Source organism: Balearica regulorum, chromosome 1 (assembly GCF_011004875.1).
Source record: "Balearica regulorum gibbericeps isolate bBalReg1 chromosome 1, bBalReg1.pri, whole genome shotgun sequence".
Classification (NCBI taxonomy): domain Eukaryota; kingdom Metazoa; phylum Chordata; class Aves; order Gruiformes; family Gruidae; genus Balearica; species Balearica regulorum.
Window position 1 is genome coordinate 118,619,864 of NC_046184.1, and position 288,358 is coordinate 118,908,221.

Consider the following 288,358-nt stretch of genomic DNA (forward strand, 5'->3'; position numbering starts at 1 on the left):
CATTTTCCTGGTGTTATGCTCACCCCTCCACTGCTCCTCTGGGTACTGCAGTTGGCTGTGTTACTGCTGTAGCAGTGGGGTTAGAGAGCTGTCGGTGTGCAGAGTCCTTCTCCGGGAGGAAAGTGATGTTCATGCCGATGGTTTCTTCTTCCTCATTCTAGGATCCACTTGGGATGATTTTTATGTTTACTAACATGCTATTTCACCTTTGCTCTGTCTTTGTTGGTCTGCAGCACCCTGTTACACCTGAGTTTACCATCTATAGGGCCTTTTACATATATATGTTAGATATTGTTTCTTTGTTACTCCTAAAATTGTATTTTTCCACATCCAGGTCTGACATGTCTTTGACTATTGGTGAGTTGTTTATAGCCAATGCCAAACTTGTGCCCCATCTCTTGTCATCTTGTGCCTGTACTCCTTTATGTTGCATCCTGTGCCTCTACTTCTGAAGGCTATTTTCTTTACAGGACGTCATCATTTTGGAGTCGTAAATACCTCGTTCTGTATAAGTAGCAGAAACAAGCAGTTTATTCCACCTAAATCTATGGCCTGTACCACACAAAGGTAAAAAAAAGTAGAGCAAATTAGCCATAGACACCCAGTTAATTAGAGAAATTGCTGTCACGGTTTTAAACTAAGTAAAAGAAAGCTGCAGGCAGTCAAGCTGCAGTTCAGGCTGAGCAAGACCGAGAAGCCTGAAGTCCTGGAGCTTTGCAGACTTTGGTACTGAGCCTGTGGCCTGTGACTCGCCAATGGCAATGCTGTAGCATGGTCTGCATGGCCACAGTTCAGGGAGAGTCAGCTTTGCTCGGGGCCTCTTCGAAGTGCTCAGCACCATCCAAGCTCAAAGCTGGGAAAGAAAACATTGCCCAAAGGTACACGGTCATCTTCTTTCTCTCTCATGTAGCAATAGGGAGACACAGGGTATGTTATTCACTGACGTGTCGAGATGGTGGTTTCTTTCAACACAAAGAAAATAAAGGGGTTTTGAAGCTTACTGGAACAGCATGCTGAAACCACGGGAAGAAGGGCTTCAGTAGCCTCTCTCTTGTTAAACCCTGCTAGCTTTTGGCTTACAAGGATCACTGAGAGCAACGTTGAGGATTGTGCTGAGTAGCCTCAAGCTCTTTAGACCCTAGCAGAGAGATGAAGTCGCTGATCTCACATCTTTACTATAAAATCTGTTTCTTGCATGTCATGAGATTCCAGCTATATCTTTTATTTCCCTTTCCTACCATCAGGATCTGAGTATCACAGCTACCTACCCACAGACTTTTCTTAAATTCCCACATGCACCTCTGACATATTCAAGTTATTTTGTTTTCTACAGCTTGGGAAGCCCAGATATGGATAAACATATAAGGAGTATTGAAGTCCACATGTTTAGCAAAGCATTAGTCATATGTTTCTATGGAATCAGTTTAAGTGGAGAGGGTCACAAGCTTCTGTGCCTTTTCGAACAAGGCGATACGTTAAGTGCATGTGAAGTACCTGCTCAAATTTGATGCTGAATCAGGATCTCAATTCGTTGAAAATCTACAGCTCAGCCTTGAGCCTTTCTTTCTACAGGGAACCCCTTTGGCTGGAGTGAGATGAGTCATTGCTCCCGGAGTGCTATTGTGCTTATTGCCATCAAATAATATAAAAATCACCAGTCATGAGGGCACAGTTTGCTTCTGGTTAAACCAGTAAGAGTTGTAAATGATCATTCCTATCCAGAGAGTTACACTAAAATAGAACAGGCATCTGGTTCAAATTCAGCTTCTTTGGGGAAAAAAATAAAGGAGAGAGAGGGCTGGGGGCTGAACCTGTGGACTACAAGGGCCAGAGGAGGATCCCTGAGTAGGAAATATGGCTGAAGAGGCACTGTCAGAAGAGTAGCTAGCCTTCACACACTTCTCCAGTCCCAGAAATTAGGGATACCCTTCAGAAAAAAACCTCTTGAAAATCTGCTGCTTAACTGTCAATAAGGAATTGACAGTTACTAAAAGGGGGGCTGCAGAATCAGTGGCTTCTGAGTACTGAAGCACTTCTGAGTGGATTCAGGAGTCAAGGTTATTTGACATTTATCATATAAGGGCATATTATGGTACAGAAAGTGTATTTGACAGAATTAGATTAAGATGCAATGGATTTGGATAGTATTAAAATGTATTAGTATGGAAGATGGGTTAAGTTTGAAAGGCAAAAAGAGACTGTATATATACCTATATATGCAGTTATAAATACAGAAACTTTCATCCTTAGAATGGATGATAGAAGAGTAGCAGAAGTCTGTCTTGCAAAGTTTATTTTTAACCTGGCAATGATGCTTTTCACTTCACGAATTATTGCACTGTCTGTGGTTTTCTTATGTTGTAAAAGCATGGTCCCGTTTCTTCCCAGATTAAATGTTGTATCAGGAGTGGCTGAAAAAAGTGTTGTGTACCTATGCAGTAAATTATCGGAAGTCTGTTAACTTCTTTGTTCAGGCATGGCATAAGGGCAGCCCTTACAGGGCTCTTCACACTCCTCTTTGGCAATTGCACACTGAGAAAGGGGAAATAGCTTTCAAGCACAAACTGAATTTAAGAATACTTTAAAAACTCCAGTGCAATCAAGTTAAGGAAAGTTTTCTGAGCGTGCACAACTATTACTTAGGGAAGAACGCTCCTGAAGCAGTATAGCAGATTGCAGGAAGCTTTAAACGTCTGTAAAATGTAGACTCTAAGTGGAACTGAAAAGAACTCAAACCTGTGAAAATGCCCAGTCAAACCACCCAGAGGACTTTATCTAGGCTCCCTCTGGTGTTGCCTTAGGCAAGAAAACAGAACCCCCAGGCAACTTTATCCAGCCATCACTAAAAAGTCTTGTTTCATTAGTTACGGTCTAGTGTCATTACCACAGCCTGGGGAAAGCATCCCCTGGGGAAAGGCATTGGACTCTTTTAAGGTTTGCTGGCCTGTGCGTTCTCTCTGACTCTCCAACAACTGCTGCTGTTGCTAAATAGCCTTAGCTTCATTAAATGTATCTGAAATGTTTATTTCATCTGGGTCTGCACAGGGCACCTGAGGTTTCTTCCTATTGTCTTGGCATACAGTATGTGTATAGTAGCCATATCCTGGGATATGACAGGTTGGAAGAAGCTGAAGCGCAGCTCCTATCCAACGCTCCCTCTTTGGAGGCAGGCAACTATTATTGCGAACAGAGCGAAAAGTCATCTTTGCTCCCCAGAGCCCTTCCTTCCCGCTTTTCACAGTCCACAGCCTTACTGGCCTCTCCGTCTTTTCAGTGAGCCGAGTTCACTGCTTTCCTTTTTAGCTTCAAGGTGGGGGTCTCAGTCGGCTGCCTCCTCTCTGCCAGCTTCCTCTCTCTTCAGTATGCCATTGGCTTCACTCTCTCTTAGTTTCTATTACCATGCATAAAAGAAAAGGACCATGGGCTGCATTTGTCCCTCTCACATACTCATAGTGGCCAACACTATCATTGGGATTACAGCTCCACATTAATTGTCCAGCTAAAGAGGACCCACCAGCCTTGAATTCCTTGTGAGTTACCTCCTGGAAAATGGTCCACAATTTAAAATGTCCTAAGGGGTTTCTGCATCCCAGGCTTTGAAAGCCCATCATTGATCAGGACTGGACAATCCCTAAAGCATAGAGCCTGGGAGGTAAATAAAGCGTGGGAGGTTTATAATCAAAAAGCACAACATTCTCTTTACTTTCCATATGCTAAGGAGGAAAAAAAGGAAAAAAATGTTTCTTTCTGCCTTGTTTTAAATGTCCCAGTGTGTGAACACATCAGTTACTCTAGGCAGAAGTTAAAAGAGGGGTTGAAAATACAAAACCTATAATGGATGTCTAGACTCAGAATCACTCCCAACACCTTAATATTACTGCCCATGTATGGGAACAAGATGGGTATGTCCACATTCATTCAGCAGCACATTCCTCCACATTTTCTCTTATTTGTTTTACTCCACACAAATGAAGCTCTTTAGCCACTTTACAGACATATAATTAGACAGTTCCCTTCCCTTTAAAATATTTTATGTCGAAGTGTCTCAGAAGGCGTAGGACTGAGGCATGACTTTTATAGAAAGAAAAAAAAAAAAGATTGACCACAAGGAGCAAATTAAAGTAATAGCTAAAAAATGAACTGCTAATTCAACCACATCTTCAATGGAAAATTCATATTACAATGCAAACACCAGCATATTTCTTTCTCCTTTGTGAGTTTAACTTGGAACGCCACCACAGCTTTAAAACTGGATGAAAAGCAAAGAGTTTTGGAGTGAGAATTTCTAGCATCTGTTTTACTATGGCAGCACTACAAGGAAAAAAGGCCCTTGTGTTAAAAGATAGCTAAGGATGTTTGGCTCAGTTTTCTGACCTTGATCTTCATGTTGACACTGAGAAAATCTGATCACTAGACTGTAATTTATTTTTTCTTAGTTCAAACTATACTTTTACACTTTCTAATTATTTCTGGTATTATTTGAGAGACATTTCCAGGAGACTGGTATGACAGTCAGGTCTTGCCTTTTTTGCAAAAGGTTACAGGATGTATAGTTTCAAAACTGTCAAATTAAATAAAAATTACACTGCAGTTTTAATTGGCAATTGCATTCCCCAACTCCCTTGTCTGATGCTAACTTATTCTGAGATAAAGGCCTGATTCAGCACCTTCTGCCACAGCAGCGCTCGCTCACCACTGAATTGAATGGCCATTCATTTGGTCCCTATGATAATGGGCAGATCCTGATGGCTCGATTCATGCAGGCATGTCAGTGAATGAGCCGCTGAACAGGATTTGTCCCCACGCATTTATAAGAAGTTGGTTAGATCCTCAGTTAACCTCTGGACCTCTAATTGCTGAAGAAGGATGTAGGAACTGTGAGGGCAATTACTTAAGGGTAGGAATCCATCCTATGATTACTTAACAACTGACTCAGTGTTCATTTTCAGGATTTTGTTCACCAGGAATGGTTAAAAAGTAGCCAGAATACAGTTCTTACATAATTAATAGGAATCTTACTGATGTGTTAAACATTGTGGAAGACAATGTTCTTGAACCAAAGATTTAATACTGCAGTGGTTTCCAGTGCATCATGGACAGCTTCTGTGCTTGCAGATTGCAGGTTTTCTGACAAATAAGTGCTGAATCTTGGCCCTTGTGATATCAGAAGTGATTTATCATGTGCTCTCAGTCATAAGTTTTACCATTGGCATAATGTCTTCCAAAAAATGAGCATAATTTTTGCTCTTTGGAAAACATAGTGTAGTTTTATCAGTAAAAATAGTACAAGATTTCAGTTGTCTGCTGAAGCCTCCTTTGGATTCTTGTGTTCGCCTTCTAGGGTGTCACAGTAGCATTGAGTTTTAGCTTTCACAAGAAGCAGAAGGAAGGGACTTTATAAAAGCCACTGCAGATAATGGATGTGTTGGAGTGTATTTATTTACACTATAGCTGTAGTCTCATTAAATGCAGTTTTAGCTGAAAACAGGTTCCCAGTGACAGCAACAAGGGGAATACAAGCAAATAAAAAGTTTTATTTGATAAATGAGTGGACTGAGTAATTGGTTTTATAGCCAAGTAATCTATGGAAAAAGCAATGACGGTTGTTCAAATATAAATAGGAAAGAATTAGTTTCTTTGCATGTAAAACCCATATTGATTAACTGAGCCTCGCTAACCACTCACAAGTCAGACCGTCACAAAGTCAGTCTCAGGAAATAATTTTTCTGGCAATCCATTTCCCTTCCCTAGTACAAGTGCGTTAACAAGAGAAGTTATTTTTGAAGTGACTGGGATGCAAACACTGGTTCAGTAATCCATAATCTCAACTGGGCTTGTAATTCTGATCAGTTTAGAGCAACTCATTGGACACACAGCTCTGCTTCTGCACATGGCTAGCATTTTCCTGCTGTAACCAACTAAGGCCTGAATTCCTGCCTAGACTAAGGGTGAACTAGGCAATTTCTTAACCTGTGCTGCCACAAGGTCAATGTTCAGGTCAGTGTTTAGTTCAGAACACTTATGACACCCTGACAGAATCAGAGCTCCTCACTAGATGTGCCTGTGATGCTTTATTTTAGTATATGGCAGTTTTCTTTTCAACAGCCAGCATGTGCAGGAAGAACGCACACGTTCAGTGCTGAGCCTGCTTCTGCGTGCTCTGGGATTACTCCTGAGGAGAGCCTTCTGTGACTGAGGAGAGCAATTCAGGTATCCCACTTCTTTGGGGAGAGTATAAGTAAGTCAGCTGATAGCTGTATAAACCACAGGCACCATCTCCAACCACTGCAAAAGTCTGGCCTAGTTCCCCACAAAAAAAGTATGTGACTGTGCTCAGAAGAGGTCTGCAAAAGGGTACTTCTGAGTGCCTGTGTTCCCAAAGGTTAAATTTTGGATGCCCCCATAAGCACATTGTTGCATGCTGTCCAGTAAACCGGGGGTAAAACAAAAGGACAGAGTAGGAAGCCCTGATCTCCAACTGGGCTGCAGCAATTTCTGAGGCTACTCAGGTGTGACTGCAATACGGGATTTGGATGGCACCAGACTTCCAGATTTTAGGTGATTTGCCCAAGAGGAATCCAAAAGATCAGTGCTTCCTAGTCTCTCCTGTTGTTTTACCCTTGGTTTACCAGAGCACTTGCAAGAGTGTGCTTATGGGGGCTTTTCTGAACCCTCTAACATCAGTAAGAAACATGATCTCAGAGTTCTGGCTATACACAGAAAACCAGGTACCTATCTGCAAATTAAAACTAGCCTAATGACCCGCTTCATGTATGTAGCTCCCTATTACAACTGTTTTCCAAGATGAACAATGCAAAGCTAAATCTTGCCCCATCTTATATTGTGAGAAGTAAGTGTGAGAGACTTTCCTTTTCCCATCTTTGCCCATTACAGAATCACAGAATCGCAGAATCACAGAATGGTAGAGGTTGGAAGGGACCTCTGGAGATCATCTAGTCCAACCCCCCTGCTACAGCAGGATCACCTAGAGCAGGTTGCACAGGATTCACATCATTTGAATCTCTCCAGAGAAGGAGACTCCACAACCTCTCTGGGCAGCCTGTCCCAGTGCTCGGTCACCCTCACAGTGAAGAAGTTTTTTCCTCATGTTGAGATGGAACCTCCTGTGTTCCAGTTTGTGCCTATTGCCCCTTGTCTTGTCACTGGGCAGCACTGAAAAGAGTCTGGCCCCATCGTCTTGACACCCGCCCTTTAGATATTTATAAGCATTGATGAGATCCCCTCTCAGTCTTCTCCAGGCTAAACAGCCCCAGCTCTCTCAGCCTTTCCTCATACGAGAGATGCTCCAGTCCCCTAATCATCTTTGTAGCCCCATTCAGTTAGTTTTCACAGAAATCAGGCAAAACAATGACTGAGTCATGAGTCCTATGCACAAGATCTAACAAAATGACCACAAGGATCAGTCATTGGGGCTGCCTGTGGTGTGAGAATCTGCCACCAGCCCCTCCCCATGCCCCACCACTACTCCAACCTGGACCCCCAGAAATAGTGATTGCTAGGGTGCCTGTGGCTTCTTGCTTGGATCTGCCTGGGGGAGACATTGCAAGTGCCAAGGGAGGCAGAAGGAGATGAAAACCTATATGAACATGTAGTGCATGAAATTCCACAGTTGCCGTGCTTTGACTTTGACCTTAGCTCTTTGTTCCGCTCATATCTCCCTAACCATGTCTGAAGACGGCTTTGCTGCCAAACCATTTTTGTTGTAATTTATTTGTTTTATATTACTGAGATGAAAATCAGCATACATCAATGTAGACACTGATACGCTTTCATATACATATTCTGTTTAATGTAACTTGAGGCACAAAATCTTGAAATTTTAACAAATTCCAAATTCTGCTGGTCCTGGCAGGCTATAAACTCCCTTGTCTGTCTTTCCTAAGAGAAGACTGGTTCAACAGATCTAAGAAGTTGCAAAGATTATCCTGTGGTTAACTCTGACACCTGAAAATCACAGGCATTTCTCATTTGAGTTTTCAGTATTATTGTACTATGCACATTGTTGTGTTTCCATAGAACTGTAAACACTGACAAATAGTTTCCAACAAACAGATCAATTTTTATCTCAGAGGCTGTAAGGTCAGCTTTGACTGTTGCGCTGTACTAAAACAAAGGTAAGTGTTCGTCTCAGTTCTGCTAACTAGATAGCAAAATACATCACTATTTGTTGGGGAGCAAGCAAGCTCTGAGAAAGACAGCGTGCTGGAATGGCTTTATTCCGCATCTCTGCATGGAAGTGTATTCCTGAATGCCTGTGTGTATGCAGGTCTGTGTTGAGAGTGCATGGTTTGCTCTGATGTATTAAAGTTATGTATGTTGGATACAGAGAAAAATTGCATAGAAATGTAAATGACAGTGGAGAAATGCAAGCTAGAAAAGCTGTGTATGTTCTATAGGAGTAAAAGCAGGGCTCAGGGTTTTTTTTCTCCTTACTGTCATTTCTGTGGTAAATTGTTAGTCCATTTAATTTACACTACTCACAAGAAATGCCAATGGGCTATTTCCCTAATCTAGATGGATCAAAAATACTGATACAATGTACTTGGAATTTTAATATTAAGGATAAAAACACTAAAACTTTACAAAGAATCAGCATTGTACACAACCCATGCTTTATGTATTAATTTATCTGCTTAGAACAGAGGCAGCATCTGTTTTCAGTGAGATGCTGCTTTTTTTTTTTTTTTTTTTTCCTTAGCTCAGCAGCTGGGATAAATGAAATAGTAGTCAAAGACCAAATTAACAGTTTGAGGGCCACAAGTCTGCTGGAATGAGGGGAAGGGAGGACAGTTGAGGAGGACAGTGACAGGAGGAATTGTAACCTCCAGATGCACCGATAATAACTCCCAGGTACACGATCTCGTAACATGGTATGTATCATGCTCCACAGTAGACCACTCTATCTCAGGCAAGTTTCTTGCAGTGCTGCTAATTCTTCTGTTGTCCCTTTTCTCCCACAGCACTGCAGAAAGGAGACGAGTGAAGGAGAGGTTCCTCTGAACCCACCACACATCACCGATGCTGGCAGCTCCCAGCAAGACATGGGCCACAGTGTTGCGATAGGAATAAACCTGCCTCGCTCTGCTCTGTAACTGGAGAGCCAAGCATTTTGGCCTCAAGTCACGTTCTTAAGCTTCTCCCTGGATTCCAGCTTCCAAAATACCAAAGTATAAATTCTCTTCTTTCTTTGCTCTCCAGCTCTCTGGCTCAGCACCTCAACCTTCTCCAGCAGCTGAGAGCGAGGAAGCTGCAGGAGCAGTCAGGAACGGGTCCGACTAGAAGTAACCACAGAGCCTCAGTAACCAGCGGGGCAGAAGAGAGGTGAGATGAGCTTCTCAATCCTCAGCAGCTGACTGCCGACACACTCAGGAGATGCTGTTGAGAAGAGGAGCCCCTGTCTGCTGATGAAGGCAAGGAGGAGGGACCCGGAATAAATGGACTGGTGTGGAAAGGTATTTGTGGGGGCATGGCTGAGTGGAGATAGTGAGGGGCTGACATGACTGACAATCAGGAATAGTGTAATGAGTTTAAATTGTCTTTATTCTCATGAAGAAAATTAATTGGGTTTTTAATCATCCCAGTTGAAATATTCAAGCTTTTACCACACCAGATTGTCCTGACTAGAATCAGGGCTTTATCATATCTTGAATAACCAAGTCTCTCTGTTTAAGTACCCTTTCTAGATCTGCATTTTCTGTTAGAGGGTCTGAACATTTCTTACACTTAGGTGTCTCCATACTGCCAGAGAGATGTAAAATGAACTGAGTGGAATTGAGAATAATACCCAGAATATTCTTCATTTCCTTCTCTCAATGGCTGTGCGGCACTGTAGAGCACTTGTTGCTGGTTTTCACCTTAGGGAGGGTTATTTGCTTTAACAGTGGCATACTGAAGTGGAGTTAAAGTGTAAAGTTCCCCCCCTACTCTGAGTTGCCCTACACTTTGCAATACTTAATACAGCACCCACAGTATGAGCCTGTCCCTGAAAAGTGCAGCCTGATCCTCAGCGAGAGGATCACCCTGCAAGGAGCTAGAACATTTTGGATGAGAAGCCCTGCACAAATGCAAGATGATAGTGCTGATAGTATTAACTACCTTGTAATTATGCATTGCAGGGGTTGGAGATGACTGAACGATCTCAGAGACAGTATTTGCAGTAAAAGCTTTGCACAAAGAGGTCACTTTTAGAGATAAAATGGCAGTTAATTCAAAACAGAATTTCAGATGTAGGTTTGCCTTTTTCCCTTTTTTGAAGGAAATGAGAGGTGACACAATTGGATAAGATACACATTTTAGTCTTTTTCAGAAACCAGAATATTATTTACTGAAAAGATTGTAATAGTTCCAAGCTGATAAATGCAGTACATCATTGTTTTTGGCATGCATATCAATTCTTAAAACAAATACTATTTACCAGAAATTTTGTAGAAGCTCCTTTGGACTCTTGACAGTCTATTAGGTAAATATGGGATTTGTAGCACTATAGGAAAATGTACATTTTTACAGAAGCTTTTCAAAGTTGGCAACACCATCCAGCCCAGCCCTCTTTATTCAATAACAAAGGTCTTGAGATCCATTTTTTAGGACTCAGTTGCCAAAGTCCACAATACTTGGCCTACTCTTAACAAGAGTGAAGAGTAAGGGAGTGAGGGAGATAAAGATGTACTTTGATTGGCAAATGTGTCAGGAGCAGAGATGTAAAAATGAGAAAGAGTCTGAAGTGAAGCAGTTCCAGAAACCCAGGAGGAGTAAAGGACCCCTTCCTTCTCCAACACCATGGTATCTGTGATCACAAGAGATGAAGGTGGTCTGATCTGCCAAGGAAAGTGTGAAAAGCTCACTTCTAGAAAGTACCTTTGCTCCTGTGTGCACACATGCACACAAAACACATGTGCCATCTAGTATGAATGTATGCAAATTCAGGTTCTATTTACACAGAGGGACTTATCTCAATGCAGATATATAGACTACAATTAATTTAATTGTCTTTCATTTCAGAAACTGCTGGCAACAGGTACAGTGGGTCTTTTGAGGTGGACCACTTCTCTCAGCCCTCTCTTCCTAGCAGCCAGCTAGTTTAATTTTTGCTAGAGCTCTGTGAAATGTTTTACTTGCTGTGGAACTACAAATCAGGAAGGATTCACCTGCTTTGGAGTGTGCGCCCAAAACCAGAACTGGCAGGACATCTTGTAATGTGTTGCATCCAAATGCTGTCTTGCCAATGCTGGAATTAAATTGTCTCAGTTTTGATAGCTCCAGATTCCTGGAGGTTCAACTTATTGGAAATCCAGAGCCCTTTCCATGGCCTAGGCCTGATGGCCAAGCTCCAGAAAAAATCAGTGTGGTTCACTGCGTTCTTCTGGACAGAATGGGTGCCTTTTTGGCCAACCTATTTTGTCCAGCAGGAAGGAGAGTCATGTCAGAGCCCACTGTGTGGCCAGGACCAGCTGTTGCCCTCTTGCTGTCCAAAGTGAGCCCGTCTCCATCATCCAGGTGGGAACTCAGGGCTGTCCTCTGAGACAGACTCACCTGTGTAGCTCTGTGAGCTGCCTGCCTGGAGTCTGTGTTCCCCCCACACCTGGCTCAGTAGCATCTTAGCCATGTTATTCAGTGGAAACCTTATGGCTTTGGTCAAGGTAGAGTGCTTTCCTGCTTCTGTTCACTTATGGAAAGCACCTCAAACCTCCTGTGTCCAAGTACAGGACTGTGTTAAAAGATAGCTCTTGGAGGAAGTCCTCTAAGGAGTTTTTTGGTGACTTTTCAGGCCACTGACTTGCAAGGATGAAGAAATCTCACTACAAATCAGCTGGGATATATTCAAGGAAGTGATAAAAAACAAAGTGAAGGAAGTTATTGGAAAGTACACATAGTTAATGACAGTCTAGACGAGCAATAAAACAAGGCAATATGGGGAAAATGTAAACAAGCCAAGGCTGAAAGGAAACAAAAGAAGTAAAAGTATCTTGCAGAAAATTGAGCAAATCACTCTGTGGCTGGACAAGCAGGGAAAGATCTGAGGGAAGATCAAGAAAGCAAGGCACAAGACCAGTGTGCTAAAGGTTAATTCCTGTGGAAGTGCAGTTGGGCCAATAATACCAACAATTAGGGGGGGAAAAGAGTGGTGAACCACATGCCACAAAGGTGAAGTAAATATGGAGGAAATATTTTGAATTCTGCCTTAGCCAGCTTTAGAAGCTTGCAGTCCACCCTGCAATGCAAACACAGTAGACGTGCTTGAATGGGCTCAGTTCCTTCATCAGAAAAATCTGCTCCAAGAAAGAGTTAAAAGCACATGTCCTCCAAGAGGAGATGAATACATAGCTGGCCTTTTAGGGGCTGGAGGAACAAATTCTGCCAAAGCAGAAAAAAAAATAAATCTGAAAAGTTATACTGGAGCAAGTGGAGGTTCAAGGTAGCTGAATAAAGAAAATAGCTGAATGAACCCTGAGGAAAAGAGTTCCTTTCATTCCAAGCAATCCAGAGGTATAAGTTCATTGTCCTGATGAAATCAATTGTCAACAAGCTGGAGTTAGCTGCAGAATAGGGGGAAGAGACAGTGTGACTTCAAATTAGAGTATGTTGCGGTGGTCAAGCTATCAGTACTCCATCAGTAGCTGGAAAAGTATGAAGAGTGGAGGCACTCCACTGTCACTCCACTGTCACTGTTTCTGCTGGATTCATCACAGTGTTCAGCTGAGATATATTGTGGGAAGTAGAAGAAACACAGGGAGCTCCACCTAAATGAACTGATAAAAGCTATACTTGAACACCTATACAACAGTGCCATAAGGATTTATGGGGGTTAAGTAATTGCTTCATATAAAAATCTAGTGAATGACAAAACAGTATGAACTCACCATCACTTTTTTTTATTTTAATCAGGTATTACAAATACTGGATGTGTTAGAGAACAAAGCCTCTGATAGTCTGATGTTAAGGTCCATACACAGGTGCAATTGCATATCTGACAGATATTAGATAGCATCCAAAACTGGAGGAATTATTTGACAATCATCATGTAGATTAATTAGTTGCACCTAAGAAAAGGAAGTTATTAAACAAGGAGATTATTTTCTGCACCTTGTAAACTTCATCTTTGCTAGGTATTCTGTTGTATTTGAGACTAAAAGTATTGCATTAAAGTGTTATATTTAATGTAAAATACAAATGTATCAAAACAGTGCACAACAGTATGTTTTTGTGGACTGAACAATGTAGTCAAGGAATGTAGTCAAGCACTCAAAGACTGAATTTTGAACAATAGCAGATGTAAAATGCAGTCATTTGAAGACAAATGAGGAAACTGGAAGGAGGGTAGGAGGTGAAATCAAGGCACGGAAATGACCGAACCTGAAAAGATTATGATGGTGGGAGTTCTGCAGAAATCAAACAGATAACAGAATGCCAGAGATAGTCATGCAAATGCAGCCAAGGTCAGTTCAACAAGAAACAGACTGAACAGGTTGGTCTGAATGGGTTCAGTGAAGTGGGCTGGTGCCTTGTGCAGGGACGTAGCCAAACTGGACTCAGTGGAGCACCAAGTCCCTGGGCAGGGACCAGCAGCAATGCTGCTCTGTTCCTGGTGTCTGCTGAAAGCCTGGGAGATGCAGAGAAAGAATGCATTTAAAGAGATCATTCCTGGTTGCCTGCAAAAGTTTTGATGCATAAATTAAGGCTTTAGTGTAACTTGTCTTTGATCTCCTGTACAGCATTTGTGATGTTTTACCAAAGCCATTCTATCTGTTTCTAGAAAGCCTACCTCAGATTTTCATGCAGGTTGTAGTTTAAAATCTATGACTGAAATCCCTGTAAGACAAATCATGGGAGATGAACTTAGAGCTGAATATTAATCAACTGTTCAGCAGTATTAAAGATCATATTGCAACCAAATTTTCTCTGCCTGCCACTTGGGACCAAATGAATCTGTAATTTGGAGGGTGCGCATCCTCGTAGACTAGACCTACTGAAACATTTGCACTCCCAGAGACCTTTGGACAGCTCTAGTCTTTATTGTGGCCTGTACGGAGACTGGCTTTTCCTGTCTGTACAGTATCTTTCAGACATATTTTCCGTGAATGATAAAATCAGGAGAATGTATGGGGGTACATAAGGCCACCTGGGTGGTATGTCTTAATAGTAGACATGGGTTTTTGTTTTGGGGCTGTTTTTAGCTTTAAGTGCTGCTCATCATCTCTGTCCTAATGCATAGTCTGTGGTCTTTAGGGCTATGAAAGAGCATTTGCAGGCATGGGTACCTGTAGTTCAGCATATTTTAAGGCTCCTTCAAGTGTCCTGCTTTTGAAACATGCAGAGCATCTAATGCTCTTGGCACTGACTTACCCAGCCTTTTAGGAAACCAGCTAACTTATGGCAATGGGTGGGAATGTGTACCCTTTTACTGCTTCATGAACTGCTTGAGAAAAGCAAGTATCCCATCTAAGAGACATTCAAGGGACAAAACAGACCCAGTCTCCTGTCACGTGGCTTGTCATGTTGCCGTGTCTCAAAGACCATGTTTAACACCACTTGTCAATAGTTGTCTCTGAAACCCAAGAGTTCCTGATGTGAGTATGGTAGTGTCAGCAATTGTCATTAAAGGAGACTCTTGCTCAGTTCGATATCTCCCAGTTAAATCTCTTTTCTCTTTACCTGCTGCCATTTGCAAGCCTAAACAGTCCTTGCAAATGTTAAAATCAGGAGAGCTCTGATTTGTTTTTCATGCTTTTAATTTTCTGCTTTACATGACGGATGGTAGGATTTATTATACCTCAGAGGAACAAAGCAGTTGCTATACAATCTGCTGCAGGCAAGCTGTCCTGGCAACAGCCAAAAAGTAATAGCCATGGTCCCTGAAAAGATTTTGCTCAGACTTTCTGAAAGAATTCACCTTTGGGGCAGGGAGCAAGCATGGAAAAATGCAGCCCCAAAGGTCAGCATTTTGCAATACTTATGGCATATGAAAATAGGAGGTTGCGATGGAAACTATGATGCAATCACAGTGACAATGGGTGCGGCCAGCACCCCTGCACCGTCTTCTTCTCACGAAACAATCATTTTCTTCCCCTGTAATATCATGGATTATATTTTACTTCCTCTTAAAGTTGAGTTCAGTAGATAAATGGTGACAACTCTGATTTCTACAAAATTTGATCTTAAAGTTGAGTCTTTTTAGCACTGTCTGGACAAATATTTGCACTTTGCTTTTGGAAGCCCACTTTCTTAATTGCTTTGTAGTAGGGATGCCATGATCTATTCTGGCGATAGTAAGCCTGGGGATAGTCTTTGTAGATACACTCTGTACTGCAAACTCTGTACCCTTCCCTTTATTACCCTCTTTTTGTGCACTTTCAGTAGTGTCATACGCTCTGTCAACCCTCAAGAGTTGTCTGTAGGCTCACTTCATAATCCTCTTTGATAAAGTTGGGCAAAAGTACACACTTCAGTTCCTTTCATTCAAACCAGAAGTTATTTTCCAGGAAGACACATTTTAAATGCACAAAGGTACTTGTTTAATTTGTTCTGCCTTTTTAGTACTGCTTCCTGAGAGCCCATCTAGTCGGGGCATCTGAAACTGGCAATAGTAATGCCACATTTTTGTCCCAAATAGTCACAGGCTTGTACAGCTCAAAGAAATTCAGTAAAGAAAGTCCAGAACAGGTGTTTTCACAGGGCTTTTATTGCTGCTCATGACAATAACTTTCCAGCTAAAATAATCCGTTCTTTCTCAATTTACTCCAAAGCAAAGCTCCATTAAAATATCACTGAGTTTTAAAGGTAAGGAAAAAAACTAACCTACCTGCTGAGGACTGCTAAGGAATTTGTTTGAGAAGTAGAGATTGTGGCCCCATGGTGGAGAATTCAGAGTGGACTCTCCAGATCCAGTGACCCTAATAAACTGAAATCTGACTGGAAGAGATTTCCCTTCCCCTTGCTGTCCAAAGTGTGCTATTGAAAATATGTGACAGGATATAGCTAGGAGGTATTGAACATGCAAGTTTCTCTTTGACTGAGGAATGTTCTTTGTGCCACGGAAAACACATCAGCGGCAGGAGGGATCCAATGGCTGAGAAGCTGGGGCTTTCCAGCGTTTCCCAGAAGGATTTCTGGTCATCAGGGCAGCTCTAACTAGAGAAATTCACACTTGAGGAGAAGCCACAGGAACACCAGGGGGACTGACCATCATGGGTCAGCTGGAGGAAAACACTAGATCAGAGAAAGCTGCCTCCCTTTCTTGTGGTGAGTGGTTCTTGCAATTGACTTCTTTCAGCCCTGCTTCTCCTAGCACCCCCTGGAGCAGCTTTTCTGGACCATAACCCTGGGCCATTTCTTAGGCCAGATATCCTGCTTGTTGCTGAGAGCAATTTTCAGGATTGGGTCCTGCAGAGCATAGTTCTCCATGACTGTAGATTCGATCCTATTGCAACAAAACCAATGTTGTGTTAGAGCTATGACCTGAGTGACCTGGAGAGCTGTCTGCTCTTGCTCTCATAAGAATGAGCATGGAAATGCTACAGGAAGCATCTCTTCCTCCTGGGGTGCTACCAGCAATGTGAGCAGATCATTCCCATGGAGAGATTTATGCATCCTTCTGGCTCACGATGTGACAAACCGAGCATGCATCCACCACAGAATTTCAGAAAGCAAAGACACATGGCCCAGTCCCAGGAATCTGAGGTCAATTTTGGCTGCTTTGGATGTTTTGACCAGATTGGCAGGGGAGGGGAAATTAAAATCCCTGTTGGATCTGAAGCCCATTGTCATTTTCACTCTGGTGAAAAGTCAGCTTGGATTTGAATTCCTGCTTGTGAATCTGCCCTGGCTCTGGGCTAGAACCAAAACTGAAGGATGCTTGTTTCCACAGCCAGGGAGAAGGCAGCCAAACATACCTGGGAAAGAGCAGCTTTTCTCAGGGGGCTGCTCTTGCTTCAGAACTTTCTGCTACCTAGTAATCCTTTTGACATCTTGGGCGGTAACATGTCAGAACTTCTGTGAAAAAGCCACATCTCTGGGTGGGAGGTTAAATTTGGAAGCTGAGGTTTGCCATCCAAGTCCTTCCATCCCTAGCAGGACAACAGCCTTGCTGATGCTCTGAAACTCTGAGCCAGTTGGATGAACAACCACCACCTTCCTTAATGTGAACAGATAAGACACATCTCAGCAGCTGCAGTCTTCTTGAATCCGAATTACTTGGGATGAAGTTGAAGCTTTTGAAACCATTAACTGCTGTGGTAACAGGGTTTCCACAAAGGTCACTGCTTGCTTCATTGAGAACAGAACTGGGTCCTCCTCAGCCAGATCCTTCCATGTGAAGCTCGTCAAGTGGAATAAAATCCCATTCCAATTATATGCTTTTCATGTGTGCAGATCTCCCTTAGGATCAACAGTGTCAGCCACAACCTTTCATAATGCAAAGAACATATGGTGGAGGGCTTGTATGCAAACCACCACTTTAAACTATAGCAGGCTAGGTAATATGCTGTGAATTCTTTGGTGCGGTCACTGTTGCAATGTCAATAAAGAGGCGACAAAAGAAAGAAGATGGAAAAATGTGTATCAACCGTCCTAAAAGCACACATAGGCAGTGAGCATGGTTTCTGATTTCTCTGGAGCGTGAAGATTCATGTGCCCTTTAGCATTCACGTGCTTGGAGAATTGTATTTCCTACAGCACCTTCAGGTCCAATGTTTTACCTAATCTCATGGGAATGTGTGTAATGAATTTTAGCCTTTTCAATTCTTTTTTTTATCAAGAACTTCATCAATAAGAAGCAGAGGAATGGTTTTATTTACAGTTTAGATGAATACTGTAATACACAGGGGGAAAATACAAAAAATAGAGGAGTATTTTAAAACAGTTAAAGAAAACATACAGTAAAGAAAGTGCAAAGTCACAGGAGAGTTTCTCTGTGTTTAACAAGAACCAGTTTTGGATTAAATACTTTGACTCTCTCATATCCAAGTGTTCTGGTTTGGAAAGTATACATTTCTATTTCCATATGAGAAAATCAGTGAAACTTTAGCTGCAGGGGATCTTCTAGTAAGCTTATGAATAGGAAAATAAATTTTAGGTTAGTTTCTTGCTTTTAAAATCAAATTCTTTCATGTGGACAGCAATATGGGGGTTTTTACCATTTTTAACAAATGCAGTTTTAATCCTGGAGGTGTCTTGTACTGAATGACTGGGTATAATTCAAATAATGCTTGATGAAATGGTATTTGGGCTTAGTTCTGCATTGTGTGTTATAGTTTGTTATTATTAAAATGAAGTTGATAGTTTCTGTTGCATTGATTTTATAGTACTTGCTTTCAAATCAAGACACATTTTGAAGTAATGAGTCCATGGACAACTTAGGCAGCATTCCTCCCAGCTTTTCATTAACACTTCTACTAACTGAAGGCCTTGCCATTATTGATGCAATTTTTCAAAAGCCTACAATAAAAATAGAAAAAATAGCTTGCACAGGTTAAGGTGGAAAGCCAGCTGATACATGCAGAAAACATTAAGTTCTATCAGTTTAGTACTGAAATACAAAAGCAGTGTTTGGGCTGCAGGACTGAAATGGCTGCAGAATGCAGAGCGCCATGAATCATGGCAGAATAGCTCTGGCCTCCAGCCAGCAGAAGTGAATGCTTTACCAAATTGTTTTGACTTGGAGGGTGCACTAAAAATAAATGCGCTATTACAAGAGATAAATTTTTGCGCTTTTCCTTCCCATCTTTATAGGATTTGTCGTGAAATGCTTCTACGGTTTGGCTGTACTATTATCCCGATGTTACAGAGGGAGCCTGAGTCCTGAAAGACCGTGCGTGCAACAGTGTTTAGGCACCAGTGCGATTTCTCTGGGAGCTTTGGTCCTCGGCACTTTTGAGGATCTGGGCAAGGGCAGTCAAGGCTCAGCTTTACACAGATATTTAGGTACATAAAAGTACAAATAGGTGTGTGGCAGATCTCAGGTGACATGTCTGCTCAGGACACCTTGAAATTATTTTGTGCAAGGTCCATTTCTAGTCTTGTGTCTAGTTTTATATAACAATCCCAATTTCTTTATATCCTGTGTGTGATCTTTAACTCATGAATTTGGGGATCACAGGAACAGAGAAAAAGAGATAAGGCTCCAAGTGTCACTGTGGCTTTTCCCCATTCCCACTGTGCACATCCTCATGAGCTGAGGGTCACTCTCCACATGGTAAGCCCAAAGCACTTTTTCAGTAAAAGAAGAACTGACTTTTGGTCAAGAATGAGTTGGAGGTGTGGATCTGATGTGTAGGACTAACTTTCCTGCCAGGAATTCTGGTTTTATTGTCTCTTTTCCCAACCTAACTCTATCCAGAGCCAACATAAGAACTGAAAATGTCCTGAGAAAGCCTCTTATCATCATAGGATTTCCTGCTCAGTTTTATTGATTGAAGAACTTTGGATAAGTATTTCAACTTATTTAGCCCAAACTTTTTAACTCTTACCTGTTGTTGCTGTAAGGAAACAGGTTTATGAGCTTCTTTACTGAGGCAAAGCTGAAGAAACAATACTTCAGCTTACGCATTTTGGAGAGCATGAACTAACAAATTAGCTTCTCCTTTTATCCCACCTCAGTAGCAGTGTGGGAACAGTCCAGGAGCATGTGGTCACCTGCCAGGAATTGATACTCATTTAAGATAGTTTGCTTGTAATAAAGGAGAAGTAAGAGCTGAGCACAGACAGCTATTGGCAGGCAGCTGACTTGTGGTAATCCATGTCCTGCTCTTCCTCTGCTGGCCACGCACTCCTCTCGCTCATCTTGTAGGAACTCCCATACTCGGGTGACCTCCAGATGAGGCACCTTGTATCACTAGACTGGCAGAAAAGTAACCCTGGAGAAAGGAACAGATGTATGGCACTTTCTGTCTGATTTAGCAAGCTGATGGGATCCATCGAGGGGGTTGGACAAGCACCAGAGATGGTGCAAAGGTGGGGAAGGGACAGCACAGTTAAAGCAAAGAGAAAATGGGTGATGAGAAATTGGAAGACGTCTTTGCATGGCCATCAGCAGTGTAGTCAACTCAGTCATCTTCTGGAGCCTTGCCTTACCTTCCTGGGAGAGAGGCTGTGTAGTCATCATTTCCTGCTAAGAGCCCTGATCACCTGTGCGCTCTCTGCTAAATGGATGAATGGAAAACTGTGTTCAAAGAAAGGTATTTACATTTTCAAGTCGAGCATGCAAAGCTGGGAAATGCCCATGCAACTTAAATTCTACTCTCTGCTTTGCCGGTCTGTCTTTGGAATGGGACGGGGATCCACAAGGTATTAGCAAAACAGCACAGGAATTAAAAACAGAACTGTAGTGTGTTTGCACAAAGTATGAAATGCATCACTCAGAGCATATCCTCGTATTATGCTCTCCCAATGACCCCTCACACTACAGCTGATTTCATGGGCACTGTGTTGCCATGGATACTGATTTGGGGGTTGTGTGGGACTAGCACATCAGAATATTCATATTCAGTTACGATTTGGGCAGTTTCCCAAACTTTGCCAGAAGAAAAAAGAGGAAAGGTGTAATTGGGAATTTTTAATAATGTATAATTCAGTTACAGCTAAATGTAATTTAACTGGGTAGTGAAAAAGAATTTCTAGTATAGGTGTTTCATCCCATAACATTGCAGAGGGCTCTGCAAACAGAAGAGCTTATCTGAAAGCAGAAAAAGACATTCACAAGCATTTTTTTCATATATATATATGTATATATATATAATGAAAACTGATAGGAGCTGTTGCCATCTCCCTCATAGTAAATATAGAGAAAGAGATACCAGTGCAACAGGTTCATGGATTTGGGGAACAATCCAAGTCCTGTGAAATTCTTTAGTCTCTGGCAAAGTGAAAAAAAATCACATCTAACTGTTGTCCTCTTAAATGTAAAACAGCTGCTGCCTACTGGCACTGCCTGAATGCCGACATACTTGACTGCTTGACGGCAGAATTCCAGCCTCTAGTTTCCTATGGTTGCATATCACGACATTATTAATGTCTGTTAATGGCATTTAAATGTCTGTTTACCGATGCTGCTGAGGAAAGGAGAGAATTTGCTTTTGTAAATGTATGTGTTGGTTTTGCGTGGCAAGGTTTTGGTAGCGGGGGGGCTACAGGGGTGGCTTCTGTGAGAAGCTGCTAGAAGCTTCCCCTGTGTCTGACAGAGCCAATGCCAGCCGGCTCCTAGACGGACCCGCCGCTGGCCAAGGCCAAGCCAATCAGCGCCTCTGTGATAACATATTTAAGAAAGACGAAAACAGTTAGAGAGAGCTTTTGCAGCCAGAGAGAGGAGTGAGAAGATGTAAGAACATCTGCAGACACCCAGGTCAGTGCAGAAGGAGGGGCAGGAGGTGCTCCAGGCGCCGGAGCAAGATCCCCCTGCAGCCCATGGTGAAGACCATGGTGAAGCAGGCTGTTCCCCTGCAGCCCATGGAGGAAGAATGAGGGGGTGTAGAGATTCCACCTGCAGCCCGTGGAGGACTCCACGCCGGAGCAGGTGGAGACACCTGAAGGAGGCTGTGGCCCCGTGGGAAGCCTGCGCTGGAGCAAGCTCCTGGCAGGACCTGTGGATCCGTGGAGAGAGGAGCCCACGCCAGAGCAGGTTTGCTGACAGGACTTGTGACCCCGTGGGGGACCCACGCTGGAGCAGTTTGCTCCTGAAGGTCTGCACCCCGTGGAGGAGACTCACGTTGGAGAAGGCCGTGAAGGACTGTCTCCCGTGAGAGGGACTCCATGCTGGAGCAGGGGAATGATGAGAGGAGTCCTCCCCCTGAGGATGAAGAAGCGGCAGAAACACCGTGTGATGAACTGACCGTAACCCCCACTCCCCGTCCCCCTGTGCCGCTGGGGGTGGGCGGAGGTTGAAGCCAGGAGTGAAGTTGAGCCCGGGAAGATGGGAGGGGTGGGGGGAGGTGTTTTTAAGATTTGGTTTTATTTCTCATTCCTCTACTCTGTTTTGCTTGGTAATAAATAAGATGAATTCCCTCTCTAAGTTCGGTCTGTTTTGCTCGTGATGATAATTAGAGAATGATCTCTCCCTGTCCTTATCTCGACCCGTAAGTTTTTTTTTCATTGTACCTTTTCTCCCCTGTCTAATGAAAGAGGGGAGTGATAGAGCGGCTCTGGTGGGCACCTGGCCCTCAGCCAGGGTCAACCCACCACAATGTATTCTCTGTGAATTTGATGTGGGCAGAATTTTGTCAGTAAACCACTACCTCGGGGATTGATCTCTTCTTTCTCCCAAGCAAAAGGGAATGAATTTAACCTGGTGTCAGTTGGACCATGGGATGTCCCTGCAGGTGATGCTGAGCTACAGGTGTATTGGACTAGCTTGCTGAGGTGGGTAGTTCCTGGAAGCAGTATCCCTGGGAATATGGACACAGAAGAATGATATCCAAGGGCTACCGCATTAGCCTTTCTAGTGCTGCAGTGACTTCCCTTTCACTGCTGCTGTTTGCATTCAGTTCTGGGAATCCCATCAAACACCAGAGTGGTACCAACAGCAGTGTACAAACTTTACAGATGGCAAACATCCGCTCCTCTTCCTCCCTGTGTTCAAGGTACCAGACTTTCCCCAATTCGAATCAGCACTATCTGTGCTTTCAGCATCCAGGAAAAAGCAGCAGAAAGGCACTGAAGCAAACCCAGAATAAGTCATCAAAGGAAAAGAGTGTTGTGGCTGAACAGATTGGAAACTTTGGTGGTCAGGGATTTCAGCTGCGTCCGTGGCTGCTACAGCTCAGTGTGTTACAGCCATAGTACGAATTTACTTCAGATGAGTTTCAGCCTCCCTTTTGCCAACAGGAAAGGGGTAATCAATAATGTTGACTTTTTATTCTTCTTACTCTTTTCTTAGCATTATACAACCACTTGTAACCTTATTTATTTAGGTAATAAGGCCTTTAAGGGACTTTGATCAGCCTGGCTAAAGTTTCTTCAAAGATTAACTGACGTTCTAAAAGTACATCAGTTTCCTCTTAAGCAGGTATTTGCTTACCACGTAACTGGGTGTCGAGTGCTATGTAGTTATACAGTTTGCTGGGCTCAGCTGTAGATTTCCTTAAGACATACTGCTGACATCACTGAGTCTCCTCTCGGACTATTTTTTTTTTCTCTCTCTCTTTCCCCCTCCCTCCCTCTCCTCCCTCCCTCTCTCCAGTTTCTTTATTCAGGTAATTCCAACTCAGACTTATTCCAACTTGTTTTTGACTGACAGTGAGGGAAGGGAGACTCTCTGAGGGTTGTTGGGTTATTTTGTTGGTTGTTTTTTTTTTTTTTTTGTTTTCTTTAAACCATGCACACATGCTTTATTGACAAGACATCCAACCTTTTATAAAAAACATTGTTTGACTTGTCATGACGATAACATCTAGTAAGGAATCTGAACATTGCTCTTTTACAGGTAAGAGGTATTTGTCAAAAATGCATACATGCTTAACAGTGCTTTGGAAACTGTGCGGAACTGAAAGCTAATGAGTAGGTTCTTTTCCTATTTTTCTCTTAGTTTAGTAATTTAAGGATTTAGAAACTGTCTGTAAAAGAAAAATGTTTAAAGATTATGCCTTCTTGTGAACTTTGAGATACAGGCAGTTTAGTGATGATAAAGCAAAAACTGTCATGGTTTGGTCTTTCCACTGATGCAAGCTACTGAATGTGAGGTTTGTAATGTATGTGGCTGATATTTTTATATGTTGGGGAGGGGGGCAGATACTGAACCTATCTTTGTAAATGTTTGCCTGCCAGAGATTTTTTCTTATAGAAATACACAGTGCTTTTTAGGGTCTTAGAAGGATATCTTTCAGTCAGCTCTTGTTCTTTTTTAATGCAGAAATCGGTTTTCATTGACATAGTGGGAAAACATGCCTAGAACTTTATCCAGTCCCTGTTACCTCTCTGTATAAGAAAAGATTATGTAAGTTTTCTGTGGTAGGTGTAAAGAATGTAAACATGTCTGAGTTGGAGAACATTTTGCATTTTCTTCCAACTTTTGCATGAGTCTTCATATTACTTGTTTACAACAGGTTTGGCTTATGCTCCGTAATCACAGTCTGAGCCTGTGGTGCAAATTCCCCTCTACTTCAGCGTAGCTGGGTTTTGCCTCCCTTTTTATTTTCTTATAGGGATCATGCTGTAAAGAGATTTACAGATAAGTTCCTTTTTTTCTCCATGACGTGCTGGTCATAAAAAGGAACAAAGCTGGCTTTCCTTTGTGAACCAGGAATATCTACATTACTTTTTAACTAACCTTGTTTCCTCACTTGCCTTTGGCGGTATTGTATTTAGAGGCATTTCTAGGGTCCTTCTGATCACAGCGTGTGCGTACCTATCTGCCAAGCTTATTGTCTGTGTTCTCCTGTGATATTATTACCTGTGATTTCTTCTTTAAAAATTATGGGGGGAAAGGGCCAACTTGATATTAGAGAAATGTCTTCTTTATTTCCGTGGTTGTAAAATGTCACTATGCTCTCTGCACTCTCTAATAATCGGCTTATAGGAGGGGGGAAACAAGCCTGGAATGTAACACAGTGCGGGTTGTACGGTACAAACTGGCATCGCTTTTGTAAGCAGAGTGTAGACGAGACCAAAAACTTCCCCAAGAATTTCATCCCAGTAAATGAGGCATGGCCTAGAGACAAAAACAGCAGCAGATGACTTGGGCTTCACTCTTCCAACATACATACAATACTTCAGTCCTGTTACTTTTTATAGAATTTCAAATGAAAACAAATAGTTCTTTTTTATCCTGGTTTCTCATGCAATGAAACAAACAAGCCATCAGCTCGCAGCCCTGACTGGATCTGAAATTTTTGTTTGTCCAGATTTCATTAAAGCAGTCTGGAATATTATTCCTTCCTCCTGTCCTGTTTCTCTCTCCCAGGACACACAGTTCACATGGACAGGCTGTATTCTTTGGGAACAGGTAGAGACCAAAGCTGTGAAGTACCATGCAGTACTCTTGCAAGGGGCCAAGAGAAACAGAAACTTAACTGTTCTGCATGCTGAACCTCATAATATTTTGAAATAAATTTTGATTCACTTTACTTCCAGGACAAACAAAGCAGATTATGGGATGACTTTTTTTTTTTTTTTTTTTTTTTTTTTTTAAATGGAGGGAAAAGTCTTTACCTTATTGGCTATACTGTGTATATGAAAATTAGAAACAAATATTGGTTGGAGTATCAAACAGTTAAAATCAACCTTTTCAGTCCAAACGAATTCACTGAATGTTAAATATTTGAAAGCTACCTTCCTGCTCAGCTGTCCTTAACCCCTTGGGATGAAAACATTCATGACTTACTTGAATGAGTTAGTACATGCTTGAGGATCATTTTAGCACTCAATGTGTTTGTATCATTAATATGGTAAATAGCTTGGTGTTCAGCGTGTGCACGCTCTCAGAGTAAACAGAGCACAGCTGAAAAAAGTAGCTCCCTTGTATGAATGTGCATGAATTGAAATGCCTGCTCATTCTATATCTATCTATCCTGAATGGTGTGAAATACACATAAAAAACAGCCAAACCCAGTGGATACATTACTAATTGAGCTAAAGGAAGGAAGAAAAATGGCAAGTAAAAACCATAGCATCTTTCCCTCCTCCTAAGCGTATGAAATTGTCTTTGTATGACTTGCACACTCTGAGGTTGACAGCAAGTTAGAGGTCATGGTCAGGCAGAACAGGAGCAAGCAACAACATGAATACTGTAAGTATTATCCTTTACTGGACAAAATAAATGCTTGGACATAAAGAGGGTAGGCGTATGTTTTGGGATAACACATCTGCAGTAATTTTTACCCACTGGGGAGAAAGCTGTTTGGCAAATTTCATCTTCCAGCAGAGCCCTGTGCAAACCTTGGGCTACCTTTGGTGAAAGGTTGAAACTGGACTGCTGGGACATAGGTTAGACCCAGCATGTATCTCAGGCAAGTACCACGGTGTTGTGCAGATTCCCCATGTCTGCAGGACACCTTCGGGGATACTGCGAAGCCTTGCAAGCCTTTAGTCACCAAGGCTGAGAGTCCCCTTGGCCTCCTTGCTGAGGAGGTCTGGCTCACTTTGAAAGTGTCGGTGGTGAGCATTTGATCATTTTGATCTAGGCATTTCGTTACTTGCAAAGTCTCTTCCTTCCCTGCGCTGTCTGCTGAGGTACAAGAGGCAGCTGTGTTTCTGTTGCCTCCCAGGAGGGCTTCTTGATTCAGAAATGTCTTTCTTCCACTTGTTTCAAAGTAGCCCCTGCAATTTGACCTGCAGGGCATACTGCATTTTAGCTGGCTTTTAAGGTGGAGGGGAGGTCTAAAGCTTGGGAACTGCAGCTTGGTACCTTTTAAACCCACACTTGACTCCTTTCTGGTTTGTTTTTCTCATGGAGATAGTCAGCTACATTTACCCATGCTTAGAGAGTGTAGGTAAGCCACCTTCTGTTTGTAAATCAAAAGTGATAAAGTAAAATAAGTTTTGACTGGAACAATAGTATGGCCTGATTAGATTAATTTAATCTCCATTGCTTTAACTGAGGTGATTCACTCTTGGTTAGATCATAGCTTGCAGGATACTTCTCCAGTTTTACATTACGAATTTTTCCTTATCTGCGGTTAGCGCTTTTGCGTTGAGGCTATATGATAAAAATGTTTATCTGTTGAATAAATTACTGTAATCTGTAATGAAGGAACACATCTAACAGTACACCTACATAGATGACTTACAAGGTATGTTCTTAGCATGAATGAAGAGAAAAAGGAAAAATATATTATGATCAAAATTCCCTTTTTCCTCACTGGAATTACATAGCCTGACAAAAAACATATAATAAAATAGATGTTAACAACATTTTGACCAGTAAGTAAATTCTTCTTGATTAAATGATTTTTATTTCAGTCAACATTTTCCAAGGAATATGTCAACAAAAAAATGTTTCTGAATTTTTCTGACCTTGTCTGTAAAGATCCCCCTAAGTGCCCCTCTGTTTTCTGCTCAGCGATGATCCCACTCAAAGCTGCCTACCCTTACTTGTGGAAACTTCCATGCCAGCTCTCCTCTTTTGAACCCCCTTCAGCATCTCATCCAAGCAAAAAGGCTTCAGTTTCCTGCTGCCTTATCCAGAAATAATGTTTCCTGAAAGTTTCCTTCCTCAAACACTTCAACACCAAACCTATCAACAGTCCCCTCTTTCCACAATAAACAGCCAAACCACAATTCTGTATACTGCAGCAATGGATAAAAGGACCAAGGGAAGACAAGCAAAAATGTGCTTTCTGTGACTTTCACAGCGTTTGAGCAAGGCTGGGCTACTTTGACACACCAAAGGAATATCAGAATATGGGAGGAGGTGTTTGAGTGATACAGAGCACTTACTATCCTGATTCATTTTCTTAGGCAAATGAAAAAACATTCTTGCAACAATGCAAAAGCTTAGGATGAAAAAAAAAAAAAAGAAAAACTTTTAAGGCAACATTTTATTTTATTACCATATTGAGTTTCATTAACTGGCATACTTGGTGGCCTCTGTGGTACATGGTAGTTGGTCTCTTGACTGTTGCCAGCTTGCTGGTTTTAGATCACAGCTCCTCTTTCCCTAAGATTAGGCAGAAAGTCAATTGTTACAAGAGACTCCGTTTATGAGTTATAAATTAACATAGTGAACGTCAGCTCGTGGGTGCTGGCCTTCAAGATGTCCGTTACCTGTTGTGAAATGTGCTACGTAAAAGGTGCTGAAAGCTCTTGTCAAGGCACAAAAAAAGAGTCAAAGACTGAAATGGCCTGCAGTGTAAAATGCTTCCACAAGACTAGAGGTCAAAGAACACAATTCAGGCAAGTGTGGGAAAGCTAACAATGCCATTTTTATCTAGGTATAATGGACAAACAAAAGGCTTCAGGTCTGGTTCTCGTTTGCACTGTGGCCATTTTACACTGCTATGGGAAATGTAGAGGCCAGAAGGGGTTCTTAGCTGGTACCATCACACCATAAGCTCCAAGTTGAGGTCTGTCTGGTTTCATTTGAGAGAACAGATTTCAACAAGCAAAATTCAGAAAATTGTGCTGTACATCAGTTAGTTTTGCAGAGGTCTGAAGTTCTGTCACACCGCCAGCAATCCCAGTAATAGATCTTATTTTTCCTCATACACTTATTCTAATTGAGCTAATTATTCCAACACACTTAAGGCTACAAGCCTCACTCCCTGTCCTCAGACAACATTACTGGTGCTTCAGCCCAAGTCTTGAGGAGTGCCAGGTCCTTGAAGTTCACTTCTACTCTGTTCTATTGTTGAAGTTTAAAAAAACCAAACCAAAACAAAACTAAAACAAAACCCAAACAAACAAACAAAAGCCCCCCAAAATGACAAAAAAACCCACCCAAAAACTGTGCACTGAACCCTAAATAGATATTTTTGGAACAAAAATGTCTAAAATTTAGTGTTGATTTCTTTTTCTGTCAGCACAAAATGACCAAAGCTGTGACTTAATCATGACCCAGAATAATATTTATTGGTGGTAAATCTCCTTCCCCTATGTAAAGTTTCAGGTGATAGAGAACATAAAATCTTATTTTAAGACCTTTTCTCAGTGTTTATGTGCTGAAATCAAAGAAAACATTTCAGTGGAGCAATCCCAGTGGTATATCCTCCTACTGCACCTTGGTGTGGGGTTCTGCCTTTGCAGATGCATTGCTGGTTTGTAAGCACTGAAAATGTAGAGGGGGCACCATGCCTTTAAATACTGTATTACTTCTTTAGATCTTATAAATAATGATTACATAATCAAGGAAAAGCTTTTGTTCCTGATTGCTTTATATGATCTTAAGAAACTTGTTAACCACCCAAGCTGTCCCATAAAGACTGACAGTGTCGCAGAAGTCAATAACCTTTGTGTTCTCACTAGAAACTTTGATTTAAGCGTGTTGCTGATAATACATACTATATGAGCTCAAACATTAACACTGAAATCCACAAAAAAGCTGGGAGAAGGACCAGATCCTCATTCCACAGCCTCAGAAGAAAACAATGGTCAAAGTTTCAGAATTTGCTGAGTTCCTAAAACTCCAGGTGCTATGAACAGAAATTAGTCCTGATCTTCAGCTTTGCTCAGTTTAAGACAATGCATGCCACTGATAGGCTCTGGTTTAGTCACCTTCTCTTTTTCAGTGGATTACTAGTTCCATCTCGCTGAAAGGGAGGTTAGGCATGGTGAAAAGCAGGAGTAGATTTGAGCCACACTGTGAAAGAGGAATTCTTTGAAAGATGCAGTGGTGAAAAAAATGTAGGAAGTAGGTTGTTCGCAGGCAGCCCCAGACATCATTTTTTGGAGGTGCATAGGTAAAACCATCATGGATGAGGAAGCCCTTCACAGTGCAAGCATGATGAATTCATACTCTGGTAATGAATGTGGTCGCAGTGTATATGTTGATGACATCATAGACAAGCAAGCTGACCTGAATGTCATAGGCCAGAACCTGTAAAACAGAACAGACATATCCTGTATTTTGTTTTAGATTCCTAGACAGTTTGCTTTTATGTAAGAACCTTGTTCATCTGTTTCAGTGCATAACTTATGTTCTTTTACAATACCTTAACTATATGTATGATGGAAACAGTACCTTATGTTGTGTAATCTTACATTGGATTCCACACTGCACAGCATCTTCTATGGGATTTAACCTAAAAGGATTTGTCAGTATGAGTCAGACTGACATGTATGAATTTAGGATATTTCAACTTAAAATACACGCATGTACTATATAATTTGCATGGGTAAGCCTTATGATTCTGGGAGGAGTGATGGTACCTTCACATGCACTGGAACAGTTGATTTCCATGCAGGCAATAAACTTGCCACTTCTCAGAAGCACTGGCCTTGCTATAGAGGTGCAAGTATAAGGTAAATCTCAGCTGTCTAAAAGTTAAAGATCTGGTCTCAGCTCATCAAGTGCTGCAAGGAGATGGGCACCTCCAGGTGTTAGAGGAAGAAGAGGCAGACTCACTGTGTGGAGGTGTCCAGCTCTCTCCATTGCCTCTGGTGCCTCAAAGGACTAGCTCAGACTAGACAGACACCTTTTAGAGAACTAAAGTGAAAAGAGAGGAATTTCAACCTACAAAATCCAATACTTGGCCTTGCAGTGCATGTACCTTTTAGAAATGGCTCCATTTGGTAGGTGCTTGGCAGCCAAGTACAAACTACTGTCTCACAGTGAGGTTTCCAGATGTCTGGTATTCCCAGGCAAATTTTAAGAAAAACATATCTCCAAATTTCTTTCAGACAAAATTCATTGTTAGATAAAGAAGCATCATTCAAGGTATCCCAGGTGTGTAGTAGGCAGAGCCATTCTGGAAAAGGAGCGCCTCCAAGAAAACAAATCACTTGTTATCAATGCTGATGCTGAACATAGCTTATAATCAGAACACGTTATTTCTCAACATGCTGTAGGTCCTCAACAAGCTTTGCAGTCAGATGAACAAAGCAGAGGAAATCTTTAGATCTGCTGTAAATGATTTCAGATCTAACAGCAAGTGAGGCATGATTACCCATGGCGGGGGGGGGGTGGGGGGTGGGTGGTGGAACTAGATGATCTTTAATCCAATCTTCCAACCCAAACCATTCTATGATTCTATGATGCAACACAAAGGAGGAACTTGCTAGGTGAACATAACAACTAGCAGATGTTTGTTGAAGCTGTAATGTGTCTCAAAACAGGTGTATTTTCAGGATTTGGTTGGAAGCTGGTGAAGGGGGAGTTTTATGTATGGTAAATGGGAAGTGACTGTGAAATGACATTAGGGAAGTCTAAAACACAAAGGGAGCAAAAATCACAAGGAATAGGTGCTGATGAGAAAGAGGAATGAGATAGCAACAAAGAGTAAAAGAAAGCAGAAGTATGGGGGTCAGGGCAGTAGCTGTGGAATGGTTAGGGTAGGGGTATGTAGTAATGAAAGAGGTATTTACATTAATGAAGGGGAAAATTACTGCCAAAATAGTAGAAAGGCAATAAGATTTTTACCCTAGAAGTTTGAGTGGTTTGACCATGGGACACATGAGAAGGACTATGAACAAGAGACACATTGGGGAATGGATTAATAATAAACTGAAATTCTAGACTTGAAGAAAAGGTGGATTTTGGAGATGCCGTGGCATCAGGCTGTCTACAGACAGGAAGTCTGAACCATACAGCAAGTGGAGCAGAGGAAGTGCTTTCAGAAAGGACATGTCCTTTGGGGAAAGATTTGGTTTGATAGTGTGTCACCAGAGCAGTGAATGAAGGGGGTTTCTGCACTGCCATTAAGATGTCATCTGCCTGGTGGAGTCACAGTCTCTGGGACTTTCCAGCAATGGCACTATCTTAACCCCATTTGAAATAATGATGTTGCAACTTGATATATTCATAGTTCTGCTTAGCTACTTTTTGCAAGAACTTATCTTTAGCAATTATCTACAAAATATGAATTCTTTTCAATAGCACTAAAATAACATATAAACAGCACTCAAATAACATATAAATGCCTACTAGGTCTAGTTATACATTTCCCATCAAGTGTGTTTTTCAATGAAAATGGAGGTTTTATTAAATTAAATATTACAGGAAAAGTACAGAGGGTTAGAGATCAAAAAGTTTGAGTTTTCCACTGAAAGAATGATCTCTTGTGGGAGATGTAGTTGATTTTCTCATACCCCAGTTATTCTTTATGCCTGGACTCCTCAGCCAGACTCTATTTCCATTGATGTATCAAGTCTTATAACAAGGCGACAGAAAGTAATTGGGGAATGGTGGTATTTTTTGTTCTCATAAATCAGGCTGCTTGGAAAACATCAAAGTGACTTTTGAAATTCATGGCATCTGGAAAACTTACAAAAAACAAGGTAGAAGTTGCTGAATATTGTAGAATTTTAAAAATAAGTTTGCGGTATTCTGAATGTAGTCGGAAACTATTTTCAGCATAACATGAACAATGTTCTATTCAGTCTAATTACTTCAGTGATCAAAGCTAGACCTTCCCAAGTTCCCAACTATAAAAGATTGCGGAGCTTTTGAGATGACATGGGATCATAAAGGAACAGTCATAAAGATAAGGTATGTGTAAATAAACAAGCAAAATAACCTCCTTTGAGTATAAGGAAATGTAGTAACTTTGAAAAACAGTGCGAGCTTTTTTTCTTGTTTGGGTACATGATCGCTGCTTTTTTCGGCATGTTGCAGTGTAGCACCGCAGAGCTTTTATGGAGGTTCCCGAGAAACTATAGGACAAAGAAAAATGACTAGTGAATCACACAGTTATGTCCCCAGATCCCAACAACGGGGACAGGCGTTGCTTCTGCTGAAGCACAAGCTTCACTTGTCACCGAACCAGCCAGGAAACTCATGTGGTCTTTACAGTTACAGAAGGCTGGGATTTTTCAGCCAAAAGTCTTATGAGCTGAAAAGGCAGATTTAGGTCAGATGCAAGATATAATGAATTCATGTGAACAAGATAGAGAAGCTTAGTCTCAAAAAGCCTGAAAACAATTCTGAAAAGTAAAAAATTTCATTTTGACTTTGTGGAAGCAAGATGTTGCCATCTGTCACTTCAAGCAATGTTTTGTTCCTCACCTGATTTAAATTAGACTATACAAATGTCAAAGCAAAAGGAAAGGTTTAGTTTTGGTTTGAACAAACAGTGTCTTCAGTCCAGAATTGCTTTTTTTTTATTTTGCCAGAAAAGCTGAAACTTTTTTTTTTTTTGCATTTCTTGTTTGTTTTGATATTTTTGGTTTGGCGAGAAAATAAAAAAACATTGATGTGCACCAGTACATTCATGCTATTTCCTCCCTTTCAGAAGCCACAGTCTCTGCAGCAGACTGAGGGGTCTGTGTCATGGAAATTGGCAGGGATCAAGTAATTTGGGAAAGCAATAAGGAAAACAAATATTCTTTTCCCTCTGATTCTTTGGGACTTTATGTGGAAGAGATACAACCCCGGGCTGTGTAACCTCTCGGTCAAGAAACTCAGGAAACAGCTTTTTCTTTAAACAATCTATTTTTTTATTCCAATTTTTGCAATATAAGAGTGACAGTGAGGTTCTGTACAATGACAACATTTTGTTGATGGAAAGGATAAATAATTAACCTAGAATATTTTAATTTCCATCCTCTCACAATGAAGGGATACAGAACAGCCCACGTATTTAAATCCATGGGCTAATTTCAGCTTAACTTGGCAGGTGAACAGAAGCTTCAGAAACTACATTCCAACAAGCTTCATGAAACTAGGTGGCTCTGTAAGTCACAGAGACTATTCATGCCTTCACTGAGAAGAGGAAATCAAGGGGGACCAGCCTTAACCAGACATCAGAGAATCCCCACGGAGGCGAGTGCAATGGCAAAGGCTTTGCACGGAGCTCGCATGCCGTTACAGCCTGGGGGTTCACCCTGGAGGTGTAATGGCAGGAGGGACCAGGGCTTCGCTGGCTCCTGCCCCGTGGCCCGGTGGCTCCTGCCGCCCCATGAGCTCCAGCGGCAGCCCTTGTAGGAGGGAAGGTGTGGGCAGGGGTGGAAAGGTGGGAGTCCTGCAGCCTCTCCTCTGCCAGAAGAGAAGCCCTTTGCTCTTAGTCTGCCACCTTTCACCAAGATGCTCACGGCCCGAAATACCCTTTTAAAGGGAGCATAGAATGACACAGCTGGAAACCGTCATTTCCGTATGAAACTCCCTAATGTTTCTCACCATTAAGCTTTGATTTATATTTTTTTCCCTCATGAAATATCAATACATTCAAGAGTGTTAGTAAAGTACTTCATATAAACAGAATGGAAACATACCAGCCAGCAGCTTATGCTATTTTACTTTATAATTACTAATTTTTAAATTTTCTTAGCACTCCACAAATACAGCTCAGAGTCCCAAGTAAGCAGTGGAGCTCAGACACCACGCACCTCCACCCATGGGCAGAAACAGCGTTCCCATGGACGACACTGGGAATCTCTCCTGTTTCTGCTCTGAAATAACAGGTATAACGAAATTCCTCTGGAGGCCTTTCCTCCCTCTCCTCTACACACTCTCCTTCTCCTCCCCCCAAAATGTGCAGAAGTGGAAAAAAGGGCATTTTTCCATTCATTGCACGGAGAGTATGAAAGCTTGGCACACAAGTGAGCTATGCACTGGAATTTGGGTGGGTCTAGGAAAAAAGCACAGACTTCAGTGGAAAACATATATGGGTGTGTGTGTATGTGAGAAAAAACCTTTTAAACCTTAAATTAACCACATCCATGGATTGATCGGGGCGGGGGGGGGGGGGGGGGGGGGGGAGGGAAGAGAAAGCTGCCCTGAAGTAAAACTCCTGGGCAGTACTGAAAATAAGCAACCCTACACCAATATGAAAGTGTCATTGATATTTTTAATTTGGCCCTGACCCCTTCAAAGAGGCAGGTGAAAGCCCCCAGTTTGTACACCAGCACAGCATTTTAATGGTTTATAGGACCCCTGTGACCATTTCTGTCCCCCCGGGAGCTGTGGCCACCCTCCGCAAGCTTGGCTGGGGGCAGCAGCAGGGCCAGGACAGGGATTGGGGATGGGTGTGGGGCCAGGGTGCGTGAGCCCCGGAGCAACACCAGTGCCTCCTGGGGACTGCGTTGTGACCATTGGGGCAGTGCTTTGGCAAAGCTCAAGGGGAGACTTAACTGGGCGAGGACTTTGCTCCAAGGTTGTGGTTACTGGTCATTGTGGACGCATCTGTGACTTGCTGTTTGAGAAAAATTGTTTGTATCAGGGAAATTATTAAGGGAAATAATGGCACCAAAGGAAACATATGTAAAAGAAGATGCATTCACAACTGATGCTAGATACACCAAAATCTTCCACGTCAATACTCTACATTTGCAACTGCTTGTGCTTTACAGATAAGGCAACACATCATGTATGAAAACACACATATCATGAAATACTATTTTAAATAGTAAAAATGAACCTATGATTTCTATGTAAGTGCATATATATGTTTGCCTGTGAAATATCATGTGTCCTGATTTTATTGGACACTATTGAATTTTCTTTCTAGCATTTAAAAGTTTTAATGTTTTGTTTTTGTTAAGTAGTTACCAAATATTTGAGATCAAGTAGAACTTGCTCTGTTTATCAGACCTCGACAACCAGGGGAAATGGGTGCTTGGTGCAATTTGAAATCTTTGTAGTGCGGAGTAAATGGAGTAGGAATAACATTTTTGAAGCTGTTGCATGTCTCAAAGAGAATACTGGCCACGATTACTCTGTAATTCACAATAAAGTAATTAATAATCAAAAAATAGATAAATAATCTATGTATGTCTCTGCTGTGCCCATAGCATCATCTGAGCTTTGCCTAAGAGAGAAAGACATCCAATTTAAAAATCATTGGATTTGGGTGAGGGAAGTGGATACTTTGTCTCACAGGCTGCATTTTGCTAGCATGAAAGAAGAGTCACTTTTTGAAAACATTTTCACAGTATGAACTTGTTCACACAGGTAGGGCAATCCTTCATAACCAAATAACTTCCTGAGAAAATCGGCTTGTAACAAGTTTTAAGATGAAACCATGACAAACCCATCCTTCTTTCTTGGAAATGTGCTTTGTAGTATTGCAAAAATCACAAGGCCAAACTCAGCGGTATGTCGTGGCCATGCAGAGAAGCCATAAATCTGGCTTAATTAGCAAGTTACTCTTCATTTATTGTTACTCTGCCTAGATAAAACAGCACGAAGCAGCTACACCACACAGGAAAGAGAGACTGAGAAACCGTCACAGAGGAAAAGCTTTACTACTATAACAGGGGCCATCTTCCCGCTGGGTCAGGGTGTGCTATTTGCCCAGTTAGATTTGATTCTGTCCACATTAGGCACAAGATGAACAAAAGGTTACCAATATACAGATGTTTAAATAAAATTCTTTTTTCCCTTGCCAGTTACTTGCCTTTTGCAGCCCTACCACGATTTTCAATGTTGTTGAGTTTTTTACATATTTATAAGACGCAGGAGTTTTTTTGGTGGAAAATTCTTTTCATAGACTGGTATTTCAGTTTTGAGATTTAGTGACTATAGAGATGGAAAATTATGAACATACTTATTTCGGCAGTGTTTGCAAATGTGTACGTACAATGGGATGTTTGTGGGGTGCTAAGGTCCTTCCTCCATCAGCGTAATGTCTCGTGGCATGGGCTAAACGAGTGCTGTGGTTTACGGGAAATGCAGCTTTCGTATGGAGAGAGCACATTAGAAAATCTGCCACAGCAGAAGCCCGACACCCTGCAGGGAGCCTCACCTCACGGCCACACCTACACTCAGCTATGAGAGCCCCGGCGTGCAATGACTAATTAAAAAACAAAACCCAACTTGACTGGGATACAGTGCATGCATAGTGCGATGAATTGGCACTGCAAATGGTAATTAAAAAGAGAGCTGCTGAGCCACTGGATGTACTCGTACTGTACGGTTGGCATGCAGGTACGAGCTGATGCCCCTGCTCATCGGAGTGAGACAAGGCTGGTGCTGGGACCTGCTGCCCAGTGTTGGGTTTGAGGCTCAGGGTATCTGTAGCCCAAAAATAGGAGAGAGGCACAAACCACTCTAAATGATCTGAAATAAGCCACTGCTGCCTGATAAATATCTTTCATGTACCGGCCGTGGTAGCTGAGAAACAGGGAGAAGCAACGGCCCTGGGGAAGGCAGACTGCAGCCGTTTTAGCCAGCTTTCATAAACTATCAGCAAAGTGCTAACTTTTCTCCCTGCCTCTTGCATAACCGTGACTAGGCACATCATTACTATTCATTTTCAGCCACCTGCTGACAATTTAAATTAAAAATCTAAAGTAAGCTTCTGGGGTTTGTTTTGTTTGCTTGTTTGTTTTCAAATGAAACCAGATTTTTATTATACCAAGAAATTAATTTGGAGAAAAAAACAAACAAACAAGAAAAGAAAAGAAACCAGACAAGCTTTCTGTCCCACTAACCCTTCCTCAGGTCTGAAGCAAAAGCAGCAAATTTCAAACCAGCTGCAGACTGGCAAATCAGTTGCTCTGAGTTTAACTTTATTGCTATTGCTATTATTCAGTGGTGGAGTAGGCATCTGCCAGCTTGTGAAGTGATAGGTGAGTACTGGGGAGGTTAAAAAAAAGGTACTGTCCTTTACCTGCTGTGAAAGAAGGGAAAACAAAACCTACAGTGAGCAGGGAATGACAGTCCCAGCAAATGTAGGCAGCAGCCCGGTCCAGTACGTTTTTGCTCTGCATTGATGTGGTAGGGGACTCTTTTCCCTACAAACTTTGTTGGACTTAACAACCTGAGCAGAGTAGATGGGTTCAGACTCACTATTTTCTATATTGTTATAAAAGCCGCTACCATGTGACTAAAATACTACAAGGAAACACAGTCATCCCTCGGTTGTGTACAGAAACATGAAACTGTCTTGGCACATGAGCCCGTGCGGTCAGATTATAGCCAGGTGATTTATACCAGGCAGTATATAAATAAGCATAAAGAGAGGTAAAATACACCTCTGGCCAAACAACTCAAACACCTTGAGCCCCATCCCTGAAATAAGACAAAAGAGCAGCACAGCCTCTCTGGGTGTCTTTGCCCGGCGGCTGCTCCCCTGGGAGCCACGCTCCGGCGAGGTGCCCTGTCCTTGCGCCGGGATGGGGAAGGCAGCGGGAGCTGTGTGAAAACATGCTCTCACAGCAGCCAGAGCAGCTGGCTGGCAAAGGGCACGTTCCAAAAAAAGGAATTAAGTACTTAAGTAGGACTTAGGTAGGCCTTAGTTGACTAAGTGAAAAACTATTTTGCAGAAAATCCCTGCCCAGCTTCTGGTTTGTACTGGAAGTGCTCAATGTGTACAGGTGTCTTGATTTCTGACCCTCATTTTGATGGGTGCCCAACAGCTCTGCGTTTGGGCATGCCACAAAGCACCCTATAAGACACCAAATGGATTAGTTTATCTCGTGTCTAAGCAAGAAGAGTCAGAAATGAGGCATTCCTTGGCTTGTCTTCAACAATATACCCCTTCCTCTACTTCTCCACCTCCCTCCTGCATAGCAGAGCTCACTGAACTGTATGGCTGCTGCCACTTGTGTTCCCAAATCTGACCATCGAAGGAGGTGGAGGTGACAATCCTCCCCGTGTCTGAAGTGATTTGTTCCCACATTTCTACCCTTGCAGGGAAGTTCACGGATAAGAAACTGGGGAGATGGGGAGGGGAGACTCTGCACTTCCTAATGAAGCTGCATCAGTGCATGAATGAGGATTTATAAGGCCAGAAAGCAAGAAGGCATTGACATGACTCCTTGGCCAAGCTGTTAGGGTGCTCAGGTGGCTGTGGAGACTGTGAGCTTCAGTCTCTGCACCAAGAATTGCTTATGTGTTTAGAGTCTGGCTTCCTCAAAGAAAAAACACCAAAACTCTCTTAACATGGATGCAGAAACATCCCCAAATGTATTTTCTTGGCTTTGATTTTGGAAATGGCTTTTTTTTTTTCTGACTGACACATTAAGTAAACAAATGAATAAAAAAGTACATTCTTTTGTGACCAGTCTCGAGGAAAACCTCAGCCCAGAGAGTTGAAGCCTTGCAAAATTTGATGCCATTGAAAACAGAGTCATATAATGGAGAGGTCAGGAATAGGTGCTGTGAACCTACGGCAAGATACTCACAGAACATAAACCAGTGTGCAGTCTTGTGAGAAGCAACTCTGCTGCCACAGCTACATGCTTCTTTGGTGGTGGTGTCAGCACAACTAGTTTGGATCTTTTGATTCACAGAGAGTGCGAAAGAGGAGAGGAATGGTATAGTGAGCAAAATGAGGAAAACCAGGATAATGAGAGATACCCTCATGGAAAAGAGAAATACCTCAGGGAGAAGGAAGGACAGGATGTAGCTACTGAAAGCCCCCAAAGGCATCCTAGAAGGGAAGAATGAAGAAATAGTGGCAGTGACTGCAAAACAGAACAGCAGTAGGTGTTAAGCGCTCTGAAGGTCTAGTCCTGGCCTTTGCATTGACTGCCAGCATCGATTGGGATAGGACACCACTCCCGTCCTCCTAAGGACCTCCCCTCAGTTCCTGCTCTCTGGTGTTGCTGAGATGTTTGCCTGTGCCAGAGGCCTACTGTGAGGGGTCACTAATCTTCCTCCAGCAGGTCAAAGATGTAAAAGAAAGTGGAAGTGGAGGGTATGAGCTTGATAAGCATAATGCACCAATAATCTCCCTTTCAGCCTTGCAGAGTATTTCTGGCACCCAGCTCCCCAGAAACAGAAAGGACAGGCTCTTCAGAGTCTGTTTAGACTTGCCCATGTAGAAAGAGACAGGTAAGGTTTGAACAGCAAGAACGAGGAAAGGGTTAGTGGGTAGGAAAAGCATCACAGCAGAGGCAGGTTTTAAATGCTTAACTGTGCTAATGAAGTGTTTGAAACTGAAAAGAGTTTGAAGCAGCAATACGCCTGCAAGGGAGACTTTCAAAAGTATGGAATGTTGCACTGCTGAAGAAAAGCCATTTGTAAAAATAAAAGAGCAGAATAGGTTTCTGGGGAACCTTTCTCTCTTTTCCAGCAGCATTGTATAAACCATATTACCGAACACAAGAAGGAGAGTTTTGGAAACTGATCAGTTTACTTACTTCTTTCTGAAAGAAGACTTTGGTGTACGTGAAGTTTCCCGGACTGAAGGCTCTGCATGGCCAAGTCCCCTGTTCATCCGCAGAGCCCAGGGCAGAGGCTGGAGGGCAGGTTTTTGGAAGGACGGACGACTCGCAGTGTGTTAGCTGTTCAGATGCTAGCGGTATGTGCTTTTTTTCCACTTGGAGTCCTGATCCAGACACCTGTGAAATCACTGGGAGCTTCTCCATTAACCTCAATAATCTTTGAGTCATCTTTTGCCTTCTCTCTGCCTGCTTGGTTGTTTTCCTATTTGCTTGAATCAGTGTAGTTTCCAAGGCTCGTCTATGTAAATCAATAATTACTGCAAAACCTTACATTCCTGCCCTTGGAAAGAACAAGATTCCTGTACAAATCTCCCTCAGAAACACTGAACCATGAGACTTCTCCAGCTTTAATTCATCTTCCATGGCCAGATGTCAGGCAGGCAGCCTAGTAGAGACAAAGACAGATCTGGGTTTTTACTTTCTTCATACTGGTCTGTAAATGGTTGTTGCCCTGGCCCTGCCGTGAGTCATGAAAATGATACCGCTAGTTCCCTCACCGCACCGCTCACCCCCACCTCCGGGGCAGTCAGTTCTGCCGTCCCCGGGCACGGCCCTGCCTGCAGGCTTGTCCCTGCCTCTGCTTTCACCCGCTCCTGGGTGCCCAAGCTTGGGGAGAGTCACCATCCACAGGGCTCCCTGCACTGATGGCTGGCTCTACGGAGGGCTGGGGAGCTAAAGGCACAGCTGTGGGAGCTGATTTTGACTTGAGGGTGTATTTACAGTTCTCTTGGCTCAGTCCTTTTTGTGAAAGAAAATTAAAAGGTATTAATTTAGTTTTTAAAGGCAGCATCTTTCACAATATGACTGACTGCCAGCCTGCCTATCACCACTCAATGCTGATCGGTCCTTGCGTTGAAGGACTCTTTTATGAAGTCCAGGGTAGCAGCGTCCAGCTGTATGACTGCATGCTGCAGCTGGTGGCAGAGGTGAAGCATGCTGTTGCAATCACTGCTTCCTTCCCTCTACCTCTGCTCTCTCCTTTTGTATTCCATAACTCAGCTACAGAGGAGGATTTTGCTGGTTGACAATTGCGCAGCATAACCTGGTGCAAAGCCCAAAGGGAGGAGGGTGTTCATGCTAGGCAGAGCACTAAGAATTCAGGAGGGACCACATCAGACCTAGGAAAGATCTAAAGATTATGTAGTTCTTTTCAATGTTTTCTTTCCTCACCCTTGCTCTTTTTTAATGCCAAGCCCGCTAATGGTTTATGCTGGTTGAAAAAACAGTTCAAGTTTTGCCCCATATCAGACTGGCAGTGAAGTGTGCATGAGGGTTTACTCAAGTGGCAAAGATATCTGATTTGAAAAAAAGCAAACAGTTGAGGCCATTGGTACAAGTCATGCTCCTGTACACTTTTAATCAGATGTGTCTGCCAAAAGAGATCTTGCACAAGCAAGTCTGGCTTCATGCAATGGGAAAATTTTTGTGTGTATGCAAGCTGGCTTCGACTTCTTGATAATGTGGTCTCTGGAAGCAGTGTTAATGTGCTTGTTATATCCCTGGCTGCTGGAATTACCTTAATATCAAGGTATTCATGGTTGGTGGTTTGGTATGTAGCTCTACGTTTTATTGACTTTGTCTGCACTAAACTTCCTTACCAGCATGTGCTCTGATGGGGAGTCTCCTTTGGCTATTCCAAAGGGCTGGTGAGGAAAGGAGGTAATTCATAGGACATTAGAGCACTAGACAAGTCTGAGATGATTTCATTTTCTTCCTTCTTGAAGTGTCTGTTTCCTTAACTGTACTTCAGTTCACTTTTATTTGCAGCTACAGTTTCAGTAGGGGTTTTTTTACAGTAATGAAAAATACTTTATCAGTGTAAAATCAGTTAGCTAACAGACAGTAGATGTTATTTTAATTTTAAAATGTATACTACTGTTGTTTTTCAGGCTTATTTGCTTATATTAACTTACTGTGGTAGATGTGCTTTCTGATTTAGAGGGAAAGGAGTAGAAACCAAACAAACCAAAATCTTTTGGCTGAGGTATTGGGGATGGTTGTCAGGGCGTAGAGTATCTGAGGTGCCTATATATGGTGTGGCATGGGAAGCAGTAATGTGATGCAGGTGTTATAACATGGGGTTTATACATACGGACACCCACAAATCATTTACTGTGGGATATGGTACTGGTCACTTCACTCAGGAAGCAGGGGGGAAGTGGAGGGTAGGGTTCCTCTGAAGCCCAAGTTTGTTCCACTGTTGGTTTCATCAGTTTCTTCCCCCAGATGACTGCTGCTGGCTGCTGCCAGTGATAAGGGAGAGCAGCAGAGGCAGCGCTGCTCCGAGGTGGCATGACAGATCCTCTCTTCCCGTATCAGTGTGGCAGAGAAGAAGGGAAGTATTTCTGCAGGGAAAGGAAACCAAGATGAATTTCCCTGGAGAGGAAAGAGCACTAGAGGAATCCAGGATCACACAGGAAAAAGTGATGTAAGAGAAAAAGAATAGGAAGCAAATCAACACAAAAAATACCCTACCACCAAAAAAAGCACCAGAAATTGGCTGGGATCCATTTCAGGAAATCACTGTAAAGCTGAGTAACTTTGTCACATACAGAAATACAAATCAAGTGAGGACACAAAAGATGACAGGGGAGCTCTGATACAGCCTCTTTCATCTATGGTGGACTTCAAAACGAACAGCTCTGCTATGCTGACCTCACACGTGGAGATCAACTTTACACATGGGGACAGTAAAGAGGCACAGTGAGAAACAGCTTTGGTTGTGATTTGAGACACAGTCTGGAGCATGCTAGACATCGCCTAGGGCTGCAGCAAAGCAGCCTGAAATAAGCCTGAAATGGCAAATTTTGCTGTCCCTCTGTTGATGTAATCCAGGGAAGACATTGCGCCTTGCAACTGCCTTCCTACCTCCCATCTTGTTGGGAGAACTCTTCTGCTATGGCATTTCAGCACGTCTGTGATGTTAGGTGTCCTTCACCAGGTCTGGAAATGTGGCAGGCTGCAGCGTCAGGATTTTCTCCATTCAGGGGACAATGAATGGTCCCATTTCTCTGGACAGGAACCAATGTATTTCAGGGCAGAGCAAAGGCAGGGGCAAGAACTTCTACCAGACCTTTGTGTGGGTTTAAACTGTGGACCTGTCTGGTGCTGCAGATGAACGGTGCAGCATATGCACCGTCTAGCATATGAAGGAAGTATCAGAGCCACAGTGCGTGTTGGGCAGAGCTCCTCTGCACAGCATGCCTGGTGCACCCCAGACATGTCAGATTTATTACACATATGCTGACCACTTGTGCAGAAGCCAGTGTTTCTTGGGCATGGTAGAGCCATGGTGAGTGTTGTATGCCGAGCATACACGTGCCCCTTGCCTTGGGCCAGCCCCGACCGTGATCAGGCAAGTCTGTGCTTTGCTGAGACCAGGAGCCCTGTCCCTGCCCCACCAGCTCAAGCCCACCAGCTGGAGCACCGAGGAGGGAAGGTGGAGCCTTGGCCGTCTCCATCCTCGTGGCCTGCAGAGGAGGAGGAGCTGGCAGCCCTGGGGAGCTGCTCCCAGGAGCAGGCGTCCAGGTAGGCTGAGCAGGGGGATGGGATGGGGACATGTCCCCGGCGCTGGATTGGAGAGGTCAGCTATCTCCTGGCCTAGCAATTTGTGGCAGGGAAATTTGTTCTGACAACATAATGTTTGTGCCTGGAAGTAATGGCTAAGGGGAAGTGTGCTTGAGAGGAAGAAGTGTACTTATTTCGGGACAGATTTTTGCACACGTTTTATATCCATGGCTTATCCAGGGTGAGGCTCTGTGTGGGGAACAGATCCTCTTCACTAAGTGGTATGCATTTTCCTAAAAGGTTTCCCGTTAGAAGTTGCATGGATTTACTGCGCACTGACAGCAGTGCTTGATTTTGAGTTTGCCTAAAGAGCAGTTGCATGTATGCTCCTTCCCACCCCTACCCCTCCCACCCCCCCATTTCCTCCCGTTGTTCTTTTTCAGATCACTTGAAGGTTTTTTCCTGTTTATTATCCGGACATGCTGCACACTGTGTGTTGATTTGACTGTCACATAAGGAATCTCCTACTGGGATCATTGATGCATTCCTTTCTTTTATATATATATATCTCACTATGGCTCCTAGGCTATGGAAGAGAAATGTTGGTGATGATTAAACCAAAATTGGAACGAGCTACAGGTGTTAATGGGAGTTGAGTTTAATTACCCTTTCCCAGAAAACCTGCAACAGTGTGATGGGTATAGTCATAAACAAAAATTCTCCTTAATTGACATAACAGGAAAGGTACTTTAGTGAGCAATTATGCTGATGTCCTGGACTGGCACATGTGTGTACCACAAATATATCTTGTACTTCCTGCAAAATTCTTTTAAGTAGTTATAAGGAAGACATTCTTTCTTTTTTTTTTTTTTTTTTTTTTCCAGTGGTTCATGAAAACGAATCACTTAAGGCTCTTTTTGAGGAAAACAACGGAACAAAACAATGCTTTTTTGTACGACCTGCCAAAGCACAAAGGATGCATGGGATGTTTTTTTTCTTTGTTGTTTTTGTCAGCAGGAAGTTTTGTTGTTGGAAACGACTATAACATGCACTGTCCTTGCTCTACGTAATCACTGTCTGGTCCTGCAAGCCGGGTCTTATTACTTGCCTCGTCAAACTGACACAAGCACCATTCTGCTTCGCTCTGTGGGCTTTGTTCAGTGTCCGCACACTTACTCTCCATCCGGACTGATGCACAGTAAACAAACTTCAGGAGTCGGGTGGTCCAATGATTGCTGGGTTTGCGCAGGTCAGGGCCCACAGCTAGAATGTTGACTTTGTGAATTGCCTCCTTTTTTTAACTTAGATGGCTTAAAAACGGAGTGCTGTGCAGTGTAAACAGCTTCGAAGTGTTTTCAGGTGTAAATATTCCTTTCCAAAACTCTACTTTGATGTGTTCAGGTCTGCTTTGTTTCCCTCTAGGTTAGTTGTAGTTTTGTAACAAAGAGCCAGATCCGACTGAGTAAATCACTTGTGGAAGTTAATTGTTCACAGTGAAAGCTGGTCTGGCTCATTTTGCCTCCGTCGCAGGAAGAGACAGAGGTGGTGTGCTGGATCTGCGTTCTAAACCAAGCATTGACGCGACTTTAATTTTGATCAGATGTCTCTCTTCAGGGCATTAAAGAAAACCTGCTCAGTAATCAAAAAGAGCCTCTTCTCTAGAGAAACGTAAGAAAAAAAATTAATGCATTTTACAGAAATAAAGTACTAATATAAAACTTCAGCTTGGTCAAATTTCTTTTGCAGGCTATCATAAAAGAAACCTACTTCTCCATATTTGGCAGTCACCAGAATCAAAGAATGATTTGTTTTTTCCTGGAAAAAAGATTATCAAATTATTTGTAATGTTAGATATTGTATGATGGTAACTTTATATTCCAACTGTTTTAATTCACTGCTGCTGTGTTTAGATTTTGTTTGTGCCTTCTGTCCATCAACATTTTCAAATGCTTTTCAGAATCAGTTATGTGCTTTGATTTCATCAAGTAACAGTCTTCGCTTATTCTCTCCTTAGGACTGAAGCAGTGAGCATGGAAACAACAAAGATTAATATGTCCCGTGTCCCACTGGTTAACGGAGGCATTGACACTGCTATGCTCAAGGCACACAAACCCCGTGTGATGTCCAAAAGTGGTCACAGCAACGTGCGGATAGACAAGGTCGATGGCATTTACCTACTCTACCTTCAAGATTTGTGGACTACAGTTATAGACATGAAGTGGAGGTACAAACTCACCTTATTTGCTGCTACTTTTGTTATGACCTGGTTCCTCTTTGGAGTTATCTACTATGCCATTGCATTCCTTCATGGTGATTTAGAAATAAACAAGTTCACACCAAAGCGCGAGCCGTGTGTCAAGAATGTAGACTCTCTGACTGGGGCATTCCTTTTCTCCCTGGAGTCACAGACAACCATTGGCTATGGATTTCGTTTCATTACAGAGGAGTGTCCTCATGCCATTTTCTTACTTGTGGCCCAACTGGTCATCACCACTTTGATTGAAATCTTCATCACAGGTACCTTTCTGGCCAAAATTGCAAGACCTAAAAAAAGGGCAGAGACTATTAAATTCAGCCACTGCGCTGTCATTACTAAACACAATGGAGAACTTTGCCTGGTGATCAGAGTAGCAAATATGAGGAAAAGCCTTCTGATACAGTGTCAGCTGTCTGGGAAGCTTCTTCAGACGTATGAAACCAAAGAAGGGGAGCGGATCCTGCTGAATCAAGCCAGTGTCAAGTTCAATGTTGACTCCTCTTCAGAGAGTCCATTTCTCATTTTGCCTTTAACCTTCTACCATATTTTGGATGAAAGCAGCCCTTTGAGAGATCTCACACCTCAAAATCTCAAGGAGAAGGACTTTGAGCTTGTGGTGCTCCTGAATGCCACGGTGGAGTCCACCAGTGCTGTCTGCCAAAGCAGGACTTCCTACATCCCTGAGGAGATCCACTGGGGCTATGAGTTTGTGCCTGTGGTTTCTCTCTCTCCAAATGGAAAGTATGTTGCGGATTTCAGTCAGTTTGAGAAGATTCGGAGAAGCACTGATTCTACTTTTTATAGTACAGACTCTGAAAAACAAAAACTAGAGGAGAAATACAGGCAGGAGGATCAAAGAGAGAGGGAACTGAGAACGATGTTGTTACAGCAGAGCAATGTTTGATTGAATGGACAAACTATTCTGATTAATTCTTTTTGCAAACTGAAAAAAACCATATTCTCTGTGCTGTATGTCTGCTATGAAAGCAGCAGCGAACTCCTTTTCAGCAAATAGCTTTGGTGTATAGTAAACCTATCCCTTTGTTTGGCTGAGTTGTTAATCAACTATTTTGTAATTAGGCAGGTTTTCTTTGTTCATGATCGTGACTTAGCAAAGTTGGATTTGTATGAAGTCTCTGCCTTATACCACCACTACAAGCAGACACACCACTTTCCGTTTGGAAAGTGAAACTGGATGCACCGTGCTGATTCCTTCAAATATTTATTTGACATGGTTTTGCTGTGAACATGTATTCACAGAGACAGCACACCGTACTGCTAGAAGAAAATATAATCCTTTAAAATATGTATATTTAAAATGTATATTCTCGTACCAGGTATTGCCTTCATGAGGATTCCTGGCACTGAAAGTAAGTTGATTGGAGAGACAAATGGTTGGATGTGGGAAGAGCCTGCAGGGAAGTGATAAACTCCTTCTTAAATCTTGAAGGAGGGTGACAGAGTAGTCGTGCTGAGTGGTGAGGAAGGGAGCTTGCTCTCTGTGTCTGCTACTCAGAGCTTGTTGTGTTATTATTTTGTGATCATTTACTTTTTTAACCTTGTTAATGCCTGGTTTGTACATAATAGAAAAAAGAGGAGATGAGGGCAAGACACCCGGAATCATAACAGTAATCAACTAAGGTTAAAGCTGGCTTTGAGACATCTGCTTTTTATCCAATGTAAATAGTTTGTAATAGCAGCATAACAATACATTTCTACAGGTTGCTTGCTTTGCTATGGACCATATTTAATTCTGGTTAAAAGAAAGCTGTATAATGTCTGTAGACAATATTTACTTTTTCTGGCAACCATAAAGGACGAGCATTCCTTTGATCCATTTCATTTTTGGTCTATTAAAACCATTCCATTAATAAAGGAATTTAATTTGAGCAGCTCCTGATCTCTTTGTGGCACAGGGAAAGGGTGTGGTACCTCAGAGATGTTGAAAGAGACGAGTGCTTGGCGTAGGCAGTTGTATCCAGCACACAACCCAGAGACTCAGCAGATCACTACAGCGGTCAGGTTATGGGTAGCAAACCAGGTAGCAGTGGTGTCCACGTAGGGTGCCTATTATACGTAGGTCAGTTTTTTAATGGGACTTGGAAATTATTTCTGACTCATATCACTTTGGCAGCTTTCTGAGTTCTAGAGATGTTGCTCCTCTAAAGCTTTGGCAAGGAAAAGCTGTATTAAGTATGAGTTTTGGGTATGTGGGCCAGGTCTTGGCCTGAGAGCCACCAAGGCTTGCAGTGATGAAAGGACTTTTGGCATCATTACACTTACCGTTACTGTGCTAAGCTTCCCGGCACTGTGTGGCCCTGTGGAATGCAGTCCTGCAGTCTGCCATGCAATATTCTATACAATAAATTAATCTAGCTTAGTGCCTAAAGAGGCACTCAGCAAGTTGAGCACAGAGATGCCCATGGCACCAAGAATGAATGTCAAGAAGAAGGGAGCGCATACTGTGGGGGATGGTGGTAGTAAGGGGGGGCATGAGAGACTTAAACCTGCTCGTTTATGTAAATGGTTAGCTCTCCTGTGTGAGAACTTAGAGATCCAAGTACTTGTGTGAAGAGAGAGACTTAACTTAATCCAAGAAGGTTCCCTACCCAGTACAATGCGAGCAAAGTTTCTTAAACCACTGTAATTACAGGGCCCGCCTAGCATTTTTAGAAAGAATTTCCAGGTCGTATTATGCTGTGTTGTCACACAGGTTTGTGTTTGCAACCACATATAGAGGATGTTAATGTTTAAATTATTGATTGTTAATTTTCAATTTTCCTTCACTTTGTCTCATCGCTTGTTTTGTTGCAAGGAAACATGTGTGCTCCATGAATTTTTCCAGTCACTTTGTAGACCAGAGGTTCATGTTCTACAACTCAAAGAACACTGCTTTGGGGTGAAAGTACACAGGTGTCTTAACCTGTCTTCTGCCAAGCCTTAGGCTCCATGTTTTGATAATCAAACATACATTCCAATTCCTTCTTATCTGGGTAAGTGCTCAGATCATTCCTAAAGTTATTCTCAGCCATGTATTGACTGTAAAACAACTACACCAACAGCAAGTTAGTTGGTCCTTCTCCAGAAATACCTGATAATGAACTAATTCCCTTCTTCACATCCCCTTCCCGTCCCTGGAAATAGAGACATGTCAATTTGTATCTTACATCAATTTCAATAAACTTGTTTGTTACTGCCCTTTCTTGCTTGTACCTTAAGAAATCCTAGTGCATTGAGCCCTGTAGGGTGCGCACGTGCCAAGACCCAATGGCCCTACATATTTCTTGAGTTTTAGACCTAGGAAGTCCTGTGGGTACCCAGCCGCAGCAATGTACTTGTGTGGAGGCTTTTGTGGCAGCCATTTAGGAGTCTAGAGATGGGGCTGCTCCAGGCTTTGACAGCTGCTGAGCAGTAATTTTTTGGAATCTTCACTTTGGGAGTTAAGGAAACAGGTAGAGACTTAAGTCCCTGGGTACACCAATCCCAAGGCTCAGTCACTGTGTTCACTAGGTGATTCCAGTCATTAGGTTATCCTGAAGAAAAAAAACATCATAAGCAAAAACCTTGGAAAGAAAAAATCATTACAGAAATTATTTTCTCTGAACTTTTGGAAAGGAAAGGAAAGGAAAGGAAAGGAAAGGAAAGGAAAGGAAAGGAAAGGAAAGGAAAGGAAAGGAAAGGAAAGGAAAGGAAAGGAAAGGAAAGGAAAGGAGAACACTAGAAATCTTTGGCAAAGTCAAAGCAAACAATCTTAATCAGGTAGTGAGAGACTGTACAGTAGTATTACAGACATACTTGAGTATAATATACAATGCACTGCTATTCATTCATTCATTCCAGCTTCAGAATGCAGTCTTACTTGGCATTAAGCTGTACTTTTCCTTCCTGCTTTCATGCAAGCATAACTTCCATTGGTCTATATGCAAGTTAGGAAGAACAGAAGTGGCCTTGGAGCAGCATGCTTAGCTGCAGAGTACTAAACTGCAGTGGAAAAATGTCATGACATGTGGATCTGATATGAATCATCAGCAAACCACAACCTCTCACTGCTTGTGGTAAGCTCTTCTGGTTGTGTAAACACAGCTATGGTGATTTACCTTGGCTGAGGACTGACAGAATGGAGAACCAGAAAGCAAAACTTCCACGGCCATCCCAAAGCTGCTTTACTCATGAGTAAGGACTGTCCTGCCCACATGTTGATTGAGGGTGTGAGAGCCTTCTTGTCTGCCGACTGCTTGTCCAAGGGTGTCGGGGCAGAGCATCCACAGCTCCAGCAGGTCAGGTCCCTGCACAGCCAGCAGCAGCACCATCTCACTCCTCTCCCTGCCCCACAAATGGAAGATATTGCTTTGGGAACCACTGAGTTGGATGATTATATAGTCTATAAAATGTATTAATTTTATGAATAAATTTAAATGAAATCTGAGTATAAAATTTCAAGGACTAAAGAAAGCGGTGGAACCCCATGTCCCTGTGTGCACTAAGTGCATGAATATGTCCATCAAGAAAATCCTTCATTCCGGTCACTAGATAATTCAGAAGAAAATAGTCATGGTAAATTAAAATTTATTTTTTACATTTACTGAGGAATATGACATATTTATCTTTCTTTTATTTGTGAGTTACCAGTGAGCATAACATTTTTAGAGTCATTTTAATTATTTGGACTTGTACAGCACACAGGTGAATGGGAACTTATTTCATCTCATGGACTGTTTCTGAAATATTTGCTTTGGTTTTGGCTTCAATACTTCATTGTTCTTTTTTTTTTTTTTTCCTCTCCCTTTTTGATTTTTTTCTGTGGAGGTAGGTGATTGAAGAAGCATAACTTCACTTGTGTTGCTTCCTTGCAATGACTTAGGAAGAGAAGAAATGCACCCCCAGAGACTGCAGGCTGACTGTGCCAGAGTCAGATCCACCATCCTTCACAAATGTTTCACTTTGTCTTCCAAAATGATGACAATGTTTGTGGAAAGCCAAGAATTTGACAGGGGAGCATAGTGGTCTCCAGAAAAATGGGGTTCTCTAATTTTCTGAATAGAAGTTGGAGGGAAAATAGCCCTTAGGTCTAAAAGATACCGGGGGAGGGGATGCAGAATGGAAAATCAGAGAGAAGAAAATCACAGTCTCGCACACTTATGTGTGTGACTGAACATTTGCCACTTCCATAGGATGCCAGGTTAAAAAACCCCACAACTGTCTCAGATTTGCTGAGATGACTCAAAGGTCTAGGAACAGTGAATGCAAATTCTGTGTTTGAACAAATGTTCCTGATGACTTCTGAATGTGTTTGCTCAGTGTTAGTCTGATGACAGCCTGATCGTGAAAGAAAGCGGGTAAGACTCTGTGATGACTGTATCAATTCCATGATGGAGAGAAGCTTAAAAAAGCATAGTGTATGCTCTAGCTCTTGCTTATTCATTGCTGATATACTGTTTGGCTGCAAAGCAGTCATGTCCTGGTCACCCTCATGTTGTTGGGATTACATGAATAAAGGAATGTTACCCTGACTTGCCTGCTCAGCTTTCAGCAGATACTCTCTGCAAATATTAGATTACCAGAACAGAGCCCTTTTAATGCAATAGGTACTGGTTGAACATCCTGTACCTAAATGGCTTGAAAGAGCTTTTGGAGCATTTCCAGGACGTCGTATATTCCCTCAGCAGAGACTGTTCAGAGCTGCCCCGTCCTGTGTTAGCACATAGTACACACAGCAAAACAACATAATTCCACAAGTAGCACAATATACATATGCTTTTTGCATCTCCTCTTAACAATAAACTCCACAATGGTCACTGTGCACCTCACCATATCGTATGACTGTTAAATTAATTCCTTCTTTACTGTCCCCCGTAAATGTTTATGCAGACAAAATATGACATGATGACTGACATTAGTGATACTGAGAGGAGGAAAGTGTTTAAGGACATAGGATTTATGACTCTGATAGACACGTTGCCATGAATCTTTCACAGTGGACAAGGAATGTACTGCTCTACCTGCCTGCTCCTCTCCTTCGCTCGAGATCAGCATCCTCAAGACCAACAGCAGAATGGAGCATTGCCTGCCACTACTGAGGCTCCAGCAGAGATTCAAATGCATGGCAGGCTCTGATGAAACCAAAACCAGTCCGTGGAGGTAAGCTGGTGCTAATGTCCTGCGCCATGGAGGTGCAAGACGTGTGTGCTGTTCTGCTGGCTTTCATGTAGAGTAAAAGTGTCCAACGGGGGCAGCAATATAAAGCTGTCTTCGGCCACCCTTACTCTCTCTTGGGAACACACCAGCCTCAAACTAAAACGCAGTGAGCTTGAGTCGCTGTATATTAAAAAGGGCTGAGGTGTCTGAGGAAAAGGCTTAACAGAGGTCAGATGGCTCCAGTACTCATTAATGGCTTTTGGAGTACAAATTGTTCACCTCCCATAGACCTGTTTCAATATCTTTTCCCTTCTACTGCTCATATTAAGCATCGAATTATCTAATGTTGGTAAGGATCATAATTTATTTGTCTTTCCTTTGCAATAAAGATATATACTTGAATCATAAGCAGAGTAAGATTTCACTTAACAACTGTGGTTAAAGAACAATTTTCAAGTTAGGGAATTGTTATTCATTCTTTACCCCATGAAGTTGGTAAAATGGTCTGTGAAATGTACCCTTCACTGTGCTCCAAAATAAGAAATATCTCAAAATAAATATGAAAGTCCAAGATCTGGAATGAATTAGGTGATTCATGCTAAATGGCCAATCTTGCTAGTTATCGGAAAAAAGCAGTTTGTTATTTTTAGAAAAAAGTATCATAAATGCTACCCTGCTGGTAGACAGATCGGAAAGAACAGTATACACCATAGTAACCTATGAAAGATACTGGTTGTAAGTCAGGATAGTTTTTCATTGTAAAGCTGCAGATGTATAGCTGCTTTCCTGCGAGAAACAAAGGTTTAGGCAATGTTCTTTTGCCAAAGTGTGTCCAACTGATACTCGTGTGACAGAATCACTCACTTCAGTCTCAGTGCAGTACCATCAGGTGTCTGCGGAAGGTCAGAATGGAGGTTAAATGTAATTCCCAATGAAATCCTTATGTTTCTTCCTCCGTCCATGTCTCCTCTGGTCTCTTCCATGAATTCATTTTGAGAGGATCTGCTCTGTACACCAAGTGCCCTGAAATAGCAGTGAATGACAAATGGCATCCCTACAAGTTCTGTTTGAACATGAAGCATCTCTAAAAGCTGCAGGCTTAGGTGCATATTATGACAGTTTATGGCTGGAAAAAATAGGGAAAACTCTTACCAAAAGACAGGTAAGAGAAAGGAGGACCAGATAAATACCCTCTCTAAGTGTGTAGCACTTCAGAACTGAGACTTGCTTTCCTCTTAGATGCACCTAAGTATGAGGCAAGTTGGGGCTTTTTTTTCCTAGAAAATTGCCCTAGAACCATATTTTGACTTATACCTGGGTGAATATGATAGCTGATCTTTTTCCTTCAACCAAAGTGCTTGAAAGCTAGAACAGACATTCAAAACTTATGTTTTGAAAACCAGAAATGATTGAGTCTTGCAGCTGATATGTTGAAAAAAGTTTACTCAGCTGTGAAACATCTATTAATGAAACACTGATCACTTTATCCTGGCAACTTTATTTATACTAACCTCACAAACCTGAGCAAATCTTTCATTCTGAGAGGAAATAAGCAAGCTGAATTTATTCCCTAATAGGTTTCTGCCATTCCCCAGTTCTACAGAAAAACGAGAGCTTGTCTGCACATGGAGTTATTCCAGCACAATCATCGAACAACTCCAAGTAACTCGGTCTGGAGGGATAGTACACATGGACGCTGTGAGACTGGAATGCGGATATCTTTCCCTGCATCTTTCATGACTGACTTTCATGACGGATTCCATTAGAAATAAAAAAGAAATAATCGCATTGCCACATGACTTACTCTATTTTACCACTCTCTCACTTTAAATTTACAGCTTCTCTTATTCCAGATGCATTTATTCTCATGTGCAGACAAGCCCCAGACTGCAAGGAATGGCTCCAGTTTCGCTCATGGAAGTGGTCCTTCCCAGGAATTCTTTCTGGGTGTTAATGTCACTGAAATACAGAGGCGAAATTCTTGGCTCCATGGTTTTCCTTTCTGCAGCAGCCTGGCGTTGCAAAGAGGCCGTAAAGCTGATCCAAGAAGCCAGCTGAACCTTTTCTCTGGCACAGAGAGAAGCATCGTCAAGACCAGGCTATTTCCACTGGAAAAACGAGCCTCATTTTGTTCAAGAAACGAATGTGCTGTAATGAAATTTTACAACCCCCATTATAAGCCCATAATCGAGATTGTGACAAAACATGAAAAAGGTTTAAACTTCCAGTAGTTTCATGCTAACCCAGAAGAATTGTAGACGGCTCTAATTCTGTTTTGTGATGATCAGTTGGTGTCAGATACAGGTTTGTTTAAACATTATATTTTACAACCATAAATTTGGCTTTTTAGCTGGAATTTGAACTTAGACTTCATTGCTAATCCATGGTCATTGATTGAACTGGTATTTCACAAGTTTGTGGACTTTCATATTCCGAAAGTGTCTATTTTAAACCTGCAAAGATATCACCATCCCATTATGAAGTATCCATCTCATACCTGAATACAGCTGCTAAATAATGGTAACTCTGCTCATTTTTTCTTTTGCTCCTCTTTAGAACAGGAGGTTCTTAGTGCTTTATTAAGGCAGCCAATATAATTTACTGTCATTCCTCTTTATAGCTGTGAAGCTGTGGTACAGAATAGCAAAACAGCAAGGGCAACCCAGTAAGTCAAAGCTGGAGGTGTCAATACCAGGTGTCAAAGCTGGAGACCTGAGTTTAAGTACAGTGAGGGTGCAATTAGGTCACATTATGCATGTAAACATTGTTAATACATTTCCTGGTACCTCAGAAGTGGTGTGTGTAAGATTTTCTCTCTCATCTTCCTATCATCCCAGAGATAGTTCAAACTCACACTGATGTTTGTCCATCGAGATAAACACTATTGTTACTGGCACAATTTTTCTTCCCCTCCTCAGTTGTCTTGGTCAGCCCTTGCTGCCATTCCTGCCTGTTAGGATAGTGTCCCTGGTTGTTTTTCCATATGTCTGCTCAGTCCCCCTCTCTCCTTGGCCTCCTTTCCTCACAAACATTTGTTGTGCTGAGATGGACAAGTAAAAATCCATTTACTCCCTCAGCCTTTCAATAGGAAAGATGGACTGCCACTGCTGAGACCCGTGGCTTGATCTCCAGGCCCAGGAGGGACAGCACACAAGCCTGACTGAAAGCCACCCAGCTGATGCATCCCGAATGTGTGCAGAGACACCATGTGAGGCATTCCACCAAGTCATTGGAAGCAAAGATTATGAAGAGCTTTGTGTTTCGTTGGACTTTCTCCGCATTTCTTTAGTTATGTGATGACTGGAGTCATTGCTCTTCTCTACCCAAGTTGGACAGTATTTGACAAGAGCAAGCTCTGCAACTTAAATGCATGATCTTGCTCTCCATCATCCTTCTTCTACCTAGCTTCTGCCAGAGAACTTTCTTGGGAAAATTATGTTCGCAGCTAGGTTTAGAGAACAGACAGCTGGTGCAGAGCAAGAATATGTCAGCTTATAACCACATCTTTTCTGATGAAGCTTCACCTAAAATAGCTTCAATTTTCAGGCAGTTACAGAGCAATTTGAGGGGGTGATGGAATAACACGCTAGAAGGAATTAAACTGCAAGCAAACTGAGGGCCTGGGCACTAAGTGGAAGTATTCTAAATGTGAAGAGACCAGCTCCAAATGTAGGCTTGGGTTACAGAAACAGAGTATTTGCTGCTAGGGATGCATTTCCAGTCCCACTCCCAGGTCAGTACGTGTCACGACACAGAACATGTATGTACATGGTGATCTGCAGTATAACTAATTCAGTTGCTGGCAAAACACATCGTACACCAGACATGATCCAAAGTCGGTTGAAGTCAAGGGCCCTTTCCATTGAGTTCAAAGGACTCTGGATCTGCACTGCAGGGATGGTGAGCCAAGCTCACCACTGGAACAAATGATGACAACTCCATGGAAGCCAATGTAACTCCCTCTGCTTGTGCCAACAGTGAATCTGGCCTATAAACTTTGTTCTGCAGCAATCAGAGACTGCATAATTCATTCAGTGGTTCAGAAGGTAATTAAATTTTCATGGCCATCAGCATATTGGCCATGTTATGTACCCAATTACATTTTGACTATATGAAATAGTTCTTTTCCACAATCATTTACTTAAATGTTCCCTCTTTGTTGATGTTGAAGCAGTCAGTTTTCTCACTCTCCTTATCTAAAATGCTGCTTAATCTTTGAAGCCTTCTTTTTCACACAGTGGCAATGTAATAAAATTGATTGTATGATTATGAGTCTGGTTTTCATTTACTGGAGTGTTGATAGAAGAGAAATGAAGTCACATGACTTGAAAAAGAGCAGAGCGGAAATAACTCTGGACATTACTAGCTCTAGTAAATGTAGCAGTAATTCTGAGCTGGCTCCATACTGGCCATTTTCAGTTCAGGCATTTGAATTCAGAGGAGACCCTCAAAGCATTGCATTTTGTCTTCTCTTTACTAGAAGGTCTTGGTGATAAATCCCTTGCTCAGTGATTCATGTAAGAAAGTCACATAGACTGTAATGGCAACATTTATGATTGCAAGACCACACAGACAAAAATAATTAATAGGAGAGCATTGTGGAGGAGGGCCTAGTATTTCTTCCCCTTTCTGTTGTTTTACTTAAGTCCATAGACGAATTGCTTGTTTTATTGGATTTGCTCATATTAGCAACCTGACAAATGACCATCATCTGTGGATTGTGGCAAATGAAATGCTCCACAGATTTCCATCTCTTTTTGGCCAGCTGAATGAATAGCCTTAATCCAGATAACAGATGGCAAGTGGGATATAGCTTTTTATGAACATATAAAACATATATGAAAAAAATATACATTACATGTTGGCAAGAGGAGGCAGTGAATGTAATCAGGGCCCCAAGAGCACTTACAAGCCTCATGTTGATATCAGTCTGGGCAGGAGGAATTTTGTGGTAGTGCAGAAGAATGTCACTTACAGGGAAGCAAAGGAATAATGCACCATTTCATTCTTGTTTGTTCATTTATCCTTATAAGCACCACCAATGATCACTGAGGAGGAAAAACCTTATTAAAAATGTTTATTGCACATGCCTCCTTCTTCAGACGACAGCCCCATAAATAGTTAATCTGGCATTTGGCACATCTAAGGGATCTGTGTTGGAGGAAGGAACAAGTTGGGTGGAAATCTCTGATAATGCCAATAAAAGAGTAGCCCAATTATTTTTCGTAAACATGATCATCAGTAATCTGGTAACAATTTAACAGCCGTATAAGGAGCTATGCTAGAGTGATTAGGTTTAATTAATACAGAGTCGTTTATCAGAAAGAAATGATTCAGCCTGGTGATTTCTCATTCATGTCTTCATGAAGGGGAAGGTGCACGCTCCAGTGTGGCTTTGCATCATTTCCTCTGCTTCCCATTGTTTGTGCAGGAGTGAGGCCTTGATCGTGTCCTGGGTATTATACTGCCTGGAACCAAGTTTGCTGGAATGTCAGAATGATAAATGATTTTCTTTCAAAAATGAAAATGCTTTTAGCCTATTAAGAGTCTTCAAAATGGCATTTGCAGTAACATCAGTCTATCCTGTAAAGGTATTAGATCTGGGAGGTTCATAATTCAGGATAAAATCTGCCTCACATTTCACCTCTGTGGTAAACCGTGCTGTTAACATTTCTGTCACCCGTGAGGTAGGCAACTACATGGACATCCTACAATGAGGTAGGTTTTGTGTGACTGTCACTTCTTCAGGAGTGGAAAGCATGGGACCAAATGGGTGGGGATGGTTCAGACATTGCACTGAACGTCAAATGCAATGTAAAGCGTGCTACTGAAGGTGGTCGCTTGGTGTCCCTGAATATAGGTTGAGATGAGACTAGTGACATAATCCTGCCTGCAATCTTCTGCTGGCCGATGTCATGTGGGTCACACATTTTGGCCTGTGTGACCTGGTGGCTAGGTGCACATGTGAGCTTTTGCTACTGGCCCCTCCATTTCACAACCCAGTGATGGCATTTAACAGCCAGCTCAAGCCTTTGCCTCTTCAACCACAATCAGTTCTCCACTAGTGTTATTATTTTGCTCCAAGGGCAAGCATTACATCACACTGGCTTTGACAACAGCAGTAATCAGTTTTTGGGCTGAATGCAGCTCTCACAAGCCTTTCTAACAGCAGTTTGATGAGACCAGTGAAGTATCATCTGCTTAAGAAAAGCCCCCCGAGCACAGAGCCGCGCTGGGAAATATTTTTCGTGCCTGTGACAAGTCGGTTGGAATTTCTAATCTGCAGCTTCCCCACAGCTGCAGGCACCCCTCCAAAATGGGTCTGTCTTGAGGTATTTATAACGTGTCTGTCACCAGGGTAGCCAAGCACCACATGGAAATGCAGCACCCAGGTTTGCAGCTGATGCAGCTCATCATCGTTTTGTCTCTCTCTCAGGTTCCCCACCCTGGCATGCTTCCTATGGTGTTCGCTCCAAAACAGCTTGTTACAAATATTTGCTTCTCCAAAAGCTCCTTCATGGGAACGGTGGGCAAGTCTGGTACCTGCTGCCCTGCTGTGCAGCATCCTCTTCACAGAGAAAAGGCTTTTAGACAGGGCTTTCATTTTTCTGTTAAAGAGTTTGGGCTAGCATGCAACAGACTTCGGATGCTACAGTGAACAGCCACATTTAGCTGAAAAGTATTTCAGTATAGCTCTTCAGACTCTTTCTGAATTAACTTTAAGTGTCTAAATTACTGAGCTTGCCAGGTGAATACTTTGCAAGGATCACAAGCCAATGTAGAGCATTGCACTTGGTCCTACAAAGCCATGAACTATTTTCCCCTCTAATCTCCTTTCTGACCAATTCTGAAGGTACTTCAACCTGAACTAACTATCTAATAGCCCGATCAGCCATTTCCTTTTCATTTTGTCTGCAGTTCTCATCCCTTCCTTGTGTTCTGCCCAATATTTACTTGTAGGAGGGTAATCTTATCTGAAAGTTGAAGTTTCTGCTCTTCAAAGTAAATATGCAGCTTGGACTGCTAGTAAATTATCTGTAAAGTAGCTGATAAAGAAAAATCACTCCCAAGCAGTTCTGGTCTGATCCAGATCTGAAGCCAAGGTAAAGACCTGGGACTCCAGAAGGCAGCCAAGGAATTCAAACATTTGTGCTGTCTAACTGGAATATATGTCTGAAACAGTTGCTAGGCAAACTCACCCAGTGCTCCCAAACCAACTCCACCACTGGGTTTTGTACAAGTTTGTATGTCTGAAGTTTGACAGTTTTGCAAAATATGTTTGGGAAAAAACACCCTAAGTGGCATTTAGCTTACAAACAGCTGAGAATTCATGGGGTAACAGGCATTCCTGGGCAGTGAGGCAGCCCAGTGCCCACCCAGTCACTAGCCCACCTAGTAGGGCTGAAGTAAGGGGGCTTGCTGAGCTTCAGTAGCTAGGTAAGACTTCTTGTGTAAGCCCTCTGAACTGACAGAGTTTTTACCCACTTTGAATGGTTTGCTCCACTTCGGTGGATGTTCAGAGGGCAAATTTTCCTAGAGGCGGACACTCCAAAGGATGGGAATCTCAAACAGAAATTGCTAATGCTCCCTTTCTTTTTTCCTCCCTAAGGTTTCAAACCTGGAGAAAACAGGTCTGCAGTGGGGTAGCAGCAGCCCCCCTAGTGCTCCCTGCTAGCTCTGCCTCTTGCACATTTGCTGAACCTTGTAGTTACAGAAGCTTACAGACACAGAGCCAGATCCTGCCATTGATTTCCCATGTTTTCCCTAGAGAGCAGCCTCATTGACTTCCAAGGTATTACCCACAAAGCAAACAACTGCTTCCACTCATCTGGCCCTCAACAGCCATGTTACGTGCTTGCTTTGCCCACATGCTGCTCCTCAGAGACTATCACAAACCATGGAAAATTCCAAAATTTGCCTTTGGAATTCCTGCGTGTTTTGAACAGGGGAAGGGGCTGGGTCTGCATCCAGATTAAGTTTAGATTTGGTTTGTGGCTCGAAGCTGACCCAGGACTAGAGTTCATATTCATAATTGAGGAGTGGAAAACTCATGGATTCATCTGATGAGGATTCTTACCAAAACAGTTGCTATCATCGGATTTGGGGCACACATGAAGCAGAGCAGGACACAGAGTATCCCCTCAGGATGGTGCGATTTCCATGGTATGATCAGAAGACCTTGCAGTCAAGCCCTAAAACCAGACTATGTGAGCCTTATGATTTTCTAATTCTTATGCTGAACAGCATCCACTGAAGCAGGTTTGCTTGTGGGGATCAAACCCCTGGATGTTAGAAAGATATTGTGACTTCTAGCCTCCATGTGATACCTACACTATGCTTAGGACTGGGCTTTCTCCTAATCCAGCTCAGAGGCAGTGCACTTCCACTGCTATGGCTTATGGAGGTGAGCATGCTTGCTGCACTGGCCAGGGCACTGGGACTGGGCTAAGGGACTTGTGCCAGCTGGCAGATTTGTACTGTAAATATGCATTGCTGCTTGCTCTTTGAACTTGAATCTGCAGTAGCAGGGCTTAATAGAGGATGCTTATCAGAGTTTTTTATTCACTTCTGGGAGATCTCCTTCCCCAACATCTTACAACACTATGTCTGACAACAAACTGAAAAAGAGCATGGGGTCTTCAAAACTACTGAGAGTGGCATCTCTCTTAGCTTACAGAAGAAACACACTTTTTGGCAGGAACAACACAACCTGTACACAGACCAGCAGAGTGAGGTGAAATGTGCATCAGGTCCTCCTAGCTGATGTGCTCCAGCATCGCTAGAAACAAATCTGTTTGTTTGCTCTTTTATCAGTGCAGCACACAACACCAGTTTTCCATTCATTCCATTGCTGATCCAAAAGGGAAAGAAGCCAAACCTTTCACTTTTCCACTGTTGTTAAAGCACAAGCTTTTTATTTGGAGACTCTGAGAACATAATTGTTTAAAGTCTTAAATGAGATTCCTGTGCTGCCAAAGATATCCATTCAGAAACCACGAATCAGGCCACTAGAGATCTTAAGACTGGCATAAACATCATGAGACCTTAAAAAACAAGAAAATATGGATTCTTTCTTTCTTTCTTTCTTTCTTTCTTTCTTTCTTTCTTTCTTTCTTTCTTTCTTTCTTTCTTTCTCTTTCTTTTTTCTTTCTCTCTTTCTCTCTCTCTTTCTTTCTCTCTTTCTCTCTTTCTTTCTCTCTTTCTCTCTTTCTTTCTCTTCTTTCTTTCCTTCTTTCTTTCTCTCCTTCTCTCTTTCTCTCCTTCTCTCCTTCTGTCCCTCTCCTACTTCTCTCTCACTCTCCACCTCTCTCTCTTCCTCCAGGATTAATATTTAAAGCTTTTCTCTGGCCCATCAGAAGTAGAGAAACTTGTTTGTCAGTGGAAGCTGAGACTCAACTGTAATGACTTGATTCTAGGACATGAAGTTTTCAGAAAAAGTCAAATATTGGAAGACTTCTAGTGCCATTACAAGAACCTGCCAAACGAGCTCCACATAACCAAAAGAACTAGCAAAGTTTCCACTGCCATAGAAGCTCAGCTGCAGGCCATTTATTTTACTTCTTTTTGGTTCATATCTGGTGACAACAATTCTGTGGCTACTTTTATTACTATTTATTGTCTGTATTAGAGTAACACCATCAAACTCAGGATACTTATGCATGCTATGAGAAACAGCCATCAACCTCAGAAGCTACAGTCTTAAAGGACAAGATGAACAAAGGGAGGAAGAAATGAGAGATCATCTCTCCCTGTCCCCTGCACAGACAGACGTTGCACGGCACGGCGAGATGGAGTGACTTTCCCACGCTAGCTCAGGAAGTCCGTAGCAGAGCTCAAAACTGAACATAGACACTGATTTCCAGGCAACTGCCTTATTTGCAAAGCCTTCCTTTCAACCAAAAGCCAAAGAAATGAGAGCAGTAACACTCAGACAGCAACCTGAGGCGACCCACCACCAGGTGAGCTGTCATCGGGCTCTGCTCTGCCTCCCCTCCAGCCACCACTGCCTGTGCAGGGGAGGCACCCAGGGTGGTTGGGCAAGGGCGGGGGGGGCCCTGCTCTGATGTCCCCAGGCACCGAAGGGCATGTTTCTGCAACACAGACCCTGGCAGGTGAGCTGTGACCTGAGGGTGACTTCAGGACTTGTCCTGACACACAGCACGGGGAGGCACCACCGTTGCCGATGTGCAGTGTGAACTCCAGTGCTCGGTCACCCCCATCCTCCCAAGGGCTCCCTGCTCCATCTGAGGTGATGGCCAGCTGCTGGCTCTCAGGTGGCTTGTTTTGGTCCAAGAGGAAAGAAAAACATGAACAGCTTCGCTTACTGTAGCATGATGGGAACAAAGGAACAAAGTGCACTATTCTTGAAAGTCAACACATTATGGAGAAATATTTCAGAGCTGGCAGGAATATTACTTAGATTAAAAAAAAAAAAATTTGGTTTGCTGGTAAACTTCCTGTATTTTAAGGAATCCATCTGACCTTATCAGAACACAGGCTGGGGGTGCTGAATTACCTTCCACATACCTGGAAAAATTATCTAATGTAAATAAATTTTATGAGTCCCAACTATATTTTATTAGGTAATAAACTTAATGACTTTATGAAGGTTATTAAGAGAAACTGTATCAGGGTCCAGGAAAAGGTATTGTATGTTTTAATTTAAAGGAGGTTATATCAAAAGATAATAAGCAGTGCTGTTGGGTTCGGAGATCTTCTCTCCAGTGCATTGAAAATTATATATCAGTGGAGCATGGGATCAAAAGGAGATTACAGAACTAAAGCCCCTTTCTGATAGGAGGTAAGAGGATGGGTAAGCACAAGCAAGCCACAGGTTTGCTTTTGCAAAGGAAGAGGATGGGGTGGGCTTCCCCAGGAGCAGGGAAGGGTCAAGCCTCAGGAATGGGCTAGAATCAGGTTTTCTGATTTTTCTTTTCTCTGAAGTGAATTTCATTTAAGTAGAAGTCATTGGCTCTGCAGGTTGTGCCTGCTACTGAAGAGCACTGTCACTGCCCTGATGGGACTGAAGTCAGACATTAAGAAGCCCAGCTGGCTGGAGTGATGAGGGCAATGCAGAAAGTGCCTTGAACTGCAGCTGGCAGTGCCTGGGGATCTGGGGAGGACCTGGAGGATGCCTCCTCCAGCACAGGGAGTGCTGGGGGTCAGGGCGTGGGACAGGGGTTCAGAGACCATGTGGATCTCTCTGGGGAAGAGAGGTTGTTGCTTTGCTAACTCTGGCAGCAACGGGGCTGTACTGAAAAGTATTCCTCTCCTGGGCACATCTCATGGGCCCAAGCATGCTCCCTGTCACCCTGCGCCCTGACATGGACCTGCCCCTGCCATGGCAGCTCCGGGGGCTCTGCTGCTCCCTGCCAACACGGCGGCTATGGCTGGGCCTCAGCAGCTGCAGCTTTGCCTGCTGCCCCTCTCCTCACCACCATCCCAGTCACAAGCTGCTGCCATCACCGGTCACACGGATCTGTGTCTTGAAAGAAGAGAGAAGGTTTGCTGTTTACTTTGGAAAGCATTTACACCCCCTTCTGTTATTGCAGGTCATGCACAAAGGGCAATCTTTGTCAGTTTTTCTCTGATCCCTACTCAGATATTTTTCCAGGGCTGATACCAATCTTGCTGGCTGCAAATGCAGGTACTCTTTCCTTCCTACTCTTCTCTCTCCTTTCCCTTGGTTACCCAAGTAAAATAAATTATTTACAACAGATTTTGCCTTTGCAGCATTGTTCACTTCAGTAAGAGAGCTCTGATTTAAAGGCCAAATCATGCCGCTCTATAGACATACTCCCTGGACTTCAACAAGAGCTACAATAATGTAATCTGTTTTTACTGTGTAAATGGGCAGATATTTTAAAAGCCAGTTTTGATTCTCCTAGAAAGGCTCTGCAGGAATGTGCATAAGCCAGCTGATGGAGGGTAACACATCTTGCAAGCACACATGAAGAAAAAGGTCTCTGATTCAGGGCACCCTGAGCCTTCTCTGAAATGCACACAGCTCACAGGTGAGCTGCCCACTGACCATGCCAGGCACTGGTTCAGCCCCATACAGAGGTGTAAACACACAGGATGCTTTTGTGGGCCTTTTTTTTCCTGTGCTGAAACTGACACTGCTCAGCTGGGCTGGGCTGGCAGGAGTCACGTCAAGGACCTGGTGTAGATCACACACCATCCCAGGCTGAGCTCTGTGGGCACCATCTCTGTGTTGTTTCACGGGATTCAAAGACTGGGATGGCCCAGGGAAAAAAATGAAAAACAAGTGCATCTGCAGCAATTTGATGATGTGTCCTAGACCTCCAGTATCACAGAGGTTTGTCAATCTAGTTCCCCATTCAACAGGAGGGTATTTATACCCCACACACTCACCCTTTCCCTTTCTGTCCTCACAGAGCACTAACACTTCCCAGAGGAGCATTGGGGCAACAAAAGATGCCAGATTGCTGTCTGTCTTTTCTTTAACATTTACATTTTATTTAACAGATATTTGAGGTGTCCCAATGACAGATAAGCATTGTTGTTCTTCAGACCAGATGGGCAGGTATAACCAGGGAAAAGCACAATTTCTGACCCAATGCCAAAGTGGAAGGTGAAGGCGGTGCTGTTTGGCCAAGGGCAGTGGTTGGAAGAGTTTGCAGCTCTGCTGCAGCCATTTGGGGCTCAATCTGCAGAACTGCAGCAGATTCATTTAGCCCGCAGCTTTGGGGAGCTCCTGGGTCCTCCATGTGTGTTGTTAAGTAATGCACAAAGGTACAAATAAACAACACTTATGTTCAACTCCCATCGTCTAGGAACTGCCACTCTTTTCTGACATGGCCGTTTGCACTCCCTTGGCTTCCTCACTTATCATGTAGACCACAGCAAAACCATAAATCCATCAGCCCATGGGAACACTAACTGCAAGAGAAAGTTGTGGCAGTTCTGCTTTGCAGTGCTGGCTGCCACAGACATACCAGGGGTCTGAGCCCTGCATTTCTGAAAAACTGCCTCAAGCTTTGAGGTGGAGAATGATTTTGTCGCTGCCAATAACTTCCCCCCATGAATTTAATATTCTTCTGTTCAGGAGAAAAGGTTGCTTTGAAAGCTGGTCCTGGACCATGAAATCATCTGCCCACAGAAACTGTGGGCTATCTCAGCCCTTGTCACCCTGTAATACACACACACAGAAGAATGAGGATACAGAAAATAAAAAGTGCATCTTAAACCCCCTGAAAACACTAAATCAAAACACAACATTGCACAAGTAAGTTTTCCTCTGGGAAAGGAAAATCAAACCACATGCACCATATACTAATGATGTGATTTAATATACTCCTGGAATCATGTACAGCTCCTGGGAAGATAAAAGCAGAATAATGAAACAAAACAAAACAAAACAACAAAGAACACTGTTCACTGTTCACTAAATTCACAGAGCCATTTCCATGAAGCTCAAGTAGAGGATGGGTGAGATGCACAGAGAGGCATTTCTGGTGTTTCTTTTTTTTCTCCAAAGTGCAATCAAACCTTCAGTCAACAGGAAAAGCTAAATAAGAGGGCCACGGAGGGCATGGATGAGAAGCAAGTCTCACGCATACACACACATGCATACACACATACCGAAAAAATGTGTGGTCTTTGAAGCAGAGGTTAAAATAAAAAATCCCACAGGGCTTGTGACCCCCCGAGGCTCAGTGTAGTGTGGGCACTGGCGGGACGGGGGGCTCGGGGACGATAGCTTCCTGCTCCACCAAGGCAACAGGATGAGAGTCCCAGCACGGCCCTGTGCATGCCCCACGCTTGGATAATGTCACTGCTGCAGCCGCTGAGCCCTCCCATTTCCTTTGGTGAATAAACACCTCTGCTTCCTCTTGATTCTCCCAACAGACATTTGGCGACCAAGCTTCTCGATTTCCTCATGACAGATGAAGAAAAGTCTAGGTTTTTCCCAGTTGCGCAAATCCCCCATGATTATAACCTTGGCATTCATCAAGAAATTATTTCCTCTTTCATCAGTGAAACATTTGCACAAGCCTCCCCTGGCTCCTGAGCTGGCAGGAAAGACACTGTTGGATTTACCTTGGCTCAAGAGAGGGCACAGCATGCTATGGGCCAGCGCAGCCTCATCAGTGACTAAATGTAAGAGGAGGACATTTCTTGGCATTTACCTCATTCACACATTTGATGGCTCAAGAGCAATTCGTTGCAGCCCACCTTCACTCATCTCTGCTCCCTTCTTCAAAAGGGTTGGACAGCAGAGACATTGCCAGGGCCTTTGCCATACCAAACCTAGAGTGCTATGCCAGTAAAGCTGCTTGCATAGTGAAGGACAAGTGTGATTATTTTTTTTTCAGAAGGTAGGCAAGGTACTGGTGGTACTCTGCTAGTAGAAAACATTATAACTCTTCAGCACTTCTCTTCCCTTCAGCTTAGCAGATTGTGCAGTCCTTGTGCAAGGAAATACTTCAGCGTCTCATTTCCCTCTCTTTCTGGGCAGTGACAGGCATGTCAGCTCCCTAGCTGTTGCTCTGTTTTCAGCATGCTCACCTTTGGTACAGGACTCAGCCTTCAGGGTTGTGACTCCACTATGACAAGGGCGTTACTGGGTTAGGCACCTGCAGTTTTCTTTTTGGCCCCTCATCATGCTGCAGAGTGAGAGAAGGACTCCACTTTATGAATAGCAAGGACAGGATGCTGTGCAGTTTTTAGCCTTTTGTGTATTGAATCCATGCTCTGCACAATGGCATGTTTCAGAGCTAACAGTCCCTCAGGAGGAAAACACACCGGAGGAAGCATTTCCTGCTGCGGGTGGTTGACAGCTGGTGTTGAAAAAGGGCTTCTCGAGTGATGGAGAGGAGGCTATTTTGGGGAAGTTTTGGTAACATTATTTTACTCTTCTTGTCAACAGCATCGATGGTTACCATAACACAAGTACAGTGACAGTTCAAAGGGAAAAGATGATGGTAGTTAAGGGCCTCAGGTCAGTATGTGTGTCCCACCATGCAAACAAACACAGGTATGTCAGCTCAACTCTTGTCATCCTCAGATAGGGCTGGCTGTCCCTCACCTGACAACCATGTTTTCTGAGCCAGGATGAAGATGATGAGCACAGAGATGCTACAAATCATGTATATCATACCATGTATGGACTATGTCTCTGAAGAGCTGTGATAGCTGGGGGGGGTTGCAGTGACAATGCAGAAGAAAGAGGATGAAGTCAAGCTATTTCAGTGGTTCAGTCAGGTCTTAACACAGCAAGGATTTCATGGGCCATATTTTCTGCAATGAGACAAGTGGGAATGTAAGGGTCAAGATCAGGACAATTCTGGTCAAGTTCTGAAAAGACAGGACAGTTTCAGCAGGTAGTGGGGGGTCTGAGAGGAAGAAACAAAGGAGGGGTCAAAGAAACTCATCTGCTGAGCTCTGAGGCCAGAAGAACTGCAACAGCCAGGGTCACGGGGGCCAGTCAGCTGGGAAATTCAATAGATGTAAAAAGAAATGCTAATTTCCCCTAACTGGTAGCAAAATGTTTTATTACACTGAGTAAGCCAAAAGGGAATGCATCTAGTGCAATTATATATTTCTAGCCAGTCACTGCCCCCACAAAACCCGTGGCATAGCTTAGCTTGGTAGTAACCTAGTTTGGGAGAAGAAATTGGAAATAAAGGTGATATAAATATGAAAAGAAATCAGTTTAGACAATCATACAGTTTCCACGAATAGAACTGAATGAAACCATTTTAAACAAAAGGGATTCAATCACAAAAAAATATATTTTAATTGACCAAATATTTTAGTGAATTCCCATAAAATTCATTGAACTACTTCAACCAGAAAGGCCTGAGAAGACAATGGTTAACCAACAAAATATTTAACTTCAAGGCTATGTAGCTTTCCAAAATATATCTCTGTATAAATATATCTTTAAGATTAAGGCAGGTGGGGAAGTGTTTATCTCTGAAGTAATTTATTTGCAGTTTGGGGCAGCTTTACTGGAGATGCAAAAAGAGGTTGCAGAGCTCCTGCTCACACTGCCTGGCATGTCACGCACCACATATTACAGGACAGCTGCACAATCTTCTTTGGTCTGTCCATCCCCTGAGATCGTGACTGTCATCACTTCTCATAGCTTCAGCTGACACAATGAACTTGACAACACAGATGAGCTTGTCCTTTGTGTTGCTGCTTGGTCTCATCCATGACTACTCCAGCATGTCCTTCATGTTAGATTACCATTCCTCATGTATATTATTTCCCCATAGCACTAGTGCTGAAGGCTGGTTGTCCTTTCTCCTTTTCTTTGTAACACTTCCTTTGTTATAAAAGGGCTACACAGCCTTGGGGAAAAAAAAAAAAAAAAAAGGCAGCAAGCCGAATGTTTACTTAATTGTTGGTCAAGAGTTGGCTCGTGTGGAAATGTTGGCTGGAGGCAATGCTGTAAAGCATAGTCCCTTCTATAAGAGTGCCAGAAAACCAAGGGGCAGGTGGCAGTTCTTGAACAATAGTCAATTACACTTTTTAGGCAAATATTTGCTCACGTGTCCAGACAATAATGTCTTGTGGAAATGTGTTTGCACAATGTCCTTGACAAAGGCTCGTCTATTAACTTGGACACAATTGGGTATAGCCCTGGAACAGTGTTTAACACATGAACTTCTCAGTTGAAGCAACAACAAAACATCATGCATCCAACTCTGAAAAGAACAATCACCTCAAATTACCTTTATATGGGGGGAAAAAAAAAAGGCCTCTTGAAGATGATTTACTTTTAATCTATAAAAGCATCCAATGTGAATGCATGTGCTGGGATCTGTGATTCAGTTCCTACAATTTCAGTGTGCTTCCAGTATAGCCTTGGCCAGGTGACTCAAGAATGGAGCTTCAAAAGCCCCCGTGGGATGCCTATGTTGTGCCGTGTCACCGCAAGTGAGCTTTGCCTGTGCCCAGAGCTGCTGGGGGCCCAGCAGCTGTCTCAACGCGACGCTGTCTCCAAGCTCACATGCTGAGACCCCAGTGAGTAGCTGGCTTTGCTTGGCACCACGATGATCATGCACACACGCTTGCCCCATGCTGAGGCAGGGGATGAGTGCCTGAGAGCTACTGAGGATCATCCTTGTTCCTCCTCAACTTGGACATGGGTGGAAACTCTGAAGGAGGAGGGTCCTCGCAGCTCGGCAGCATCTTCTGGGGAACCAGTGCCACTGATTCCAGCCCTCTCCTGGGGATGGCAGGGACAGCAGAGCCTCATTTTCAGTCCAGAAAGGGAGTTTTGAGTGAAATACAGTGTATGGCAGTGTACCACTATATTGCTAGTGCTCATAAAACTAAGCAAATAATAGTTTAGCCCAATAGTGCCCAAACTTGGAGTGGGGACTGCTGAGGAGGGGTTGTGGACTAGAGCTAGACAAAGTCCAGCTGAATTTATCAGGGAGTGTAGTGATAGGACAAGTGGTAATGGGTTTAAATTAAAAGAGAGTAGATTCAGATTAGATGTTAGAAAGAAATTCTTTACTGTGAGGGTGGTGAGGCACTGGAACAGGTTGCCCAGAGAAGCTGTGGATGCCTCCTCCCTGGAAGTGTTCAAGGCCAGGTTGGATGGGGCTTTGGGCAACCTGGTCTAGTGGAGGGTGTCCCTGCCCATGGCAGTGGGGTTGGAACTAGATGATCTTTGAGGTCCCTTCCAACCCAAACCATTCTATGATTCTATGATTCTATGAATTTTCTATATTTCTCTCTGGTTTTGGGGTCACACAAAATACATGGTCTGTAATGGAGGTGACAGCCAGAAGCATTTAATTTAGTCCTTTGGGTTGTAAATAATCATTCACAAGCTGCTCCTCTTCCCCTCCTGTGAATTCCTTAATGCGTACCAGTATTTTCTGAATGTTTTGGCTGCAAACGTTCCAGCCTCCGCTTTGCACACCACATGTTCACCTCATCTTAATGGTGATTCAGTATCCACGAGGTGTATGAGTCACCTCAGGGATGTGGGATTGTGTCTTATTCCCTGACTGATGGGTGGGCACTTATACAGAGGAGAACATAATATTTGCTGCAGACAGTAAACAAATAAAGGAACTGAAGAGCAACAAACACAGTAGTGGCTGAACATTTGGCAGAAACACACGTTTGTGCTAAAACTGATGAAAGCGACAGAATTCTTGTAGTTCTGCCTGGATATTAATGCAAAATTAAGAACCTGTTCCCCTAATGTCAAGTTCATTACAGGAGTAGCTGGATGAAATTGTGTGGCTTCTGCTGATGAAGGAGGTGAGGCAACTGATAAGCAACTGTCCCTGTTGGCCTCAAAAGTGAAATCAGGAGTCACAGCAAACTAAACTTGCCTTGTCTGTTCATAAAAAAAATTCCTGAGCCAATTATTTTGGTTTTGCCCCTATTGATGAATGATAAAAAATCTGAAATTCCTGCTGCAGCGTTCCTGATGGCGAAATCATGCCCACAACCATTTTATTGTGATCATTATCTTATACCTCTTTCCCTCCCTAAGCTTGTTATTTTCCTGTATCATTTCAATGCCTATTTTTCCATAGACTTTAAAAGCTAATGCTTTGAAATCCTCTTTCACATGCTAAAAGAAACTTTATTCTTCTGGGAAGCTAAGTTCAGGTTTACATTGTGAGGACCACAGAAAGAGGCATTTCAGGAAAATCAGTTATCATGGATTGTGCTGAAAGCCTTACTCAGTTATTACAACACATCGTGTTTTCTTCCTTTTCAGTTCTGCATGAGTTATTAAGCAATGCCTCAACTGGAGGCACCTTTTGCTCTCATGGTGTCCCAGTTTTGACCACTAATGCATATAACTGAAGAAGGGTCTAGTAAACAGGTAAGTATCAAGCACCAGGACAGGTTTAAATTGCACTCAGATTTTCTTAGGGTAGAGGGAAAAGTGACCAAAAATGCTGAAGTGGCTCAGTACCACAGAGTTCAGCACAGGTCAGTAGGATTTCACGTGCCTGATCCACAGCATCACAAAGGAAATCCTCCCAGAAGTCATTCTGACCCCCAGTATTCTGCTGGCACGTGTGCTGATGAAAAGAAAACCATCTATTCAGAAGAGGAAAAAATCACTCCTTGAACAACCATATTCAATGGCTTCTGAAGAAATAACTAAAATATATCCTCTGTTAATTACTGCTCTCCAGAAGAAGTATTTAAAAGCATGATTACAAAAATAAGGGCATATACAAAGGCAAAAAATATTCATTCCCCGGGGCCAAAAGCTGCTTTCAGTTACACCCAAGAAACCACATTAAAGCCTCCTGCCTGCGAGGTGCCAAGCCATCCTCAAAGCACCGAATCCCATTTGCTGCCATTGACATCAGTGAGTGTGGCAGGCGCCCACGGCTCCCTGTGGCAGCTCAGCACTTGCCAGATGAAGCACCGATGCCCTGGTACGGCAACGCACACGCGCCGCCTTCTGCACCCATGGCCGGCCCTCCCAGTGTCGGTACGAGCTGGACTCGTGCTTATGGGCTGCAGGGAGGTAATCCCTGCAGCAGAGCTAGACTCAATCCAGTGCCTATTTTGGCAGCAGAGGTTAGCTTCTATCCTCTTGGGGATGATTAATTTTGATAATTAGCTTTGCTTTTTCTGTAATTTCTGGGCAATGATGCTGTTAATGAAGGCGAGTGAGGGAGAAGCGAAACTGGAGTCAAAGCGGGCTGGCACAGCTGCAAACAGCTGAGCACCTCTCTGCATTCTGACCCAAAACCACACGGCTTCTTCAGACCCTGGCGCCTCTTGAGCAGAGGCTGACAAACATGCAAGGTCCTGCCAAACCCCAGGACAGGCCTGAAATGTGCTCCAAAACAGGGTGTCCGGCAAAGAGGGGATTGCTTTAACTCACCGCACCATCTAGTGTCAGGACATTTTAATACACTCAATTCCCCCATTCCCACGCATTTTGTTCTGAAGCATCCTAAATATACACTCTTTACAGAGTGGATTTCCACAGTCAGGGTGGATTTTGGATTTCCAAATCAGGGTCTAGTTTGTAAAGGCTTTTTGTTGTTGTTGTGGGGTTTTTTTTGTCCGGAGTCACCTGAGTTTACAAAAGTCAGCAAACTGCTGCCCTCCAGAAGGGCAATGGGTGAATCCAGCCCGGAGCAGTCCTCTCCTCTTCTCTGAGGCTGTGTTATCACTTTTTGCTATTTCATTAGTATCATAGAATCACAGAATAGTAGTTGTGCTGTAACAGCACATGGTAATTTGTAGACCACTGAAGAGACCAGCTTCCTACCCAAAGACATGAGTGGCAAAAGGGTACTTCTAAGCACAACAAAAGGAGTCGGCAATGCAATAAGTGGGACATGCAGATCATACTTTGACTGTTAAAATAGGGTAATGCTCAGGGACAGTAACGTGCTCAACAGGCACCTCCAAGCTTATGTACTTAGAAGAACATCTGCACTGCAAGGACATCACCTTCCCCAGGTCTATCATGTGGGCTCTTCAGCTCAAGGGTAAGTACAGACTTCAGACTGCCTTTCACCCTTGTGTTTTTAATCACACTTTAGTGGCCAGTAACATGCAGAGGAAAAAATCATCTTGCTGCCTGCTAGCAGTAAGAATGCCTGTACGCTAACCTCTGGTCCAAAAAAATTGGAAGCACTTGGGAATCAGACATTTATCTTTCAGAAGACACCAGCATTTGCAAAGCAAAATACCTTCTTGCAAGAAGTGTCACTGCTGAACTTGCTATTGCTAATGAATACTAATTTCTTGGGCAATTATAGGACCCAATAGTCTTTGGAGGCTGCTGAGCTGCCCAGGAAGGTGAGTCACTTTGACAAGGCGCTCCCTTGTTTTTAAATGTACCAAGGCAGCACTTTCAGCCTCTGAGTTCTGCTGTCTTTAGAAACCCTTCATCTACATGCTTTAACTTCTTTTCATTTATAGAGCTATGATCCTATCATTTTCTTTAATGAAAAGAAAAATCCCAGCTATTCAGGTGATAGCTCTATTAGAGACGTTAATGAATACAAAAAGTCCATTATCTTGGAATAGGGATTGTTTTTCAGGCAAAAAACTATTGCTTCACTGTCAGATAAAAAGCTTTTTTCAATATGTTATAAAAATTGCAAGGAAAAATAATCTCACCAAAAGGTATTTTCATCAGTTTTGTTCTTTTAATCATGAAAATATTTCTATAATTATCATTACATAGAAACATTTGCATTCAAAAAAACCTTAAAACATGGCCTAAATTACCAGACAGACTCTCTATTCATGGGTTTATGGGCTGTGTTGCTCAAATGAAAAAATAATTAACTTCTCAGTAAAAATCCTAATTATGTCAATTTTGCTACAGCAGATAATGTCAGCATACAAGAAGATTAATTCCAATATTGCATATTTGTTTTTCTCATTGCCTTAGAAATAAACCACAGGATGTACGGGGAGAGGGGGGTATTTTTATCCTACCAAAAGGCATCCCCTCCTGCTACATACTGTCAGCAGGTGGCAACTCATTTTTTACTCTGCTGTTGTTGCCCATAAAGCAGAGCCCCTTTAGGGTCCGCCCTGGGGAGGTGGTGGCTGCATGTTCCGAGGTGACATCCCTCCGTTATGGGGTCCGAGGCACGGGCACTGGTGGCATTTCTCACAGATGTAAAAATATTCAGGGTGCTGAGTGGTTCACTTTTGGTGAATCTTAGTGCCATCTTTTGGGGGAAATAGGAATATGCCTTGACTGGTGAATATGCCCTGACACATTTGAGGAGAGCAGCTCTGGTTGTTCTGCTGCTGGCGCCCAGCTCCCAGGGGAGTGGGATGTCGTGGGGGCTGATGTGCCTGCAGGGCAGGGCTGGAGGTGCATGGTCTCCTGGGTTCCTTGCAGCTTCAGGAGACAAACCAGGGCTGGCTTTTGCGAGCAGGATTGTGTCCTAGGCCAAGTAGGACAGTGTGGCATTCAACACTACTTAGAGGGACCCCGGCCAGCACTGCAGCAGGGGGTGAGCACTGGGCTGGGGGCCACTTGTCCCTGGGGTGAGCACACTGTCACCCATACCACAAGGACCTGCTGAGGGGATGGGAAACGTGCAGGCTCTTCCCAGAAGGAGCAGCAGGATTGCACCTCCGGTGTGGTACAGCAGCAGCGTAAGGTCAGGCTGGGGCAGCAGAGCAGGAACAGCGTGGTCTGCAGTACTTTTCCAGCCTGCACTGACTTCATCTCCTGCTCTCACACACCTCTGTGTCTCCTTCGACTGCCCTGCAGGGACCAGGCTCAGCACCACAGCCTACTCCAGGCTAGGGAAAGGGGCACAGCCCAGACCTTCAAACAGAAACTTCAGGGAGCATCTGAAACACGGAGGGCATCCAAAAATGTCCTGTGCCTTCAGCTCTTGCTGGCCACCCACCTGTAGCCCAGGAGGAGAGACATGAGGGGAGAGGGCAAAGAGACCGAATATGACCTGTGTCGTAAAACATAGCCCTCAAAAAAAAGAGTTATAAACCACTTGGCAAAACCCTGTAGATCACTCAGTACTATAGAGCACTCGTGTGGGGACGACAAGATCATGGGGAGACTTTTCTAGGGAGCATTAGGGGCATGGAAACTACATGCACACATGCACACACTCTTCTGCTGGCATCTGAGGGAAACCCTGACCCATGCCTGAGGGTGCTCAGCCCTCCCTCCTGTGGGGAGAGGGGGCACAGGGGCAGGCAGGGGGCATGCAGGGCTGCTCGGCAGATCACTGCCTGCAAAAGCCCCAACCCCGCAGGCTTGTGCCCCAAGATGAACCCCACCGTAGGAGGAGTGCAGTGGCCTCGCAGGATGAGAAATAAGGAGGTTTTTGACTTGGCGTCCCTCTGCCCCGGCGCCCCTTGGCGTAGGCAGTGCTGGCAGCCTACGAAGCTTTTGCCCACAGCCCAGAGATGTCGAGCGCCAGAGCTGCCGGCATGGCTGCGGCAGTGGATTTGGTCCCGGCCTGGCAGCCCGCCTTGCCCACTGCTCTGCAGGAGCACAGCCAGAGGAGCCCTGCCCCGGCTGGGCTTTCAAATTCACTTACCAGTTCCTGTATTTTTTTAAACAGATTTTTTTGGTTTTCTTGCTGAAGAGAAAAATGTCCAGTGCCTTGCACACCCACAGCTCTGAGAGCAGCCTTGCCTGTAGGGACTGATCAGTCAGGGTGTCCAGCTGCCCCTGGAGCTGTGGTTTCTGGATCTCAAAGCCTGAGCTAAGTGACAGGAGGAGTTGCAGGAGCTGATTCAGTCGGTCTCTGTGTACCATGAGGGAGGGTCAAAGTGGAGGCACGAAGTATTTGCAGGCTAAGCCCAGCGGGCACTCCTGTACTTAATTCAACAGTCCAACAAACCATACCACTCCTAGAAAATGTTCAGGTCACATCTTTCTATAGGAGGTGCAGGGCACTAAGCCTGAGAGTCCCCAGAAGCCTAATTATGAGGCTAATTGCATAAACCATGCCAGGCCCAGCAGGTGTTTGGGAGCACTGCTCCTTCCCTGGAGGCCTGTCAGTTCTCTGTATGGTTCACAATGAACCACAACCCTGCCCAGATCGCTTGTCGGTCAGACAATGCCACAAGCACCCAGACCTTCCTTACTGCCTCATATTATTGTTCAGGAAACCCGCCAGCACCTTTACAGTCTGCGAGAGTGCTTCTCCTTACAGATGCTCCATAGCCTTGAAATAGGTGACTGCCCGGCCACTCGTTGGCTGCTGCTACCCTGAAGGCCATAAGAGGCCCCAGCAGCCCCACAGAATGGGTTAGAAAATGAATCCATGGGCATTTTTCATTGAGGTCCAAGAGCCGTAAGGCCCGTATTTCCTGTGGGAGAGCTTGCTTGGGGAGAGAAGGTCACATTTGCACAACATGCAGGTGTCAGACCAAGACCGTAGACGTCATAGTCAAGGGTACTCAAACACAATCGCAAATCTACATTGTTGTCCAGCTCTTTCTCTTTTCAAGACCATTCCAAGCCCCACCATGGCGACATGAAGCTATCAATCACAGTTTTGAAAAGTATTTTGGTAAATTATTTTTTCTTTAACAGTGAACATTTTGTATGGCTACATTTTACTCTGACCGCTGCCTTTGCTGGAGGCTGGGTTACCCCCAGGGATGTGCACTCAACTTCAAGTCCTTCTGAACGAGTGTGATTTTGTTCAATGACAAAGCACCAGGGAAGGATTTCTGGAACGACTGAGGGACACGAATCCCATTGCAAATCTATCAGATTTGAGAGCCTAAGCTACTTTGGGTCTTTTGGAAACCTAATAATCAGTCAGCTAGCTACATTTTGCCAGGTATTCTGACTAAATAAAGCTGCTCTCTCTCTTCCAATGTCTCTACTTTTACGTTGTATTGTGCCAAAACTGAAGAAAAAAAACATGTTAGACCCCAATGACTCTCTATAACATAATTATAATTACAGTAAAGCCCACCAGACATTTCTGAGAAATAGATGACTGAGCCACAAACCAAACGTCTCGGCTTTTAGCCAAAGTAGGGAAATGGAAATGCAACAGTAACTAGGAGCACCTACCATGTCTCAGCTCAAGAGCTATTCCAGTAGTTATGGTGGAACATCACAAATGTTAAAGTAGTGAATGGTTTCGCACTCATAGACTGCTACGTTAAAACTTTTCACTGTGATCTGCATCTGGTAGGAAAAGGAGAGCATACTGGGTTTGGCACATAGCAGGAGACATACACTGTATGCATGAAACTTTACTGGTTTTTGGTATACAATTAAAATAACAAGAATGAACAAAACCATTTACAGAATGCTAAGCCAGCATTTTATACAGCTTATGACAAAACAACAGAGATGTATTGTCTGATGCTTTTATACAGTCTGGAATGATTTATTATATACTATGCATTTAGCATTGCAATACATTTAATTGTTGAGGTAAGTGGTTAAAGAAATGAAAAATGCTGGTTAGTTCATTTTGCATAGCACTCATCAGTGATTGGAACTGGTATTACATTCCCAGTGCAAATTACCAGCATTGGCAAGGCTATTTTGCAGCTGTTCAGTGTGCAGTCTACATAGTAATGAAGTCGTGACATGAAATGTTTGTGGAAATTGTAATGAAATGTTAGTTGAAAATATACTAAAGTGGCAAGTGTAGAAAGAGAAATGAAGTATAACATTTACAAACTCCACTGTCTCCTCGGCTCAGGCGGCTTCAGCTGTTACTTTAGCCCAGACGTGCTAACCTGCCTTCTCCTACCAAACTGCACATCACAGTTGCTCTCCAGCATCTCCTTTGGGCTCAGTACTTTGAATTAAACCTGACCTTCTCTTATTTTTAAGCCTTTTTTGGCTCTCTTGAACCTCTAAATTCCCTAGGGTCTATGATCTCCTTTTCTTCCGCTTTCACCTCTCTTTCTGTTAACCTGTTAACAAATCCAGTTGCTGTTTCCTTCCCCACATCACTCAGATCCATCTTTCACTTTCCATGCCCATATGGGAAAATAACCTGTTAGGTTATTTCAACCAGGTATTGAAGCCTTCCTGGCATCCCCTGACCACATGCAATTCCCCTTGCCCTAAGCAGGAGGAGAGGTTGAGCTAAGTTGATCTCCTTGGTTGCTGCCTTCACGTTAGCCCATGTTTTGATCCTCGGTTGGCTCTCTGTTTACTGACAACTCAGATCTGATCTCATGTCACCATCATCAAATCAGATCTAACACTTAGCACCAAGTAATCCTTGCAAGAATGTCTTAAAGGTCCACTTATTATATCCCTTTCCATAAATTGCTAAGAAGGGGGCCAGTGCCATGACACTTTGCTACTCCCTCTGACAGCACTTCATAACTCTTTTTCTTCTTTCCCTCTTGATTTTGGACTCCTTCTCCTATTTTTTTCCTTCCCTTTTCCAAGCCCAACTGATAACAGCTCTGTCATTTCCATGTATCCTTAGTTGTATGCCCCCTTTCCTGTCACCTCCTCCACTTTACTCTTCCAGGAACAGCCAAGGTAACAACCTTTTTTCATGCCTTTTTGAGAATCAAGCCCTGGTCTGCTCCAAAGGCTGTGTGCCACTTGCTTGAGTCCTAATTTTCTGTCTTTTCCTTGGAAATCCGTGGTGGGAGGTTTACAACTTGCTTACAACCATACAGAACCACCTACAACTTTTCCATAGTTGTAACCAGCAGTCCTTCAGGGAAGCAGCAGCCACTTCAGTCTCTTGGGGAGCCAGGCTGCGATCTGTCTATCTGCGTCAGCATATGAGCCCATCACAATGTCCAAGCACCTTCTACGCATTTCCTGGATTTATCCTCAGAGCATGTTAGAAGCAAAAAACAATCCCACCCTCCTTCCTTGAAGAAAGAGCTGAAATGGAAAATGTTCAGCTAGTCTTGGTAGAAAATACAGCCTCTTCCAGCATTTATTAAAATAAATTTCCAGTATTACGTATTTAAAAATATAAGCACTTCAAAGCAACGTTAGTCATGGTCTGTATTTACCCTATCCAGCACAATAAGATCCGACTCATGGCTGGGTCATCTGAATGCCATTCTCATCATGGGAAACTGAAATACATCGATGTACCAGACTGGTGCTTTTGGGAACTAGATGGCATGGGGTGATTTTTCAACCATAAGACAAATTAATATTTTGATTTTCCCTTTTTTTTCTTCCTCTTGTATTTTCACTGCAGTCATGCAGGTGAACATACTGCTCCCTAACCCACAAGGGAAAAGGGACATTATTTTAAAAATTGACCATTTCAGTGGTCTGTGCTGTTGCAGATGTACTGGAAAGCTTCACAAGACCTCCAGCTCTTCTCCAGGAGGGTGCAGAAAGGTGGTCTTTGAAGCCCTGTATCATTCCTGGCAGTCCTGTGATCATGTCTCAGGTGGCCAAGGGGTCTACTTAGCTGGTTTGCTGATAAAAACTGCTAGTTTTGAAAAACTGTATGAAAGAATTGCGTTAACGACGTGTCTAAAACTTAAAACTTGTCTTTCATATCCTCTTAGGACTGCTTTGAAGTCTAAAAGGACCATGGCAATCATTTAGCCCAAGTGCCTGTTTTAAGAACCTTATATCCATTTTCTTCAGAGCAGCTTTCAAGTTTCCAGTGAACAAGAATTACACCTTCATCATGAAGAAAATTGGAAAAGTGTAGGCACTTTTTTTTGCAACATTTCTCATGATTATCTAGTATTAAGCAGCATCACACTGCTGGGTGCTCTGTGGATGTACATTTTCTGCCTGAAGCAGCTTTCAGCCTGGCTGGGACACAGACAGAACAGGGCCAAAATAAACACTGCACAGTTGGGCGAGATGAGCTGGTGGAATCAGTGCAGCAAGTTTGCAAAAATAATTTGGAAAAAACTTCCTAGTGGTCTGTTGGTAGTGAGATCTGAGAAAGGGAGGTTTTTCAGTTCATGAGAAAGAAACTGATCCAAACAAAGAAGAACATGGAAGTCCATTCAGAGCTGAAGGGGTGAAGGATCTGTTAGCTGCTCAAGGAAGATCTTTCAGCCAGGTGAGGCCACAAGCATATTAGCTGCTTGACTGGGGAGAATGGCACAGACTCCAGTGGGAAGGAGGTGGCAGTCAAAGAAGTCATAGATGGAAACAGTTTAGACAGCAGGAGACATCAGGTCTGCCCGTGTAAAGAGGGGGGGGGGGGGGGCGGGAGAAATAAGAAGGGCCCATTAACAATTATCAGAGAAGAAGAGGGATAGGTTTGTGAAGTGGAATATGTCTAAGTTTGGCTAACATCCAGTCAAAGGGAGCGTGATAACAAACTACAAATATTTGGAAAGCCATAAACATTGAGGCAGGCTAGGAACTCTGGAGTGTGATGCATGGGGAGCGTAATCAGAAGAAATTGCAAAATACAAAAATAGCAGGAAAACAAAAAAAAACCTTTGACAATGAGATGTATTAGCCTCTGCGTTAAGGGAACGGGTGGAAATACCCTGGAATTGAGACCTTTTCAAATGAGAAGAAGGTTAAGGAAACTTCAGTAAGTATACAATAGAAAATAGTTCTGTAATCATGAGGGGGATGGATGGGGTTTCCCAAGTAGACTTCCTCACTACTTCTTCTAGGATTATGCACAGAAAACTGTTCTGCCCCTTATTCTTTTATAAAATATATATGGCCCAATATTCTGGTACACAACCCAAGACATTTTCTGAGCCTGGTTTTGAGAAGTCCTCACTCCACTGATTGAAAAGTATATCTCAGGGCAATTCCTAGCCTAACCTGCCTATTTACTTTTCTTGAAAATATGGCCTTTCTAAACAATGACAGCCATTACATTTTGAAACAACTGTCCACATTCCAGTTGGCCCAATATCCTCATTAACCAGCTCACCAAGGAGTCCCCCTTCCTCAAGTAAGGCTCTCACTGGGTCATGCATCTGATGTAGGCTCAGCTGCCAGTGCCTTGAAGGAGCGGTCAAACTGCCCAAGGGGCGGTGGTGGAGCCAAGCCACTTTGGAGGTTGCAGCTGAAGCCTGGAAACAAGCAGGGAGTCAGGACAGCCTTCCGAGCAGCCTCGTGTGCTTCCTGAAAATGGGCTTACCCACAATTCATTTTCATGTTTTCTCTTGCTGAAATCCTGGTGTGACCACTCCTGTGGTCTGCACAGAGGTCAAGACATAACCAGAAGGTGAGAAGCATGAGGGAATGCATAGCCAAGAGCTTCATGCCTGAGCAGGTGTGTGTATATGCAGTGTGCATTATGGAGGGAGGGCCATAGTGCTAATTAACCAAGGGGGATGCTTCACGGACTCCTTAGCCCTTGCCTCCCTCAGTGTAATGCCAAGTGCAGGAGGGTGGCCTCCTCTGAACGCTAAGGGCTGTGAGCTCTTAGCCGTGGTCTGATGAGAAAGGACTCTCCAAACAGCCCAACACAGCAAGGGATGTGACAACTCCAGTGGGGGGAAAAAAAGAAGAGATTTTACCAAGAAAACCTAACCTCTGCTGATCTTCCCTTAAGACTCATAATGCAAGTGCTGTAAAATACATCCTTCAAAGGCTTTTTTTTATACTCACTAAAACCAATTCAATATCAGGGGAACTATCTTTAACCAGAATGGTGAAATTTGAGCTTCCTAGTTTTACTTTAAAACTCTTCTCACCATCACTTCTCATGTTATAGTGTAACTTCTCAGAAAGATGTGTATTTCTTGGTAAAAGATAAGCACACGTGTATCTAAATTTCAGGAAAAATATAGCTTCTACTTTCAGAGCAGGCCTCAGAGTGCTATAATAAGGTATGAAACTTGACTGACAACTGACTTTTTAAGAGAAGTCCTAATTTGAACAAAGGGCCGAAGTTAACATGACCAAGGTGTACAAATGTGGACTCATCAGGGCCATGTTGTCCAGGCACCCAGGTGTTTAAATGGCAAACAGATGGCATGTTCAGTTGAGGTCTTGGGGTCTGGCTGAGCCTCACGTGAATGTCTCTCATGGTATGGAGGCAGAGTTGCTCAGCTTCCCTGAGCATTTTGGCTGTACTGGGCCCATCCCTTGTCATGGTCTGAACTGGGAACCACTCCCTAAAACTCTGGCCTCACTCTGGTCTTCCTGGCTCCCAGCAGCAGGACCAGAGCAGCAGAGACACTGCCATGGGTCCACTGCCTGTTTTGCCTCTGCCAGTGCCCTGGGACACTGGGCTGGTCCTTACCCTACAGTAGGAAGACGCCGTGGGGTGGCTGCCACCCCTGGGATAGGGAGGTCCCGCAAGTAGCACAGCCACCTTTCCCAATGCAGCAGCAGTAGGGTCTCTCCATCCTCCACTCTCCTCTTCATCCTCAGGGTTGCAAAATCCATGTTTTCCAAGGCTCATGGAAAGTTGTGAGCTGGTCGTGGGGAAAGGTGTTGGTCTAAGATGGGTGTCCTGGACTGGTTCGCCAGTGAGCCATGGCCTACTGTAGAATTTTGCTCTTCATCATGAGGGGTCTCCATCACGCCATCTGCTGTGACTCCATCCTTGTCCCAGGATTTGGATCCTTTCTTTTAATATCAGGATGTTGTTCCCATTGCACATGATAGCAGCCCGGCAACACAATCTGGAAATCCTGCAGCCAGCTCTGTGAGAACTGGGGATGCTTTGGAGGCCTCCAGGAATGTCCTTGCCAATCTAAACAAAGACAGTTGTTTTATCTGGATTTTTAAGTGTTTAATTAAAAGGTGGTTCAACAATACACTTACCATTTTTTGAGTTGGAAGTACACATGAAGTAGATAGCAAGCATCTGTAGATGTATTTCCACTGAAAGGCAAACTATTATTCTTACAGTCAGCATGTAGGTGTGCCTGCCACAACTTTCTAAAATAGTGAGTGACTAATCTTTTCCAAGAGTTCAGTTTTTCTAACCTTTCCATGAGTTTTTATTTTTTAAGAGATACAGACTTACAGTGCTTATTTCCCAAACGATCACAAGGCTTATGATGCCACTGCTCAGGTCTCAAACATTAGTAATATAATCCTGTGCTTATAAACTGCCACCAAGACACCCATAACACGTGACTCTGGCAAGTAGGCTCCTATTGCACAGCACCAATTAATGCTCCACAAAACGGATATGCAGAACATTTGCTATAAAACCTGAAACCACACCCATTTTGTCTGAAAAAGAGACAAAAGAACAGGAAAAAAGGGATATAGTTGGAGGTCTGAGCTGTCTGGGGTCTCTGCAGTAAACGCTGCCTGCTGTGGAGAGCCACTCATAAATGTCAGTGCTGATTTTCCAGACCAGTGCTTCAGCTGGTGTTGCAAAAAAACGGAGTCATGCCATTAGGCACCAGATGTAGTTTTGGGGCCCAGGGTACAGGGTGGGAAGCCTCTAAATCTAGAAGAGAAAGAAAACATCCTGCCCTGTGTAAACAGCCAGGATGGACTGCAATGACAAATTAACGAGCTAACATACACTCCATTCTAAAGTGAGGAATAATGGAAGTTATTCATTATTCACTTTATTTACTAATAATGATACAGTATGCATTAATAGCAAGGGGGCATGGTAATTCAACATATGATTCAGTATGAAAATACATCTCAGGCTGAGATTATGCTGCATGATCTGGTGGCAACAAAAGATAATTTCTGGGTATCAGTATTCTTCCTTAGAGGCCTCCTTAAGACTTAATTTTCAATCTTGGCCATGAAGTTGTCAAAAAAATTGGGAACAGCTGCAATCTCTGGGCAAAAGAAGCTCAGGACAGGAATGGCAAGGCACTGTTGAAGAAGGGTTGCAAGTATTTTAGCAGAACTGTCTGGAAAAGAAGATACACAGCACCTGTCCACTTTGAACTTAGGTTAAGCATTGTTATTTGCTCCTACATTTTCATGATTGTCAGATTTCACAAAACAAAATTTTAAAACAAAATGCCTAGCATATTTTAACATGGTGAGTAGGAGATCTGATAGGCATGTCAGGCACTAAAAATGCAAATGCAAATGCAAACTACAGTGTCAATCTGAATTGCCATGCTAGGCCAAGCTTATTTTATTACATACATTCTGCATTCTAAGTACTAATATGTTCATAATGTAAACATTAAGCATACAGAGTTAAAATTCAAGGCCACAATATTTTTGATTGTCCCTTTTTTGTGTCTTTGGTTGGCCGAGATCAACTCGTAGTGTATAAATGCATAAGTTATATAATAATTATATAAAAAGGAAAAAAATAACATTGACTTGTATACTTCATTCTGACAAACGCACAGCGTTCGCGACTCGATAAAGAAAAACTGGCGCCCGCCTAACAAAAATACTTCAGGATTTCTGATTTTGGCAGTCAGGGGTTGTCTCTTGCTTTAACCAATAGAAAACAAACTCCCTTAATAATGATGAGGTTCTAACTGGTAACTTTTAAATATCAAACACAATTCCAGTTTTACTTTTTTTTTAAGAGATGCATATTCTGATTTCTGAATTCTTCTGCTTTTCCCTTCTACTTTATTACTATAAAATCAAGTCTGTTCCTCCTGTTATACTGGGAATGGTATGATACTGAGCAATATGTTTCACAAGTCCAAACAAGTTCTTCATAGTCCCAACGCTACTAAGTTTTCAGTCTTTTCAGTCTCTACTGTTAAAGAAGTTTCTTTTCTCCCATTCTCACCACCTTCGTCCTCCTCTTTCTCCTTTCTGCTGCCTCTGTCAGGTGCAGGCCTCTGATCTGCAGTCATACACTTGCCCTCCAGCACATTCTCATTTCCAATGTTTGGCTCAGGGTTCCTGGTAATACTGTCAAGGAATCTTAAAGTTTGGGTTTTCTTCACAGTTTGAGTAGCTGATAACACTCCGATGAATGGAACGCATTTGATTTTAACTAAAACAATGCTGTTATATTCCAAATCAGCTTCCACACTAAACCAGTCTCTTGTTGATATGTTTCTGTTTTTTAAATACAGGTAGGGTTTGGGGTTTTTTTTTTCTTTTTTTTTCCCTTTTGCCCCCTCTTTTGTAATGATTCATATATTGTATGTTAGGTCACTATAGACTTATCCTTATATTGCCGTAGTATAGTCCCAGTTTTGCACTAGCAAGATATCGAACTTTACACATAAGCTTATCAACTTTTTAAGACCACTAGCTTTTGTAGGCTTTCCTTATCATTTCATGCTTTTACCTACAATAGTCTATTGTTGTTTGGTCCACAGAGTCGATGCACATATACATTACATTTTAGTATCTTAATACTTCTTGAATACCTCCTTTAAATCCCTACTACAAACAGTCTTTTTGACATCTAATTTTTTTATGTGTTTTCTCCCAGCCAAACCTTCACTTGTCTCTTTAGGCACTTTTAATTCATGTACTCCAATAAAGTTCATTGCAATACATCAGGGACTGTATCCCAGCAAGAAGTGTCTTTGCTTTTTCTGGTGTTTCTTTTTTTTCCCCACTTAGTAGTAGGTGCCAAGATGAGAAGGCATATGAGCAGCTGGCAGCCTGGTATTGGGGTAGATACCTCCAGTTGGTGAATTCCAGTACGGATTAGGGGCAGCGAAAAAGCTGGACGATGTTACAGGCAAAGCAGGGGGATGGGGAGCTACAAAGTTCATCTTCTGAGGGTGCGCATGATAGGAGCTCATGTAGGGGAGGTCTGATGGGTATTTGTACATGGATGACTCAGGGGGGTGAGGCTGGAGAGCCTGAGCGATTCCGTGGAAATCAAATTTGTAGGCGTAGCGCTTACCATGAACCTTAGTCATAATATTTTTATCATAGTAGTAGCGAAGCGCACGGCTGAGTTTGTCATAGTTCATGTTAGGCTTGCTTTTCCGCTCCCCCCAGCGCCGAGCCACTTCATCAGGGTCGGTCATCTTGAACTCCCCGTTGGTGCCCTCCCAAGTGATGCAGTTGGAGTTGGAGCTGTCTGAGAGGAGCTCCAGCAGGAACTGCCATAGCTGTATCTGCCCGCTCCCTGTGGGGGGAAATGAAATAGAAATGTCAGGACTAGTGACTAATAACGTTAAGACATCAATTCTTCCAGGCTCTCACACAGGACCCTACTAGGAACTGTTGCAATGTTCGTTCCTAGTTCTTACTCTTAACTAGTCCCCTTTCTCCCAGCTCTGTCTCATGAAATCCTAAAGAGCAGAGATAATGGTAATGTGTCATGTTTTCCCTCATCTGAGTGGCAGAATGCCATTACATGGAGATTTAGTAGTTACCTAATGTCATTCAGTGCGGACAATTGATGGGGAAATAATACAGCACTCATTTAGGAAACTAATCTCTAAAGTTCAGGACAAACAGCTTTCACTTGCGTAACATTTTGCTTGTTCTCACAGCATTATGTTGCAACTAAATGTTCCCTGCTATGGAATAAGCCTACACAAAATGGAGAAGTTTAGAGAAAGCTGGGCTCATGCCAAACCATATCATTCATTTGCAGCATTTGGGGAAATGCAGAACGGAAACTTATTAGCTTGCTGTTGCACTGCATACAACCATAGGGCAAAACATTCGCAAGAACAGTGAAAAGGTCCATAAAATACATTCTTGTCATCGTTCTGTGTCAAACAAGTTTAAATGATTATTGAAGTTAAGACTTAAAACATTTTTGTAGGTTTTTTCTCGCTCCTCCGCCAATTTCACCTTAAAAAGAAAATAATTAATCTGCTGTCAACTTTGCAGAAGTGCGTTGCCCAGAGTTATGGGAACAAAATTTGAGCATTTTAGGCAATTGAAAGTAGATTTCAAAGGGCCTTGCCACTGATATTCATGTTAAAAGCTTAGCATTTCTTAATAAAGCAGCACTGAAATGATGCAAAATACAGCTGAAGCAGCTTGCAAGGCAATCTGTTTCACAAGCACAATGTCAGCAGAATTTGCCAACCAGCTTGTATGTGCTAACTTTCAAGTACATCTCTGACCAGGAATCAGTTGGGTTTCTTTTTTTTTTTTCCCCCAAACCAGATACATGGGTATAATAAACAAGCTTTTCTTTAGAATGCTTATAGTAGCGAATTATAATATCAAGCTAGAGTAGCATCTGAAATCCATTAGCAGTTTATACTTCAGTGCAACCGAAACCCATATTCGTTTAAATGATATTTATCCAAACTGTCCTTAATGAATTTCTTCTGTTCCATTAACATGCATTAAGTAAACAAACAAACAAAAGAATCCATGGTATGAGCAAGGCATGCAAGTTTTAATACACGGAACATAACAAGAGGATTAGCCTTTGAAAATCAATAAACAGTTCAGCACTGGACAAAACACAAATTTTTGAATAAGCAATCCAACATATGTTCTAACATAAACACTTGCCTTCCAAATGTAATATATAGTCCTATGAAAATAAATGGTTGCTGTCAATTTCCTTTTAATGAGAGAGTAATTCCACCAATTTATAAACACACAAAACATGTCAAAGCACAGGAATGATGGTGTGTACGAATTCCATATCCAAACGTTAAAAAAGCGTCCCAATCTAGATCATGTTAGTGTTTTCCACAGTAATGAAGGCTACCAAATGGACATATGACAAAATTGTAAAAGCCAAGGTTTACGAACAAATTAAAGGGAGGTGGGCCCCCACTTCCAGTTAAGATCAGTGTCACCTGGAAACCCACCGCCTTAGGCCATTTGGAAAATCCTGTTCTTAATACTCACTTAATTGCTTTCCTATGCCATGCAAAACTGTTTAGAAAGTTACTCTAGAACTGTGCTTGATGTCACTTGGGATAAAGTGAAAGGAAATGGAACGATATTTTGGCATTTTCATGCCTTCAAAAGCCATACAATCCTTGTAAGAAGAAACATTTTTACTGGGGGTTGAGGAGACCTGCAAGGTAGAAGAAGGAACACAGTGCCCTGTGGCTGTTAAAGCAAGGGAAACAGGAAGTGGCATGTACAATGTCAATCCATTGTGGCAGATTATGATGTTGATTACGGTGGTGTACAGCCACAGTGTGTCCTGTGGACTCAGAGCAGCAACAGTGAAATCTGCACAGTTCACAATCAGTGTTATTAACTCACTAAAAAGGTTCCTGTCTTTAGCTAAAATATGTCCACAATGCGCCCTGTTGCCACTTTCTTAAAGTGGGAGAATATTTTTGAAGCGTTTAACCCAATTATTCTTTGCAAATAGATTATGCTTTCCATTTCCCCCCCCCCCCCCGTATATTTATTCATACCACAAATTTTCATTTGTGAAGGTCAGTATGGCAATGTCTTGTGGATTAACAGAATCTGGGACACATACAACGCAGATCGGTATGAGAGTCATGCCCCTCTGGAGGGGTACCTGGAGGCCAGATGGGATATCTTACAGCACTTAACAAAACCCCAATGTTTAGGCAACTGAAGTGAACTCCTATTGATATGAGGAGTCCAAATAGCTCTAATGAAGTATTTGACTGACTGAATGTAATCATCTACTCTAGGATGATTTGAATAGCTCTCTACAGAGAGCTGTATTAACTACATCTCCAATGAATATCATGGGAAATAAGACACCTAGCTCATATGCAGACACCTACATTAAGAGACATGAGTTTATGTCTTTTAATCTGTGACCTCAGTCCCACCCTTGTGTAATTTAGCAACCTAATCCTGCAACACATTGGGTATCATCAGCTTCCACTGAGTCATATAGAAGAGGGGTAAAATCAGTCACATCACCTTCCAGGTTTGGCCTTAAAGCTGAAGTGGGGACACTAGCAGTGAAGAGAAATCCTCCTAAATCAGCAAAATCCCTTCTCACCTGGATTTGCAAGTCGGCTGCTGGTCGGTCCAAGAATCTGATACGGATCTACAAAATTGTGAAAGAAAGATTTAAAATCATGTAAAAATGATGTCAAATATTTTAGGTGTTATTTTTTAACCTTGTAAGGGGAAGTGTATACTACCTGATGGGACAGCAGGTTCAAGACTGGGGAGAGCGGTTCCTCTCTCTGCATTGCAGTATTTGCATGTTTTCTCTTAAAATTGGGTGTGCAAGTGAACAATTGCAAGGATACACATTTGCCTTTTGTACTGTATTAGTGTGTACAAGCATTTATTCAGACATACTAACTTCGGCCCAAAAGTATTCTGATTCCTACTTAAATAAAGTACACCTTTTAAGACTATCGATCCTTGCAGTGTGCCAGGGCCCACAGGCACAGACAGGGAATGGGGTGAGAGTCCCCTCCGCAAAGGACAGCAGCCTCTCCTCTTACAAGGCCACATTCGTTTTCCCCCTGCTGCTGCTAACTCTTTCTGTGCCAAAAGAACCTCCAGAAGAGGACTGAGGGTACATGGCTGAAATGTGGCCAGGTCGATTCTTCTTTGTCACCAGAGTCCAGTGAGGGATCCCCTATATTAACCTTGCAACTAGCGTTTTCAGAAGAGCCCGTGTCAGCCACACAATGCCCGCAGCATCTCAATGTTTTCCTCAAGGGATTCCCTCCAGAAATGAAAACTTATTTTGGCCTGAATTGAAGTACAACAGGAAAAAAGGGAAGACTGTGACAGAAGTACATAAGCCAAAGCCATGGGCTGCAAGCGCAGCCTGGAGCCCCTTGCTGAACGACCCTGTTGCTGGGCTGCCTCACCTCCGGCCAGCTGCTCTCAAACGTCCGCCAGTTTTACAGCCAAGAAGATAATCAGGTTACATTCCTTATACCATTTAAATAATCTGTGCAGCTCACACAGCGCCATTAAACGGTCCTAAGGACTTACATAAATCATCAGTGTATTTCTTGAAAGATTCTCATGGTTGGAAGGCCAGATTAGATAAAACGCTATTTGGGCAAAAAGCAGTATAATACTTCCCAGGCAGCATGCATATGAGTTAATGAGATGTAGTCATGCACACAGTCTTATTTAGCTATAACAAAAACCAGAATAATGATTTGAAATCCATGTGATAAAAAGAGGCTTAGAGTCTTCTGAGCTAAGAATATGCTCCAAATCTCTTTTATTTCCTACTTCTACTCTTTTGCTGTTAACAAAAGCCATAACTGACTCAGAATGTCTGTAGTGCTTTCTAGCTACCTGTCCAAAACACAGTCAAAGTCACAATAAGGGATTAAGTTCTGCCCTGTGGATTAGCTGCTTTGAAAACACAAAATGCACCCATTTTGCAAAACTACTACTTTACAAACTCATAAACTTCTTTCTCCTCAGTTTCACAATAGACTGAGAACCCTTCTAATTTTCCTGTTTAATTTCAGGAGCCCAATTCAAATAGGTTTCTGTGGGCTGTAATCCATTTTCATTTCTTTGCTCATGCAGATTTTCCAACCGCTAGCATTTCAACTACCGTGGAGCATATGGTCTTTTGACATCCGTACCTTCCACCTAAACTATACACAGGTACTTTGTTTGACAGCTTTTTCACTCTGCAAGGTTGTCACTGCCATTAAACATTATTAAAAGCAATTTTCAATGGCCATGGGAGCCTTCTCAGATCAAGCTGTAGAGCCAACTCATACATGTCTGGGGATTTAACAGCTACCAGCTGGAGATCTCGTTAGTGGTCTGAATCAGATGTTGCAATTTGTTTCTGGTTGGTAGGTCAGAGCTGTCCTTCTCACCACGTTCCACAAACCCTGTCACACCCAGGCACAATTCAAACAAAATGACACCCACCTAACTGAGGACGCTGGTCTTCTGTTTTGGGAACTGTTGAGGATGATGGCTGAGTAGCTGAAAATGGAAAAACCCACGTAGTTATTTTTCCAGTTTGAAAGGTGGTCACCAAACCTGGGATAGATCACAGGCCTGGGACTCCTGCTGCTTACCACTCAATGACAGTCACAATAGGATTTAGCTTTATAAGACTATATGGTCATGGACTTGATGAAACCTAAGTTCAAGGAAGGATGTGGCTGCCTCAGTGACTACACCCAGTATAGCCTACACCCAGCTAACAGGCTTTCCAGCCAAGGCACAGGTAAAAGTCCTCCAGAGATGAATGCTGAGGTAGCTCCCATCAGTTCACTTCAGAGTCTGTACAGGTTGCACCAGATGTGCGTTAGGCCCACAGGCTAGACATATGCAGATGCTTTTACCTTTTGACTGAGGACTGGGGTGGGTGTGACTCGTCCATGCTGATCTCCTGGCTTGCTCATAAGGCAAATCTGCAAAGGAAAAATACACTGATTCATGCAGATACAGTGTAAAGTGTTTATGTCCATAAAGGGCACATTTATAGGGGACTCACTGGATTGGAAAAATTACTGAAATAGGAAGGATACTCTTTGTTAAAACCTTTATTGTTTTTATTGTCTCTAAAAATAACAGTACCACATTGCCCTCTGCATTACTCTTTAGAGGTGCCTGTTCTTGTTATATGTCTGAACTGCTCTGAAATAGATGGTACAAATACTCTATAGAGTCCATCATTTCCAAAGGGTGATAGTACTCCCTTTGGTCCCCTTCCTCAGCCCTGGACACCAAGGAATGACACACACTGCTCATCATTGACAATTTATGGTAGAGTCTTGTAGGGAAAGTCCCCCAAGAGGTCAAAGCTCAGATTAAGCATAAACTGTGTACCATTCCCTCCCAATCTCAGCAAGTAACAGTATTTTATTTTAAGAAGATAGACATTAGTTGATTTAATGTGCCATTCTTTGCTAGTCTGTTGCTGTCATCCTTTGAGATTAACCAAACCTTATAGGTTGAGTTTGAGAGTTGCCTTTTCTGCCACCTGGTCATAGGCAGAGATGTGTGAGACGAAAAAGTCTTGGTTTTGTCTGCTGGAGATTCTTCTAAACAACTGTTGTATGTTTGTGTTTGCACTAGCTCTCATTGCCATCATGCATTTTATTATGCTCTCTCCATGATATTATTCCTCATGCTTGGAAGTGCTCTCTTCCTCAGATGCATCTTCTGGTCTCACTGTCATCATTCAGAATCCAGCCTTTTGCGATAACTGATTGCTGCACTTTGCCAATCTTACTAGTTTCTCTTCTACTAGTCATTTCAAATTATAAATAATTAATTTTCCTTCACTTTCCCTCCCACACCCCAGTATCCTCAGAGATCTTTAGAAAAATAGCATGTGAAAACAGGGAACATGCTTAAATGTTAAACATGTATATGTATACATATTGTATTTCTTCCAAAAAGTGGATAGCTTTTTGCATGCTTCATCTATTTAAATATTCCTTTCTGCTCCTTGGGACAAGCTTCCTTAACTTTATGTATCTAAATTTTTGTTTACCTTTCCTTTAATTCACTCATTACTTCTATTTCATTTAAATGCTTTAGCATATAAAAATGAAGAAACTAAACCATAAAAGCTTTCTTCATAAAGTATATGTAGTAAAATCAAATATTTGGTTTATCCTTTTAAATCTTTTGCAGTTGTCTGTGCTTTTCTGTGGCTGGCTTTAACACATTAGCTAAAATTGCTGCCAAAATCAGAGACTTATGTAGCCTGCCCAGGATCTCAGGAAGGTAGCAGTACCCACCTGGTTGAAATAAGTTTGTGAGGATGATTTAATTCTTAACAGTGCTTGTGCTTTATTTTAGAAATGATGTTTGGAAATGAAACCATTTAGGAAGTAAAGAAACAGTCACAGTCTGACTCTCTGCAAAACAGATGTATCTCTGCCCATTTCCAAGCACTATGAGCAGAAATATTGAATGGAAATAAAGTGTAATGTGAAATTCACAACAAAATTGCTTTTCATTTACTTAGTCTGTTTGGCTTGAGGAGCAGACTGGCACTACCAGCACTGTCATCTCCTGGAATATTATACTTCAAAACTTTGCTTTTGCTGAGATATGCAATTTATCTTTGTATTGCATTCAAATGACCACTGATCTTTTATCCCTGATTCCTTGAGGACTATTCCACAGTATTGTCCTTCAGGAACTCAGAGAAAATAATGTGAAATGTACAAGTGCTCGTCACTGAACAGAATACTGGTGTGCTGGTGAATCATTGTAACATCCAGAGGTCCTGACCAGGTTGAGATCAACACTGCTATTACAGCCACCTCATGGCCTGAGGACTTTATCATCTGGCAAAAAAAAAAAAAAAAAAATCAGAAGGACTCAGGTAATGTTTCCAGGGGTTCCGAGCTGTGTCTGTACAGAGGGGGACAGGGCTCAGCTGTGGGCTGCCTGCATGTATCTTGTCCAGTCCTGCCTTGCCTGGCCAGTTCTCTACCTCCATGGCAGCCTTGCCAGGGAGATTCTGGTGACCTCAGGAACCTATTTTTTCCTCAAGTTCTTCCATTCCCTGCCTGGAAAGGCTACAGACAAATAGGGGAGGAAGATCTCATAGAACATATGTGCTTGTCATTAGGCCGTGCAACTCCTCTCACAATTTCCTCTCTCCTCTCCTCTCCTCTCCTCTCCTCTCCTCTCCTCTCCTCTCCTCTCCTCTCCTCTCCTCTCCTCTCCTCTCCTCTCCTCTCCTCTCCCTATTTGTGAGTCTCCAAATTATTAGACACCTGTACACTGAGAGGGCTGTGTGATGCTGTGTGCTTGTACTCAGTGGCACTCGTAGCCTTGAAATATAGTCGGTACAAATTTAGTACTGTGAGAAAATTGTTTTGCCTTTTAACTCAACACATCTTAAGATGTTTTCCTGACTACGCCCTCTCCATTAAAAGAAAAATCCAGTTATCAGCCTTTCTTGAAATAGCGCAAAATTCCAACTTCATTCTTAGTTCAGTATTGTGCCTTGATAAACATGTTGCTATCCTAGATAAGCAGATCTGTTCTTATTCATGAGATACCAGTACAACATGTCCTTATCTTGGACAGATCTTTGATGGGAATGCTCCTGTTTGATGAGACATGTAGACAAACCCATATTAGGTCTTCCTGAGCTCCTGATAGTTTCATTGTATTACTTTCAGCTTGCTGAAACCTCATGTTCTGTTGTAAAGGTGACTGAAGAAATACGCCTTTGTCATTGCAGTTCATTACAAGACCTGCTCATTTCCTATTTTCTATTGTAGTGCCTTAACAATGTCAATGCTTAATTACTTTCTCCAGAATTGCACCCCAGGATTTGGCTAATTCCCATTTAACATTATCTATCCCCCCCTCCATTTTTGACCTTTTTCATGTCATCAAGTGATTGTCCCCAGGGTCTGGTATTGCTCTCACATGAAGGGCGCTTTGTTATGGAAAAGCTTCTTTGCAGTCTAGTTGAAATGTGACATTTAACTAAAAGGAAGGCCACAGAATAAGCCAACGAAATAGTTTCTTGAGAGAAAACTGAATTTCTGCAAAAAAACTTTATTTCAGAATGAAAAGTCGACTTTAAAGATGTTTGTCAACTTTCAACTGTACAAGATAAAATAAAATAATACTTTCAAAATCACATGATAGTTTGGTGTAGGAAATGTTTAGTTAGAATACACTGGTATACACAGAAAAATAGAGACACCCTATATCCAACCTACAGCTCCCACAAGTAATTGTGTAAACACAGGAAGATGTTGACATAAAGTATTTTGTTTTGTAAGTGTCATTGTAAATGTGATTTAGATAAAAATGCTGAAATAAAGGACTTCACCGTGTCTGATATGTAGGTTTTTTAGAACATTTTACTTCACAGAAAACTAGCATTATATTTTTCCATCACAAGTAAGGATGAAAAAAATATTGAAATAATAGAATTTCTTATGGAATAGAAAAATCCAGTTTTTGTTCAAGTCCAGCGGAAACATACCCATAAAATAGTATTCTTTCACAGTAGACTCATTCTGGCCTTTGCCTGAAATCCTCTCAATTGGCATGGTTATTTCCTGCAGGACACCCAGGTCCCTCTGGTCTTATGTTACATGTTCATTTTTCTTGGAAACTACTGAGAGTTTTGGGCATCCAGTTTTACATTGTATAGTTGGTAATTGTTTCTATGGCTGTGCTTCGTCTTATCCATATTCATGTCCACACTCCTCCATGCCATTCAAAGCTCCTGGGCACTACTATAACCTGTGACCATGAGGGCCACAGTCTGCTTTAATGTTTCATGAAAATGTCTAACTTTTTTTTTAATATCCTTTCTTCTAATACTGAGACTAAGCAGGTACTCTGTGACACTCTTTATTTTTATAATTATATCATGTTTCCTCATCTCCAGACCCTGAGTTGAACAATTTCAGACTTCTGTATCTTTCAACATGCTCAAAAGATTTTTCCATATTCCCATGGCTTGCTCTAAGTGCTTTCTAATTCTGCAGATAGCCTTTTTGTAAGGGATGATTCACCCAGCTTTCTGTGCAAGGCCACACTGCTGATTTATTTAATGGCACAGTCAGATTTCCCATATGATCCTCCACTGTATTATTTCATTTGTTTACTTTTTTTCACTTTGGCCAACAACTAGAGCAGTGGCTTTCATTGTGTCATAAATAGAGACGCCTATGTTAAGTTCTTCTTTCATGAGTGAAGAAGGTTAATTTGAAATCAGTAAGATATGCAAATAACTTGTGTCTCATATGCATTTATCAACTTGTATTTTCAGCTGTTAACATATTGCCAGTTCATTTCTCTCTAATAAGGCTTCTGGGCACCTGTGCAGGAATCCTTTAGAGGAATCTCTGACTTTAAGTAATGACAAAATCAAATGTCTTAGTCTAAGTTTTATACTAAATTTTATTGTGTCCTTTTTTTCCCAGTTATTAATAACTATAGATCATGGCAAAGAATGCTAAAGCACCCACGACACACTGTCTTGGTAACAGATTAATTAGCCAGTTCTCAATCTATTTCTTATGATATGCTGATTTAACTTTTATTGTAAATAATTGTGGGGCACTTCAGTAAATGCCTTATGGAAGCCAAATGCCAAATTTATGCATTGGATCAGTGCTTCCCTTTTTATTCACTATTATAAACAAGTAAATCTAGCAGAAGATTTTGTTTTCCTAGAAAATGAGCAGGGTGGATTTCATCATGTAATGAATGGTCTGGTAGCTGTTTCCTTATTTATCTGTTTTAATTATGAATTAACAAATCTATAGACATGCATATATACAAGTATGCACATGTATATATGATAGTTACTTGCATGTGCTGTTCCTAGAGCATTAACAAAAGATAGATAAAATATTTGCTATCCAAAACCCCCTGTGTTTTTAATGAGAGAATGTATCTTTTCACAAGAGCTCAGACAATTCAAGTGTATGTCCCGTCAGAACACTTGGATATATGCCTCTGGCTCAGTAATGGGTTTCCTTTAAATTTAGTATGTTCCTGCAACTCCTCTTGATGTCTCACAGTACTTTGCACTTATTACTGGAAAACCAAATGTCCAGATGAGGCATTTTTTCAGCATCTTTAGTGGTGAAGGGTGATTGATTCAAAGAAAATTTTTAGCTTCATAGCAATGTCGTCACATTCTTTAATTATTTCCTTTAGCCTTTCACAAACCAGCACACCCACAATACATTCATGGGCTTCAAACTTTTGAGCAATTAGAACTTTCTTAAGTTTTGATTTTACTTTATGTAGTCTCTCAAACTCACAATCAGATGTTGTGGGGTTGGTTTGCCTCCAACATAAATAAAAAGTAGACAGCAGGAGAAACATGTATCCTTCATTTTAGAGTACTTCTTCCCAATATACTTCAAATAGCATTATAAAAGAGGGTATTCTTGCTTCATTTTACAGACAGAGAGCTGAAGCACATTGAAAAGTGACTGTACTGGGACAATGCAACAGAACCAGTGAATAGAGCTCAGATCTTCCGGTTCTCTGCTTTAAACAGTAGATAGCATTGCTTCAAAGACAGAGATATGTGGAAGAAATAGACTTATTAAACTGCTGTATTTAATCATCTCACTCTACACAGTGTTATATACACACTTATATATATATATAAAATATATATATATAATAGGTGTGTGTATTCAAAATATAGCCTAATATTTATGGAAAGAGAGTTGAAGAGGAAAAAGAACGAGATACTTCAAGGGATGAAATGAGTAAGATCACAGCATACAAAAGGTGGTCATTGTTCATACCTGGCCTGGTTGTAATTCTTTGTGTTGCTTCTGGATAAACTGATGTATTTGGGAAAATAAAAGTGGCACCTCCTAAAGAGAAAGAAGAAGACATAACACCTAAAGATTCATTTTCACAGTCCCTAAGTCCACTGATATTTTCCTTCTTATAGTGTGTCTGAACAAAGACTATGAATAACTAATTTCTCTTTTACAATTAATATATATAAAAGTTAATTCCAATAGCCTTTACACCTGTATAAATCCATTCAAATTACTGGATAAAACTCTGCGCAAAATCCGTGTTAAGGGAGGAGACAGTCAAGTTCAGGAAATCCCTTCTACCTTCACCACAATCATCTGCACCTGGCCAGGTGGTTTCGTATCTTCTGAAATAAAACTTCTTTGCCTTCTCTTCATTAGTGCATGCACTTCCCAAACAGGTTGATATTTTCAACAGAGACTGTAGGCCTGGGCCAAAGCCTATTGGTGTCTGTGGGAATCTTCTCACAGACTTTGGCTGGTTTGGGGTCAGACCCTCACAAATCTCATTCTCTGCACAGAGTGAAAAAATTCAAAATACTGAGCTTGATATAGAAAATGGTATCTCACTTATCTCAGGCTTTGAAATTTCTCTAACTACATCAACAGACATCTAATGACCATCTCTAGGAACATGAAAAGGGTCATAAGGATTTTTGCAATTACTGCTGACTTCAAGAAGAATTTGTTTCTGTTTTAGGGTCCCTTGAAAATCCCACTCCAAAGTTCTTATGCTAACAGAACAACTAGTTTTCCTTATGCTGATGATCAGCATGATATTATTCACACTCCCAATGACAGAAATGCACACAATCTCATTTGGTGAAATGAATTTCAAAGTATCATTGTCAGTGCACACATATAGAAAAAGATAACACATAGAACTGCTGAACAACACTTGGAAAACTGTATGTGGAAACTGCTTGGCAAATTAGAATCTAGAAAGCCAGAGATGGAAAAGACCATCGAGTCCATCTATTTTTAAAAAGGGCTTAAGGCTTATTCCAAACCCCATCAAAGTAAATGGAAAATTTCTTTGTTGCTTTTGGTGGGGTTTGCAGCAGGCCTACAGCCCACAGTAGGACTTCATGTCAAGTGGCAAACATCTAATCTCAGGGAGTGATCTTCTAATCTAGTTAATTTTCCTAGGAAACTCACTGCTACTTACCACAGTGAAAAACTAAATGAAATATGAAATAGGCATCGCAATCCAATGTTTTATCTTTTTTTTTTCTTTTGCATTATCCTTTGTATTATCTTTTTCATTTCTTATAAAGAATTGTTATTTCTGGTCACTGTAGGTAACTAATACCCTCAGGCATGATCATGCAATACTCCAAACATCTTTAATCAGTATGTATATCATACTATACGTAAAATTCCATGCCATCCTCTGTTGTACAACTGTTAGAGCAAGATAAAATTTATTCTGAATTATTTCAGAAATATTTTAAGTCACATCCTGAAAGACAGATGCTTTTGAGGAATGTATTGTATCATTCTCCTACCTACACTCCATACTCTTCTGGGCCAAATTAACGGAAGGATGAATATTAACAAAAATAATTTTACATTCACATCAAACTTAGTGGAGCTCCTAGCTCAAGTCCCATATAACTGACAAATGAGATGAGCTAACTGCCTGAATAGCAATTTTATTGATTATACGATATATACTGCATGGGAGGGGAGACAGTGCCCATTCACCAGAGCCCACAGCACTTAGGCAAGTGCTGAAGCACTTCTGAGCTCCACCAACCTTCTAGGGATCTGTGGAGTAGATCTGACAGTACAATGAGACAGAATGAGAAAAAATGTCCTCAGAGACAAAGGCCCCAAGCCTTCAATTTATCATGTGTCAGGGACCCCATTCTCTTGTAAGACACAAGAAATTACCAGTAAGGAGACCATTGTTGCACCATCTGGCCTTGCGTGATCTCACCTTTTTTCTGTGTGTCTGTGCATAAGACTCACACACACACCAAGGAGAGGATACGCTTGTCTCCCTCCTGATTTACCATTTCCATTTTTAGCAAGCAACCCATAAAAAGGAATCCTGTGCTTTTAGAAGATGACCTATAGCAATGGGAGCAGTGCCAGCATTACCTGTGTTTCTAGCATGCATTAACCGTGGAGAGTTTTGTAAGGCCTTATCAACATCATCTGAAGTCAAATGTGGAAGAGGAGCTACAAAACAAAACAAAAAGCAACACCAAAATGAAAAAAAAATTGTGAATTATCTTTTTAAACCATATTTTTCCCTGACAGGATTGTTTGAATGCGAGTCTACTGACAGTCAGTTTCAGTCTGCAGTTTGGAGGGAGGCATGTATGCTACAGCTTAAACTAGGGCATTCATTTATTCAACATTATGAATGCATAATATTTCTGACTGATTATTGACAGTGTGCGTGTGGAGAAGACTGCACCGCACTGGTGTTGCAATGCTTGTTTTTTTTTTTTAAAACCATGTTCACTTTAACTTCTTTAAACTGAGGCAAACCTGCAAAATTTTCTCAAGCTTAGATGAAAGCCCTCAAGCCAGGAATTCACTAGTCCCTTCTTTTCCTTTGAAATGCTAGCCATGAACTACAAGTACTTTGCAATTGGACTTCAGGGACTGTTCCTTTTTTCCATAAATTTACAGAACTTTTATTCAAATCAGTGAAATCTTCCTGATCCTATTCAGAGCAGAGCAAACTGCTGTCAGTCCTTAGAATCATGCCTGGAATTTGCTTTATGAATCAATGTTTGCACTCTCGTTTAGCATTCTCATTGTTAAAATGGAAAGAAATGAGTATGTGACCAGAAAAAACATTAGCACTGAATCCCATATGATTTTCTTCCTATAGTATGATGACAAATATTCTAGGTTTTAATTTTATTTTTCTCTGAGATGGACCTGTAGAAATATTCCCTAACTCTTTTCTCCAATGTGCATGAGTGAAAGCCAACTGAAATCAATGGGAATCTTTCCATCAGTCTCAAAAGGCTTTGGATCAGGCTCCCTGCTTTGTTCTTAGGAACAGCAACATTTGCAATAGATATTTGAAAACCCAGCTGAGTGTATCCACACCATCTAAGTATGGATCTAAGACTGATATCAACCACAGATTGATTGTAGCCACTACCATAATGACAGAAAACTAGCTTACTCTCTCTGAGGTAGTGTAGGTGTGACAGGAGGATATCTGCATTATAGCTCGGGGTGAGTCTCTGGAAGTCATCTTTGGTCATTTTACACAGCTCCTTCCCATCGATGTTCTGGAACAACAAGATGTCCACGTCCGGGAGACCGTACTCCTTTACCGCCCATTCCAGCCACTGGCGTACGTGGTCTGTGCTCCATAACGTGGGATCTGGTGGTATCACAAAGCATAAAATTAGGCATATTAGTGCTGATGCACTGGACCAGTACAAAATAAATGTAGACCACAGTCAAACTGGAGAGACCTTAATCCTCTGTTTACTGACTGCTGGAGATTCATGAGGAATTAATTTGGCCTGTTGAGTGCAAAGGAGAATAACTGTCTGTGAAAAACTATTAGGGAAGAGCTATGAGCTCTGATTGTTAACAACAAACCCTCTGCTGTTAAGCTCCTTCTCCCATTTAGTTATTTTGTTATTTTTATGTATTATTATCCACAGATTAACATAGGCTCCTGTCCTCATGCAGAGAATACTCTTCAGAAAAGTATGTAAGAGAGCCCACTAAAGGCACTGCAACTTGTACCAGAACAATTTTCAAAGCTCTCTGTTAAATTTGTATCTTTATTCAAGTGAATAAAGATAAAAATTCAAGTGAAATTTCCACTCAAGTCAGAAGTACTGTTTCTTGGGCATAGGCTAAGTAAGCACTCACAGATTTGGCTAGTTATTTCATAAATTAGAGTAGGTCACATTAAAATATTCTGCACTTCCTTTCCTAGACTGCTGTGTTGTTCTGGTGTACATTGCTACACCTGGATGGGTTTTTACTTACTACTTGAAGTATTGGCAAAATCATCTGAGGGAAAAAAACAAGAACTAGTCCAGATTTTTTAGCCAAATACAAGGCCAAATGCCTTGTGTTTTTGAATGTATCCTTGATTTTAACTTAACTTTTTTTGCCTCCAAATTCCTTTTCTATTTCTCTTCCATTCTACTTCTCCCTGTTCTTGAGTTATACTAAGCAGCCATCAACATGAGGGTCCCTAAGGTCCTGCAGTGCACATCCCCATAATGGAAGACAGCTCCTACCATGAAGAATTTATACATTTTACAGAGAAAAGACTAAAGCCAAGGGGAAACAAACTCCTCAAGAGTTTGTGCCTTCCACCCTAAATGACTCTGTGAGTCTGTGATATCCTGAAGACTGAGAATGGAGCACACAGAGGTCAAATGGCTGTAGTCCATCCCATGAAAGTCTGTAGAAGGGCTGGGACTTGAATGACAGCCTGAATAGCTTTTCTACAGCTTAACTTCAGTGCCATTCCCTCTCTTTTGACTGCTGTTCAGGCTGGTCTGAAAGAGACGGGGACCTCTTTCCATAGGCTAGGAACTATTCAGAGTCACGCTGTTGTTCACTCTCACCCATTAATGCCTCCCCCTTTCTGATGCTTCTTTTGGCATTTTAAGCCCTTGCCAGTCAGAATATTTAATCTTCTGGAGCTTCAAAGGGTTTCTCTGCACCAAAAAACACTTAAAAGAACCCCTCCATCGGGTATGAAATATGTAGCAAACTAGAGGGATGCAAGTCTGGTGGTAAACCTAGGGTCTGGATGAGATTGCCCACACCTTCAGCAGAGAATTCCAACAACTACATTCAGTTTGGTTTGAAGTAAAAAACCAAACACCAGGAAGTTTATCAAAACATTTGATTATGTCTATCATTTTTAAATACTTCTTATTTATGGTATTTATGATAACTAGAAAGTTACCAGAGCTGGAAATGTGAATTTTTCCTTTTTTTATTCCTAAATATTGCCACGTGAGCTGCACACTGCCTATGTGGTAGCCAAACAAAACCAAGTGATTTTTATGCATCCATTTCTTCTAGGGACCTCAAAATAGCAAGGCTGTGACTGTGACCATCTTTTTCCTTGAATCCACCTCAAAACACACTTCCAGGAGTACACTCAGAAAAAAAGATCTTGCTGAGCTAACTATGCTAAGGGTTACTAAAAGAGTAAAAAAAAGTGGCAAACACCAAGAAGGTAAGTCTTTTAGAAGAACATTCAAATGTTGTGAATTTCAGTGTGGTCTGCTTCCAGTTGGCAGGACATGTAATCATTCAGTGCATTGCTCTTCTGTCTTCAGAACAGAACTGTCAATATAATTGCAGAGGATACTGCAACATATTTGTCCACACGTATCTTGACAAATAACTGAAATAATCACAGCTTGCAAAATTGGCCACAGTTAGTACTCTTGCATATCTTAGCAACTGAAAAACTGTAAGAATATTAAGCAACATAGCAGTAGCAGAAATGTTTCAGATAGGCACATCTCTGCTAGAGAGGAACTAGCAGCAAAACATTCCCTTCTGTTTGCAGGATGCAGGTGTTGTGCCTATGCTGTGTATATCCAGTGGTTTATGAACACCCACATATGTCATGATGGTATAATGCATCGACTTTGGAAATAGGCATGCTAATTATTTTGCAAACCAAGGCAACAAACCCTCCAGCAGAGGTTTGTTTGGAGGACAACGCACACAGGAGTGAATGCCTTCTTGTTCAACTAACTGCTGAATCCCACAACCAAGCTTGCCAAGACTAAACAAGAATTTCTCAACTGTGCTCTTACATTGCAGTGGAGTTGTCAGTTGGCTTATTAAAATGTTTTACTTCACCCAGACTCAGGGGATAGCCTAGATAAATGCTTTTCATGCACTGTTTGATTTCACAGAAGTTATTGTGTTTTTTAGCATGCTGAGGGCTGGACTGCATTTGGTATTTTTCAGGGATATCATGTGGTACAGTGATCTTTCCTCTCTCACACACACTCTGCACTCAGCTAGTCCATGGTGTTAGGAAATGGAAGTGGCTCTTTGTTTTGCCTGCGTTAGGGTGAAATACTCAAAAAGGAGCTAGATAAGAACTGAGTGACGGTAATCAGCCAGTTCTGCTGCTGCAATGGGAAAAACAGGTTGAGGAGGTGCCTTCACTATGATATTTCTCAGCTCGTTCTCCTAATAACCCTGGGAATTTACTGATCTTTTCTTCCTGATCACCTATATCACATTGAGACTCTTCTCCAAATCTTCTTAAATGATGTTAGTGGACTTAGGGGAAATGCATTTTTTTGCTTGAAATTTTTGTTTAGAGGTCTAACCTGCTGGCACAATGACTCTTCGTTCATTTGTAGTCATATTTGGGGGTGGAATGTGCTTCTCTTCCATGTAGTTTCCATAGTTCATCCCAACATTGTCTGAACCGCTAACCATTTTCCCTCCTTTTGCCACGCTGCAGTCATCAGGAGAATTCCTAGACAGAGAAGAGAGGTGTGCTTCTATTATTATTCCAGTCCCTACTAATATCCTCAGCAAAGAATCACGCTTGAATGAAATAGAAAAAACAAGACTTGAGCAACAAAACTCAGTACCTACCACTCAACGACTCTACTGATTCCTTCAGTTGCCTCAGAAAAAAATGACCAGCCTTAATGGACCATATATTATTTCAATTTTCAAAAGATCAGGCTCTTATATGTCTCCAAACATATAAACACTAATGATTTATTTCCAGAGACCAGGCTAGAATGGGGGCTAGTTCATGAGCTTGCTGAGCTTGATCGCTGCCACTAGCTACACTTGTCTCTCCAAACATCTCACAGACAACTCAGTAAACACAGAGATGCACTTAATACAAAATTTTCTGAGGGAAAACTATTATTAGTTGTCATTGTCATTGTCCAAGGCTTGGACAACTTCCCATCTCCACTGCTGTCATTGTTTCATGTGGGCCACGCTCAGTTGCACTTTATGTCATACAATGTAGACACACTTCTACGTATGGCTTACAGAAAAGGAACATTTGCCAAAGCCATGATTCAAAATACCACACGCATGACTGGAAAAACCTTTCAGCTCCTGACTAGCACAGTCTCCATGGTACTGTAGTCAAGAAATGGAAATCTGCAGAGGATCTGCAACCAGACACCTCTTTAATTTTGGCTTTGCTTTCTGAATAGAGTCTTTAGGTTTAACATCCCACTGGGGGTTCCCTAATGGCATTTTAATTGCATCACAGTTTTCTTTCTGGCAGACACAGACATATTTGTCCCTTAATTTAATGTCTACAACGTGTTTCATCAGAGAGAGAAAAATTGTTACAAAAATCAAAATAAAGAACAGAGCCACGGGGAATACCTTTAAATGTAAAGAGGCTGTTTGGCAAGGGAAAGAGGGTGTTAGTTGGGTTTTGGTTTCTTTAGTGATACTGCATTACTAACAAGCTTTCTTTTAGTCCTGCCATTTAACTCCTGAAACTGTACTATGGTCTTACTAAACAAGCAGCAAGTCAGGTTGGATGCTTCATTTCAGTTCCTTGCAAACCAACTAATTTGCAGTCCAGAGAACCCAGAGACCCTCCAAGACCCAGACTCCTGAAAGTGTGTTTCAGGATCTGCCCCCCCAAATGTGTTTCACCCAGAGCCTCTTGCTCCCCCCAGCTCTGAAATCCCAGCTCTTGCTGCAAGTGTTGGGCAGCAATATCATTGTAAGCCCACCAGTGGTCAGAATACAGGTGCTTTCCCAGAAGAGTTTTGCTATTGTTTGAGGACAAATGAGGAAAAATAATATACAGTTTGGACCACTGTCTGCTCAGCATACGTCAAAAAGATGTGGCAGATATTTTATCCGATGCTCAAGTGACTCGGTGGAGTTAACTGGTCAGCATTACCATGGGTCAGGAGCTAATGCAGTTATAAATCTCACATGTGTGTTTTAAAAAATAACTAGCACTTGGAAAGCTGAAAAGGTTTAGTATACACCTTAAATACTAAAAGTACATTTTAAGTATATCAGTTTTTTCTCTGCAGTGTTACTACTAATTTCACCGTGTTGTGTTAATGTATGTATTAAAAAAAAAACAACTGCTGATGGCTTTCAGTTTAAAAATAAAATTTAACACAGAAACCATTCAATAGCTACTGTCATCTTCTTTAGGAGAAGGAACAGGGCCTTGAATGTTGCCTGGGAAATGTTGGCTTCACATACATACCTTCTCCAGGTATAAAATATCTCGGGTGCCACATAACATATTACGTACAAAATCTGCCTTGTGTAAAGGTCCTACAACTGCTTTGTCAGCCACAGGACTGAATAATAACCACAAGGGAAGATACAGTCAGCACATGGTCTTGCCTGTCATTGAGTGGTGGTGAATTTAACCTTTCCTCTCAGAACCAGAATACTCAGGCATTATTCTCTCAGGTTTAACTTTTGTATCCCACTATATACCTCTAAATATAATTCTGGGATGCAGCTTATTTCTGTCTAAACATAGCTAAGCAAAACAAAGTAACTTTTTTCTTTCAGACGTAAACGTATTGAAAAAGAGCTTTTCCAATGATTGCTTGTGACTTAAATGTTGGCTTTTTCTGTTTACCTTCAACAAATACAAATGGCATATATGCATAAGTGAGTCCGCATACTAAATCACATGTATTTGGAAACACCATCCAACTCTTGCCCTTATACTCGTGCAGATGCCCACCCTGACTCCCAAGGTCAGTTATTTTACAAAGACAAAAAATGATCCATTTGGGCCATTCACGGACTTTTTAGGGATGTTTGTGGGAAACAGAGAGCTAGCAGCAACCTTTGGCCTAACTGGCACAGTTACTTTATTTTGGTTTTCTGTGAAAAAGAACTTGGGATATAGGGACATCAAAGTCTTGCTGCTGACTTGAAATATCACATCAGTATTAGCCTACACCACTTCTATGGGCAATCGTGCATTAAAATCACTCTTGTAAACCCTGAACAGTAAATGATGTGAAAGATCCAGCACACAGCTTTTGGCAATCTGACAGGGCTTCTGAGCTGTTTTTCTGACTGAATATAAACAGACAGGGGTGGGGAAGAATATCATAAAGAAGTCATAACTTTTCATTAAAATTCAGAAGCAGATGGTCAAGGGTTTTGTCCCATTAGCTTACTGGGTGGACAAGCAAATCCCCAGTTCAGCAAATCTTCTAAGACCATGCTTAACTTCAAGCATGTAAGCAGCTCCATGGGAGCTAACAGGGCTACTCAGGTACTTCAAATTGAGCGTGTGCTTATGCATACCACTGAACCAAGGCTTAATTCAAATGGCTGGAACGGACCTCTGTGTTAGAGAAAGCAAAACTGAAAATGCAAGCAGACACTAGAAAATGGTATTTTTAGTGCCCAGAAAAACAAGAGAGTGATTGTCTTCAAAGACTTTTTTTTAGGACTTTCTGTGAGTCTGCTTTATTTCTGAACCACCGGGGGAGCAGGGGCAGTGGAAAAGCAGCTTTCAGAAAGTATGCCCAGTGTAAAGGGTGCAGCTTTGCAGTGATTCATCCTCAGCTCCAGGTCTGAAATGAAACCCAAGATGTTTTTCTTCACAGCTGCATGTTATTTTTACCCTTTGTAAATATACTGTGTTACACCTGGAATTTACCAAAGAAAAAAAAGTGGAAAGACTACAATCATGCTACCCAAGAGCACTTTCTCCAGTTCTGAGCTGATTCAGCTCTGATTGCTGATAAATATCTGTTGAAGAAAGTATTTCTGCATGGGTCCTTGGACCTGGAAGCCTTGCCTGTATTCAGGGTTACTTAGAATAAAGCTGATTTGATGGTTAAATTTAGCACCCACTCCTACTGAAGCCGATTGGAGTTTTGCCAACCATTGACTATGATGAAAGCAGATGTAAGTTCATAAATAAGTGTATGAAACACATTTTTTCCTCTTCACTATGCTACTATTTTCCCCATGTGACATAAAAACACCTGTGTTGTGTTAAAATGCAAGGTGTCAGAGAAACACAGATTAGGAATCAGCAAAATTTTACATGATCTCTGTGACATTCCTATAATATAATCCCCTCTATGTAATAATTCTGAATTTAAGAGGGACAAATTGTATTCTCAAAATAACTACATATCTTTATAAGCTTATTTAATAACCATAGCTTGGATAACTTCCTTACAGAGGCTTCTTATAGAAAAGGGATCTCAGAAGAGTAGAGAAGTGTAAGGATATCTTTGAAGAGTTTTCCATGTGGAGTCCCCATCCAGCCCTTTTCTTTCCCCATCCAGAACTTTTGTTCTGTGAGGCTCTGGCAACCAAACCATAACACTGTCCTACAGGACACAGATTCCTCTCCTCACTTGTCCTCTCCCATTTGGTGATGCCAGTGATCTGAGAGAGAGGGGAATGGCTCCAGCAGGGCTGCAATGTCCCCACCCTGCCCTTACATACAAGAGGGAGATCTCTGCAAAGCCAGCTCCCTCAGATAATTTGAGCCAACATATGTAAATTTATATTTAGCCAAAATGACATCATGTAAAGGTCAGCTCATATTGAGTGTATTGCAAAGCATGCTCAGGCTCATCTCCATTCACTGCAACTACTCAAGTTGTAGTGAATTTGATCAGCATGTTCCCCCGCCCAAATGGTTTGTCACTGAAAAAGTGGCCCATGAATTAAAATCCAAAATTTCCCTGAGATTTCTTACTTTGAGGTACACTGCTGTTTCTTAAAGCACACCTGACATACTTTAGTCCACAACATCAGTTCAAAGGGTTCCACAGCTGCAGCTCAAAACTCTCTTCCCGTGCCCTCTCTACACCCTCTTCCTCTTCATGAATCAGTGGGATGCACAACTGCTGAGACCTGCCACAGCGGTGACATGCAAAGAGGGGTCCTGCGGATCGCCCTTTGGCAGCCATCACTGGGGACAGCTCAACACTCCCTGGTGAGGAGGAGCCCACGCTCCCCAGCTGCCAGAGCAGGAGTGTGGCTGCACCAGCAGCTTTGCAGAGCCCCAGGGGCTGCTTCCCTGGCACCAATGGTGATCCCCGTGGGTGCTAAGTGAGACTCTGAAAAGCACTTTCAGTGGTGATACCAGAGACCCCAACACTTGCTTTGACAGAGCTCGGTTTCCATTATGCACACTCATCACCCAGTGCCACAGCTGGATGCGGCTGCCCGGCTTCTTCTGTGCATACACCAGGCTAAGCCCTGCAAGAGCATCCAGCCCTCTGCTCCTGTGCCAGCACCTGCCCTTGTATCTGCTGTGTGAGCACCACCACACTTAACCTGCTGAAAGGAAAACAGAGGATTTATTTTCCTTTCCAAGGCTTCTTGTGAAAGCAGCACAAAACTCCCTGCAGGGGACTCCAGCATAACAGAGGCACTAAAATGCCAGAAAAAGCACATAGGTTGAAATATCCCTGGGGTGCTCACACAGGTTCTTAATGCAGCTGCTTAGTGAACTGGCCTGGGGAGCTGCTTCCCCAGCAAATGTGCAAATAAGTAAATAAATGGGTGGGTGGGTAAGCAACTCAGTGCTTAGCTATAACCTGAGTCACTCCCTCACCCATGGTGGGGTGTTGTGTGGAGGTGATGCTTGCCTGCAGGAAAGGGGATGGTTAGGGTGGCAGTGAGGTGCTGAGGTCTGTGGAACGGAGGGAAGCAAGCAAGCAAGCAAGCAAGCAAGCTAGCTAGCTAGCTCCTTGGGGCCTGTGCTGCTGGTCAAAGCTGGTTTAAGTAGATGCTAGAGCCATGGTGACAGTCTGCTTATCTTTGCTACAAGGTGAGTGTCAAAAGCAGTCCTTGGAAGACAAAAGAAAAGAAAAACAAGAAGGAGGCCTTACTGGGCCACACAGTCATGGAAGTGCAGTGCTCCATGCGGGGCTATGCAGGGGCAACCAAAATGGTCTTCAACAGCCCCAACAGATGAGGGCTATGGAGGGGCTGCCATTGAGGCAGCCCCATGCTAATGCACCCTCACAGCGTCCAAAACAGGGGCAGACACTGCTGTGTGGGGTGCACTGGGCTTGGTGGGTGCTCAGGGTTGCATGGGGCCGGCTCAGGGGTCACTCAGAGATGTCACTGCATGGCACGTCGAGGTGCCTCTGGCTCCTTCCTCTAGCGAAAGGAGAAAGCAAACACCACATGCCAACACATGCAACGTTGTTGGCTTTCTGTAAGCAAAACAAAAGATGCTTGTTTATTGAGTTGTATATGCAGCAGCCGTTCATTTTCAATCAAACAATAACTTTTGCTAATTGAAACAATCTTTTCCTTTTTTTTTTTTGCTTAGCTTTCCCTGGCTATCTTGCAGTCCACAGCTGCTTCAAGCCTTAAGGCCATCATGGCAAATTAAGGCAGTCAGCATCTGGCTCACTAGAGGCCAGTCAAGCTATAAATATTACCAGCCTGGCTCTTTGTGTTCACAGTGTGGGGAAACAGCTGGTTTAAGTTTGACTGCACGTTGTCATTTCTCCATTAGTGCAAACACTTCAATATTTCTTATGTGTGAGGTTGGAGTGAAGAAAGGGAAAGAAGGGAAGGGGGTCACTAAAAGCCAAAGCTAAGAAATGATGTTCTGTATATACATAATTTACAATTAGATTGCTGCCTGGGAGAAGGCTGAAGTCTGACATGGTGATAGCTAGGCCAAAGCCACAATGACTTCCCAGTTGGCCTATAACTTTCAGGACCTATTTTCTCTTGTTTTTCTTTTATTATTTTTATAGAAATTCTATTATAATGGTAATGGATTACATTTCTCAAATTCTATTTCATTTCAAGAGCTTGTAAGACTGTTGTATTTGTGGTTTCATAAAATATGAAATACCAGGAGTCGGGGCCCTTCCCAAACCACATATGTCTTCTTTTGTGGGCAGGGATCATATAGAAAGTTAGCAAAGTAGAGCATGCCAGGCATAAACAGAAGTGACATCTTGTATGGAAAACATAATCCCCCATGTCTGTGGAATGTCTGCTGATTTTTGTGATTAGCATTACCAGGCTGTAAGGCTGACGGGTACAAAATGGTAAAGCCAATGATTAGCCACTTTTTCTTACCTTCTGCTTTGTCTTAAAATGCTATTCCCAGACTTTAAATACTGAACACCCCGCTGATACTACCCTGATCAAAATAAAATGCCTGCTAATGAAGGGGGAGAGGAGAAGACTCATCTCCAAACATGCTGGGTCAGAGACAACCTACATACTGACAGTGCCTGTGCCGTGCCAGCCCAGGGGGAACACCACAACCACCAGCTTTAAACGCTCTAGACACAGTAAATACTGTACTGGAAATAAAGCAGTAATGATAGCAATAGTCATAAATAATGACAGTGATCATAACCCTTGTGGGGTCCTATGTCATTATTTGAAGACTAATTTTATATTTCACTACCCATATGAGAGCTTTTGGTTGCCTAGCAGTTTTGAAATTCTGGCTGTCCTCACCTCTCTCTTAAACTCCCAAAGCTAAGCACACAATTTAAGCATCAGTGGTCAATCCAAAATGTAACCATGCCAGTTATGAATGAACACATTATCCCAGAGTCGAAAGCTTCTTAGCTAGCATCTACCAGCCCATCACCACCCAAAAAGCTGCAAAAAAGTAGCTATAGTAGTGGTGAGCTGGGTTTGCTTTTCTCTTTGGCAATGTGTTTGACTCAAGAACAGAGCCAAACCATGCACACACACATGCATGCACGCACTGATGTTAAGTTGGTGGATTTTCAGAGCAAAGAGAAACTCCTTGAAATAGTCACACAGAAAGACCTACATGGAGAAGATCCCGAATTGGCAGTTTTTCCAGTTTGGTAGGCAGCCACTCCACCAACCACCAGTGGGGAAAAAAGATTATCAGTCTGAGATAACTTACACCACGTCTTTTTACCCAAGATTAACATTACTTTATATAGGCAGCACCAATAATTGCATTAGGAAAGTCATCCTCTTAAGACAGATCTCCCAGCTTTGCTGTGGACTGCCGTAAGGGTTGACTGAAGCCCTGTTGGAGACAGAGGAGAGAGTCCCATTGACTGCCATGGGGTTCGGACCATGCTGGTTGTTTAGTCTGAGCTGAGGTTTACCAGGAATACCAGGGCTGCATGCCAGTGGTACACCACCAGATGTGGAAGGGATGGCACTGAGCCTCAGCCGTGGGGTTGTGCTCCAGCGATGGAAAAAGCCATGCCCTTGAAAAACAAGTGATGTCAGGGTGATTACTGCAGACCAACTCTGTTTCTCCGTGTGTTGGATGCAAGCAAGGTGTGCAAATGCTCTAACTAGATCCATACCAGTACCACACCACAGACTGGCGCATAATGCAGAGGTCCCTCATCTAGCTAAAGCACGTCAGCTTGGATCCTAGGAGCGTGATGGTCCTGTCATGGCAATACAGAGCTCCATATGGATGAATGCACCCTCCCTAGTGGCTGGGCACATCAGCTGTCACATGGCTAGGCTGTGCAAGGTACCTCAAGTCCTACCCATTCAAATTTGCTGGTTTTGTATAGCACAAAATAGCTACCACTTAGGAGACTTTACATCAAGGGGAAAAGGAAAAAAAACCCTCACAAACAAACAAAAACTTGAGGTCACTTTGAACTCTGAAAAGTCCTCCCTTATGTCAGATGCACTCAACCCAGCTAGTACAGAGGCTCTTTGATGAAAATTTAGAACAGTAACATGCAAAGAAAAATGGTATTTCCCAAAAGAGCCAGCACAAAAGATATATTAAGTGATAATTTCATTCTCAAATGGTTTTGGAGCAACAATTGGTAGCACTTAAAACAACATTTTGCACATGATTAAATCTTAATGACAACTAATTATTTCTGGCATTTCTTTAAAACTTCTGTATCAGCCAAGCTGATGTTGGAAAACTGCTGCTGTGCTTTCACTACAGCTAACTTTCAAAATGCTTTTTCAATGAAATCATTACACTGCTCACGGCAAGTGAAATTTATCTGTGACCTGAATAAGACTCTATGTTCCACTTCAGCCTCCCTTAAAAAGATTGATTACCTACCAGTAAATGTAGTTCTTCCAAGCTACCTTTGTACAGTCTCACCCATGGGCATGGTGGAGTCCCATGGGTGAGTGTATTCAGAGACCACCAAGTGATCCATGGATTTGAATGTTGTTTAAGCAGAACCTAGGGCCTCATGAAAACATTTCCACAAGAGTGTATTTCACCCTTAAATGCATAACATGAATTGCATTCATTCATTGTAATAGAATTGCTCATACTTAATTTGATAAAATATGTAAAAAACAATAAACAGAAAAGTAAGTAACAGTATGACATATGCAATCTCCAGATTTATATTACAGTGCCTTACTATAACAGGGTGAATCTTTTGGTCTGACTCAAGAGCAATAAACAGCAGGAAACAATATTATTACATTCGGGTGAAAGATTCACTGTATGGTGGTATAAAAGGTCTCATTAGACTTATGTACCTGGAGGAAATGTAATGGTTGTACCGACATAATGAATTTGAAGAAACTCAATTTGATACCACCTGTGACAATCTGCATTATATATGCAACAACTGCAAGGTAAATGACAGCTTTAATTTCTTGCTTTATTTAATTTAAGGTAGGCCCTTAGGCTATATTTTCTGGTGCTGCACGGCAGGGTTTAGCTTTAAAAATACTGTTATTGTTAAAGAAAACTGTGGAGTTAATCCCTCTGCAGCACACTGAAAATAACCCTTTAATTTCATTCTAATGTTATTTCTTCAGAATTCACAGGAATGCCAGTTTTGAGACTGTTGTGTTTGGAGATTTAATGTAAGGCAATTACAGCCAAAGTATATCTGGGGAGAGTCCTAGCAGAGTGACTGCATTTCTGCTTTGAGTGGATGCTTAACTGTTGATGTGTAAGACATTTAGTATGCTCCTAAAATTTTATACCCCCTTCCAGATGACAGAATATATGGCCAAGAAGCAGCCTAACACAGTGAGAACGGAGAGCCGGACAGCAAAAAATCATAAAGCTGACTATTCTCTGGTCACCATTTTGTGGGGTCTGGTACCCTGTTTTGCATCCTCTTTACACCGTACTGTTCAGATCCAGGCTGCCCCGTAGGAAGACAATTACAGAGGATACTCTGGAGATCCTAGAGGTAGCACTTTTGCAGCTCTGCAGTGTGGCTGTGGTGTTTTAGAATCCTTTGGGACAACCCAGACTTTAAAATGGGTGCAAACAGAGGAGGTGCAGTTTTACTAAAAATGAAAAGCAGCTCCAAGCTCTCTGCCTGCTGTATGTGTTAATTTTTAACATATGAAGCATTTTTAAGAACTGAGCATTTCATTTAAGGAAATAAATTTATGGACTGCAAATGAGCAAGGTGGGGAAGGCTTCTGCAGAAAAGAAAATGCAAAGTAGCCTACAGAATGGCAGGGTACCACTAATCTGCACACATAAATTGTGGCTGATATTATATGTGTGACAAACAGCAGATAATCTGCAAGGAAACCAGTGAAATACCAACATACAAATGGCAAAGGCCTAGTGGGACTTCAGGAAGAAACAAATGGTTTTCAGATTTGTAAGAGATGCATATATCACGCTGACCTGTAGTGACTTCTGTATGACAGTAGTCATCAATATATCAGAATATTTTTTATGATTATTTAGTAATAATATATTACTGATAAGTAATTCCATTTTATGCAAGGCTTGAGTGATACACACTTTTTTCTACAACTGGCAGGAATATCACACACTAGGAAGCATTACAATTCCCAAAATATTAACACTATATTTATTACATGCACACATGTATATGAGTTTTAGAAATGTCATAACATATTTATATTTGTTACCTGGCAATATTAGTTCTCAATTAAAAACGTAATATTAAGATCTATTTTTTCAGGCATGTGTTAGGCCTTATAAAATAATAACTTTCTGATGAAATAAAGAGTGTATGATAGTTTTTTATCTTTGTGCTAAATATAAGCATGCAATATATGCATGATTATATTTTTTGTATGGTTATTCTATTCTTATCTTTGCTAGTCTATAACTGATTTTTCTTTGTTTATTTTTCAGCATAATGTCATGTCTTAGGAATTGCAGTGAAGTATGAATTTTCCTCGTTTTCTCCAGTTAGCTACTCCGCATTGCTCTGTCGATAGAGGAGGCTGTCAAATCCAAGATTAATAAATGAAACCCTGTGTCCAATGCTGCAGGTTATTTTTAATTCAATGTAGAAGGAATTACATTTCTTCCCATTATATTTTCAGCCAGAATGTGCCCTCTAGAAAACCAGCATTCTGATCAAAAACATTTTGCAGTTCAGAGCCGTAACTTGTACAGCCTCTTCCAGCAGCGTAGCCTGTGTGCCAGCTCACACCCTGGTTGATATTGGGAAAGAATGGCCCCTGCTGAGCTGTTCACTTTCTAATGATGCCCACATTAAGCACCTCTGAGTGATGGTATCCGGAGAAAAATGAAGAACTTAATCTTTATGTGCTGCTCTGCTGATTTGCACTAAACTCCAGGTCTTAATAATAGAGTAGGTAGACCTAATGCTATTTTTTTAGAGAGGAGGTGCACAAAATTTCTTCTTTTCACCTCTTTACTTCCATAATGGTGGAAAAGGTGGTCAGGATGGTGCAAAAGTGTGTCGCTGCAGTTGCAGATGCCTTGGCAACTCCTGGGTGCCACCTATTTATAACAATTAACAGTTCTGCTGGAAAAGCATGAATCAAAAATATGCCTCGTAACTCATCAAAAAAGACAGATTTAAAGACAATTCCCCTGAAGCTCAGATTATATATCCTTGCAAAAATAGATGCCTATTCTGCTAGTAATAGTGCAGACCATATGCTCATACATTTTATGCAGCTACTGCAGAGACCAGGATACCTCTGAAGGAAAGGTGGATAGCTCTCCTTGCAAAGAGCAACTCATGCAGCCTAAACCAATGGCCAATTCCTGCCTATTGACTGTGCAGGTAGCCTAAGTATCACCCTAAGTGATTCAGTGCATGCACACACTGGTAGGAAATAGCATAAAGGAAGGCAAAGCAGTAGACTTATGAAGATATGTCCAAACAGACTGTTTAATTCAGGGCTTCTGAATGCTTATCCATCCCTGGAAAGTATTCTGAGTTCACATATACCAGGTGAACATACCTTAGATTTGGGAGATATGGACAGCGAGCCCCCTCAACTTGAGTGCGTGCCCCCACCCACCAGGCTGTAAAATATGCTGAACATGAGCCCATGCTGTCCTGCCTGCTGAAGTCGGGCTGCCAGGTAGGCACCAACACGTGAACTGGGGGTTCAGGTGAGAGATGGGGAGCCTAACTCCAGCCCTGCAGCTGGGACGCTCTGCTCTGGCAGCTGCACTGTGGTTCCCCGCTCCCTGGGTTACTTCTGTTTTTAACCAGCGAAGGCACAGACCCCGGGAGAGAAGCAAAGGCACTAAGCGCACAATCTCTCCCAGCTGCACACCCAGACACACGTCCATCCACGACACTTTCAGGCCTCTCTGGATAGCAAGGCAGCTGTCTCCCCAGGCACCCCACAGCAGCAAGGGTGCCTCAGGGTGCCCATCCCACTCTGGACCATGGCAGCCCCTGCAGGAGCCAGGAGCTTTAGTGCCTGGAGCTGTCTGTGTTCCCAAATCAGGGCTCTTACCAGTCTCTACTGGTTTGGGGCATGTGTTTTCCACACCGTGCTCTTACCCACAGGCTATATGGGTTTGCCTGGAGATTCAGTTTAGCTGATCTGACTATGGGCACGCATTTTGGTCTTGGTAAGGGTCCTGACTTCCTAAATTGGAGTATAATCCTTACCAGGGTTGATAACAAGGATTAGACAGGACAAGGTTTCAGCTTTAAACCATTACAGCAACAGCCAAATACCTGTGATTCACAAACTGACCTCTAATATTCAGGCTAGTTATGTATTTCAGGAATCCAAGACAGCAAATTCAAGATTCTGGCTTGATTATTGTAAAAATGTGATTGACCAGCAATTTCAAATGGATCTGTATCATCTAGATTCTTCCTTAAGATCTGGGAGTATGTCAGAGTAGGAGTCTACATATGACTGACTTTAGTCATGTATAACATTACAAATTATTACCACTAATCTCAGTAACAACACTAATTATCTACTCTAATGCACTTTATGGAATTTACACTGACAAAAACTGTGATGAGTTATCTTACAGAAAAGCCACTACAAATATTTAGAGGTAATTTTAGGAAACAGGTGAAACTAGTTTTGAATCAATACTCCATTTGTGGTTATATCTGTGCATTTGCTTAGCACAAAAAAAAAAAAACCAAAAAAAAAACCCCTTACTGAAATTCATTGTGAATAAGTTTTGAATAAGCAGGCTTATAAGAAGACTTCCCCTAATTCTTTGTAACTTCAGTTCACCATTTATTTCTACGTATCTCAAATCTTTGACTATTCACTGGAAATTCTGATTTGACTTCAGCACAATTTCCATCCTTACCACTGAAAAGTGTAGGTGTGATAAGCTGTCAAACCACCTTGCCCTGCTTACAGTGCTCATCACATCATTAGCACAGCAAATGTGAACAGTAACCACAGTGTCCATGGCTGAGGTTTTTCTAAACAACTGGTGTGGGGAGATGAGATTAGTAGGCAGGTGTTTGTGACAGAGAGATGTGAAGCACAGTCTTCACTGGTACATCACCATCAATTGTGAGCAACTGACTCTTCCTGGACCTCTGCCTTTCAGCAACACCAAAGGAAAACTGTTTTGACAGTCAGTCATTTTAAACAGGAAAGCACTTGTTTGGACAGTTTCCTTGAAAAAAAATATCTTCATTGTGCTTTTTCAGATGGAAGAAATCCCATAGAGTGGGATACAGCCCCTGTGCTTGGAAGAGCTACCAGTCAATATTCACAAATCCACTGCATTACTCTTTCAGCTTAATCAATACAATTCTCCTTCACAGCGACATTCATTAAAAAAGTCCTGAGACAACAATTAATGCACTGATATACTGTGGCTACTGCCTGTTGAGCTGAGTAATTTCTTTTCCTGTTCCTCTCTGCTCCCCAGCTTGCCTCCATACATATGCTGTTTCTTCAGCGTGAGCTCTTCTTAAATCCAACTCCACGGCTATGCTTTTTGGCACTGTGTTTACACTAAATATAAAAGTGAAGATCAATAGTTCCTCTGCCATTACAAGAACTTACTTCCTATGCATCTCTGGCTATATTTGAAGGCAACTGCCCACATTACTGTATTTTGACAACTTCCATTGAGTGTTAGATCACATAATCCACACCCTTAGATGGATCAATGGCGCTGCCTCAGACTACAGCAAACTCACATTTTGCTAACTTTAATATATGCTCTTTCACCTAGCATGCAATGCAAGTTCACATCCAAAATGATCTATAGCCAGAGGAAACACAGAAAGGTATTACACAAGCTCATAAGAAGACCATTGGAGACCCTCCATAACACCTGAAGGGGGCTGGCAGGTGTGACCCACAATGTACGGAAGACTTGTAGGCTTCTGAGACAGCAGCTGGTGGCCAGGTGGGAAATCTTGGGACATCTAAAATGGTGCTAGATTCACAGGTTTAGACAACTGACCTATACCCATCACAAGAAGAAGCATACTTGAGCCACGGTAACACTGTCCTTATTACCTTGACCCGTTAACCTGGTTTGGGTTACACTCCATCTTGATGGTGACTCTCGCCGGGGGCTGTGATAACCAGTCTTGCTGGGGAACACGCGGACTCATCTTTGACGTCTGCCCATATTCACTGGAGGAGGAGGCCGTCATCTCTGTCTTCGCAAGGTGGGGCGATCCGTAGGCGCACTCGAACAAGGACTGGTCTTCACTCACCACTGATAATGCTTCCTGCAGCCAGAGAACAGAAGTCAGCATGACCAAGTTTCAGAGCAGACATTACAATATCCGCCAAGGAAAAAAGGGCTTGTCCATCTCATGAGAAGACAAACAGCCAGTCACTTGCTTAAATACTCATTACTAGTTAGGCACATGAGTGCTGTCAGTCGAGGTGAGGACTCAGGGTGCCAGACACACCATCAACATATGGCAGGAGGACAGTCTCTCTCCTGGGTAGACCTTTCCCACCAGCAGCTGAGAAGATGCACAGACACACGCTACCAAACACTTAAGAATAGTGGCCGGGAACTGGGAGGGAGGAGAGGGCAGGACAGACATTGAAGCTCAGGCCTCTGGTGTCCCAGGTAGTGATGCAGACGGCCAGATCTACCAGGGTTGTAAGCAAGCTGCCATTGCTGCTTTAATTGACCCTGCAAGAACCGACTGTTAGCCATGCCCTGCTGACTGACTGGGAGCTCCTCTTCCTTCCTCTGGGACTGAGGCCAAGTGCCTTCTGGACAGGGAGTCAAGACACAACTCCACACAACCTCTGATCCAGGGACCCTACTCTTTCTGCCAACATCTGCGGCTGGCTTCAGCAGAGGTGCCCACCACCAGCCCTGAGAGGACATCATGCCCACCAGCCACCTCCCACTCTCTAACAACAACCCTTCCTGGTGGGCTGGCCAGCCGGGCATCCCACTCCTTCAGCGCTGGGGAAGGGCTTCCCCGGCCACCCTCCTTCACCGTGCAGCACTGTGGTTACAGCCCTGGAGTGCGGCAGGGTTCACCAGGCCCCTTGGTGTCAGGGTGGCTGCCATTGCAGCTGGCTGGAGACTGGACAGACGCAGAGAGGGAGCAAAGGCCACTCTCTCTCCCCACCGCCACATGTTGGCACCAGCTCCTTCCTCACGTTATCTGGAGCCAAGTCATGGGAGCGAGGAAGCACCCAGGCCTGGCTCAGGCAGGCAGTGTGCCTGCGGGGCTCATTGGGAAGCCGTGCAAGGGGCTGATGCTGCTGGAGGGACCCATCCTGCCTGAGCCGAGGCTCCCTGGCCACGGGCCTGGTCCGGGCTCCTGCCTTCCCACCGGCCTCCAGCACTGCACAGGCTTGGGGGGGTCCACCCCTCCAAAAGCAGCCTTCCATGGAAAGCCCCCCTCTCCATGGGCTACTTAGGGTGAACACGGGGTTTACGGGTATAAATGGACAGTAAGCCAAAGCGGGAACAAAAGGGGAACAGCCTGGCACCTCCCTCCCTCCCATGTGGGCCCTGCTAGTGGCCAGGAGCCAGCCCGACACCGGGCCGGCGGAGGAGGCTCGGCATGCAGCACGCCAGATGACAGCAGCCGTGGAGGCGGCCAGCTGGCGATGGCTGGGGGTGGGAGGGCCAAGGATGGGGATGCAGGGGGGGGGGCAAGCCAGATTCGGGGCAGGGTGCTTCGCGCATGACTGCACCCTCGCGAGGCAGCGTGTGTGGGCCACACTGCCGCCAGCCCTGCTGCTGACAGCTGACGGCAGGACAGTAAAATTGCGTGGCCCTGTCAGCGGAGAAGGACACAGTGGAGAGGGGAGATGGAGAAGAGGCAGAGCAATGGGAGTCCTCTGGCTCCGGGAAGCCGGGCGGCTGCCTGCATGCTCTTCCCTTCCCCAGCTGCTGGAAGAGGGCTTTGCACAAGCTCCATCAGTCAGATGCTGCCCTAAAAATCGGCATTTGTATTTGTTCGTTTTAAGGGGGTATACATTTATCATTCTTTTTATTTGCCTGGTTTGTGAGCCCCCAGGGTGCACTCTGTTAATATTCATAGTTTCATCCGCAACTGCAAGGGCTGGAACATCACTTTCTTCTTATTACTTCTGATGAAAATCGAGATCACCCCTTAATCTCAGGACTTGGGGAACAGGATCTCAAGCAGCGCTTCAAATGCCCTAAGACTCGTGACTGAATCACTAACACTAACTCTTCCTGCCACAGGCTGGGATGCAAAATTCAGACAGCGATCTGCACCATTTCATTGCTTGCTATCCAGACGTTATTTGAGTGCAAAGGTCACCGCCAGGCTATCACCATTAATATTAACTCCCCAGTTAGCACCCCTGCTTTGCCTGCTCTTCTTCTGCCAGCCTGCGCCCAGCTACCAAACTGCTGCCTCGTGGGTCTCTGGGGGTGTGAACATGCTTCTGCGGGACAGAAGGGATGCCAGCATCACACCTCTCCTTTGTGCCATGCCTCTCAGACTCCTGGGGGTCTCTGACCTGCTGAAATCTGCTGCTGTTGGTGCTCTGAAGCTTTTCTGATGAGCTATTTCTGGGAAAGCCCACGCGCAGCTCTTGCTTTTCAAGGAGGTGTAGGGGGAGATGGCTGCTGGTCCCTTGCTCCCTGGCTACACTGAGCTGCGAGACAGCACAGGGAACTGATGTGCTTGGATAGTAAAGTAGCAGAGATCCTATCACAAGAACTAAAAGAAAATCTTACACTGGAAGTTCTTTCTCAGCAGTCCATGAGAGTTTTTCATGAAAATATATATATGCGTATATATATGTATATATACATATATACAAACACACACACAGAGCCTGGTCTGGTGATCACAATGCATCCCATGCCTGAGACTATTTACTGCACAGTTCCCTCTTTTCTGCCCCACTGTAGAGCTAATACATGAGCCAAAAAAAATGTAATGAAATGTTAATTTTGGAAGAGTTAGCTCCAGTGAATTCATGAAAGTGTGAATCACACAGGACAAAGCAGATACAAGATTGCAAACACAACAGGCAGAATATTATTTTACTCTGTAAACCATTTACTAATAGACATTTTTAAAACAGGCACCAAACACTATATAATAGTAGATTTCTTACCCTCCCACACACAAGTGAAACAAAGTAAATTTATTGTGTTTTCTGTTAAAACTGACTCCACCAGTAAGTTAATTTAGGAATACTTAGGGTAAGCATAAGTGTAAACAAACAAAAAAAAGGATTTCTCTTTATTGGCATTACTAATGACAGTAAATATTGCTTGTCCTATGGATGCCTATTATGGTGCACAAAGAGGGAAAGCACACACATTTTAACTTCCTGAGGAGGACAGCAAATGCTGGAAATACAATAAAGGTTGTGTGAACATCTAAAAGACTATGGCAAAAACAAGCCAAATATAAATGAACCCAAGAGACAGACTCAGACTGCACATTTCAGGAAAAAAATGCCTAGTTGTTCATGGACAAAACCCCCTCAATTTGCTAGCTAGAGTTTTGTTCTGATTTAATAGCGAACAGTCATCTGTACTCCATCCTGCTAGTTATAAGTTAGTGCACGCTGACAGGTCTGTAAAGGCTCTGTAGGAATAACTGAGTTTCTGCCAACTTTACATGCTGTTGGGTTGGCCCTTATCTGGAAGGCTTATTAATGCCTACCCTACGATAAAGAGTACCTCTGATATTTTACCCCGAGTCCTCACTGATCTTTGCTGGTCTGTCCTGAAGGACAGTAGGACATGTATCACCCCTCCCTTGAGCACATTACAAAAGATGAACTGTCCATCTAAGCTTTTGCAGAATTTTGAGGAGTCAGCATAACTAGAGAACATGGTCTAAACTAGAATTAGCCTTACTTCCTCCTCAACTCCTTAACCATCTTTTCTCTTTTCGCACATAAGTGAGATTGAGGTTTCAGTGTGGGAAACGTGGAAACTAGGCTTAGCATCTGTTCTGCTACTTGTCCTGTCATCTGGGACTCAGGCAGTCATACCGATTGTCCTCTTGCAAATGCAGACAGGACCATTGATGTCAATTTAGCAGCAACCACTACAAGTGATACATTCAGTGGTCGTGTATCCTCCACGCACAGGGAAAAGTTTTCTGTAACGCTTGGGTGGGAGTTGTGTGTCCAGAGTTGGCAACTGTTGCCTTTTTTCCTCTCAGTGATCTTAAAAGGTGAGCATTTCTGGCCCAGCCATTTCTGAATCCACTCTTGCAAGATACAGTGATGCTGAACAATCAGAGCTCATACAACCTGATATAACCTCATGTGAAACTCATGCTGTGGGAAAGTATAGAAATAGCATCAAGAAATATGAAGCATTTCTCAGCTATACACGAATTTCTGATAACTGGTATCTCCCAAAACAGATAGAAAATGTACTTCAGCTGCTCACTGCATGCTTCGTTCATTCTTGTCTTTCCTTGATTTCTCTTTACTAATTAAAGCCTTCAAGCCTTAACCCTATGTAAGCTGTGAAAGAAAGGCTCTAACAGCAAACTACTGTACTGAACAGCTGACAGAAAGCAGAACGGGTATTTCTTTCTTAAATACAGGGACTTAAAAATGTGCTTTCTGCTACAATTCTAAATGCAAGCTCCTGGACCAAATGTAATACAAAAGTTGTCAGCATTCACCATCATGAAGAATAGCTGCATAGTCTGGTCACATATAAATGTAGACAAAGCTATTAATACTGACAATGTTTGCAAGAGTTTTTTACATCTGGATATCAGTTCTATTTCTAGTAAATACTTTTCATTACGCATTTACATGTTAATTTTTTTTTCCTCAGCCACATTAATGCTGTTTCTGGAGCAGTCTGGCAACATCAATTAGTAAGTGGGATAAAGCAAGGTAAACATTAATAAATATTATAAAGTAGATGCATTATAAGGCTCCTTTCAATCTTGCCAAGTTTTGTACCTTTATGGTAATAATTTTAGTAGTGGTTAGGTCATCTTCATGGATTTTGCAAGTAACATTCTCATGACATCTCAGAAATTAAGCCTTTCATTTCTAGTAACCAGTGTCTGGGGTAATGTAATATGAAGAAAGCAACACATACTGCTTACAGTGGCAGGTGGGAAAGGTCTTTCATGCAAGTCTGTGAAGTAGAGCTGTTGGTGGTATTATCCGAGGTCAATACTGGACACGGATTTTCTTTATTTCATCTTCCCTTCTCCACATATTTTCTCTCATGACATCACCAGCAAAACATAAAAATCTGTTCCTTCATTAAGATTTTTTTATTTTTTAATTGCTTGTACTATGCAAAATCTTGCTTCTCACCTGGACTTTCCGTGCTAATGATAAAAGAACAAAATATCTTCTCTATTTGGCTTAGACTTATACTTCACTGGTAAGGTAAAAAAAAGAAAAAGAATAAAGGACTGACAAATTTGCAGAACAATGGGTACAGCAACGCCTTTAAAGTAGGCGTAAAGTCATTAGGACAAAGATGTTTACTTAATCAAATGCAAGATTACTTGGCCTAGAAACATGAAATGGCAGGAAATGTGATTGAAGTAGTTCCCATCATGAGAAGTACACGTGAGCTGACCTGTCATTTATATGTAATGTCAGGAACTAAGGACAAAGACTTTTTTCCCTAAGTTTGATCAAATTTAAGAAATGGTTAAAGAAGACAATAAGGTCTACAGTTGTCTGGCATAATTTGTTTGTGCTGAGGTTTACTGGGGAAAAAATACTGCAGCAGGATTAAAAGGCTTTGGAGTCCATTCTAACCTGGAGATGCTTTTTCTCAAGTTAATTCTCATTAGGGAACATTCCGGCTTGTGCGTGAAATACATCTGTGCACTGTCCCTCCATGTCATCGACCCAGCTTCCACTTTAGACATGACACCATTTCCATTCATTTGTACAGCAATCAAATTGAATCATGTCTCCAGGTAGTACACTCATTTTATGTGTGTCTATATAGGCATATCTCAAGCTATTCAGCTCTGGTTTTTTCATTTCTTCAAATATTTCCATGGTTTATTGCTTAATCCCAGTAACAGAAAAGTTTTAGTAGAACTTTTTTTTATCCCCATTGGCTATCCAAAATCTATCAAGTGATTTTTGCTGCTCAAAAAATGCTTTGAACTTTGAAAGTCAAGAACTTACTGGCCAGCACTGTCAAAATCCTAGCACGCAATAGCCCACCAATATGATGAAAAACATTGGCCACAAACCAGCAGGACACTGGGCAAGAACTATAGGTAGAGAGGAGGATGAATGAGGAGAAACAAATACAGCTACAACCCTCAATGTACGTTGAGAGATGTTGCAGACGGTGAAATGCATTTATTGCTTGTGGAGTCATCTTGTGGTGCCAGCACTCCCACACCCAAAACGGACCTGTTACCCTCAACTACGAGGGACTTGCAATAACACTGCAATCAAGAATTTTTAATTAGCTTTGCCATATGTCATTGCATTTATATAATCTATTTTTTGACACCTGTTTTATGATATTTCTCCTCATTAATTCAAACAACTTCTTCTCTAATCTGATTTCATGACAATGCATACGTAAGCATAAGCTTAGAGCTCCACGCAGCCACAATCCATCCAGACATAGGCTGTTTCCCATCACTTGTCAAATGTCTACAGTTGGTCAGAAAAATTAATTCTCCATTCTGCGAAGAATTCTGACATACTGGGACTTATTTTCATTTTAAATTAGACAAAAAGCTGTTATACGAAAACTTTCACCAAAACGTTTATTGAAAGGATGAATTGTAATGCACTGGCATGTGTTTTGCAGATGTTAAAACATTCTAATAAAGTTATATTTGGAGAGGACCTGCATTTTCTGAGGGAAGATTGTTCTGATTAAGACCATACAATTAGCTCTATTAAGTGTTTCCATGCTTTTTTGCTCTCAGTATCCCTTGTATACTTTATAACATTTGTTATTGGAATTGTGTGCAACTGAATTACATAGAATTGTATCTGAAAGAAAGAACAGGTGAAAGCGTGCAGGAGAGCACACAGTATGCACCTTGCTGCAGCCGCTTCAGACTTTACCAATTCACTCTTCTCACTTCTATTCTTCCTCAGATCTTCTGATGCTCTAGGAAGCTGTTTATCCGTAGTGAAAGCCTAATTTCAAACAGGCCAGGAATGTTATTTCCACGCTGGAACAGAGAAGACATGTCGGGCTGGACACCAGAGCCTCGCAGAGCAGCAGGCAGTCTTCCAGTCTGAAAGTCTTCTCCGCTCACGTCTGCCACAGGCATCCCTGCATGGTAAAGCAAGCTGTGGCTGAACTGCTAAAGGGCTTCTAGCCTAAATTTGCAGTCCCGCTTTAAAGCCAAGTCTTTCAGCCTTGGATTCATTGCTTCCAGCAATAATTGGTGAAACAAAGGACAAATGATTGATGTTTTAGCCTTGCTGTAGCTTATTAATCATGATGCTCTTACAACTCTATTCTGACCATTCGCAAATGAAGTGGTTTTGCAAGATACTCAATATGGTGTGTGGAACATACTGAAAAAGGTTACCACTTAAAATGCAGTCACCTGAGTCAGGAATTGCAGCACACATCTGGAATATGTTTTCCTTCTAAATCTCTGAGTCTTGGATTCATTAGATCAGACAAAAATTCACATATTATATTCATGAGAGCGTTCAGGAACAACAAAAAGCCTTGGCAAGTACAAGATAGGAAAGACAGATGTTGTCCTCACCTCCACCCATGAGAATCTTATTGCCAGCTCACTTAACATCCTCCACCTATTTGCAAAGAGCCCTTGGATAGTCTGTGGTAATCTAAACACAGGCCTGGTGCTGCCACTTATCTGATATCTTCACCTCTTGCTGAGAAAAATACAAAGGATGTTTGGAAGTGAAGGAGAGCCACCGCCGCAGTTGCACTTGAAAAAAGGAATAATCAAGCATCCATCAAAATCATGTTGCGAAACTGCAGGCTAGATTCATTTCTGGGAAACAACAGCAGATGTTTAAGGACTGATCCTGCAGCCCTCTTCGTTTAAGTCATTCTCCCTGCTTCACTAGGACTACTAATCTGAACAGAGGCCTCACGGCTAAGCCCAAAGGTTTAACATTTTGTGTCTTAATGAACAAATTCTGAGATATTATAAATTCAGATGTAGACTGTGGTGCTTTATCATAATTTCTAAGAGATAAACTGCCATTCCTGAAATGTCAGCAAACCCTATTTTTGCCCAAGCTATTTTTGTCACCCCCTTTCATCACAGAGTAGTATTTGTAGCACCAGGTATTCAACTCTAGGTCTCCAAGTGTTTCATAAAATAAGAAAAAGATCACCATTCCACTATTGCAGATGGGGAAACTTTGGTAAGAATGACTAAAAATGTGTCTTGGCTTAAAAAAATCTATATCTCCTTCATGACAAGTTCCAAGCCATATTTGGGTCTACCTTGCATCTCACACACTAAAATTATCACACCGAGAAGGGCTGATGAACCACTAACTTCCAGGGATCAGGAAAGTATCCATGAGCATCTGATTTAAAGAACTGCCATTTCACAATCAGTTATTTCACCTGAAGTCTGTATCTGACAGTAAAGCGCAAACAAAGATTTAATAAATAGAATTAAGAAACTCATACATGTCACAGGCCCTGGACACCATCAAAGCAACACAGCATTCAAATGCAATGATGAAAGCCTCCATCCTGCATTAATTTCAGGGCACATTCAACGCCCAAGTGACTTCAAGAAGGGCATGCTTAGAAGCACTTCTGCCCGTGCACAACCACCAAAGAACTGCACCAGCCCTCTGAATGAAAGTGGACCTCAAAATTCACCAGGCTGTATCAAAAAGCCTAGCGAATAAAGCAGACAATCTGGTGCTATACGGTGATGAGTCTGGTTCCGTTTTTCCTTCTGCATGAGCGGTGCTAGTAAACTACTCAAAGGCTGAAGCAACACCAGGTTTTATTTACTGCAGCAGTGGCTGAACGAATGGGGTTAGGTGGCTGTGGGGCTGGAGCAGCACAATGATCGGTTGGGCTCAGAATACATATTATTGAATGATTATGTCAACCTTAATTTACCCATGCCAAAAACAATAGAATTGTATTCTGCAGATTGTATATTGTATATGCATTTTTAAAGAAATTGTAGCTTTGTGTGCTTATTTTAGCACTTCCATCCATATAAAGAGCTGTAACACTGAAGTTTGAATGACTATTTTTCAGTCAATACAATAGACTTTTCTTCCTTTTTATCTTGATAGTAGTCAATTACGAACTTTGAAAGCTTGAAGTTTTTTCCTCCTTCATGCTTGGCTGTTAACTTCTAGGGCTTCAAAATGCCTAGAAAACTGGGAAAACTTGGATATAAAACTCCTTTTTATTTCAGCCCAGGGCTAGCCTCTTGCTTCTACCCTGCTTTTCTAGTACAGGACTTTATCAATCTGAAGGAGCAGTCAACCTTCTACTTTGTTAAAAAAATATAAACATCTGGGTTTTTTTCCCCAGCAATCTTTCAAGCAGAGATTTGTTTGGCAAAACAGGTGGCAGGTTTGTAAAGTGGCCCACAGCCCAGTCAGAAGTGAACTGAGGCTGCGTGCCACACCTGCTATGAACTTTTGCTAATAGATCAAAATGATACTGGGAAAGAGTCTTGGGACCAAAACAGCTGCCCAAAACAAGACACCAGTCCCATTCTAGGCATGCAATCCTACCCTTTCCGTGTTTCCTCTTAAAATCTTTGGCATCACGGGTGGCAGTTTGAATGGGATGTCTTCAAGAATTACTGCGTGTTTACTGGAGTTAGTCAGCTGTCCAGAACTAAAGGCTTTGCTTGAACATGGTGACTGCCCTGGTACTCTGGTTTTGGTAACTTTATTGAAAAAATTCTCAACATAAAGATACCATGTGCTTTTTCTCTGCCTTATTCAAAAGATTTGTCCAGTGTTACCATAAGAGGGTAACATTTGCAGCTATTTTTCGTACTGTTTAGCCAAAACTACAAGATTATACATTACATTTATACTAAGTTGACCCATCACATATATATTTGTATAGATAATTATATGTGTGCATTATATATATATACACACACATAAGTATGTGTACTCACACACATTTTTAGATAGTCTCATCCTCAGTTTCTGAACAAATTTCACAGTAAAAATAATTCAAGCATTAAAATGCTTTTCTCTAAGTCATACTATGTACCAATGACAAACTTATCAGCAAAGTGATGAGAAATGTATAGGAAGGAATGAAGAGACCTTTACCACCATTGCATTGATGAAATAATTAAATAGGGGGTAAAACTGAAAAGAGTATCCAGATCCGTTTCCTTTCCAATGAACCTTTGGTTTTTATGAACGCCTAACAGCATAGGGAAATAACACTTGGACGATGGCCATGAACTGAACTTCTGGGTGACCCATCACTTCCCTGCAATGCCTCTGTGTGTGGTGTTTGTGCACGTGCGCACACGTGTGTGCGTGTGTGCATGTGGGTGTGATGAGCAGGTCACTCACTTTTTGCTTGGAAAGACTGCCGTTATGGGGGATTTTAGCTCCAAATGTAGTATTAGTTACCCCAAAGATACTGTGAGAAAACAAAAGGGTGTCCACTGGGCATGTTAGCCATTAAATCTGGCTGGTCCTCTCAAACTGGCAGCCAAGCACAGCAATCAGCCTAGAGAGAGGGAGGGGGAACCGTTCTTGGGCATCTGCAGAGCTGCCTTCCTGCAGCTCAGCTTCCTCCGCAGGGAACCGCTGGAGCTGGAGATCCTCTCACCTGCTGCATCAGGCTGACAAAGTCTCAGATGCTTCCCTATGTTCACCTTCATGCACATTTAAAATTCTCACCTTCCCATTTAGAGAACACTTATCATATCCAACACTTACTGAAGTAATTTCCTTGCTTGATAGATTTTGCAAACACTGCTTAAGCCATCTTTATTTGTAAGGATGTTTTTATTTACTTCCAAATGTGTTTGTCTTGATATTTTTGACTGACTTCTCTGCATTAGGTAACTGGAATTAAAATGCAAATTGTTATTGCTTGTTAAAAATTTGCTACATTAAGAATGCTCTTCATTTTTGCACAACATTGTAACAGAAAGTCCTTTGTTTACGTTATTCTCTCTTCCTCTTCCCCAGCCACCTTTTATTCTGGATCTTCCATGTATACACTAAATATATACACACATAGTATGATATGCTTCTCATGGTAGTCCCCATTTTATGAGCATATGGAATATTGCTCAGATGGGTAATCTTTCTAAATTCAGAATGAACTTTCCAAGTATGCCCACTGTGTATGTAAAATATGACTTCCTGTCATGATAACCTTTACAGTGTATAGCCTAACATACTTTCCTATAATTGTTTATAATGAATATCTTGATTCATACTTCAGCACACGTTATTTTAGTCATTTGCCACAAAACATGACTAATGAAATTAATACAGGATTGAATGTCACAGTATTAAGTCATTTCTGTGCAAAGATTAACATAGGAGAGTGCTTAGTAAAATAGCAATAAAGTCCATGCTTATGTTTAAGCATATTTAACCTGCTTTGCTGAACCAGTACAAAGTAAGGATATTGTTTTAGCTCAAACATTAACTATGAGATCAGTCAAAAAGACTGGTATGGTTTTAAGTATATTGCAGTTGGAGAGGTAGCCAAAGCAACAGATCAGAAGAAGAATCTTGGTTTATACCTATGATGACAGACAAAGGTTGGAGTGAATGTTCTTTCTTTGTTCCCAAACAAAACAAAACAGAACAACAAGAAACCCTCACATACACAGAAAAATTAGCTTTGTGACACTCAAAAAAAATTTAATCCCAATTACACCCGAGGTTTTACTTTTGAGTTCTTATTACTTTATTTAAGCAATGTCTTTCTAAACAATATCACCAATCCAAAATTACAGAATTTAAACAATTATTTCATAAAATTTCAACTTCTTTCATTCTTTTTGCCTTTTTTATGAGAACTGCCTCACAAATTCAGCCTTTGCCTTTATTGTGCAACTTGTGGCTCTGTGACCATGTTTTCTGCTGAATCTCATACACAGCAGTAACAGGTTGTGGCCTATTTTTAACTGTAGATGTGAAGAAGAAAAGGAAAATGCATGTGGTGATCTTTGATGTGGCGACAAGAAAAATCCTGCAGTTTTTCCCTTAGCGGTATCTCTTCTGAACTAGTGATTACCAATATTATTACTCTTACTAAAACCACGCTCTGCAGCTCTGATATTGACTGTATTTTTCAATGACACCAACATTAGCTCTAGGACAAAAAAAGACCACCTGCTGCCACTGATGACAAGTGAACTGAGAAAGTCAATGCAAATGAAGACCATCTCAAGTCCAGAACCCTGAAATTTGCATTTACTACAATAGAAACCATTAAGATGCTTTTCCCCATACCTCGCTAATAAGACCAAGTGTCTAATAGGCATTATTACATGAACTGAAGCTGTGAATGCAAAGCTTAAGATATGCTAAAAGACAGGATTTAGATTTACTTTTCTTTGGACTGTATTGAAAAATTACCCCCAAAATGTCTTTATATACTGTACGTTATGCCTTCAAACATACAGGAGAGGTATGTGGGCCATTTCTCTTTTATTGTTTCCCCAAACAAACCCATTTCCTACAAGCTGTTCCCATATCTTTTGTGCCACGTCCAGCTTCCCAGAAAAACAGCAGGAAAACAGAGTGTGAACTCAAAACAACCCATTTCCACAGAACAATGTGCCATACCAAGGAGAGAGAGAGCTAGAGGGGGGAGGGCTGGGGAGAAGGGAAAGAAAGAGGGGGAGAGAAGCTGTTTTGATGCTGCCGAGGGACTTAAAGAAAAAAGGAAGGAGGAACTTTTAAAAGTCACAGAGAGGAAGAGTTGTGTAACTGTAAATATGCAACAGGCAAGTTGCCAACTATTTCAAAGGATTTGAGGTTTCAAAATCATCGAGAAGACTAACTGATTTGCACTCTGGGTTTTGAGCTTCCAGGAACACCTTTATATGTCTGAGAGCCAGAAACTACCATAACTTTTTATAGACTACTCAAGCCATACTTGGTCATAATTTCAAGTTGAATCAGTAAGGAATGTAAACAGATGCCATTTATGCTTCTCTGCAATCTAATAAAATGAAAGCGTGGACTAAATAAAGCAAAATTATACATGTTGTTTTATAAGAAGGGAAAACCAGAACATGTTTATTTAGTTCCTAGTTCACTTGAACAATCTCCAAAGTTCCTGGTATTCAGTAAACCAGGAAAATCCACACATTAAACTTCCTTAGGTATAATGCATATCACTCATTAAGACACATATGATAAAATTCAATGATAAATGTCACTGTGCCATTTTAAAATTGTATTTCCATATTTGGCTTGTCAAGGATATAAAAGCAGAAAGAAGGAATAAAAGTAAGGAAGGAACAAATTATCTTAGCCTTGCTGTCCATGACAATTATGCAAGTAAGAAAAAAGCATTTGTAGAATCAACAGCACAAGTGGAAAGCTTTTACCCAAATCAAGAATCTGACCAGCTTTGAAAACTTTGGGTAGGGAGACACTGCTTTTGCAGTTGATAAAAGATTTTCTGTTGATAAAAGATGCAAAAACACAGACTTTGCAATTGCTTGCAATTAAAATCCACAGTCCAAAACATCACCAAGTGTCAGCAAGACCTGGCATTACCAGGAAAGGTGTACTCTACAGAGAAGGAGATATGGGGCAACACTCATGTCACGATGCGCTGACTTCCTACTGTGGACTTCGAAATTGCCATGGTACTGCAGCAAAAAGGACCTGTCAGATGCCTCAATAGCATTTACTAACCATGAATGTTACGCAGTGCTAGATGCAAGAAAGAAATGGACTCTATCTTAGGCATGAAACTACGGCAAAGCAGTAGACAGACCTTTTCACAAAATGTTTGCAGCTAACACAGAAGGGACGCAAGCAGAGGGAAATAGATACAAAACACAAGTTAAGTGCATGGTGTGACCAGTGTGACAGTCACAGTTGTGCCAGAGGTCGTTACTGAATTTGAATGAGCTATGCAGAAGGTAATAAAAAATGAAAGGCTGCTATGCAAGGTAGGCAAGAATTGGAGTGGAGGTGAAGAGAAAAGAGTGAGGAAGGGGGAAGGAGGAGCAAAGAGCAATTCAGCACAGCCTGGAGCGAGCCCAGCCTAAACCATACAAACAACTCATCCATGTATGAGCTCCTCCTGCAGCTTTCTCTGGCTCCACTCTAGCTGATCTCCCTCTCTGTGTCAACATCATGGTGGCAAGGGGGAAACTGGAAGGATCTCTCCACTTTTGGATGTCCTTTGACTGCCCAGGACCATCCCTGGACCTCACAGTGGGAGAACATGCAGGAGCAAATGCCGTGTCGGTACTGACCGTGCCCTCCTGCACTCCCTCATCAGCCCTGAACCTTCCCTGCTATAGATACCTGTGCAAGATAGGAGGCAATATCCCTGCAGGTTCCTGCTGGGGCAAATTCCCTAACACAGCATGTCCCACCAAAGGGAAGATGGCTCTGATCTCTTGTGCCAAATCCTCCTGCCCTATTGCAATGTTAGGGCTTGGCTTTTGATAATGTCAGGAGCTGCCAACAGCTGAGGTAAGCCAAAGGCAACAGTAAGTCTACAAAAGCACTTGACGTGAGAGCAGGAAGGTGGGCTTTTTATGTTTTATTTTCCCTCTGAGAGCCTGACAGACTGAAGATTGGAACTTGACCAAGCAAAGCCTTAGAGTTTTCTTAACATATCATTCAATTCACCTGGAAGACATCCAGTTAATGAGGCTTTTGTAGTTGTGGGTGTTCAATATATTTGCAAGTCAAGTACATAATTATGATGTACACACACACGGAGGTGCCCAGCCTCAGGTATCCACGTTTGAACTATGCATCTGTTCAAAGCATGAATTTCTCAGGACTGTAATTCTGCAGCCCATCAAATACAAACTGATTACTTAGGATTTCAAACATTGTTTTTACCAAAACAAAATTATTTTAAAGTGTTCAATGTGAACTAATTTCGCTCCATCAGAGTTAGCAGAAACATGTACCTGGTTTTACTAAGAGAACACTGACTTTTCTGAATGTATTTTAAATATATAAAAGCCTTCTGAACTCTTTTCTTGTAAGATACTTCCAGTAACACTGAAATAGAAAACAGATCTTTAGAAAGCAACTCTTTTGTAAGAATATGGAAAACAGATCTAAGGCTTCAGGAAGATTTTTGCTTCCTCATGTTGAGTATTTCATCACTGACCAGGCATGCTTTAAAGCTGTTTATTACTCTCTGAAGCTTCAGAATCCAGTCACAATGCTGGAGAAAATGTTTGCTAGAAACATTTAAAATTCCTGCCACATCTTCTTGTATTCTACTTTTTCTACAAATAGGCTTTGTATGTTGAGTACACTAAATATTACATTTGTCACATGCACAAGTAATTTTTTTTAATCAGTTATTTGAAAATTCAGTTCTTTTTTATGCAGTTTTCAACATCCAGAATTTCTGACTTTGTATTCCTATTACAGTCCCTGAGGATGTTTTTCTAACTCTTACAATATTTTTTCAGGTGTCAGTGAAATCATCAATTCTTACAAAGAAAACTACACTACTCATTTTAAAACTTGGTAGATCAAAATTTTGTATCCCACACTGATCTTTTATGTGAGCGCTTCTATTGACATAAATAGAACTGTTTGTAAATAAGAGTTAACAGCCTTTAATTTATAGATACTTCTCAAAGCACTAGAACAAGTTCAGCATTAACTGAGCTTTGTGGTAGCCTATGAAATTTTAGCAGCTGAGTAGTATAATGCCCCATTTCATACCAGATTAAAAGTGCAGAGAGGTTAATAATGACACCAATTCTGTGGGAAATAGAAAAGCTCTGAAAATCACAATGAAAGTGTCTCAGGATGGGAACCTGAAAAAAAGCAGCTATTTTTGAAAATACAGAGTAATTTTTTCAAGTCACTCTGTGTGTATAACTGAAAAGCCTCCTCTCCAGTCCTCTGCCCGAGTCATCAGCCATCAGATTGTGTGTGTACAGAACCTGCTCTGACTCACTGGTGCTACGTAAGTCTCTGCTCCCAATGGGCTTACAACATGGGAATTAAAAAAAGGCAAAATGTCCTGTACTTAGACAGCAACAACAGAAGCAATTAGCAGGCTACTGATTATACAAATAGGAAGGGTTTGGACTTTTTTCCCTCCTCTATTTTCATTATTCAGAGAGAAATATTTTCCTATACAAGCAAGGTCGTGAAATTTGCAGAGTCAAGTGAATTGTGTTTCTGGTGGAAAGGAGTGTAAGATTAAAAAACAGGCTGAAGTCTGTGAGACTGGAGGATTCTCCTGGTGGCTGGGGGACTAGGAAGGCATGGAGTACCACAAAGTCAACCAGAGTGTCAGTACCAACCACCTCCGAAGCAACTCAAACCCCTTCGTTTGCTGTCAATATCTCTTCTTCAGTTGGAGTACAACAGCCTCGGATCCTCTGTATCCCCGACTCCAAAACCCCAGCGGTCAACCTTGAGTCTCCCCTGGTGCTTTCTGCCAGAGACTCCAGGTAGGGCCATTCTCCCTGGCTGCGGTGTACAGCACATTTTTTACATCTGGTCCTGCCTGGACTGGCCCAAGAGCTACGGCATGAACTATTTCTTGTTTAATTTGTTCAAAGGCCTGTCGTTGCTCAGGGCCCCATTTTAAATTGTTCTTCTTCCAGCTCACCTGATAGAGAGGGCTTACAATCAGACTGTAATTTGGGATATGCATCCTCCAGAAACCCACAATACCTACGAAAGCTTGTGTTTCCTTTTTGTTGGTCAGTGGGGACATAGCTGCTATTTTGTTGATCACATCCATTGGGATCTGATGATGCCCATCTTGACATTTGATTCCTAAAAACTGGATCTCCTGTGCAGGTCCCTTGACCTTACTTTGTTTTATGGCAAAACTGGCTTTCAGAAGGATCTGGATTATTTTCTTCCCTTTCGCAGAGATTTCTTCTGCTGCGTTGCCCCATACGATGATGTCATCAATGTCTGGCAGGTGCTCTGGAGCCTCACCCTGTTCCAGTGCAGTCTGGATCCATGGCAAATGGTGGGGCTGTATTTCCACCCCTGGGGCAGTCAATTCCAGGTGTACTGGATGCCCCTCCAAGTGAAGGCAAACTGTGACCTGTACTCTGCTGCCAAAGGGATCGAGAAAAATGCATTAGCGATATCAATTGTGGCATATCACTTGGCTGCCTTTGACTCCAGTTGGTATTGAAGTTCTAGCATGTCCAGCATGGCAGCGCTCATTGGCGCTGTGACTCCATTCAGGCCACAATAGTCTACTGTCAGCCTCCACTCTCCTTTAGACTTTTGCACTGGCCACATGGGACTGTTAAAGGGTGAGCAGGTTCTGCTGATCACTCCTTGGCTCTCCAGGTGACGGATCAGCTTATGGATGCGAATCAGGGAGTCTTGGCTGGTGCGATATTGTCACCAGTGCACCGTTGTGGTAGCGATTGGCACCTGTTGTTCTTCTACCCTGAGCAACCCCACAACAGAAGGGTCCTGGGCAAAGTAGACAGCTGTTTAATTTCCTCCGACTCCAAGGCAGCTATGCCAAAAGCCCACCGGTACCCTTCTGGGTCCTTGAAATACCCTCTCCTGAGGCAGTCTATGCCAAGGATGCACAGAGCCTCTGGGCCAATCACAATGGGGTGCTCTTGCCACCCATTCCCAGTTAGACTCACTTCAGCCTCCAGTACAGTTAGCTGTTGGGACCCCTCCAGTCATTCCTGAAATACAGATGGGTTCCACCCCTTCATGGCTTGATGGCATTAGGGTACACTGTGCACTGGTGCCACTACAGCCTTATACTCCTGTGGATCTGACGTGCCAAGCCATCAGATCCACACAGTCCAATAAACCTGGTTGTCCCTTTCCTTCACCTGTCTGGAGGCAGGGCCCCTCTAGACCTGGTCATTGTATTCGTTACTCACTTCCTGTAAAAATGACTTAGAAGTCCCTTCAAGAGGATCATAAGTTCGATCAGGCTTTTCACTCTGTCTGGGGAGAGGCATTTTTCCTGGAAGAATCCCCTTTTGTGATTGTTTTTCCTTGCAACTCACATACCTGTGGTCGAGGTAGGTTTTCCATCCCACTTCCTCATGTCCTCTCCATGGTCATGTAGGTAAAACCACAGGGTGCCTCGTGGTGTGTACTCTCTATATCCTCTCTCCTGAGCAGACGAATGCTTACTCCTAATAGCTGAGATACTGGTCCATACAGGTGGGGAATAGGACATACCCTCTTTGAGTTGCTGGACCTTCTGAAACAGTTTCTCCACAGCCAAGATGAGGGAGGAAGAGGGACTTTCTTTGTATTGCCAGAGTCAGCCAGCCACTTCATCCACTGTTGGCCCCTCTTTGCCTTTCAGTCCATTACTGCCAGTGAATTGGCATATGATAATGGTGCACTCTGCACAAACTTCTGCCATACGGGTTGGGTGCATTGGACTTCACTTGGATCTGTGGATACCTGAGGGTTGTCTGGGTCATAATAAAGCATCTCCCACATGGCTAAGTCCCTCACACACTGGATACCTCTCTCCATGGTGGTCCACTTGCCTGGATGACATACCTCATCTTCACTGAAGGGATACCTTTCCCTCACACCTGACAGAAGTCACCTCCAGGGGCTGAGGGCTTGTGTCTTTTTTCCAGTCGCTTTGTCAATATCCCTTCCCTAGACAGGGATCCCAGCTGCTTGGCTTCCCTACCCTCTCATTCCAGGCTACTGGCCCCGTTATTCCAGCATCGGAGCAGCCAGGTGACAATGTGCTCACCTGGATGGTGGCTGAAACCTTTTCACATATCTTGCAGCTCACTCAGGGACAGGGATTGGATGATTACCTCTGGTTCTGCCTCTTCCTCCTGTTCTCGTGATGGTCCAGGTTCATTGTCCTCCCTTACTAAGTGAACTGATTTTTTTTGTGTATTTCTTCTTCTGTATAGGGGCAACTGATACTGGTACGGGTTGGTTTTTTGGTTCAGCCTCAGTGCCTGTCAAAGGGGTTTGAGTAGCCGCAGTGCCTGTCACTGGGCTTGGGGTAGCCCCAGTGCCTGTCAATCTGTTTTCCTTCTCTTCCCCTGAGGGTGCTGCCTAATATCAAGTCCCTCACACACTGGTAGACTGTGGCCAGGGCACAGCTAAATTGTGCCTCCCTGGAATAGCCACAGCATTTTCCTTTCAAATTCCTACCACTTTATGAGGGTCCTGTACTTGTTAGGGAGTGAAGCTCCAAACCATTGGAGGGAAGAAGTTCTCTAGATAACTGCCCATAGTCTCCCACATGCCATGCCACCCATGACTATTGAGCCTCGGGGCAGATCTCTGGGTGGTATTCTTAAAACAACTCATTGTAACCCTAAACAAGAACTGAAACACACTCAGGAGACATACCAATAGGAGCATGCTGGCTTGAACATCCCAAAGGTATTCAAAAGTCTCAAAAGCTGTTGTAACCAGCCTGAAGGAAAAAGGGAGGTGAAAGAGTGAGAGAAAGTATCCCCCCCGTCTTCTTTATAGATTGAATTATGAATAAATAGATGATGTCATCCGAGATACAGGCATGACAGCAATGCCACATAGAAATACTATCTTAACCTCATGACCAGTGATGTTATCGTATCATAAGTTGATATTACACAGTACAGCAAAATGAGAATCCTGACCCCACTCCCAGAGATGATAAACAGTGCCACAAGGAATACGTACAGCAGGTAAGGATTTACATAACACAGCCACGTGAACAAACAAAACACCATTGTGACTAGTGACTGTTTACCTAATATAATAGATATGTATAACAATTGTGTTTTAACACGCTCTGGTCAGATCTGTTGTTATCTGAACCCTTTGTGCCCCACTTTGAGCACAAAAAAGGACTGTCGTGGTTCAGTCCCAGCTGGCAGCTGAGCACCATGTGGCCGCTCGCTCACCCCTCCCCCAGCAGGATGGGGAGGAGAATCAGAAGAATAAGGTAAAACTCGTGGGTTGGGACAAGGACAGTTTAGTGGGACAGCAAAGGAAGAGGAAAACAACAACAACGTAGACAAAGTGGGTGATACACAATGCAATTTGCTCACCCCTGGAGCCCAAAGCCCAGCCCAGCCCAGAGCAGCAGGTACTCCTCCCTGGCCAGCCCCCTTTATATCCTGAGCATGACGTCATATGGTATGGAATATCGCTTTGGCTAGTTCAGGTCACCTATCCTGGCTGTGTCCCCTGTCAGCTTCCTGTGAAAATTAACTCTATCCCAGCCAAAAACCAGGACACAGAGAAACTGAGAAAATCAGAGGCAATCAAGGTAATGTTCTTGAGGACTTCGGTGTGCTGAAGATATCCACAGTGGTTACAATTCATATGAAAGACTATCTATCACTTAGCATTGTAAGACTTCAATATATGGAAACAAATGAGGTGGGTTTTTTGGAGCAGTGTTCAAAACTAACATTAAAAAGAATTCTTTTTAGTTTAGAGATACATATTGACATTTGAGCAGCAAACCCACAGGCTCTAGAAAGCTTAGAAAGTATATTAGAATGGAATACTGAAAGAGAAAGGGGAAAAAAAAAGATATTGAAGGTCAGGGAATTGAACACTTCCATTGCAAGCTTCTGCATTAAATTTCCTCTGTCCCCCTAAAAGAAGATAGAAGCCGCATTTGGTATTTAGCAAACATGTTGGGTAACAGACTGGAACAGAATGGATAGATATTAACATGTTCATACCACAGCAAATACAGAAAATATAGCTTAGAAAAACACAGTGGCTGGTTGAATACATTTTTCACACCAGCTCTGTTGGGGCTTTTTAGCAGTAGGACAAACTAGGGAATCACAGTGCAGTTTCCTTCTGAGCCAGCTGAGTTTACAAATAGTCTTACATGGATCTCTGACATGTTATGCTAAGCCTTTTGCTAAATGACCTCCCCCACAAACGATAAGTGTGATAAGGAGAATGCATTGACACGTATGAACCCAGGACGACTCCTTGTGTATTATTTCCACAGATGTGCTGGGACCACCGGAGGCATCGCATCCCCCGGAACAGAGAAGCAACTCACTCTGCCATTGGCTAAGTACAAGGCAAGCAGGGAAGTGCTTATCTTTGTCCTGATACAATTTGCCTGGAAAGTAAGGCGTTTCCTCATTGCAGAGGGCAGCACATCCACTCCGGCAGTGGTAATATCCCACAGGAAGGCGGTGGCCTTTGCACAGCATCTCTGCCAGGCTGCGGCCAAAGGGACCAATAGACCTCTCTGCTTGAGCCCAGTCATATTTAATAAAAGAAGCTCAGGATCTTTGCACAAAAAAGAGACTTCTACAACTGCACACTGTTCTGTAAAAGCAAATGCAAATTTTTAGCTTGTACTTTGGGCTTTGGATTCTCTGTGCATTTGTGTAATTCACAGAAATAATCAGGAAATTTTGGTGGTGTTTTGCATAGGACTCCTTTGCTTGCAAAGCTAGACATTTTTGGAAGTTTGGGCCTCTCTTCTCCTTTACTTGGCCACATTCTCATTTATTTACACAAGTCTGGTGATTGTAAATGGTTTCTGAAGTACTGGAGATTACAGTTTATACTCACTGTCATGAAAATTCAGAGTATAATGACTTTGTTTTTCTTTTCTCCTAGTGTCCCTTGTATACTAAGCTGATAGTTTAAAAAAGGCTAAAACTTTGTCCTCCTTAGGATACTTCATGACTCAAAGTACTTCCTTGACAAGATTTTGTTTTCTCACCTTTCACTTTGTTTTTTTCAGCACTGACTGGCATTGATTATTATTGCTTCAGTTGTTTATGCAGTAGTTAGTTAATTATTTTTAAGCAAATTGCGTTGTTTGTGCTTCTGCTCAGCATCTGGTTTTGGTGTCATTATCAAACTTAGACGTTTCATTTTCAGCATCATCCCAAACCTATTTACTTCATCTTATCTAACGAAGCTTTTAAAAGAGTTAATTCTGAGGATTTATCAGACTTCCTTTTTAACAACAGTAGTTGCCAATTTTCATGATCTTTTGAACTTCAGTTCCTTTGAACCTAAATTTTAGTGTCAGCTGAAAACCTAAGACTATTAGTATTCATTCCAGCTAAAAAGTTGTGAATTTCAAGGTTTAAAAGGCAGATAAGATGATGAACAAAACAACATGTATTATTCCCTGAAATTCCATGATTTTTAAGCTCTTGTCATCATCTTGAGAATTCTAAATTCTGAATATTTTTTACTGAAAAAATTATAACATTCCTTATTGTCACCTTAATTTCATGATTGCATCCCACTGCTCTCTACCTCCACATGGAAATTTTAATATAGAACCTTTTGCAAGATTTTCCCTCATCTTCTTGTTCAGCCTTCTCTGAGTCCTCCTCTTTTCACTAAAGAAAGGAATAGAAGATAAACTAGGGGGAAAAAAAGGAAAACAATGCCTTGGGGCTCATGGACACCCCACTTATCCACTTAATGCTGACCTTTTTTAAGCAACCTACTAGCACCCTTAATTGATCCTCTCCAGTGTCATAAAAGTCTTCAAGCCCCATAAATTGCAATATTTTGAGACAAAATTGCTACTAAGATATACAGAGGTGGATTTTCTTTACTTGTGATATTACAAACATTGGATATTTCAGATTTTAAAAAAATGAGCCGAAGCTTATGTGAGTTACTATACAGAAAATATATTTCTCCAATAGGTCAGACTGCCAGCCTTATTTCTTTACAGCTTCAGGAGTAAGATTTAATATTGGACATCTGATGGCAAGAATCCATTTGAACCCCAGTTTACAAACTGGAAACTTAACCAGAAATGTGTTTGACTCATTATTTTTACTAATTAAAAAGCACACCCTAAAATTCCAGGTTACTGAGTGTTCATCTGCATCGGACCCTTAGACAAGGTACTCATTTTGTGTGAGATCTACCTCTGCATGTAGGACTAGGTCAAAACCGTAGTGGTACTAACACCACATGCAGCCCCTTAAGAGGCGGGTAAGCAATGTCCAGGTGGTGTGTGTAGTTCTTCTGCAGGCACTCTGCCCTGTGATGAGTTCAGCCTTGTTATGTGAAGTGTTCAAAGTCTTTAAGTCAGGCCTCAGAAATAGAAAGTACTTAAAAGCAATGCATTTTGGGTCTGCCTCCTGGCTTTTAAGCCTTTAGGGTGCATTCTTTAGTACTAGAGAGTCTTTTGTCAATCAAAACTGAAGACAATTTAAGAAACTGTCCTTTAAGAAAACCACTAAATATCACAAGACTCCTGATAAAAAATGTGAGAGTTGGCAAGAACTGCATCCTCCAAGAAGCAGCTGAGACTGACAGAGATTGAGGCCAAACAAAACCTCTATCGAAGAGGAAAACAGTACTATGAAGGCCCAGGCTTGGAAGAGAAATATACTTGGAATTGAATTTGGTCTGGTCTGGGTTCTAAAAGGTTAGATTAAGTACATGATGAAGATTGGGGGGGGGGGGGGGAAGTGAATCTGAAGACAGCAAAGATTTAACATTCATGCTAATTGGAAAGGATCTAGGCACCACTACAGAGAAAGAATTCATGCAGAATGAGTTAAAAATCAATAATCTACATGTTTTATAGATTGTGCTTTACTTCAAAATATTTTTAACATCTATTTAAATGCATTTTTTAAAAAAGGCGTTGTAGTTGTCAAATCTGCACCACACTTGCCCACCAAGCAGTTTTGCAATTCATAGTTCATTGTTAACCCATTTTGAATATTTGGAGCTAAAGCTTCTCATCCTTAAGTAAGAAAACAAAATGCAAAAGCATTGCATGACTAGCAACAGTTAATGGCAATTTTTTATCTGAAAGCATGTTATTGATACCCTTGCAAATAAAAACCTAGCACACCACCATCAAACAAAAGGCCTGAAGAGTTTGAAGGGGAATAGTTACTCCTTTACAAAAGAAAACCAGCCTCTCTTTCCGTATATTAAAGGTGGGAGGGAAAATATAGAAGTTTCACAAAACTGCAATTTTCTAGCATTTCAGCTGGTTAAAACTACAAGTTGGGAGGAAGGTACAAGAAAGAAGAGTACAGCAAAGCCACTTTGCCCAAATTCATCACTTGTGTGACTGACTGTCTTCACCTTTCAATTCCATTATTTTACTAAACAAAGACTTTTCCCAGGAAAAAGACCTAACCACTTTCAATTTTCCTTACTTTTTCTCGAAAGGTAGTATTGACTAAGTAGTTGTGAGTTTTGGGGTTTTTTTCACATCAGTGAAAGCAGGTAAGTAAGTGGCATAACAACACTTTCTAATTGTGAGTAAGCAGTCCATATTCAAAAACCCATCCGAAGACTCACTGAGCAGGAACAGTGGGAACTGTCAAGTTGATCAGCACCTTGGAAAATCAAGATCCTTATTCAGGGCTTTAAGCAGAGATTTAACAACCTAACCTGAGGGACCCCTCTTTTTTAAAAAATTTCAACCTGGTCCATTTAAAGACTTTGTACTAAACTTGCCTCCTTTGGCATAAAGCACAAATGATTTAGTTGGGATTGTAAAGATTTACTATGCACTTTTCCTATCTTATTAGAACCAGTAATGGAATCCACTTACTTGAATTTCTTTGGCTCTGAATGCATACTGCTGAAGAGCATGACATCCAGAGGTTAAATTCCTGTCTACCTTTCATTTCAGCTTTATAGTGAGTACATTTCCTTAAAACCTGTGGATTCTAAATCAAAGGAAAATTTATTTTTAATCTCACCAATAATTAAAAAAACCCTTAAGAATTCAGCAGTAAAGTTAGTAGACTACTCTGATGATTAAGAGAAAACATAAAAGAAAATTAAGAACTTGACAGATGCTTGTAGATAGAAGTTTTCTAAAAAAAACCTCTTTTTCAGATAATTTGCTAGTTTTCCTACATATTTATAAAACATATATTAAAAATAAACTTCCAGTAAAGACCTTCACTGAAACATTCTCAGAACAACTGTTTCTTGACCAATATGACCAACAATGCATACAAATTTATTCTTCTCACTATGTAGGAGCCCCATGCATGGGAACAAGGATGCCTTTTTTGCTGTGTATCTATCAGACAAGGATGACAATCTGTCTCTCTGTATCCTTTTTCTACATTTTCACTCCAAATCAGAAGAGATAACATGATTTTCTGATGTGTCCCCGGACCTAAGTCTCCTCACTTCTTGTCTAATGCTGTACACATGCAGACACTTCTGTCCTTACAGATGTCTAAAATGTGCTGGCTTTGTCTTATTAGTTCAATAAAAAGAAAGTGGAGGCCCCCACCTCGCCATTGCAGAGCCCAGCCCGATGAGGCACATTTGCACACTCTTAATGTAAAACATCAGTGGAACAGCTCAGATGCTTTCAGTTCAGCAACATGTCTGTACGGTTTGATGGATCACATCTACAGCGACCATTCAGTGAATACTGTGCTGCCTGCGACCCTCCACAGAGCTTTCTTTTTTGGCTGGGTCAACCCAGCCTGATTCAAAGTTCACCAAAGTAAATGGAGAGACTCAGCACTGTCGACAGGATCACGCTGATCCGAAGCCAGGGCAGGAAACTCTGAGGAAACATAAGAGCTACCCTGTTTGTTGCCTTGAATATTTGTTTAGTGTTTTGGAATTTACTGACTAAAGCTGCGTGGAAGAAACTTGGCAGCCAAAGACTTTTGCCAAGTTGTGTTATTTTGGTTGTATCAGAACTCCTGAAATAAACCCAAAACTCCTGTGAGACTTTTGTGTTCCTTGAACTCACTCCATCCAACCATTCAGGATCACCCTGGACTGACAGATCTGCTGCAGTCTTGGATAGCAAGGCAATATCATGCTAAGAAAATGATGTGTCCAGTTCTCTCACTTTACATAGCTCTGTAGCCCACTGGATATAGTGGATCCAGTTCTGATTTAATCCAGCTTAGAGAAAGAGGAAAATTCAATAGGTTTACTGTAGAGCCCAAGATAAAACTCCTAAGGTTTGAACTTCTTCAAGTGGCCACCATGATATATTTCCTCTGGCTGAAACAAGCATTAACTGAAGTGGCCATGTCCATCAGCTAATCGACTGGACAGAAACATAGTCCCAGGTTACACATCTCACAAGTGGCTATTTTGTTGACTAAAATTTTCAACAAAAATACACCTTTGGAACTAAAAAAATACCACATTTAGAAGAGAATGGACATGAAAAAAGGAGTCTACGGATGATTCGGCTGGTGTTTGTGTTCATTAAGAGGGTTAATACAAATGTTCCTGATTGTTTCTGTTGTTTATGAATCTCGACCTTCAGAACAGCACTGAAATGTGCTGTCTCCTAAAGATGTTCCCTACCGATATGACACACACTTTGTATTGTTTCACTGCACACAAGCATTAATATCCCAGAGGTAACCCACCCTTCTTTTAACGGCTGGTGACAGGTCCAATGGCTGAGCAAAAATCAGTTGAAGGAAAGGGAAGTCTTGTCGGAAACGAGATTAATCTTGTAACGAGTGTTCAGCCCTGATAACCCATCTGTGCAGAGAACTGCTTTAACTGGAGAGCAATTAACCTTCACCTGACAAGCTCTGTCCAACCGTTATAAACAACATTAAAGGCACAGGATCCCCCTCTTTTTTCCCCCTTTACGTAGACTAAACAATCACATTCTGAATTCCATGAATATGGTACATGTACCGATGCCTTGATGACAAATCGCAGGAAAAATTTTTTAAAAGGTAATGGCTGTATGGAAATAATGTGAAAAATGTCTCTGGCCACCACTTCAGTGAGTTGATCTGATTAGTAAAAAGCAACAATTTTGAGCTCTTCCAAAGGAATACCTTACGCATGAGGGAAGCTGATGTGAATACACCAAAGACTCACAACAATAAAAATGTAGGCAAGTAGATAAGAGCTGGTTAACCACGTCCCAGGAACAGTGCTTTCAGGACAGAGTATTTCCCCAACACCCCTGTAAACCCAAACGGCAACTTCCTAGAGCTTCTTCACCCATGGCCTTATGGAAATTACTTGTCAAAACTAACTTCAATTTGCAGAACCCATCTGCAGTAACTAGGCTTTTGGGCCAGGTTCCCACAGGACCGGCTCTTCGGTCCGACAGCCAGTGCTCCAAGTGATGTGTTTGCCGCAGTCTCTGGAGGGGTCTGTAAATCCAACCACAGATTCCCAGCCTGTTAGACCACAACATGAACTTCTAACAACCGCCTTTCCCACAGTACTCTGAGGAGATAACTGAATGTGGGTCTATTCTTCAAAGATGAAAAGGTGTGATACATATGAAGCCACAACAGCAAAGGACAACTCAGCTCTATGGGGGAGGGTCAAGATACCAATCTCAGTCACAGTGGCAGAAACCTGGAATGTCTCCAGGGGAATCATTGGCAAAACAATGCACAAAATTTGGGCTGAGCTCCTGAATAACTTGGGTGAAAGCCTGGCCCCAGTCAAGCCATCGGCCAAATACTTTTGACTTCAATTTCACTTCAGGTTTTGTAAATCCTCATTCATTCTATTTATGTGTTTGAAAGCAATTACCCTGAAGTTACAATTAGCAATGGAGGTTTTCTGTCTTTGTTTACATTTCTTTTGTTCTAGGTTTCTCTTTTTCTTAGCAGAAGTTCAAACATACAGGTTAGTCATGGTTTTATTTCTCTGCACAGTGAGGCAAAATTTCCGTTTCAGTCATTTTGATTGAATACATGTATGTCACTGTGGATTGCAAGAGATGGCTGTGATTCTTTAATATATCCAGAACATGTTCTGAACTATTTGTTGAAGTCCACCTCAAGGGCTAGTGAAATGTATATTTTATTTGGTGATGCATACAAATAAGGAAAGGATGCAGGCAAAAGGAGTTGGAAGGCGGCTGCTTGCTCTTCGTCTGACAGAATGACAACGTATTTTGAAGCACCCTGATTTGCTTTATTGTAAAATGTATGGTCACTTTTCCTGCCATTGCGATGAAAACCCCCGATATTTCATAGTCCAATGTAACAGCATTGGCCTTAAATTTTTACACAAACAGATGTGTTGTACTGTGGCTTAAACATTTAAATAGTAACAGGTAGAACCTTTATATCAAACAAGAAGGCCTTAGATCTTTTCAGTGAATTAGATATTAACAGATAGGAAGTTCCTATTGAAAGCATTTCCTGTATTGGTAGTCCCTGATTTTGGCGACTTATCTGAGTAGGAAATGAACGCAGGAAGTATCTGTCTACAGACTCTTTATCATCAAGGTAATTGCTGTGGCAGCATTTTACTGTTTATCAAGGTAATAAACATATCGTCTAAAAAAAGATGTTTTTCAACTCTAAAGAATGAGGTTTAAAAAAAATCTTACAGGCTAGCATTGCAGTTATGCAAAATCTTCCATGCAGAATTAATATGCTGCTACTTGTTTCTCTCAGTGCAACTGTAATTAGGGATTTGTCAAACGAAACATTTCCAGCCTCCTGTGGCTTTTTTCCCAGTTATAGCACTGCTTCTCTGTATCTCACTCTCTCATCTCTCTTAAGTCAGGTAGGTCATTTTACAGAGTTTTGCCACTTCCCATAAATAGTTATTCACCACCCCTTCCAGCATGTATTTGCATATACCCAGCCCTTGTAATTTGCTGTTGTATTTCCTTTCCATCTATCAGGCACTGCTTAACCTGGCAACACATACATTTAACTAAGCAAGTCAGATCTTTTCCTAGTGTGAAAAGGTTACGTCGGCCTAGTGACACCATTTCCCACCCATCCTTCAGCTCGTTAATTTCCAAAATCCACCATTCCAAAAGACCATTTGCCTGGTCCACTGCATATGGATGATTGCTTGGTGTGTCCTTCAGCCTAGCCTTAAAAAATTGCTATTACTCATGATTTCTTTTTTTACCGTTTAATTTTCAATGACATTTTTGTGACAATAATTGTCATTTTATTCATTTTACTTTGAAACAAGTTTGATTCACAACATGATAATTACCAGAAGTGGTAATCACTGGTTTGTACACAGTAGTTATTAAAAAACATTACTAATATTACTTGTTTATTACCCACTAATATCCCCTTCCTGAAAGCAATGTCTAATCTTCCTAATAGGATGACTATGCGCATAGTAATAATCAGCAACCTGGTGCCTAGAGGATGCATGACAAGGAGAGAGATCTCTTCCTTGTGATACCCATTGGATTTTCATTACTGGCAATGTGAAAAGCTGCTAGTATTTCTCTACTGTATAATTATCTATCAAAAGAAATTAATTCTTAACTAGTTAACGATGAATCTGATAGAAACCACACTGCAGTCAATGATAAGATTTTTGTTAACTTGACATGGTTTGGCACTGCATGTAGTATTTTCTACTGAATCACTTTTACTTTGTTAAAATTGATAATACAAGTGATACAAAACCAATTTTTCTTTTTCTTTTCTCCACTTTGCTGATTTTCAAAATAATTCTGTTGGTTTGATTTAGAAACTTGCATTATGAAGCCTACTTCTTTTTGAGTGAACAGCATTAGATATTTTTATTGGTTTATAAACTGTCACTTGAAAAAGAAATATCTTCTTTTGGCATTCACATTTCTCAAAACTACTTCTGTATTTATCTTTCAGCAAGTCATTCTCCAAGAGCACTTGATTCTTTTAACATTATTTCTGAAAAGCCTTTTGTAACTCGTGGAACTTGCTAAAAAACATTTTGTTAAGAGACAATATAGGTCTTGCTAAGAAAAAACAAACAAACCAACCAACTCAGGCAGTCAAACATATGCATTTTCCAGCTGTTGTTCCTTGCCTGGGGACTTAATTCCGGAAAGCAAAATCCTTATATTTGACTTAATTTTGGCATATGTAGCCACAAACCAGATTGAGTTAAATGCTGATTAAAAGAAAACAAAAAAAACCAAAACAACAAAACAAACCAACACAAAAATCCCCAAAATATCTTCCTCTGTTTTCGTATGACTATTTCTTCCTTGAAACTGTGCATTTGTATTTGAGTCACAAATACTATTTTACCTGGAAATAATTATAGGTCTGATTCTACTGCCTTTATTGGAACAAAATTTTCATGAAATTGGTGGAAACTTTGAATTAAGGAGTACAAGATCAGGGTAAGTGGTTTAAGGCACTCTTTATGTTCTTGCTTCTGCTTCCCCAGACCACTCAGGTGTGTGCTTAGCTTTAAGAAGGTTTTGTCATATGTGTCATATCACCAAAGCCAATGGAAGTATTTACAGGCTCAAAGTTAAATATACCATTGGATCATTTGCTAACTGAGATGAGAACGAAAAGAGAATAATGTTTATGGTTTGGGGATTTTTAATGCAAAGAACAGAAGTACAAATTACTGTATTAGTTCTATTGGATTCAGTGCAGATGCAGTGCTCTAAACAAAGACTTAAACATTTCCATACGCCAAGAAATGATATTTTTTTAACTGTCTCCAGCTTTCCTTGGATTTAGAAACATTTGAGTGAGTACTTAGATTTTCTAGAAGAAAGTGAGAGAAAAGTAATACTATAGAGAGAAGCACAGACTAAGATTCCTCACCAAAAAAAAAATCTTGCCACTATATACTGCTTTAATCAGTATATCCATATTCTTTCAAGCCATAGAAACCACAAAGATTCTCCTGTCCTTTATCAAGCACACAGACTTCTCCCAGAAATTGTTGCTTCTGTGTGAACAGCACATTAGAAATCAATAATAAGAAGTGGACATGCACATATTTAGAAGTAAATTAGAGTAAAATAAATATCCACAAATATAATCAATAAGTCATTGCAAAGTCAAGAGAACTTACTGAATAGCTTTTCTAAAAATAAGTACAATTGCTTTGCCAGGCAGGGAGAGAAGTATAAGAAGGCTTGCTACATGGCAAGAAGGTAGAATTCTAGTTGTATTTTTCTGTTTAATGTTCATTCCTCCACTATAGAGTAATGGGAAAACAAACAAAATGACCTTCAGGATAAGTATTTTTATTTCATCCCAAGGTAACACATAAGTAATTTTTGCTCCATTCTATTAAAAAAAAAAAAAAAAGACAGATGCCTAATTCAGAATCCTTTGATATTTTCTAAAATCGTATTTACCGTAACTAGTGGGATGTTTATAATTAGCAGTGCTGTATTGATTTGATAGTCTTTGGCTTCAGCGTTCTGCACCGTTGTGCTGCTGCACATATCTGTCAGGTACTACTTGTGCCAGAAGGAAACATGTCACCTTATTGCTGAAAAAACTTGGAAAACTTGAAAAAATAATTTTATCCTTCAAATACCAAAAAACCCTAATAGTGAGATCAGCCGTGCGCCCACCAGCTATCGGGAAGCAAATGCATTAGAAATATCAGCCCCCCTGACTGCACACGGAAACCAAAATACTGGCTGTTGGGGTGCACACCTTCCCCCATCACTCTCCTCTCTGCAGTTTCTTACGCCGCTCCCCTGGGAGCCAGCCCCGCTCCCGGCCCGACGAGAGGTCCCCAGCCCGAGCGAGGGTGTGAAGGTCAAAATTCAAGTAAGCCGTCCGTGCCGTGGCACTGCCGCGTCCTCCTTCTTAGGAGAAACCTTCAACTGCGGCGCTTTCCTCGTCGGAGGAGAAGGGGAAGGGGACGGCAGAAGGAGGGCAGGGGACGAGAAGAGATGTATCTCCCAGTAAAGCCACGCTCATGACGTCAACCCCAGTGACAGCAAACTTACACAAATGCTTGCCTTCATAGATCCCGATTAGCCCCAGTTAAGCCAGCCTGATCTCTCATGAGCCCCGAGTGTCCCATGGGTCTGTCTGCAGGTTTGATAGGGAAAGGATGAATCAAAGTTTTACTGGAAGGCCACCTTTGCATATGTGTATGCTTAGGGCAATTTCCACCTGGTTATGAACAAATACATAGCCATTCATAACCTAATTTTGACATTTAATGACTCCATGGCTTCCCCAAAGAAGAGAGTGAATTCCCAGCACAGAGATCCCAGATAAGGCTTTCCACCTTTCTTGGCCACAGCCTCGTTACCTGCGCTGGGATAGCTGGGCTACCCATTGCCAGCAGACAAGGCAGGCCATTACATTGAAATTGCAACAAACATTTGCTAAATGTAACTGTTAAGCAAAAGCACAAACACCTGTTTGGCATTCACATGGAATTTCTTTATTTCGGAAACCTCTCAGTTCAATGACTTCTTTATGTACTCAATACAGAAGAGAAATTGAATCTCTTTGGACTGGCTTAGCTTCATGTCAGAGAACATGTCCTGCATCTAGAGTACAAAGCACCTGTCATTTCTCCTCAGTCATTTTACATTTTGCACTTGCAACAATAAAATCCTTGCTTCAGTGTATAAGGCCTTCCCAGCACCCTGGGCATCAAAATCCTCAACATTCTGGGGTACCTATTTCCCCTTGCAAGTGTCACACTCCCAGATGAGGAAACAGAAATGTACGTTTTTCCACTCAGGAGGCTTTGCTGTCTGCAGTGCGCTAACAGGCTGCATAACACACAGCTGCAAACAGTCTCTTCTCACCTCTGTAAGTGTAAGGTGGAGGTAAAATAACAATGGTGAGATATTGTTTACAATCATTTACCCTATTATAATTCAGCCAACACAAAACATCAAAAAATAATAATAAAAGCTCCTCAAAATGCATACATCATCTAAGCTCATTGTACCATCCTTTTTGAAAAAAAATTTCCCATCAGCATCGATAGTGCATTCTGATTAACAGACACAAAACCCAGCATTGCTATCTCAGCACACAGCCTTTTCTTTTAACAACGCAAAACTTGACTCCCTGAACCTCAAGATTTTCACAGAGCGCCTGTCATGTCCTGTGTGCTCTGAAATGTGCGGCAAAACCAAATGGAATTCAGCTGCTTCAGGAGCTACTTAGCATATAATAAGATACTGGCCAGAAATGCAGAGGAGATTCAGATCTTTGTCTCTACAGATAGCTTTTTGAAAGCATCAGTGATTGCGGAAAGAGAAGGTTCATTATTCTTTTTAATCATAATGTCTTCAGGCAAGACTTTCAGATTTCAAAAACTATAACAAAAACCATCAAATTATCTTTAAAATGTAAACATCTAAGCAGAAGTTACTGAGAAACCCAACTGCAGCTCCACTTAGCTAATGGCCAGGCACCTCTGCTATTCCGTATCTCTTACTAAATCTCCGGCATAATTATAAAAGTACAGAAACACACAATACCACGAAGAAAACAAATACCTTGATCCCAAATCTGATAATACAACGCCACAGAGTCCTCACTGTACATGCTGGTTTGCTCTTTACGTAAAATTAGTTTCACTATCACAAAGCGTTTACAGTTATACTTTTGCAATTAATCACAGCTATTACTATATCTGTAACTGCTATCTATTGCAACATACAGAGAAGCAAAAACTAGATACATAGACACATAGATATATTCAACTTTCTAAGTGACATAACCCGAAAAACTCAGCAAAGCCATTCTTAAAAAAAACCAAGCATGCACCGAGATCAATTTATAAGCCAATAACAGAATTTTATTGTCCAATAAAATAAAACAAAAAGAACACACCCATGAGATCTTGCCACCACCATAAAATAACATTCAGAAAGGTCCCAAGTATCACGACAGAGTTTCTAGAAAAGCACATAATTAACACCTGCATGAGAGAGAAACAAGAGCTGGTGCCTCTCATTCCAGCTTGCTAATATTTGTGTCCCCATCAAGGAGAGAAACATTTAAAAGTATCCAAAAGCTTAGTGCTCTTAGGAGCCCTTTTTTTCCTTCCAGTGCACACCCTCTCCCCTTATGGCAGTACGCAAACACATCCAAGTTGTCAGAATGATACCTACAAGAAATTTCAGAAGCTCTCATAAAAGGGCTTCGCATATGCAATCCACAGCACTGAACAGTGAATTTAAAAAACCCAATTTTTTTTCCGAGTTTGAAGTTTTTAAGCCTTGCGGATGGTTGGAGTAGGAAAAAGGAAATTTACTAGGCAGTACAAAGGAAATCTTGTTGTCCTCTATTGTGGCAGTGGGGGTGTTGCCCAATTCTAACTTATCTAGGTTGATAAAGGAAACCAAAGAACACGCCACTGAAAAAAATTCCAACAAAAAAGGTACCCCTTTCTTACCTTAATAGTGCTTGCCATAATGTGATCAAGATTATTGATTGCTAATAATTGCTAATAATAATTATTGCTTCGCTCTGACCAGAAAGAAGTTTTGATGAGGTTGTTTAGAGCGGATGAGATTGTGCTAACTCTGGGAAATGAAGTCAGCCAATGGCAGGAAGAGGTTTCTATTGGTCCTGGCCACCACAGCTCGAAGAAACAGGATATTTGGGAGTGAAGAGATAAGAGTCCTAAAACAATGTTGTTTTTCTTGATGATATGTGACTAAATTTTTTTAATTTTTTTTTTTTTTTTTTTTTTTTTCAAAAAAGTCAATTGCCTGTGACTGCCTGGCCAGGTGTGATCTGATGTGCAGTAAGTGTGACATGCCACTTTGAGGCAGGATGCAGATGTCAGATGAAATGGGCCAAATTCGGCACTAGTTTCATGCAGTCTGTTCACTGGGGAATTGCTGATTCAGGGCCAAAGCCAGACTTGGTATAAGCGGGTGTAACTCCAAATATGTTAATGAAGTCTAGCCCCACTTACACCACATCTATATTTGTCCATTAACCTCATTCCTGGGTTCTTGAGCTATTGACACTTTCTAGCCTATTTGATCAAGCACTTTTTTTTTTTTCTTACAGAAGCAGCAAGTAGATTGGAGACAATCATTACTTTTTGATGCCTCTTTGTTACTGAGGAAAGGAACTCACAAAAAAACACATTTCAAAAGCAAGTGCCTGAATGCCATAAACAGTCTTAAATTTTCCACTCTCTTCCTTTACTTCACAGCTCTATCCATGCATGAAAATGAGATGGTCTCATTGGCGACTCCATTCCTAGTTGGAGTGTGACAGTCATTTTTTATTCAGTGTTATATATTTATTTGTCCTTTTGTAGCACTTGGCAGTCACAGGGCACCCCAAAACTACCAGCTGTGCAAACAAAATACCGTCCCTGTCCCAGATCCTTGCTTAGGAGTGCTGAACTAAAAAATAAGAAAAGCAAAGTGTTTCCACAGCACCAACCAGTGTAAAAGTCCACATGTAAAGAACTACTCAGGATCCAGGGCTGGCACAACCCTCTTGCTCTTATGATCCTCGCAACTTTGTGTTTTTGTAAAAGACATAGCTCCTGGTGTCAACACAGTCTGAGCTTTCAGTTAGAAGACCAAAGCTTGAAAAGTAGGACCCTCAAAAATTGAAGGAAAAATTAAAACAAGTCAGAATGTATTAATTTTTCAACAACCTCATAATTTTTAAAAGCTGGTCCTACTATAACCAGTTCACAATTTCTCAATCCTTCCTCTAACAACATCAAACCATGGACACGTTGCTTGAAAGCACTGCAGCACTGGATAGATAATTCCTGCTGTAACAGTGTCCCGCCCTCTGACCAGGGACTCTGGTATGATAAAAAAGAACGAGAAATAGTGATGGCTTGTCGTTGCATTACTTAGTGGAGGCAGATGACCTCACGCTCTCTCAACGCCTTCCTCTCCTGCTCCTTAGGAAAGGGAAAGGAAATCAGAGTGTTTTTCTGTAACTGGCAATGACTGCTGGCATTCGGTATGCATTTTTTCCAAATGGTATACAATGACAGCGGTAAGTCCCTGTTCACTCTTCCCCTCCTATCCTGAGACCAAGGAGGTGAAGCGCGGCCATGCCCTTTTCCAGAGACGCACCCGGAGGACATGAAGCGCTGCTGGCTTGGCCCTCAGGCATTTGTCCTGCAGGTACTGCTCCATCTCACCCCAGGCAGGGCAGAGAAAAGGTTCGTCCACCTGACCCTGCTCACAGGAATGGCTCTCCCACTCACTAAATTCTGGAAAATCCTCGTTTCCATGCGTCCCACGAGGACCGCAGAGCTGGAAATCCCTGACACAACAGAGCGACATAGGACTGGTGCAACTGGGATGTGGCAGAGCTGCCCCTGGGGAGTCCCGTTTGGAGCTTGGCGGTGTGTCACCCAGCTGAGCCTGTATCCCAACTCATCTCCAGCTGCCTCACAAGCCTCAGGCCCCCTCAGCCAGTCCGAGGGGCTGAGCAAGCCTCCAGCAGACCCCAGATCCCGATGGACAGACTGGGAAGGGGAGAGCAGACACCCTGCTTTTCCTCCCCGCTCTGGATCCTGAGGTGCCATGGGATCAACGCCCTGTACAAGTTTAGCTTGAGCTTATAGTTTACTTTAAGGAGGTCTGGTTTCTTCTACTGCAAAGATGACTTCTGGTCACTTCAGAGCAATCCAGAGTCAGCACTGCTGTGCAATAGTTTATATTCTCCATTAGTTGATTCATATAGAAATCTGATGTTGCACTGCTGAACATCTTCTTACAGTCTACATCACCGAATTACTGTGCTTCTGCAGAGTAGGTAACTTCTGGTAACTTTCCTATTTTCATTATAAACAGTATGAAAAGAAAGCAATTTACAGTAATTGTATTTCATGGGGATGTTGATTTCCTCCCTTTTCATCTCCAAACAATGAGCAAGACAGCCAAAAGATTAGAACCTTTTTCTTGACATTTCAAAGCGTTGTATAATGTTTCAGTTGGGTGACTTCCACTCTAGTTAAGTCTATGGTATTTTGGGTTTTTTTCTCAAATATATTGAGAGGCTTGAAGTATCAGTTCCAGCTCTCCAGTGGATGGGATCTAACAAATTCATTCACAAGCAGGTTTTAGTTATGATTCTTCTCCAGCCTACCTCCATATAGACAAACCTCCTCTTGATTTATATAGGGCTTTTAGAAGCATAAGGCAGGCAATATCAGACTCTGCTGAGCTCTATTATTATTATGTAAGTTTTACAGACCCCCACAGCCCAGTAAGGATTTTGCCATTTTAAACTGGCACACATTCTGTGCCAAAGAATTCAATGAAGTTTATTTGACTTTCAAGCTAATACCCACAGGCAGATTTCTGAGTGCTTACGCTTATGTTGATCCAATTGCAAGACAGAGCCTTGGTATTGTAAGGAAAGGAAAATATTGGGTTATCAAATCACCATCATCCAGTTGCAAAAGAAAAATAGTACAAATGCTTCTACTATTTTTCTCTTTTCTGCATTTTGTTAAGGTTAAACAGAAAGAAAATATGTTTTTGTTATGTTAGGCAACTTTGTGCTATTGTCTGAAATAATGCCGTGTGAGTTTGAAAAAATGTAGCTTGCTCAACAAGCAGAATGAAAACACAAAAAAAAGTATTAAAAATCCACACAAGTCACCTAACAATCCTTTCCCCCCTTAACTTCTCTCTCAAGCTTGTCACCCTAATTTGTCTGGGCTCCTTTCTGTTGGAATTTTCTTCTACATTCAAGCCTGCATCTAGAAACCACAGAGCAACAAAACACTACCGCATGTGCTTAACATTACGCATGTGCTTAAGTTTCTTAATCAAAACAGGGTTTCTGCACATGTTTTAGAATTACAGCTGTGCTTAAATTCTTTCCTGAGTACAGACAGGCTTAAACACTGTTTTAAGTGCCTTCTACCTTTAGGACTAAAGAGCTCCCTCTTTAGAGAAGAGCTTTCTAAACTGGAGACAAAAGATCTGATCTATGCTGATCTATGCCTGCTTGAGCCAACAGGGCCCTGTACAGACCTAAAGATTTGGTCTGACAATGCAAAAGAAGTGATTATACTAGGTCCCAAACAAAGAGGATGAATTTCCAAATAAAAAAGTTGTTTTGCTTGTTGCATCCTTTTTAGTGTACAAGAAATATGTTCAATATGCATGTACGCACCTAAACACTTGTAAAATATTTCCAAAGAGACCACTTCTCATGCTATCTGAAACACCACTGCTAACTCTAAAAAACAACCCTGTCCTCAGATTTTTTCTTGTCATATCTGCTAGATTGTTAGGATGTAGGAAATACATTGCAAATTGCCCTATATAAACAGATCTGCAATCCATCTTGCTGTCTGGGAGGCAAACCAAGAACACTGCTCGCAGCCTGGGCTGATCAAAAGACTAGAGGTGCACTCTGCTATCCTCACCGGTGCCCCCACGTCTTTTACTTACACGACCCTTGTTCAGCAGTCTGCCCGGATAGCTTCTTGCCTTTTCACGTTCAAAATGTTGTTAGTACTGCTAATAATGTGGCCTTCATCCCTTTAACTGTACAGATTTCTTTACATTATAAATAACTCTGAGTAAATCATTGGGCAAGCTGGAGGCACGTTCACCTTGTGTTATGCTCAGTATGCGTACATACAGTGTGTGCAGATGTGGATATTAAAAGAAAAGAAGAGTACAGAGAAAAGAAAAAGTGAGGTCTGTTCCTCTTACCAACATTACAGGTAACAAGGAGGTTCTCCTTTAGGTAGAACCAGGCTACAAATCAAAAAACTTGAGTACAATAAAAGACTTTGCATTGCAGGTTTTGAAAGCAGATTTGAAGAAATCCAGGCAAATTAATCCTACTTCATCGCACACGAAGATACACCTGTAAAGGTCTTTATCCTCTCAAAAAGATAAAGTATTTTGCTTAAATGTAGCCCCAAATGTCAGTTTGGCCATACTCAGCTCGGTGTGTGAGGGCCAAATACATTCTAACCAAGTTTTCAGCAAGCCCTTCAGCCAGACTTCCTCCCTTTAATTCACAGCTTTCAACTGGCTCTGAAGAAAAAGTAAATCTGCTCACAGAAGGGGAAACTCTCCCCTCACCACAAAGCAAGCTCTCACAAATAGGCTTCTACCAGGAGGACAAACAGGGGGGCTCAGAAGAAGGGAGTTTCACAACCTGCCCCGAGGGGCTGCGGGGCCAGCAGCTCAGGGCGCTGCTCTCTGGGATGACGGACTCTTGCCCCCTGTCCCCAGGACTGCTGGGCTTTTGGGGCTGCCCAGGGGACCTCTTCCTCCCGCACCTGAGTGGGTTTGATGCAGCAAACTGAGGACGCAGGAGAAACTCCATCCTGGGAAAAATGGGGTCCAGCCCTGGGGTGGGCTTGTGCCCAGTGACCCATGGCTGGAAACATGGAAGTTAAGTCTGGGAGGAAGGCGCTACTCCGAGTGGGACATTTGCTTTTGCCAAACTCCAATTACAACATCAAAGCAAGCAGTCCATGTAAAGCCACATAATTAACACTCATTATCACTACCTGGCCACTGGGGCAACCCGACACGCATCCCATGAAAAGCACCTTTTCCTCCAGCATTGTTTCCAAGCTTTCACGCTTCTCATTTCCCTTACTACCAGGTGTTGCACGGCAGCGGAGCAAGGAGGACCATGTCCTCACCCCTCCGGCGCTGCCCCGGTTGGCGATGAGCGCCGGGAGCGCCCCGGGAGCCGCGGGCAGCTGGGCACCGGCGGTCACTAGAGGGTGCTCCCTGCCCCTCTAAAGGAGAGCTGCTGGCTCGCCCGGCCGCATTGTTTCCTCCAACAGGACGCGATGAAACAGCTCTTTCCAAAGTCTGAAATTACTTCTTTTGATTTAAAAAAAAAAAAAAAAAAAAGGTATTTTAACAGAAGCAGATAAAAGAGATTTGTTCCTGCTGCGGTGGCACCCACCATCGGTTTTGCCCTCAGGCCTGGTTACAATTTAACATATTCCCACTCTCATGTCTTTGCTTCCTTCCAAGCACTATCTCCAGCTGCTCCAACCCGTTCGGCCGATTAGTTCCTTCACGTCTTTCCCCCGTCCCCACCTTCCCTTCTGCCACAGCAATGAATTCACTTCACTTGCTGGCAGAGCTGAAAAGTTGGGAGAGAGCCTGATTTGCGGACCACACAATTTTTTTAAAACTTTACTTCACGGAACAAGAGCAATCAAGAATGGATTGTCTTCCAATGGACAGTTTTACAGAAATGAAATGTTGGAAGCTTTCAAAGTGAAAACCAAAGCACTTCATTTATCAACCCTGAGTCCCTAACTATGACTCAAGCTATTTAAGCTCGTATCAGCAAAATATTTTTGGTGACTACACCTCTGTTTGCCCACCTTTTCTGTTCTGATCATCTTTGGAGACCAGCTATACTCTCTACATAAAAAATATACCACATAAATGGGAACTGAAATGGGAGCTCTCTTTACATGAATTACAGTGACACCATCACTATTATATTGACACTGGAGCTATTTGCAATAATCAATGCAATGTACTTTGTAACAGGGAAGTGCTGACATACTTGTTTGCAGACAGGGACTTGAATCACTGTCTTATGAATTGGGATCCGCTTCATCAGGCTTCAACAATTTTAATGTAGGTGTCAAGACTAAGCTAGTTCTCCAAGACTTCTTCTGCGGTCCCCAATACAAACAACTTCATCATGTCATTCAGTGTCACCTGCAACAGCTGCTTAAAAGAGGTGAGATGAATCACACCTTTAAGTACTTCTCTCTCTCTGTCCATTAGCTACAAAGGGAACCTGTAGGATTACCTGAGACACTCAGCTTTTGGATAACTCTGCTTATGTGAGATGAACCTAACCTCAACTTTCCTTTCATTCTTCCTTAATTTTCCCATCTCCAAAATGTTAACAGTTGTACCACCAAATGACAAAGGAGTGCTGTATGGATTAATAATTAAAGTGTGCTGAAAACTTTGGCTGAAAGTTGCCACTGATATGAAAGCTATTTGGTTTATGTTTGATCCTAATTTAAAGCTGGCTAAGCGACAATGATACCACAGGACAGAAAAAAAAATCCCAAACCAAAACGCTTCGAAAAAAGCAACTTCTTTGCAAGGAAAAAAGAAGTAACTGTGAGGGCAAAGGCCAACATTTTTCATGACTTTCTTCCAAATGTTTTAGATAATTTTCACTGAACTACACAATAGTTTGAACTGGTTATTACAGAACACTGTCCTTCAAGGTCCTACCATCCCTAGATTGATGGGCATTGCACACAGCAAAAATGTCTGGCATATTGGATTTCTACACCATATTAGTGAGGCTGTTTCAAGATTTTCATCAAGAATGGAACCTATTAAAGTGTCTCTCACACTCTTCTGGCTTTTATAGCATGCTTTGGAGGACTGCGTGCTCTTTTTTCCTCTCCACGACCAGCAAGTCTATAGAAAATGCTTTCAACTGTTTTATTTGACCTTTCACCTCTGGGCTCTTGCCTAATCTGCAAATCTGAATAGGAGGTATAGCTGTGCTTTCCCCCCCCACCCTCTAAGTAACTAGCTGAATTCCTTAAAGGACCAGACATGCATCTAAAATTGGGACTCTTTCGGTATTGTACTTCTTTGTTAGTGGCTGTGAACAAGAAACAGATGTGAAATATCTGTGTTTGAAACTTACTGACCCAGAAAGACCAGGGCTAATCCAGATCATTCTTAATAACTGAAATCTGCCACCCTTTGACCACCTTGAGATACATGCACACACCCAGGAATATCCCCACCCCAGCAAAGAGACAGACAGACAGACACAAATAGAAACCCTCAGGACTTTTATACATCTATTATGAACTCAGATGTAGTTCAAGATTTGAACAATGGCAAAAAAATGGATTCCCAATTGATCTTTTTCCCCAGTATCAGGAAAGAGGAAATGTAAAAGAAACAATAGACATATAAAACCAACTTTGGTCTACCCAGTTTGTCTCAATCTGTGCCAGATATGTCACAGTATCTTATGTTAAAACTGAAATAATTGCCCTGTCTGCAGTAGGGACTCCTCACCTGGTGCCACCCTCGGCTGTGGGTGACAGGGCACAATTAGAAGAGCAATGGGGTGGAGGCCAATGGAGCAATGTGATAATTAGACTCCTCCGTGAACACTCTTCTTTTGTCAAAATTATGAAAGAGAAATTCAGGTTGCAGGAGATGCCATTCCCATAGTTGTTTCCAAACACTAAATGCATGCTGCATAAATATGCAGTAAAAGCAAACTACTTCCACTGCACTGGTAACTTGCTTTGCTTTTATTTTATTTTGTTTTTTCTGTCTAGGATGGAAGAATACATTTAGCTAGCCCTTTTAAATACTAAAATAAAGAAAACAATAATCATTGAAAAATTATTTTGCAATAAGATTCAAAAAATAAATAGAAATTAAGTACTTGGAAAATGGGATAGTACATATTCTAGGAATACTCCCGAGGCTAGGCTGTGTGGTCCAAAAAGGATAAGATTCACACATTTCTGTAACTGTCTGATATTTCTGGCTCTCTCTCAGACCCAGTAATACCATATGTCTTGTGAGAAAAAAAAAAAAAAAAAAAAAAATACTGTTAACTAACACTGGTCTATCTTGAATCTCAGCTGTACAATTAAACTCAAAATATTTATCAGCTTTTCGAAGAGCGGAGCAAATATGTTTTGAGGAAAGAATAACCAAAAATGCCTGTAGAGACTGCAGTTTTCTTGTGGCTTTCTGAAGAGCAGAGAGGATAGGTCTCAAATCATGGCATGACGATGTGGCACAATTAGCTTTCTCTAGCAATGAAACCCCTCATTCCTCTCTTCTGCTAGATCCCATGTCTGGGAGCTTTACCCCGTATCTGTGGTGGTGGTCACGTAGGATCGTCTGAGTAGGAGAAAGGACTTTTGTTTGGAAACTGGGTGATCCCAGGAATGGCCTGTTGGCAACTCTCTACCTTTGGCGTTATTCCAGTAGTTTATAAAATAATTTTTTACTACTAGAATGAAACGTGTCTGTGAACTCTTCTAAAGAGTAACAGCGTACCTTGGATCTGTAACGCTCTGTATCAAGCATTTCCAACACTCAAGAAATGCCACGTTGATAAAGTCCTACCTGATCTGATCTCCGTATGACCACATTTCTAAAGCTCAGTACATTTAGAGAAAGACATTTCCAACAACATACAAGAAAATTAGATTATTATCTTAAAAGCACTACAGTGAAATCAAAGGACTTGGCAACGATAAACCAAAATATTTTCTCTTGGGGACTAAATAGACCCGCAAGAAAGAGAGCAAAGGAGTTGTCTATTACTTTAATGGATAAAAACTGTGGGCATAAAATGCTTATCACTTTGGAAAAAAGCACTGAACATAGTTAATTGCCAAGATAACTCTAACGCAAGAGTTTTTACAGAGCTGGGATTTGTCATCATCATCACAATCTTTTTACCCATATCTAAAGCACTTTGTAGGTTACACGGCATTTCAAGAAAAATAAAGACAATGTGCTGCTTCCATGACATGGATGGCAAAACTCCTTTCACCCCAATGGAACTAAGATTTCAACCCACTGAGAACTAAAAAAAATTACACATTATCACAGTTTCCTGCAAACTGGAAATTCTGAGTTTCAAAGGGCTCTAAGTTGTCATGTTACAAGATACAAAAAGTACTGTCCAATAACAAAAAATGAGCAGAAGTGGAAACAGGGAGCGAACCAATAACTGATAGAAGTTAATGCATGATTTAAGGCCCGGGAAAGAATCCCTAAAGCCTTCTCCTACTATGAAAGGCTTGCCAGACATGTGTGAAAAACTTGCTAAAACATGTGTGTTGAATTACCATGGTGGCCTGTGACTTTCCCAACAACCATTCGCAATTAGCTGGGACCCAGTAAAACAGAAATGAAGCTTTGTATGCAGCATTAGTCCCATAGAATGGGGCGCTTATTCTAAAGGGATCTGTGTTTTGGGTCCGGCCCTAGAAGATGCCAAACTTTTCCAGTTCATGGCACTCAACTCCATGGGGCGTTTACTTCTTCACCTCCATTTTCTCAAAAGACGGTATCAACTGAAAGATAAACTATCTCTTCTTCTGTTGGGCTTGTTCTGACTTGGAATCACTTCATTCTACTCACTCTAAACTTAGCCCAGTATTTCCCACAACGTACTGTGACTGGTCTGCAGAAGAAGTTCCTTGTTAAAACAATTCTACTTAAAGTGCTAATGCACTTCTCAAAAAGAAGCTGTGGCATTAAGGCAGTTTGGCTTCCTCTGCATCTTTGCCCCCTGATCCTTCCTCCCCACTGCCAAGGACTCCTCCACTCCCTCTCGTCACCCACAGATGCTGTGCAAGAGTCAGGGTGCTGCAGCCAGTCTGGGTCCGCGCGGGTGCCCATGTGCCAAGCAGCTGCGGCCAAAAGTAATGCAAAATGCACCCAGTAGAGCACAAAACGCTCCTCTTGCCTTTCCCTTGGTGGGCACACAACTTGTCTCCCTCACCTCCCTACTGAGCTACACAACCTCATGGAAAGCTGATTATCTTTGAGCTCTCAACCCCTCCATTGAATGGGCAGAGAGTTCTGTTTTCTTATGAAATCTGGACAGGATCTATTTGAGACAGACAAGTCCCTGAGACTTGAGGACAAACCTGTCCCAGACTATCCCTCCAGTCACATCTGTCTCTACAGCGAATGGCTGCCCTGATGGAGGGGCGATCCTCTTTTCACCCATAAAGTTGTAACCAGCATTCCACACACAGTTCTATTTTAACAACCAAAAGAATCACAGAATCATAGAATCGCAGAATGGTTTAGGTTGGAAGGGACCTCAAAGATCGTCTAGTTCCAACCCCCCTGCCATGGGCAGGGACACCCTCCACTAGACCACGTTGCCCAAAGCCCCATCCAATCTGGCCTTGAACACTTCCAGGGACGGGGGCTGGTGAAGCAAGGTGAAAATTTTTTTTGGCTTGTAAATGGTAAATTTGTTATGAGGAGAGGGGAGAAGGAATGTTATTCATGTCAGTGCCATTTTTTAATGATCTGGCATTAAAAAAAAAAAAAAAAAGGAAGGAAAAGAGAAAGGAGAACAGGAAAGGGAATGGGAACTAGAAAAGGGAAAGTAGGAAATTCTCCTTAGACTTGAAAGTAACCAAGATTTATGTTTTCTTTAAGTGTTAATATTTCATAGCTTTTCAGTTCTTAGGTTCAACAAAGGACACTACTGGTACCTGTGTTGTTATCACTTAGCAACTGTAACTGTTGGATTTCTTTTTAATGATCTCATTTTGGTTTTGAAAATAACACCACAGATGTGAACTTCAGTCCTGCAAAGACTTATATGTGGGTTTATCTTTACAAAACTGAACACTACATTCTCATTGACTTCAGTGAAGACTACATGAAAAGTAAGAAACGAATTTATGGATGTGGTTTTGCAGGCTTCAGACTTTATTTTTTTACTTTTTCTGAGAATTTTCATTCTTGCTGTAACTGAGTCTCTATTCATGCTTTCACATACCATAGGCACAAATGCTTGAAGCCACTGGTTTGCATGCCCAGTGTAGGTCAGTTGACTATGAGATTTACCAGTGTAATCGGACATTCAGAGTTTTAGGACACCTAAACAGCAGGTGAAAAAAAACCCAGGCAATTTTCAGAAAACCTGGACTTTTCTATCTGATGCGGAAAATAGTCTTCAACAGACTTTTTTTAGACATGGTATTTATAACGAGCTTACCAAAAATATAGAAAAATGCCATTTGAAAAACAGTCCTGTATAGATGGTCTGACCTTACTACCCTGAGCTGCTGACACAACTATTAGCGCCAGTACTTCATAAGGAGTCACTCACCTTACAAACCTACTTTGCCAGCTAGCCACAGGTATTCAAGATGACCAGGTGGTTTAACACCCTAGCACTCAGGTAGAGTGCTTGTTCCCCTCCAAGGCCAAGCTGCAGTTCCAGTCTTGCAAAGACCCCTTACCATATGCAACGTTTCCATCACAGTTCAGTGAAATTGTATTTATTTATGGGCAATGTAGTTATTTGCCAAAGAATGCGGTTTGGGGAAAGCTGAAGCCATTTGTTAGTTCAGGACAAACGTGCTCAGAAGTTTTGGCCTGAACAAAAATAACAGCGGGCTTTGAAAACATTGGACGTTCCCTTGAACAGATATTTTAAGTGATTTCAACACTTTGTTTTCAGGGCACTTGTCATGAAAGCAGAGGAAGGAAAGAGCACAATTCTCAATGTTTTCAAGGAGGGAAAGCCCCCCAAGCCCCCCCTTCCTCCACGGTAGCCCGGTGCGTGCCCAGGCACAGCACTCGCTTCACCTCCATCCCTCACCAGCGGGACTTGCCACCTGCCAAGACAGGAGCTTTATCACGCCCCGACTCAGCCTCTCGTGTGCTCTTTAATCGTCCTCTGCAAAGTGGGACAGAAGGAATTACAAGCAATTGAACTAAGATACAACACTTGGTCAGATGCTTTCCTGTATCAGGACCTTCACTCATAAACTCCTCCTGGGTCCTGCACAACGGCAGCCCCATATCTGAGGTTTGCGGAAGCTTTGTTTGCCATTGGAGTACAAATAACACACAAGAATAACGTTATGAAAGAATGCATTTCTCCTGAAGTTATGTTTGTGTAGGCTTTGTTCAAGCCAAGCATATGCAGAACCAAAACTGTGTATCCGCCAGTATCGCAAGTATGATCCAAGCAAGTCCGTCGAGATATTGCCAGCCACACAGCTCTCTCCATGAGGAAAGAATTTGGAATATATTATTTGACACAGAACCATATAATTGCAGTGTCAAAAATTACAGTAAATGGTTCTAATCAACTGTCAAGAAGTGGGACATTTTTCTGGCTTGAGCTTCTAATAGAAAAATAGAAAATGCAAAAGTTACAGTAAGTCTGATGTTACTAAGCTGTCATTCTAGAAATTGTCCTTTGAAACAAAATTGAAGTGGATAACAAATAAAATTATACATGTTAGTTCAACTAAGGTTGGAAAACAATTAGATTGCTTTTGCAAGCTTCTTATACCAAACAACAGAACATTGTGTGCTATGAATAGCCAGTTTCATACATGGTAATTTATGTTATTAATTTTAAAGACTGTACAAAAGAAGTCAAAACAGTTAACTCTTCAATTATGATGAGGATTTCAGTCTGTTCAGCTCTTAACAAAATATTCAGCTGCTATGGGTAAAGTTTCATTTGAAGGATTTTCTCCCTCAGGCTAATTTTCTTATTGTGGGGGGTTTTTTCCTGTATTTTTTTTTTAAGTTACCCTGCCATTTTCAATCTGGAACACCTACAGATTAAAATAAATCTCATGCATTAAAGTACCTTACGGAAATTATATACATAAATTCATGCTCTAATCACCATGCTATTTTGGGCTTCAATCTCATTCATTACATGGTGGTTCCCTGGCCAAGACATGGAAAGAACCCCCTTCCCCAAATATTTATCATGTACTAAGGAAATGCAAAGGATACAGTACGGTGACAAACATTCTTATGTGCTGAATAAATTAGGCTAAGCAAAGCAGAGGGAGTAGGACTTCACTGGGAGAATGGTGTTCGAGGAGAACTGCAAATGTATCATAATGGAGATATTGTTTCCACATTTTGGGGAGAAGTGAATAATGTATCCCTTATAAAATACAATTCTGAAACATCAGAAATATTTGCAGATTTGAGTTTAATTCCATGAGTTACTTTGGATTATTAAAAAAACTGACAAAATTAGGAAATGTGAAAACTTCGTGCAACATCTGTAAAACAAAATGTTTCTATGTACTCAGAGAGCCATGTCCCATTTACAACAACAAGCCACAAGCAGGTGCGTGTCTCCCATATTACATGTATATGGTAGTGTGCTGTGTATCGACACTGCATTTCTTCCCTTTATAAAGTTTTCAGTGTGTTGTCTGTCCAAGGAAGAAAAGTCATGGGAATGTACGTGCCCCTTGCACTTCTTGCCCTCTCTTCGTTTTGCAGGAATTGTGTTTTATCATCTTGTGCCTATTTATTGAATCTTTAAGGTTTTGGTCTTCATTTGACAACTTCCACTTTCAAAATACTAGTGCACAAGCCCAGTCGGTATTCACAAAGAGGGGTATCTGCACAGAGGTAAGAAATAAAAGTCACACCAGCTTCTCATGTGTGAGCAGCTGGGTAGATCTCTCACCTACATGACCGTAAGAGGATGAAGCTTTCCACACAAATGCTCTTGCAGCACAAGCGTCTGACCAACGATATCAAAGCAGCAGACTGAGGAGTCTGAAAGTGAAGGAAACCTGTGGTTTCTTTATGACTCTGAGATGAATTCTTTCATCAGATTAACCACTTCTGAAAGCATCCGGCATGTCTAACATACTCAAGGGACAGCCAGGATCTATTCTAAGGCAATGCATGCAGGGTCTGACTCAAGAGAACATCCTTACTCAGGAAGGACATTTAATTTTAGGTTTCACTTTAAGCACATGCTTAAATCCCATTAAAATTGGTAAAATTTAAGCTTATCCTCAAAGTTAAGCATGTACTTAGGCAATTTCCTGAATTCAAGGTCAGTAGGCAAATGCAGGTAGAAATATCAGTTGCTACTGGTAGATGCGGAAACTAGCGGAAGAAAAAACAACTCAAATTTGGAGTTAATAGAATGTCAATTAAGAAAGTTTCTGGAAAACTAGGAAGAAAACCTAAGTGAATGGGACCAGAAGGAAAGTGGTCTCCTACCCAAAGTAACAAACATCATCCCTGTATACAGCATTAAAAGAACAGAGACACACCACACTGCTACAAGGTGATTTGAGGGGGATATCTGATCACACCCATCAATCAGCTGTTGCTTGTTGCCCCTTCTACCTCTGAGTAGAGATAAAAGGGCCATCACACCATGGGCTGAGTCCCAAGCTGTGCTGAGACTGGCATCTCTGAAATTAGAGTGTGTCCTGAGGCACCAGCACCTCTCTAGGTCTGTCTATGGGAGAGTTAGAGCTGGGGGCCTTGATAAAAGAACAGTACATCTCTGCTTCATAAAAGCCAGGTTTATGAATGAGAACATTTTCCTGGAAAATACTCCAATCTGACACAAGTTTGAACATCCTCCAGCACTTAAAACAGCAAATCAGGTAATCAAATGCAGGTAAATCAGAAGAAAAACAGCTTTGCCAAACTCCAGCTGTACCAGATCTGGTGACCTATGGTAGAGTCAGAAACTTAGAGGAGCATTCAGGTAAGTGGAAAAATTCACCAAAAACTGCCTGGATACAAAAACAGTCTTTGGACATGCAGTAGCTTATTTTGGCATTATAAAGTAATAAAATTATTTTAGGAAATCATTGTTTATCTAATCATGCTAAAGAAGTAATGCTGATCATACTAAAGCACTGCACTACTGCTTAAAGAAAAGTTCCTATGTGAAACACGTTTAGCTAAGTGTGATTGATGGTGGCCCTGTGCCCATGAGAGAGCAGCTAACAGAAGCAGTTCTGAATGTTGCTGTTGAGTTCTAGATTCAGACTTTTCAGTCCACTAAGTTGGAGAGGGTGTTTGTGTTTCTGTGGGGACTGACCATAGTTCTGCATTCAGTCCCATGGGTTGCAAAACCTGGTTGTATTTGATGAATCTTGAATTTCTATCTGGGCACAGGACAAACAAATACGGACAGCAACCTGCCTCCAAGGAGACATCTCAAGGCAAAGGAAGTAACTGAAACCAAAACAAAACAGTGTGAATCTGCACTGTTACTAAGCAGTGTGAAACCAAATGCCTGAGGTGGCAGCATGTGCTCAGCCCGGCAGCGCTATGAATATGCTCCCTTCATGCCTTGGGGTTGTGTGTTGCTGTCAGGAGTGGTACTCTAAAAGCAAGATTTCCATCCAGATCTTCCTGGGGAGACAACTGATGTAACCTAGACAGAACTGCTAAACACTCTGGCCAAAATTATTTCCCTGCAGATCACTGAAGGAGGATGCCTGATTCTGTCCCAGTGGTGCACTTGTAGTAACTGCAGAGGATGATTGCGTGGGGATTTCAGAAAGGTACTACAGGTTACGGGTGGGAGAAGGGCACCCTTAGCAGAAGGATTGGCCACTACTTTGTGTTTCAGAGCAGCAGAGCTATTATAATGGAAATAATATTAGTTAATAGTTCCATTAGCAATTTTCATACCCTCTGTGGATAGAGGAGGAGATGTTGTCTTGTAAGAAAGCAAACTGCTGTCACCTTACACCTTGAAGAATTTTGTTCTTCCCTGTGAGGGGCTCAAACTGCCCACCAACTTTAGAAGTGCAGCACAACATAACATGAGATGCAAAAGGGATGGGAGAAATGTTGTTAGAAGGTTGTTTCCTTAACTGATTTTAAATTGCTTTAAATCACTCTGATGGCTCCAAAATTATGGAAAGCAGGTTGGGGAAAACAGTGGTGTTGTGGGAATGAAGTAGACTGTATTTCTAAAAAGTATATAGCAAAGACTTGTTTTCTGTCCTAGAACAATTTTTTGTATTATTGGCATATAGCCAGACTGTCAAATCCTGATCAGGTAACCTATGGTGCATCAGTCATACAGAGGCCAGAAAAAAAAAACAAAAGCAAAAACCCACCTTTCCCAAAAGGGGTCACTGAAGATTCTTTTGCTGTAGAAGATAATTTAGGTTGCAGAGAATCAGTATCCACCCCAGAAAGTAAAAGAAAATTTTTAAGAGAGCACTTCAAGCTGTGCCAAGGCTGTCTATAGGTTGCCCCACACCCAAGTGAAAATGAGCTCACTCAGGTGAGCAGGAAAGTGATCCTTTTCTTCCACCACCTCTGCAGGGCAGTTATTGAGCTTGTGCCTTTTGGTTTATTTCTGATGGCTTTGTAGCAAGCCTAATCTAATAACAGGCAGCCTAATATCACACAAGCTGTTGGTCTCCTTGTGGGACTCAACTTTCATTAACATCAACTGCTGGGGAAGATGTTACATGTTGTTCTCAGCTTTAGTGGGTACCCAGAGCTCTGCTTCACAGAATAATAACAAAGTGCAAAGATATTTGCCAGGATAAGATGACACTGTTTTTATCAAGTGAAATCAATACAGAAAATAATTTTTAAGAAATGATCACACTCATTCCTCTCCACATCAGCAGGAAAATGTCCCCACTTTGCCAAGTGGGAAGAGATGCAATTAGCTGAGGGAAACAAGTATTACAGATTTTGAAGAAGCACAACAAAGCATAAGCGCAATAAAGACCAAGTTTCCAAGAGTAAACAGCACCCAGCAGTCTTCTCTGGCAAGAATGGAAATTGGTGGTCAGCAAGCCATTTGGGGAAGTAATCATGGAAATGACTAAAATTTATTTAAAAGGATTTTCTAATAGGAAAGTACATTTCTATGCTGGCACAAGGATATGAACATTTGTGAAAAAGTTAGGGCAAATTTAATGGAGGAGAGCTTAGAGTAAATATTTTGAATAAAACACTATTTGGAAGAGTAGCTTTTTGTATTACAATCTCCATTTCATTCAACCTCCAGGAAAGGTCATTGATTTAATCAAAAGCTTTTTTCCTTTGGTTAGACTCCCAAATGTACATACCATCAAGATCTGGTGCACAGAAATAATTTGAAGCAAATCTTCTAAAAAAGGTTTTGAAGATGCTTGCCAGTAGAACATTGTGCCTCACAGCTATAATATCAGAAAAAGCCATTCAATTTAAATTAATATATTTGGCCAGACAGCTATATTAAAATTCTTGTTGTTTTTTCTGTTATAATGGTAGCCTGTGGTATGACTAGCCCTCTTCAAAAATCTGTATAGTTATTGCCTTTCTCTTGCCTAGGGTGCATCATATGTTTTTGATTTTGATGAGCTGCATTGCACTACCTCATTAAAACAAACACTTATGCAAAACAAAAGACTGTGTATCACAGCGCAGGCTATGTAAGCCGGCTTTGAAGACTGCAGTGTTTCAAAACCACGTTTCAAAGGAGAACTTCCGTCGACCCAGCTCCACTTGTGTTTAACATTTGTGGATGATGTCAGACACATTCAGTGCTTTCTCAGCCCCTGCAAACAAGGAGGCTTCAAAAGCGATACGAGCTGCAGCTGTGAAGCACGCCAGCGCAGCGCTCGCTTCCCGGTGGAAGGGGAAGGTGGGACTTTTCCCCCGGTGCTTGGCTTCTCTCCGCCGGAGAGAGCGGCGGCCGCAGCGCAGGAGGGCTGGGTGCGCCGTGCCGCGCCGTGCCGTGCCGTGCCGCGCCGTGCCGTGCCGTGCCGGCGGTGCTGGACAGCTCCGCTTCTCCTCCGCGGACACCCGCCCCAGGACAACCCTGCCTCCTCCCAAAGGCCTCCCCACCTCTTGCAGGTGTCTCCTCTTTCACCGAGGCGCCATTTCCAGAGCATCTTTTGGGGGAATTGGGAGGACTGTATTCTGTATGATTCTTTTTCTGGTTAATTTTCAGCGACTGCTTTCAGCTGGGATTATTTTTGCCCTTAAAAATAGCTGGTTCCCTCCCACCGGAAAGGACCGCTCATGTAAAGGGATAAATAGCCTAAATGCAGACATTACAGATGTTTGAAGTTAGGTGAGATGAAGCCGACCAAAAAAGCTGAGAGATGTGACTTTTCCATGTATACATTTTTTGGTGGCTTGTTTAAAAAAACCTCAAGTGCTAGGGCTGATGTTTTTCCATCCAAATCTCTCAAGCTGTTTACAAAGCAAATTACATCATCACTACTACTAGCTTAACAAAGTTTACATTGGCTAGATTTTGGAAGGTCATCAAGATGCTATAGAATCTCAGTGATTATCGCAGTTTTGTATAATGTATTCCTCACGCTAATGCTTTTTCATTATGTGTCAAAATACTTAGATTAATGCAGACATTGATTCAAATATTTGCATACTTTAAAAAAAATCTTCACTGTTTGGCTTTTTTTGAGGCTCCACCAGCTCACTTTTAATCATTTATTTTTTGAGATTCAATAACCACTGCTAGTAAAAATCTGTAGGATTTTCTACAAATTCCCTTAAAATGTATTACCACTAGTTACTACAATTGTAATTGTAACTCAACACAGAGAAGGAATTACCAGGCTGTGTGCTGCATCATCCTTCTGAAATAACTATTGCTAATCCATATAATCTACATTGTAAAAATTCACATATTTTTAGTTTTCCATGTGGCACTCTTTGAAGTCACTGACATAAAATTATGATGAGACTGTGGTGTTTTAGAAGCTAAGGATGTGTCTTTCCACTGTGTCTTTATTCATGGAAGTTCTGTACTGAAGGATGACTTCAGCAAAATACAATTGAGCACTGCTAGATTTGTTTCTGGCCCTGTAGCTTAGACAGTTTTGATTATCCATTTGGAAAAGGTACTACAAGAAATGCAGGGAACGGACTGGTCATATAGGTTGAGTATAAGTTTTTAAATCAACATAGCTTGTGAGCAAGCCACAGCCTGAACGCATTGATGCAATGTGTGAATTACTTCAAAGGGTATACAATGTGTAGAAAATAATTATATGCTTGTGGAAAACCACAGAAGAAAAAGACAGTATTTAGAACTTGACTACTTTGTTTAAAAATATTTAAACATTTTGCCTTAAGAACCCTGCTCACCAGTTTGTCTTGTGATCTTCCTCTGGATGACTCTACTTTTTTCTGGTTTTAACACCTTAATACAGCCATATCTTTTTTCAACAGACTAATGGTTAAAAGGGAGTATTTAATTTCCTTTTACCAAGCTAGCAACTTGACTTAAAAAAATATATATATACTATTATCTAGCATTAAACTCTGCCAAAATAAAATGGCAAAAAGTGATACAGTTCAAAGTATACACATACAGCTAAAAAATAAAAGATGGTGAGGGTTAAATCCTGTCTCCATTGAAGCCAGGGGAGTTTTGTCACTGTCTTCCTTAGTGCCTGCATTTCATCCTAGCTACTCCTAACACTTTTCATATTTGATAGGGAACAATTTAAAGTGATAAATAGCAGCGAAAATGTATGTGTGTGAGAGGGGGAAGATTTAAAAACAGCCTGAGTGTTGAAAGTAAACTTCTTCTGGCAGTTTTGAAATCTTTAGCCTACCAGGCTAAATCTGAGTTTAAGCAGGGTATATGTTTCTGCTTATGCTAGCTATCTGAAAGCTCTAGGCTAGTCAGACTGGCTCCCTCTGAAGACAGGGGAGTCCCTCTGGAGTCATCTTCTAAGATGTTAAGTTCAGGCTGCTCAGATTTAAAAGAATAATGAGGGCCACCAACCCATGTAACCAACCTTCACTCAGAAAATTAAGTTATTTCTATTTATGTGCCTATATATTGGTTTAAGAACTAGCTTCAGGTAGAAAAAAATGCCTCACACTACTCTGAAGAAAAATTTACACCCTAAAATATTAACTTTTTCCTCATTTCCTTTTGGTAGAAGCTTTACTGTGAAGTCCCAATCCTGGAGTCACATCTGCAATGGCTGTATCTCTGTCCATGTAGAACTGGCTGAAAAATTTCATCTTTGAGACTCAATATGCGCTGATGCTGATCACTGCCGCAAGGTGCACTGAGAACAGTTAAATCCAACCTTCTGGCTCCGTAAACCCCGCAGGACAGGGTGGATCAATCTCACCGGGAGGGAAAGTGTTTCCCCTGCCACCCTGCATTGCTTTCCACCACATCCTATGCTTTCCTGCGACCCTGTGGTTTGAACTATGTCCTGGGGAGGGTAAGATAATGTGTTTAAATGCCCTTATTGTAAAGAAGGGTGAGCAGTCCAGGCCTGCCAGGAGAATATTTTTCCCCACCCTTACATGATATGAGAGGAGGAGCTGTTTAAAGTTAGACAACTTCTCCCAGAAGAAACATTTTTGCTTTAGACCAACCTGGGTGTGGGGTCCACCACCACCGCTTCCCTGCTTTCCCGCAACGGGACCGCTACGTGCCCAGCTCCACTTCTTCACATCAGCTCTTTGCGCCCAAGAAGGCAACCCTTGGAGTCAAGCATCTGGTCAGAGGCAGCCTTCGGATGGTTCCCCTGGGCTGTGGCCACACAACGGGTGCCGTGCCGGTGCTGAGCTCCGCTGTGGGTGCGTGGAGGGGATGCTCTACCCAGCCAGCTCCCCTGCTCCTTACCAAGGGCAGGTGCAGGCTTGGCAGCCTCTCTGAGGACCTCTGATTTTGGTCATTTTGTGGTTGCATCCCAAAAGTATGAAGATTAGCCATTGTGCAAGAAAGCAGACTGGAAATATTACTGTAAATTGTATGTGACTGTCTTTTCTTGTGAAATGTCACTATACTTAAATTAAGAATTGTGAAGTTATTTTACATCTTCTTTTATTTCTTTGGGAGGTTTCCAAGGTAATTCTTCCACATTACTTCAATTTTATTCTCTGCAGAAAGCAGAACTCCTCAAAGCAGGGAAGTATAACATTTTGTATTGCTTTCCTGACAATGTGTTTGGTGATATATAGCTAAAAAATGGCAATATTCATATACTCAGTCCCTTCTAAATGATTTATCTTCTTTTGCTTCTTTAAAAAAAAAAAATCTAAAAATATTTCTTGGAAGAGTTTTGTTTTCAAATGTAAATATACAGGTTGGCTATAGAAATATTTTAATGCTTCAGAGTAATGCAGCCAACAGTTTATTTGAAAATGGAATGCTGATTTGCTACCTGAAAATGAAAATCATAAAAAAAAGGATATTGGCATAAATTAAAGGTATGTAATTAGACTCCTTCCTTTCTTTTAAGCATCTCTCCTTACAAAAAAGTTTCTCATGTGAGTGAAATATTCCAGGAAACTCCCTTACAACTTTTCTCTGGAGGAGGGGGGAAGATGATGTGCAATAGGTTATATCTACATGTGTGAAGCTGGTCTTTGTCTCCCACAGCCAAGCCAATTTTTAGCCAAAATTATTTGCCTGTCACAGAGGAAATAATAATCTTAAGTTATAGCCACATGCAGAGCAAGACAGATAGAAGAGATGCTACCCCCTGTCAAGCTTGTCGGATTTCTGGCTCTAGAAAGACTTTTCCTGCGCATGCCATGCCAAAACCAGTAATATTAACAGTGCTGCTATTACAGCCAGCACTTCCAAAACTGCCTTCTCATTAAAGTCTATCTCATTCAAAACAATATAAATATTCTATATCTAAACCACATGAAAGTATGTAATAGTGGGGCTAGGCGTCATCTGAACCTCACCCAGCAGAAAGGCAGCCTGGTTTGCTCATCAAGATCTCCAGCACTATCTAGTAAAGCATCTGAAATCACAAGCCCACTGCCCAGTTTCCTGGAAAAAATGCTGTCAGCCACATGCTCTTTTCCACACAACCCCACCCATAACATCATAGCCCTCATTTTTATTGTATTTTTTAGGACACACTCTCAGGCAGGCCCAGGTGATGCTGTGGGAAGTCCTGTATTATCAGATCCCAGGGTTCAAATTAACCTGTCTTGGAGAACCTCTAGTTAAGGCATGCATTTACAAGATCATAAGAATTTGCACATCTTAAAGACAAAAAGCATTATTTTGGAGCTGTTGTTTCATTTTTTCAGTGCAAGATTTCCCTCTGATGAAGAGCGCGGCATTTGCAAGGGCAACGTGTGCCAGGCCAGATCCTATGGCTCTGACTCAAGCAAACGCCCCACAGATTTTAAGAGGGGCTTTTGACTGCATGAGAAGACAGTTTCCTTTCAAAAACTTTCTCAAGGATAATCTCTAATTTTATTTGTCTTAAGTGATGGCAGAAAGCTAAGATTTCTAACTTCAGGCATCTGAGATGACCTTGTATTGCTTACCTCAAGAACTTTACCTGATGTTTAACTTAGGCATCCGCCTTGCAGCTCTTTGCCTGTGTTACCTGATTAATTTATCCTCGGAACAGATGCATGAAGTAGGAAAATACTGCTGCCTCCTTTGCTGCTGGCTAGATGCTATCTCCTCAATGCACAGCAAGAGACTGAAGCAGAGGGAGACCTTGTGCCATGCTTGGGATCCAGCAGGCAACTGGTAGAGCTGCCAAATCTGCCTGAAGATCAACAAAGAGAGGCCACCTGGGTCGTTACCTCCACCTGGTGTTGGCTATAAGGATAAACCAAGGATAAGGCTGTTTTTTTTCTTCCCATCATCCTGAAGTGAGAAGGGTGCAGGGTCTGCACCGATGGCAGCTCATGGCTCTGGGAAAGGCTCGGGGAGATCAGGGAGCAGCAGGGGTGAGGACGGCAAGGGGCAGTGCTGGTGTCCTCTCCAACAACGTCAGATGCTTCCTCTGACAGCTGCTTCAAGATTTACCAATGGGAAATCAGACAAAAGTGGCTTTTATATAATCAAGGCTTCAGAGAGGGAAAAGTACTTGGGCAGGACCAGTTTTGCCATGGGTAGAAATCACAGCAACTCTGCAGACACCAGTGAAAGCAAAACATTAATTTATTTATACTGAGGACCTAGCCTCCCACGACCAATATCATAAAAAATACTGACATTGTGCAAAAGGGTCCCAGGTTTTCAGAAATGCTGCAGACTCTGGTTACCACTGAATGGTTGCCATGTTTTACCCCAGCACTGCCTCTGTTTCAGTGATGAGTGAAGTGACTCCTATAAAAATAGTTTGAAAAGCACTTGGGGATTCCTTCATGATAAAAGCTGCAGTTATTCACCATATGGTGCAAATAGCCGGGAATGCTGTGCCTCCTTGTCAGCAAAAGCTAAAATCTGTGAGAGACACAGGGATCCTAGCTAGGAATGATACCATCGACTTGGATAACAGGGTTGTATGTTTGAACCCATTTTAAAATAACCTCATTCTGGAGCAGGGAAAGAATAAAGATTAGCATGTATTTAATTTTTAGTCAGAGCCAAGCAAACACAAAGCATGAAAGCAAAATATTTCACCAAACTCCAAAAGAGACAAGATTAAATATAATTCTGAAATTATGTGTAATCCTGCAAGTGTTGGTGAAAGGAAAATTAACATAAAAAACTGAGTTACAAAACTTTAAAAAGTCACAGTTCCATGAGGCCATGAATGACTTTTGCCCTCCTACCCCCCACAGAAACCATTAAAAAAAATGTAGAATTTGTAAATCCAAATTGCTAATCCCTGTATTTCTGCTACCTTTAACTGAGTACTAAAACTACCTAAGATAGCAGCTCGAAACATATTTGGTAGAACTTTTTTCCCATCTGATCCATTGTTATAAAGTTGGCATGTGATTTTTCTTTTAAAAGTTTAATGAGACTTTTCAAGCCTGCGAATGCAACTTTCCGCTACAGAATCGAGAAGCAGCAATGTATGCAAATCCTTTAGCGAGATTATCTTTACCTTACTTTAGCTGCCCAAAGCTTGACATCTAGGCTGAAAGAGTTGCCTAGGCTCCTTTGAAATCTATTTTAAAATGTGATTAAATACTCTCTGGATATGCCTCTATTTCCATTAGCTCTGAAGACAGGTTTAGCTTTCAGACAAAGTTAGGTGAGATGAATCTTGACCCTAGTGACATAAAGTAATGGAGAAATGGCATCTAAGTCAGAGGAGGGTTTCATAGGCCTTACCTGCAGGACATCAGGGAGGCAGAAATAACGGGAGATGGTCAGGGAGGCAGAAATAATGGGGGATGGTAAGGCAGAAAACGCTTCCTACAAAATGGGTGGCAGTGGGCAGCCAGTGCCAGGCACACCAGCTCCCTGCTCTGAAGGAACTCAAAGAGCCCTGAGGTCTCACTGACATAAGTGAGAACTGGACTTGGCACCCTCTGCACGAGCTGATACTAATGGAAACTCTGAACGAAGTACATGGCAGCTGCTTTACGTAGTTTCCCAAGTAAAGATGTATCTGGGGGCATGAGAGAGCTGAGGAAACTGTAAATAGGAATTGGGTCATCCACATTACCATTTTAAATCCAGCTCGGCTTGGGAACAACCAGAAGTCGTCACCAGCAGATAGGTGGTTATTTAGCAGTGGTTTTAATCCAGGTTCCAAAAAACAAGATGTTGACCACACCCCAGGTTACACCCACACATGGCTATTAACTTGGTAGATTCCTCTGGAAAGGAGAAGGCTTCCTAGAGGGATTGGGACCAAACTATTCTCTCACCTCGCAAGTGGACGTTCGAAGCCACACCTGAAGGCACTGACATGGCGGGAAGGATGCTCACCCGGCTTCCTCCTGCTCCGTACCATTCTCCTGGGCAAAAAGGGGTCACCAGCCATCAGGTCCCACAGTCCCATCCCCGTGCGCAATCCTCATGCTAATGCAGATGTGATGCCCGAGTAGAAACTTCACAGAATAACACAGCATCTTGCAGGGGCCACAGATAACCTTGAGGCTCACTAACAGCATTTTTCCAAGGACACCACTTGACAATACGGCCAGGGGCCTTTTGCGTTACAGTCTCAGAACAAGTGAGATTTCCTTGGCCAGGGGAGAGTTATAGAGCAGGTTTCTGATACGTCACTGAGCACCAACTCTTCTGTATTCCTTTTTCATATTCCATTTTTCTACTCCTGAAATCACTTAACTTCTCTCACCTCTCTTAACACAAGTTGAAAAATGAACACTTCTATACTGCAAGAGTCAGTAAATGTAAGCCAGCTAAAAATGTTTTATAGAAGTATCTCAAAAAAATACAGATACCAAACTCCATACCAAAACCAACAGGAGCAGCACTAAGAATGGTTCTGTGGAGAAGCAGCACCAGGACACACATTAATCCTGTATCCACCCCAGCCACCATGCTCAGTCGCAAGCACAGAGGCCCATCATAGCAGCTACAACAGCTGATTATGGTATTAATTACCATCACTGCCATTTGTCAGCCACTGCACCACATGGATCACTGGTTGGTCCAGACAGAATACAAGTGTACCAGAAGCTCAGGACGCTCTGCAGAATAACTTTAAGAAAGTTATCAAAGAGGAACAGTTGTCTTAAGATGCAGGTTTGTATTTCACCATAAATTAGAAACTGATAAAAGAGTAGGAGACCGGTTTTCAGCATGGAAGAAGATTAATGTAGTGTGTCTCAAAAGCGGTATTCAGTATATTTAATCGCATGATAGTTATTCAATGGCACTTTTTTTTTTCCTACCTACATTACTTTTTCATATGCATTTTCATATCGATTTGTCATAGCACAGTGCTTTCTACTTGGCTTGGTGAAACATTCTGTATTTCTTTCAGCTTGTCTTGAATAACCTAAAAAATATAGGAACATGCATATCATCCCCAATCTGATTGGGGCCTCACTTCCTGTTTTCCAGCTCATTACTAAAGTATTAAACAGCGCCAGATTTAGGATGCAATTTGAGACACCCTGCTGCTGATCTTGGGTGCCAGGCTAAAAACTGAATGTTTACTATTATTTTCTCATTTTCTCTTTCCCATCCATTTTTAATGGGTGACTGAATGTCACTTTTTCCCTTCACAAGAAAGCTGCTTGAGTCTTTTAAAAAAAATTAACCTGTTCTTCCAAATCTGCTTTTTTGTGCGTTCTAAAAATTGTGGTACAACAAAAACTTCCAATTTTCCTTTGGAAAATAACATCCCACTTCATCTCTTTCATATCATTGATGTAGGAGGTGTAGTTATAACTTTGCCATTGTTTATTATTGCAACTAGTTAGGTGTTATTTTTGCCCTGCAGTAAGGCTCAGAGGTGCTTCCCAGCACCGCTCTCATGTTTGTTTTTAAAAGTAAGTACAAAGACTGTCACTCCCAAGTTCTCTGCTTCCCTTAGGTCCCTACATTTCTGTTGTGAGCAGCTCAGGCACTTCATTCTTCTGGCCTTTCACAACTACTGGATTAATACCATCAGGTCTGGGTAACTTGTTGCTATTTAATTTATCAGTTTGTTCCAGCACCTCGTCTGTTGATCCTGGCAATGGAAGCAAAATGCTTTAAGGGTGCCTCTAGAGCAGATATCTAAAGTAAGTCACACACACATCCCTAAAAAATTCCCCACTCCAGCAGCCAGAATTACAGATTACAGCCCGGTTCGTGGACACAAGCCACACCAAACCAAACGGGGGATTCAAGTAACTCAGGTCTTTCTGCTGCTGAGCGGATGGTACCACGTCAAACCTCTTTATAATTAGCACAATCTATAACAGATTTGGGTTGGTTTTTTTCCCCAAATGGTAAGCATTCATGTGCTTTACTCAGCTAAGGTGGCTGCTGGTCTGCTCTCAGGGATTGGTGTGTTTGGGAGGGGGGGAGAGTGTGTGTGTGTTTGGGGGGGGGGTGTGTGTGTACATGCACACGTATTGCAGCAGCTGCCCTGCGGACAACGCGCTACAGCTGAAAGACAAACCTGACCCACGCTGCAGATGAGCATTTGGTGATGTGATAAACATCAGTATATGCGTATCATCCCAAAAGTGCCTACCTCAGATAACATGCACGTAAAGTTTAACCACAAAGCAATTACTTGGCAAGCTCCTGCTGCCCGAGCAGACCAGCTGGCCATGCATACCATCTCCTTGCCCAAAAAACAAGGCAGCAACAGCAAACCGAGGAACCGGCCGTGCTTGGGAACCTCTCTGTTTACACGAAGACCAAGAGCAGCTCAGAGACAGACAAACTGGGGGGGGGGGGGGGGGGTGGTGGTGTCTGACCTGCTGGCAGCCCCCTTGCCCTTCTCCCCCCGCCCCAGCGTTCTTAGGGCTGCAACGGGATCCATGTGTGATGGCCAGCCGGCCCACACGTGCACCGCGCTTCCCGCGTTCCCGGCCCTGCCAGGGTTGGGGTTTTAAAGGAATGACAGCATTATATTTATATATCTGCCGCCAGAGGCCTGCAAAGGCTTTGCTAATTCTGGACACCTGCAGGGTCCGTGCAGCGGGCGGCCAGCCGGCACCAGGACAAGCGGCGGCTCTGGGGAGGAAAAGGGTCAGGGGGAGGGAAGAGCAGCGCCAGCTCCTGGGACGCCAGCGCCAGGAGCAGGGCGAGCTGATCTCTTCATCTGCTTTGTAGCACAAGCTGATGCTTTTCAATACCAGACCCAAACATCGTTAAATCAGGGGTTCGTTTGAGTGTGCCATGGGTGCATGCACAGCTCCCGTTGCGGGGGGCTGCGGGTGACCCCGGCGGAGGGGCAGAGCCCAGGCACAACCCGGTGACCAGCTCCCAGGCTGCACTAAAACTCTGGTTTTTGGCTGGCTTCCACCTTGAGCGCATTAAACCAAACAAAGGTGGAGGAGGATCTAATCTGTGCTGAAGCAAACAAACAAAAACGATTTCTCCAAAGCCCGCCTGATGGATTTAATATGACTGGGTTTTGGAGGCTATCTATCATTTTCATTTGGCATTAATATAAATCAAGTAATCCCTTGATCCCAAGGAGGCACTGAGGAGACTCAGTCAAGCCTCCAGAAGGGATGTGCTCCTTAACTTGGAAAGTTGGCAGATGATTTAATTTTGTTAGCAAATTTGACAGTGCCATAGGAATTTTCCAAAATCAAAGAGCCCTTTCATAGGCTTCTCTACCCAATACTCACTCCAGTGTCTAAGAATAACATTCAGCCCTCATTAATTAATGATATCAGTCCGAATAATGTCAGATTGCCTCAGAGACCTTGCCGGGACAGATGAATCACACCCCGCTGGCTCCAAGGCTCTCGTTCTGACAAACTGCAGTGTGCGATGACGGGCTGCTTCGCCTGGAAAGCTCTCGCCCACGGAGCCCCGTCAGCTCTCAGCCCAGCCCCGTCTGAGGCGTGCGCTCAGCACTGAGGGTAGACTGCGAGGTTAATGGGTGTCTGAGATAACACACGGCTCCTCGAGGCCCCGCAGGGCAGGGGCAGGCAGCCACGGACCCCTTCCTCCCCTTTCCCGGGGTAGGAGGGGATGCTGAATCCGAACAGCGTGGCTGCCGAGCAGGGCGAGCTGGCGAGTCGGCAGCACCGTGCCAGGGAGCCTCTGCTGCGGGCAGCACCAAAGCTGGCTCATCCTCGACCGGCTTGGTTATCTCCATCAGGCACCCAGAGCTACATCCTGGCTGCATCAAGAAGGAAAACAGTACATTTTTTTCACCCTGGTTAGGTGGTGCTGCACATCCCCACGTGCTTTGTGCGACAGATGCAAGAATGAACTGCAGAGGTCCACTAACTTTTGAGATTCACAGCAGAGTCAAGATCGTATCCAACAGTGAAATGCCACAAAGAAATCTGCATCTGTGAGTCTTGCTTTTACCAAAACTACAAACTGAGATTTCTCGCAAGATCTACTCAGCTGATACTATTCCAACATGGGAAAAGACACACCAGCTGTCTGTATAAATGCACATTTTTACTGAAGCCATAATTATGTATGAAAACATCCAGACTGCTTCCAAAGTGCACCATACTAATATTGATATAAAATTGCCTTGTTTCTATTTGCAACATAATCACAAATCCACTCTTCGAGTTTCCACGTATCCACCTTCTGCTTTCTGCGATAGCTGAAAGCACTGACTCCTTATCAGTCACGAATATGAGGTTTAGTAACATTTGCATATCACCATCTTTTTACGTAAATGTTGCATTCCTGAGGCCTCATGAAAAATTTACAGGCAAGAACAACAACCACATTGTTTAACACATTCAAATAAATGTTTATTCACAGATGCTCTCCCTTTCCCCTTGTGATGACCGTGGCCGGTCGGGCATGCACATCGTCTCCTATCACCGCACCCCATTTTCCCATCGGACACCCTGATCCTGCCACGCGTGGGCAAGATCAGCACAGGGCTGAGCCGAGCTCAACATAAACACGAGCTCAGCAGAAATACACATGTGGCGTTGGTTGTGGGATCCCGGTCACAGAGGCAAAGTGTCAGAGAGACAAAGCTGGGACTTGTCTTTTTGTGCAGTGTTTGTTTATATGCCGCACACATTATGCCCAGTAACATGAACCCATCAGTTTCAAGTTACAAATATACCATAAATGCCATAAGTAATTTATTTTTCTGCTCCGCCTGGGAAAGTAAATTTGGGATTTTTTAAAAATCTTGTTTGATACTGATGTATTCTGATTGCCACTGCAAATATATATGGTTTTATTATGCATAAGCACCGTTTTGATGCAATGGCCGAAGCTCTCAAAGGGTTTGATGCTGGGGGGGGGGGGGGGCCCTTGAGAAAAGCCCATTGGACTTTTCAGTTCGGTAGGACTGGTTTGAGAACAACTTTAACGTGCTGTTTACTCTAAGGCATCTTGGTTCTAAAAGCAATCGACATTTGTGTTTGGAAGAGGCATTGCCAAATAAGTCTGTAAAAAGCATTAAATCTAGGATTTGTTATTTTACTAAAGCATTCTGAAAAATTACACTAGTGATTGCATTTGAAAAATCTGGTAACGTTAATTTCACCACTGAAATATGATTTCTTTTAAAAGCCTTTTCCTTCGTGGTGCCTGCCATAGGATCCATCCCAACATCTGGATAACAGAATCCAGGCTGACAGACTAATGCACATGTGGAGGAGTGTGTCTGCTACTTTGCTGCTTCTCAGGACAGACACATTGTCTCCCTCTCTTTCTCCCTGTCCCCTCCTTTTCTTTTCTTTTTTGTTGTTTTTTTTTTCTTTCTTTTTTCTTCCTTTAATAAGACTGCACATGTCTTCCAGCTCTCTGCTGCGAATGTGACCAGTATGCAATATTGCCTTGCACCGACACAGAACGTCTGGCTTAGGTGATACCAAGCGGTTACTGCCCTGGCTTTGAATGCTTGCTAGGTTATTAACCGGCACATCTGGCTCGCTCCCTAGGAGGGTGAGTTCTGCAGCGCCCCAGGAATTTCTTTCATACACCACTTTTATTAGCTTTTCAAAAGAATACGGATTACCACTGGAAAGGAAGACTTAGGTCATTTGCAAGCATATTGGTCCCCAACCTGTTTACCATGTTTAAAAACAACAATAACCGAAACTCATTATTTGGTTTTCAGAATTACTCTTTCCTCGTATTATCACAGTCCTATTGTTCTTGTATTTGAAAGGCTTGCTTAACTGAAAAAATCACTTGTGATTTGTGACACATAGAATTAAAAAAACATTTCAGAAAGCCACAAAGATAACTTAGTTTAGTAACAAAGCTCCCAAAACATTAATTTCTAATCCTACTTTTCCTGCAGACCTCACTCCATCATCACAGGCAGAAAGAGAAAAGTGTTTCAGGCTTAATCAAAAGAAAGAAGCGCATGTGTAGCTCCAAAGAGCAAATTTATCTCCTTTGCCCACACATGGAAGTTACAGAGGACGTGAAGTTAGAATGCAAGAGTTATATTACTATAATTTCCCATCTGGACATCCCTATTTCAGTAATGTCAGAGAGGCCTTTTCTGGTTTTGTTTATGTCACTTCCGAAGCAGTTTAAGACAACTGGGAAAAAGTACTTTTGTTTTCTTACTGAAAAAAGATCCACGCGGGGGAGTTACAGAGGTAGCTCTCCAGGGCTTTCCTTCTACCTGCCTAGCAAAGTTCAATGCTCCTGGCAAAGCTCTCCTGACGCAAACCTGGCAAAAACCTGCCTGCCCACCAAGCCTACCTGCCTACTGACCCACCTGGAACTCCACCTTCCCAGGAGGAACCTTCCTCTTAGTCCATCACCTGCAACTGCTGAGCATACTTCAAGGGCAGATAATATTCTCCATGCAGAGCTAAGCAAGTACAGAAAAAAACCATCCCAGTTTGCTGGACTTGCTAATCAATCTCTTTTGAAGCTGTGTGAGGCCAGATTTTCGGAAGCTGTTGGCTCTCACCAGCTTCCATTGTTCCAAGTGGGAGTTGTTTGGCACTCACAGCTTTTGAAGGGACAGTGTTTCACGTAGGTGTCTAAATGGGAGCTCTGCTCTCCACTAACCTTTTGCAATTGCTTTTGGCTAGACTGACCATCCAGAAATATCACATTGCAAAGAGGAACATGTAAGCACTCACAGAAAGCGTATTTTAAAACTACTCATAAATAGCCCATACTCCTCCAGCCAGGAAAAAGAAACAACATTCTGTGATTTCCCCAACCAAGGGAGACAGCCAAGCAAAAAGTTCACAAACTTCAGTAAATCGATACAATGAAAAGAAAAACAAAACAAAATTTCCTAATTATGTAAATGTAAACAGTGAATGTTTTCAAGAATGTCACAATCTTACTTGGAGATTTCTGCCAAACAGAACAAGAAGTTAAGTCCATCAGATAAAATCCTGATTTCTTTAGATCAATATCAAAACAAAAGGAATGTCTAGTCAAAACTCTAAGCCATGAATTCTAGTATCAAATAAATTGCAGCCAACAGAACATAAAGATCTTCTCACCTCCTCAAGTCTGAATCTCCTGAAAAGCCCACCTTGGCAGCATGAGATTTGGCATTATTCAGTCAGCTCCAGTCTTAAAAATAACCGCGACTCATTTGGTCCACTAAAGTTTTTGGAAATCCTTATAGGGCTTTTTGTTGCCCTTGCCTACAAATTGCATTGTCTTCTTAAGGCTTCCTGTCCTGCAAACAGAGGTACTAGCACAGAGATTCAACTGAGATTGTTTTCCCCCTCTTCTGCTGCTTTTATTTAACACACACACACATACAAAAAAAAAAAAAAAAAAAAGAGAGAACTGGTAGAAGTTCCTTACAGGAGTTGGAAGAGGACATCTGCAGGCAATTTAACATGAGGGTTTGTTTCTGTGTCAGCTGGCAACCCCTGGATAACTCTGTCATGTAACTTATATGCTAAAACATGATGTAGGACAACCAGTGAGATGGGTAAATATGGCAGCGCATCAGTTTTATTTGATTAAGATTTATACTTTTTCAAAGGGAGCAGCCCTGCCATAAGCTATGAAAACAAATACAACCCTGCAGCCGAGAGGACGTCCCACCCTGCTGCACCCCAAGAGCACTGATCTTCATCAAACCCACCTTCCGCTGCAGCCCAGGGCAGTCTCTCCCTTCCTTCCAATGCAATTCAAAGAACAACAGAAAACAGGTTTTTTTCAGATGAGGAGGAAAATATCTCCACTCCTTCCGTGGGGAGCCATCCCTCACAACAGCCCCCTTCTGATTCCGTAAGGGTCCAGCTTTATCTTCCTTTGCAGGCGAATGCAGCAGAACGTGGAAGGGATCATCCAAGCACGAGGCCAAGCCTGCAATTTGTGCCTCAGTTCACTGCGTCCTGCCGATTTTGGAAGGCTGTTCGGGAACATAGACTGGTATCTGAAGAGAACTCTGGAGATAACCCAGCTCACAAAGTTCCCCCACTCCATGTGTTTAACTTCCTCCCAATTAGAGGAATCTGGTCAAGTGAGGAATGCTCATCCATTCTGGTTCCATTTCTGTTCTTGCATGAGATCTTATGTATTTTGACGTTTATAGCCCCGCGTTTGAACTGAGGCACTGATTAGATTCAATTGTTAAAATTACGTTCCTCCCTCTTCCTCTTTGTGTGCACGCTTCAGTTTGAATTATTAGCAATTTAAAAATCAATCTTGCAGTTAAATGTTTAATGATATAATTGCTTCTGTTCCCTAAATTTGTTTAGTTTGTGCTTTATTAGCATGTAATAACTGAAAGTATATTTTCCTCTGTTCGAGTTAATCACGTCTCTGCAATGGCTCACATGCCGTTAGCTGACTGGCTGCAGTTCTGGGACAACTTGGAGAGAATTGGAAAGATTTTCTGAAACTGTAACTAAGGAGTAGGTGGCTTCCCTTAGTTTCTCTAACTGAATGAATTTGAATTCTCAGTTGGCCTCCACTTCAAGTTGCAAACGGTTTTTTTGTTCATTCTGAGCTCATTTTGAGGGCCTCTTAGTCTAAACATCAGGCAGGGAAGCTCTGCTGTCCCAGCCCCGGACACGTGTGCCCGCTGGGTCCACGCCAAGCAGCACGCTGTGCTCTGCAGCCCTTGTCCCCAGATCTTCTCCATGGAGAGGTCCTACAGGAGGGCCCCACGGGTCCCTGACTGCTCACCTATGCAGCTCCCTTTGCAAGAAAGCTCGGAGGCTGGGAGGAAGGCAGCTCAGCCTGTCTCCTACTGACAAGGCAGCGAGGACTGTGCCCCAAGTGTCTTCAGACATCACCTCTGGTCCTGCCGTGCAAATCTCCATCCCACCCTGACACCAGGAGATACTAATTCAGGTTTAGGACGTGGCAGCTCCTGCGCAGCATGCCATCTACTCCCTGCTTTCCAAAGGATTACTACACTTGCATAAAATGGCATCTTGATGTGATTATATTGCTTTTGGGTTTGGAGCTAACTTGCTGGGAAAACGCTTGGGTGTACCCCTAGCTCTGTGTTAAATGATGATATGCCATGTAAGATGGGATTCCGTCCATCTAATGAACAGACACCTACAAGTCCCCCTGTGCTTAATGTAACTACTCTGGAGTCTCTGTGCAAACAGTGGAAAGACAGAGGTGCTTCCCAAGGACAATTCACCCTTCCTAATATAGGTCTCTTCCCATTCTCTAAAGAGGGGACTCAGAAACTGCTTAAACTAAATACCAATCAAAAGCAGCTAAAGTTAGGTGTCTCATCCAGCACGTCCTCAGGCTCTCCCTGATCATTTACCATTTTAAAGTTATCCTGTCTTACTTTGTTTTCCCTGCCCGGAGGGCACGAAGTGAGCGTTACCGTTTGTAACGCCGTGCCCCGTGACAGTACAGAAAACGTAAGACACAGCAGTAAAAAGGGTTAGACGTTTGGGAACAAAGCTCCCTCTCCTATTCCCAGCTGTTCCCTTAGGGGCAGCAGCAACAATGTTTGGTGTGTGTTCGGATTTCTGCTGCAGAGAGATTACGGCTGATTTAAGCCAAGGTACGGCAATATGCTCCTACTGACACCTATGCAAGAAGCGCCGGCAGCGCTCAGCCTGCGGGCTGGCCATGCTGGACACGGGATTTCTCACGTTTCCAGGATTCCTCCCACGTTATTCACAACCCTGATATCTGCCAGGTTTCTGGGTCCCTGGAAAATTTCTATATATGACCAAGGCAGTATGGACAAATAATCATGTCAGCTCATCCTGGAAGGCTCGCAGCACACCACAGATTTATCTACCTACCTTCTTTTGAGCGCTACTTTGCTGAATTTGAAATAGCAGGTTACAGTGTCCCACCAAACTTTTGCTGCTCTGCAAGGAGGTAATAATAACTGCCAGCAAGTTTATCTTTGATCCAAGGTAATCACAGACAGTATGAAATATATAATGCACACAACAAACATTCTTTTCAGGCCTCAGTAGCAGAAGAAACGGATCCCTTTCATGTCACAAAAAAACCCAAAACCCAACACTGGAAGTAGCAGAAGCATCGGCCTAGGGATGTAGGGGATGTAATACAGTAAAACTCACCCACATCAGTTGAGTTTAACCATGTTGTAAATCTGGAGGGTAACATTTGGGTTTTGCAGGTTATTCGGCAGCACAAAGCTGTATTTCTGAGCAGGACCTGGTAGTGAAGGGAGCACACTGTAAAGCCTGTTAGGTACAGGGCTCACTGGCAAGACAGACATGAGAATTTAGGGAGACAGCAGTGGTCCTGTCACCCTTTCTGTTCTTCTAGGGCAAAAAGGACAGGATGCACATCTTCAATAAAACCCCAAAATCACACCAAGAATACGCTCATGATATAGAATCAGTTTCTCTTTCTAATGAAACATGCCTGGAAATACCCAAATACCGGCTACTGGCTTGAGCCAAAGAAGAAATATTTTTCACAGCAAGAATTGGAATTGGCTTGGGGAAGAACACTGAGAGTCTCAAAATGTCCTACAGAATAGCAAGCAAAGACTTAACGGCAAACGATAAAATAGTTAGTTGGTGGAAGGTATCTAATCAAATGCCCAAAACTGTTTATGAGGTAATGTCTGTATTAATAATCTAAAGAAAGGGATTAAACAACACATCAGCAAAAGATATTACACCCTAAAGTCAACTTTGGGACACCAACAGGACTGCTGAAATGGTCCAAAAGAATCTTAAGGAGATTAGAACATGGGTAGGAAATAATGAAGTAAGATTTCAGATTTAAGGAGTGTGGTTGCAAGTACCAGTATGCAATATGACATCCAAATGAAGGGGGGAGGGGAAGAGCGAGAGAGGAGGGAGAGTGAGAGAGAGATTAATTTTTGAGCATCATGTGCAGGGGAAGCATATCACCGAGCCCAAGGGAAGCATCTCGCCATGTCTGTGGACTGCAGGAGCAACAACCCTTGGAGTATGAGTTCCAGCTCTAGGAGGTGTTACCAGAAGGATAACAACGTGGTGATTCGTGACCAAGCAATGAGTATGGCTGAAAGCAGGGCTGGATGCAGCTGCGGCGGTGAGGGGGGAAGGCTGCCTGGCCCCCGTCACCTGAAACAGACTGTGACCAGAACTAATGCGGACAGGCTGTGGGATGCTTGGCAACCTCCCCTGAGCTCTCCCTATAAATCTTCCTCTTTAAGAAGGTGAGGAGGAGCAAAAGCAGTGTGAAATTAAGGAGTTTGGATCTGTACGGAGCAGATATACAAAGGCTAGTCAAAGAGCGGAGCAGGGTGGCTGAATAGGAGGAAATGCTTCACAATAATGAGCCATGGGGAATAATCTCTCAAGAAAGGTTAAAGATGACCCATTGCTTGGGATATCTGTGGCTAGATCAAGGCAAAATGCAAATCCAATATACATTAAACAGTAATCTCTGACTCAATGGGAGATAATCTCTGCACATCTTTAGCACATGCACTGCATATTTGTGCAAGGATAGTCCTGGGCAGGTGGTTTCTGTAACCACTTGTCAAGGAAGGAGGAGACTGTCGTTGCAGCCTTTCAGAGTCCCAAGGCTGCCCAAGCACCATGCTGGTGGAGATCCCCAAGGCAGACTTTCTTGCATCCCTTTCTTTCAGTGCTCTCACTGCGGCCACACGCAAAAGGCATGGCCTTGCAGGCATGAAACACAGCGTGGACGCTTGGGCTGGTGGAGTTGCTGGCCCCATCTGCTGGGATGGCCAAGACCTAAGAAGGAGGAGACACCTACTTTGTCAGTAGGCTTGAGAGAGATTTACAGGCAGCAAAACAAGCCCGCAATTTGGGAGCCCTCCATCCCACTCCAGGCTCCAGAGGGGAGGAGGAGGAAGGGGAGGAATCTTTTTTCCCAGTTTCCCCAAAGCCTTTTTGTCCTTGTCCCAGCCTGTCTTGTCTGTCCTTCCCAACTTCTTCTCATAACTTGTCCTCACCCTCAGCTTGCCACCCTGGCTCTAGTTTCCATGACCATCCATTTTATGATTTCTACCCATCAGCAGTAGAAATGTCCAGACTTTTAACCATCTGGCAGGCTGCAGAAATAAGATTTGAACACATCTGACTCCACATAACAAAGGGTTAGTGTAAAGCATATATATCAAGCAGAGCATTGAAAATGCATTTGGTACTCTTTAGTTTGCTCTTTCCTGCTTATGAAAAAGATAATTTTTGTTTAAAAATGGCCTCACATAAGGAATTATCCATGCCATTAGTCCCCAGAACAATAGAGATTAAAGTCTCTAGACCATCCCCTATCAAAATAACATAGTTTTCTTTGAACATGTCATTAACACTGTTTTCCATCTGGCTGTTGGCAGCAATCTTGGATTTGCTCCGAATTGCTGAAAGTTCATCAATTATAGTACACAGAAGCCATTATCTCTCTTTTCCTTTAGCAAGGAGGTATTTGCTCAGGCAGAGAGAAGAGGTAGAGTTCAAGGAAAAAAAAAAAAAAGAAGAAAAAAAGAAGCATTTACTCATGTAAACTCTACAGCAATCATTTGGTTATGATCCAGAATTCTAAACTTCTGAGAAGTAAATCACTTTCTGCTTATAAGGAGATTCTACCATTAAAATACAGTAGTAATTGTGGCATTATTACAGGTAACTCATGTATGCTGACAGAGGATGGAAATAATGCACCAGATTTTAAGCCTGGCAGTTTGGGGTTTTGGTGAACGAGCACTGGTGCAGAGGACTGTCACTCACATTCACGATAAACTCAGCTCCTTTATTTTACGAGAACCCATAGTAAACCACGGCTATTGTTCAAACAAGATTTAGCAACTGTGATCCAGCTAGCATAATTAGTAAGAAGCATAGTGAAATTGAAACAGTGGTGTTATCCTGTCAGTACAAAAGCAGGGGCAGAGCTTTTAAAGTTTTGCCAGAATAACGAATGAAGTACACAGTGAGGGGTAAGCAAAGGGGATGGGACTTACAGCTACTCAGCAACAGCAGCTTTGGGGACTGCTGATACCGACGCTTTTTCACATCTGTCACTGAGGGACATTTGTAACCCACGAGACAAGAGCCTGCATGCAGCAGTTATCCCGGAGCAGCTGTCAGGCACTGAGTTTGCAGCCCAGATAACCCACAGTAGCTTGTTCGCCTCTGTGCGCTGGGGATGAAGGCACCGTCTCGCAGCTAGAGGCCATTGCAGGCAATACGTCCGTGGAGTCATCACCGATTCATACCTGTGGGAGGTTTGGCTCATTAGCAGGAGCAGTTATTCCATATTTTCTGGAGGGGACAGGAGTATGTTATCAAATTGACTCCAGTGGTGACACACTGTGATACAGTAGTATTACATACTCCATATGGATCGCCTACTCAACTAGGCTGCAATGTGTCTGCCATTAGCTTGTTTCACATGTGACTTTGGGCAAAGCTCTTTGTATCTTTGGCTCGGATTTGCATGCTCTCACTTTTAGCTGAGCTGCCCAAATATCTTTTTATAAGCAATGAAAGAAGTGCTTTAGCAATGCAAAGAATCCACAAAGACTAGGCTCCTAGCTTAGTCAAGACCCTAAAAAAACGTAGGAGGAAAAGCCTGGCTTTATCTTCCTTATCCTGGAGGATAATAGTAATTCTGTCCTTCTTCCCTTCTGTCCCCCTTGCCTATTCAGGCAGGGACTGCCTTGTGCATACAAAACTCCCGGCACAACGAAGTTTTGGATCCTATTTAGAGAATCTACAATTCCAGGAAAAATAACAGATTATATCAGACCCAGAATATGCTCCTTAATGAATAATACCAGTTAAAAAAATCCAATTTAACCATAATGCAATAGATTAGGTTCATCCAGCAGCATCTCTACACTGCCACAATTTGAAATCCAACATATTATTTGGCCAACAAAGGAGCTCTAGGATCAGGTTTTGTCATACTTCCAATGACAATATGGGGTGTTGTACATGGAAATGTGCGTGTGCCGCCTAATTCATAGCCCAGGCACATCAGTGCTAAATTCAGGAGTAATTTTCAGAAACAGCTACGGAGTAATTCTTTCATTTCTTCTGAGAAACCAGAAAGAAAACCTATTCTGGAAGAGTGAGGGAATACACAAACCCTGGTATAAATTTGAATACCTTGTACCCAAACCCTTTCAACTACCAAAAACTGCCCAAATGACTGTCCAAAAATAATTTCTTCATTCTAATTAGGGATATTGTTTAGAAAAAATAATTTTTCTTGCTTTAAACAAATTCAATACTTATTTTCTTTACAGTTTGCCACTAATCCAAACTAATGGTGCTATTTTAAGCCTTTAGCAGTAGCAAACCTTATTAAACTAGAGTGCTGATCCCACAAATCTTTGGGGGTACACTCAACTTTATCGATGTGAGTAGTCTTACTTCATTTCAGCCCTCTCACAGGCACTGAACTTGTGTGGAACTGCTCGAAGATTAGGGTCAAAATTCCCCATACTTTGCTGAACTTGATCTAAAAGTCCAAACATATACATCCTTTCTCTTGTCCACATCAAATGTTTCTTTCCTTTATGCTTGGGCAAAACACAAGGCTATGACTCAGGTGAAATTAGGCATTAGGGACCAACAGGAACACAGGTTCACCATATCAATTATGGATGCTTCATTCAAGCTGAAAAATGTAAAGCCTAATCCTTAGTAGCTATGGAATGAAGCTGCCCAAACAAAATGAGGACACACACATTAAGACTTTTAAAACATAACCAAAATTGGACAGGATCTGCCCGGGTGCTGGAATCTGGCTTTTACGATTTCTCATTCAGGAATGGAGCACAAGAGCTGCGAGATTGGTTACATATACTCCTGGTAGCAGGAAAGGCTGATTTCAAAATAGCACACATAAAAACTCACATAAAGCAAATGAAATCACCCTTTCTGCAAAAAAAGATATCTCCGAATATTCATATTGCCATATTCATTTATCTTTCACAATTTTCTGCACATATTCAGGCAGAAAACTTAAATCTTAAAATCTGTCAAATCTTAGTAATTCAGACACTTCCTAGAAAGTGATCTTCAAAGTTACAGCTCTAAATCTTCATGAATGAGGTTGTGTCTGCTTATTCAAGAAAATAAAATAAACAATACTGTGTGACTACCTGACAGAGTACAGTTAATTAAACAAAACCATATAAAGGATGACTGTAATGAACCCAATTTGTCCCTTCTACATCACCACAGCAATGGGAGATGGAAAAGACCATCACACCAAATAGTCTTTCCAACGTCCCATGCATTATACTTTCTCATGGTTTATTTTTAAGAATGTAGTTATGTCCACTTTTAAAGTCTAAATGAACAGAGCATCCGTGGCAGCTTTCTGAAGAATGTGTTTAGACCAAAGCAGACCCTAATGACATAAACAGAAATGCAAAGGATTTGATGGCTAGCTGGCTAGCTTTCCTATCCCACAGTATTAAAGTAATTGCCTTCCTTGCACCCTTTTTCAATGTAACAGTAACTTCTGCATGCTGTCCTGCTGAAAATAAGCTCCTACAAGTTCCCTTAAACACATCATTACAGAGATTTTTATGCAGCTCTCTTTTATGTCCCGTAATAAGATGCATGCATACCCAGCTTTGCCCTCTCAAACTTTAACTCCCACAGTTAAAAAAACCTACTCAGATACCAGTTTGGGCAAAAAGCATGAAACTGAGTTCTTCTTAATGTTATTTCTGGTGCCATGGACACTTAGACAGCATGAAGAGGTACTAAATCCCCTTCAATTTTTTGAAGTTTTACTGGTTGAAATCCAGGTGATGAGACATGTTGAGACAAGTCTGCTTGGGGGGGCGGGGGATGTTTTTCTTCTCTTTCCATAAAAACAATTGAGGACCAGAAGACTGTGAAAGTGCTGGGTTTTGGAAAACTTGGAGAGAGGGAAGGGACAAGCTGTCATACTACTGCCAGTCATCCTACTATCTAAACACAATCCAAAAATGCTGTAGGGAGGTATATAGAGACGTTCTTTCATTCACTACCTTTTTACAGGAAAAGTGCGTTGTTTAAAATAATATTCCATTTTTGTTCAGTTAAAAATAAGTTGTAAAATGAAGCTTTTCTATAGAGAGCTGCTGACTGGTAGACAGCAGTGGAAGAAGAAACTCCATGAAAGAAGTTGTAGAAAATATAACTTCAAGGAAGACAGAAACACAGACAGGAAGGCAGTCAGAAAGGGTAAGAGCAAACTTTTCACTTGCAGCCTGCTTAGCATGGCTGATCTATTTATTTGATTACAGCAATCTTATTACACTGGCAGTATTTTCAGATGGCAAAATCCACATGCACGAAAAGCATGCAGTTTCATCCTATTGTTTGTATATAAGGATCAGATGGTTTTTCCCACCTAAGACATTGCTATACAAGTGTCTTTTTGTTTTGCAAAAGAGAATTACTGTTCTTCTCTAGAAGCAGTCAGGAAACCGTTTCCAAACAAAACCTCTAGATGATGAAATAGTGAGGCAGAAATAGAGTGTCCCCCAAACCAGTCAGTCTGTGAGGCTCAGATGCTGTTGTTTATGTCCACTACTCCAAAATGCCTTGCTCTTAGCAACACATCATCAGCTATGCCTGCTAAGTCTAGCCAGGTCCTAGTCTTCAGTGAAGGATAAGAAAAACACAGTAACAATAGTAATAGTAATAGTAATAATAATAGTAACAATACAGTAAAAACAGTACACCACCTTCTGAAACATAGCAAAACCATGCTGTTTTTAAGGCAAGAGCACAGTTCAACATCTACAGTCTTACGTAAAACTATGTGCTGAATGTTTTAAAAGGGATGCTTGTTTGGGTTTGAATTTTTGCATTATGCTCATTTTCCTTCTTCAGTTAAACTTAATGTTTGGCATTGGCTTCCATGGAGCAGAACTGGGGACGTACGAAGTCTGTATCTTTCAGGTAGGTGTACTTTATCAAGCATAACAAACATTAAAGGATGATCAAGGGGTTTCAATCCATAAAAAAATTATCCTCAAAATATCCACATACTTCAGAAGCACATCCGCACAGGTGTCAGGACAGACTCAGACAATAGCATATAAATACTGAGGAATAAAAGAGCCGGTGTTGTGCAGTAGCACAATTTATAAACTTGCAAGAAAATCTGCAGTAGGTATACGTATTCTTTAATTTTATCACTCCCAAAACATCTGAGGACTCACAATAAACAGGAAACTAACCTTGATGTGAGCTGCTGGATCTGGAACAGTCTGAATCATGTCCTTTAACAGGCTAACGTGTTTACCAGGAGCTCAGATCCCAAGGCAGCTGCATAACCAAAGAAACAAAAATTGTATGATTATATTTTTAAAGTTTATTTTCAATAGAACTCTATCTTTTTATAGACTGATAAGCATCTTTCCTTCCCTAGACCTCCTCAAGAACCAGTACAATTGAAGCTCTAAGACATTTCTGTTTCCACAGTCTGTTTAGGATACATTTAATACGAGAGAAAACAGTCAGTCCTGAAATCCTCATAGAAAATCGGTCTTTATTTGTAATGGACGATTTTCCCAAAATAAGAACTTTAGGATGTGCTCTGCCCTGCACAGCCCCATTATTCACCTGAGATATCAGGGATTTCCACAATCCCTTCTTCCCAATTTAGAAACATATAGCAGGATTGGGACAGATCTGGAGCTGATATGAATAAGTATCATTTCACTGAAGTTCTGCCCATTTACGATAGTTGCAAATCTGGTCCAGACGCTCAATCAACAGCACTTCAGAGCACGGATCTTCTGGGATCCCTTATCGATCTCCACTAACAAAACACAGAGGGGTTGGGGCAAGCAGGGTGCATTTGTCTGCATGTGCAGGGGTGGGAGACCATTAAAACAATTTAAAATAATAACAATACATAATGTAAATAATGTGGAGTACTGCTCAGTAACTAGAACATCAATTAACTGCAAATAAATTGGGATCAATAAGTCAGAAAACTAGAAGACGTGGGAAAAATGTAGGAACATGAATGTCATTTAAAGTAATCTGGCTTTTTCTCCGTTCTCCCTAGAAGCCTGGAATTTCCCATTTCTTATGCAAGAGGTTTCCTTTTGCCCATGACCTTGAACTTCTTTAATCTTTTAAAGCAGTAAGGCACTATCAGGAAAAAAAAAAAAAATCTTATTCCTCAGCTTCAGCTTTTTTAATTTCATTATCTGTTCTCACATCTACACTAACTTGCGAATCAAATTGCAGATAGCTTTTACCTATTTACTCAGGATAAATGTTGATAGAATGACTAACACTGAGTTGCAGCTTGCCCCAGAAGCTGTTCTCATGATATAAGGGAACCATTTATAAACTGTGGTACAGAGTGCAATTAGAGGTATCACCATTTAGATCTTGGTACATTTCCCCCTTACTACTTAAAGGAGCCAGCTTCGTCCCTCTTCAAATCCATGAAAATTATGTACTTAATTGGATGGCCTATTACAGAAACCCCAAAAGAAGCCAAATTCCCATTTTGTATTCTTTCCTCAGCTGTCTGTGGATGATCAAACAGGACAGCGATGCCATGGTTTTAAGTGAAGATTTTTCTTTCCACAGAACTTAAATATCCTCAAAAGCAATAGACACTTGTTTTGGTAAAAGCAAACTTTCAACAGCGATGTTGTTCAGATTTAAGTCATATAGAAACACTGACATGCCTTTCAGTTCCCTTCCCTAGTAAATCCACGCCCACCACGTTATTCATTGGATTTATGGGATTCGTATTTTAAGCTTTCAAAACATCATACACAGGATCTGGAAACTACTAAATTTCATTTAAACCAAAGAGAAAAAATACTTTAAACCCAGTGTTAGATCATGTTTTCACAGTTTGCATATTTTCATCACTGTGTTGCCATAACAGTGCCTCACCCCCGGCAAAGAAGCCTACCCAGGAAGGAGGGGACTTCTGCCGCATCAGTGTTTATTTCTGCCTCTCTCACATCTTTGCTCAGTGTGCAAGCATGCCCTGCCTCTCTCCTCCCTACCCACATACTTTAGTTGGTTAACGCAGGTTACAGAAGAAAGGTGAGTTTAGATATATTTTGGGAAGCCACTTCCAACAACACCTACACAAAGAGAAGGGGCTCCGATGCTCCTTACAGAGCTGGGTACCTCCGTTCCTCTTTGTCCCCCAGAAATGCCACTTGTTCCCTGCCCTGGAGCCTGTCCCCCGTCCAGGACCAACTGTGTGCCATCTCGCATCGTGGTGAAGATGGAGCACGCAAGACCCCCAGCTCTCCCAGCCTGTGACAGCTCAGAGAGCCACTGACAGCGGTGCCGGGATCCCTGCCTCTCCTGAGCTCTCACTGCCTGGGGGGTTCGCACAACAAAAGCAGGATTTTGCGCTTAGGAAGCATGTATTAAGCTCAGAGGTGTGGACTCCATTCCAGAAGTGCCCCATGTCACTCTGGGGTGGGAAACAGACTTTTCTTTTGGAAGCTCAGACTTGCTTGAAGCTATTGGGGTTTGAGAAAAGTTTTTTGAACAACGCCAGGCCCATTCATATCGCATCTTTTCCCCAAGAAGATGGATTCTTTATAGAAGAGAAGATGACGGAGAACATTTGCGAACCAGTTTCCAACTCTACACCACATGATATGGGAATCAAAGACAAGCAAATGTTAGCCAATGTGAGCTGGAAAGATGCATGTGCAACTGTTCTGGCCATTTGACTTTTGCCCCATACTGCTGTGTAGCGGTGATCCTAAAAAGGGAATTCTGCTTTAAACTCAACCTTTGGCAGTGTATTCTTCTTTCTCACTTGGATATTCATTTATAGCTACTCTAAAGTGGGACATGTCCTAGTTTGCAAAAGGCATGACTTTTGCCTTTTTACTTCTGGAAATGATTGTTAAAAAAGCTGTGACAGTTTTCCTTGCTCTTTCCAAACAGAAATATAATTTTAATTATTTCAGCTCCACCTTTACTGGCTGGAATTGGAAGCTTCCAGACATCTGGTACTAACTTGCTGAACCAGATGGTATTTATTGCCAGAACCTCCTCCACCCCCACCCCAAATTTCATGCTGGTCATGTTTGTGCTTGACAGTCTGTCACAGGGTCTGCACGTGGCTGTACATTTTGCTCTATATCCCCTGGCTAGCATGACTCTAAGAGCCAAAATGACACTAAAGCCTGGTTTAGGGACACATCTCCTTTCAAGAAACTGAAACAAGGAAATCATAACACCAACTGAAAGTTAAGCGCTTGCTTAAGTGCCTTTCTGATTTAGGGTTTAACCCCAGAAGGATATATTCGTAACTACAGAGCAGGTTTTCTTATAGTTTCCAGTGTCCTGAGTCAAGACTAGCTTTCATTAATCCTGCTTCAGAGGTGCGGGTCCACCTTGCAGGGCGTCGGAGAGCGGAGAGAGGGCAGCAGTCCTGGCAGCACCCGGGGGGTCCATCATACGATCAAACTGGCAAAAGGCTCTGTCCCATAATGGGAAGCCTTCCCGCCACATGAAACAAACAATCGTTCATCGGGTCGGCGTAGCCAGTGGGACTTTGTGCATCTGGTCGCCCAACCGGAGCTACAGGGCTGGAGCGCACCTGCACTCCCACCCCATGACCAATGCGTGCTCACCAAATGAAAAGAAGCTGTATTTTAGTTATATATGGGGGACAGAGCACATACTGAGCATGTCCCAAGGGCCCTGGGAGAGAAAGCACCAGAAGATAGGCAGGCTACTGCTGGGACAGTAGACCAGGCTCACATGCCCTGCCCACGTCCCGGAGAAAAGAGGACAGCTGGCATCAGGCTGTGGGCAGCATTAAATACTCATGACAGGATCTGGCTTTTGGTGCTGGTTTCCACCCCCTGACGCATCCAAAGCATCATACAAGAAAAACGGCAATAGTAAAAAATAGCAATACTGGTCATGAGACACAAATTCCCCTCTGATGTTCAGGACAGATTAAAATATCAAGATAAAACCATGTTATTGTATGAAACCAGCCAGACAAGCCAGACCTGGGTATGCCTGTGCTACCCCATGCAGCAGGAGACAGATAAGCTATGGAGTCTGTTGACTTTCTGTGTGCGCGTGCATGCAACCCGCATTTTTGGAGTTATGTAAATACATCAAAGGGTCGCAGAATTATGTACAGCTCTCGAGTTCACCAGATGTGATTACATTGTTTTTCCTTTTTATAGACATATCAAAAGGATTAGACTTTTTAATGTACACATATACTGCCAAATTACTGAGAGGCTGAACACCCCCTCCATATGGGGGGCAGTGCGCACCCCTCTCTCCTACATTTTTGCATTCATGTTACCTTGCAGACGGGAACTCAGGTCCACTTTCCATAATCTGGCATGCTGTGCTCACCTAAAAAGACCCAGCAGGTTCCTCCCGATGTGTCCTACACCCTGCACTAAAGTGCTGCTAGAGAGCATGACCAGGCAGTCAGCAAAACTGACGGAAAAAGACTCCAGGCCAAACTCCCGGCAAAACGACGCCCACGCGGAGCAGAGCTTGGCTGCAGCAAATAAAGAAACACGGTCCGCACTGCTGTTCTGCCGGGGACGAATGTGGCCCAAAGTACTTATCTGCAAAGGGAGAAATATTCAAAATACAGCCACAGTGTGTATCCAGTACCGGATAAAGAAGGGCTGCTTAATCAATGGCAAACAAGATGCCAGAATTGCTGGGCCAGATTCCTGGTGCAATGAAAAGAAGGACGATATTAAACGGTTACCCAAGCCCAGGCTGCATGGGAGGGAGCAGTGCCAAAGCTCTGCCTGCAGGACAGCGGCTCTCTCCGAAGAGCCCTGTATCACTGCTGCTGGGGCGGGAAGAGCCTGCACTTCACAAAGACGTGAACGTCAGGCAGCATGAAAAGCTGTCAGTAGCACACAGCACTGGAAATTTGCACACACACGCACACGCACTGATGCATGATGAATAATACAGAGTGGCATTGCACCAAATTTCTACCAGCATAACTTTGGGATGTTTATCATTACTCACAGGAGGTGAATCCCTGAACAGTTATGCAGACTATCCCAAGTGAGTGCCAGCAGGACTTTCAGACCCCCTCACACTGTCATGCAACTGTACTTGTCACATATTTTATAAGAACTGATGTTTTTCAGCTGTTGGAGAACTTTTGAGACATCCATTTCTGGATTGTTTATTCAGGAAATCTCTTTTTGTGCATCTGGATCCTACCAGCACTGGTGAGACAGTGTGTAAAAGAGAGAAAGGTTGGGATATTCAAGAGGCAGAGGGGCTATAAACCTGGTCTCAGTGGTGTGTAGAAACAGTATAAGCTCCTGCTGCTGTAGCTCAGAGCTGCACTTCTTTGGTAGACGAATGCCCTATGTGTGGTTTTCAGCCTTTCTGTGATTTGTGGACACCTAAAATCATTCCAGTTATGTTGGGAACCCTTGTATAGCAAATTGAAGCCAAACTTAGGCTTGCCAGACTTCAGAAGTAGTCTACAGATCTGAAGAGCTACAAGGACCACTAACTGAACATCAGTGTGGAATCATTCTCCTAGTGCTGCTGTTGCTTTATTCATATTGTAGGGCTTTATTGAAATTAAGTTATTACATTAAGTTATTAAGTTCTTTCAACTAATTGGAACAGGACTAAGAAGAGAAGAGGTGAAATCCTTATCCACTGAAATAAACTGGACTTTTGCCACTGTCTGAAGCAGGTCAAGGAATTCACCCACTCTGCTTTAGCTGATATGTGCAAAACTCAGGAGCAGAAGATAGTTACAAGCATGCAATTTGGAAACCGCTGTAACAAACAAAACAATAAGCTTCTTACACCGCACGGTACTGTGAGCTTATGTCTCCCCTTCTCTAACACACCCTAACAGGTTTAGAAGAAGGTACTGTAGAGCCAGGTGAATGCCGGAGTCAGCTCCCACCGGCACCCGAGGTTTGCGGAGAAGCCGAGGGGAGCCCTCCCGGGGGTTGGGGCAGACCGTGGCCCAGTCTGCACTGCAGATGTGTATTTTGGGGCTCAAAGAGCAAAACCCGGTAGTATCTAGTGAAGAAAGGCCCAGAACTGAAGTCACAGGAGTGTTTACAATTCAGCATTTGTAAACCAGGGCTCCGATGAGCAGACTGTGAAATACAACTCTTCCAACCCAGGGCCAATATTGACAATAAGCTATTACATAGCAGAGCTGCATGGCATGGGCTTAAAGCTTTTGTGTTTAACTTGTGGTTGGGTATAACCACTTCAGTTTGGGGTTGGGGTTTTTTTTGCTTCTTTTGTTGTAACCTCTCTGCATTTTAACAGCCTCAACAATAAAACACTGACGAAAGATCCTGCCCTGCTACACTCAAGAAATGCTACTGCCAAGGCAGTTCACCTGTAGTGACTGCGTATTTACTGTTAGGGTAAGGCTTCAGGATTGCAGGTAGATACCATGAATAAAAGAACAGAAAGGACAAGAAAAGGAAAATAGGAAAAGCTGTGTCAATCAAAGTTTCTACAACTTTCCATTCTCAATGAAAACTTTTTGTACTCAATTCTGCAGGACTGCACTTAATGGATGTGCTGTGCACTGCCTGATGTGCTCAGCTGCAGGAGTGAAGCCATGCTAAGTGGCACTGATTGTTACAGTAGTAAGTTAGGAACAATAGAGCTGAGCTAGGAGAGGTTTCTAACCTGTGAATCTACTACACATCTGGACTTATGAGCACATTAAATAAATAGTTAGTTCTTTGGGAACTGTAGGGTTTGATAATTTTCCTTTGATAATTTTCCTGTGATAATTTTCCTGTAACATCTCTTTGGTAGCTGTAGGGGTTTTTTATAATATGGCATTATTTTGTTAAAAACATCAGTGGGAAAAACAAAACTGAGAGGGGCTGGTTGGCTGATGGGTTTAAATTCAGGCATATAAAACGGAAAGATTTTTCACTTTCAAGAAACACCTAAAGAAGTTAATACAAAAATGAGTGCTGAATTTCTTTTTATATATATCTTTTTTTCTTTTTTTTTTCTTTTCTGGAAATAAAGAAAAATTCCCCACCCAGCCTCCTGAAAAGCCTCCTGAGGATTTGGTTTTATGATCGGCTCACGCTGACAAGTTCTCTCCCTCAGACAACGTTAACACTCTTCCTGTCAGTCAGATCAGAGTGCGGGTCTAACTGGCAGCAAATCACCTTTCTGACGGGACTCCCTCCCAGCAGCACCGATGCAGCGTGTTGGGGTGCTCCCGGAGCCCCCGGGGTAACGTGCAGCAGGAGGGACCATGTACTGACTCGGGGTGGTGGGTAGGTGAGACCTGCCCCTGTCAGCAGCGGACGTGGGCTTGGTGTGGTTGAAGCTGACTGTGAAACCACAACTTGAATATTACCGTAAGCAAGTCAGTAACTGAAGAATAAGCCCTGTGTCACCACCTGTTTGTGAAGGCACAGATGGCCAGGGTTTACAGTTAGATCTGTACTCATAGCAATACTCCAGGTCCTTAACGTCCATGAGGGCAAATGGATGCATCTATCTGAAGACGTGTCTATGCTGTCCATGTCTATGTCTCCCCTGCAGTTCATCAAAACTGAAGAAGGAAGATGGATTTTCTTCTGGGATACAGAGCCAATCTGTGTACATTTCCAAGGAACGTGAATTGTTAGTAGAAGGAGTTAAATATCTCCTAATGGATGAAGAGTGCTCCCCTTCTTGGAGGGAAAGACAGCAAATGTTCCCCCTGTCCTTCCCTTTGAATGTGGAGCTGGTGGAGAAGGCACATTTCTACGCTACCACCCAAATGTATCTGTGCAGCTACTGCTTATCTCACGTTCCAGCCCATGATCTCAGGGGAGGATACAGCCCTAAATTAGCTCATTTACAGTAGGAACTTTAGACTACAGCCAAAAATATTTGTTTTTATTAGTACTCCCTATATAGTACGCCTCTGACCAATAACTTGTTTTATTTATTTTTTTGGCGAATTACCATGTTCTTATTCAAAGCCATAATGAGGATTATATATCAATGTGGAATGCAGAGCAGCTATTCCTAAAACTCCCAACTGCATATAAAAGAGTTTGGAATTCCCCAAACACTATCTCTTCAGTCCAGGCCACTTACAAATGCGGTTAACATGAATGAAGTAATATCTTCAGAAAGGAAGGAGACTTTTGAGTCACGTCTGACACATTTAACTACACCAACCACTTTCCATAGCTCAAGGTTTTGACTGTCTATCTCAATACCATGCAGGAGTGTTTGATAATGATTACTCCCTGATGCTTATCCTGTTACAGGATACTTATACACATGCACGGGATACCAAGGGGAGAGTAACGAATGAATTCAAGACTTTGTGCTCTCCAAATGGAAAACCACAGAGGTCACCAGAAAAGTTCCCAGATCAAGTCATATTCGTACTTGGTACACTTTTCTGCCTTTCTGTTTCACACTAGAGCTGCTCTGTCAGATTTCTGTGTTTAACTCTTCAAACTCAGCCCAACTCCGCGCTTAGCTGAAGGTGTCTGCCAGTCAGCTCCACAACGGCAAGACATGTGGCCACGAAGTAACCACCACGTAATTTCTGCCTGCAGATTATAATTATGGACGTTACAGAAATACGACTTTCCAAAGAAAAACAGTGTATTGTGCAAACTCAGGATGACATCAGGAGAGACACATAGTGACAAATAGTAGTTTCTAATTTACATTCATTCCAGTGTCAAAGCCCAAGCCTGTTTCAAACATTTTAACCAATGCCTCACTTCGAACTACATCTGCAGAAAGAAACAGTCACTGTTATCAAAAGAATTAATAACAAATTTTTTGAGGAGGAAGTCACAAGCTAAGGAAAATTAATAGCTCTGTTTGAAAGATAAAAGCAGATGAAACTGTTTTAGGAAGTGAAACATGAAGATCCAATTCAATAACAACAAATTACATACCAATCTCCCGAGGTTGCTCCTTCAACCGTTCCTTGGCTAGCGCCTCTTGGACTTTAAGTCCATTTGTTTCAGAAAGATTTGTGTATTTGCCAGCGTTGGCATTCTGCACTCAGTTCTGGTACCTGAATTTTCCAGGCCAGAGGTAGCTGTGTGAAGCTGAAGGACCGATGATGTACAGGAGATTAGACTAGATGCTCTAGCTGCCCTCTAGCTGTCAGATACCTATGCCTCTATTTTTAATTTTTTTTTCACAAGAGATCTGTTTCTAATACACCCATGGAAAGTACTAGGCAAGATTCAGTATAAGTTTTGCACCACACACAGCATTTGGATAATACATTCATATTTTCAACCACGTTTAAGCATCTAGTACAAACTGACGGCATATACGTAATAAGCAGAAAACAGTAGTATTTTTTAAAAGTCATAAACAATTGTATGAACACCTCACAGACTACTTGATTAAATTTGCATAATCAGAAATTACATACACCATGCATTTTCAATAATTACTGAGTACATTAGACTAGTACACTGTTTACTGCAGATAACCCAACAGTTCTGCTAAACCTAGAAAAGTCCTGAATTGTTATGGGAGAACTAAAATGTAATGTCACTTAGCTTAGAAATAAATGAGCAAGAAATAAAGAATAGTTAACATTTTCTCTGCTTTCAATAAATTTCCTTGGTTGTCATATTCAAGAAACGTATATGCTGTTCAGGAACAGAATGTACTGGCACCGAATCTGTTGTATGCAAGTGCTTACTTTGGGGATGCAACAAACGTTTCAGAAATCTGTACCGGAAAGTCATCCTCCTTTTTCTCCCCCTAGGTTTCTGGGGGACGCTTCCAGTTCTAACGAGAAAAATCACTGTTTCAATGAGCCATATTTTTTTCTTCCCGTGTGTATGGACTCATTCTTGTTGGTCCAGGGTGCTGCAAAGAGTGAGTCCGTGTACACACACACACACAAAGGCAGCTACGTGTCCTGGGGAGCTCACCCACAAGGCAGCTCCATTGAACGCTACCTTTGAAGCTGTCTCAGACCATTGGTGGGAAGAAACCAAGCGGAGAACGGTGACGAGTGGCATTCCTCAGGGGTCGGTACTGGGACCAGCACTGTCCAACATCTTTATTGGCAACATGGACAGTGGGATCGAGTGCACCCTCAGCAAGTTTGCCAACGACACCAAGCTGCGTGGTGTGGTCGACACACTGGAGGGAAGGGATGCCATCCAGAGGGATCTTGACAGGCTGGAGAGGTGGGCCTGTGCGAACCGCATGAAGTTCAACAAGGCCAAGTGCAAGGTCCTGCACGCGGGTCGGCGCAATCCCAAGCACGACTATAGGCTGGGCAAGGAATGGAATGAAAGCAGCCCCGAGGAAAAGGACTTGGGGGTATTGATTGATGGGAAGCTCAGCATGAGCCGGCAGTGTGCGCTTGCAGCCCAGAAAGCCAACCATGTCCTGGGCTGCATCAAAAGAGGTGTGACCAGCAGGTCGAGGGAGGTGATCCTGCCCCTCTACTCGGCTCTTGTGAGACCCCACCTGGAGTACTGCGTCCAGCTCTGGGGGCCCCAGCACAGGAGAGACATGGAGCTGTTGGAGCGAGTCCAGAGGAGGGCCACGAAGCTGATCAGAGGGCTGGAGCACCTCTCCTGTGAGGACAGGCTGAGAGAGTTGGGATTGTTCAGCCTGGAGAAGAGGAGGCTCCGGGGAGATCTAATTGCAGCCTTCCAGTACCTGAAGGGGGCCTACAGGAAAGATGGTGAGGGACTTTTTACAAGGGCATGGAGTGATAGGACAAGGGGTAATGGGTTTAAGCTGAAGGAGGGTCAATTTAGATTAGATGTTAGAAAGAAATTCTTTACTGTGAGGGTGGTGAGGCACTGGAACAGGTTGCCCAGGGAAGCTGTGGATGCCCCATCCCTGGAAGTGTTCAAGGTCAGGTGGGATGGGGCTTTGGGCAACCTGGTCTAGTGGAGGGTGTCCCTGCCCATGGCAGAGGGGTTGGAACTAGATGGTCTTTGAGGTCCTTTCCAACCCAAACCATTCTATGATTCTATGGAGAAGCATGGATGACCCCTCACAATCCCCTGCAGGATTTCTGTTGTTTTGAAACTCCACCCTAAGGATGGCAAAGGGGCTTCATCAGGAACAACATTAACCCAAACAATGTGACACCATTTTTTTTCTTAAAGTATTCTTAAGAAGAAAAAGTGTAAATAGATGTGATGATCCTTCTTCACTGTATTAGTAAATTAAGCTAGCTTCCAGTAGAAATGACCATTTGACTCTAGATCAAAACTAAGCAGAGTCTCTGAAGCTCTTCAGACCAATTTTCCTTTCTGTTACTAAATGCTTTTTACTCCTTTTGTATGTCCTTGGCATAAAATCCTTTTGGATTGGTTTAATTTCTCTTTTTACTTGTGGCACTTCCATTTCAGATGTTGGAAAGTTAAAAAAAAAAAAAAATCGGAACAGCTGTATAAACACAAGGTATTTAAGAAATAAAGTGACTTCCATTAAGTGTTGCACTGCAAAAACTGCTTCAAAAGTATGTATCAGGAAGACTGGCCCTTCCATTGCAGCTTGAATCTCGCTTTATCAATAAAATGCATTATAAAAATAGAAATACGACACATCCTTAGCAAGAAAGTACCTTGGAAGGATACAAGTCATCTTCAGTAACGCTTTGATTTGTGACCTTCACAGCTTTGTTTTCATTTTTATTTCAAATGCATTTGAAGAAAGTCTATAAATAGCTAATACTGACTGAATGTATATTTATAGGCTCATTTTTTCAGCATGTGGATTTTGCAGTAGTTTGCTAGATGAAACACGGACCTGCCACTTGTGAAACTGTAAAGTCTAAAGTTAAGCGTTTAGAAAAATAATATTTTGCAGATCTAAGTGTGTTTCCTAATAGTGAGTGTAAAGCTGTAACATAAAATCTATAGCACGTTACTGAACCTGCGCTAAGCAAAGATGCAAGTTTTACTTAGAAATGTGAAGAAACAAATTTCACACAGAAAAGACATTTGTGAAGCTCAGCTGAAAACTCCTAGTATGTTTATTTCTCTATATATTGCAAGGGAAATGTTTGTATTCCACCTCATACACTATTTAAAAACAGAGGGAAGAGGAACGCATTTAGCTCACCAAGTCTGATCTCACAGCAGGCAAAAAGTGTAGCAAAAGCAGCGCATGGGGTTTGCATTTGGATAAACGAAAAAGAAATATTAACAATTACAATGAATTTTACTTACAGCTGGAGAAGAAAAGCGATTACAGGGCTGAGGCAGGTTTTGCTCACCCCGTGCGCTTTTCCTGCAGAACTCTGGAAGGCCCTGGCGTGGCAAAGAGTTACAGATGCAACCACCTCTCCGCTTTGGAAGTAGTTCCCCCAAAGCACGTGGGACTAGGTTCAATGCATAAAGACATGAACAGGCCTTTGCAAGGATAAGGCTGCAGTTATCTTCTTGCTTAGCTTCAATTCAAAATCAGGACTTAATGGAACAAATACAACTTGTGGTCCAGACTTTCCTTAGATGTAATAGGAAGTTTGGGAATGGGATACGGGAGGGTGTTCTTAAGCAGTGGGGCCCTTTATATTTAGTTATTCTGTAATTAGTTGTTTTTATTGACATACGGCATACAGATGGCCTTATACATTGCTATAGAAATACGGCCAAAGTTTATTATCTTACTACATTTATTGCTGTGCCTTCCATGAAGGTTCACAAAAGCACATAACTAGCACAGGACCCAACCCCATTTACGTTGAAGTAAACAGCAAAACTATCACAGATTCCAGCCATGCAGGATCATGCCAACCACTATATGTGCACACACATGTGTTTCACCCACTTCTGAAGGGGTTTGTGCCTGGAAGGAAGCAGCAACTCTTCTAAAGGAGAATGCTGCTGCAGAAAACAGCTAATTCCCAGAACCAGCAGAAATACATGGCAGTTGTAGAGACAGGAATAATTCAGACTGACTCTTTAGCAAGGAAAGCCCAAATAACGCCTTGTCCCTATGAAATTGGTACATTCTGGATGTGTGGGAATTTTGTCACAGGAATTTAACACACATTGCCTGCACTACAGGCTGGCCGTCCACCCATTCTTTTGGTTCAGCCATACATTAAGCTTGTCACAACAGAACTAACCTGAAATTGTTTAGCTCTCAAGAAAAGGTTCTCCCAGTATTTTTATAATCAAAATTTTTCCTTTTTTGTCTCCCTCCAAAGTAGCAGATCCCATCTCAAATTTTGAGATTTTATGGTGCTTCAAAATCTGATTGTAGAGTCCAAGTTTAGAATAAATTTGTATACATCTCTAAACATTTATTTGGATTTCAGCCACTCCTCCCCAAAGGTGCAACCTTAAGCAAGACTCATTGGTATGTTTTAATGCAAAAAATAATTCTCTTTCTTTTTTCCTCCTGTCCTCACTGCCATTCTGCACATTTCCGCAGCTCCCACTACGCCTAGGAACTGCTCACATTTTTTTGCAGTGTTTCTGTCTAAAATCTTCTTCATTTCCAAGTCTCACTCCCATTCCTATGCTCAGTGAGAGCTGACAAATGTTTCACCCAAAAATTATTTAACCTTTCCCAACACTTTCTCTTCCAAAACGCTGCTGACACTTCTATGCTGATTCTGACCAGTTACAGCAACTATCAACAGCTCTGATGGTAATTTGAGCACATGGCTTTTGTGTCAGCTGCAGAGATGCTGTCAACGGAGGTGTCATGGTGGGATTCTGGACACAGACCTGCCCTGGGGTCTCCCCTATGGTGAACTCCAGGCCCAGCATGGAGACCTAGCAAAGGAGACCCAATCTAGATGGCAGAGGTCTAGCAAAACAACTGTGGTGTTGGACTGTGACCCTTTAAACTGCTTTCTGTTTGATACGAACTTACTTACAATGTAGGCCAACTTTTACCTCTACCTGTATCTTCTTCATTTGCCCCTCAAGAAACCCTTTCTGCTCCTTACTAACGGAAACTTCCCGCAAGATATCACAAATGCACAAGTTATCAAACAGCACCAAGTCCATCTCCACCTGCCAGAGCACACAAAGAAATCCCACTTCATGCTAGGGGAAGATGCTGTACGCAGTTAGCAACTCCTCCTGATTCTACCACACGCTCCCTGCAGCACCTCCGTGTTCACACGTGAGCCCTGGGGCAGAAGCACAGAACAACCGTGGTTGGATGGGACCTGTGGAGTCACTTGGGCCAGCCTCTGCCCAAAGCAGGACCAGTTACAGCAGGCTGCTCAGGACCTTGCCCAGTCAAGCACTGAATATCTCCTAGGCCGGAATTACACTACTGCTCTGGCCACCTGGTCTAGTGTGCGACCACCCTTATGGCAAGTTTTTTCCTTGTTTCTAGTCGCAATTTCCACTGTTGCAACTTAAACTGTAATCCCTTAGACTTTTCCTGCACACCTCTGAGAAGAGTGTAGCTCTGTCTTCTCTACACCTTCCCATTACATAGCTGAAGACTGCAGTAATATTTTTTCTTCTATTCTTCAAACTTTGAACTATTTTCATTCATGCTTTGACCTCTTGCTCAACGCTACATTGGCTTGCTACAATAGTCAGATACTAATGCTATTCGGTTCAGCTAAAAAAAGAGAGATTTAGTGTCCATCTCTATGGGTGCATCTGTAGCTGTGTGTAGTTTTACAAGCAAAGGCATTGTTTCAAGAGCATATGAACCCTTAAAATAGGAAGCTAGTATATGTTTCATTTCGGAGGGACAAATAGGCATTGTAAGTATCTCATGTTGAAACACCTTTTTGCCATCCACCAATGAAGTGAAAAGGCATGCAGCTGTTGTGGCCTCATCAGTTCTTCAAACCACTGGTTTGAAATGTCAAAAGTAATGTATGACCATAGCTTTAGTAAGTATTCAAAGCCCTGGTGTGGCTCTAAAAGTTCATTTTGTGTTCTCTAAAATTATTAACCATTAGAAAAAGTCACATGCGTCAGTATTAAAGATCTTTTTTAGACATGTTAGTATGGAGATTAAGATTTATGTTTAACGTAACATCAGTCTTGCATTTCCTTAAACAAATGTACTCCTAAAAGAAAAGGAAAAAAAAGCAAGCTGCAAGTTCAAAGAATTTAACTGAGTGATGCAAAATATTTCCTTTAAGTGTAGATCCAATTTCTTCCACTTTTTTATGTGCCAGGTGTGTATAAATGTCAAATACCAGATCTATAACAACAATGAATCTGCTTTTTCAGTAGAATTAAAAAAGTAAATCACTATCCTTTCCACCCCAAGCTTTGATTCATCTTTGCACAATCTGCTAATGAAATATAGTTGGGATGAAAAAGAAACATATCAGCATTGTCACTTCCACTGTCTTTGATGCTTGCAGTTGCAGTATGCCATAATTTTAAACAAAGCAACTTGGAAGTTTACTTTTAGGGTGTTTACAGGACTGGTTGCCTATTATCTGTGTGCTTCATCTTTGAGCAGCCCGTATCTTGCAGAGGAACCCCCCGAGCAGCTGATTGACTCAGTCTCAGGTATGAACTACAAAGATGGGAGACCCAGATCCTGCTCAGCTCCCACTCCTATCAGTGGGCTTCGGATCCAACCCACACTAATACGGAAATGAGCAGTGGAGGGCAGAGCACTCTGAGATCGGTCAATACACCAAAACGAGGAAAGGAAAAAAAAAAAAAGGAATCAAATTCTACTGCCTTAGAAGGATGTGCATGGTGGGGAAAGTTAACTAGGATGGTATTAGTAATGGGTATGATGTTCTTCCATTATGGTATACAGAAGTTGTATGTATTCCTTAAGGACTCAGTGGTACACATGAACTAGCTACTACGAAGTGGTTTTTGGGTGCCAAGTGACTTCAAAATGACTCAGGATTTTCCGCCAATGTCACAAGACCACAGATCCTGTAACATTAATTCCATCTTGCCTCAAGTAACTGGCCCCAACATCCTTTTTCTCCTCTCCTTGCAGAAAGGCAGGAGGAGACAAGAGCTGGTGTTTTCAGAAGCGCACAAAGTGCAACAATTTTAAAATCTTCACCCTGCTTCTGAGGTCTGTAGGGCAGCTGGGGATGCGCATACTACCATCTCAGGGAGACCATTTTCACCATCAGTGGAAAAATAACATGCTCCAAATATCTTCCCTTTTCCGCTGGCTACAGATGGTAGTCCTGGCGGGGTTTAGTGGAGACAAAACACTCCTCACAGGGTTTCTGTTTAGCTGGGAGTAAGCAGGGCACTGTAGTCAAGGGGTAAGGAACAATTAGGCCTACTTTATATTTGTGAAACAATTAGTCATTAATTAGGCCAGTTTCACATTTGGAAAAGGGGAATAGCTTTAATTAGAGCAGAATTATATCCCTCTGACAGACTTCAGAGGGAACTCTAATGGCAGGATGCAAACTATAAAGTCTGCCAGGCTTTTACAGCATTTAATAGCTTATGGAGCATATTGTAAGTATACAGTCCTTTCAGTATGTATAACAACCATCTGTAACAAAAGCCCATGACTCTGCCAGGATCAGAGTTACTAAATGGGGAGAAAAAAGAATTTTAAACCAGTAACCAAATCCCCAGCTTCCATTAAGCATCTTCGTAACTGCATTTGGGCAGCTTCTCTTCCTAATCTAGAAACTTTTTTTTGTGGAATTGTTGCCACAAAATATAAAGAAAACATGAGGTGCCACTTCAGGAGATAAATATTTAATGTCTAGCTACAAAGTATAGTTTTACCTCTCAGTCCTACTTTTGTTTAGCTATTAACTAGAGGAAGGGTCGGCACATGAGCTTGCATCTAAATAAGTAAATTGAATTTAATTGATGCCGTCTGTTAGTTACTCACGCTGAGGCTGAAAACGGGCACTGGTCTGAACTTAAAAGTTTCTGGGGAGCTCTAATTGTTCTGCAACTTAGTTTCCATTGACTTAGCTTAAAACCCCTTCCACCAGTATAAACAGCAACTCTTCCATTGAAAGCTGTGCGAGCACTCCCATAGAGTCCAAGAAGAACTGGCTTTGAGGCAAGACAATCCAATGAAAGGTATTTACCTAAAAACACAAGTGTATTCCCATCCTCTGAAATCAAAATCAAGCAAGATGGAGCCATAAGCAGAGCGTGTTAAAACCCTGCAGAGCAGAGAACAGGACAATGTGGTACTGGTGATGGGAATACTGCTGATATTTTTATTTCTTGGTGGGAACCACTCCAAGCAAGACACTTCTTTTTTGGAATTTAGGAATGATAACTTCATGGAATTCTTTTAAGTGGGAAAAAAAAAAAAAAAAAAAATGCAGCTTTCAGCTATCCCTAACTATCAGAAGATTTGAACCAATCTTCCAGAACAGTCCCACTTCCAGCAGATCCTGTGGGAACTGGGACAAGCCCCGGCTCCTCTCCCCAGCTTTGGGGGCTCTCCCTGCCCGGGCGGCTGCTGCACTCGCTCGGAGGCGGCAGGTTCAGCTCCAGCCTGTGCCTCAGCCGCAGCCCAGCGTTCCCGGGAGCGTGCGCCGGGGCACTTGCAATGGCATTGTCGAAGGCACAGTGGGCTTTTTAATTGCTCCTTTTGGCGATGTTATGTTTTACATAAATAATTAGACATTCGCTGTAGCAGAGACTAGCATGGATGCGTCCTGCTTTCCACGTGTTTCAACCACTGGGCTATAGTCGTTTTCACTCTATGACTAAAGGTTTTACTTAAAAATGGATCCACTCCTATAGAGGGGATGGAGGGAGACCGATCTGGCAGCACCCTCTAATGCTACAAGGAGGATATCCCATAAAGGAGAGATCTCATTTTACATCCGTGTTCTACTTAAAGCCATGGTAGGGGTTTGACCCAAGGTCTGGGTGTTCAGGGAGCCCTGGAAAATGCATTTCCATGGACCAGTAAGGGAATGAAATCTGTGAACTTCTAAGGATGAAACAGCAAGAGCTCAGGGACAACACTTCCAGTGGTCAGATTTACAGCACTGCTAATGAAGAGTACAGAAGAAAAAAATATTATCCTAAATGTTTTAAAGCACAATTATGGACACCCACCCAATGTTGTGGAAGTCTGTGAAACAAATGAAAGGGATTTAAAAATAATAATTTGGGCTTAGGAACAAGACCTCTTTACAGAGAATTTCCTGCCCCTATAAATGCTCCCTCCTCTCATCTCAACTACGGGAAAATGTGATACTTGTGGTAACAGAATCTCAAATTATTTAGGACTACAGATTTAAACCAACACCTTGGATACCAGTTACAAGCTTGCTGGAAACTAACACAGATGATGCCCTCTGCTCCCCCCCTCACCCCCCACCCCCCCCATCAGCACGCTCTTCCTGCACACACTCATACAAATTAACAGGTAAACAGTGCACCAACAGTCCATAGCTGTTATTTTCTGTAATCACTGGAAAAAAGTCATTCCAGGAGTAATTTCATAGGCAGATTCCCTGTTCAGCTAACATGCCCTCAGGATACAGGCTGTCTCTAATGCACTCATCAGGTGAAAGGCAGATAAAGGAAAAGAGCATAACATATATGAGAGAATGCAGAGGCAAGTAGGGAGACAATTTGCTCCTTGAAAGAAGATGTTGCTTTCCACTGGAAAGAAGAACAGATAACAGCAAAGGAAAAGCAGAATAACACATCGGATAAAGGAGGATAACCAATACCCTACTTTGTGCCAGTCTCCTTATTACTATACCCTTTAGAACAGTAACAACAGCACAGGCTGTCTCCTACGTCCAGCATGCCCAAGGGTTATTATGACCAGTATGACCTTTTAAATCCTCTCTTATCTTGCAAAACAGCTTTTACTTTACAGCTGGCCTGTAGAAAGGGAGCACGACAGAGGGCATGACAGAAGTCACCATGTAGTTCAATACGGTGGAAAAGCAGCTCTGTACTACCTGCACAAGTAGGAGGAAGTTCCCTGTCTTGTTAAAATGGGGTGGACGGCCAGCTATGCCCAGGCAGACCTTTTGAAAGAAAAAATAAAGTTGCTTCACATTTGCCTACAGACAGGCATGTATTCAGGTTGTTTTATCATTTTAACCCCAAACAATTTTTTTTTTTTCAAAATTTTTTATGTGGTCACTGCATTTTGTACCTTTAGGTACAATATTCCTCATCTTTATCACCATCACCTGCATGTCTTGATGCATCACCTTCATTTGCTTGTGGAAAATTTAACCACAGTGCATAATTTTGTTGAAAATACTCATATTACTGTCATTCAATTACTCAGAATGTTCTTAGTTCTCACATTTTTTTATTATAGTCGAAAGAAATGAGAGAGGGGCATTCCCTAATCACCTTTAGTTTTCAAGAAAACAATGTCTGCCTGTCATTCCACTTCAGTAGTGGTGAGAGCAAGGAAAGACAAAGATAACATTAGTACAAATATTTTCTCACCATGTTGCTTCTTCCCGTTACAGCAAGAAGTACAGGCAACCGTTTTCCAAACGGGCTAGTGATTTTGTCAATCCAGTCAAGACAAGAAAGAGGCCAGATTTTCAAAAACTGCTCAGCACCCATCTGCTAAAAGTAAGGCTCAAAAGAAGACAAGGAACACCCAAACTCATTAACTACTTCAAATAGCTTAATTACACTTCATTAAAGCAACATTAACCTACGTTATTATGATCTACGTAACATTTACCCACTTGTTCTACACAAACTTGTGTTTGACTGTAGCTGTATTTTTCTTGCGCTTGGCACTAAGCAAATCGTGAAACAAAATAATTTAGCAGCAAAGCACACAAACTCAGGCTGACACACACACACACACGTAAGTAAACATGCAGGCTTCCTACCCATAGAGTAAACAGCCTGAAGAAGCTGAAGTATTGACAGAACATAGACCATCATCTGGTCCTGATTTCTCTCTCCAATACATGCTACACATTTCTTCCACTTCTTCTGGCTTAGCACCTTGATATAAAAAGCAGTAAGTTCTCAACAACATCAGTAAATTGGGTATTCCTTCTTTCTTTTTAATGGCTATCCTGCTGCTCAGTTTTCCAGGCTCTCTCTGGCTGTTTGGAGTATGAGACATACAAAGTCATTGCTGATGGAAATGGAGGAGGAGGAGGATGTGTGGCCAGTGAGCTCCTGCAGTGAAGGCTAATTGTAAGAGTGACAAAACTCTGGAAAATACCCATCAAACAGCTGGGAGGTCAAAGGAAAACATCTTGATCTGTGACCACCAAGCCACCTTTGGAGCTACCAGTGTGCCTGGTGGGTTGGTAGCAGCAGATACACTCAGAAGTCCACTGAGCTGATGGCATCCCTTTGCTTGATATTTACCAGCCTGGAAGAGTCTCCACATGACATTGTCCTTAGCTGGATCCCTTGTATACTGAGGTCCTGCATTGCTGAGATCTGCCTGGATGGTTTCTGCATGGTACGAAAACAAAATGTTGTCACAAGGTCCACACAAATCTATGTTGGAAGGGGGAATTTACTCCCTTGAAATTCCTGTTCTCACATTTCCCGCTGCCTGAGACTTTATCTCTTCTGCTCATCTTGAGAAAGCCATGGGAATTAAAGAAACAGACTTTGTCAAGAGCAGGACTGGACTGTTAATCAGCAAAATAAATGAACCTATAAAACTCATACGACCTTGCAGTACATAAAGAAAAACTGCCCTGGTGGTGACAGTTTAATTCTAACTACTCTCTGCCAAAGTTTCATTCTGGGTATGAATGCACAGGTTGTCCAAAGGAGTAGCATATGTCCCTCCTCTCCTAATTTTGAGACACTTCTTTCAATGCACATAGTTCAAGATAAATCAGATGTTAAAGGAGGTATTTATGATCTCCAGAACTCAATAAACTGCATTTACACTTACAGTACCTTGGCTCTTTCTGGGCTGAAAAGACCATAAGACCTCATGTATAGTTGTATAAATAAATGAGTATATGAAATTTAGTAACAGGAGCTCTTGTGACTCATAGGAGTCTTTGGAAAAATCCCCACTAATCTATTAATAATAAAGAATCTGTAATGCTAAAATTGCAAACCCCAGCACGTCCCCTCTTCTTAGCATACCAGAGAGACTTTTTTTCTGGTAACAGTAGCATATTCAAGACAGCGTAGGCTTGACATAAGCCTAGTTCAAATTCTGCAGCCGGATACCTAGAATTAAGAACAGTCCCATGCAAGATATTGGATATTCAGCAAAATTCTCAGCGCAATGTAAAAAGCTAATATTTTTAAAAGAGATAAGTATGCAAGTGCCCAGTACAATCAATCAGTGTAGTGTTACTGAACTGGGTATCAAACTGTCTTCATTTCTTCCTGCTCCTAAATTAGAAATTCAGAGTACAACAAACATGCACTGAAGTGCAGAAGATGCTAGATAGGGGAGCTGGAACCTCTGGCACAGGTGAAAGTGTTGCTGGTAGTTTGACACAAAACATTCAGCTAGGACATAATTTACAGTATTGACATTTTACACACCGTGATTAGGTTTCAGAATTATACCCCACAGATAAATCAAGTGCCCTCTGCTTCGAAGAATTTTTTTCCCATGCTCTCTACAGATACACAGATGTGACTGAGTAGTTAGAATCACTTGGATTACATTTCAGAGTTTCCTTTATAGGCATTGTGTCTAGGGACCTAAAGTTTTGATTGTGCAGCACAATTTTGCTACGAGGGGTGATTTCTGGAGCCAACTACACGTCCGAGAAATTCAGCAGCAGTTCACAGAGCTCTATACCCTGAAGGGCACTGTCTGATACTCTTACACTTCAGTACAAAAAATATGTATATTGTTTCCTACTTTCTGTCTGTTCTCCATTTCTGAGCACCGATGTGACTGTCCCGTCTCATATTTCCAGGTTCCTAAATTGGACAAATAATACGACTGGAAACATACATATAATATTTCATCAACCATTAAAGGAAGAGTGCTGTGACTGGGAGGCCTAAATTCCTTTCTTCTTTTCTTTGTTAGCCTTCGTGTATGCTTTATTTTTTATACAGTGCTTCAGGCATCACTCAACAAATGATAATCTCCCCGCACAGAGACACAGTACAATAAACAAATCTAGGTGGAGAAGATCCATTTAGCAAGGAGACCACGGTGTTCCACTTTTAGCCCAGTTCTTCAAGCAACAAGACTTCAGATATCACGCTGTGTGCATACATGAGTGTTTCTTGATCTTTTCTTCCATCAGCTTAGGAATCATTGGCTGGTTTTCCCCAAATTTAACAGAGGGTTAATAGACTTGAAAAGACTACTTTGCGTAAAGAGCAAGGGAAGCAAACCACTGGGCAAAGCAGGGAAATTCTGGTAGTGCCTCCACCGAGGGGAAAGCTAAAAAGGAACACACTTAATTAGACATCGGAGAATCCACGCAGGACCGCCCTGCCTAAGTGGGCTGATTCATTTCGCGGCTCACGGACTGCTGATATCTGCGCATCGGGATCACTAAAAAAAAATAAATTTGCCCATCTGAACAGAACCACCACTTTGTGTGCCCGCTGTCCTGCCTGCCAGCAAGGACGGATGCTTCCTAAGCAACGAGTTCGTGCCATCGTCTGAGCAATACCAGCACGTGCCATGGTTGTCACCAACAGGTTCGGCTGAAGTCCACTTATGCAAGCCAGCTGACGGATCACCAAAGCTGGACCTTAGAGGAAAGTCCTGGTCTGGCACATGTGTTACGTTAGTCTCAAATGCAGCATTTGCTCCTTCAATGTGACATCTCTTAGCAGTATTTTTCCTTTTTGCAAATGCCTGTAAGATTATAGGCACGCCGTATCTTGAATTCAACGTCCTGTCACCATACTCTGGAGATGTTACCAACTGCCACGTACCTTCCTGATTTGACACAGAATTGTTAAATGTTAAAACATTACCAATTTATTCAGGGAGGAAATACATTCAGAAAGACAGTCCTTTGTGGAGGTACAAGAAGTACTCAGGTACCTCTACAGTATAAAAATCTGTGACTCGGATGAGTCAGGAATTTTTCCAGCTTAACAACCACAGCAGATCTAGCAGAGAGCCAAAGAAAGGCGTTAATTTCTCATAGTATTTTAGGCTCCAGTTTCCCTCACAGATAGATTCTTGAATTCTACTTAAATCTCAGCAACAGAAGTGCTCCACGCTGAATGCAAATATCCTTTTGCCCAAAGATCAGGGCACTAATGCACAGATACATACAGCTTACTCGCATGATAATATCACTATTTGTGACAACTTTACTTATTATTTGTCCTCAGTAAAGCTTATGAAGAAAAATACCAAGCTAGGGGTTGTTTATGCTCAGAATAAAATAGGAATCTTTAGTGAGACTGTGTGTGAAATAAATGCTCCTCAGTAAGAATATGGTTAGCAGAAGCTGCCTTCAAGAAAATTAGCACTCTTAGCAGCTAAATAATATATTTGTATTTGAACAAGAAGGGAAAGAATGCATTTATGTTCAGATGACCTGAAATATTTTCAGCTTACACAGAAATGCATTAGCTCTATTAATACAGGGCTTTTCCTTTAAACCGGAATTATATAAAAACTAATTTTAAACTATTAATGTTTTAGTGGTGGCAAGCAGGTTAACATTTTTCCTAATCCACAGAATAACAACCTTTTCTCTCACAAAAAAATCTGACAAAAGAATAATTTAAAGATGTCTACTTTTCAGCCTTAAAAAAAAAAAAGTTTGAGTAGCTAAAAGGTAGAAAATAGCCAGAGAGAATTATGACCAAATGCCACATATTAAAAAGTTCTCCACATGTGGCACAGAAAGAAACAGTCAATTCACTGCAATTGTCTGCTTAACAGGTTGAGCCTCTATCCAACTGGTAGCAATCAGGCAGGACACTAGAGTGGGCAGGAAATCTAAAATTAGGTTTTACTACCTATAATGGAGGATTTATGGGATAATTTAATTGGCAGTCTTGGGACTGAAACCCAAGGTGGGGGAACAAAAACATCTTTCTGGATATACTCTATGAACCCTTCCTGCAGTGGGCTGAAAAATAAAAGTACTGGGGAAATAACCTAGCGATGTAATATCCCCTATCTAGTGCCAAGTGGGTGATGCATGAATACGTTTGTGGGTATGTGGGGGGTGGGGGGTTAACCAGAGATAGTAGGAAGTCAAGCATTGATATACGCTGATTTTCCTTCTTTTTAGGAGAACGTCCTGTGTATTACTTCTAGCGAAACATGTCTCCAACTGCACAAGGGATGATAAACAGTCCCAGCGTAAACAGAAGGCTGTAATTCACTCCAATGCTCTCCTGACATCGCAGAGCATGAAAGCACAGCACAAACAGTTTATTGACTGCAGCAGATTGAACCCAGCCTTGTATTCACTCACCCCAGGACAGCCATTGCCGTCCGCAATATTTGCTGAGCCACTTGTACTTTTCTTTCCCAAGGGCACTTCTGTGCTTATGCAGACCTTTTAATGTCAAACCTCTGTGAAGTAAGGAACACTTCCTTGCCTTCTCCCTCCTCACTGGAAGAGCTTTGAAGGGGTTAACATTTAGTTCTCCACTGGCTGAAAGGGCTGTGCAGCTGAACGGGGGGTAACAGGATCCCCTTCTCCATCCTCATGTGTGTTCCACCCATGTCAGCACATGCTACTGATGCATTTTCCATGGCTTATTGCGTTTATGAGATGGGCTTTATGCCAGCTTGGGAGGTTCAGAGAGAGGAGCAAGGACGCTGCCCACTGTCACCTATCGAGGGGGGATGCGCTCCCACGTGCTGCTGGCAGGTGGTTCCCCATCACTTCGCCAGGGCTCCTTGCTGCAACGTCCTTGATCAACACAGATCCCCAACTCCATAACCGACTGGGATGCAGGGAACATACCTACACAGTATGGAGGGGAGCAACAGACCTACCAACCCCTTACAGAGCACATTTTCTAACTCTTTTTAAAGCCATGACCATATCTGCTCAGTGTTTCATTATCTCCTGCTGAGATTCTTACTTTTTTTTTTCCCTTTTGGCAAATCTAATATTGCTTTAAAATGGCAGTCACTCATCTGTACTCCCAACTACTGGAGCCAAGGGCTACCCATTCCAAAGTTTTTCTGTAATGGGATCTCCATTGCAGACCTTTATGAAGACATTACAGCATTTGACAAATGCCTTTATCTTTAAAACCCATGCACAGCCATATTCTCTTCGATGGTGACAAGTTTTGAGAAGATGACAGGCGAATATGCTTAGTATTACTACCTCTAGCTTATCACTGACAATGTCAAAAGAAAGTAAACAATCAAGTCAGTATAACAATCTTTGATTATTATTCTTAGAGTAGCAATGACATCAAGTTATAAGCTATTGTAAATTTAAAAAATGCATTCCCACTTATTTCAGAAAGCGACATGCAGGAATAGGCTGAAAAATTCTGAGGCTGTCTCAAGAATTTCTCTCTCAGCACATTTCCAACTTGAATGGTATGACATAAAAAATATCCCAGAAACAAGGGAAAATTAACAGATTCCAAAAATCAACCTTTGCAAGAGCTCTGCTGACAGCCAGTAAGTCTACAGTAAAATTGGTCAGGCCATTTGGAAACCAGCCCATTGAGAAGGCTACAACATCCCCAAAAAAAGGTGTTTAAGTAGATCTAAGTCTGACAGTTTAAAGTATGGGCTGATGTTTTTACCATTTTGCTTCCCCCCCCCTTGTTTTTCTGAACACTAACATCAAACATCCTTCATTTCTTGCCTTTTGCATTGTTCCCTTAATCTTGTTTCTACTAATGTGAATGAGAAAAATCCCACTGTCATCAACAGGAAAAAGTTTTTGCAGTTTTTAAGCTGCTCATACTCCTTTACTAAGAGGACCCCAACACACCCTGACACAAACAGACTTACAAGTCATTGTTTTAACTAGGATGCTGTTGAAAGGTTGTTACTGAAATAGTATCCCTCCGCTCCCCCTCAGCTGCAGCCACCGAGCCCTGCATTGCTGCGCTCCCCTGTGTTCAAAGGGCATTTCGACCATGTTTCCCAAACACAAATACTATGTTACTGAAAATTTTCAATAGATTAATTTACTTTATATTTCAGATTATATTTAAAATTTACTTTTCATTTGAAATGTTTCTTCCATAAACTTTCTTTTTTATTTTCCCCTGGCTTACAATTTCTACCTTTGGGGATAACCTGATTACACAGAAGTAAAGAAGAAAACCTTTGTGTCTTAAATATGGCCTCTCTGTTGCCTAAACTTGAAATACGTGAAAAGTTTATAGACCTTGACAGATTCAGGGTGTGGTGCACCACACTCTCCTTCAAGCAAACGCAGCCTACATCTGTAAGTTGCCTTTTCATGGAAATACTATTCAGAGAGCATTTCCATAAAAATTCACCTTGGCACCATTCTGTTTCTCTTGTCATTCGCCCAGCTGTGTTCCTTCTTTGATTGATTTTCATTTTGAATAAGGCACAACAGTCATTTTCATGGGGGGAGCCAGGGAAACTTTCCACTTTTATGTAAGAGCAAACACTGTACTCAATGGAACAGGGCTTCATGAAGCATCAGTAAAACCCAGAGTAGTCGTATCTTCAGTCAGAGATAGTCTGAGAGAATGCTTCCACCTCCAGCTGCCCTTAGTAAATACAAGGCTAGAACACAGCACGCTGAGTCCTAAACTTAGCTTTCCAAAGGACGACACAGTGTGACTCGGTTCTGGCTGAGGTCAACACGAGTCCTTCCACTAACCTGAGCAGGAGACAGGGTCCAGCCTAGTTTGCCCAGGAAAAAAAGGGGTGCAGGAGAAGGGGAAGGGGCCATCCTCAAAGAAAAGAGCAGCTGGCCCAGAGGGACAGATTAAACGAGGTCATACCACCGCCACTGATGCTGCTCCTCAGCCACCAAGTCCCAGAGATGCCTCGAAGCACTGAGCATCTCCCAGACTCAGCATCTTTTATTTCCCCTACCAGTATGCTGAGCTGGGACTGAAATTTAACCATTTTTTAAAAACCCCCAACTACTCTTGCAGCAGGCAACGCCAGGGCCAGTGCAGAAATGATCCCAGCCTGTCCGCATGCACCTGCCAAGCCCTGCACCATTTTTGAGGGAAGGCGAGACAGACAGACTTCCTCACCCAGGTGAGGATCCCAAAGGCAGGCTGGAAGGCAGGGGCACAAGCCAGTGCCCTGCTGTGGTGCCCAGGCAAGGAAACCCGGTGCTAGGGCTCCCCGTGCTGCACCGGAGCGAGCTGCAGCGCTCCCCCTCAGCTGCAGCCACCGAGCCCTGCATTGCTGCGCTCCCCTGTGTTCAAAGGGCATTTCGACCATGTTTCCCAAACGCAAATACTAAATTATTATTTTAAATGATGGGGTTTGTATTTTCTGAAGCATTCGCCCTACACTGAAGGCTGAAAATGGACAGTCTGTGGTCTCTTTTATGAAGTTGTTTTTATCCATTTGGAACCAAAGTGGTAAACCACTAATAGCAGGAGCATTTTTCTCATTATCAGTTACAACTTTAATGATTCTTATTTAAGCAAGAAGTATTTTAAAACCTTTCAGGCTTGAATGTTCAGTTATTAGACCTCTGACTGTTTATTGTGTCTTCTCTTAAGAAAGTTCTTTTATGGTGTTAAATGGAAGAGGCCATTTCAAGACCGAGCAGCAATTTGCATCAGTAAATACTTTCAGGAACTTGTTGCTCCAGTGTCTTAGAACTGACTCATTTTCAAAATCCCCTGTATAAAGGTTCAGAGCACTCCAGTGCTCAGGTCTAATTGCAAATAACTAAACATTTATTCTGGTTTCAGCAGGGACAGAGTTAATTTTCTTCCTAGCAGTGGGTATAGTGCTGTGTTTTGGATTTAGGAGGAGAAAAATGTTGATAACACACTGATGTTTTAGTTGTTGCCAAGCAGCCAAAACTTTTCAGCTTCTCATACTGCCCTGCCAACGAGAAGGTGGGGTGGCACCCAAGAAGCTGGCAGGGGACACAGCTGATCCAAACTGGCCAAAGCGATATTCCATACTATATGACATCACCCTCAGTATATAACTGAGTTGGCCAGGAGGCAGCATGGCTCAGGAACTAGCTGAGCATCAGTTCTGGGTGGTGAGCAATTATGCTGTGCATCACTTGTTTTGTATACTCTTTTAGCATTATTGTCTTCCTTTTCTGTCCTATAAAACTATCTTTATCTCAAACCACAAGTTTTACCTTTTTCTTTTCGATTCTCTCTCCCATCCCTCTGGGGTGGGGGGTGGGAGCGAACAAACGGCTATGTGGTGGTTTTAGCTGCCTGCCAGGTTAAACCACGACAATGTTCAATTAAAATTGTGGTCTAGCAGCTGAAGCAAAGGCAGACTTTAATGCCAGTACTAGCTAGTATCAATCTCTGCTTTGTAGTCTTGTGCAAATTACTCAGCCCACTCTTAGAAAACATTAGCTGAAAAAAAGTGTTTCAAATTTGTTTGCCCCAACCCTCCTGCCACAACACAGTGTTAGGTCATGTCTCCATCTCCAGGAGTCCAGAGCCACCCAGACATAGACCAGCACAGGCCTTAGAGGTTATTTTCACACAAGTAGCATCTGTTCACTTCTCTTTTTCCTCAAGCCCCATCCCAATGCTAGCACTGAGAAAAATGGAGGCACCGTCACAGCTACTGAGTGGCACTAAAGGAGAAGTGTCCAGGGATCAAAGGGGAATAGGCTAGTTTAGGAAGGGTATAAAGCCAAGCATAAAGTCTCTGGCCCCAGAAAATCAAAGCACATTCATAAAGCAACAGCCCAACATTTTGCAAAGTATCGAGCACGTATTACAAAGTGGTTGCCAAAGGGCTGCTGTCATCTCCAGGAAAAGCAAGCATGCCACAGATATTTCCTGTGCACGCCAATCCTGGGGGAACAGTAAAAGTTGGTTATTGCACAGACCTACTCTAAATGTTCTCACTTTCATAGTACACGAGTGTTTTCTCACTGCATCCATTTTTGCTGGAATCCATTGGTGGGCAGCATACCTAACTCAGCTTTTGTTTAAGTTCTTATGTTCTTCCAAGATAATTGGCCCTAAGGGACTTTAATCTAAATGGAGTGTATCTTTGTAGGGACCTTGTAGGGGTATTTCTAATGTTTAATGGTCTCCTGAATTACTACTTTCCTCCCACTGTGAAGGAAATGGGCTCGCCGCCGTCCGTTTCCCTGTAGCATTCATTACTGCTAGCAACACGGATGTAGAAACAGCATCCCTTAGCCCATCCCATGCTTCAAAAACACAAGAAAGAAGAGGCAAAGCATACATCCTCCTCAATGGAGGAGGACTTAGCTCCACATCAATATGGTCAAGCAAAGGTTCCCCTCACGTGCAATTACTCAAGACCCATCCATTTGGGCTCACGCCGGGGGCTAAGGCAATTATATCCCGGCACAGCTTGCTGACTCAGGGTGACTTGCTGACACGGGCACATACCTGCCAGCAGTGTGGGAACGTGAATCTGTCTACGTGGAGTTATTTCTGCCTTTCTTGTGCAGTCATTTCTCAGACCACTTTCTAATGTCTTCCAGACCACCAGCAGCCCGCAGACCATATGTGGAGTAACACTGCCATAGACTAACTAGTTAATGAGTTATTCTCACAGCCTGCAATAAGGCTCCCCTTAGGAGCTGGTAGACATCCCATTGCCTGCCAGCAGGCATAGTCGAGAACCGGCTCTCAACTGCTGTCAATACCTAATTTAAAACGCTTGTAATTATAGCAGTACAACAGGAACGTTTTGTTTACCTAAAAGCTGAGTTCTTCATTCATTCCCCCTACCCTTGGCAAACAACCACCAGACACGCACGCACAAAAAAATGGGAGTATAATTGTAAAAACTGTAGGTAGCCCTTCAGTTCACAGCAGTTCGGAAACACTGGCGTATGGTGTTATCAAACCCCACTGCTCACCCTGGCATGGCACCAGCTGCTCCTCTCCAGGGTAAGGGGTGCTCGGAGCAGCAGGCCCTCAGCACCCCAGTGCAACCTCCGTGCTCAGCCTGTGCCGGCAGGTAAATGAAGGTGCTTCGTTACACACTGTCTTTTGCCGTGCTGCTTCTTTGGGGGTGTTTGTCTTTGGAAACTCTTTCAGCGCTGGTAAGAGAAAGCGCGCAAGCTTTCTGAATGCAGAAAACTTTTAAACCAGCTCAACTCAAAAACTGGAGTTTAAGGTTTCCCCATGGTGGTCTCGGCTCCCTGCTAGGCAACGCGAGCGGGGCTGAGGGGGGAAGTCTATCTTCACGGCCATCCAGCATCAGGTTAGTGACAATCCTGCATGTCCCCCAAGCCTGTCGTGTTCTTCCTCCCTTTTCCAGCCTGTTGAAATCACCTGTCTCACTGCAAGAGGAGGAGGTGGTATGTAAAAGGTGATGTGCTTTGGCTGTAAATGTCATCATATCCAAAACGCCTTTCAAATTTAAAACAGAAAAATTAGGATTCCCCTGCAATAGGAAGCTACCGGGTGCTGTGAGGAATTTAAACAGGAGACCTTGACAGCAAACCTTCACTGGCTCCTTGCTGCCAAGGGACTGGGAGGAGGCGGGAGATGGAGCAGGAGGCAGTCATAAGGCCTGCGGGTGTATGACCCATGTCTCCTCCTCTGTGAAAGATGAGCCCACACAGAGAAAGTGGAAATTCTCTGAGTTCCTACAACGGAAATTTTATCAAGAGAAAAAGCAGTGCCTGTTTTCCGTGCTAAAAAGACAGCGCCTTTAAATGCTGTAACTGGGGGGGGGGGGGGGGGGAATTAAGGCTTTAGGAAATCACCACAGTGAAAACACTTCCAGGGCTTTCCAGGTCCAGTGGAAACACGAGGAAGAAACACTTAAGCTGAAGAGCTCTGCCCCCTCAGAAGCCAACAGAGAAGCTCCAGCCACTTCAGCAAGGTTAAGATTTCATCCGCTGAACAGAAATTCAGAGTTTTCAGACTCTTTCATGGGTTATTCTGGAATGAAGGAGGAAGAGGAATTTATGGGTTGGTGTTTTTTTCCATGTAAAACTAACTGAAAGTGGTAGATATGTTAAAATGGGCTTGTTGTTTTTCTTTTCAAGAGAGCAACAGTCTAAAGGTGAACAACAGGACTGACAAACACCCATAAGCACACATGGTGGAGTACAACACTGGTTTTGAGATCCTGTGCACCAGCCAGGCTCTAGCTTCCTACCAAACCATTAAAAAAAAAATAAAAAATCCAAACAAACAAACAAAAAACCCACACACAACCTGAGATGAGAATTCAAAAATTCAATATCACCTACTTAGCTGCAAGTGACTTTTTGTGAAATGATTTGCCTTGCTAATCCTTTCCATGAAATGCAGATGAGAGTCGATATGGACATGGATCTGCCCGGGGCAGGTCAGCAGCAGAAGAGCCCAGCTCCATCAACCCCACCGGGAGCTGGACAGGCGCTCAGCTCGCCGGCGTGGGGGGTACTCGGGTCTCACGTGAACATCAACATTACCACTTCGGGACTCTGGTTGCCAGTGATGATTTGTTTCCTCACAGGTCCATAAACACTCAGGGCTTACGTCAATGTGGTTTCAGGCTCATTTTTAGCTTAGACCACTCACGGTCCAAGAAGAACCCAGAGTCTATGGTCAGAATGAGCCTCCCTGTGCTTCAGACAAGTCTACTGATCTGAACTGTACTTCTGCAGGGACACGAGGATGCCAGAAATCGGTGCGGAGAACTAGCCAGAATCCATCCAACCATTAACAGGCAGGAACTAGGAATCACACTTTTCCACTACAAATGGTAAAACTATCCAAGCCCAAATCCCCTCCCCACAAAATTCAAATGCTTTCTTTCTATTTTTCCTGGTGTTAAACATATGTTACATATGCGTTACAAAACTCACACACAATTTGTCCAGTTTCAAAGCAGGGACTGAAGTGCAGCAAACATACTTGCTCTCACTCCCATTTCTGCTTTCCAAGTGAAGTGCCAGAGAAAGTATTCTATTTTTGTAAGAGTTTAAAGGGCATGGTCAGAAAAGTGACTATGTAAAAATGGCACCTTTTCATCCAGCAGATCTGTTCCCAGTGAGTATTCTGAGTCATGTCTGCTTACTTTAGTGACCAAAATAGATTTTTACTACTTCTCACTCCTCTTTAGTCCTGTGGAACCAACACAGCAAAGAGGGAGTTATATAAATCCTATCCTGGACCAAAACCCATCGGGACTCATTAACGAAGTACGAGGGGCAGAAGCGAGGGCTGGACGTGCCCCCGCGGGTGGTTCCGCCGTCCTGTGCCCGGCAGGGCACAGCACACAGGGTGGTGGCAATGGAAAGGGAGAAGAAAAGGAGAGGGGGATAACTCGTCTCCTCTTCACCCCAGCTCCTGCGCCCTTCAGCAAACCCGACCCCCCCATCCCACGTTACTGCTCTGCGGACCAACCATAGCTCCAGCTCCCCCGGCTCGCGTTTAGCTACAACCGTCTTTCCTGCAAACTGTCATGGCAATCACAAGCAAATAACACAGGCAAAGCTCGCCCCTCCCTCCTGCTAGCTTTTGCGGAGCTACTTTGCAAGACTGACCACAGCTTCAGAGGTACGCTGCGCTTGCTGCAGGGACAACTTTCACGTCAAGACATCGATCAGGGGCCAAAAACTGCTCCTGTGCCCAGGGCCAGGCACAAAGCTGAAGGCAAGCTTTCCGTAGTTCTGCTTTGAGAGATTTAAGCAAAGTATAGACCTGGGGGCATCATCTATATGGTTGGTAAAAACCCTTTTGCGCAAGATGAGATATTGGACCAGTTTAAAAAAAAAAAAAAAAAAAAAAAACTTAAATGGACATTACTATTTCATTCATCAGCAGAACAGAATCTTAACAGAAAGACAGCAGTATTAATCCATTTCTATCTTACTCTAATGATTAAAAAAAAAAATGGTTAATGTTTTCATTTTTCAAATTTTTTAATGGAGTTAAAAGAGACAGCAGTGCAGAAAGCATAAAAGGGCTTTCCATTGCTATTTCTAATGTTTCTATTGCTGGTGATAAAACTGGACAGTAAAAAGGTAGTTTGACAGTAAAAATGAAATGATTATGTACTGGGGCAACTTTAAAATGAAAATAATAAATAAGCAGTAAGATTCATTCCCAGTCAGACTGTAAAACATTCATCTGGTCTCTCTGCTCTACTTTTACTCATATTTTTCCTTCAGTCTCCCTGAGATCAGCTGCTGGGACCTGGATCAGTCCCTGGATACAGAATTCAGTGCACTCAATGCCAGCCACGTGAAAGCCGAGATACCTGGTCCTGCAACCTGGATTCTTACCTAAATTGACGAACAGAGGCTGCATCTTCAGTGACTGTCCCAAAATAACATCATCATCTCAGACTAGCAAGATTAACCTGTCGTCTAGCTAGGGAGGGAACTTACACAATTACTGTCAACGAGATGCTTGAGTTTTAGATGACTACAGCTAGGTGAGGTGAATCCTACCCTCCTAAATCCATTTTTCAGCCTCATCACATAGAACTGACTTCTCTGCATAGAAGAGCCAAGATGTCAGGATCAGATTCCTCCATGCTCTTCATTTTCAAGAGGGTGATGAATTGCCTCACCAAAATGAAGCCTTGGTTGTGCCTACCAAGAGGTGCTCTTTGTGGTTTCAGGATGTTGACATACATATTGGTGACAGATGATTTGGCTTGTCTTGATTGGAAGAGATACAGAGCATGTTACAGGCTGTTTGCTATGAATACATAAAAATACCAGAGAGCTTATAAATGCAGCAAAGAGATGAAGACCACTGGCTCAAAGCCCCAACTTCACATTCTGGACAAATCTAATGAAATTTGGCAAAAGGCACAAGATACCCACCAGATCCAAACTAGATCTTTATTTGATTTTAATTCCTTTATATATTTTTTTCCTTTTTCAAACCTGTTTTCAATGCCACAGATACAAACCTGTGGGGAAAAAAAAACAAACCAACAACCCTCTATCAGCCTTTGAAGAGCCAACTATAATCACAACAATCAATGTAACAGTGGTTCTTCAGAGAAACTGTGGAGAACTTTTACCATATCTGCTCTGCAAGAGTCCTGCAATCAGCTTTTTCAAGCAGATTTTGCAGTTTAGTCTCAGTGTATGTTGTAATGCAATATATTAGTGTTACTTTAGTAGTTTACTATCAATCCTTTGTGTATAATTTGTGAACTCTATAGAGAACGGTCCATTTTATAAACAGAATTTTAAAACACTAGGTTTAAATTTATTATGGGGTTTATTCAGAACTGACAAAGCCTTCTTAGAAAACTGAATTTTGCTTACAAGACTTTCCTTCTGCATAACTACTAGACTTCTTTCTTTATAAAACTCTTTTTAATTACACAGAAAAATAAAAGCCACGATAGAAACACAACTTGTCTAAAGTGAATTGTTTGATTGCCATATGTCATTTCTCGTTCTCATTTAATGAGAGTAATTTACAGAAAAAAGATACGTTGCGCAATTTGCTAAATCCACATGATTTTTACATGTACATTTAATTGCACCAAAACAAATCACATGTTAACTACCGAATATAAAAAAAATATATGACTTCTTAAAAGAGTCTGCTTCAGTCAAATCAGGTCAAATATACTGTGCACATCCATACTTAATAAGCTAAAAATAAAGTAATAAACTCAATGCAAAGCTAGAAGGTATTATGAAAAGCTCAAACCGGTAAGCCTACATGACTTACAAATCAGAAGGAATCAATCAGATTTTGCAAAACATTTTGTTGTAAGTAGTTTACAGGGCAGCAAGCTGCTACTCCTAAGCTACCACTCCCAGTGCTAGAAAAACAAAAAAGACCCGAACAGTTAATAAATCATTACTATCAGCATAATATTAGAAAAAAAAAAAAAACAAAAAAAACCCCCCACAACCAAACAAAACCCTTACCAACAACTTGTAGCAGCCAGTAAGAGGCAGAAGTAAAAGATGCCAGTTCAGCAGGCAGTATCTTTGGGATGAGGGGAGGTTAACAGGGAAGGGAACCCACTCCTGACCCGCTCGCACCTGCAGAGCCTTAATCAGGGCTGCCTCTGCCACCCCACCGCACCCCAGCCAGCAGCCCAGGTGCTCCAGTAATGGCCCTGACCTCCTCTCCTCTCCTCTCCTCATTAGAGACAGAGCTGTGTGCTGGTCAAGGGCAGTATTCCCAGAATTAGCAGCAATGGTCTCAAACTCCTTTTTGCTGCCCCATTCAGTCTTGCACCCCAAATTGCTTTCCCACAGCGGTCGGCCATTCAGCCTGTGCAAGCTCGATCAGAATTTTTCTCCTGTTGCTGTTTCGTTGCGAGGTGAAAAGAAAACAAGCCTGCTTCATTACAGACCTCCTGGAGAAAGCTGAAAACTTGGGTGTCTAAAGGGAGCTGATTGAAACCACATTTAAGCTCATATTTGTTTAACTTGCCTCGTGCAGTACCGCGGGCCTGCCGGTGCTCATCATTTCCTACAAGCCAACCTTTCTTTTTCAAATCAGCAGCTAGTTAGGTGTGTGTGGTTCAAAGCTACAGACTACCTGACAAATTCAGAAGATCTGAAACACAACAGAAGTCAATATTCGTTTGCAGGAGCGGCATCTAAAAGAGGCAGCAGCTTTTTAATATACTACCAATGTTACAGAGCATCTAAGCATCTGGACAGCCGACTGCTTTCTCCCTGCTAAAAGTACCAGCAGAAGCACGGCATCTTTGAGCGGACAGTGAGAAAGCTGACGGTAATGCTACAGTCAAGACACTTTAATAAGCACCTGGATATCATAACACTTAGTGTCTGTATTAAAATGAATCAAAAGGGAAGACCTCAATTCAAAACCAAGCCCCCAGCCACTTGTGCACAACAGCCATCTCCCAGACATGAGTGGTCACCCGGAGTTCAGCTGAAGGGCTACAAGTCGAGGCTCTTAGTTTTAAACTATCCTCTACCAAAGCCTCTTGTATCTCCAGCTAAAATGAAAACATATGTTTATTGTTTTTCCTCTTTGGGCAGACAATTAATATTTATACGATGCATTATCAAACAAAAATAACTATGTATTTTGTTCCTGGAATAAGTTTTTTTTCTTATTGGAATGAAGTTCTGCCAAGGAGGGATTTCATCTGATGCAAGCAGCATGCAAGAACAATCCACTTCCCATGATAGCTTTCCAAATTAAAAAGCGGCATTTCAGAACGGGCCCTAGCAAAGGTAAGTTGATGAAAATGAACCCCACAGCACAGTCTCATGCTCCACGCAAGAAAAAGTGCCACTGAAGTCAGTAGGAGATATGCTCGCCACAGCAGCACGGGAAGCAGGCTTTTTGCAAATCCATTCATGCTTACTTTAGACCAAATATCGTTTTCTCTCTCAAGCAAGACAAAAAATGTCTTGCTGCATGCATTTTAGTTTTGATCTATATACCGACTAACAAGGACGTGCACTACGTCCACAGCAGAATAAAGTCTTTGGGTTTCATTGTGAAATTACTGTTTCTTGAATTCAATCAAGCCCTCCAGATTATACACATACTACTAAATATAAATAGAAGAAGTAAAAATGCAGTTTAAATATAACAGATATGTCCGCAACTCCATATTTAGATATACCCTTTAATTTTTTCCTATTGCCTACTTTTTACTTACATTTAAATTTAGCAAAGTAATTTTAGACTGCCAGTTTTCTACCTACACTAGTTAACTATGCTGTGAAAGAAATATATTAGATTTTCTCCTCCTATTTCATTGCCTTCCAAAATGCCAAAGCAATACAAATGCTTACGACTCAAACCTTCAACCCATGCAAAAGACAAAACGATGCTCAACTTTACTGCGAAACCTGCCTGTTGAAAAGTGCGTGGCTAGAACCACACAAGGAAATAAAAAATATTCCAGTGGCTGTGAAAGTGCCCAGTTGTGGGTATAATGAAAAACAGTGTGGTGTTATTGCACAAAAGGTAATTCTTTCAACCCAAGACAAACATCATTATAATTCAGGCTGAAAATATCTTACCAACATGGAATTTTATTTTTTTTTTAAACAAAAGCATTTTAAATCAACTGCATAGGAAAGCTGACGTACAAAGCATAAACTAATCCCTGGCCTACCTTCCCAGCTGTACAGCTGAAAAACACTGTGGGCAGCATTAGGCACTCAAGGCTAAGCCTGCACCGCTGACCTTAGCTGATATGGATCAGGCCCAAAGGGCCCTTCCTGACCATACCCCCTGTCAACAACTTCCACCTCGAGTTCAAGACACAGATTTCCACAGAGCTACTTGCATGATTAAAAGAAGTACGGTTTGCCCTCACAGCTGCCTTCCCCCCCCCAAATAAAAAATATTCACTTAAAAGAAAATTGCAAGCTTCCTGATAGTAGAAATAATGCCAATGCAATAGACATTTCAAGGGAAAGGGCTCATTTCAACCCAAACATTTAAAATTATTTTGTTGTTACCTGCCAATAACTCCTGGAGCATTTAGTAATGCGGAGGCAAGGAAGGGAAGGAAATGTAACGTGTAACGTTTCAGGGCTACCAGATGCCATCAGCACTGCAAAAGCTTTTCATGGTTTTCTGCTCCTCACTGGAGTGCATTTAACCAAGAGGAGAAACTGCTGTATACAGGGACCTCGGTAAAGTGGACAAAATGAACTGCTCTGCAGAGGGAGAACCAAAGCCATCAGCCTCACGTTTTGATAGCAAAGTGCTGGTGTTTTGGAGAAAGCAAAATGAGAAAGGATTTGCCTCATCAGTAGCCAGGTATTTTGCTCATGTGGCTACTACTCAAACCAACTGGATTCCAACAGTCATCCCAGGGTTTTTGTATTTGTTTACACAGCTCTATGTGCACACAGAAAATAAACTTCCCACAGAACAGCAGGTAGCAAAAGGTGCATCCACATCGCAGAGGCGAAGGCACTGATCTTAGGCGGAGTTGTCATTTCAACGCTAAACCGTGGGATCTGACCTGGTATTTCAGATAGAAAAGGTCTAACCTATTAACATACAAACAAGTGTACTTGTGATAAGAGACACTACTTCCGAGTTTGTAACAATATGTATTTTATGCTCAGGGTTCCTATCACTGAAACTGCTCAGTGGACTCATACACCCAGATTTCTTTGGCGCCTGACAGAGCTCAAACTCGATTAAAAGAGAGAGAAGCCACGCAGTCAGTACTGCTTATAAACCATCAGCAGAAAAATATGCCTAAGATATATCTATTAGAATATATCTTTAAGAACCAAATGCTACATAAATTACAATCCAAATGGAGTAACACCTTAGGAGCAAAAACTCCAACTAATCACACCTAGGACTTGTACTGACAGATCATTTATAAAATTCCTGTAACATGTAACTCTATCCAGTACTATATGATTTGTTTAACTTTGGGACTAAATTGTAGGAGGTGGGGACAGATGCTGTTCAAAGTTCTAAACCCTGAAATGCTGTGGGAGGTAGTGATTTTGTTCTTGCAAAGTTCTTCAAAGAATTACACAGCACATTAGCTATTGCTTGCCTACATACGTGTATGAAAGAGAAAATAAGAATTGATGTTACTATTCCAATGTACCATATCTTTGTTTTTTTAAATGTCCTTTAAGAAATAAGCAACATAAAAAATATATTTGTCCCGTGGTAAGTATGGCTTAGGGTTTTTTTGCTTTTATTTATTTCCTTTTAATTAGGAAGTTGTCAAACAATCTATTTCTCTTCCTTGATTTTCCTATCCGTTCAGGTGTGTTTGAAATCGCATGCCTAATACATACACCCTCACGAAAGTTTACATTTCATATCCTAGTGAGAAGCTGCCTTTGTCTACTTCACTTGTTTCAGTGAAACCAGGGAAGTGGTTAAAGGGTTAAACCAAAGGAATGTGACATTTCTCCATGTGCAGTTCATAGACCTATCCTGGTTTTCCTAATGGACTCAAAATTACATGGGTAGAATGTAATTTCCAAACTATAACTTCAGACCTGAAGCACAGTGTTAATTCAGAGAATGACACTTCGAATACAAATAGAAACTTCATTAAAGAAAGAGCAAGTTTACTTGTATTGTGGCTTCTTAGCAAAGGCAGCAATGAATGGAAGTTTATGTTAGCCAGAACTTGCAACTTCAGCTTTTGTAAATATGATTACGTACACTCCAATCTCTACAGCAAAGTCATCTGGTCCCCAAAATAGATCTCCGCATATTGTATCGCAGCGCTTACACTGAAAAGTACCACAACCAACTCTGACTCTCCTCAGACCAACTCAGGTAATTGAAGGTTTTCCTACATGCAAGAGCAAGTCAGCTTTTGAAAAGGCAACAGAGGTACTAGTTAATTGAATGATGAATTGCTGAAATAATCACAAAGACATCAACGAACCAGCAAAAAAAAACGATGGCGGGGGGGGGATGATATAATTTCAGAGACTGATGCCCAAAAAGACAGCAGCCAGCCCGAAACCAAACAGCGTTAATGCTTTGAAACTAAAGAAAGTCGGGAAAGGCCACTTTGCGAAGGACCGCCCGCAGAAGACGCGCGGCTCCAGCTGCCGCCCCGGGGCTCCAGCCCCCGACGTGCCGCGGCGACAGGGCAGCCGGACCGCCGGACCGCCACCCGCGGGGAGCCGCCTCTCCCCGGCCCGGCCCGGCGGCGCTGCCCGCCGCCGCCCCTCGCCCCGCTCTCCCCGCCGCTCCCGGCCCCGACGGCCGCGCCGCGCCCCCTCTGCGCCCGGCGCTCCGCTCCTCCGTCCCGTCCCCCTTCCTCCCCACCCCCCCCCCCCGCCCGCCCCAACGCAGCCCCGGAGCGAAAGGACTTACCGGGCGAGGCCGAGGAAGGGGGCGAGTCTGGGGTCCCGGGGGGGAGGACGGGACGGGACGGGAGGGGACGGGGACGGGGCGCGGAGGGCGCCGCCGGGGGAAGGCAGCGGCCGCCGGCGGCGGGAGCGAGGGAGGGAGTGAGGGAGCGGGCGAGGGGACGGCGGCGTTGCCGACTGCAGTGAGTCACTTCAGTCGGGACGGGCTCAGCCCATCGCGCTGGCCCCGGGCTCCGGGCGCCTCTTCCTCTCTCCAATCGCCGAGCGGAGCAGCCGCTGCTCCCCGGCGCTCCCCGGCTCCCCCGCCGCCGTCGGGGCGGCCCCGCGCCGCCCGCCGGGCACCGGCACCCCCCGGGGCGCACCGGCCCCCCCCGCCCCCCTACTGCCCGGCGTCCTCCCCCGGGCGCCCCCGCTCTGCACGGGGTGGGGGGGGGGTGGGGTGGGGGCGGGAGGGGCCGGGCGGAACTGGAGGTGAGCGGGACCTGCGGGGGGAGGACACGGGGCTACCGGGGGCTCGGCCGGGCTCGGCTCGGCGGGTCTCCTCTCCTCCCGGCGCGGGGAACAAGAGCGTGTTTTAAGGGGCAGAACAAGCGTGCGGTTGTTGCAAGGACCCGACGTGAAGTCAAAGCCTGGCCTCTAACCAGGTGGCAGCGGGGCTCCGGAGGGCAGCGAGATAAATAACGGGATGCACGGAAATAAAAGGACAGGGGAGGGACAGGGGAGCCTGGCCCGGCCGGAACGGGGCTGAGCGTCCCGGCGGTGAAGGGGGATGGTGAGGGGATGCCTCCCAACCCTGGCAGCGGCACTCACCTCGCACACGCACTCACACGAACCCGCGGGGAAAGCCAGCGGGAGGCGGGCGAGCCGCGCACGCCGGGGAGAAGCGGGCGGTGCGCCCCGTCCCGTCCCGTCCCGTCCCTCCCGCCCGCGGGCCCGGGGCTCCTTACCGGGGCGCCGCTTCTGCCCGCCGCCGTCGCCGCGCTGCCCCGGCCTTCCCCGGGCACGCCTCGGCCCCCGCCGCACCGCCGGGCATCGCCCGCTGCTCTCCCCGGCGCTTCTCAGCCAGCGGTCAGCACCGAGAGCCAGCGTACAAAGCAGAAAACCCAGTACTCCCTTAATTAAAAATAATAAAAATAATTTTAAAAAAATAAAAAAAAATTAAAAGCGTCTCCGTTTTTAAAGCAGAACTACATAATGTATTAATTGGTTGCTATTAGCATGCAGTTTTATTGAGCATAGCACACAGAAGTCTGATTGTGAGCAAGGAGTGTTTTCAATGAAAGTGGAGTTATTTTAGCTGCAGACATGTTTACATTTCTGTGGTTTAGTCTATAACTTTCTCTTTTTCTTGCTTCAGAATTCTGCTCCATGAAGCAAAGCCCTTAGCTCCCAGACATTCCAAAAAGTCTGCCAAAATAATAGAAAAAAAAAAAAAGAGAGAAGAAATAAAAAAAACACACACAGAGACCCCCAAGTCTGGGTCAGGCTCAGGGCTGGATATGGGCAGAGGGAGTATACCCCCTCCTCACTCTCTCTTCAGTTAAAAAGCCTTCAGGGCTCCATTTCCTGTTTTTAAGGAAAAAATAAAGCGGGTGAAGGACTGATTTTAGACACTGCCTAGACCAGGGCTGGTGGGTGCCGAGCACCTTTAACTCTCTCAGTGCCAAAGGGGACCCGATAACGCACCAGCCCGGGCAGCCACACGCCTCCCTCCCTCTGACAATAGCCATAGCAGCCAGGTGGCTTTTTACCCTGCTGTGCGGTTTTGGCTGACTAAGAACCTGAAGGTCCCAAGCAACAACCTGGTGCACGTCCACCACAAATTAGCCGAGCAAAGAGACAAAATACCCCACAGGTGGGACCGACTACCCTCTGCCACAGACCTGCCGCAGCAGCACCCACCTATGGAGATCTCCCAGCGAGCCCGCGTGGTCCTTTCCCCGCAGGCCGCAGTGCAGAGCTGGGGACAGTGCTGCTGCCCGCCCCACCTTCCCCGCAGCCGCTGCCTCCCCTGCTATGGATAGGCAGCATCGCTCGTGTGGCCCTCATTGAGTGGGCGTGAAAACAACTCGAGCTTTTGGGCATTAAATCCACAGCTTAGGAAAATCAAAACGGAGAAGTTTGGTTAAAATTAGGAACGCGCACTAGTGAATGAAGCAAGAAGTTAGTGGACACCTCCCCACAAAACTACCGACTCGAGTTTTCCACTCTGAGGCTTGGTAGGTTACGATATGAATAGAAACAGAGCGATCAGAATAAAGCACCCCTGTAATGAAGGGTTGTGTCTCCAGGGAAATGACAAGGGGAGGTGGCAGGACAGAGGATGCTGCTGCGGGAGCAGGCGCGGAGCCGGCTGGGGCACCCGGCAGGGCTGGACCCCACGTCCCAGCCCTGCACCTCTGCCCTGAGCAACCTGCCCCGGGGCAGGGGGACCCGTGGATCTGCAAGCGGCAATGCAAAGCCTAGAGTGAGGCAGGGTAGGAAAAAAACACAACTGGGTTTCTTGGCCGGGCATTTGGTCATAGCCCTCCTGCCCCCCAACATTTGCCTCCCAACCTCGTCCCAAGCATTTTAAGGAGTCCCACTCCCCCTCTCCCCCCTCCTCCATTTTATTTTACATGCCAGATGACTCCTGTATATTTGGACCTTTTGCTTTTGAAGAAGCCAGAAAGCGTTATGATTTCCTAATGCTTAAAAAAGAAGAGAAAACACCTTTTCCCCAAGATGTTTTATATTAATTTAAGTATCGGTTCCTGGTTCATGTCAGTCCCTTTCGCAATGAAATGTCCTGCGTGGGCTGTCACACCTGCTAAATATAATCCTCTCTTTCTTTTGATATTTTGTGAAGGGCCTTTAAAGGTTCACATCCTCCAGTCTGGAGATTTAATTGCTTCATCTTGGATTTTAAAAAGCCTTGTAAATTTCTGAATTTTGTCGATTTCAAAGCAGAAGCGGGGGGATGCGAATAGGACGTGAGGGGAAGCGAGACAATGGTGAGCACACCGGGCCGACACTGCCCGGCCCGCAGCTTCTGCTCTTTGGGGCAGACAACTTCAGCTGGTTTTATGGCTTAGCAATGAGTTAAATATGAAAATAGTAGCCTATTCCGTTATGGTAAATGCTCACCAGGGAGGAAATCACAGATTCGGTTTTATAGAAGGTAATGGAGTGAGATTACCTGCACTAATGTACTTAACTCTTCAGAGAACATAAATCTAGCAGGGAGACAGCCCCAAAACCAGTCGCTCCCCGAAACAAACTGCAGCCAGCGGCGGTTTCGTCCTTAGGGTGTGCTGGTGGCACCGGGTTTGCCCGGCGGTGCTGTGGTTAGATTCCCCCAGCTGGGAGGAGGGGGGCAGCCAGATACCCCAGCAGGGCGGTGGGAGCCGAGCTGTCCCTTGCCTGGGGCCAGAAAATGCCTGGCAGGACAGGAGCAGACAGGGCAGGTGGGCTGCGGGGGGGGTCCTGCAGCCCCTATCACGCACCGCTTCGCTGGGCTGTCAGTAACACACGGTGGCCACAAACTGCTCTGTGAAACTGCATGACGCATAATTCCTACCAACTTGAACAACGCAGCAGAGAGGGGGATACGGAGCACGCTGCCAGCTTCTTGCTGCACCCTGGGGGATGTGGATGCAGGAACAGTACCCGTGGCGAGGCCCCCAAATCCTGTATTTTCTTTGAGGAGACACAGCAAAGGACAGGATGAGAGCTGGTGGACCTCCTCGTGCAAAGCTGCTCTGCGTTGTCCTTTCAAGCTGCAGCTGGGGACTGAGGTTTAAAGTGCTGCTCAATAAACCAATCTTCTGCTGATCCTTTAAACCTTACATGTATAACCTAAAATCTTCAGCCGATGTTTCTGCAGAAAGTAAGTTGTTCCTTCTGCAACTGAGCCCAAGGTAGGAAAGGGATGGAGGAAGAGGACAGGCAGGTGGGAGGCAGCAGCATCCCTTGCTGTGCCACCAACACGCAGGGTTAAGGTGGCATCGAGAAGCCCCCTCCTGCAGCCAGCCCCAGCTCACATTGTCCTGCAGCAGATGGTTCTTCTATCACATGGGTTGTCTCATCGACTCGTCCCTGGAGCTTTCTCTCACCAGGAAGGAGGAAACGCAGATTTTAACAAATGAAGAGTGGGCCTTCGAGTGCTGCCTCTTGTTCAGGAGTGCCATGTGGAAAGAAAAAAGTGTTCACATCATTTTCTATCTCCTCAAACAATGTTTTCAAAACACAAGTTTGAAACAGACAATCAAAAATACCTAATTTTCACGTTTGGAAAAAGGAAAAAACCTATAACCAGCTCTTTTCCATTTTTTTCTTTCAGAGCAGTGGGGTTTTGAAAATACAGTTATCATGAAACATGTAGCACAGCCTCGGATAACTTGCAGTCTCTTAATGGCAGAACATACGCCTCCTCACTGTGGACTGGACCGCTTCAGGGGTGATTACCATGGTTTTAGGCTGGTTGCCACAGACCCCGGGGAAGGCAATGGCAAGTACTGTGGGATTTCAAAATTGAATGAGGGATCCACCCAGACCTCATTTTTCACCAACACACCTCTGCTTCCATTACTGCTAAGCAAATAATGTGTAGTGCTTTGAGGCTCATAGAAGCCTGAAGTTTCTGTTTTGAAAAAAACAGAAGGAATTATCTCTGACCTCCTGTACATTACAAAAAAAAAGAGTGCTTTCCCCAGTAGTGCTGGGTTGCCTGCACACCAACGGGTGAGAGGCGTCCACGTCTGCTGGGCTTAAACGCCAGCAGGATGAGTTGGGAGCTGCAGCACAGAACATGTGCTCTACGCAGATCCCATGCTCATGCGGGTTCAGAGAAACCAGTTGCCCTCTGCGGGCTACAGTTTTAGCACTTATTTACCTTAGAGGTGTTTCAACTCAAATTAATTAAACAGAACTGAAGAAAGAAGGATATTAATGAAAAGTTTGTAATATTAATTATCATAGTTATTATCAATGCAATAGGATATATGAATGATGTTTTATTCCTTTTGATATAAAACAAGATGAGTAGAGAGAAGATTATTTTATTTTTTCCACTGTGTAACATTTTTGCCTGGCAAAATGCAATTCCAGCACCTGATTTTCTCAGTAAAATCAGACGGGATTAACTTTGTACCTGTGAAAATGCCATTTAAGATTAATTAGTTTGGCAACAAAAAGGGGACACCTTTATAAATATTACCTCTCTCAGGTGTGAATGACATTCACTAATAAAGGTTCTCTCATTTAAAAATGACATTTAGACCAAGAGAGATAGGCAGCTATATAGACACATCCTATTGCCTAGATATTAAGATGCAACTATTTTTCAAGTACCAGAAAAGATGACTTTTACAGCATTCATGGATTTCTTTTAGCCACAGACTGGACACCGACAGCACTTTGGCAGTCTCTGAGAAGACCGCTGGAGTCCCTCCTATGAGAGAATTGCTCTTAATTTGGGAAGGAAACCATAGACTCACAGAATGGTTTGGGTTGAAGAGGACCTCAGAGACCATCTAGTTCCAACCCCCCTGCCATGGGCAGGGACACCCTCCACTAGACCAGGTTGCCCAAAGCCCCATCCAACCTGGCCTTGAACACTTCCAGGGAGGGGGAAGCCATGGCAATGATCCAAAGATAATTTCTTCTTAAAAGCTCTAAGGCATCAAAAGAAAGCATTTCATTAGGAGAGACACTGGAATTTAGCTGATTAAATGTGTGGCTAGATAAGGTATTTGGACTATTGGTCACCGGGATATTCAACACCAATGGATATTCAGGACTGCCAAATTAATTTAAAACAACTCACAAAGTTTCCCAAACAATTGGCTAAAAAGAAAAAGAAATCATCATTTGTTTGTTTGGGTTTTTTTAATTTTTAGTATTTTTGTCTGTTTAAGCTGATAGCCGAGATTAAAAAACAAACAATATGTTGGCAGGCAAGGTCCAGGGAACACTTGAGACTCCCATGAATTTCAGCAGGGTTTTTATGAGGCCACAAGTAATGATGGACGAAATTTTTTTTTAAAAAAAAAAAGGTCAAAGATCTGATCTGAGTGATGGGAAAGCTGGGATGCTTGCCTGAATCCCTCCTAAACATCCAGACTCTCCAAAATAAGATGAAACTGTCAGCTCTTTTCCCTGTATTTTGGCAGGTAAAAGTCCCAGCCTAGATAAAGCTGAAGATCAGTCTGCAAGGCAAACAGGAATAATGATGAACTCTACCATGCAAATTTCCACAGCCAGCACTGAACTTCTGATTCATTCTCAGTTTGGAGCGGGGGGCCTTTTCCTATTTTATCCGAAGCATTTCCCCTCCCCTCTCCAAGCGGGGATTTCTCTGCATCACTGCCTAGATTCATGGAATAATAACTCATCTGGTGAATCAACACAGAAACGCTGAGCAGTGCATCTTTGCAAGAACAGCAAATTTCTTTAACCACATGGTGAAAATTAAAAATAAGAAAGCTAAAAGTTGAAGCATTTTCAAAAACAGAAAGACAAAGTTAGGGTAGGTGACAAAATGTCATCTTTTCTAAAGTATGCATTTATTTACCAGTGAAGAATTCAGCCAGCATACAGAAATGACTCAGGTCAGAATGGGTGTTTAAATACAAAAGGCTCCAGATAAATAATGCATGAAAACAAGTCTGAACAAAATTAAAATGTTGAATAGAGAGCAATTAATAAGTTTAAATACCATGAAGTTACTTGCTTATTATTTACTCATGCCCTTACATTTTTGCATTCCCTTTGATTACTTGCTGTATAGTGATCTCTGAGGAGGCCATAGCTTAACACAAATGTGACTAAATAGAGAATCAATATTCAGATAAGTAAAATTTTTGTAGGATTTAAATTTGTGAACTCTCTTAATTGTCTCTTTTCTTTACATTAGCCTGCTCCTCTATTTTCTGCATTTATCATGGTACCAGGGAAAAACTAGATTTTGCCTTCAGGTCTATGAAATCAATCCTATGTTCATATACAAGTGCCTATACAGCTGTACAGATAGCTTTGGCTAGCAGACCTCCATACTACTACAAACAGCTCCAAGAAACATGCTTCTAGCACACAGACTCAGTTCTTCCTCTAAAAGTATCTCTTTGCAGCTATCCCCATTTATAATCACCTCAGTTTACCACACCTCTCTTTTATTTAGTAATTCAGCACAAGTTTTCTGCAGCATTTCTTCATTGGCTGTGTCATAAACCAGAGTAATATCTGAAATTATAGTCAGAGGCAGAAAAACAGCCTCCCCTGGAATCTGAAGCTACAAAAAGCTCAGCAATGTACAAGCAGGAGATACTTGATTTTCCACAGCTATGGCTGTATGCACACATATGCATGCACGGACACGCGCGCTCACATTTCTTTTCACACCTACCTTGCGGGTGGTAGTGCAAACAGGTTACATATACCCTAGAAATGACATCTCTGTCAGCTGCAGGCAGGTCAGAGCTCACTCTGCTGAATTGCCGGGCACCAAGGCAGGTGCCTCGCCGAAGAGTCCCTCTCTGCCCGCTGGAAAGGAAGGGAGAGGCCACTGCAGAAGGTGACTCAGCTCTGGATGTGACACTGAATCACCCTCTGGATGAGCCACAGGGAAGGGAGAGACCCACCCCCTACTTTCAGCTGCTAAAGCGACGTGTCTAAAGGAGACGACGGTAACTGCTGGAGTCACAGCACTTGGTGGTGGAGGTGACCCATCTGTGTGTGGGGACGGGTATGCTGCAGCAGATGCTTCTCAGGCAGCACCACGATTGGGGTCTCTGTTACTGGCTGGTTGGTGGCACATGCCCTGTGTGACCCACCACCACATCTCTCAGTCTTGTTCAGCACAGGTAATTTACGTTCCACGTTTCTTTCAGACACGGTCTTCTGAAATAATGAAAAATGAAGAGCATGTTTAATTCAGGACAGCCGTTTGGACTGGATTAAGTAAAGTCTATTTGTTCTGTCACAGATGAAAAAAAATGACATGCCAGAGCCCCATTGTTTTTTGACTTACAGCCTCAGAAAACTTTGGATTATCCCACAAAGGGACATGCTTTCCTTGATTTTGTACCCGAGCCGTTGAATTAACTGCAGAACACTGAAAGATGCTTGTAGTTCAAGAGGGGACCATGTGCACCATTCATTGCAAAAAGCAAAGTATTCAAAAGTATATCTCACTCCTGAAATATGCTTCTGACACTGCGGTTTTAGAGCAAAATATGAGAATAGGTTCTTCAGACCAAGAACTGATTTATTTTGTCAAAGTACACACGTAGCATAGGTGTGCTGGACATAATGATCTGTCATAATGTGTCTTCTGAAGGATGACAGTTTCCCAGGGCAACGATGGTTTTGCATGCAGGCTGAAGAAAGCCTTTGCTGCTCACCTTACACGTATATCTTTGGTGACACTCATGAGCAGAATGAAGATCAGAACAAGGCCCTCCACATTCTGGAAAATACCTGAGAGGAATGTCCAGAAATGTGCAACAGATGATTAAAAGACAGCGACACATAACAACTGTAAGAAATCCTACGGTCTTTACTACCATTCATCAGAATAGATTACCATAACTGATCCCATCTGGCTTTAAGATTTATGAAATCGATACAGTCTAGGATAGACACTCTGTAAAAAAGCTGTTACCGATGTGGAACTTGCAAAAAATCACCTTAGCCCCTGTGTCAAAATTTTGACCTGATTTACAGCTCAGAAAATCCCTGTTTTAGTGAAATGAGTCCTTACCATATGAACAGTGGCAAACGCCACACCACTACCGTGTTGAAATTAAAGGGAAAAACTGAGAGAAGATTGCCAACAGGGCGCCAGGCAGTCAGATCAGGCAGCGGCAGCGTCCAGCTGACCGGGGTGTCTCTGCCATAGCGGCTGGCTTTGCGTGTGTCTCTGTTTCACTGTACAGCCATACCCTGGGGATCAAGCAGTACCTGCCCTGCATCCTTAAGGAAGGGCTGTTCACTGCTGAGCTTCGTTCTTCCCTTTTCCCAAACACGGTAGTATTTCTTAGCTTTATTTCTGCAAAGCTCTTTGGAACAGAAGGATGAAAACCACTTCCCGTGATCATTTTAGATTATCAGACATATGAGAAAAAAACACGCACGCATTTCATTTGACTTAAAATGTAATTTTAAAAGTTTAACAATCATCAAATTATTACACCGACTGCTGTCATCATGCGTAATTTCACAGGGAGCTTAATTTTGATCAGGTAGCTTTTTGGTTTAGTTTCCCTTTGCACGTATGAGAAAATATTTGCACAACTATTTCAAACATTTCAAGCGTTTCATATTTTACCGTAATGAAAAAATGGGCCAACGTATTGAAACGTCGGCTAAAGTAGGTGGATGGGTTTTTAATGAAAAGAACAGTTGGTTCTCCAGAAGCATGGGAATTTTTAGCAAGCACTGCACGTTTCCCTTCAGAAATCAGTGAAAATGTTCCTGTTTTTCCAACCAATCTGCCATTTCCACAGAAAGCGGGCAGAAGGGCATGTTTTCAATGGGACAATAGCCATTTTCTTGAGAGCAAAAGGAAAACTTAAGGTGTGGTGTTTTAACAGTACAGATGAGAAGATAAGCTTTTTTTAAAAGAAGAATGTGAAATTGAAAGAAAAAAAGAAAAGAAGTGGGGGAAAATTTGCACGACTCTGTTTCTTGACTAAGACAAGAGCCTTTTCTGCTTTGGTAGAAATGCAAGCAAGGGAAAACCTAGCTTTTTGCTTATATTGCACAAAAGCATCTTTCTGTGGAAAAGATCCCTCTCTGATCTTTTTCATTTTCTTGACACAGAAATAAAAACACTTAGAGTCAAATAAAAAGCTGGGAACAGAATAAGCAGTCTAAAACTATCTCACGCTAGATAAAATTCCCTGGAATTATCTGTGAGTTCATTGAAACTATTTTATTTTTTTGTTCAAGACAACCGCTTTGTTGAGGAGGTAATGTATAGATTAAGACAGTACACTTAAACTCCGAAGTCCCCTTGGAGAGTTCTTTCTGGTATAAATCTGCTATCCTTTAACTTGGATTATAAACAATCTACATGATATGCACCTGGTTCTGGCAGGGTCTATATTATTTCACTCCCAAAAGCAGCTTTATAAAGAGAACACACTGCATTTCAACAGCAATATAAATAATGTTGCAGTTTGGGGATCTCTTGCGCCGCTTTCATTTTTCTTTCTTTCCTTTTCATCTGAACTGAACCACACCTCTCTAAAAATACTCACTTTCTTAATGAAAACCATATTTTTGGGCATTTTTCCCCCCTGCGTGTGCATGACCTGTTGAAATGCCTGCACAATCTTTAATGTCAGATTCAGACGACACGTGTCTTATGAAAGTCTGGGACCCAGCTCTCGGCGGGGCCTCCCAGATCTGTCCCACGTCTTTATGAGAAAGAGGGACAAAACCTTCTGGTTTTGGCATTTTATATTGGAGTCTGCTTTAAGCTAGGCGAAAGAAAAAAAAAAGAAAAAAAGAGAGAAAAAAATAGCAACGTAGAGTCTAGACAGAAGAGATTGGGTTGAAATCTGGAAGCTATTCAGTGAGGCTACGGCACATGGCAGCTTGACTGCAGCAAGAGATCACATTACGCTGCCTAATTACACATGAAAAATGTACACATCACTTTTCTTAAATGCTTGGAAAAATAGATGTTCAGATGGCAATTGCGAACTAGTAACTGAGCCAGTCGTACATAGTTGGAACGCTTCACAAATGGCATTTCAAAAGCCTGCATTTTTTTTTACAATGTAATTATTTTGTGTGTGTGTGTGTGTATTCATGAAACAACTTCTAAAAAAGGTATTCTAAATTTAGCAGGCGGCTGCACTGCAGAAGGAGCACGAAAGGTGAAAATCCAGCATGTGAGTAGGAAGAACGAGGGTCTAATCCTGACTCCTTGTAAGCCCAAAGGCAAACGCAACCGGGCTTCCTCGTCCCGCAGACCCCCTGGTCCAGTGAACCCCTGCTCACCTGCCCGGCTTTACTGGCCCCGGGCATTGACGCGTTGGCTGCAAGCAAACCGTGCGGTTTATATCTTCAATGGGAACTGCCCATGGGAGTCAAGATAAGCAGAGGCTCGAGTGTTTGCAGTACCTGTGGCCCTGAGGTTGTCTGTTTATATTCTTGTGCCTATGAAATGTTTAGAAGAGAAGTTTCTCAGTTTGCGTGGACAAGGGAGGAAAAAAATAAAAATCTCATTTACTGCATTGTTTGAGCATGAAGCTGTCCTGTCATCGTCATCGCGTCCTCCTGACCTCATGCCAGGCTCTGCTAATGGGTCCTTTTCTGCCCCGCTCCTGCGAAGTGCTCGCTGCTTTCAGTGACGGGCTAAACCAGCTCAGAGATAAGTTTGATGGAGTTGTTCTTTTGTTTCAGTCGGCCTGAATGACATATGCTCTACTTTTTAGCTTAGACACAAATGTTCAAAGACAACTGCTCCAAAGGAGAAAACACTTTCCAAGCTATTTCCAAAGATTTGCTATTTCAATCCTTCAGTGCTAACGAGACGTATAAAAGTGGATTTGCAGGGGAAAATGCTGTTGGTATGTCTGTCTGCCTCCCAGACTTTGCTTTTCCTAGAAGACTCCTCAGAGCAAGCGCCTCCAACAGCAGAAGACCCCAATTCTGCACTCTGGGCAGCGGCCAGTGCTGCTCTGGGTGAGGCCAGAGGAAAAAGCCATCCCCAAAGCCCACTCTGGCAACAAGGCTCTCCATCTGACTGCTTCCTCCGAGTGCCTTTGAGTCCTTCACTTCTGGAGCCAGCGGCCGGTCAGACCTTGGCTGAACTGCTAATCCTGCCAGACAAAGAGGAAAGAACATCTTGTAAAGTTTTGTTGCTGTTGTTATTATTAAAACGGTCTAAGCACGGAGTAACTGGCCAAGCTATCTGGCAAAAATGACCTGCAGAAAAGTCCTTTAGAACAAAAATGATCATTTCTGGGTATGAGAGGAAGCTTCTCCAGTTTAGGGCGATGAACTGCACTGAACTAGCTACTTTCAGTCAGAATATGGCTCGTTCTGCTGATTATTTTACCACCGCACTCCACAGGACCTTCCTTGGCTTTTCCCTTTTATGGCATGACTGCAAAAAAAAAAAAAAAAAAAAGGTGCTTTGGTGTTTGCATAGCCTGCGCTCGCTGGAATCCTGCGATCGCTGCACAGTCCAGCATGAAAAATATCGGTCACACAAGAATTAAAAAGATGCCCAAATACTGTGGGCAGAATACGAATTTGAAACCGCTCCGCTCTTGCCAGGGGCAGCTTCCCGGGAGGGATGGACAGGGTCTCAGCGGGGCAGGAAACCCTCCCAGGGAAGCTCCACGGGGCTGCCATGAAGGGGATGCTGGTAAAAGCGGGAGCCACAACCACATTAAGGCACACGCTGTTCCCTTTTTGAACAGGCAGGAACCATCACAGGCGAGGGCTTCCTTCCCGGGTTAGCCTCCGCAAAGGTTTGGAGCAGGCGGACAGACCTGGGCTCGGGTGCTGAGCAAGCGGCTTGGCCCCCGCCTCCTCCCGCTATCTCCCCACTCTATATTTTGTGTGCCGCTGCGGTCGGAGGCGGTGGCACCAAACTCTGAAAGCCCTTCAGCAAAGTAAGGCCCCGTCTTCCAGAAGGGTCAGGCTTGTGTGTAATTTATGAGAGTTGTGGTAGCCCTGCTACCCTCTCGCTGTTTGCCATGAATTTTAAATAAAGTGAATATTTTCTCTTCTGCTCGCATTCGGAAAGGTCACTGGTAAAGGAGGAGGAATGATCACAGGAAACAAATCACTTCCTTTGGTCATTCTTCTCACCACAGCCACGCTATTTTTAACAAATCTTATTAAAAATTATACAACCCTGTCTTTTCTGGAATCTATTTTATTGAACAAGTACAAAATAAACCAAGACAGGAAAAATGCACCATTTGGAGTAGCTCTTTCTGCTGCAACCGATTTAGCAAAACAAGCCACAGGGGAATGCAAATGGCTTTCTAGAACTGCTTCCTGCGGCCATCTCTCTCTCCATGTGGAAAAGAGGAATATTTTAAGTTGACCAGCTGCATCACTTCATACAATAGTAAATTATTCTAAGTGTTCTGGTCATCAGAAAATACACTGTCTCCGAGGTTATTCCCATTATCAGTGTTATTTGTTTAATTTCTTGCTGCAGCCAGCTTTAAACAGCGCCTTTTCAAAATGCTGTCAAACCCATGGGGGTGTGTTTAGCAGAAAGGGCTAAATCTGGCCTGCCAGATTTGGGGATGTTAGGTCCCTTCCTGATGGGGTCAGCTGGGACAAGAATTTGACAGAGGCAAATTCTTCATACAAATATTTTTCAAGGTCCCAGATCTCTTGTAAGTGTTACCGCCTTACTTACCATCTAGAAATAATTAATACATTTGGAAATCTTATGACCAAATGTGAAAAATCCCTCTGCTTGCAGCTGTTTCTGTTTAGGTGGTGAGAGGTGAGGCTGATGATTAGATGGTCTTACATGAATGTTGACCGAGGTATCTTTCACCATCACTGCATTAATACCATTTATTATCAGCCACTACTGACTTCATTAGGGCCAAGGTATGGCCCTACACATACAAAGGCTGAATTTTATACTGAGAGATTATATATAAATGGGGAAGACATCAGAGTTGCAAACAAAGAAACATAAATTTGGGCCCTGACCATTCAAAAGATTTAGGTGCCTGACTCAAAATTATTTCAATGGGGATTAGGTGCCTAAAAACCTGGATGGACTCTTTATTCCTTGAGATCCACCAACATAGGTCTTGATGTGCCAGTGTTCCTCCTGTATTGTGAATACACATGTGCATTTGCATAAAAGCATGAGTTTATAATCAAGTATATTTTTAAAAGTCATTGAAATAATTATTATAGAAGATGCCAATCATGGCCCAACATCCTCTGAAGACTGGTGAGTGCTCAGCTGGGTAGAGAGTCTGTTCCTGGCTCTCGACCTGTCCTGGCAATTGACATCTAGTTCTGTGGCCGAAGCAAAACCACTGAAACAAATACTATCAATGATGACCTTACAATGGCCAAATCTCGTCTGGCAGCTGACCCTTGTTCTGTTAACCCTACAACACATACGCATATGAATGCCTTAAGACAGATATTTTAAAAGATTTTGCGAGATTTTAGACAAATATCAATGATAATAGAACAATTTCAGAGATATTATATCTCCTGAATACAAAAACATTTAGAACAACTTACTCTCACATGTTTCTGAAGAGGTACTCCAGAAATCTCACCATGATACCTGAACATCTTTCAGCCCTGCATAACAAATGTCAGATAGAAGTGATCCCGTATTTCTCTCCCCAGGAGAATCACGGGTCTCATGGCTTTTACTGGTTAGGGCTCATTTTTTCTTTTGTTAGGGATCAGAGGATGGACACAGCTTAGATATTCAACCATATATTTTTCCAGGATGCTTTTTCATTGCTTCTCTTTCCAATAGACTGCCATAGATCGTTCCAGGAGATCAGTATTTGAATGTGAAATGGTTTGTTCCTCCTCCAGAGATGTTTGCAATTTACAGTGACTTCAAGAGAGAGCAAGACTTGGTTTATTGGGATATTAAGCTTAATTATCATCCTTGTTGCTTTCAGGTCAGGTTCTCAGAGGGTTACCTCTTCCATGAACCAACCCATGTTTGGTCCCACGTTTGTGAGATTAGCTGAGCAGACAGCTGTCCTGGACCTGGCATCTCAGATGCTACAGGTATCATTGACACACGTCTCCGTGTTCCCAGTGACCACGTAGCAAGGACATTTCCCTAGAGGCCAGTACACCTGTGCTATGGGCATCAAGCATTAGAAAAGAACTGCCGACTTGTGGTATGATCCAGGTGCACTAGCATGCTCCAGCTTTATTAACAAACAATTTGTAGCTCTGAGGGTAGTGCAAAGATGATAACGTCCCTGTTGATGTTGCTTGATAAAGGTTCTACCCCTCAAAATGTAACTTCACATCCTGGTTCTCTCTTTGATTTGGAAGATCTGGAGACAGGGATCCTGCACTGGTCAGCAGTAGTTCCCTGGAATGGTGCCTACAGACTGTAAGATCTTGGATCTGATGTTAACACTGTGGATTAATGCTGAAGGAAATCGTGTAGGTCTTGAAATAGAAGGCTCCTGTATGAATGCTTCCCTGAAACCTGAGATGCATTTAGGCACTAATGGTAAGGGGCCCAACATTTGCAGGGAGAGATCCATCCAAAGAATAAGGAAATACTTGAATCCAGATGATCTCAAGGTCATACTTGGTTCAGAGTTTTACTCCAGTTTTCTCTTTCTAGCTTAATAATAATAGACCTCTCTTTTTAAAGATCAGGAGGCAGCAAGGAGGACTGCCAGGGAGCAGCAAGAGTGGGGCTGTTCCATGCAGAGGGGATGACCCAGGAGCTGAGGGTGACCCCAGCACAGGCTGTGTCCTCACCAGTGGAGCGCTATCCCATGGCATCTGAACATGGCAGGCAGAGCCTCATAACAGGGTCCATCAACAATCCCCAAGAAGGCAAGAGATTAACAAGGTTTGGGCTTCATCCAAGAAGTCCAGGCAGGAGATGGAGCAGGAGACCAGGCTATACCTACACAGTAGCTCAGGCAAGTAGCAAGTGCCCACACTGAGCCTAAATGGAGCTCCTGGCCAGTGGGCAGGAGGTGGATTGGTGGGGGATACCAGGTGAGGGTGGTTTGGGCAACTGAGGCCTCTTTGCTAACAGGTTCCTGACACCGACCTAACTGCAGACTTAAACAACGGAACAAACCACAGAAGAAATAACGCCGTACAGAGCTTCAAGAATGAAGCAAAAGGGAAAGGTGGTGAGGGTTTCAACAGGAAGTCTGGTTTAATCTCCAACCAAGTGTTAGCTAAGGAGAACTGAGGGTTAAGAAGCGAACACTACTCTTTGCAAAGCACAGAGTGACAGCATACATGCGTACGGACAGCCTAGACCAAAGAGAGCTGTAGTGCACATGGCACACAGCCCACTGAACTGAGCATGCAGATCATCAGTCACAGGAAGAGCAGCAGCAGTTTAAGGACCTAAATCCATTTGGCTGGGAAAGCTGCCTGCTGCTAGCGAAGTCAAAAGAAAGTTCAGTGCTTGAGGTGACTGGCACTTTTTGATGACAGAAAACCCCATTTAAATATTTTCAAGCTGTTGACACCAAACTTCTCATAAGAGAATCCCCTTTTCACCTCAGTAAGTGGTCTTCAATTTGTGATGAAATTTCCTGTCCAGCCTGGAGGAGCAGTTGTTGCACAGTGCCTCCTTGCCCAGGTGGGCAGGGGAGACCCCGGCTCAAATTCCTGTCCTGATGTTCTTCCAGCTCTAGAATGGGGAAAATCTTTTGAAAACATTTACTGGAACGGAAAGGCTTTTGCTACCTTTTTCTATTTGGAATATCACAGGAGGACTCCACACCTCACAGATGGAGTCCTAACAGGATACAGCAAAGGTAAACAGACAGAAAATGAGGAATAGCTTATTTAGCTGAAATTGAAGAGGGACTGTAGGTCAGGAGGAAAGATCACACAAGTTGGAATACAGCTGGTACACCAAAAGTAGACCTTTAAAACATGAAAAAAAAATGCTATAGGAGCTTTACTGAATACAAACAGCCAGGAGCCATCGACACACTCAGTCTCCCTGTGGTCCCCCTCGTCTTTCTCCTCTGCTTCTCTTTTCTCCCTGCCCTCCTGGGCACATCTTTGCACAACCTGCCAGAGAAAAGAAAGAGTGTGGATGTAGACCTCTGAATCGCCGTGGCACACTTCCTGACATACGTAGATGCCTGCAGGATTACACTTGTGCACAACTGTGAGAGGTGACGGTACTGAGGTGTGAGGCAGGCTGGGGTTGAACACAAACAAGGTCTTGCTCGTGAATCCTTTCCAAAAGCTCCAGACAAATATACCCTGAAGGAACACCCAACTTCCCCCTGGCAGTAGCTATTTATGAAAGCCCGATACATTTAACTCTGGAAGGAGGTGTCCTTGGGTTCAATTAAAAAAAAACCAAAACACCTCAAAATCATGGTTCCATGATACAAAGAAAACTGTGGAAACCCCATTAAAAAGTGTCACTGTATTAAGTTGTGCAATTTGGTTTCCTTCTAATTTCTGTGTTCTTTTGTCACAGCTTAAAGTAAGGAAAAGAATGTTTCTCAAACCGATATTATGCTGACATTCAACAATTCAGAGTATATGTCCTCGGAATTTTTATAAAGTGCAATTTTTAAATATTATTTTTTCAAAATACTGCCCAAAGGAATCATTCTGGCTGATCAAACAGCCCTTGTAACTGCTCTAAATGCTCACGCAGCATTTCTCCAAATAAGGCCTTGTACGAAAACGAAACACCACAGGGGCACCATGAAACACCAGTTAGCACCTTTATAAAACTCTGCTTCTAAGATTAACTATGCTACAACCCTGGCAGATCACAGAATCATAAGTCTTGTACGAGCACAGAGTGGAATTGTGTTAATTTGTCTCAGAGGATGCAATTGCAATAGTCCTTTCTTGTCTTCAGAGAAATCCAGCTTGGAGCACCGAGACGGTGCACACCAGGAGACTTTTTACGGGAACATGCTTTTGCAGGGGGGGGTGCTCTCTCATTCACACAGCTTGCCTTATGCCCTTCAGATTGCACCAGTCTGTCTGAAGATGAAAGGCAAAGGTCTACGCTGAAATTCGTTCTGTGGGTCCAACTGATGTTTCGCCCTTATGTCGCATGGGTCTTTGGCATTGCGAGATGTCTTTGCATGTTTGGGAAGAGACAAGGCAAACAGAAAAGGGCTGAAAAGCAATCAATGCTGTTTCCTTCCTTTCTTGTGTTTTCTTTCGCCAGCTACACAATATTCTCTCAGAGAAATCTGCAAGCCATCAAGTGCATCAGAGCCCGGGCTGCGTTTGCTAGAAGCTGAGCCGTATGTTCAGCAGGAGCCCACCTCCCAGCCGGGAGTGTGACCCCATTTCAGTGCCGCACATGCAGAACACTCCTGCTCCTCTTGTGCCTCACAGAGCAGGTTAACACAACGCTTGGACTAATCCAACAGCTCAGGGCTGTCAAAAGGAGTGATCCTACTCCCAGCCTTGCTCTGGACCAAGGCCTCAACACCCTCTTGAGAGAGCGTGCTGCTTTTTTCCTCTCTCTTGTTTTTTTGGTCAGGTCAGGTTTTGGCTTTGGTTCCCCAGCCGGCTCACAGCAGAGAAACGTACGGACACGCAGGGCTGGCAGGAGAGAGCAGCAGGAACACGCTGCTGAAGGCATCAGGCAGGAGCCTGGCACTGCAGCCCAGGTGACTCTCTGTGCCCTCCTTGGAGCGGCAAAGGGTTTCCTTCTAAACGGGGAGAACTGAGATCCACTGAGAAGGTGGTTTCATCTGTGCTATCAACCTGAATGGGACAGCAAAGGATCCCTGGCTAACCCCAAACCAGCTGGCACGCTGACACAGCGCAGGGACAGGCCAGGCAGCAGTACTGCCTTGGTCTGACAAGCAGGACAGGCGGATCTTCATGGCAGCTCACGTGCAGTGATCTGACCGGCTGCTCAGTGGTGACAGCCTGAGATGGTCACTTCGCCTTTGCTCCAGAACTCACTCATTCCCCATGATCTGTGCAGCGAGTGGGTCCCCTGGCACAGAGGCAGTCACAGTCCAGCAATGAGGTACCGACAGAGTGCATGAAGGCGGAGGCAAAACAAGGAGATGACCCCAATTTTCATAGCCCAAAGAACGCATCTTAACCCCTGGAGCATTTTTCTTCTTGAGAATGAAAGTCTTTGCCTCACACCATCCTCCTCTTTTTACCTTTACGGTCTCTAATCTTTGCAGGCTTTTGGAATTTTTAGTTTAAAAAGGAATTACGGAGTAATTCCTGCCATTAGTAAATAACACAAAAGTTGATAAACTGTTAAAAAAACAAGAAGGCCTTGCCAAGAGACTTAGACGAGACATTTGTTTTTGGGAAACCCTCTGCGCAGTACAGTCCACATGCACACTTAATCACGCAGAGAAACATTTACTGTAGGATATATTTTTAGGCAATTTTTCAAGTGGCAAATTTCCACTGGGGTACAGCACTTGTCCTGTCATAATTAACTGTACAGAAAATATTAGTCTAGAGCTGGCCTGCCCGATGGCAGAGGGAACGTGTTACGCCCAAGTTCAAGAGAGGAGCAGGATCTCTTGCTGTGTGGGCTAGTGAAGACTAAGCACATTACACGCATATTTGGCCATCACCACCACTAAAGGCCACGAGCTTCCCTCGCACTGTGTGCTTGGTCCTGGAGCCGAATAGCTTTCAGCTGTGCAGGATGCTGTTTGGCTGCTCTGAGAGATGAAAAAAAGATGTAGGAGTCAATCACTGGAGAAGGGAGGTTGGATTTAAAAAGGGGATTAATATGACAGCCAGGGATCTGAAGGGTGGTGGAAAACCCAGGAGGCCACACAACTCCTGTTGAGCGGGCCCCTGCCAAGTCACACAGATCTGCAGTGTGACACATGTCTCGCATCTTGGATCTCGTGGCCGCATCAATAACTCATGTGCTCGCGCCGCTCCGGCCAGCTGCCGCCCCCCTCTCCACAAAGGGATGGCGTCACACCCTGCGTCTTCCCACGTGGCCTCTGTCTTCTCCTTTTGCTTTAAGTGTTTATGGGTTTTAAGAACAAAACCAAGGGGCAGGACTGACTGGGGGGTTGCTGAGGTAAGTCCTCCGGCATGTAACCCCCATCCCTCCGACTGCAGTCTCTCCCCTGGCTTTGTGGCTGGGGTGTCTGAGCATGCCGAAAGTGCAGACAGCACCAGTCCCTGGCTAAAATATACAACAGCCTTAAAGCACGTGCTTTGAGTCAACAGGGGTGAATTTAAGCATGTATTGTAGGGCTTTGCTGAGTGAGAGTCTTACAGAACAGAATGGCAAGTCATCCGCAGTAAAGTTACTTGTGTTTGGTTGAGTATTTTAATCAGGGGAATGTTGTTGGCTTGGAAGGATCCTTCCCACAAGCCTTCAACACACAGGACAATCGGTGTAGGTATTTTAAAGGCAAACTGAGTGGAACTCAGCTTTTAAAAGTTGTAATTCCTTGAAGAATTTGTGCCATTTTTTCAGCTCTCTGGCTAGTAAAGGGTCAGGTGCAGCTTTAGCACCCTTCCAGGAGCTTTACTAAACCACTGGTGTGGCACTCACCCGCCTCACGTACCAAACACCAGCGTATCTGCTATCACACTGTATGCTGCTCAGAGGGGCAATACATGTAACGCAACAGGCTGCTCAGAGAAGTTTCCAGGTCACATCTTGACCAAACTGAGTCCACGTACATGAGAAGTATTTATGTGCCAAGGGATGGTGAGAATTACTGAACCCCCCCACCCTGTCGTACCCAGATATGTCCACTTTCTCTGGCTTACATGATCATAGGTCACCAGATTTATACTGGTGCATTTTCGTAGGATGTGAGATAGACCAGGATCGAGAAACTCATTTGTGAAATGAAAGCTGAGCTTTGACTCAATTTTCCCTGCATTTTTCATATCTGTGAGAACCTCCTGCTAATAGTTTGGCAAGGCCTGAAGTCTAAGTGCAACAAGAGCTAATGAAATCCTGTCTGTCAAAGTTTATGGTAACCCCTAGTAAATAAGCAATATTTATTTTACAGGTGAATTCAGACACTCTCTGTTAATCTACAGAAAAGGTAAAATAACACTGTGAGCGAGCACGTTGGGTTCAGCCGACCCTGGTGGCTGACTGCTGGGCTACCTGCGCGGTAATGAACTCCACCGTTGTGCCCTAACATAGAAAAGTCACTTAGTTCTGGGGCCAGCCAACTACACCACCGAAAGCTAGTAACACAGGGCGATGCTGGGGTAAATCTCTACCCTGCATAGCTAACATAGTCTTCCTGTGTCTCAAGTTTTGATCTTGAAAGGTCCTTTTATCACAGGTTTTTGTGTATTGTGTGTTGCACCGTAGCCCTTAGGCTAGCCTGTGGTTGGCCACCAGTGTGTACCTGTCCCTGCCACAGCCGTGTAAAGTGTTGACCCTGCTCCAGGCAGTCCCTTAGAGGTCAGTCCGGGCTCCTATCTGCATCTCCTGCTGCCTGATCAAATGTCTGTCTGACTGAGGGGTTTCGTATTTTTGGGTCCTTCATAAGCTTGCTTTCTCATGATGATTCTCTGATGTCTAATATAGGATAATCCAATACTTAAGTCTCTCCTTCAGCAGCAGCAGCAACAGGATCTCCCTTCTCTATTTAGCCACTTATTTTAACAAAACTTGTGACAAACTTTAACAAAACTTTTAGAGCCTGCTACCTAGTGTCAAGTCTCACTGAAAATGTACAGTAAGTTCAAAATTAATGAACACAAGAACTAAAAGGCAAAATGCCAAAGACAAATATGCAAGTCCATTGAGGTCTCACAAGCTTTGTTGCCCTTAGAATTCAGATTAAAAGCCCACTCACCTTCTCCTTTCATTAATCTTTAGCGAGATGTGTTAAATTATTTAATCTTCTTTCAAATCATTAGGCAGAACAGGCATATTGTGAAGAATGCTTAATTCACGTTTTTTATAATATATTGCCCTGGTTTGGTTTTGTTTAGTTTCTTGTATTCTATAGAAGAAACTGTATACATACAAAGTATTTAGCTGTTCATGTAAATGGCTTCATCAGGCATAAACATCTCCATATTTGATATTTTAGTCATGCTCAAATATAAACACTCATTATCACTGCTTTTATGTTTCTCCTCTTCAGACAGGTATTGTTCGGGATGAAGTATTTTCCTTCCTTATTCTTTATAGGTTTTGTTTGCTGGTTTTTATTTTTTTTTAACTAACTGACTCATTAACACTTTTTACAAAGATTTTGTGAAGTATCTGAGAACCATTTACTCCACTGTGCTTCAATTTCATTATATGCAGAACACGCTTATCATCAGATTGACAGCTCCTCAGGATAAATCTGCCTGTCAAAACCAGGAAATACTATTTTCATTTTCATTTCTGAATTGCATTTTCAGTATTTTAAACACATACTACTACAATGATACTTTTTAAAAAATAAATTAAAAACAAACCTATTAGTTGTGTGGACTGTCAAGATTTGCTTAAACAGATGTTTTCTAATTTCGTGAAGTTACAGTCTTCAAATTCGTGAAGCTGAACTGAGAATAACTGTTTTAATAGGTCCATGAATGAAAATAAATCCTACACAGATGGCACATGCAGGATTATCTTCTCTAGCTGGTGCTGATGACTCTACTGAGAAGTAGTATGAGTCCTTTACTGTATTCCTAAATTTTGAGTGGCAAAACACTATTCCATTGCAGACTATTCCCAGAAAATTATTTGATAGATATGAAAATAAAAATGAAATTTATTCTGCAACAACACCATATATAAAAAACATAAAGGCAAAATGAAGAGATCAGTATCATTCTTTAATTATAGCCCTTACTAAATAATACAACATCCACAGTCCTGCATTCCAGACCAGCTGCTGTGACGGCACTCTGTTTCAGAAAATATCCAATATGCTGAACAAACCAAGGAGGGCAAATCTCCAATTCCTGTTCTGCAGATCTATCGGATCACAAACTGCCAGGCAGGGAGAGAATGCAACCCAGAATAAACCTGCATAAACTACCTCTTCCCCCTCTGAACCCTACCAGAAAGAATTTTTGCGCTTTTTCTGGCTGTTATTGATACACTGCATAACTCATCACTGCCTGCAGCTCCGCTTCTCAGAAGAACTGCCACTCTAGATGTCTTGGGAATCCCTGAATGATTCTTCCAGAGCTGCTACAGAGAAGACGTAGCCAGCGGATTGAGGAGGAATTCATGAAAACTAGCTGTGCTGTTATACAGCATCTGCCCTTTGTGTGCTACTTTACACGGTCACTGCGCAGTCATTTATATAGCCACACTCGCTTGCGTTGTGTGACATCTAGTTTACATCTCATCTTGGCTAACTAGAAATCTTGGCAACTGTAGAAGACTTCTAGCATTTCCAAGCTTAGACATCTATCTCACGCTGCTTCTTGTTTCAGTTCATTTTTTTTCTTTACTACTTCTTACACCATTAAACTGCTAGGAAATTCCTTATCCATTGGGTTATTTCATCTTCCATCATTTACTGAGCCCTTGCTACAGCATGTAGGACATGAGTACTGATTCTGTGTCTGAAGTGCTCCTCTCACATTTGCAAAGAGATTAAGCACTTTATTGTATGCATTTTTTATACTGAAACAATGATTTATTTTGCTTACATTTCTTTCTGATAAATTTTCTTCTGAGTTTACAATGGGGATAGGTAAGCTTTTCTTTTTCCACAGTTGCTCCTCCACTCTCCAGTCGTGTGTCACACCCAATACAGACTCCACCTGATTTATGTCAGCCTTCAGAAATAACAGGACCTTTTGGGGCTGTGCTGAGATCAGAGCAGCTCTTTTGGGGCAGAACCATGAATATTTAAGTATTAGTTAAAGGCCAAAGCATTGGACTGTTATTCCAAAACCAGTTATGACAAATAAAGTGGCCAGGAATATGTAAGAGGCCTTTTAAAGTAACAGTTCTGAGATGTGTCACTTGAATGACTGTGTTTGAGTGCTAAGATACTTCAGAAAAAAAGATGCCCATAATTGCTGAGATATTTTGAATTATCTAACTGAATCAATGTCTGCAGAGGATTATGAAGAGCAAAGGATTCATAAGTTGGCTTCAAACTTGATCCCATTTGGCTTTTCTTATGTAGCATGTAAGGGTATCTCCAAACTCAGCTTGGCTCCAAAAAAGATCACAATGTAGGAAACCAGAATCATAGAATCACAGACTCGTGTAGGTTGGAAAAGACCTTTAACATGATCAAGTCCAACCATTAACCTAGCACTGAGAAGTCTACCACTCAACCATGTCCCTAAGCACCTCACATTTTCCCAGTCCCCTCAAATATCCAAGAAATGTCCACAGAAATAGCATGCATGCTGAGCAGCTGAAAATAAGAGGGAAGAAAGAAAAAAGACCCAGGTGTATTAAGTTCATAAAAAACAACATTGTGATGCAGCTCAGAAATAGACAAATTCTAACAGAGGGTTTTTATTAATAGTCCCATGTTTGGATTAAGATCTCATCTTCAGTATTGCAAACACTGCTGTACAACTGCGTCTACAAGAGTAACATCCAAATGAGAGCAGGTGTGAAGAATGGCTGCTAGGATGGCAAACAGAGAGGCTTTTCACCCAAGGAAGCTAGAAGAGTTTGTTTGTTTAGTCCAAGAAAGTTAGAGCTAAGGGGGGAAAGACATAAGTGCCTTTTACAGGCAAATTAGGGAAGTATTTGAGCTACTGAAGCAAAGGTTAGACTTGACAAAAGAGAAATAAATATAAACTGACCACAAGTAAATTTAAACAGGGAATGAGATTGCTAACCATCAGAAGAGTGAAGTTCTTAAACAGCTTTCGGATAGAAGCAAAGTGGGTAGTTGAGCTGGAAACTGAGCTTCTAGATGGCTCACAATCTGTCTAGGAAAGCAACTGCCCACAGCATCAGGCAAAACCTCATGATTCAAGCAGTCACTTTGGGCCCCGTTGCATACAGCCCTAAACCAGGTAAATAGAAGGAGAAAAAATGTTGCAGGGCAGACTGGAGACCCCAAAACATTTTGAGCAGATATTTTATTGAAGTCAAAACATAGCATCAAAAAAGCAAGATACTGTGAAATGGGCTAAAGCTGCTGCTAACAAGGGGAATAGGAAGAAAGGTCTCTGTTTTCCACAGGGAAAAGGTCTTGTATCCCCAGTAAGTAACTGTGGAAAGGAGACAGGCTCAGGGAACAAGACTGATTAGGACATGGTAACTTTTCAGGCTCAACCTTAATAACAAAGAAGTCTTTAAGTATTCTCCTGCATGAATTAAGATTTCTGCACAAAATGTGCCGCACACTTAAACAAACAGTCTCTTATTTTGTACTTTTTTTTTTTCTCTACTGCACCTTAAAATAAATAGTGGGGGTGTGTGGAATCTAATCTGGATTGAATGGGAGTGTTGCATTAGGGAAAATACTGAATGTTCCCATTCTTGAAGACTGCAATTATTAATAGATGGAGCTAATAAGAAAAAGGGAATTAGCTGCTTAATGTAGCTGCTCTGAGACTGGAAATTCTGGGCCAGAAAATACCATGCACACAGAAATGTCCTGTCATTTATCATACAAGCAAAGGCTGGGATCTCAAGTGGCTGAAGACTAGACTGCAGGGAAAGGGGAGGAGGCAAGGTCACTGAGCCCCTAATATATAGAACTGTGACATCTAAGGTATCGCATGAACTAAACCCTGAGGGAAAGAGCATTAGAAAACAAACTACATATGTGTATGCACTAAGAGTGATGATCCCTGTCAGCCATGGTTTCCTGCAGGTATGTTCACTGTGACAGGTAATAAGGACTGGTGAAGTTTTGCTGGTGAATATTTGCTTGATGTCTGACCAAGGCACATAAAGTGCAGAGCATGTCCCCGTACAGTGCACAGGTTCCCAGCTGTGTGCCAGGAATCTACTTGCAGCAAGAGAATAAGAAAAACAGCAGTCAAAACCCAAAAGCCCAGCCCCTCTGTTAAGTGGACCTAGTGAAGGAAGAGGTGTTCCTTGCAAAGGGGGATGAAGTAGTCCCGGAGTCTGAGTGAAGGTAACAGTGGTACATCTACATCCAGAAATCACTTGGGAGAATCCCTGTTCTCCACAGGAGTAGGGAAAGGGAAAGAGACACCACCTTGCCCGGCCTCTCTGCTTCCGCTGAAGAAGAAGGTTTCTGCAGTGCAGGGTCCACTGCCTCAGTGGAGGCTTCCCGCAGCATGGCTCCCCTCTCACTCATGCAGCCCTCAACAAGACCAAAGAAGCCATACTGCATGTTCAGAGAGGACATTGCATATGTTCATCCTCCGAAATCCTCATGAATTAAATCTGTGACCTCTAGGCACAGTTCTCCCTATTAAAAATGTGAAACACAGAACCAAAAGAGAGCTCAGGTTGGAAGGCAGTTCTGGACATTGTCCAATCCAGATCTGTCCTCAAAGCAGGGTCAGCCAGAGCAGGTTCAGTTTGATTTTAAGCATCTCCAAGGAGGGAGAGTCCACAATCTCTCTGGGCAACCTATTCCCAGTGTTTTTTCACCCTAACAGTAAAAAAGGCTTTTCTTACGTTTAAGTTGAATTCCCTTCATTTCTGATTGTGCTCATTGCCTCTTGCCCTTTCATTGGGCACCACTTAGAAAAGTTGGACTCCGTCCTCTTTACTCACCCTCCACCAGGTATTGATACACATGGATGAGATCCCCCTGAACTTTTCCTTCTCCAGGCTGAACAGTCCCAGCTCTCTCAGCCTCTCCTTGCATGTCAGATGCTCCCAACCCCTAACCACCTCAGTCGCCCTAAAGAACATGTTTCTTCACATATTTGGCGCAACTTTTAAAATGGAACAATAGATATAATGTTATTTGCCACTCTTAATTTAAATTAGAAGATGTTATGTCTTCTTATCGACTTCGCATTGTGATTATTGTTAGAGATTACAAACAGGTTGTGTACTTTGAAGAGACAGCATATATCTCTGATTAAATATTTCCTGAGTGTTAACTTGTCATTGAAGGAATACATGTTCTTATAGACATTTGAATGATTCAAAAGAGAGGAACACCATATTCAAACTATTTTTTTCCAGAGCAAGTTGCCCCTCCATGATCTAGTGCAAATGCCATTCCTTCTAAGAAAAACAGGGTCTACAATTAAGACATGTTAATAAATCTCTGCTAAATGTAGTCTATAAAAAAAATTGCTTTCATTCTTTGAAGTTACTTAAACAGGGTTAAGAGCACGTGTGCAGACATCACAGGGTTTGCAGATAATATGCAATATTTTTAGAAAGAAGTATGCTCACGTATTTGTGAACAGGATATAGGACAATTTCTGCCATCTGTGGGAATGCACATTAAGGGAGACAAAGATTGCATTCTTCATATTTCCTATGAAGTCTTGCAAATGTGTAAGGGAATTAGTACACAACAATTAGTACAACAGCACAATGTTCTTGAGAGAGCAAAATGACCAGATTATGAGGCATACTAAGCACCTACTGAGAACAACAGCTGATGGATTTCTCATACTCGTGAAGCCTAACCACAGCAATTATAGGTTAGTTAGTTTAAAAGAAAAATGTGGCTTGTAAATCACGTTCATTTGGGATAACACCCCTTAGATGGCATCATTTGAAACATCACCTTGTGTTTAGCAAGATTGTAGCTTAATAACTTTAAACTTCACTGAGGTGGGTCGAGTCAGTGCTGCTGCGGTAGTATAAATGGAAGCAAAGACTGGCTGAACACAGTGTTTCTCTCAAGCCCCTCACAACCTCTCATGGGTTAGGATCCCAGATCTGAGCATTCCAGCATAAAAAAACTGAGTCCTGCAAACAAAGATCTCACTTTGTAATGACAAGACTATAAAAATAAAACCCTCTCCTTGTGAGTCAGGGTGCAGTTTCGGAGGAGCCCTGGCGGGAGGGGAACGTGAATGCAGCGGCAGATGTTGCCCAGCAGCTCCCTGCCAGCTCAGCCCCCGTGCAGGCAGCCAGTGCCCGTGCCCCCAGCAGCCCTCACGGAGGTCCTGGGGAGCTCAGGGGAACTGGCACAGGGGATCCTGCCGCTCGGATTCACATTGAGGTCAACAGTATTAGTATTACACGTTTCTTCCTGATAGGGGATTCTGTATGGAAGCGTCCCATCTGGCCTTGCTCCCCTCCCCTATCCTACTTGTTTCAGCTTATTTCTGCACTCAAGCAACCCCACATGGCAGTTTGAGGTAAGGATGTCAATCAGTCTTAAATAAAGTTTAAGCTCTGCCTCAGGAGTGCTTTGCTGCCAAATACCTGGGCTTTAATCATGAGGTCTGACAATCCCAGTTGAAGATCCCATAGTACTACACCGCACTCCAAGAAATATACAGCATAGCTCCATGCAAAGTATTGTATTTCATGTATATAGCATATAAAGAAGAAGGTGCTGTTCTTGTGAATTAAGGATTTCCGAGTGTACACCTTTAAGGGAAACTTAGTTGAAATCAATGGCACAACCTGAAAGAGAGATGATTAGAAAATCTGAAAACTCCCTGATTAGTCAGAAGAAGTAACAGAAATTCATGTTCAGAAGAATTCTGAGCACCTTCTCTCTGTGCTGCAGGGACTCTGTCATCTACCGAGAAATCTGATGAAGTGGAACCAAACGGGGTCATATTAAAAGGCGGGAAGCCCCTCCTATTCAGAAAGTAGTTTATGAGAAAAGAGAAGCTCAGTTTTTTTTCTTTCACTGTATTTTACATGTCTGAAAATCTGATCGATATAATCACCAGCTTACTTCTGAAGAGTAGAAGCACACCTTTACGTATTTCATGAGTAGCAATCACAGAAATCACGTGGTAATTATTATCCCTATAAAATGTACTTGAAAGTTTAGCCTTTTTGAACTTATTTATGTTGCCCTAATAGATAGATAGCCTAATTTGGAATTTTACACGGTGACATCTGAAAGTGAATTTCAATTTAAGAAAATGAAAACAGAGAGATGACTTTGGAAAATTAACCACTGAGTTTCTCTTACACGCACAAACACACACACACACACTCAAATTCACTGTGACTTTGAAGAATCACGTATTTGAGCAAGAGCATAACTTCATATCCATGTACAGTCAAGCATCATAGTCTTCACTAAACTTGCCACTGGATATTTTAACAAATGCTGTATAGTATTGTACTTCTGTGAAGAACTGCTGCCTGCCCAGTAGTAGTTAAAACAAGACTAGCACCTTATCACTGTTAGGCAGAATACTGGAGTGAGTCAAGAGACCCAAGTTTTTTTTTCCTTCTGACACTGAATATATGATCTGCAGTTCACTGTTTTTGTGCTGCTGTATTCCCAATTATAACCTGGCAAAATTGTTTTCCCACATCTATAAGGGACTTTCTTCACAATAGATGGAAATTGTGACCTGAGGGCTATGCATTTTTATTCCACAGTGCATTTCACTCTACAATAAGCACCTACTGAATGGTAAGAACTAAGCTATTGCTAATTCTGTAACTGATGTACAAAGATGAAAGCTCAATTTCCAATCCACGGAAAGCTTATTAAGTAAATTATAAAAGGTTGCAAACTGGCAGTGGCTCTGTGGTGAAAGGTTAAACCATCAACAATTTCTAACCTAGCCTAGCTTGATTTTTACTTCTCCCCTTTACTGCCACTCTGGTAACTTAAAGAGATGTGGTATATGCTTAATGGTTCTTTCTGCCTATCCAGAACAATTGTACCTTGGTGCCTGCATCACTGTACAGTTGTATGCCCTGGCAGCCCTCATAGTTCTGTTTCTTCTTCTGGAGACAAAAGAAATTTGACATTGGCCTAGCAATTACACAATTAATTATAATGAGATGCCCACAAAACCCTTTATGTCTCAGGCTCCTTTATCCTCTAGTTCCTCTGCCAGGAACCACTGGAAGGAAGGTTAACAGGACAACAGAAAATATTTTGTCATGAATATGAAGTGGATACAACCTCCTTCCACGAACACATGTTCTGCTTTTTCATTGCAGTATCCTCAAGTTTAATTTATTCAATATTTAGCAAACATACTCATTTTTATTTCCTTTCTCTGCTTTGATCACAGAATGTCTTCAAAGAATGTTCCATGTGCACCATTCACACAAGTGCCTTCATTTAATTGCTCAGGTAATTCACCACATGTGCTCACCAGGCTGGGGGAGTACAAGAATTTTTCTGGCATGAATGCTCCCATGTGAATGTAAAACTGGGCAGTGATTAATGAAGCATTTTCTATTGAGTTTGTACAACCACGGACACCATGGGCACAACCAGGAACAACAACAACAACGCATGCAGCTTAGAAATCTGATTTCTGTGGAATTGTGCCAGTCAAAATCAGTCACTCAAAACTCTCAAAGAAAGCACAAAAAAGAAAAGGTACCAAGAAAGGCAAAATTAATTCATTTTGAAACATCAAAAGAACAGAGGAGGTAATTGCTGCCTTCTATAACACCTATTCCAACATCTATTATTCTATTCAATTATGCCTATTGCCGACGTTAAGTATCAAAATGCCTCCAGGAATCATGGTTTGCCATAATATAAACAGAGTTCAGATGATCTTAATATGAGGTTGGAAGGGAGCATACTATGATGTGTAAGAACAGAGCTGCATTGGAGAGGCAAATTGAGAAAACTCATCTCTGCAACAGCCCAGAACGGTTTCCAATGTGCCGTTGCTATTTAGATAACATTGTGACAGGCACTTTACAAATTACCCAGAATTTATGGGCCAGATCGTGACACCATTACTCATGCTGAAAACCAGTATATAATGGCAGCAGCCCCACTGAAGTCAGCAGACTACCAGACCTGTAGTCATGAGCAAGGATTTTACAGTCTAGCTCAACTCTGTCCCGGGGCAGATAACCTACAGACCCACAGACGTGTAGTCAGGTTTTGCAGCGAAGGTACACAACAAATCTGAAAAAATGTTTTCCAGCAGCAAAGTGGGGAGGGGGAGGAGGGGCAGGGAGAGAAGCTGTAGGCTCCTCTAATACTTTGTTAGGCTTCCTGGCTCCAATCTCAAAAAAAAAAAAAAAAAAAAGCATCTTGAGGGATCCAGGATTTTTTTCCCCCTACTTCTTCTTTTCTTAGTGCAAGATCAACTACAGTTTTCTTAAGGAACAAAAAAGACGGCAATGCTAAAGTTAAGAATATGGCCTTATCAGTCAGCTACATACAAGAAATAGAAGAATTGTCAAGACAATATTAAATGTTTTAATGATATGCCAATGCTCCTTTGGGAGGATGCAGGCTCTCTAAATCTTTTTTGAATGCGATACTAAGTTACAAAATACCCACATCTCGTTCCTGTGTTCTCCTTTATCTCTTCCTCCACTCTTCCTCTATGATTGCTATAGTTTCTGTATTTTTATTTTCTTTGTGCAGTTAAGCTCTAATCGTACTTGATCCTAGCCATATTACCTTCTTTTTTTATGAAAGGGGAAGACTTTTATAACCACAGCAACAAATTTCTTTGTGACATGATTTATCTTACTCCTTTTTATAGTGGTGAGGCTTTTTTCCCCTTTAATTACCCAACAGAAGCAAAGTCTCTCATCCTTTCCTCATCTTTATGTACTTTACTTTCAACCAGTTCCAGATGACAGAATGGAAGAAAGTTTCCCAGCTCAGTGCAGCCACCTTCTCTTATATATTTGGGCTGACTTGCACTATGGAGAACAGGCTACAGAGTTAGCACTGACCATCTGGTAAAAGTGTCTTCTTCTGTAAGTGCTTCTTGCAATAATGTTCCTTTTCCCCCTGTTAAATTGGCTCTTCCTCACAGGCTCTGTGAAGATCCCAGCCCTTCCAGACCTTAACTGTGGAGTGAGGTCTCATTCTCTCAGATCTCATCTGTTGGTCCACTAATTTCCTTGCATGCTCTGCAGGGTTTATCAGCTGGCTCCTCCGTCCTTCAGCCCTGCAGCACTCGGGTTTGCCGAACGCTCCCACCTCCAGCCTCTGCCTTTGCCTCCCTCGCTTCTGCACCGTGGTGTCCGCACAGTGTATACCTGTAACTCAAACTGCCTGGCAGCATGCCATAGGAATACATTTCGATTAAATGGTTGTGGACAAATTTGGCCATTTCTTTCCCCTCCCCTTCATGCCCTGTTTTCTGATGTTTACCACTGTTTCCAATGGAATTGCCTTTCCCCATTCAAGACCAAGATTTAATATTCTTATCTTGGAGGGGCAAAACTTTCTCTGGAAAGGAGCAGTTGTGCCAGCGAATGCGTACAGTCACAAAATGACAACGGGAAGGTCTGAGCTGGGTCACCCATAGGCAAACACCCTGAATGCAGAGCGATGGCAAAGTTTGCTTTCAAGATTTGCACTGCGCGGCTGCACCCCGCTGCCGGCACCGGCACTGCTCCTGCCCATGGCGGCGCAGTGGGAAGCCCAGGCAGCTGCCCACCTTCTGCTGGGGCATGGGAGGGCACGACTGCTCCCCTCCAGGGAGACTGGCACCATTTTTAAACACTGCCTAGGACAGGAGTGTATCTGGAGGGGGAGAGGTCTTGGTCTTGCACTGGAGCTCCATTCTCCTTTTATTTCTTGAAGAATCATAGCCAGGGAATCCCGAGCCCCCAAAACCTCCTTAAAAGCTGAAAAGCTCGGCAGAGCAACTGTAACCCCCGGTGGCACCAGCTCTGATATAGACTTTGAGTGCTTTGAGTGGTGCCTCTCCAGCCCCAACCCTCAGCAGCTCTCGACCAAGGCAGGGGATGACTGCACGGGCACAGCCGGCTCTGCCAGGGGCCGGGGCAGGCCTTGGGAAAATATTACTGTAATGAATAACTGACTGACATTTAGCAGCGCAAAGCCTTTTGTGCGGCTAGGGAAATGTCACGATACATCTTCTTTTTAAGGAAAAAAAGTGGGTCATGCTTTACAAATGGATGTTTGCAGAGGGGAGAGGGACGCTGGGGAAGGGACCTTCACTTTGTTTGCAGCAAACAGAAGCAAAACTCCACCTTTTTAGGTGAAGATACATATGTCAAAATGCTGACATCAGAGGGGAAACTCCCTCCCTCTGTGCCGTCTTCACCTAGCTTGCATTGCTTTAGCAAAAACAGAGGTTGCTAAAAAACACATGGAATGAAAAATAAAATAGCCTATAACTCTGCAACAGTTGGGAGTTTTAGCTCATTCTTCATCTCTTTCACGTGCTGTGTTGAAATATGAGGCCGAGAAGGAGGCCAAAAGACTTAAAAGGCCTATCATGAGGTAATTCAGCCACAAGCCCCGAGCAGGGGTACACAATGATAGTAGTGTGCTCGCTGTTTGCACAGAACTTGAAATATCAGAGCCCCACAGACCCTAAAATGCACAATTAAAAATAAAACAACTCCTTGGGGCCCAGAGATTACTTACATCTCCCCTTCTGAAAATGTTTCACTCAAGTGTCCTATAAAATTGGTAATTGCTTGTGACACCTGCACAACGTAGCTCTTGAGAAGAAACCCATAAAAGAACAACTGAGGTTACGTACCCGTGTTTACCATTGTGTCCTCCAGCAACCATCACATGTGCCTGTGCTTTATTTTAAGGACAGAAGATTCAAGCAGCAGCAAGCAGCATGTAAACGGTCTTCCCAGCTTCGGGAGAGGCAGCGTGGCATAGCCAACCTGTCCCATAGGAGGGCCTGAGTTCTCCGGCAGGACCCTACAAAGGAATCATCCACAGAGGAAAGGGGGTGACGCATGGGGTCCATCTCTTCAGCAAGCACAGATCTGCTCCTGGATTTACTTCCTCTTTGAGGTTCTCCAATGCTGAAGGAGAGCTCAAGAAAGCAGATGGCAGTGGTTTGCCACTTGGCCACAAGGGCAAGGGTGGGCTTAGGTCACTTTTGTACCCCGACAATTCCCCTGAGCACCGTGGAGCAACTGCCCCCAGCTGCCAGAGGGGTTCTGGGGGTGCAGATGGAGGCAATACCAGTCGTTTGCCAGGGAAGAGGCAGTGAAGGAGTCTTGAAATCCAGCACTGAGACTGAAACCCGAGGCCAGCACACTGGGAAGATCAAACTGGGAGGAGGCGGTTTGAAACACAGGGCAGCACTGCAAGCACAGACCCAGGTTTTTTTATCAATTGCTGGGCATCACGCATAGACATATTTGTAGTACCCATGGGATGGCAAAGATGCTGAAGAAATAAGTGGAGTTACGAAACAGCCCAGCCTGTTAGGACGCTTGCCAGGAGGGCTACCTGCCCCACGGACATTTGTTGCAGGGCTTCCATGCTTGGCGAGATCCATTTGGCTGAAGGGGCAGGGAGTGGTGTCACAAACGTTATATACTTATTTTGCACGCTTGATCCCAGTCATTGCTAATTTGGCATTTACAACTGCAGGATCAGATTGTAGAAAAGCAAAAATCAAAAAAGGAAAAATTAGCTGTAGTAGGTAAACTCACTGCCCAGCTCAACTGAATCGGTGAAGCAAAGAGAAAAATACACTGGTTTTGGAATGGCTAAATACATACAGAAGAATTTTATATTAAATAAACATAAAACACACAGAAAATCTTAAAATTGAGAACTGTAGCTTAAATGTTAGCTTTAAAATACTAACATAGATTAATATTCACAGTTTACAAAGTGGATAAATTAAGTTATACCCCATATAGATGATATCCAGCCCTCTCCAGTGCCCGTCATTTTAGATGCTGTCTTCAACTTACTGTTCTCAACAACGGAAAAATAAGAGAAAAGGGTGTTAGCAATCTCTCAAGACTGGCTTATATTTTCTTACAGTAATAGCAAAACTTTCATTTAAAGATAAAATCTGAAAGCGAAGACAATAGCTGTCTCAACCAGATGGTGGCACTATAAGCACTTACTATCATAAGGTCATTATAACTAGCAAAAAAAACCCCAAACCCCAACCAAAAAAACAAAAACAAAAAAATAAACCAGCGTAACAACTGCAGTATCATTTTACAGCACTGCATCTTTTAATTTATGAGAGACCTTCACAGATGGCTAAACATACATGAGTTGCCTCTGTTACTGAGCCCACACCATTAGCTTAACCAGCAGCATGCTGAAAAGAAATAGAGTAAGAGTGTCTCGTGACATTTAAAAAAATGCTTTCAAAAGAAAAACAAAAACCTTTCTTTCCCCATTCCCCTTCCAGTCCAAGTTTTTCAAACCATTCTCAAATAGCAGGGAGGAATCCCAGTGGGCAGCCAAATGACCTCTCTCACCGCACCACTAACATCAGCTCATGGCTATCTAAGTATATCAAACACAGAAAGCACAAGGTGCTGACTCAAAACTGTTTCTTGAGCAGATTAAGTGGCAGGGTGTACGGGACAGCAATCTGGTATTCAATATATCATCACCAGCAATTTGTGAAATGTACAGATTACATGTTTGTTATGGCGTATTAAGCAGAAATGTAAGGAAGATAGAAAATCCAGGAGGAAAGCCTGGCTTGTCTGGTGGCAGTGGGACTTTTGCCATTGACTTCTGTGCGGCCAAGATTTCCCCTTAAGGGTCACATCAAAACATACAGGGCCTGACTTTTTCACAGAAGTGTGAATCCATGTGCATCGGCAGAACCGTTCCTGGTTTACAGGAGGAAGAGTGACAGGAAAATCACCCAGAAAATGTGTCTAGAAGTACAATGGATGCTCTGCCTAGTGGAGGGAAAGAAAAGAAGCATGCAGCCATCCGGACATCATGCTAACCAAGATCCCCTGCTAACAACAAAGTTACTTAACATTTTTCTCCTGTTTTATTTGTTTGCCATGGTTTCTTCAGAGGCTTCTTTGCCTTCTTTTGTGCATCATTTTTGTGGGATTATTCCTTTTTAAGGACTATTTATTACTTTCCCAGGTTAATCTCAACTGTTCTACTTTGTTATTCTTTCTTGTGGAAAGTGGAAAATACCAATTCTGTTGGTCAGTATTCTCTTCTCTCTTCTCTTCTCTTCTCTTCTCTTCTCTTCTCTTCTCTTCTCTTCTCTTCTCTTCTCTTCTCTTCTCTTCTCTTCTCTTCTCTTCTCTATCAATAAATGACACATTCATATATACTGCTTTAAATTAATTGATTTCAAAGCATTTATCAAATCAAGCCTGCAACATTGCTGGTTTACAGATGGGGAAACATGAGAGAACTCAGAACCAGAACAATGATTTAGATAGCGATCCTGCAAACACTTGTTCATATGAATAACTTTTTGAGAGCATTTGATGTGGCTACTTAGATACATCAAGTTACTTGTGTGCAAAAGTGTTTGAGGACCAAATCCATATCCACTAACAGCAGCTGCAACTGGCTTCTCTTGTCCTTCTTCAACTACCTTGAAAAAAATTGGAGTTCTCAAGCAAAACGTTGTTTTTAGCAGTAGCTCCTCAGAATGGGAAGGGGAGGAAAAGTAGTAAAATCCAAAGATGTGATTAAAAAAAAAAAATCTGATTTGCAAAGCATTCCAGATTAAAAATAAAGAATTTTTCTTTTTTCTTTAATCATGAAAAAAAGTACAGTAAAACTTTCCCTGGTCTTTTTCACTTTGAAAAGTCAAAAATTGTTTTGCCAAAAACTTCTCAAGTTTGGTAGCAGCAGCGGCATGTTTGAGGTTACACAGGAGGCTTCACCACATGACATTTCAGCTGCTGAGAGATGTGGCTAATATCAGGGATTTGCCTCGATTATATAAAGATACTTTGTTCATAGCAAACTCACTATTATTCACTGCATTGTAAATGAGAAAAACCTTATAATCAAACTACAGAAGGCCAACAGCCATACTCCCAAAGGAAGAACCATATTTTATGGATACACAGCACATGTAAGAAAAGATTGAGCATCTGGCTGCTTATTCTAATTCTCCTGAAGTAAGATTTTTTTCAACCTATCCATTTATGCTAGACAGACAAAAATGGGGAAGTCAACAACTTGCCAAAGCTGTATGAATGCAAAAAATGTTGTTTCCGTCTTTCCTGGACTTCCTTCAGATCTGCTAGGACTCATATCCTCTGTGTATAGCGTAGAAAATGACTCTTCCCTTTTACTATGGAAAATAATCAGTGCCATCTCAGAAGAGAGATCCCTTAAAATTGATAACATTACTATGCATACCCACTGGACTAGATCCTGCATTTAGGAGAGATCTTCCATTGTTTTTATCAGCAATCCAGTCTGTTCTACCTTGCCTGATTATCCCACACTGGGTCGAATAAGAGGTAACAGCAGACGGAACAGAAGCTCGAGAGTTCTACAGAAGGAAAATGACTGGAGAATCTGAAGCATCACATTCATATCATTAAACAGGCTGGACAAAGTCATTCCAAAATTAGAAAACAATTCTCCATAAAGCTTAAATCACTTCCAAAGGACATAACCTTCCACAAAATACAAACTTTTTTTTTTTTTTTCTTCCAGTCCTGGACTAATGGAAACATGGGGAGTTACCTTGCCTTAGATTTACAACAGGTTAATTATTACTGTTCCCTCATTGAAATTAAAATGCTCTGGATCAGGATGAGGGAAGGATGGGTATCATTCCACAAACATAAACTCTGTGTGTGTGTACATACACACAGAATTTATTTATTTATTTATTTTAATTTTTCTTCCTAGAATGCAAAGAAAGCTAAGGACATGTCTCAGAGTGAATAATCAGACTGACTAAGCTTTTTCTTGAGGAAACAGAATATGAGGAAATGTCATCATGATTTGCTTTTTTCTTTGCACAAAAAAAAAATATTTTTACTTCTGGTTTCCCAGTGAAAAAAAAACCACAGAAAAAGATATCCTCATAGGGACATGAGCTCACTTCTGCACACTCCAACATGTTAGTCATTCCCACTTGGTTCCTCTTGTTCAATAGCTTATCCTTGCTCAACTTATGGAAAATAAATTCAATGGGACTTTATCAGGTTACCAGAGCAGTAGGGAGATAACTTACATTTCCCTCTGATATTTTACCGCTCTACTTGTTGAGGCCAAAGCATTCATCAGAAACTCATCAGCAGTCTTACAAGAGATCCTCAGTCACCACACTGGGGGCAGAGTTGTGATGAATTAACGTACAGCTCCAAACTTGAACTCAACGACGTCCTACCAGCCAGCCCCTGCAAAGGTCTTGGTGCAGAAATGCATCACATCATAGAAGAGGGTGCAGAAATGCACCTCACAGAAGAGCTTTGACTCAACATACACTTTAAGCAGCCTTCTTCATGTCAGACTCCTTTCTCTTGCTCCTTAGCTTCTCTGCCAGATCTTTTATCTTTCCCAGAGGTGATTAGATGGAAAAGGAAGCCCATAAGGAAGAATCACACAGGGCTCTGGCCCATTTGCTAGTATTGCAATGAAGATCACTCAGTAGCAAAATTAAACCATGATTTGCACTGCAAGTCTGGCCTACTCACATGTGCATTCTTTCCTGAGGGCTCATCATGTTCTCACTGCAGCACTGCCACTGCTGCAAGCAGGATCAGGATCCAGCCCCAGATGAGATCCCTGGATTCACAGTGAGAGGCTGTTTTGTAAGGGACCGCTGCTGGGAAGAGCATCAAGTCACTCTTTTAGACCCACTTCACTTGCTAATTTTGGCTTATCAGTAATACAAAAAAAAAATTTCTTTTCCTGGATTTGGCCATTACCTTCTTCCTTTTAACGCAATTTATAGTTCAGGATAATCTACATACTGTGATACAAAGTGGAATAACAAACTCAACAGAGTATTCACTTAAAATGCTTCAGTACTGTTTCGTCAGCTTTTGTCAGGCCAAGCTCCCTTCCTATGCAGAGCTCAGACCAGAATAGATGAAGAAAACACTGTCTGGTTTTCTGCTTGATGATACGTGATCCTGATAAGCAGCAAGCTTGTATAAAGGGGTCCTTCTCCAACCCACACTCTGCCGGGCAGGGAGCAGCGCTCCTGCTGCAGACAGCACTGGGGAGATGCTGGGAGAGCTCCGGAGGACAGCAGAGTAACAGTGCCTGGAGGCGAAGCAAGCATGTGAGTCTCATCTATCTCCTAGAAAACTGTTGTAATGCACAAGCTCCACGGGCCCACTTGTAAAACAGAGTGTCTGTAAAGCCTCAGAAAATGCCCAGAGACAGCCCCCAAATCCCTCGCACTTCATTCCAGAGCAGTGCAGGAGAACAAACCCAGCAGTAAACTGCCTCAATATCAGGCAGTCTGGGGCTTTCAGAAGCTCACGATGTGAGCAGCTCAAGACACGAATTTCTTCAGGCTTTATTTTACCACATCTGTCTGGAGTGCAGTCTTAGCACTAAATTATATCGCTAAGTAGGGCCAAATTTACTCTTATGGTTCTTCAGAGAAGTACTACCATGTAGAGAATCTCTCAGAAAAATGCTGGTTTGCTCAGCCTGAAACGCTGTGTTCATTCAACCTTTGGTTCAAAGTGTTTTCAGCAGCATCACGATTCCTGGCCTGTCCTCCTTGGGGCTGGGAACCCTTCAAATTGTGGGGCTCCCTGGCTACCAGGGAAGAAGGACTCTTTGGTGGTTGATGGCTCCCTGAAGCCCTGGCAATACCGGGCAGCTTTGGCAAAGTGACATCCTTGTCAAATTGCAGTGGGTTAAAAGCCATGCAACTGCATATGGCACCTATTTCACAAATCCATGAGAGATTTCAGAGGGGGAGAAGAATTGATTCTGCCCACTCTATATGCAAATCTAACTTTACAATGAATTTTTTTGTGAATTGGGAAAGACGACTGGGTTTTTTGTGCTGGTTTTGTACACAAATACTAAAAACTCTCTAAGCAACAGCTCCAAAACAGAGCTGGGATAATTCACTGCAATCATCAACACTCAGGAAATCATACACATCTTTTAGTGGCACCTCAGACACAAAAACAGACTCTCCCTGGTGCCATAAAACACAGAAACGGAATCTAGATTAAAAATACATACTGCTATTATGTACTATCATTGCCGGGCTTCAGCAGAACTAAATCATCTTTGTACTAAGGGAGAAAGCAACCTCAGCTAAAACCAACTAGAATAACTAAAGTAAAAATCAAAAGTAGCGGTACGGAAGTGACTGCAGAAGGAAGATAAAAGCCGCTGACAAGAACAAGCCAGGCTGTGACACAGCCTTTCACAAGCTGGCTGCCTCATTACAGGAAAGCCTGCAAAACCCAGGCAGGCTCTCAGTGTCGATAAATTAGAAGCAAAAATGGAAAGATAAAGCCCACTATGAAGCCGAAGGGGAACAAGTGCGTGGCTGCGGTGAGGGAAAGACAGCTCCAAAGAGCTGCTTTCTGGCTGAATGATGAAACTACAAAGGACACCAAGACAGAATCATTTCTTCAAGATGTCTGGGAAAAAAATGATAGACCTTTAATTAAAAAGTTGTTGTGTGGGAAAGCTGTATGTGGTCCTAGAAAGCAAGGAAGATAGCTGACAAACTTCTTGCTGGATGGGCACCCTTGTGCCAAATGAAGAAGACTCAGGAACTGACAGGCAGACATAGAGGATGCAATCCCAGCATGAATGGATATGCTTGATGCCGGGGTAGATAACTCTGGCAGCTATTCTAGGGTTTCTGTCTTTCAGACTTAGGCAACACATGTAATACCGAACCAAGCTGAACCCCTCGCAGTGCGGAATGGGTCCACACAGCCTGGAGCCCAACAGTCCTGCCTCCACTGCAGCCCTTGCACTGCATCATGGCTCCTGAGGCCAAAAAGATCTTTAATTGCCATGGGATACTCCCTTTTCATTCCAGATAAAGGTCACTAAACCAACAGAAGGGCTGATAAGCAAGCCTAGATTTTATAATCTTGTTCCTACTTGCATCTTCACTCTGTTGCTCCTACTGACAACAGGGACATAGCTGTAGGTGACTCCCTTCTGAGGGGAACAGGTGGTCCAATATGCCAGACAGACCCTCCTCTTAGGGAAGTCTGCTGCCTACCTGGGGCCCGGGTTGAGGACATTTCTAGGAAACTTCCTAGCCTGGTATGGCCCTCAGACTGTTACCCATTACTGGTCTTCCATGTGAGTGGCGATGAAACCGCAATGCATAGTCCAAGAGCAATCAAAAGAGACTTCAGGGCCTTGGGACAGTTGGTGAGGGAATCTGGTGCACACATTATTTCTTCCTCTCTCCTTTCAGTTGCAGGCAGCAACACTGGAAGAAACAGATGGACCCTGTCTATTAATACATGGCTCCATGGCTGGTGTCACCGCCACAATTTTGGGGTTTTTGATGATGGAATGGCCTACACGGCACCACGCTTGCTGGTGTCAGATGGGATTCACTTTTCTCAAAGGGGGGAAGAGGGTCTTTGCTCAGGAGCTTGCGGGGCTCATTTACAGAGCTTTAAACTAGGCTTGAAAGGGGAGGGTGATAATGAGGCATGTCATGTTATGATAATGGTATAACATGATAAACAGGGCATGTGATCCCCTGCAACATGCCAAGGTCAGAGGGGTGGGGTGCCAGCAAGGGTCCTCAGCCTGTTGCTCAGAGACATGCTGAATACAGTGTAGCACATGAAGTCTTGGGGGCCCAACTGAAATGCCTCTGTGCAAACACACGTAGCATGGGGAATAAACAAGAGGAGTTAGAGACATGCACACGCCTGGAGGGCTATGATCTTATTGGCATCACGGAGACGTGGTGGGATAGCTCCTATGACTGGAGTGTTGGGATGGAAGGGTACAGGCTTTTTAAGAAGGACAGGCAGGGCAGACAAGGGGGTGTCACCCTCTATGTCAGTGACCAGCTGGAGTGCATGGAGGTCCACCTGGGGGTGCATGAGGAGCTAAGTGAGAGCTTATGGGTCAGGATTAAAGGGAGAGCAGGGACGGGTAATATTATAGTAGGAATCTGCTACAGGCCACCCAGTGAGGAAGACCAAGTGGATGAGGCCCTCCTATAGACAGATAGGAGCAGCCTCACGTTCACAAGCCCTGGTTCTCATGGGGGACTTCAACCACCCTGATATCTGTTGGAGGGACAACATGCAGGGCATAAGAGGTTCCTGGAATGTCTTGATGATAACTTCATTCTCCAGGTGATACAGGAGCCAAGGAGGAGAGTTGCCATGCTGGACCTTGTTCTCACCAACAAGGAGGGGCTGATGGGGAATGTGAAGCTCAAGGGCAGCCTTGGCTGCAGTGACCATGAAACAGTGGAGTTCAGGATCCTCAGGGCATTAGGAGGGCACACAGCAAGCTCACTACCCTGGCCATTAGGAGAGCAGACTTTGGCTTCTTCAAGGACCTGCTTGGTAGAATACCATGGGAGAAAGCCCTGGAGGGAGGAGGGGCTCAAGAAATCTGGTTAGTATTCAAGGATCACCTCCTCCAAGCTCAGGACCGCTGCATCCCAACAAAGAGAAAGTCAGGCAAAAACACCAGGAGGCCCCCATGGATGAACAAGGAGCTCCTGGACAAACTCAAACACAGAAAGGAAGACTACAGAGGCTGGAATCAAGGGCAGGTAGCCTGAGAGGAACACAGAGAAAAAATGTCCGAGCAGCCAGGGATCAAGTTAGAAAAGCTAAATCCCTGATAGAATTAAATCTGACCAGGGACATCAAGGGCAACAAGAAAACCTTGTATAGGTATGTCAGTGATAAAAGGAAGATGAGGGAAAATGTGGGCTTCCTCTGTAAGGAAACAGGAGACCTAGTTACCTGAGATATGGAGAAGGATGAGATAGATACTCAACAACTTTTTTGCCTCAGTCTTCACCAGCAAGTGCTCAAGCCACACTGCCCAAGCCTCAGAAGGCAAAGGCAGGGACTAGGAGAATGAAGAACTGCCCACTGTAGGACAAGATCAGGTTCAAGACCATCTAAGGAACCTGAAGGTGCACAAGTCCATGGGACCTGATGAGATGCATCCGCGAGTCCTGAGGGAATGAAGTTGCTAAGCTGCTCTCCATATTTGAGAAGTCGTGGCAGTCTGGTGAAGTTCCCACTGACTGGAAAAGGAGAAAAATAACCCCTATTTTTAAAAATGGAAAAAAGAAAGACCCAGGGAACTACAGGCCAGTAGTCTCACCTCCGTGCCTGACAAGATCGTGGAGCAGATCCTCCTGGAGACTATGGTCAGGCACATGGAAAATAAGGAGGTGATTGGTGACAGCCAACATAGCTTCACTAAGGGCAAATTGTGCCTGTCAAATTTGGTGGCCTTCTATGATGGGATTACAGCGTTAGTGGATAAGGGACATGCAACTGATGTCATCTACCTGGACTTGTGCAAAGCATTTGACACTGTCCCGCATGACATCCTTGTCTCTAAATTGGAGAGACATGGATTCGATGGATGGACCACTCGGTGGATAAGGAATTGGCTGGATGGTCGCACTGAAAGAGTTGCAGTCAACAGCTCGATGTCCAAGTGGAGATGAGTGATGAGTGGCGTTCCTCAGGTGTCAGTACTGAGATCAGCACTAACATCTTTGTCGGCAACATGGGCAGTGGGATCAAGTGCACCCTCAACAAGTTTGCTGACGACACCAAGCTGTGTGGTGTGGTTGACATACTGGAGGGAAGAGATGCCATCCAGAGGGACCTTGACAGGCTGGAGAGGTGGGCCTGTGCAAATGGCACGAAATTCAGTAAGGCCAAATGCAAGGTCCTGCCCATGGGTCGGGGCAATCCCAAACACAACTATAGGCTGGACAGAGAATGGATTGAGAGCAGCCCTGAGGAGAAGGACTTGGGAGCGTTGGTTGATGAAAATCTCAACATGAGCTGGCAATGTGCACTTGCAGCCCAGAAAGCCATCTGTGTCCTGGGCTGCATCAAAAGAAGTGTTGCCAGCAGGTCAAGGGAGGTGATTCTGCCCCTCTACTCTACTCTCGTGAGACCCCACCTGGAGTACTGCGTCCAGCTCTGGGGGCCCCAGTACAGGAGAGACATCGAGCTGTTGGAGCGAGTCCAGAGGAGGGACACGAAGTTGATCAGAGGGCTGGAGCACCTCTCCCATGAGGACAGGCTGAGAGAGTTGGGGTTGTTCAGCCTGGAGAAGAGGAGGCTCTAGGGAGACCTTATGGCAGCCTTCCAGTACCTGAAGGGGCCTACAGGAAAGATGGTGAGGGACTGATTACAAGGGCATGGAGTGATAGGACAAGGGGTAATGGCTTTAAGCTGAAGGAGGGTAGGTTTAGATTAGATATAAGGAAGAAATTCTATACCATTAGAGTGGTGAGGCACTGGAACAGGTTGCCCAGAGAGGTTGTGGATGCCCCCCTCCTGGAAGTGTTCAAGGCCAGGTTGGATGGTGCTTTGGGCAACCTGGTCTCGTGGAGGATGTCTCTGCCCACGGCAGCGGGGTTGGAGCTAGGGATCTCTGAGGTCCCTTCCAACCCAAACCATTCTATGATTCTATGATAGGTGAGACATTTCCAAAGTACCCTGATGGCTTCTGGAAGAGGAAAACCATGGCCCACCATGGGAGAGGGCACTAAGGACTCACACTGCTCTTGCCCTGGTCTTGGATCTTTGAGGGCAGGTTGGCACGTCACATTGACAGCTGAGGACATCCCAGGAGAGCCAAGGAAAAAGACTTACTGGAGGCAATCTAGACAGAGGGAGGCAGAGGAAAATTCAAAGATGTTTTCTTTTGAAAAGGTGAATAGAATAGAATGATGACTATTCTTGCTGCTCTTCAAAGGGAACCTACCTCCAGGGATAAAAAAACTGAAAGATTAAGAAAGAATGAGACTCAGCTAGCTAAAGTGATAACTGGAACAAGAAGTGATTATTTTATTCTGCACCTTTCTGCCTGACTTTTGAACAGCTATGAAAAAATTCTTCATTTCAAAACTTCCTGGGGCAGGAGCCACACCTTCCATCACAGACAAACTCTTCCAGGTAATCCCATCAAAGCCAAATCCCGCTTAGCTTGTTTGCTATACAGGGACTCACTGATTCCAAACCACCATTTCCCTCCTCAGTTCATCACCTTCAGGAAAGAAACATTCTTCTGGAATGCACATGTATTATTACCCACGCACAAATCCATTTCTAAGGCATAAAAGCCCACCCCCTCCCCCCACACACACTTTGCCCTACAATTAACTATGGCAGTGATTAAAACCTCATTTAATATAACAGTAACATTGAATATTTGCAGGAAGTATCTGACAGTAGCCAGTAGAAGCTTCAATCAAGATGAGAGGCTGTGGTGTGATTCACTGACTGTCAGCTCTTGGCAGCCGAGAGTGACTGAATTGGAAAAACCTCTCTGTATCATGTAGAGGAGGCACAAGTTAACAGGCAAAGGTCAGGGGTAGTTGGAGTTTGCTTGCCTCCCCCACAGACTCGTAACTGCTCATATAAAGAGAGAGGAAGACAGTCAAATGGAGCTGCTGGGAATAGCTCAAAGCCAAGGGAGCCCTTCCGTAAGTATAACTCTCCCTAGGTCCTTCCTAAGCCAAGGGGGATGGTAAGACAGGAGGTAGAGAAGACAGAAGTAACAACTGTACATTAAAGGAAAATGTATTAAGGCATATGAAGTCCTAAGATGTTATGGGAATGGAACCATGTAACTACCTCTAAGACCTATAGAAAAAAAATCTGCATCACAACATCACCTGTAACAGTATGTTGCTGTCACACACACTGTATTGAGCAGTAGAAACCCTGTGTAGAAAGCCAGATTCAATGAGAGAGAATCATTAGAGAGAGAATCATCCAAATGTGCTTATTAGGAAAAGTGATGGATATGGTTTGTTTAGAAGTTTGCATAGTAAGATACGAGAAGAGCAGAGGATTTACACTTTCAAAAAAGCACATCAGAGCTTTGTTTATTTGGTCCTACAAGTCTGTTATACATTTCCTAATTGCTAGCTTCAAAAACCAAGGCAGGGCTTTCATTATTACCTGCCTTTAAGTGCCAACAGGTGAGATACCTGCACAGACAGCAAGTCACACAGGGCTCCTTTCACAGCCTGTGGAGAGCAGCTAGCAGGAGGCGGTTCATCTGGCCTGATCCAGACGTGCAGTAGAAGGAGATGAATCATGCCCTACAGGTGTTCGAACCTCCCCACTGACCGCAGGTGACTAACTCTGACACAGATATTGCGGATACCTGCTTTTGATCAGATTAATCTCTTCCTATCCCCTGCACTTCTACTCCTAACCTCCCAAGTATCCATGTGCCTCAGTACTGAAGGTATGGTTAGTGCTTTAATTCTTTTCAAGACTACAAATCACCCTTGCTGGTTCTGGCCCTGTAGTCGGATCCACAGACCCACCTAGAAGGACTTTTGGGGCTCTAGAGACATCAAAGCTTTCATTTGCCTCCTCCTTCACCTCTCAGAGGCTAGTGCTGCCTGGTGGTGCCATGTGACAAGGTGACATGACTCCATCGCGTAGGTCACGTCCCTACCTGGTCCTAGCATCACTGATCAGCCCTGGCCACGCTGTCTCATGTGGAGCTCATGGAAGCGAAGGAGGCTCTGCAGAAAGTTGCCCCTTCTAGTTGAGGGAATGGGCATCCAAACAGGCAAGCTCAGTTAAAAACAAAAAGCCTGTTGTACCTTAGTGACTCAAACTTTTCTAAAATGTCAGAATCAATCTCAGAGCCAGGTTCAGCAAGGCAGAGAAGCGCACGCTTAGTTTCAAGCAGATGTGGGCTAAGGAAAGACTTAAAGAAGCAATTTGCTCACACGAGACCTCCACAGGGCATCGGAGCCTCTGCACAGCGCTCCGGCTATAAATACCTGCCCCTTCTGAAGTCAACAACGAAGCTGCCACTTACTCGACTGTGACCAGAACTTCACCCCAGTCATCTCTTTGGTTTTGTGCACAGCCAATGGGCAAATATTCCAGTTTGAAGTCAGATAATTTATTATCCTGTAAACAACATTTTGATAAGCCATCCCTCTGCCCTTCCCTGTTCTTAGTTGAAAGACTAACTTTCTTTTACTACGCAGTAAAAATAACCCTCCCCTATCAGGTTCAATTTCTTTCCTACCACTCCATCAGAATGTTTGTTCTTCTTTATCACTGAGATCAATATTTATCCATGTGGGTGGAAACTGTTCTCTCTGCTCACCATGCTGTTATCGCGTTAAAGTTTAACGTCACTAAAGAGGTAGTAAATGACAACTATTTAATTTATTTAATTAAATAATGCATTTTACTGAGAAAGCTAACCATATTGTTCCTAGGCAGGATCCTAAACACATTTTTCACAGTAGTGAGCCTCTGTTGACTGCCCTTCTTTTGATAATATAACTCCACCTTTGGAAGTGTCGGGCACAATCTGGTCTTATACTGGCTTCACACTACTACGGTAGGTAACTTCATAGTATTGCTGTTGACATACAAAGATATGCAAGAACTGGAATCAGATCTGCCGCTTCTCTATTTATGAAATACCCTTTTTCCTTTTCAGGTTCATAGTTCCTCAATGTTTTTTTTTTAAAGCAAAGGACAAATAGTAATTTTCTATTTTTTTTTCCTTCAAAAGTTTTTCTAGACTGTCTGCTGAGAGGAATGTCTGCTCCAAACTCCTGGACCACCATGATTTAAATAAAGGGTTTGTTTATGTCTTTTTGTGAATTAATACAATATTGAGATTACTTTCCAATTTTAACAAGCATTCTAGTAATTATTAGCCACTGCTAGGTAAACTCTGAAATGGCTTAGAGTTCGAGTTCAGTTCAGATAAACACACAAAAGTTCAGATGCTTATCCAACTGCTTGCACTTCTTGAGTCTGCAGAACAAGTCTGGAGACCTATCAGGTTCCCCATCTCCCTGCTCCCACATGCCAAGTCATGCCGAGAATGCTCCAGTTGCATTTTTTCATGGTGCTTTTGCATGTCTAGCTTTGGTCCTGTGCAGAACCAAGAAATACAAAGGTTCATGAAAGGGAAGATGGGTGAGGCCTTGAAGGAAGTTCTCTTCCTCAGAAAACAGGGTGTTTCCAAGAGCCTGCCAAAAGCTGTGGAGTGAGCTATCCCATGACAGTGGGACAGCTTTAAAAGGATTTTAATCCCACCTACAGTTTATGACCCAATAATACCTTCCTCCACACCTCCCTCCTCCCTCCTCCCCCAGATAGGATGCCTGTCTGAACTTTCTGGGTGCCCCGCTCCAAGCACTGCCCTGCTCTGGTGCCTTTAGCTTCCACTTGAACTCCACTGGTCTCCACACTGAGCTTCAGTCCCCTGGAGTGCCCACCTGCCAAATGTGCCCAGAGCACACCTCAAACAAGCCCAGGTTCCTCACCAAAAACAGTCAAAAGGATTTCTTTTTAAATTGTGTTGTAGCAGGTCGAGGTGCCCAGCTAATTAGCTTTTGACCATACCTGCCAAGGAAATGCAAGGGCTGTAAACAACCCACTAGAACCTGTGGGGAGTCAAGCACGCTTTCCAAAAAAAGCACACTGATTTCCAGGATGGGTCATCCTGTGTGAGGAATGCCATGCTCTCCTGTTAACGTTATCTCCCTATGAACCCAAGAAGGCACAAGTCATCAGTGTTGAGACAAGTGAGCAAACAATAGTGCAGCACTTGGGGACGGAACAGATGTGAGACCGGGGTTCACAACCCCCTCCGAGCCCTCAGGCCCTCCGACAACCTAGTCATGAGTAAGAAAAAAAATATTCTACCTTCAGCAGTGTTGGGGCATTTTCCAAAATACTCTTGTTTAGGCTTTCTTTACATTTGGAGTAATACTGAGGCATGTTTTAGTTATTCTTAAAAAGCAGTTTATCCAGCCTCAGTAGTGACTAGCTTGTTAGCAGTACAGGCACTGGAGACAGAAAATGGAGTCTTTCACTCGTTTGATCAGCAAGACCATCAACCTGCAGTGTGGATGGGGGTTGCTAAACCAAGAACAACCATGTAAGTAAAACTGGATTATTCAGCCTCAGGGCAGCCCCACAGTCTCCCTCATGAGCAGGAGAGGCAAAGTAGATGGAATGCAAATTGAATGCTGTCCATGATGCCCTCACCACTTCACCTGCTGGCAACTACTGCACCACTTTGTCTCAGGAAAGCTCCAGATGGTTTGGGGAGAAGCCGTCACAAACAGGATTATGTTTCTAAAGCCTAAAGAATAAAAAAGAATCGGTCAAAATTATTCTGTCTGCATGAGTAGTCTGTCTGCCTAGGTATTAGTAACATCACTACCAACTCTGTTTTTCACCTTCGTGTTTCAAAACTCAGCAGAAGTACTTGGGGTCATGATATATGCAGCAGCAGAGACAGCAAACATTTGAAAAATCATATGGCCCAATAAACCTTGCATATTTTGATGGCAACAGAATTTTCCAGGAGGACAGCATAGATAAATATGAATTGCAAAATTAGAAATTAGGGCTAGGCACACTTGCCCTTCCGATTTTTGCAGAAGCAAAGAGAAGACGAACAAGGATCAGTTTGCAGAAGAAGCCCACCCACACTAACACCCCCTCCTGCCATGCACAGAAGAGCACTGCCAACATTTGCAGTCTCAGTGCAGCTATGCCAATGTTTGCTCTCTCCCCCCCTCCCCTTCAAACTCCAGTTACAGAAACCAATAGACCACGTGAGGATTTTGATTTTCATATTTTGTTTTGAAGACCTGGGGTTTAGACCTCTCATGGTTTCAAAGAACAACTTGAAAAGATAAAGCAAATTCATCTCACAGGCTCTGACAAAAAAATGAAGAAGCCTTAGCTTACATAAGAAAAAAAAATCACAATTTTAAGCCCACCTGTACTTCTGTGTAGCTGTGCACTGTTTTCTCTCTTTGTAACATACCACATGGCCATTTTTGTTCTAATGAGCTATCACACTCACCTCTTCAAAATATGTTAAAACACTTCCAAAAAGGTGCTAAGTGAAATCTGTTCTTTTGTTACAGTGAATTGCTAGCCACAACTGCATATAGAAACAGAAGAAAGTTGCTTCCTTTAAAGACTTGTTCATGTAAGATGTTCCCTACTTTACTCGTGAGATGGAGAGAACCAACTGTACACTTTGGTGCAGGTGTATCTTCTTGCTTTCTCGGAGGCAGTGAAACCAGAGCAAGACAGATCAGTCTGTTTTCAAGCATGTCCCATGCATTTCATCACATTTGACAGAGTAACTCATGTTCAGCCTGGGGTTGAATCCGGCTGTGTGGTTTCACAGCAGGCTGGACTACCCATCAGGTGCCACCTGGACGAAGCCATCGGGATGGAGCCCCGCGCTGCCCAAAGCCGTCTATGCTGGGATGTGCCTTGATCCACTGAAATCCATTACCAGGGCATGCTGCTGTGGCTGTGAGGAGCAAGACAATTAAAACCAGGAAAAAGGAGGTGGGAGGAAATGGGAAGATTAATCCCATTGCATTACAACTTTTCTTATTCAGTGAGAAGGAAATACAATTAGGCAGAACATATTAAACACACCTACACAGATATCTAAACATCTCCCTGGTGCACTCGAATTCCTGCCTGTAGATGAAACAGGCAGGCGCCACTTCCTTAATCAAATTAGAAAACTGAACTTAAAATTATCCCCCTCCAGAGAGATATTTACACCTCCAAACATATTCAGCAAAATAGAATATGAAGCTGAAAGGAAATCTCTGAATTATTTATTATGGTTTTCTAATGTCTAGGCTTACAATTTCAGACAGTAAAATGTACAGTAGAAAATGACTGATTACAGTGTACACCGGAAATTTTGGGGAATTAAAAGAAAGCTGCTTTGCATAATAATTGCAGGCTTCCATTTCTTGTGGAAAATTAAAAAGCCATTGCTCCTCACTAAAGACAACTATAATTGCAAATAAGGGAGTTTGAGGATGGGGGAGGGAAAGAGGAAGGACAGGAGGAGAGAAAGAACGATGGCAAAGATTCATGATGAGTTTGCGGAGGTTAACATACCAAATTAGGCGATGCTCCAAAACACAGCTGAGGGCAGGAGAAACAAAAATCCTGCCTCTTCAAAATGGTGACAGGCCACTTTCACTCAAGAAAGTGAAAGAGCACTTTGGTTAGCTTCCATATGATCAAGTACCTCCCAGGCAGCGGGTCCTTCTCCTTGCAGGCTCGTGGGAGTGCTCAGCGCTGTACGGCACAGACCCTGCAAGGCAGAGTGCAGACTGAGGATGCTCCAGCAAGCGTGCATCCTGCCTGGGGAGCAGGGCAAGGCGGCAGCTCTGCTGACATCCCCATGAAGACAGCCTGACACAGGCATCTCCTGAGGAGATCCCTCGGTCAAAGTGCCGATGAGGGCTAGGGGAGCAGAGCAAGGTACCTGTAGTGTGATGAGGGTGCAAGCTGGGGAGCGAGGAACCATTAGCGCTGCATGCAGGGGCACAGGGAGTTTACATAAGCAACCCGCACTTATGAAGTAGAGAATTTGGGGACCAATTACATGTTCTGCTGCACATGCTAAGTACAGTTTTTCTGCCTTCTACAACAGCAGAGTTTAGATGCAATCTAAGGAGACTCAGAAAATCTCTCCTCTGGTCCTCTCATAGACTTTCACATCAGAAGCAGAAATCGATCTTGATTGTCAATAATACTGCTATGTAGGGATTTCTTTAAGTCTTGCAGACGAATTAAGCATTTTCTGAGTGTAATAATGTCTAATATTTTTATATACCAAATGGTTTTTATATATAAATATACCTAATGCATTTAGATGTATATAAGCATGTGCATATAAGCACATATGTACTTTTATATATTCCTATTGCATTTATACTATTCCTTGCATTTATACTAATGCAAGTTTATACATACTCAACATTTTATTGTATTTGTCTGTTACATATACTAATTTATTTCACGTTTACATACAACTAAAGATGATAAGGCATCATTAAAATAGATTACTGACTTCCAAATTCCAACCAGTAAGGAAATGAGGTTTACACCTTTTTGTTAGGTTAATGTAACGGACACATAATAATGCCATTGGTGTGCTGAAATGTGTAACAACACAGTGCAGAACTTGGACCTGAAGACTTTATCAAAGCCAATATTCCCAAGTAGCAGGTAACCACTACAATTTATAGCCTGGGCATAGTCTCACACAAGCCTCTGAAACAATTGGAGGAATTGCTCTCCCAGCCTTCTGTCATAACATGTTTTTTCTTGTAGTTGTGACATAAGTCTTCATTTACACAAACCGAAAGCTTTAAGTGTGTCTGTACAAAAAATGCATAGCGCTAGACTTTGGTGGACTTTTGGGGGGGCTCACTGAGGTACTGTTAAGGACAGCTCATGAGGAGGCAGGTGATTTCTGGATCCCATCCCTTCTGAACAGACTCCAGGAGAAAAGTTCGGTAATCTTTAAAGGGATTTCCGCAGAATGCAACTTACCCTGCCCATCCCACACACACATCCCAACACACTCACTGACCCATGGATCACTTCCAGACATGGTCAGAAGTTCATGGAGATGCTGACACACAGGCAACTGACTGCCCAGAAGATCAAGGCTACGATTTACAACGTGTATTCTGAAAAGTTCCTCAAGACAGTCAGGCGTGAAGTAAAAATAAAAATTAAAAACGCCCCACTAGTTCATACCCAGCAAAGCCAACACAGTGCTCTGCCCACCTGGAAATTCCCCCAAACAGCCACTGCACACATGCAAAGCAAGTCTGTGTGTCAGACTTCCCCCTGTTTTTGAAGCTGTCAACATGGGCAGTCTGGAATAGAGGGAGTTCACCATCCCTAGAGCACGACTTCTTTCTGGTTTTCACAGTGAGAGAGTATGGAAAAGAAGGAACTGTATTTGGTATCTCGGTGGGTTTCCGATCGTACTGCCGAGACAACAAAGCGCCAGGAACCTGCAGAGAGACCTGTCCAACCTGGGCACCGCCTGCCGCCTATGCAACCCTGTCCTACAGAGCTGCCTCTCCCACCCAGGCCCAACGGCCGAGGGATGGAAAGCCACTCTCTGCAGAGCAAGGTGGATGCACCATTTGCTCCCCTAAAATACAGGCAGAGCAGAGAGAGATATTGTGGGGGGAAGCAGAACAGGTCTCTGGAGAGCTGGGGAAAAGTATTGGGGGACATGTTTCTGAACATATGAGAGCTGTGACATTGATGTATTTTCTACAAGGAAACCCATACACAGTTACATAAAGATAATCTCAATTTAAAGAGTTTGTACAAAACCAAATTACACAGTGGCCGTGCAGTTAAGTGCCAACGTAATGGGAGGTTTGCAGTTTGGGATCAGCTGGGAAACGTCAATATTTTTTTTCCTTTTGTTCTACTTCCAGTCATCCAAAAGCATGCCAGCCCAGCTTTCTGACCATAGATTATGTAAGTGTCTTTCCTTGTAACTCAACAAAAGCTGTTTCTTAACTCTGGAAAATGGATAGAAGAGACTTCTTACCCTCTGGACAAAGCACTTTGCTTCCAGAGCTTTCTTGGCTAGCAGAGGAGCTAACTCAGCACATAAAAGATAGACTCCCATCAAGTCTGCCTTGCATTTATCAAAGCTGTTATTCTGAGATGTTGTTTAAAGGAGCAGAGACAATTTACATGATCAGGGGTAAATAATGGCATTGACCGAACCAAAGTACAGCACCACTAAGGAGCAAGTGCAAGAGAGTCTTAAGGTAACACAGAACAGGGTATGTGAGTACAAATGCCGAGTGCACCCACATCTTTGATGTTGTAACAACATTAAGGAGAACTAGAGAAGTTCAGCTTCTATGCAAATTTGGTAAAAATAGCTATGGGCAGATGAGAAGTCCTTGGCTTGCACAAGAGGTGACACAGCTAGTTCGAGTGAGAGAGCATGAAAGCCAGAATGATTGGGAGGAGGCAAACATGGGACCTTCCTTCTTTGTTTCTCCCACTGCAAGATGTGGAGAGAAGAGGAAATAGGTTTAAAACACATGCATGCACATGCACGCACACACACACATACTTTTTCATGAAACACATAGATACACTGTGGGATTCATTACCATCAGATGTTAATGGAAGCCAAAACATAACTGGAGAGATTAGTTCAATTTATGGAAGAAAAGTCTACCGTGAGCTATTAAATGCAAAAACACAAATGCGGCCTCTGGGCCAGGAAGTCCCTGTGCAGCAGCTGCCAGGAGTGGGGAGGATGTGCTGGAGGAAACGTGAGCGTCTGCTTGCCCCCTTCTTGCACCCTGCTTTGTGTGTCCCCTGTCCAGAGATGGGACACTCGACTGGCTGGCCTTTTGGCCTCTTGCAGGAGGGTTTTTCTTCTGCAAGGGACCGAATGCTTAGGTCAAAACCTTTAGTCACATAGGCATTTGAGTCATATTCAACACCCATTGGTCCCCTAAATGAAAAATTTCTGTAAGCATTTAGGCAATTTATTTCAATATCTATAACTTTTACCAAAAATCTTGGTTTTTCTGCAGCCAAGGTTGAAGAAATAAGTGGCAAAATCTTGCTAAAGTGAGTATAGCTTTCTGGGAAAGGCAACCAGGTTGGAACTCTGGCACCCCCACCTCCACTCACCCACCCTATGAACATGTCCGATCATCTGACTATCTTCAATGTTCTGAAATAGCCACATACATCCAGAAATACAGGATCTTTGCGTGTTCAGTAGCTGTTTGGGGCGATTTCCAGGTGGATTGCTCCCTGAAGTTGCAGTATGGTCAGGTCTGTCTCAGCCTGGGAAAAAAGAATCCTATTTGCTCTTCCACTTTTCTTCCTAACTTAACACTTCCTGTATCTACCTCTTACCATCAAATATTTATAAATACAGATTTTGAAATCTCCAGGAATGTAAATATCTGGAATTACCCAGAAGATTAGGCAACTGAAGTCCGTGTTTTACCATCCTACATGTAATCAATTCCATTCCTAAAGAGACCACGGGAATTGATTTTGTTAGCAGTTTTTATGAAATGCTTCAGATATCATTTGTTAAGTGGAAGCAGCCATTGCTTTAAAGTGGAAAGAGATATGTGCTTGTTATGTAACTTACTGAATCTCTTTTTCTCTTGTTTTTGCCAAGATCTTCTTGATAATGGTGTGAATTGTTTAGGCAAGCTCATGCAGCCTACAGACATATGTACATACAATCTCTAAAAGAACTTTCTGTTCCTTGTTCCCAGGTACACACCATACCATGCTGCATTTTAAAAACCTGCTATAGCCTGTTAATGGAGTGTGGAAATAACCCTGGAGGATAAGGCACACAGAGTTTATTACATAACTTAAGAAATTTTGGCCAGGAAAAAATGTTGATCCTATTAAATAGGTTTTAATGAAGTCAAGATTTAAGTGATTTTTATGATAATATCTTCATTCCAGTTTCTGTTTCAGCATGCCAAGTTCTGTATCCCATTAGCCCCTTACCAAAGAACAAACTGTTATTGGTGGACTTTATTTTTAATTTTTATTTTTAAAGGACAGGATGGGATGTTGCTTATGTTGGCTTTTTCTTGATACTATTATTCCACCAAAACCTGCTTATAAAGGGAATTCCAGTGAAGCCGTTAATAAATGAAACAAAAATGAGTAGTCCAGAAAGAAATACTCGGGGATTGTCCTCACTGCAAAATATATAGCCTGAGTGTTGCCTTTCAGTTGAGGCCTACTTAGATAAAAAGATCTTTACTTCCATTTAGTACCTTTTAAACCAATCTTAGCTTCCCTACAGGAAGCACAGGCTAAAGCTTTAGCTAGCACAGAGTTTCAATTGCTAACAGGACAATTTTGGCAACTTTGTTCTTTCTGGGTATGACTAGTCATTAATGACTTCCCCCAGCTACCCTGTGTGCTGAGATAATACCTCTGTAAAAAATCATAAAATGAGTCAAATTCCTGCAGAGACCCCCGGGATAAACCCCTCAGCAATCTCAGCACAATACATGCTTGAGTGCAGAACCAGCACGTAACCAACTGCCCACATTTCGTTTCATGAAGGGGCTGCTCTTATCCACACTAAAGTAACTTAGGAGGAAAAAACATCCAACCAAATTTGAGTTACTTACTTACACTGAATTTAAATCAGCAGTGAAGATGTACCCTTTTCTTTGACAGCAAACTGGAAAAGCCCTTAAGCCATGTCATGGTCATAGCACAAAAAGGTTGCATTTTTGTCCTGAAGGGATTTTGTTGCTTCATAGCAGAAGTTCTTGACTATTTTGTGTCTCAGTTTGAAGAAGCACACTGAGCTTTATGTTTTCTGCTGCAACTGACTTTTTGAAGAAGTGTTAAAATGGAAATGCCAAATGAATTGCATTGAAAGCCTTGATTTTTCCATTGAAAATGGTTCACTGTATACCGTGGCTGAAAACTCATTATATTTATGTGTCATCTAAATGTCTTCATCCTTTTCACAGTATTTGATGAGGTATTACTTCAGTTGTAATGTTTATGCTATTTACTGAACATGCTTGATTATTACAAAAAATGAAACCACGTCTCAAATTCCTGGAGACAAGTGGAGGAAAGTCCTCTCTTCCTATAAATGTAGCCACCCTAAACCATGTA

General features: G+C 42.7%; 2 protein-coding genes across 16 annotated transcripts; one reads left to right on the forward strand and one right to left on the reverse strand.

Annotated features, from left to right (window-relative positions):
• Window positions 1-23,010: 23,010 nt before the first annotated feature.
• KCNJ15 (potassium inwardly rectifying channel subfamily J member 15) lies at window positions 23,011-47,356 on the forward strand. 8 transcript variants are annotated; one of them, XM_075771959.1, is made up of 3 exons: window positions 23,208-23,428; window positions 33,861-33,993; window positions 45,224-47,356. In XM_075771959.1, the coding sequence occupies exon 3, from the start codon at window positions 45,240-45,242 to the stop codon at window positions 46,368-46,370; it is 1,131 nt and encodes a 376-aa protein (XP_075628074.1). In that variant the 5' UTR covers window positions 23,208-23,428; window positions 33,861-33,993; window positions 45,224-45,239; the 3' UTR covers window positions 46,371-47,356. The 8 variants fall into 8 exon arrangements, with proteins under 8 accessions (XP_075628069.1, XP_075628082.1, XP_075628074.1 ...); XM_075771956.1 differs by lacking the exons at window positions 23,208-23,428; window positions 33,861-33,993 and adding exons at window positions 44,111-44,458; window positions 44,824-44,877; XM_075771954.1 differs by lacking the exon at window positions 33,861-33,993 and having other exon boundaries at window positions 23,011-23,428.
• Window positions 47,357-82,508: 35,152 nt separating this feature from the next.
• On the reverse strand, window positions 82,509-234,804 carry ERG (ETS transcription factor ERG). 8 transcript variants are annotated; one of them, XM_075772010.1, is made up of 11 exons: window positions 233,235-234,804; window positions 192,800-192,887; window positions 116,669-116,886; window positions 102,337-102,488; window positions 99,177-99,380; window positions 98,129-98,209; window positions 96,002-96,073; window positions 90,077-90,145; window positions 89,655-89,711; window positions 87,784-87,831; window positions 82,509-84,990 (listed from the first exon to the last, which is right to left on the reverse strand). In XM_075772010.1, exons 2-11 carry the CDS (start codon window positions 192,836-192,838, stop codon window positions 84,470-84,472), a joined length of 1,461 nt encoding a protein of 486 aa, XP_075628125.1. In that variant the 5' UTR covers window positions 192,839-192,887; window positions 233,235-234,804; the 3' UTR covers window positions 82,509-84,469. The 8 variants fall into 8 exon arrangements, with proteins under 8 accessions (XP_075628125.1, XP_075628115.1, XP_075628161.1 ...); XM_075772000.1 differs by lacking the exon at window positions 233,235-234,804 and adding an exon at window positions 232,292-232,716; XM_075772046.1 differs by lacking the exon at window positions 233,235-234,804 and adding an exon at window positions 176,473-176,575.
• Window positions 234,805-288,358: the final 53,554 nt, after the last annotated feature.

Excerpts from the sequence above, each read along its gene's own strand:
- KCNJ15 (XM_075771935.1), top strand. The coding sequence starts at position 41,109 with ATGCAATGGGAAAATTTTTGTGTGTATGCAAGCTGGCTTCGACTTCTT. Across the intron at positions 41,252-45,223 it reads TATTCATGGTTGGTGGTTTG|GACTGAAGCAGTGAGCATGG; the intron begins GTATGTAGCTCT and ends TTCTCTCCTTAG.
- ERG (XM_075772010.1), bottom strand. The coding sequence starts at position 192,838 with ATGATTCAGACTGTTCCAGATCCAGCAGCTCACATCAAG. Across the intron at positions 102,489-116,668 it reads AACCAGGTTAACGGGTCAAG|GAATTCTCCTGATGACTGCA; the intron begins GTAATAAGGACA and ends TTCTCTGTCTAG. Across the intron at positions 87,832-89,654 it reads AGACCAGCGTCCTCAGTTAG|ATCCGTATCAGATTCTTGGA; the intron begins GTGGGTGTCATT and ends ACAATTTTGTAG.